The 275,862-nt window shown below is 45.8% G+C and overlaps 18 protein-coding genes, 3 long non-coding RNA genes and 1 pseudogene across 24 annotated transcripts; 5 read left to right on the top strand and 17 right to left on the bottom strand.

The window, feature by feature from the left end:
• Positions 1–13,644: 13,644 nt before the first annotated feature.
• On the bottom strand, positions 13,645–15,238 carry LOC116407700. The gene is made up of 2 exons (XR_004220506.1): positions 15,121–15,238; positions 13,645–14,152 (listed from the first exon to the last, which is right to left on the bottom strand). It is a non-coding gene; the product is annotated as an uncharacterized LOC116407700 (long non-coding RNA).
• Positions 15,239–16,701: 1,463 nt separating this feature from the next.
• On the bottom strand, positions 16,702–19,497 carry pycard (PYD and CARD domain containing). The gene is made up of 3 exons (NM_001113079.1): positions 19,211–19,497; positions 18,191–18,250; positions 16,702–17,231 (listed from the first exon to the last, which is right to left on the bottom strand). Exons 1-3 carry the CDS (start codon positions 19,485–19,487, stop codon positions 16,969–16,971), a joined length of 600 nt encoding a protein of 199 aa, NP_001106550.1. The 5' UTR covers positions 19,488–19,497; the 3' UTR covers positions 16,702–16,968.
• Positions 19,498–39,674: 20,177 nt separating this feature from the next.
• LOC105946582 lies at positions 39,675–43,007 on the bottom strand. Its single transcript, XR_001170038.3, has 2 exons — positions 42,379–43,007; positions 39,675–40,371 (listed from the first exon to the last, which is right to left on the bottom strand). It is a non-coding gene; the product is annotated as an uncharacterized LOC105946582 (long non-coding RNA).
• Positions 43,008–45,864: 2,857 nt separating this feature from the next.
• On the bottom strand, positions 45,865–53,224 carry LOC116407634 (annotated as a pseudogene). The gene is made up of 3 exons (XR_004220463.1): positions 52,654–53,224; positions 47,419–47,974; positions 45,865–46,337 (listed from the first exon to the last, which is right to left on the bottom strand). The product of XR_004220463.1 is annotated as a histone H3.v1-like (transcript).
• Positions 47,236–48,010, bottom strand: LOC101732876 (histone H1B-like). The gene has a single exon (XM_004912024.4). It carries the CDS (start codon positions 47,959–47,961, stop codon positions 47,287–47,289), a length of 675 nt encoding a protein of 224 aa, XP_004912081.2. The 5' UTR covers positions 47,962–48,010; the 3' UTR covers positions 47,236–47,286.
• Positions 48,845–49,321, bottom strand: h2bc12 (H2B clustered histone 12). Its single transcript, NM_001006890.2, is given in 1 exon segment — positions 48,845–49,321. A coding segment is annotated over 1 exon segment (381 nt). The 5' UTR covers positions 49,283–49,321; the 3' UTR covers positions 48,845–48,901.
• On the top strand, positions 49,653–50,137 carry LOC101732823 (histone H2A type 1). Its single transcript, XM_004912023.4, has one exon. The coding sequence runs from the start codon at positions 49,685–49,687 to the stop codon at positions 50,075–50,077; it is 393 nt and encodes a 130-aa protein (XP_004912080.1). The 5' UTR covers positions 49,653–49,684; the 3' UTR covers positions 50,078–50,137.
• A 977-nt stretch (positions 53,225–54,201) lies between the features above and the next one.
• Positions 54,202–54,980, bottom strand: LOC100145531 (histone H1B). The gene has a single exon (XM_004913853.4). The coding sequence runs from the start codon at positions 54,927–54,929 to the stop codon at positions 54,255–54,257; it is 675 nt and encodes a 224-aa protein (XP_004913910.2). The 5' UTR covers positions 54,930–54,980; the 3' UTR covers positions 54,202–54,254.
• A 7,078-nt stretch (positions 54,981–62,058) lies between these two features.
• LOC105946584 lies at positions 62,059–64,701 on the bottom strand. Its single transcript, XR_001170039.3, has 2 exons — positions 64,197–64,701; positions 62,059–62,766 (listed from the first exon to the last, which is right to left on the bottom strand). It is a non-coding gene; the product is annotated as an uncharacterized LOC105946584 (long non-coding RNA).
• Positions 64,702–67,209: 2,508 nt separating this feature from the next.
• LOC100486150 (histone H2B 1.1) lies at positions 67,210–67,704 on the bottom strand. The gene has a single exon (XM_002940786.5). The coding sequence runs from the start codon at positions 67,654–67,656 to the stop codon at positions 67,276–67,278; it is 381 nt and encodes a 126-aa protein (XP_002940832.1). The 5' UTR covers positions 67,657–67,704; the 3' UTR covers positions 67,210–67,275.
• A 340-nt stretch (positions 67,705–68,044) lies between these two features.
• LOC116407737 (histone H2A type 1-like) lies at positions 68,045–72,796 on the top strand. The gene is made up of 2 exons (XM_031893654.1): positions 68,045–68,062; positions 72,347–72,796. The coding sequence occupies exons 1-2, from the start codon at positions 68,060–68,062 to the stop codon at positions 72,734–72,736; spliced, it is 393 nt and encodes a 130-aa protein (XP_031749514.1). The 5' UTR covers positions 68,045–68,059; the 3' UTR covers positions 72,737–72,796.
• A 30,651-nt stretch (positions 72,797–103,447) lies between these two features.
• Positions 103,448–103,952, bottom strand: LOC100497406 (histone H3). The gene has a single exon (XM_031893099.1). It carries the CDS (start codon positions 103,910–103,912, stop codon positions 103,502–103,504), a length of 411 nt encoding a protein of 136 aa, XP_031748959.1. The 5' UTR covers positions 103,913–103,952; the 3' UTR covers positions 103,448–103,501.
• Positions 103,953–104,833: 881 nt separating this feature from the next.
• Positions 104,834–105,614, bottom strand: LOC101733134 (histone H1B). The gene has a single exon (XM_004912025.4). It carries the CDS (start codon positions 105,559–105,561, stop codon positions 104,887–104,889), a length of 675 nt encoding a protein of 224 aa, XP_004912082.2. The 5' UTR covers positions 105,562–105,614; the 3' UTR covers positions 104,834–104,886.
• A 756-nt stretch (positions 105,615–106,370) lies between these two features.
• LOC116407587 (histone H2B 1.1-like) lies at positions 106,371–106,953 on the bottom strand. The gene has a single exon (XM_031893108.1). The coding sequence runs from the start codon at positions 106,897–106,899 to the stop codon at positions 106,519–106,521; it is 381 nt and encodes a 126-aa protein (XP_031748968.1). The 5' UTR covers positions 106,900–106,953; the 3' UTR covers positions 106,371–106,518.
• A 321-nt stretch (positions 106,954–107,274) lies between these two features.
• LOC100485081 (histone H2A type 1) lies at positions 107,275–107,753 on the top strand. Its single transcript, XM_002940780.5, has one exon. It carries the CDS (start codon positions 107,301–107,303, stop codon positions 107,691–107,693), a length of 393 nt encoding a protein of 130 aa, XP_002940826.2. The 5' UTR covers positions 107,275–107,300; the 3' UTR covers positions 107,694–107,753.
• Positions 107,754–111,460: 3,707 nt separating this feature from the next.
• On the bottom strand, positions 111,461–139,950 carry LOC116407562 (NACHT, LRR and PYD domains-containing protein 1b allele 3-like). Its single transcript, XM_031893049.1, has 14 exons — positions 139,159–139,950; positions 136,159–136,198; positions 135,353–135,394; positions 130,863–130,916; positions 129,282–129,323; positions 127,450–127,491; positions 126,292–126,413; positions 125,625–125,674; positions 124,195–124,415; positions 122,890–123,149; positions 120,117–120,242; positions 118,274–118,415; positions 114,600–114,632; positions 111,461–111,823 (listed from the first exon to the last, which is right to left on the bottom strand). Exons 2-14 carry the CDS (start codon positions 136,190–136,192, stop codon positions 111,561–111,563), a joined length of 1,431 nt encoding a protein of 476 aa, XP_031748909.1. The 5' UTR covers positions 136,193–136,198; positions 139,159–139,950; the 3' UTR covers positions 111,461–111,560.
• Positions 139,951–148,394: 8,444 nt separating this feature from the next.
• Positions 148,395–184,228, bottom strand: LOC100487218. The gene is made up of 17 exons (XM_031892997.1): positions 183,107–184,228; positions 182,184–182,228; positions 180,503–180,559; positions 179,844–179,891; positions 178,691–178,723; positions 177,231–177,287; positions 176,290–176,322; positions 166,081–166,131; positions 164,910–164,966; positions 163,309–163,421; positions 161,454–161,503; positions 158,784–159,007; positions 156,115–156,374; positions 154,626–154,751; positions 151,024–151,165; positions 149,654–149,686; positions 148,395–148,663 (listed from the first exon to the last, which is right to left on the bottom strand). The coding sequence occupies exons 1-17, from the start codon at positions 183,804–183,806 to the stop codon at positions 148,401–148,403; spliced, it is 2,292 nt and encodes a 763-aa protein (XP_031748857.1). The 5' UTR covers positions 183,807–184,228; the 3' UTR covers positions 148,395–148,400.
• Positions 184,229–189,490: 5,262 nt separating this feature from the next.
• On the top strand, positions 189,491–199,188 carry trim72 (tripartite motif containing 72, E3 ubiquitin protein ligase). 2 transcript variants are annotated; one of them, XM_031892612.1, is made up of 8 exons: positions 189,491–189,557; positions 191,686–191,719; positions 193,534–193,930; positions 194,183–194,278; positions 194,950–195,180; positions 195,590–195,612; positions 196,054–196,172; positions 198,328–198,896. In XM_031892612.1, exons 3-8 carry the CDS (start codon positions 193,535–193,537, stop codon positions 198,894–198,896), a joined length of 1,434 nt encoding a protein of 477 aa, XP_031748472.1. In that variant the 5' UTR covers positions 189,491–189,557; positions 191,686–191,719; position 193,534.
• A 1,167-nt stretch (positions 199,189–200,355) lies between these two features.
• Positions 200,356–211,419, top strand: b2m (beta-2-microglobulin). 2 transcript variants are annotated; one of them, XM_031893120.1, is made up of 5 exons: positions 200,356–200,653; positions 202,306–202,456; positions 208,971–209,246; positions 209,729–209,750; positions 210,392–211,419. In XM_031893120.1, exons 2-4 carry the CDS (start codon positions 202,387–202,389, stop codon positions 209,737–209,739), a joined length of 357 nt encoding a protein of 118 aa, XP_031748980.1. In that variant the 5' UTR covers positions 200,356–200,653; positions 202,306–202,386; the 3' UTR covers positions 209,740–209,750; positions 210,392–211,419. The 2 variants fall into 2 exon arrangements, with proteins under 2 accessions (XP_031748980.1, XP_031748981.1); XM_031893121.1 differs by lacking the exons at positions 200,356–200,653; positions 202,306–202,456 and adding an exon at positions 202,532–202,571.
• A 9,562-nt stretch (positions 211,420–220,981) lies between these two features.
• Positions 220,982–230,921, bottom strand: tnfrsf12a (tumor necrosis factor receptor superfamily member 12A). The gene is made up of 5 exons (XM_031893101.1): positions 230,316–230,921; positions 223,277–223,372; positions 222,494–222,634; positions 221,824–221,879; positions 220,982–221,469 (listed from the first exon to the last, which is right to left on the bottom strand). Exons 1-5 carry the CDS (start codon positions 230,392–230,394, stop codon positions 221,437–221,439), a joined length of 405 nt encoding a protein of 134 aa, XP_031748961.1. The 5' UTR covers positions 230,395–230,921; the 3' UTR covers positions 220,982–221,436.
• A 5,699-nt stretch (positions 230,922–236,620) lies between these two features.
• Positions 236,621–239,421, bottom strand: LOC116407569 (gap junction beta-3 protein-like). Its single transcript, XM_031893071.1, has 2 exons — positions 238,928–239,421; positions 236,621–238,089 (listed from the first exon to the last, which is right to left on the bottom strand). Exon 2 carries the CDS (start codon positions 238,085–238,087, stop codon positions 237,359–237,361), a length of 729 nt encoding a protein of 242 aa, XP_031748931.1. The 5' UTR covers positions 238,088–238,089; positions 238,928–239,421; the 3' UTR covers positions 236,621–237,358.
• A 14,908-nt stretch (positions 239,422–254,329) lies between these two features.
• Positions 254,330–258,402, bottom strand: spnl (spn like [provisional]). Its single transcript, XM_012954146.3, has 2 exons — positions 258,070–258,402; positions 254,330–256,445 (listed from the first exon to the last, which is right to left on the bottom strand). Exon 2 carries the CDS (start codon positions 256,379–256,381, stop codon positions 255,164–255,166), a length of 1,218 nt encoding a protein of 405 aa, XP_012809600.2. The 5' UTR covers positions 256,382–256,445; positions 258,070–258,402; the 3' UTR covers positions 254,330–255,163.
• Between the last annotated feature and the right edge of the window lie 17,460 nt (positions 258,403–275,862).

Genomic DNA, 275,862 nt, shown 5'->3' with positions numbered 1-275,862 from the left:
CTCTCTTAAGGCATTGGGCCTGTGTGGTGGGGGTGGGCTGTAGGAACAGTTAACTAAGTCTAGTTACGGCACAGGGTCCAGCGGAGATATTAGCTGGAATGTAATGAAACGAGTGGTTCCCACAAGAGGAGAACCAACTTCTAGGCATCGGTACATGCTTATCTAAACTAGGTGACAAAATGGTATAATTACATGGCATAGTTGTGGTGATGTTGGTGCATTGAGAGGTTAGCCTACTGCACACTGGGTGCGGGTCTTAATCAAACGTGCCTGAATGCACGCGGGGATTTCACTAACATTACCAGTCATGTTATAGCATATGTCACTTACAGTTACATTGTGAGTAATTATGGAAGCAAAATTCCTGCTCATGCGTTTAGTAGCATTTTGGTCTGCAGCATAAGCATATAGGGGGACATGTGTTTCAGTATCAGAATCTTGCACTTCAGAGTCATTATTTTTAGCATGGAAAATGTCAGTAAGCGCAGTGTGGGAGTAGCAACAGCTACGAAACAAGTCTCAATCAGTTCAGTTGCACTAGTGACATCCTTTAGGCACATGTAACTGGTGTTAAGAACAACCCGTGCCATGTATTCCCACAAATTATCATCACGTATGTCTAATGCTCTCTTTTCTACTGTTATGTTCCCGTTGGGACGGTCCGGAGACTGTCCACACAACCAGGTGTAATATGCACACATGGTGCTGAGGAAAATGATAATGTAGACAAAACCTCCTAGAACAAGGATTTTACAGACTCGACCGCTGCTTCCTGGGGTGAGGACTGGGTAGGGCCACAAGGGGGTTCGCTGTCGTCGTCCGAGGATGGGGTATCCTGTGGAGCAACCCTCACAGGAGCCCTCTTGAGGCGCATTGCGTGTATCCATTGGTTGCTGTCAGATGTCAGGACGGCGGTTCTGGTGATGGCTATCACGGTCGTGGGATCTCCGTATGCGGTGGCTCCACCTTTCTTTGGATGGAGTCTCCGTACGAGCACAATGTCTCCTGGTTGATAATGGATGCGTAGGTTCCTGTGAAGGAATAGGAAAAGAGAGAGAAACATCACCGTAGTGACCATTCAAAACCTTTATCAACTCAGTTACATATTGTTCCCGTATTGGATCCAAATCGCCTGGTACAGGGACCAAGGGAGTCCTTGTCCACGGAGTGGGAAAAGGCTTACCCATTAAAATCTCAAATGGAGATAATTTGGTGTTGGCATGTGGAGTCATGCGTATCTCAGCCAGCACAGCGGGTAAGTATTGCTCCCATTTTTTAAATGTTCCGTTTGTGCATTTCCTTATTTTATCTTTTATTGTTCTGTTCATGTGCTCCACCAATTTCTGTCGCTTCTACCCTGTCTTTGTGGGGGGCTATATTGAAGCGCTTGCACGTGGGGCTTTGTCTGTTTAACAATATCAAAGCACCCTGCAGCATCCTTGGACATTATGGCATTATCAAAGTCTTTAGGCTCCTTAGTGAGCCAGTCATCTAGGATTTGTTTAGCTACCCAATGAATCTCTGGCAGTAGCCCTGACATTGCCGTTTGTATATAAACCGTGCCCATTTGCCAGTGAAAGGCCTGCTTGCTCCTGCCAATTCCTATTAAATCTGATAATATAATCAGTGACTGACTCTCCCTGCTTCTGTTTACACACAGCAGCAAGCGTAATTGATTGACGATTCCACTTGAGTTCTTCAAGCACCTCGGCCCACATTTCATCTATTTGCGTTTTTGTTCTGATCAGATAATCCCTCAAACTATCAGTATCGCCAGTGTCGGACTGGCCCACCAGGAAACCAGGAAGACTCCCGGTGGGCCCAGGTGTCAGGGGGCCCTCCTGCTTCTAGCTATTTAGCCTATTTCATGGTCATTCCCTATTTCTGTATGGGGACAAGGAAGCTTGATAGATGGAACAATAGAGTATAGTATGTAGAGAAAAGAGTTTGATGGAGGAGAGAAGGAGTTCTGAGAGTGGGCCCATGGCCCAGGGTTTCCTGGTGGGCCCCTGCCATCTCAGTCCGACACTGAGTATCGGGATGTGCATTACGGAGTGCAGTAATTTTAGCAAAGTCAAACCCACAATCAGGGTTATTGCCTGGGGTGGATTCAATCATGAGCCTAACATCCTCAACCATTAATGCAGAGCCCCGGGTCATACGCTTAAGGTGATTGACCGTGGCTGTTGGATTCTTTTTAGGGTTGGGGCAGTTAATCAAAATGGCATTAATGGCCTGGACATCTAAAGGCTTAAAGGAGACATATTGGATAAATGGGAAACCCCCTAATATTGTAGGCAATTATGTATGTATGTATGTATGTATATCTTTATTTATAAAGCGCTACTTATGTACGCAGTGAATAATATCCGGTGCTGGTTTCCCTTTGGGCTAAACATTAACCCTATCTGTAACAATGGCCCCTTTATTGGAGCTCCCTATAGATCCTCTCAGGTCCCTGTCTGTGTTTCACATGAGGGGTGGGCGTTTCCTAACGGTCCCTGCCAGAAGCACAGTAGGAGGGGGAGAGCCAATCACAGCCCTGCAGTCACACAAGCACAGACAGGCTTCAGTTCCCTATCAGGTCAGCCTAGCTGCTGATTGGTTCCTATCCTATAGTGCAGGGTGCGGAGGGCCGCCGGCCCCCCAGTTCATCCAGAGAATTCAGCCAGCAGGAAGTGGAACAGATGGGCGGGGCTAGTGGGGTTTTGGGGCCAAACGATAGGATTACATTTGCAGCCATGGGGCAGTCGGTTCGGGGACCGCATCAACGAGCCGATGCAGTCCCCGGTCCGACTGGATTTTCTAGCCTGGCCGATTGAGATCTGGGCAATTTCAGGCCAGATATCGTTCGGCAAGGCCGCTCGGTTCTGCCCATACACGGGCCGATTAGCTACCGAATTGGTCCAAGGGACCCATATCGGCAGCTACTATCGGCCCGTGTATGGGGGCCTTAATTTCATTTCGCTGCGCTGTTGCTGTTTTGCAGCTGAGGGACTAAGCTTAAGTGTGCGCTGAGGCGTGCGCGACCCCTCCCTTATTTCCCGCTTGCTGGAGGACTCATCTGGAAATTCCTCGCTAGACTCTACCCTTTCTGGGGAACCCCTAACACCCTACTAGGGGGATCCTGGGCAAGGCGCCATGCTGCAATAGCAACATCATCCTCTGTGCCTGGATCTCTGCCTTTATTATCCTCACTGAATGTCACTTTATCATCTTCGCTGAAAGTTAATATTCCTATGTAATGGGGCGCTAATGTAACCCATACCAGTCCACACTCACACATGTATTTCTTTTTTTTTTTTGTAAATTAAATTTTATTGGTGTTTTTATACACAATAATTGTAACAGGCATTCAAGAGGTCAATGATAGCAATGTTACAGTGTAGTCAAGTGATTCAACTGAATTGACCTTATCTCAGGGTACATGACAGGTCTGTTTATTAACATTTCTCATTAATTGGGTGGTCTGAGTTATCTTGGATTGGTAATAATGTTTAGAGAAACCAGTCGTAGTTGTCAATCATAGTAGGAGAACAAGTAAGAAAAAACAAGTAAATGAGTGGGGGGGGGGGGGGAGAAAAACATAAAGGGGAATTTGGGTCCCTTGGGGGGAGAGAGGGAGAATTGGTTGTGGTTATGAGTCAGATAAGAGGGTTAGTCTTATATGGGGTTTAACCTGCTCGTAGCCCATATATTGGTTATATAGTGGTCCCATCTAGACCAGACCTTCTCCCACACACATGTATTTCTTATTCCACTTAGGGTTACCCTTGTAATATGGCCACTGAGCCGTATCTCCCAAACACAAAGCCTTAATCGTGCGCACATGAAAGCCAGAGAGAGAACCCTCCCTCGGGATCGGAGCTTCTCATATCCTCCTTCCATCCTGCTATATTGTCAACAAAAGGGTCTGTACAATATGTCCCTGCAACAAACTGTTTGGGAGTTTCGCCAGGTTGTGGCTTAGAATCAGATTGCTGTTGTGAGGCTTATTGGCTGCAGATGCGGGAACATCTTTGTTTTCTCTAAAGCGAATATTTACAGCTTTACTGTCACTCTTGGGTGATTTCCCCTTACCGAGGGAATTCCCCATATTGCACAAAAACCCAACTGACACACAATACACTTAACTTACAAGAACATGAAACTTACAATAATAGCAACAATGATGGCAGATAGAGAAATGTAAGACACCCCACTCCTGGTACCATAAAACTGTTAGGGTTCCTGACCGCAGACTGTCAGTGTAGTGACCTGAGGGAGCCCTCCTGCCAGGACAAAGGCATATACGGGAACAAGGATGACACAACCACAATGGAAGTTCAAACTTGTTCAGTTTATTCATTACGTGATCATAGCTTTTATACCCCTTGTGTACGAGTAGAAGATGCGTCAGTGCATAGATAAGATTAAGTTGTTTTTCAAGGCATATATTTCGTAAGGTGCAAGCTGTGCAAGGGTACTATTGGGGAAAAACAACTATTATGGGATGTTCAAGCCTTGCTGGTTGCTGTTACAAAATGGAGGTACGTTTCTAAAATGGAGTATGATATGCTAAGCATCAAAGTGTATGAAAGTATCAAATACATGCATATATGAATATTTGATTATATCGATGTGAGAATATAGGATATTGTGTTAAACCTCACAAAGGGTGAGGCATGCTGGGAGCTGTAGTCCAGCACCATCAGGGTTGAATTCTTAAAGCAATATTGCCCAATAAAACTTTCCCAGCTCTCTAGGGCCCGCATTGGCAGCATTGAAATGCAAAAGAATCCTCCAATGAGAATCCCAGCTGATCTGTATAAATCTGGCTCCCTGTTCTCTGTTCCTGCAATTGGAGTTGGGAGCATTAAGCACAGTTTCCCAGCACTGAACAAGTCTGTCCCTTTATCCCCATGTCTGATTCCTGTGCCATATAATGACGGGAAAATGACATCATTATCTCTATATGTAAGGTACCAGCAAGGGGCCTGACACAGTGCTGGGAATCAGCATTCTCATTGGTCAGCTCTTAATTTTTGGTCAGTAGAATCTTTATTGTGAATTCTTTTCCATGTATAATTACATTTTTCATCAAGTTCTATAGAGAACTTATATATATATATATATAAATAAATAAATCAAATCAGATGCCGCACTCACAGGACTTAGTGGAAAAATAAAAACATTTTTATTTGTAAAGACACGTCAATCTTACGTTCGGCCGTATCCACAGCCTTTCTCAGTGAATCAGAAAAGTCACAAACCCACTCTTAAACCCAAATTGGTGCCAAAGTGTAGCTGATGACATCACACATATATATAGATAGATAGATGATAGATAGATAGATAGATAGATAGATAGATGATAGATAGATAGATAGATAGATAGATGATAGATAGATAGATAGATAGATAGATAGATAGATAGATGATAGATAGATAGATAGATAGATAGATAGATAGATAGATAGATGATAGATAGATAGATAGATAGATAGATGATAGATAGATAGATAGATAGATAGATAGATGATAGATAGATAGATAGATAGATGATAGATAGATAGATAGATAGATGATAGATAGATAGATAGATGATAGATAGATAGATAGATAGATGATAGATAGATAGATAGATAGATAGATAGATAGATAGATAGATAGATAGATAGATGATAGATAGATAGATAGATAGATAGATAGATGATAGATGATAGATAGATAGATAGATAGATAGATAGATAGATGATAGATAGATAGATAGATAGATAGATAGATAGATAGATAGATAGATAGATAGATAGATAGATAGATAGATAGATAGATAGATAGATAGATAGATAGATAGATAGATAGATAGATAGATGATAGATAGATAGATAGATAGATAGATAGATAGATGATAGATAGATAGATAGATAGATAGATAGATAGATAGATAGATAGATAGATAGATGATAGATAGATAGATAGATAGATAGATAGATAGATGATAGATGATAGATAGATAGATAGATGATAGATAGATAGATATACTATTTTCACCTGTTCTTTCTTAAGCCAACAACTCAACAACAGCAGGCGAGTTCCTAGGGAATAATATTAATACAAACTCCCGAGAGTAAAGAGAATTTATTATGTGCTGCAATAGCATCATTTTCTACATAACCCCCGTATAACTGGTGAGATTGGGTTTTGGGGAAAACTTTTATAGTATTTATATTCACTCACAAACAGGCAAAAAATTATTAGACCGCATTTTGATGCAACTGTGCCGACAGGATGTGGTTGTGATGTCAGGTTATGATGGGCTGATCTGAAACTGTGCCCCTATGGGGGAGGAGGTGGAGAAAGTGAGTCTGGTAAAACTTCTGGCAGAACTAAACTATCCCCATGTCTGATTCCTGTGCCATATAATGACGGGAAAATGACATCATTATCTCTATATGTAAGGTACCAGCAAGGGGCCTGACACAGTGCTGGGAATCAGCATTCTCATTGGTCACTTCTTAATTTTTGGTCAGTAGAATCTTTATTGTGAATTGTTTTCCATGTATAATTACATTTTTCATCAAGTTCTATAGAGAACTTCTATTTTACATATATATATATATATATAAATATATGTCAAAAGTAGAATACCGCACTCACAGGACTTAGTAGAAGATAATAGGTTTGATAAAGGCTGTGGATACAGCCGAAACGTCAGTATGCTGTGAACAATACATTTTCATTATCTTCTACTAAGTCCTGTGAGTGCGGTATTCTACTTTTGACATGTTTCCTGAATTTTCAACACTGCACCCGGGCATCCTGTGACTTCTAAACGTGAGTGCCGGCTTTCTAGAGACTATATATATATATATATAGATATATATAGATAGATATACTTCACCTGTTCTTTTGTAAGCCAACAACTCCAGTGTCCCAGAGTCCAAAGCTGAATAACATATACACTAACCTGCCCTGTTTGCTGAAGGTAATAAAATAATGTCCAAACATTTTTATATCATTATCTACTTTATTTATAAAAGACAGTGTTCTACATCAGTAACAAATGCAGGATCCTTTGCTGTTGCTATTGGGTCCTGCCCAGACTATTGCCCGGTGGAGCTAAGAGACTGCCGATGGCACATAGAGGTCTCCTCGCATTCACTGGCGTTCTAGATCCCTGATGAGAGGTCTGCACTTTTCTTCTAGCAACCCATAGAACTGATCCTTCTCAGTGATGCCCCATCCTCTGACATAAAGATAAAGTTGCCTCATCTTCGCCTGGGGAGTCCCTGAGTATCGCACCGAGTCATACTCCTCTTGAGTCAGAACTCTTTTTGCCAAGAGCTCATCCAGGATGGGTTCAAGGTTGGCCACCCTGTTGATCAGAGGTGTTCTGTGTTTATCAACAAAGTGCTCCCCATCTGCAGGACATAAGGAAAAAAGGTTAAGGTAATATCACCCAGACATGAAAAGCTGTATAATAAAAGTCCTTTTCAATTTGGGTTTTATATTTAATAAAACATCCATACCCATTAGAAATGTATTTAAAAATCTGAGCTGTCAATCATACATTGTCTGCCCCACTTCTATGTATGCCTCAGGCATTACTTTCACTTTGCATTCAGCACTCCCTAGATGTCACAATTTCTAAAGTGTAAATAAAGTGTTAATACATTTTGAAAGTATTTCTTAGGATGATAGGTCCTCTTTATACTAGCAAAATACTATGGACAAATGGCTAGTATGAATGTCAGTCTTCACCCTACTTATAAAATCCCACGAGGCAGTCGAAAAAGCTTTTAGACTTTACTGGTCAAATCGCTTGATGCCACTGATTTATCAGTTTTATTATTCACTAGTCCTTAGCCAAGAACTCTATAATATTCAGTTGGGAAGAGAAGGCTCTCAAGGACTTCCCCAGCAGTCTTTATCCTGGGATGACAAGAGTCACCCATCCCCTTTTCCTTGTAGATTGTAAGCACACTTGCTCACATGGGGTAAAAAAACCAAGAATATGCCAGTGCATTACAGTGATCTAAATATAGAAGGATTGTGCTGAGAAAAGTTGCACATAGAGCCAGCAATCCAATTGGGGTGTAACACTGTTTTGGCTATATTAGTCTAAATGTCCAGCTAGGATAGAGCATGGGGGTACACGTTACTCTCTCTGCACAGGATGAGCCTTTGCAAAGTGGAAGCAACTACATGGAGGGTGTTGTGTTACTACACCTCCCACTGCAACGTGTATGTGAGAAATGCTATAAGTTAATAGGTGGACGCCAGGAGCTCTTGTAAACTAAGATAACTATTCATTTGTCCAAGACGATGGCAATGCAGGGCAAATCAATACTCACTCTCAGATGAGCTATAACAGGATTCAGCAATACAATTGATGTTAAAGCAGATTAAGCAGTTGAAGTATGGTGTCCAAAGGTTTATCCCTAAAGAGGTTGGGCAGGGTAAAGATGACCAACAGAGTGACAGGAGGTAAGTCCACCGGTTTATCCCTCTTGGGTAGAGTTGGGCAAGGTTACGACTGGCACTTCTGTGCCCCTAAGCTAAGGCAAGTAAGCCTGTAGGAGACTCCTTTACTCTCCTCTCCTGGGTGGAGCAAGCGAGCTGCTCTTTCTATATAAGTTCTGACTGACTCACTTTTCTAGAAAGTGCTCTGATATTATTTAACCTGTTCTTCCTTTACCTCGTTCACGGGGCCCCTGCACCCCGACTTCACTAAGGGTACTTGTCCCCTTACGGCCTATCCTTCTGGGCCTTGCGGATCCCAGGCTTCCTGGAGACACCCACTTAGGTCAGATGTGGCAGGCCAAGAAGAAAGATCCACCCCTTCCTAACACTTTATTAAAGTGGGGTAGGGTGTGGTCTAGCCTTGGGCCAATAATAAGGTATATGTAAATACCAGAATAGATACATTCAGCCTTGCCTAGTGACAAGGAGAAAGGGTTTAAAGGAGACATATCATATAAAAATTAAGAATGTACCAGTCAATTGTACTCATCTAGATATACCTGTAGAAGGATTGTGCTTAAAAAGTTTAGTTTCGGGCTGATTTATTGAGAAATTCCCCCAAACCCCACTAGCCCCGCCCATCTGTTGCACTCTCTATTAGCCCAGACCTCAGTGGGGGCAACAAAATGCTTTGTGTTATTGCAAAATAAAAGTTGGACCCATATAAAAGGTCATATTATATATATATATATAGCAGTTTTCACCCCAAGAATCCTTTGATTAATGCTACATATGAAGTGCCCACCATGTGATCCTGTAACAAGCCTGGCTGCAGAATATATTTGACCTTCTATACCTGGGGGCATGTGTTCAAATGTGTTGCCAAGTTTCAGTTTCCCTAGTCCCATAGCCCAAGTTATGTGCCACCTCCCTCCGGGCACAGTTTAACTCACCTGCCGAATTCCGATACATTTGCATGATCATATCTTCCTCCAGCATTGTGCTTATATTATCATGTTCCACCCAAGGGGCCGCTGGATTAGGGTAAACTCCTGGGCCCCTGCCTGTAGCCACTCCTGCACCCCAGGCCTGGAATGGGTTAGCGACCGATCGAGACCCCCCGGCAAGGTAGCGAGAAACAGGAGCTTGACTGGTACCCACTGGCATCCTTTGGTTTGAGACTGACACAAACAAATATCCATTAAAAGAACTGTAATAATCAGGTTATGAAATAAATTACACTCAGAACCAATCCATTTCAATGCTTCTTGAAAGGGGGAATCGGTGGGGGCAAGGTGGCCGGCCGGCTTGGCCCATCTCTGAATCTTAGGTAACCTTTGTACCACTGCAATGAATATCCTCAACCATAATGGCAGAACATGGGGTACAGTGGGACTTTCCAAAATAAGGGCCCAAAATACCCAACCAAAAAAATGCCCTTCTTTCTTATTGGTTACAATGATTGATACCAAGGCCAAAATGGTGGATGTAGGTGTACTAGTGCTTTAGTATTGGGTGTCGGCATGGGTGGGCTGCTAATAAGTGTGGGTGCATCTGATCATTTGTGATGTATCCATGCTTCTGATCTATTCATTATGTGAACCTTCTACCTGTGGTATTGTTCCAACATGAAAGTTTTGCCTACTTTTTTTTTATTATGTTATTGCACTGAATAATTCTGCTGGGGTGTGTGCCTTCCTATGGGGGTGAGGCACTTCCCCCAAAACTGCTATGTGGGAAAGACAGGATTTTTTATAGGAGACATATCCTATAAAAATTAACAATGTACCAGGGAATTATACTCCTCTAGATATAGAAGGATTGGGCTTAAAAAGTTGTGTTTCTGACTGATTTATTGAAAAATTCACCCAAACCCCACTAGCCCCGCCCATCTGTGCCACTTCCTGCTGGCTGAATTCTCTGGATGAGCTGGGGGGGCGGCTGCCCTCCGTACCCTGCACTGTAGGATAGGAACCAATCAGCAGCTAGGCTGACCTGATAGGGAACTGAAGCCTGTCTGTGCTTGTGTGAGTGCAGGGCTGTGATTGGCTCTCCCCCTCCTACTGTGCTTCTGGCAGGGACCGTTAGGACACGCCCACCCCTCATGTGAAACCCAGACAGGGACCTGAGAGGATCTATAGGGAGCTCCAATAAAGGGGCCATTGTTACAGATAGGGTTAATGTTTAGCCCAAAGGGAAACCAGCACCGTATATTATTCATAATTGCCTACAGGGTTAGCCTAGCTGCTGATTGGTTCCTATCCTACAGTGCAGTGTGCTGAGTGTGTTTTTATAGATAGGGTTAATGTTTAGCCCAGAGTAAACCAGTACTATATTTTATTCATAATTGCCTATAAGATTAGAGGTATTTTCATTTATCCTATAAGTCTTAATTATATTAAGGATCTTACACACAGGGTCACCATCAGGTATGACCACCTACTTCTAAGTTAGCAGTAACCTTCCTTCTGGAATGGGCCCCCTAGTTATTAACCCATTGGTCACCAGGCCCTTGTGCAGAGGCCCAGCCAAAAATGGACCACAAAGGTATCAAGATGTAAATGTAGTGTTTTAATTTAAAAGAGAACTAAAGCTTAATTAAAAAAGGCTAGAAATGTTGTACATTTTATGTATTGGATTTCTGTACCAGCCCAAGGCTGACTCTCTATATACTGTATATATAGAATATAAATGGCACAATAAAAGGCTGATTTTAGCACAACTGTGCTAAAAGCAGATTGGATTGGTGGGAGCCCCAGATTGTGCTTCAAATGGTCAAAAGGCTACGTTAGGGGTTCTAATACCAGCCACTTGTAGGAGAAACACCTTCACCTATAATAATTTAATTCAAAAGAGTACAAATTATTTAATAAATCATAAGTAATTCACATCAGGGGAGACTGGATTCTCTCAGTTATTGCTTTTATTTTTCCTCTTCAATAGCAACGTAACGTTGTGTAACCACCTCTGGCAACCAATCAGCAGGTAGCATATACCAGTTTATGTAAGAAAACATTTCATTGGTGTCGAGACCTGAGCTAACAGTCTACATTTTATTACATCAGAGATGTCAACTTACCTCAGGACTTTGGGGGATTTGTTAAAAATCGGGAGAATGCTATTGGGGATGGGAGACCAGGGGAGACCCAGCAAAACTCCCAATAAAATAGGGGGGATGGCTGCTCTGTTGCATGATTATTATTATTAACATTTAGTTATAAAGCGTCTCCTATTGCTGCTACCCAGCCTGCCCAATTCTAATCCCTGGGTTATGTTGGGGAACCAGAACTAAACGGGGTAAATCTTACATTCCTGATTCTGTGCCATTACCCCTCTCACTATATCAAGCTGTTTAACTCACCATCCGCGCAATATTTATATATAGCTTCTCTCGCCTGTGAAGTCAAATCATCAACTATAAAGTCCATTGCAAGAAAATGAACAGCCGAGCTTCTGCAAATGTAGTTTCGCTCTTGTAGGAAGCCCCTCCCCCCCTCAAATAGGTTGCGGTTATAAAGCATCATTTCCGTTAATAGTGTTTACATAGAGAGATTAATATATGCTGCCATCTACTGTTGCAAGCAGTACTACCCCAAGGTTTGGGATTTTGTCTGTGAGTAAGTCTGTTGCTAAGACAGCAAGGCCTCAGGAAACAGTGTTAGAGGCTGGCAGAAAATTGGTGTTTATTAAGCCACTTCTCAAGATGGACAGTAAAACTGATCAATAGTGATGGGCGAAATGTTTCTCGGAGAATTTCCGCGCTTCGCCATTGGCGGATTGTTTCGTGAAACGGATTCGCCGCACGTCCCAAAATTTTCGCTGGTGTCAAAAAAGAATAGTCGCGGGCGTCAAAAGAATAGCCGCGCAACGAAATAATAGCCGTGGGTGACAAAATAATAGCCGTGGGTGACAAAATAATAGCTGCGGGCGACAAAATAATAGCCGCGGGCGACAAAATAATAGCTGCGGGCAACAAAATAATAGCCGCGGGCAACAAAATAATAGCCGCGGGCGACAAAATAATAGCCGTGGGTGACAAAATAATAGCCGTGGGCGACAAAATAATTGGCGGGGGGCGACAAAATAATAGCCGTGTGACAAAATAATAGCCGCGGGCGACAAAAGAATAGCCGCAGGCAACAATTTTTTTTGCCGGACGTCATTTTCGCCGTTTCGCAGATCTTTTGAAAGATTCGCAAATTTTTTGGCGAAGCGAAACAGAACAGATTCGCTCATCACTAATCATCAATCTCAGCAACAAGAAGGAGCCTGGAGAGATAACAGCTGTAAGCACGTTCCTACCCCAATTCCCATGGACTGTACAGAAAACCCAAGGTCAGGATGGCTATGTTATGCTGAGAGACTGTCTGTGAGACTATAGCATACCTCCCAACATTTTGAAAATAATTTTTTGACCACGCCCATTTTTGGCAGGTTATTTAAAGCTACTTGTATGTATGTATGTATATCTTTATTTATAAAGCGCTACTTTTTAATTAAATGTGAGAAACAATGTATCTAAGTGCAGGTGGAGCTCGTTAACTTTCTGGGCTCTCTGCCAAAAGCTTCTTTTTAATTAAATGTGAGAAACAATGTTCTAAAACAAGCGGATCTTCTCCCGATATGCCCACCTACGGGTGGGTGATATCGAGAAAATGTAGGCTAATTCGATCATTTAGCCCCGGGGCCAAATGATCGAATTATAACGGCAGCAATGGGCGCAGTTCGGGGACCGCATCAATGAGCCGATGCGGTCCCCTAAATCTTTTAACCTGCCCAATTTCAGGCCAGATATCGGTCGGGCAGGCCCCTTGTTCCTGCCCCTACATAGGCCGATAAGCTGCCGAATTTGTCCAAGGGACCCATATCGGCAGCTACAATCGGCCCGTGTATGGAATGGCTGCCCCCATGGCTACACACCAGGGTTTATATAAACTCTAATTATGTTTCTGAAGCAAACACAACACTTTTACCAGTGCAGGGCAGCAGTACATTATAGTTTAATTTCTTTGAAATATATCAATTTTTTGGTGTTACTGTTCCTTTAACCTTACAGACAAACAGCGGCCATTGGTGAGGGAGTGGCAGACAGCCAATCTCCATTTTTAAATTCAGTTTATAAGTGAAAAATGTATCCGGATGCCATTAGCCAGCAAGTTTTGTAAGGACCACATCATATTTATGACAAAACAGAAAAAATAATATTAGCATAAAATGCAGTTTTATTTAAGATACAGCTGTTCATATCTAAATAACATGAACAGTGTAATATGGCGCCATTGTCTCCCACATTGGGTGAGTTTGGGCCAAAGGCATCACTATATGGAACGCAGTACCGGAGTGCTGAGATTCAGAATATGGGCCAGAGAAGCTGGCTGAAGGGCTGGCAGACATTGTTTCAACTTTGAATTGGCCACATATCCAAAACCGAGCAGTCTCAGAGGAGCTTTTAATTATTTTCAAGGTCCCCAATGAGTGGCCCATTGTACTCTAGCAAGTACTCGTAGAACTTCTCCTTCTCATATTCCCCCCAGGCCCTGACACAGTCATAGAGTTGCCTCATCTTCTCCTGGCAGGTTCCCTTGCTTCTCACTGTGTCGTACTGTTCCTGGGTCAGGATGTCATTATTCAGCAGCCCATCCAGGATTGGATCAATGTGGGACACCCTGGCAATCAGAGCTACTCGATGCAGATCAACAAAGTGCATCTGTGGTGGAGGAGAAATTATTATGAAATATAAAACTTGCCCCTGTGTTTGCCAACAGAGGCGACCCAGCCAGCCACCTCGCCCCCACCTCTGCTCCCCCCACCCTCGCACACACGTGCACTAACACGCACATGCCGGACTAGGGGTTGGCAACAGAGGTACCTGCCTCCTGCCCCCTCCCTGTTGCGCCCTAGGCAGGTGCCTCTTTTGCCTACCCCTAGTTCCGGCCCTGATTGCCACATTCCCATTGGTGGTTTCTCTTGCATTGATAATGAAGTTTTAGAGTTGGATACACCCCTTAGGAGAAATGCATCCTGGTAGGGTGCCCATAAATGACACTGAGCAGATTTCCACTATAACTGGGCATAGGATTTTAATGTTTTTTTTATTAAAAACTTTACAAGAAAAGATTAATGTAACTCAGACCAACATGCCGGCTAATAATTTCTACTTACAACCAAAATTCAACCCCCCAATCCACTGGCCAAATGTCCCAATAAAGAACCTGCCCATTGTACAAAAGCAGTCTCAGTCCTAGGAAGAGTCTATGCTTTTGCTATGGATTTCTAGAAGAGGATGATGGAAAATCAAAACTATTTACATCCATTGAAATTTGTTGCTCCCGGTGGTCTGAAGGCAAAGGGTACCAGGTGTATTATGGGTAATGGTACTTATCAACTTACACTGCCATATTCGATGCATATTATCATAAATACACTGCTTACAACTGTAATACTGTTCAGCTATTGATATAACTCCCCATTTCTAATATTTGCCTTTGGCTGCTGTATGTTCCCCATTAGGCATGACATTCATTGATTTACTATACATTCTGCCTTTCAGTCCCTTCAATTAAATGAGATACAACTGAAAAGGCAGTATAGGTGGGTGACTTTTCCTGTTCATTTGGCTCTAGGGATAAAACCATTGTGTGTAACATCAGACAGACATTGAGGAGAGTCACTTACTTCCCAAAGCTTTTATTCCTCACAGGCCTGTGGGTCCGGGGCTCCTGCTTGCATACGTGTCACTTACACAGTTATATACTGGCTCGGTACCAGCGCTTTCCCTCTAAACCCGCCCGATCTGTTTTTCTATGGCTCTGTCCCCTCCCACTGATATGTAATTATATGGTGTAGGTAGGTTTGTTCTTTCCAGAAAATTAAAACAGAAAGGTGTTTACAGTACAGGAGTGAGCTGCTGTTTATTAATAATTTGCAGTTAGGTTTGTCTCCTGGCTGATAGTTTACCTGCCCAGCTGCAGGGGCGCTGCTGCCATGAGGAGCTGAGAAACTCACCTTAGGTGGCAGCGGCCAACAGGTTACCTGGGGTGGCAAAAAGCCGCTGCTGGTAACTTAGAGCAGAATTTTGGCTCCTCTAGTACATCATGTAATTGCACTCTCTGCACTAGCGATGCACCCCCTCGGATGCAAAATAGGCAAGTGCAGGGGGCGCAAGGGGGGCTGCATCAACTTGGCCACATCAGGCGTCTACAACCCCTAAGGCGGTGCTGCCTAGCTGCCAAACACCTGCCTGGGTCAGCTGGTATTAAAAATGCAGTTGCTGGTAAATTTGTAATACCCTTAAGAAAAGTTCTTGCCCCCTCCCCCTGATCTGACCCAATTTTATCTTTTTCTCCCGCAATTCTATTTAAACTCATCCTCCATTGTTGTATGTATCACTCAGGGGGTCAGGCTCAGGGAAAGAGAGAGACTCCTGTAGTAATACCAACTGTGAGCTTCACCTAGTGCTGGGGATGGTGGTAGGATACACTGTGGTTAACCCTTCTTCCAACAGTTCAACGAGGGCCCATCTCGAAATAAAAGAGTCCCATCTAACTCCACTAGGAGTTGCCAAATGTTGAGACCAATTTGACCAGGTCTGGGGTATTTCATTTGGGGTAACTGTGATCTTAGGTGCCCCCATGACCAAAAACCTGTTACACTTGTGCTAAAATGTTATTGGCTCTCCCCCTCCTACTGTGCTTCTGGCAGGGACCGTTAGGACACGCCCACCCCTCATTTGAAACACAGACAGGGACCTGAGAGGACAGGGCCATTTTACAGATAATTATTTTTAGGCCAGAGTTAAAGATGGAATTACCAGAAATGTCACTTGTTTATCATTAATTTTTGATTTATTTGGTAATCAGGTTATAGGGCCACTAAACATATGGGCAGTTTTGTCCCCTGCAGGATATCAGGCTTCCCCAAGGGCAAAAAAGAGCCTGAAATACCTTGGCATTTGGTGTAGGGAAACCAGATCACAGAAAAGGGATTCAGGAAAATTCAGGGATAGAAAAGTGCAATCAGTGCAGCCCTGCAACATGTATTTATGAGACTGGTCACCCTAATTGGATGTGCAGTTATTGCTGTGGGTAGATCATATATGAATAACGTAATCCTGCAAAAAAAAAAAATAAATAAAAAAAAGGGCAAGTAAAACTATTGCTCTTTTACAGGGCTGCTACAGACACCCACAGGTACAGCAGCCTAATGAGCCCTGAGCTTGATTTCAGGAGGTGGGACTTATTCACAACAAAATTAATGTAAACCCGAAAAAGTAGTTTTATTTCATTAATGGTACAAAATGTAAAAAATGTTCCTATCTAAGTAAACAATATGACACTGTTGTGCCCGTATGGGGCAAAAGCACCACTTTATGGATTGTGACACTTGGGTTTTCAGATACAGAAGCTAACAGTCCGACTGGCAGCATGAGAGGGTGGCATTCCGAGAAGGGCCGGCAGTCGGAAGACACTGTTTTTAACTTCAACTTGGCTACATGTACAAACTGGAGCATTCTGGGAAGGAATCTTAGTTGTTTTCTAGGTCTCTGACCAGCGGCCCATTTTCCTCCAACAGGTACTGGTAGAACTTGTCCTTCTCAATCTCCCCCCAGGCCTTGATATAGGCATAGAGTTGCCTCATCCTCTCCTGGGGGGTGCCCTTGCTTCTCACTGTGTCGTACTCTTCCTGGGTCAGGGTCCCATCACCCAGCAGCCCATCCAAGACTGGATCAATGTGGGACACTCTCTTAATCAGAGCTACTTGGTGCCGATGCACAAAGTGCTGCCCGTCTGTGGGAGGGAAGGAGAGATTATTATTTAGCCAAATAGGCAGACATTAGTTAATAGGCAGATGAAATGTATATTAAGATAGAAAGATATGAAAGATAAGAAACGAGATAGATATGTTTTTAATATGCAGCCCTATGGGTTGGAGCCGAGCTGGGCTGGGTTTCCATGATTCCCTTTAATACAGTAATGCTGAATGTTGTCAACAAAATCCATGCTGGTGCGTAATATTTGCTAATAAGTAATACAATTCATGTTGTACTTGCATCTTAACTGATTCAATTGTGGTGCTGAACTATAACTCACTGCACTCAAGTCGCAAACGTTTTGTACATTTGTAGAACAATTTATAGGTATTATTAAACATGGAACGCTGGTATGAGGTTTTCAACAGATTTGTATTGTGATTTGGGTACAGAGACTTTCTGTTTGTGAGGCACTTTTAGTGTAGAGCATTTTTTGTGTGTATTCAGTCAGGCAGCCATGAATGAGCACAGAAAAGGGAGCTTTAGTCAATACTGTCCAATTGCATGCTGGGTATTGTAGTTTTATATTGTTCTTAGCTGTAGGCTTATTGTGAGATACAAACTACATTACCCAGCATGCACTGGGACAGGCATGTCAGGTACACCTGGGGAAAAAAAACTTTGACTATTTTCTAAACTACCTCAAATCTGTATCGTGGCGGGTTTGTACTTTGAAAACCCACTTGGGTTTTAAATTGGTAGCCCAACTTGGTGGAAAAAAATGCCAACCTGGCAGCCCTGGCCAGAAGGCTCTCCTCTGAGGAGAACTGAACAGGAAGAGGGGGGCGGGGTTTCATGCTGTACCAGGAAGTAGAGGAAAGGAGCTGGAAATTTCAACGTATAAATCAGAAACCAGGTCAGATTGAATGCAGGGACTAATTTTAAAGATAGGAATAAAAAGAAAAGTATGACAAGTCTGACTTTTCCTCTACTCACCTGTAGGGGTCACTCTCTGACTATCTGCCCCAGGCTTTACCGGAGGGGTTGAAGCAGCAACTAGGAACAGAACAGACAATGAAAGGGTAAATTTTGAGCAGCCAGACCCTTAGGCACCACATACTGTCCATGTATCAGCCCTTATATAGCAATATCAGACTTTGCAAGGCCCCATTATTTATAAAAAGTAGCCAACCTATAGCCCTACTGCTCTGCTACAACTCCCAGTACAACTACAACTCCCAGTACCCCCAGCCGTACATTTAACTGAAGGCCCAGAGTTTGTGCAACACTGATATAAAGTGTTCCTGTCCCCATCTTGCCCTCTACAAACCCCAATTGCCCTATTGCCCCTGTCTTGCCTCAGAGAGTCACTGTCCCGGCTTTGGGCGCCCCATTAACATGAAGCAGCTACAGATTTCTGTGCCTCAAAGCAGAATTCCAAAAACTGGAATGTGAAACCTAAAAAGTTTGCATGTTCATATATAAAATGTGTTTAAAAAATAATAAGCAAACGTTCGAGATCCAAAATCCTAAATTCCTATCCAAATTCACAAATAAGACTTGGAAGATGAATTTGAGAATGAATCGCTACTGATAAAATTCATTATGAATTTGTTTACGGTTGCTACGAGCATTAACCTAGCAACTAGATCATATTTTAGCTATGAAACAGGAATGCACAATTAATAAACACAAGAAAAAAAATGTAAAATGGGCACATTTGGAGAGAATTGTAATTTCCGAAAGTTTTGCTAAATGTTTGTTAGTGGGCCCCACACTCATATCTATATCTTATCTATATCCATATATCTCTATAAATCTATAGATCTATGCCTCTGAAGCTTCCTTATGGGGGGGGGGGGGGGGGGGGGGGGCTTCTTGGCGCTGCAGTAATAAATACTAACATGTACTTGCCCCCCCCTTTCACCCAATCTGATGCAGTTTTCTTGCAGAATCCATTCATTCCCAGACTGGGAGATGTTTGGGTCCCATTACCCAAGTCTGTGACCCACTTACCTTTCTGCCAGGATTTATGAAGCTTTTCATGGGGGTCCATCTCCCCAATAGCAGCCAGCACCCCCAGGGCCACCTCAATCCCATAGGACTCTGTGTAGGAACGGATGATGAGATCGGCAACATCATCCTCGTCTGCCTTCTCCAGTTGGTTCCTAGGGATCCGTCTGTACCCGTCAGGGACCTCCCAGTCATTCAGTTTCCCCTTAAACCTCTTGAACTGCTTCTCCCCTAAATTCTCCAGGGTCTCCAGCAGCAGGTCCCTGGCGGTCTTGGCCATTGTGCCTCACCGGCCGCCCCAGTATATATAACGTGTTACTTCCTAGTAGTTCCATTCACCGCCCATTCTTTCCGCTGAGACTCCTGAGCTATCAGACCAGATGTATTTGCCTCCCCTCCCCCAGCAAAAACACAGACTTTGCCTCTAGAAACTCATTTCCAGTAACAGAAACTGAAAGTGCAGAGAAATTGTTTGTCTTTTGTCCTTGCCCCAACCTGTCTGGGCCCTGGGGCCGCTTATAGGGACGAGAGACCCCCCCCCCCCAACCCCCAACCCCCAGCAGCAGCAGCAGCAGAAATGTCCTTTTGTGAGAAATAACCCAAATGCACAAATGTACATGCATTCTGTAGCAGCCGCTATTCTTAATAAAGGCAACAATTTCAATTTCAGTTCAGTTGAAAATTCTAAATAAAGGGGAACTCCGGCTTCTGAACCAACATTTGTTAAACTGCCCCACGCAACACAGAAACCCCTAATATCCCTATCACTGTAACTTGTTCCTTCAAAAAGTAGGAATAAATAGGAGTTTTATATGCTGAAATTCAGCTGCAAAACCGCTCTCTTTCTGCGTCATTTGAAATCCAGGCAGGGGAGGAGGGACTAAAACACTGATGTTACAAATTGTCACAACTTCTCCACAGCTTACAGACAGCATGCAGGAACTACATAACCCACAATGCATTGCACTGGGATGTTCCTTTCCTTACTGACATCATGTGTGCAGCAGGGGATTGTGGGATTGTGAGGAGGCAGGCTGAGGACAGGCGACTACCGTTACATTTTACTTGAGTCGCAAAGTAGTCAGATCAGCAGGGGAACAGGGGGAGGGGCTTAGGGAATAGGGGGCGGGGCTTAGGGAACTGTTCCAAACCATATTACATTCAAAATCATGAAACGGCTGCATATCATATTTTTTTAACTGATGTATATTGCAGAGCTTAAAATAATGTATACTTTTCAAAAAGATTAAGTTGTGTTTAGGTGGAGTTGCCCTTTACGTGTATATAAACGCACACAGACAATAGAGCAGAGAATATATCCATACCTCCCAACTGTCCCGATTTTCAGGGGACAGTCCCTCTAACAGCTCAGGCCACGGTCTCAAATTCTTTCTGAAAAATCCCTAATTTCTCTTTGATCTCTTGCACTGAATGCTAAAAAAAAAAAATAAGATACAGTGTTTCTCAAACTAAATTAAATATGTAGCTTTTGGCATAAATCCCAGAAATCTACTCTTGCACTTTCATACAATTGTAACTAATAAGCTAAACAGGTCCCTTGGGGGAACCGAGACTCACAGCTTAAAAGGCAAATTCACCTTTTTAGCAAAACTGTAATAACACATTAAACACATTTCTGGAGGTTTTGGCGTTGTTTTAACTTTAAATAACCTGCCAAATGTAGTAAAATGGGAGGGGTATTTATGGGGTGCGATTGCACAAAATGGGTGTGGTCAAAAAATTTAATTGCGCTGCACGTGGCATTTCTTTTTGTCATTCAAATGTTGGGAGGTATAGGTTTAGGTAAGTAACAGAAGCCCATAGTGAATGCTGGGAATTGGAGAAAATGGGGGGCTATTGGGGGCATCTTCAGAGGCACAGACCTTCCCAGATGGGGTTCCCTTGGGTTTGTACAGAAAAAGCTGTATAAAACTAGAAAGGGAAGTTTAAAAACAAACTTTTTTGGTTTGAAAAACAGTCACTGAATGAAATCGGATTGGCTGTTGGTGGCTCCACCCACTTTTCTAACCTTGAATACATAGTCTCCCAGTGACTGTGCAAAGTTTGGGAACCCTGGCAGTGAGAGAAAGGCCACAGTTTAAATATAAACCAATTAAATTCAACTGGTAAAATCGGATTGGCTGTTCATAGCTCCACCCAATTTTAGGCATCTAACAAATCCAATTGTTTTTATTCGGGGTGACCCCATGATTATGATATTCAAGTTTGGGGGGTGCAGCTTCAAAGCTGTAAGAGTGGCAGAAGTTTGAAAATATTCAAAGTCAATGGGAAAATTGGGGGGTTCGGAGCGGCGCCACAAAAAGACGGGGGGGCGGGATCGCATAGAAAAGCACAAGCAACCTGCTCTGCTATAGGGCAAATAACTGGGGAGTTTGGGTGTTGTACCCCTAAAATTGTAGGAGGAGTAGCGTTTAGAAAATGGCACCCACCCCAAGGGGGCAAGGTCCCAGGAGTTGCAGGGAACCATCTGATTGGCTACATGTGTAACACCATTATCCAACCAGGAGCTGCAGTAGTGTAACTAGTGGCCCAATGTTGGGCCTCCTCTTATCACCCCAAAATCCCCCCCACCAGTCTTTTTAGTATTTATAAATCAAGCCAGGAAGCAAATATTGAATATACAGGGATTTATTTCAAAAATACATTTGAACAATACAAAGGTTATACATTGCAAACAGATAGTGTAACAGGACAGTTGGCAAGGGTTAAATACATTTTCACTTACAGTAAGGCTTATACAGATTTGCTATAGACAAACACATACATATTACTTATGTTAAAGGATAACTACACCCCCAGAATGAATACGTAACCAACAGAGTTTAATAGGCCACTTCACATAATATAAAGAATCTCCCCAAACTGGAATATATATATATATCAGTAAATATTGCCCTTTTACATCCTTTCCCTTGAGCCGCCATTTAGTGATGGGCTGTGTGCTCCCTCAGAGATCAGCTGACAGGAAGTGATGCAGCTCTAACTGTAACAGGAAGTAGTGTGGGAGCAAAAGGCAGAACTCTGCCCATTCATTGGCTGATGGGGCCTAGCATGTATGTGTGCCTTGGCTTGTTTGTGTGCACTGTGACTCCTATGATCCCAGGGGGCGGCCCTTAGTACTTAAAATGGCAGTTTCCTATTTAGGATTACCCAATGGCACATACTGCTAAAAAAAAGTACATTTTTATGAAAATGGTTTATTTAGATGAAGCAGGGTTTTACATATGAGCTGTTTATGCAATATATTCTTAGAGACCTACATTGTTTGGGGGGATAGTTTTTCCCTTCAATGGACGGGACCAAAGGATGTTAGATAGTTTCACTTCATTAACCCCTTCAATACACCGGTAGTTACACTAAGTGATTCCAGGGCAACAAACCAAAGCAAATCGAAAGCCAATAGAGAGATTGTAAAGAAATATTGGCCAATCGTGTGTGTAAGGAAAATAAGTGACTCACAGAGCAGAATACAGAACAGGACAAGCCTTAAAGATGGCACTTTAGGCAACTGCCGGGTATCATTTGAGAAAATCAGATGAAGAAAAATATATTTATATATCCAAGAGTCAGTGTGGCATGGACAGAGGTACAATACCAGGCATCTACCCAGCACATTTGTCTTTAACCCCAACCATTCCCCTACCCCCAATTATGAGACCCCCATTTGCAGACTGAAATTCTAGACTATCCCCAGAACAGCAGCAAAGTGATTCCTCATTAAAGCCTTGGGTATTTAATGTAAAGAAAGGGGAGCAAGTGATAAAGATTCAACATACTAAATAGGAGGATTTGAACTGGATTCCCAAGTGACAGTCAGCAGGAGGGCCCAGCCTGGGGCTGGTTATATAGCACATTGGACCCTCGGTTGCACATCCAGTTTGGGAATATATTGGTTTCATTTTTTTGCTTCCCCAGTAGCCATCAGCCTGCTGTCACTATTGTTACATAAGCATCACGGAATGAATAATAAAGCAATCAGAGCTAGGGGCTGCAACAAAATGGCAGCAGCTAGATGGTAGGGGGGCCCCAAAAGCCTCCCCTTAATCCATGTATGTCAGATTCCATCCGCCACACTGAAAACGTAAGGAAAACAGCCAATCTGCCCAAACCCAACCACCATTTTCCCCAGAGCATTTAGTTATCCTTTATTCATTTTAAATAGAAATTCACATGAGGGGTGGGCGTGTCCTAACGGTCCCTGCCAGAAGCACAGTAGGAGGGGGAGAGCCAATCACAGCCCTGCAGTCACACAAGCACAGACAGGCTTCAGTTCCCTATCAGGTCAGCCTAGCTGCTGATTGGTTCCTATCCTACAGTGCCGCCGGCCCCCCTGCACAGCCTGGGAAAAGAGGCAGCAGGAAGTGGCACAGATGGGCGGGGCTAGTGGGGTTTTGGGAGAAATTTTCCATAAATCAGCCTGAAACTTTTTTTTTTAAGCACAATCCTTCTATATCTAGGAGTATAATTCACTGGTACATTCATAGTTTTTATTGGATACGTCTCCTTTAATGTTTTTGTTTTTTTTATTATTAGGTATAATGGATCGCAGCAAATTAAAAGGTATTTCTAATATATGTTGTGGTTTTACCGTGATACACCAGGAACATATAATATACAGCTCATTTAAAGTATGGCAAAGAGGGTTTGTAGATGCTTCAGACAAGGTTCTTATACAAAGACATTAGAAGGAATATAATATTAGAAGGTTACAAGCTATAGTAAGTACAACAGGCACGAGCCCCATTACCTACAGGAAACTACGGCTGATGCTCTAGGGAAGGAAGCGGCTTTACTAGTAACATTAGAATACCCTCAGGAACAATGTGCCAGGATCTGTGGGGAATCTAACCTTGGTGGATTCCCTGGTTTGACCCTCGGCCGGTTTACTCGACCTTGTTGCCTGCCACTGACCTCCGCCTGCCTTTGGACCTTGCCAGCCTTCTGCCAGCCCTGACCTACTTGCCTGTTACTGGACTGTTTATCTTGCCTCATCACAGGCCTGTATATTTACTCTTATTTTTGTTTTGTTCCGTTTTTATTGAATGTCTTCGCTTCACCTCCCTTGGCCTTGATAACTATCCAGCCATTAAAGGGTGTTTCTGGGGGTTACTCTGCACATAGGCTTCAACCTGCTGGTCCCTCACCAGAGGCCAGTCCTGACAATGTTCAGTTTATCTGTTAAGAAAACAGACTTCCATACTTGGCAGAGAACAAGCAAAGGCCCCTTTAGGGTCATCTAGCCGCCCCATTTGTTCATGAGAACAAGATGTGAAACTGCGTCCCACTGTGCCTCAACATCTACAGGTTTCACTACATACAGGTTTCCCTTACCCGATACAATCACGAGAGTTTAGGGCACTTGGGTCAAACTAGAGAAATAGAACAGATAGTAAAGATCCCAATCTTCTGTGCCCAAGTCTGTTCCCATCCCAAAGGCCAGAAGCCCCTCTAACTTGTTCTTCTGCAGGTTCCTACTGGTCTGGTCTCCAACAGATAACATAGGGTCTGTAACATATGGGAGAAATGAATCTCCGAAGTCAAGAGTAACAGCACAGAATAGAGGTCATGGAAGTTTTTTCCTACATGACAGTAGTGATAGTGACCTTTGCACTGGATATAATGGCAACATACAGAAACCGAGGGAAAGGAAACAACCCAATACATAGACAGAGGAATCACCGAGTTGCAGAAGAACACCTCCGACTTATCAATGAATTCTAAATCAAACCTTAAATACATCAACTGATGTTGAAGGTGAATTGTGTATAGGCAGTCAGACTAGCGCAGCCACAATGTGTTGTATAAAAATAGTCATTGAAGGCTTCACCATCTGTATGTTCCAGCAGGGCCGCAATATAGACCAATGGCAGATGCCTATAGGAAGAACCATAGGAATGCAACATTGAGGATAAAACCTTTTGGATATGATCTGTTGTAGGTGAAGAGCCTTTAAAGATAATTAGTATCCCAGCATTACCAGCGGCACGGTTGGCTAAATTATTCTAAAACGAAGGTCAAAAAGCCTATACAAACTTGGCAAGAGATTTCTTAATAAGATCAAGTGGATCAGAAACAAGTCAAAAACAACAAGGAACATTTAATATTTTTGTAATACAGAGTCAGCCTTGAGTTAAACATGAGATTATTCAAAGGTTTCTCCCAGTTTTGTGCAGCGACCCCCCTCTCTATACACATCCTATTAACTAGGCTTCACCAACAGCTTTAAAGGAGACATATTGAATAAATTGGAAAAACCCTAATTTTGTAGGCAATTATGAATAATATCCGGTGCTGGTTTCCCTTTGGGCTAAACATTAACCCTATCTGTAACAATGGCCCCTTTATTGGAGCTCCCTATAGATCCTCTCAGGTCCCTGTCTGGGTTTCACATGAGGGGTGGGCGTGTCCTAACGGTCCCTGCCAGAAGCACAGTAGGAGGGGGAGAGCCAATCACAGCCCTGCACTCACACAAGCACAGACAGGCTTCAGTTCCCTATCAGGTCAGCCTAGCTGCTGATTGGTTCCTATCCTACAGTGCAGGGTACGGAGGGCCGCCGGCTCCCCAGCTCATCCAGAGAATTCAGCCAGCAGGAAGTGGCACAGATGGGCGGGGCTAGTGGGGTTTGGGGGAATTTCTCAATAAATCAGTCAGAAACACAACTTTTTAAGCACAATCCTTCTATATCTAGAGGAGTATAATTCACTGGTACATTCATAATTTTTATAGGATATGTCTCCTTTAACATGGGCAATATGCCTGCTCCCAGCATGGCTAATCCAACCCTACACAGGCCGAGTTTGCTTGGCTACATACTGTAGGGACTTCTGCCACACTCACAAAGGCTCATTTCCTTTCCCTCAGCCAAGGCAGAGTAGATAAGGGTAAAGCAGAACTTTTACTGCATTGGCCATTTTCCAAAACTGCCTGGGAGCCATTGATCGCACTCATATTCCGCTTGCACCACCTAGAGGTCATCAGGAGCGCTACCGTTACAGGAAGTGCCACCGTAACAGGAAGCGCACCCATTCCATCAACATCCAGGTGTGTGCGTCTCCCACCTGTGTATCCCCATTAAAGGGACATGCTTCATGTATGAGAGGTTTCTAAACATTTTGAAACATCTGTCCCCCTAAAATATTTACCCCCACCAGCGGTGGAGGCTAATAGAGCCACATTCCGGTTAGAAAGAAAGAAAACAAACACAAAAAACACACTTGTGTCTCCCATCTAAGTTGCCTGGCACCCCTACACCAGACCTTCAATGACTTTCAGAAGGCGGTGTTCAAAGGGCTTGAGCGGGAGGTGCAGTGTTGGCCCTCTCCCCCACTTTCAGGATATTTGCTCTCCAGGCCATGAACTTGTTCCCGATGTACCTCTTGAGGACGCTGAAGTACTTACACCATCCACTACACGCAGGGCCGCCATCAGGGGGGCACAGGGGGTACTGCTGTGCCGGGCCCGGACGATATCCTCGCTTTAAAGGGGGCCCGGCCGTGACAGGTTTTTTTTTAGCTCGGGCCCCCTTTAAAGAACTCCGGGCCCTGGCTGTCATTGGTGGCCAGTGGGAAATTTGATTGGTTGCGCCCCGTGCGTCCATACGCACGGGGCGCAACCATATGAAAGGTGCAGATCAGCGGAGGGCCGGACACAGATCGCAAGGACGCAGAAGAGGAAGGTGAGCTGGAGGAAGCCGCATGGGAGCTGGAGGGAGTCGCTGGGTGTGGGGCGGGGGACTGGACGAAGTCGCTGTGGGGGAGCTGGAGAGAGTCACTGGGTGTGGGGGGGGAGCTGGAGGAAGTACCTGTTGGGGGGGTCGAGGAAGTTGCTGGGGGGGCTGGAGGAAGCTGATGTTGTGGGGGGGCTGGAGGAAGTTGCTGGGGGGGCTGGAGGAAGCTGATGTTGTGGGGGGGGGCTGGAGGAAGTTACTAGGGGGCTGGAGGAAGCTGATGTTGTGGGGGGGGCTGGAGGAAGTTGCTGGGGGGGCTGGAGGAAGCTGATGTTGTGGGGGGGCTGGAGGAAGTTGCTAGGGGGGCTGGAGGAAGCTGATGTTGTGGGGGGGGCTGGAGGAAGTTGCTGGGGGGGCTGGAGGAAGCCGCTGTTGGGGGGGAGCTGGAGGAAGTAGCTGTTGGGGGGTCGAGGAAGTTGCTGGGGGGGCTGGAGGAAGCTGATGTTGTGGGGGGGGGCTGGAGGAAGCTGATGTTGGGGGGGCTGGAGGAAGTTGCTGGGGGGGCTGGAGGAAGCTGATGTGGTGTGGGGGGGCTGGAGGAAGTTGCTGGGGGGGCTGGAGGAAGCTGATGTGGTGTGGGGGGGGCTGGAGGAAGTTGCTGGGGGGGCTGGAGGAAGCTGATGTTGTGGGGGGGGCTGGAGGAAGTTGCTGGGGGCGCTGGAGGAAGCCGCTGTTGGGGGGGAGCTGGAGGAAGTAGCTGTTGGGGGGGTCGAGGAAGTTGCTGGGGGGGCTGGAGGAAGCTGATGTTGTGGGGGGGGGCTGGAGGAAGTTGCTGGGGGGGCTGGAGGAAGCCGCTGTTGGGGGGGGGGAGCTGGAGGAAGTAGCTGTTGGGGGGGGTCGAGGAAGTTGCTGAGGGGGCTGGAGGGAGCTGATGTTGTGGGGGGGGCTGGAGGAAGTTGCTGGGGGGGCTGGAGGAAGCCGCTGTTGGGGGGGAGCTGGAGGAAGTAGCTGTTTGGGGGGGCTCGAGGAAGTTGCTGGGGGGGCTGGAGGAAGTAGCTGTTGGGGGGAGCTGGAGGAAGTAGCTGTTGGGGGGGGGCTGGAGGAAGTTGCTGGGGGGGCTAGAGGAAGCCGCTGTTGGGGGGGAGCTCGAGGAAGTTGCTGGGGGGGGCTGGAGGCAGTCGCTGGTGGGGAGGGAGCTGAAGGAAGTCGCTGGTGGGGTGGCTGGAGGATGCTGGGGGAGCTGTGCAGATGTTGGGGGGAGCTTGGGCACATATCAAGAGGGGGGAACCGCAGGAAGCCACTGGGGGGAGCTGGAGGATGCTGGTGGGAGCAGGGGGGAGCCAGAGGATGCTGGTGGGAGCAGGTGGGAGCTGGAGGATGCTGGTGGGAGCAGGTGGGAGCTGGAGGATGCTGAGGGGGAGGAACAGGAGGACAAGGGAGGGGGGTTAACTGGAGGATGCTGGGGAGATGCTGGCTACTAATGTTTTAGGGGGCCCTGGCTACCAATGTCTGTGTGTCCTTTTTACTAATGGGAGGGGCCATTGAGGGGCAGGACGTGGGTGGAGGGGGGCCCAGAAAATTTTCTTGTGATGGGCCCCGTGATTTCTGATGGCAGCCCTGACTACACGTTGCTACAGTTCTGCTCTTGGCAGCATTGAGCTGGTAGAACTTGGCTCCAAACAAAGAGGCCCATCATTCTTGATGGGCCCTGCTGCCGCCTCCTCCTCCCAGATTGTTGTGGGGGTGGTAGTTAGGCCCCTCTTTCTCATCCCACTACCAGAGGGCTGCTGCCCCTCCTCCCCTGGCCAGCCCTGACTACACTACCTTGCCCCCTCTGTCTACATAAACTCCCCCCTCACTACACTAGCTTGCCCCTTGCCTCTGTCTACACGAACTCCCCCCCATGCTCCGCCTCCCTCTGTCTGCACTAACTTCCCCCCTCCCATACCATACCACCCTACCTTACCATACCATACCATACCATACTACCCTACCTTACCATACTATACAATACTACCCTACTATACTATACTATCATACCATACCAACTATTACTACCTTGCCTCCTACCTCTGCCCCCAAACTACACTAACTTCAACCCTGCCCTTCCCCCACCCTTTCCTGCCAAACCCTGCCATCTACTGTCCCTACTCCTATCCTAGATACTAGCCCCCTCTTGGGGTTCCCCAACTAATCCCACCCCAGGGGGCTCAGGACTAGTCTGAGTGGCAACCCTCTGGTCCCCCTCCTCTTGGCCCCCCTCATTTAAGTCCCCCCACCCCAACATTTTCCCTAAATTTTCATATAAGAACGCTTACAACATTGATAAATACAACAATGATTGGCAGCACCAGATTTCTTATCCGGACGCCTCGAGGCTGCCCACATTCATCGCCTCCCAACCCCACCCCCCCCGCAAGTTTATATTCACATACAGAGCAGTGGGGAGAGGTCCCAATTGCTCCGTATATACCACATTGGCGAATTGTTTCATGAAAACTCACTGCGGATAAAGTTGGTCGGGTGTGGTTGCACCAAAAATGGGCGCAGGCAAAAAAAAAAAAAGCGTGCTTTGCAGATTTTTTACCGTTTTATGGCGAAGCTAAATGGGACAGATTCGCTCATCACTAGTTATAATGCTTAAATTGTCAGAAATAATATGTGGGCCGCATTAAATGTTCTTTAAAAAGTAGGATTAAGAGCACATTTATTCCACAGAGAATGGATTAATTCTCCGATTGGGAAACGTTTTAAAAATTGTACAAAAAAAAAAAAAAAAGGGTTCAAAGGATTTAAAAGTACAGATAATAGAAAACATCAAAGTGCCCCCAAGGGAGATTTCCTACAGAATTTGATTGAGAGAGAAGCCTTTTGGATTTTTGAATGAGGTTTTCTTGGGTCCATATGTGAAACGCGTCAGGCCCACTATATTCTCCACTGTTAAATAAAGGACTTTTTTTTATACTTTGGTTACAAAGAGAACTAGGAGAAAGGGCTGCACTCATAGGGAGCCATAGAGCATTTGAATTTAATGATAAAAGCTCATGGATGTATTAAAGCCAATTCTCCTGCAGAATTTGAAATATTTGCCGATGTGGAAAACATGACTCCAGAATTTCATGTACGGCCCAAGTGTGTTAGTGTACAGGCAAGCCAAACCCAACACTGAGCTCCAGGAACTAAGTTACGTTTGCCTAAGGAACCAACTTGATCATGGTTAAAGAAAGATCATTTCCGAGTTAGTACAACCGATTTTACGGGTAGTTATACTAGAATAAAGGCCCGTTTGGGAGAATTGGTTTAGCCAATTTCCTGCTATATAGTGCCGACATTTCCGCAGTGCTGTACAGAGATATCATTTACATCAGCCCCTGCCCCAGAGGAGCTTACAATCTAAAGGTGTTTTGGCTGTTAATGTATGATCACTAGATGGCGCTGTTGCACGTTCTGCTGGTAATTGTTCCCCCTAGCATTGCAGTCTATCCTCCCAACTTGTTGGCAGTTCAGCCATGTTATGTTCCAAGTAAAGCTTGTTCCACTAGCAGCTGCTGTGGGCTTTTTATAATAATACAGAGTCCAGAACATAACATCTATCACATTCACACACACACTATAGTCAATTTAATTAGAAGCCAATTAACCTGCCTGTATGTTTTTGGAGTGTGGGAGGAAACCCATGCAGGCATGGGAAGAACATACAAACTCCTTGCAGATAGTGCCCTGGCTGGGATTGAACTCAGGACCCCAGCGCTGCCCATTTTATACTCTGGATGTGGAATTTAAAGTTAGAAAAACCACCGATAATCCCCACTATGATGTATAGGTTGCCTAAGAATTAAACTGTATGTCCACATCACGTGAATATTACTTGGGGGAGTAAATGAATTAACTTCACAAGTCCTTTTTAAAATTAACCAGTTTTATAAAGATGGACAGTTTATTGCAATACTGTTGATATTTTTCATTGGGGAAATCTAAAAATGCCAGAGTCCCAAAGAACATCTTAAATGTAGAACAAGGAATAGAACACTGGTTTGGCAAACTGGACACAACTAGATCTAGGAGGGACTTTAGGTACCAAACAGAATGTTAGGAATTAGTTCTTTACAAAAGGATCTAGAAGATGCAGGTTTAGTAGACAGCAAATGCTGCTTATTAGGAGTACTAATATCAAAGGCTAAAGAAAATGGTGATTAAGTCGCCTTCAGTTTTATGACCCTCAGTTTTACCCCTCCAGGATATCACATTTGCTCCAGGTTGTGTCTGGAGATACAGACATGGAGTCCAGGCACAGGCTGGGGTGGAATAAACCCATTAGCGAATCAGAACAGCTCAAGGTTACTTAGTAGAACAGATAAAGGGTTGGATGTGAGGCAACGAGATGTGTAGCAACGTTTCTTAGATAGTTGCTGGAGAAGAATTATCAGTAGTCAATGAATATCTTAGGGATACCCATTAAACATTCAAGCATGGTTTCCCACCTGTACGGCAATGGCCATGTTAGAAGGGATTATATAGCGTAGACAAACGAGCAACTGGAATAGTGTTGAAGGCTCCAATCAACATTTCCCAATTCTCTATAATATATTAAACTTAATCAGCATTGCATCCATATTTCACAAATCAATGAGTTCCCATGATTAGCATGGGTGAAACCAATCCCGGCCGGCCAAGGTTTGTTCTATAAATTGTAGAATTACAAATTATAAAGACAAAGTGACCAATTGCAAATTCTTACAGTAGCACGGTCATCATCATAGAAAGGGTAGTTGGAAAGACGCCAAACGCTGGAGCCATGACCACAGGAACCAAAGTGCGGCTTTATATCAAACATTGATCCTGTTCTGGATGATTCCCCCGTCTGATAGAACCCTGACCCAGGAACAGTACGACCCAATGAGAAGCAACAGAACCTCCCAGGAGAAGATGAGGCAACTCTATGACTGTGTCAGGGCCTGGGGAGAATAAGAAGGATTTACACTGCTATACATCTGAGATTCTTTAGTTCTACAGGTCTAAAAATATCCACCATCCCAATGGTGACCAGATGCTGAAGGCAAAGCAGCCTGACATCTTTTGATCTTTTAAAACCCAGGAGGGTGTCCACAACTGGACCCAAGGAATTTGGGCTCAGCTAGAATAGGATCTCTTTGCACACACTGATGGTTATGCCAATAACAAACCAGCCAATAAGGATATGGGATTCTGCCTTGGCTGATGATCCCTGTAAGGTTTCCACAGACGCCTGCTGAATATAGGTACAAACATGCCCATTGGGAAATGCAGTGTTATAAAGAGACAATAGAAGTCCAAGTTGGAAGACACAAGGAACTGGTTGTAGAAATAGAAGATAATCTGCTGCACCTTCGTTTATATGTGGGTCACAAAGCCATTTATTTTGGAGTAAGGGATAGTGAAGTGCAGCAATATCTTCCCCTCCCCCACTTATCTGGGGGATTCGGTCAGGTTCTGAGTGTGTGATTTCCTCCTAATGAGAAGGAATGGAATATGTTCCGACATTAAATGCACCCAAAACATTAGATCCCTGGGTTGGACGTGGGGGGGCTTTATCTTTTTGTCCGACATGTGAGCAATGATCTGCCCCATTCATATACCTGCTTAGGCACTAATAAGCAGGCCCATACATCCCTTAGCAACCAATCAGGGGTGCCATTTCCAAATGATCTGGCTAATAAGTGCTGCCTGCTGATTAAGTTTGCTACTTGCCTTGCAACCAAAGACAATTACCCCATTAGTATTTTAAAGATCAAGCACATCAGAATATACCATCGACTCCCTGTAGGGAAAAACTAGATTCAGCCTTTTCTTAAAATCTGGCATTTTAAGACCTTTCGGAAGATCAGTAGCCGAGAAACAAAACAACCCTGAGTCGGACAGCCTGGCCCTTTCTGATTGGCCTCTCTGGTGTGGGGCTGGTCTCTCTCACTCCCGCTCTGGTGTGGGGCCGGTCTCTCTCACTCCCGCTCTGGTGTGGGGCCGGTCTCTCTCACTCCCGCTCTGGTGTGGGGCCGGTCTCTCTCACTCCCGCTCTGGTGTGGGGCCGGTCTCTCTCACTCCCGCTCTGGTGTGGGGCCGGTCTCTCTCACTCCCGCTCTGGTGTGGGGCCGGTCTCTCTCACTCCCGCTCTGGTGTGGGGCCGGTCTCTCTCACTCCCGCTCTGGTGTGGGGCCGGTCTCTCTCACTCCCGCTCTGGTGTGGGGCCGGTCTCTCTCACTCCCGCTCTGGTGTGGGGCCGGTCTCTCTCACTCCCGCTCTGGTGCGGGGCCGGTCTCTCTCACTCCCTTTAGATTTTTTAATTTCTGAGATTGGACTCATGCTGTTTTAGGTGAGTAACCTGCGTCTGTCTTTCTGCCCTTAGGGTTGGAGTGGGCTTTGCATTGAGAGAGAGAATACTGTATGTTTATATATGTGCAGAATTATATACATGTAAATATATACTAAGTTTTGACTTTGTTACATTCTGTTTAGATTTATGGAATTTGCTTATGTTTAAAACAGAATATTTGTTTTGTTTTTGTGTATATTTTCTAAGTTGCTTGTTTTCAATAAAAAATTAGCAGTGAGGATCCTGTTGCGTAAAGAAGAACTTAAACTGGAACTAGTTTCCAACTATTGTCTAGTGTGGCCCCCAAACCTTGAGCTAAAGCTACACATGTACAGGGGGGGCACAGAGTACAAATATGAGGGAGGGAATGCAAGAATTCAAAGGGGAGAGAATGCTGAAAAATAAAATATGACACGATTCTTCTGTCTTATAGCTGGGACCAAAGCCACTCATTGTAATCAATAGGACAGGCCACACTGATCCAGTCCTGGGCAACAACCTTGTCAAGAACATTCAAACCCAAGATTAATAGAAGAAGGTGGTTTCAAGAGATCCTGCATCTACAGGTGCACGCAAGTCTTTTTAGGCCTCAACCCCGTCTCTTATATGGGGATTTAGGAATAATTAGAACAAAGGAGGAAAGATGTAACGAGAACAAGAAGATTTAAGAGCTGAGAAGAAGCTTAATGATAATGTATTGAGAGTACAACCAATAGACACTAAGCAGCTCTGACTACAAGGGGGTCAAACATTGATCCTGTTCTGGATGATAGAATCCTGACCCAGGAACAGTACGACACAGTGAGAAACAACAGAACCTCCCAGGAGAATATGAGGCAACTCTATGACTGTGTCAGGGCCTGGGGGGAATAAGAAGGATTCGCACTGCTGTACATCTGAGATTCTTTAGTTCTACAGGTCTAAAAATATCCAACACCTTGGATTGGGACTACAATGGCGACCAGATGCTGAAGGTAAAGCAGCCCGACATCTTTTGATCTTGTAACACCCAGGAGGGCATCAAGAACAACCCAGGGGCAGTTGTAGCACAGCAATAGCACCTACCTGTATGGCAACATCAGATCTACGGGTAACAGATTTATATGAAATTAAGAAGAGTAATGGAACACTGCCCAGAACTTGGGAGCCCAATGTAAACCGGACCTTCCTGCAACTCAGCAGATCTACAACTAGGAGGTTACAGTAACCGCACTTATTGGGGCCTATAAAGCAGCAGCCACATCTTTTGGCCACAACTGGGCCCTTGTACTTACTGAATTTCTGCTGCCCAAGTTCCTGGTTGACATTTTTCATCTTCGGAATCTCACGATGGCAAGAACAAGCCATTTTCAAGAGATGCTGTATATTGCTGTATCCCCTCAAATAAAAGACAGGGAACATTAACTGTCTAACTTTGTCCACAATGAGCTTCAATCACTTGTAATAGGAGCAAAAGGGACCACAAGACAACTTTTATACAGTTCTACTCATTGGTTTCATGCCCCCTTCACCACCACAACGAGCAATATAATTCATAAACTATTTGGTGCTCGACAATTCTGGTAATAAAACTCCTTATATGAAGGTCTGTACTATGTGGGGTAAAATCCAATAGTAGCCTGGGATAGGGACGGCTGGAAACCTCTGTCCCGCTGCTCAGAAACAGGAATACAGTTCTGTGTGGAATCCCCAACCTTTATTGAATTTGAGCTCCGTTCCTGGGAAGAATATTTAGGATATTTGGAGCAATATTTATATCACATTGTCGGCCCTCCGTTCAACATCACAATAAGATACGGGCGGGTATCAGCGGTGTATCTGCCTCACTATGTGTGTCTGAGGGGTAAGTTCCACTTCTGCACCTCCCATAGGGGGGGATAATGAGTCACACAAACTGCCATAACACTTTCTCCAACATATACATCCCCACAGTTATATTTACTATACCTTGTGTCTCGCCTAACCCCACCCCTAGCGATTGTAAGCCCTTGTGGGCAGGAACCTCATTGCCTAATGTATCAGTTATGTACAACACTGCGGAATATGTTGCCGCTTTATAAATGAATGTAATAATGCATTTCTAGGATCAGTAGCCGCCTTGGCCATGTGGATACACTGGATCATTCACAGGATGGAACAGACTGAGCAAACTGAAGGTCTAGGACAAACAAGAAACCCTATAAACAGGCCCCACAAATCACCTAAAGGCAAACTTCCTCCAGTTTATTGCAGGGCAAATGCCCGTTTAAGAAGGTAAGAATCCCCCACAGTAAGTTGCACAGAATGGTGGGTTGGCCCAACCCTGCCACAAACCCTATAGAGAATGGGGGAATTACCTTCTGTGTCCCCACTTTGAGAAGGTTAGGAGGACCCAGAGGACCATGGCCAATATGCCCCCTGGAGACAATCAGGGGCAACTAGTTTGTTAGTGAAGATACTTTGCACCTCCATATTTGTAGAAGCAACACGTTATACTGCATGCTGGATATGGGGGGGGGTTATATATTATATATATATATATATATATATATATATATATATATATATATATATATATATATATATATATTATAGATGGATTTTCAAAAGTATAGTCAACACCATAATCAATATAAGGGTATTAGATTTATAAATAAACACCACTAAACAATTCAGCTGGGGATACATGTACCAATCAATGCATTTGTTTTATATGATTTGGATGCACAGCCAATAGCCATTGTACAAGAGTATTGGTTATAGTTCAGCCATTGTGCAAGAGTATTGGTTATAGTTCAGCCATTGTGCAAGAGTATTGGTTATAGTTCAGCCATTGTGCAAGAGTATTGGTTATAGTTCAGCCATTGTACAAGAGTATTGGTTATAGTTCAGCCATTGTACAAGAGTATTGGTTATAGTTCAGCCATTGTGCAAGAGTATTGGTTATAGTTCAGCCATTGTACAAGAGTATTGGTTATAGTTCAGCCATTGTGCAAGAGTATTGGTTATAGTTCAGCCATTGTGCAAGAGTATTGGTTATAGTTCAGCCATTGTGCAAGAGTATTGGTTATAGTTCAGCCATTGTACAAGAGTATTGGTTATAGTTCAGACAGGATTAAAGAGCCTCAGCTCCTGTTCACTCTTGGCTGTTAATTCATTTGTTATGGCAAGTGTCTTATTTCCTTTTCTTCCACACAGGCCAGCAGACCAGATATTACGTTGATTAACATTGCCCCCCCATAGAATTCAAAAGTTTGCCTTGACGATACCATGTTAAGACATTTGAAAGCCATAAAATAGCAAGTAGCACATTGAAGCCGAGCACCCCAATAACACATGCAAAGACTATTATATAGGGGCACAACAAGAACAAAATGGGGGTTCTCTACCCAAGTCAGCTTACCAGGTAGCCCATCTTTATGAATTCCACATTGGACTGTATCTAAGGTACCAGCGCAATAGGCACCAAGCCAGAAGGGATCAGGCAGGGCACGTCCTGAGCTCCCATAATGCTTTAGCCATGACCCGTTTCTGGGCTTAGGGAATGCTTAATCTCCCTTCAGTGGATCACCTTCAGGTAAACGTTTAGTATTGTTACAGAACGGCCTATTTTTAGCAACCTTTTCAGTTGGTCTTAATTTTGTATAGTTTTTCCTTCATCTTCTGACTCTTCAGGTTTCCAATGGGGGCCCCACTGACCCCCGGCAGCCAAAAACTATTGCCACTTATGAGTAGAGAAGGACCTAAATAGAAACATTAATATCCCTATCTTCCTTTTAAACCACTGCCTGGTTGCTAGGTTAAATTGGACCCTAGCAACCAGATTGCAGCTGAAATTACAAACTGGAGAGATGCTGAAAAAAAAAAAAAAAAAAAAAAAAAGAATGCCCAATTGCAAATTGTAGTGAACAACCACTTTGAAAGAAAAAAAATATGCATGCACCAGTTTCTATGGAATTAGTTTTGCAGATATGAAGTCATTTTGCATCATATTTACTCCACATTTTATATGGAGATTTAAAAAGTTTCAGACTGATTTATTGAGAAATTCCACAAAAACCCCACTAGCCCACCGCACTGTTGGATAGGAACCAATCAGCAGCTAGGCTGACCTGATAGGGAACTGAAGCCTGTCTGTGCTTGTGTGAGTGCAGGGCTGTGATTGGCTCTCCCCCTCCTACTGTGCTTCTGGCAGGGACCGTTAGGACACGCCCACCCCTCATGTGAAACCCAGACAGGGACCTGAGAGGATCTATAGGGAGCTCCAATAAAGGGGCCATTGTTACAGATAGGGTTAATGTTTAGCCCAAAGGGAAACCAGCACCGGATATTATTCATAATTGCCTACAAAATTAGTGGTTTCCCATTTATTCAATATGTCTCCTTAAGATGTGTCAATGCTGGGACATTAAACATAAACCATGGTTAAGAAAGTTTGTATATTCTATTTCAGTACAGCTTGGCCCCATATTGTAACTCCCCATCAGCCTCGGAAAGCTTTTCTACTGTAAATGCAGGTTGCAGAGAGACTGGATTCCCCATGTACGGCAGCCAATGAGATCCAGCCGAAGGGAAAGGCTGGAAAGTCTAATAATGAATGCCAATAGGACTGACCTGATTCTAGGCATCCATAGTCACTCAGTGGTACAGGCCAGGGGTCAGGGAAAACAATGGCCGGGACCAGCAGAAAATGGAGACCAAGCCAAGGAAACCACAGAATAAGGGCCAGGGGCCCAGAACTGGCTGCAATCCCACCATAGCGCCACGTAAGCCCATCTCTGCCTCTACTCAGCGCTCGGAAACATGAAAAAGCTCAATAATTGGCAAGTCTGAGGAAGGACCAACCAGGAGTTATGCAAACCTGAGTTTGGACCCGGCTATGTGATATGGACTCCAACATGTAGTACAGGTTTTATTGTAGGATCCAGAATCTGATTCTGATCAGTTCAGTGCTGAACCTGAAGTAGAATCTGTATTTTACTGCTAGTGGGGATAAACATGGCAGGTCGGAGGAGGAGGAGGAAAGCAATGAGGAGGAAGGAACATGTTTCATTGGGTTAGAAAATCATTCCACTGCTCTGTCCCTGCCGAGCCAATAAATACGCTGCTTCAGGGCTGCCGAGCCAATAAATACGCTGCTTCAGGGCTGCCGAGCCAATAAATACGCTGCTTCAGGGCTGCCGAGCCAATAAATACACTGCTTCAGGGCTGCCGAGCCAATAAATACACTGCTTCAGGGCTGCCGAGCCAATAAATACGCTGCTCTGTCCCTGCCGAGCCAATAAATACGCTGCTTCAGGGCTGCCGAGCCAATAAATACACTGCTTCAGGGCTGCCGAGCCAATAAATACTCTGCTCTGTCCCTGCCGAGCCAATAAATACGCTGCTCTGTCCCTGCCGAGCCAATAAATACGCTGCTTCAGGGCTGCCGAGCCAATAAATACGCTGCTTCAGGGCTGCCGAGCCAATAAATACACTGCTCTGTCCCTGCCGAGCCAATAAATACGCTGCTTCAGGGCTGTCAAATTGACACTTGTAGGAAAGTACTAGGTTTCTTGGATCCTTTGTACGGTGACTTTGTTCTCTCCTTAACTACTGGTGTAGCTCCCGGTGCCTAGGGTCACATTTGACTCTGCTTTGTCTTTTATTCACCACATTCTGACACTGTTTGAATCCTGTCGGTTCCACCTCAAAAACACAGCGCGCAGTCGACATTTCCTCACTCACGAGACTGCGAAAATTCTGTCATATCCTACTCTGACTACTGCAACTCGCTGCTCTGTGGGCTTCCCCTGTCTAAACTGCCCCCACTCAAATCCATCATGGACAGTGCTGCCACACTCATACACCTCTCCTTCCGCTCCCCAAGTGCCACCCCTCTCTGCCAACCCTTGCACTGGCGCCTGTCACGTACAGGATTCAGTTCAAGATTCTCATCCTCACCTACAAAGCACTGACTAGTGCTGCACCCCTCTATTTAACCCCCCTAATCCCAAAGTACCCCCAGACGTAACCTTCCCTCTACACATGACCTCCTTTCCTCCTCACTCATCACCTCCTCTCACTCTCGCACCCAGGACTTCTCACGCGCTGCTCCCATTCTCTGGAACACCCTTCCCGGCCCATTAGGCACTGCCAGACTCTCCGAGCCTTTAAACGGTCTCTTAAAACTCACTTTTTCACTCAAGCCTATAACCTAAACCCTCAGAAAGGAGATTACCCCCTGAGCCCCCCAAATCTTCCCTCACTCACTAACCACTGGTGTTCACCTCTCACTCCGCACTTACTGTCACTTTACACACCAACATGGACTCTAACGCCATGTTAGTTACCCTGACCTTACGTCTCACCCCTCCCTTTTAGAATGTAAGCTCTTGCGAGCAGGGCCCTCCCCCCAGTGTCTCCGATCCTCAGACAATGTAACATAAACAATTCACAAGAATGGGTTACAATGTACATGTTAACTGTCCTGTACCCCTTTATTCTGTAAAGTGCTGCGTAAACTGATGGCACTATATAAATAATAATAATAATAATAATAATAATAATCTTATAAAAAAAAAGGTGTCCATCAGCAGCTTTGACATTAACCCTAAATAACTGACCAAATAGAAGCCGGGGGAAATACATGGCTCCCTGGACATCAGTAACACGACAGGAATTGACCATCAGATATCGGAGCCTCAGCTGTAGGCAAAGCCAATCCTGTGGGTTCCCAGACATGCGGCTGTGGGGCTGCCTCTCTGAGCTGCATGGAGTCGAGTCTCTTCATCTTTGAAGGAACCAAGATCCTCCTAGATTCATAATGAGAGAGTTCCATACCCTCCCGGGTGCAGCCGCCTTAAGGGCCCCCTCGTTTGGAACTGCAACAGACTGAGAAGGGCAACAGCATCTCTGGGGGCCACCAACAGCATCCCTGGGGGCCACCAACAGCATCCCTGGGGGCCACCAACAGCATCCCTGGGGGCCACCAACAGCTTGAGCAGATGATTAGAGAGGTTACCCAGAAGGATGAAGATTCCTCAGAAAGGATCCCAGAAGGAGCTGCTCACAAATCCCCGGGGCACTTTACCTTGGAGAAGAGTCAGAAATAGACAGGGATGTACCAAGTCTGCTTGTAGCACCTTCAGCCCAGTCCTGGGCATAAACCCCTGAAACAACAGGACGAGATATAATATAAATTGTGCATATGGAATCTTTAGAAAGAATAAAAATTGTGACATTGTCTCATTAGGGAGAAGTAGCAATTCTGTTCCCACTAAATGATTGGGTTATAATGGCCGATTCTCCCAGTCAAACACCCATCACCTCTCCAGAGACACAAGTCACATGTCTGGTTGGTAAATAGCGGGAATGAATGCTGTCGATATATTGAATCCCAAGAGTAACCAATATCCCCAATAAAGGAGTCAAATGGAGCAACAATGTGAATACTAAGACTTATTGCTATTAGGGACGGAGGTGGAATCTCTGATCTATTCCTGCTAAATCCCCAGACCTTGTTAGTAACCAGGTTAGACGCAGAAAAGCTTTATTAATTACAAGCCAGGCAGCATGTGGTTTTTATATGGAGGCAAATAATGCTCAGTGCTCTCCCCCACCCAACTCACATTTATATAAAAAGCAGTATTGCCCACTTATAGGCTTTCAACTCACCCCTTTAAACCCAGGCTAAGTCCATATCCACAGCCCAGTATATAGATACATACTGCATGGCTGCAAGGAAACCAGTGCTGGCTGCAGCATACATCTATATAAAGAGCAGCACAGTCAGTGCCAATTGTGCAAAGGGCAGCACCGCTCCTTAATGTTATCTACATTCTCCATAGCAAATCAGCAGTCTAATTAGATATGTAACATCCAGCAGCATTTATCCAACCCTATACATAGTAAGTTAGATTGAAAAAAGACTTACATCCATCATGTTCAGCCATAATGCCTATATATAACCTGCCCAACTGCTAGTTGATCCAGAGGAAGGTAAAACCCCATCTGAAGCCTCTCTAATTTGCCCAGTTCCTTCCTGACTCCAAGGTGGCAATTGGACCAGTCCCTGGGGCAACTTGTACAGAGAGCTATCCCCCCTCCCCCTGTATTCCCTCACTTGTACTGAGAGCTATCCCCCCTACCCCTGTATTCCCTCACTTGTACTGAGAGCTATCTCCCATAACCCCTGTATTCCCTCACTTGTACTGAGAGCTATCTCCCATACCCCTGTATTCCCTCACTTGTACTGAGAGCTATCCCCCCTACCCCTGTATTCCCTCACTTGTACTGAGAGCTATCCCCCTACCCCTGTATTCCCTCACTTGTACTGAGAGCTATCTCCCCTACCCCTGTATTCCCTCACTTGTACTGAGAGCTATCCCCCCTACCCCTGTATTCCCTCACTTGTACTGAGAGCTATCCCCCCTACCCCTGTATTCCCTCACTTGTACTGAGAGCTATCCCCCCTACCCCTGTATTCCCTCACTTGTACTGAGAGCTATCCCCCCTACCCCTGTATTCCCTCACTTGTACTAAGAGCTATCTCCCCTACCCCTGTATTCCCTCACTTGTACTGAGAGCTATCTCCCATAACCCTGTATTCCCTCACTTGTACTGAGAGCTATCCCCCCTACCCCTGTATTCCCTCACTTGTACTGAGAGCTATCCCCCCTACCCCTGTATTCCCTCACTTGTACTGAGAGCTATCCCCCCTACCCCTGTATTCCCTCACTTGTACTGAGAGCTATCCCCCCTACCCCTGTATTCCCTCACTTGTACTGAGAGCTATCCCCCCTACCCCTGTATTCCCTCACTTGTACTGAGAGCTATCCCCCCTACCCCTGTATTCCCTCACTTGTACTGAGAGCTATCTCCCCTACCCCTGTATTCCCTCACTTGTACTGAGAGCTATCTCCCATAACCCTGTATTCCCTCACTTGTACTGAGAGCTATCTCCCCTACCCCTGTATTCCCTCACTAATCCCTAACTAGATTGCTATGAAATTAACAATGACAACCACAGACTTCTAATGAGAACCAGGCAACTCAGCAATAATGATAGAATGGAGCTGGCAGCCATTCTACTGCATTACCTTGTAGGAAAGAGCAGGGGGGATGCTGGATGTTTTACTTCCCCTTTAGAAAAAAAATGTAGAAAGAAATATTCTTACCCAATAGCAGACATTGCAGGCAGGTGTCCCAAGGATACAAACACACCAGCAGCAAGGGCTTCTTTGGCAAAGATAAGGAACCAAGGGGGCATGGCTTGGGCATTGGGTCAGTCAGGCCGGATCAGTACCCAGGAACTGTCTAAATCACCAGAACAGAATCTAATGGCCAAACAATGAGCCCAGGGAGTGAGTGGCTTATAAAGTGAGAGAATTGGCTACAGCTGAGGGGGCAGAGGAGGCAATAAAACTCCAGGATTAACTAATAAATAGCCGTGTCTGGTTCAGCCAGAGGGAACGCCCTATCATGCAGGGGCCCATCAGCCTCTGGCACCTTATAACTAGAGATGGGGGGGGGGACCCGCTATAAAAGGGTTTATAGAAAAAGCATCATTTGTCCAGATTCATATTTTCCTGACTGATAATTTTGATTAACCATATTTAGGCAAAAATTGAAGCATTTGATTGTGAGTAACCCAAACCCCCACCCCATCTGACACTGAGGGGGTTAATGATCCAGTCTGGGATTTATAAAGCCTAAATTCCCCTTCAGATGTAATTTAAATAAGGCCTCCCTGACAATCCCGGACTGGATCATTACAAGCAGCGCCGCTGCCCCCAGCCAAGGCTCCAGTTCCCATAATGCTTTGTGTGCCCAGCTCCCATAATGCTTTGTGTGCCCAGCTCCCATAATGCTTTGTGTGCTTCTTCTCTGGCCTGTTAATCAGCTGGGATTCGCTAACAAGGGACAGGCGCTGCTTTCATTAGAAATTCATTTAGATATAACATTAAATATAAATAAGAGATGACTGCCCAGCCCCCCCAGTTGGTCCCTGAGTGAATGGGATCAGTTATCATTGGGGAAGTCATTGCTTTCTCCTTTAACCTTGTTCATTTTATAACTCCCCATTTCTTTCTACTCATTTTCATACAGTTCCTTCTGTTGTCTTCATGTTTTCATTTACTTCTCTTACTTCACCACTCTGTGTCCCCTAGGGTCGCTCTCAGTGGTGTAACTAGATGGTTCTGGGCCCAATAACAAATTAAATTTAGTGCCCCAAAATTATTGGTAAGCTCAACTGTTCTACCAAGATATATCGAATTGTCTCATTAATTAGGGCCTCGCTGGGCTCTCTACACTTCTGCCCCCCCTCGCTTCCTCTGTCAATATGTTCCTGGTCACCCTTGAAATACAGATAATGTCTGTGCCCCTAGGCCAGTGGTTCTCAACCTGTGGGTCGGGACCCCTTTGGGAGTCGAACGGCCCTTTCACAGGGGTCACCTAAGACCACATATTCCTAAAACCATCGGAAATAAGTTTAGGGTTGGGGGGTCACCACAACATGAGGAACTGTATTCAAGGGTCACGGCATTAGGAAGGTTGAGAACCACTGCCCTAGGCCCACTGAGATGGGGGGGGGGCCATTGTCAAAGATCATTTTGGCAGCAATAATGTAAATTACCGGATAGCGCCTCTAGGTGGCAGAGTTGATCTTATGCTCTAATATGATTGGCAGCTTAGCTATTGGACCGGCTGATCTGTTGCCCCAAGATATTCACCACGTATACATATTATACATGCCACAGGGGGCAGCACTGAGCCACAGTTCCTATTTGCGGGTTAGGGGATTGGATGCGAGTAACAGCGCGGTAGTTCAATACAATAAGCGGTAACAGCTCTGAGTGAGTGAGTGGGCGGCTCTGAAAAGAGCCTTTGGGTTTATATCGGATTATGAGCAGATTCAGCCCCCGAAGCCGTAGAGAGTGCGGCCCTGGCGCTTGAGAGCGTACACCACATCCATGGCGGTAACGGTCTTCCTCTTGGCGTGCTCGGTGTAGGTGACGGCGTCCCGGATGACATTCTCCAGGAAAACCTTGAGGACCCCCCGAGTCTCCTCATAGATGAGGCCAGAGATGCGCTTGACTCCCCCTCTCCGTGCCAGGCGGCGGATGGCGGGCTTGGTGATCCCCTGGATGTTATCCCGCAGCACCTTCCTGTGCCGCTTGGCGCCTCCTTTCCCCAAGCCCTTCCCGCCTTTGCCGCGTCCAGACATCGTGTGAGATTTCTCTGCAGAACTGTAACGCAGCCTCCCCGGTCACTTCTTTATATACAGCTGAAAGGGCAACGAAAGAACGTGGGCGGGGCTTGTGTGTACCGCCCATGAACGTCATATCCGGTTGTCTCTGTGACAAAAGCATTTCAAACGACCCGCCAAAATATCCCGCTCTAAATAACGGAGCGTTATCCATAGCCCTGATATTTAGTTGTAGCGCAACCCACCGGCAGAGAAAGGGTTACACTTTATAGGGGACAATAACGGGCAACTCCCTCCAGTTATACAGGAACCGGTCTTCCGCTAAATGTACTGTGCTCGTCTTGCCACTGGGCGGCGCTCTAACCGAGCACAGATCAAATATCGCCCCATCCACCCTCACCGCTTGGTTCAGTAACAATCTGTTATATAGACTGTTGGGCGGGAAAGGCTGGGGATTTAGATGGGAAAGAGTAGGAAACTCCGGGCTCTGCTCACTAGGAAAGGATATTGGGAAATTATAAGTTGAAGCCCAGTGCGGCTGGTTATTAGCAGGGAATGTGGGAGATCCCAGCGCTCAGGGGTTAGAGGGTCACACGGTCAGAGCTGGATCAGTGGCGCCGCTGCGGGATTTGAGACACTGGGAACTAATTATAATTTGAAACAGCTTATTGGGTCCCGCCCATTTCTACGTACAGGAAAAAATATTTCTCTCTCCCATAAACGCGATTATTTTTTTATTCAGTTAGAGATTGCTCTAGGTCTTATCAGTTTAATTAAAGAGTTACCAGGAATGCTGTGGGTTTGTTTATTTTTTTTCAACGAAAAAAATCAGTGCAAGGTAGCAGCTATTTCTCTGTTGATGCGTGTAGCACTTGGCTTCCCTCTCAGCCCCTGAGTTCTGCATTAGAATCCCTGTGCGCCTGAGGCAGAAGCAGGAACCGCGCTGGAGCCCGAGTCTCTACGGAACGGATTCCCATGCAGCTCTATGGCGCGGTTTGTCTGATACTGAATAGCGCAGCGATAAACTGGCCCCAGTATCACCAATCAGCTTCCAGATTTAATCTTAGGCTAGAGAGCTGACCAATCACTGCAGTTTTACATAGCGCGCAGCCCTCGGCCAGTGGCTTATACTAGTCTTGTTATTTACATAATGTGCCACTTGGAGGCGCTCTTACTTACAATCATATATAGTGTTACACTCCCCTATTGTCTATTGGGCAGAGGAAGCGAATGCAAACGAATGCAAAGAAATCAAGTGGGGGGGGAAAAAAAAAAAAAAAAAGGCTGGATAATTTACAAAATAAAAAATATATAAACCCATGGGTTCCATCCGATGGGCCCCTTGTGGGTAGAAAAAGGGACTTGGAATAATTATAGGTGGCCACTTGTAGGTAAAGGCGGGATTGGCTGTTTCAGTGATACAGAGAGAAGTTCAGCTCGTTTAATTGTGGATTTGGGGGCTCTGAAAAGAGCCTTTGTGCTGCTGGGAGAGAAGCTGCCGATGATCTAAGCCCTCTCGCCTCGGATCCTGCGGGCCAGCTGGATGTCCTTGGGCATGATGGTGACCCTCTTGGCGTGGATGGCGCACAGGTTGGTGTCCTCAAAGAGACCGACCAGATAAGCCTCGCTGGCCTCCTGCAGAGCCATGACGGCTGAGCTCTGGAAGCGCAGGTCGGTCTTGAAGTCCTGAGCGATCTCCCGGACCAGGCGCTGGAAAGGCAGTTTGCGGATGAGCAGCTCGGTGGATTTCTGGTAGCGACGGATCTCACGGAGAGCGACTGTGCCGGGCCGGTAACGGTGAGGTTTCTTCACTCCACCGGTGGCCGGAGCGCTCTTCCTGGCTGCTTTGGTTGCCAGCTGCTTGCGGGGAGCTTTCCCTCCTGTAGACTTACGGGCGGTCTGCTTGGTACGGGCCATTCTGTAACACTAACACTGCGGAACAGAGTATCCTGAACTGGCCGAAACCCGGGTTTCTTATAGGCACAAGCTCCAATTGATTGGCTAATTATAAACACGCCCCTGCCTTCCCAGCGAATCCACGTCACTTCATGGAATGCCGCGTAAATACTTCTGTGTCATTGGCTATTTTAAATGGGTCCCACCTCCCACCATCCACTCTATTGACTGATAACGGTTGGATTTCAGGCGGCCGCCAAAATTGCATATAGATAGAGATCTAAATAGCGAGTCCGATACAGGTTACCGGGTGGCGCGTCTGTGCGATGTATTTGCAGTTATATTTCGGTACCGCGCACACGAGTGTAAACTGCTTTCTAAACACAATTCTAGGGGGGGGGGGGGGAGGGAATGTGACAAACGGCTTCGCAGTGCAATACCATTGGTTATTTCTATGTATATATATATATAATCCGGCAAGGGGAGCCTTCTGTACTAGTTGGCGGTTTTGCTCACCCAGTAACGCTTCTCATTGATGTGGGAAATAGAAACCCTTAGCCCGTGTGTGAGTGATAGAATGAGCCTGGTGTTTGGGCGACACCTAGTGGTAGTCTGGGAATTCACATAATTAGATCCATGTCAGGCGCTGGGGAGAGCCGGCATTTCCCCTTCTGTTGGGGAGACAATGAACGTTGTTCCTTTACTGGGATCGGAATATCAAGTCTATAGAAACCGGAACGGTAACTTGCCCAGAAATAATTCCTACTATAGGCAAAGATCAAACCCGATTATTGGGGCGGGTATACACCGGAGCAGATAAGATTTTATGGCAATAGGACCGGGTACTGATTGTTATGGGACGATACAAATTCTTTAACCCTATAATTAGCGGATTACACAGGTATCGGCTCTTTAGATGGAGGAGGTGGGGGCTCTGAAAAGAGCCTTTGGGTCAGTGCGCAGGGGCCCCGGGGCCGAATTACTTCTTGGGCGCCGCCTTCTTCGCTTTAGCCGCTTTGGGTTTGGCTGCCTTGGCCTTTGCGGGGCTCTTTGTAGCTTTAGGCTTTGGAGCCTTTTTAGCCGGGCTCTTGGCAGCTTTGGGCTTGGCGGCCTTTTTAGCCGGGCTCTTGGCCACCTTCTTGGGTTTGGCAGCTTTGGGCTTCTTGGGGCTTTTGGCGGCCTTTGCCGGTTTCTTCACCTTCTTGGGGCTCTTTGCTGCTGCCGAGACCTTCTTGGGCTTTTTAGGGGACTTGAGCGCCTTCTTTGCCGCCGCTGGTTTCTTGGCTTTGGGCGCCGCTGGCTTCTTCTTGGCCGCCTTCTCCTTACTCTCCAGCTGCTTCTTGTTCAGCTTGAAGGATCCGGAGGCTCCGCTCCCCTTGACTTGGGTGAGAGTCCCCTTAGTGACCAAGGCCTTGAGAGCCAGCTTGAGGCGGCTGTTGTTCTTCTCCACATCGTAGCCTCCGGCAGCCAGAGCCTTCTTGAGAGCGGCCAGGGACACCCCGCTGCGCTCCTTAGAGGCGGACACGGCTTTCACGATCAGTTCGGACGCGCTGGGCCCGGCGGGTTTCTTGGCTTTAGCGCCTCCCTTCTTGGGCTGCTTCTTCTTGGCAGCGGCGGGTTCAGCCGGGGGAGGGGCGGGAGCGGTCTCAGACATTCTAAGCTCTAAACTCGCGTACAGTCACAAGTAAGAAATAACTAGAATTTTTTGTTCGAGCAACTCGGCTATATATACATTTCTCCTTTGCACCGATTGGTCACTTCTCTAGCCAGACCTCCCTTTCTATTGGGTAAATGTTTATTTCCCCGCCCACTCACTCTCTCCCTCTCTCCCCTGTAGCCCGGTGTCCGTGTGTTTCCAGAGACGGAATATTGTGCTGTTTCTCTCGGCTCTGAGTATAAATGTGCCCCAGTCTGTATGGGATCAGCTGCCCCAGTAAGTGCCCGGGTCTGTGCCACTAATTCCCATTCTATTGGCTGCATATATTGCCCAGAGCAGCTCCTGGGAACTCAGTCCGCTCCCCGGGCCGGATGTGATTGGGGCGCCCCTGAGATACAGAGTAACACAAACGGTTCTATTTCAGCTTGTGCTGTTCCTGCTCATATTTATATTAGTCATTATATTCACTATGGCAGGTCAAGGTTACAAACCTTACTTTTCTGTTATCTACAGTTCGGCAATAATAAAAAGCAGAAAGCTCGAACAGTAAAGCGGGTTTGTTTGCTTATTGGCTGTTGAACAAGCGGGATTTTTTTTTTTTTATGAATCCCTTCTAAATGCCCCAATGTCCTTTCCTTTGTCCAACAAAAATATCCCAAGGCTTTCCTTATCTGGGCTCAGTCATTCCCGGATTATTCACAGCGGAACGAAGGAATTACTTGCCATGACGAGATCTATTATTACTATTACACTGTATGAGGGAAAATAATAGTCTGCTAGTCTTCCATGTATTATAGAACATGAAGTGTAACTTCACTGTTATTCTATTACACAAAACCCCTAACGCGTAATAAGTTCCAGATCTTATAGGGAGAGAGTGGGGGCCCTTAGAAGAGCCTTTGTGTTGCCGGGAGTAGGGCAGGAGATGGGGCAGCAGTTACTTGGCGCTGGTGTACTTGGTAACAGCCTTGGTGCCCTCGGACACGGCGTGCTTGGCCAGCTCCCCAGGCAGCAGCAGGCGGACCGCGGTCTGGATCTCCCGGGAGGTGATGGTGGAGCGCTTGTTGTAATGAGCCAGGCGGGAGGCTTCCCCTGCGATGCGCTCAAACACATCGTTGACAAAGGAGTTCATGATGCTCATGGCCTTGGAGGAGATGCCGGTATCGGGGTGCACCTGCTTCAGCACCTTGTACACGTAAATGGCGTAACTCTCCTTCCTTGTCTTCCTGCGCTTCTTCCCATCTTTCTTCTGGGTCTTGGTCACCGCTTTCTTGGAGCCTTTCTTCGGGGCTGGAGCGGACTTGGCTGGTTCAGGCATGATCAACTATCCTTACGCTTTCCGATAAACGAGAAAACTGTTCCCTCCGCCTCCCGGGCTGCTGCTTTTATAGCCCTCCCATGCAAATAAGGCTGCCTAATAGCACAAACTATTACTGGTTAGTTCTGTCACATGGTATAAAGACCGCCCATCTACAGCTATGGATTGGTGTTTCTTAAACATCTGTGTGATTGGCTGCAATTAACTCACCCAATAGAAAACATAGGAATGTATGTAGAGCAAATTGATTGGTGCTTCCAAAACCTACAGTTTGATTGGCTGCATTGGAACTCACCCAATTAGAGAAGAGAGGTGTGTCCAGCGCGGCCTACTTAAACCAGTACCTGGGTGGGAAATCGTTACATTCGGCAATTTCTTTGTTTTTGAGATTTATTTGCAACTATGTCCGGAAGAGGCAAACAAGGCGGGAAGGTTCGGGCTAAGGCCAAGACCCGCTCATCCCGGGCTGGGCTGCAGTTCCCAGTTGGTCGAGTTCACAGGCTCTTGAGAAAGGGCAATTATGCTGAGCGGGTGGGAGCCGGAGCTCCGGTCTATCTGGCCGCAGTGCTCGAATACCTGACCGCTGAGATCCTGGAGTTGGCCGGGAACGCTGCCCGGGATAACAAGAAGACCCGTATCATCCCCAGGCACCTGCAGCTCGCTGTGCGCAATGATGAGGAGCTGAACAAACTGCTCGGAGGAGTCACTATCGCTCAGGGCGGGGTCCTGCCCAACATCCAGTCCGTGCTGCTGCCCAAGAAAACCGAGAGCTCTAAGGCGGCCAAGAGCAAGTGAGCTGCCCGGTCACAGCGCCCCCATCAGGAAACAACACAAAGGCTCTTTTCAGAGCCCCCACACCGGCTACAGAGGGCTGCATTCACAATATTCCGAGCTCTGTTACACAATAGACATTACAGTACAATGCTTAGTGCCGCCTTGTTTCAGATCCGTTATAAAGTTCTTTGTGGGTTGGATTAATCCGTCCAACTATATCCGCTCCCCCTTTCTATTGTACAGACTTTATGAATAGAAACAAGAGGCGCTGTGCCGGGGAGAGACACAATCTGATACCGAGGGCTGATCCCCTCCGTGCTCTTTTATTCAGTCCCCGGTACAACCCATAGGAGTATCTGGCAGTGCGGATCTATTAGAATGTTACCCGGTGCCTAAGGGTTAACCTTCCCAGTTACTCAGAGACAGAGGGAGACACGTTATTAGCAGATGGGGGGTTCGCAGAGTGACGGGGGGGGTCCCATAGCCGATCCGGCGCGGAACAAGAGCGGCTGCTGTATGGGATGTAGATACGGAGCTGCTTTATCTGCTGATAACGTTTCAATTCCAGAATAGCCAATGGCACGTAGACATTTTGGCGGGATTGTTGAACTCAGTGGAAGCACCGGGTGTTTATGGGGAGCCAATTATAGGGAGTTAAACTCAATACTAATATTCTCTGCAGAATAAAATCACGTTTGTCCCACGATCAGTAAACTGACAGGAGCTTCCATCGTTTCACTCTAATTAGAAGGTGTAACTGGGGCTCCAGCTGCTTTGGCGCATTATTATCCGATAGGGGATTCCCGGGAGTAACAAGTACAGGGGCTGAGAGCTCGGAGGGACCTGCAGCTCAGTCCGTGTATAAATAGGGATCAGTAATGAGCCGGTTCCTATTACAGAGCCCGGGGGAGATGGAGCCGCTTCCGGTGCAAAGGGAGTCAGTAACTTGCCTGTGGGTGTCAGTGAGCGGGAAGTTACATACACAGAACTAGAGATAATGGCTACAGATTGGAACAAGCAGTAACAGCTCTAAATAACTGAGTGAGTGGGCGGCTCTGAAAAGAGCCTTTGGGTTTATATCGGTTTATGAGCAGATTCAGCCCCCGAAGCCGTAGAGAGTGCGGCCCTGGCGCTTGAGAGCGTACACCACATCCATGGCGGTAACGGTCTTCCTCTTGGCGTGCTCGGTGTAGGTGACGGCGTCCCGGATGACATTCTCCAGGAAAACCTTGAGGACCCCCCGAGTCTCCTCATAGATGAGGCCAGAGATGCGCTTGACTCCCCCTCTCCGTGCCAGGCGGCGGATGGCGGGCTTGGTGATGCCCTGGATGTTATCCCGCAGTACCTTCCTGTGCCGCTTGGCGCCTCCTTTCCCCAAGCCCTTCCCGCCTTTGCCGCGTCCAGACATCGTGTGAGATTTCTCTGCAGAACTGTAACGCAGCCTCCTCGGTCACTTCTTTATATACAGCTGAAAGGGCAACGAAAGAACGTGGGCGGGGCTTGTGTGTACCGCCCATGAACGTCATATCCGGTTGTCTCTGTGACAAAAACATTTCCAACGACCCGCCAAAATATCCCGCTCTAAATAACGGCGCGTTATTCATAGCCCTGATATTTAGTTGTAGCGCAACCCACCGGCAGAGAAAGAGTTACACTTTATAGGGGACAATAACGGGCAACTCCCTGCAGTTATACAGGAACCGGTCTTCCGCTAAATGTACTGTGCTCATCTTGCCACTGGGCGGCGCTCTAACCGAGCACAGATCAAATATCGCCCCATCCACCCTCACCGCTTGGTTCAATAACATAATCTGTTGTTTTATAGACTGTTGGACAGGAAAGACTTGTGATTTAGATGGGAAAGAGTAGGAAACTCCGGCTCTGCTCACTAGGAAAGGATATTGGGAAATTCTAAGTTCAAGCCCAGCTGGAGTTACCAGGAATACTGTGGGTTTATTTGTATATGCAATGCAAGGTAGCAGCTATTTCTCTGTTGATGCGTGTAGCACTTGGCTTCCCTCTCAGCCCCTGAGTTCTGCATTAGAATCCCTGTGCGCCTGAGGCAGAAGCAGGAACCGCGCTGGAGCCCGAGTCTCTACGGAACGGATTCCCATGCAGCTCTATGGCGCGGTTTGTCTGATACTGAATAGCGCAGCGATAAAGTGCCCCCATCTATCACCAACCAATCAGCTTCCAGATTTAACCTTAGGCTAGAGAGCTGACCAATCACTGCAGTTTTACATTGCGCTCAGCCCTCTGACAGCGGCTTATACTAGTCTTGTTATTTACATAATGTGCCACTTGGAGGCGCTCTTACTATACACAGACAATTATAGCGCCAATGTTACACTCTCCTATTGTCTGTTGGGCAGAGGAAGCGAATGCAGAACTCATGGGTTGATGTAGGTTTGTCACTGGGGAGTAAGAAATCAAGTGGGCACAGAGAAAAGGCTGAATATATAATTGTTATAAGTAAAATAATTAATATTAATAAGTAAAAATATATAAGCCCCTGGGTTCCATCTTGTCGGTAGAAAAAGGGAGTTATAATTATATCATGGGACTTATTATTCTAACTTATCGACCTTTGTAGAAGTTACTTGTGGGTAAAGGCGGGATTGGCTGCATCAGTGAAACAAAGAAGTTCAGCTCGTTTGATTGGGGATTTGGTGGCTCTGAAAAGAGCCTTTGTGCTGCTGGGAGAGAAGCTGCCGATGATCTAAGCCCTCTCGCCTCGGATCCTGCGGGCCAGCTGGATGTCCTTGGGCATGATGGTGACCCTCTTGGCGTGGATGGCGCACAGGTTGGTGTCCTCAAAGAGACCGACCAGATAAGCCTCGCTGGCCTCCTGCAGAGCCATGACGGCTGAGCTCTGGAAGCGCAGGTCGGTCTTGAAGTCCTGAGCGATCTCCCGGACCAGGCGCTGGAAAGGCAGCTTGCGGATGAGCAGCTCGGTGGATTTCTGGTAGCGGCGGATCTCACGGAGAGCGACTGTGCCGGGCCGGTAACGGTGAGGTTTCTTCACTCCACCGGTGGCCGGAGCGCTCTTCCTGGCTGCTTTGGTTGCCAGCTGCTTGCGGGGAGCTTTCCCTCCTGTAGACTTACGGGCGGTCTGCTTGGTACGGGCCATTCTGTAACACTAACACTGCGGAACAGAGTATCCTGAACCGGCCGCAACCCGGGTTTCTTATAGGCACAAGCTCCAATTGATTGGCTAATTATAAACACGCCCCTGCCTTCCCAGCGAATCCACGTCACTTCATGGAATGCCGCGTAAATACTTCTGTGTCATTGGCTATTTTAAATGGGTCCCACCTCCCACCATCCACCCTATTGACTGATAACGGTTGGATTTCAGGCGGCCGCCAAAATTGCATATAGATAGAGATCGAAATAGCGAGTCCGATACAGGTTACCGGGTGGCGCGTCTGTGCGATGTATTTGCAGTTATATTTCACACGAGCGTAAACTGCTTTCTAAACACAATTCTAGGCTGTAAAGTCCATTTTCAGCCCTAATGTAACGTGATTCCAATAAAGGGGGGGGGAGGGAATGTGACAAACGGCTTCGCAGTGCAATACCATTGGTTATATATATATATATATATATATTATATAACCAATGGTATTGCACTGCGAAGCCGTTTGTCACATTTTCCCACCCACCTTTATTGGATATATAATCCGGCAGGGGGAGCCTTCTGTACTAGTTGGCGGTTTTGCTCACCCACTAACGCTTCTCGTTGCTGAGGGAAATAGAAATCCTTAGCCCGTGTGTGAGTGATAGAATGAGCCTGGTGTTTGGGCGACACCTAGTGGTAGTCTGGGAATTTACATAATTAGATCCATGTCAGGCGCTGGGGAGAGCCGGCATTTCCCCTTCTGTTGGGGAGACAATGAACGTTGTTCCTTTACTGGGATCGGAATTGATTGTATAGAAATAAACCTCATTCACTTGCCCAGAAAGAATTCCTACTATAGGCAAAGACCAAACCCTATTATTGGGGCGGGTATACACCGGAGTAAAGATTGTACGGGAACATGGGCGGGTACGGATTATGTGACGCTACAAGAGAGAATCGGGACCCTTATATTAACCCTATAATTAGCGGATTACACAGGTATCGGCTCTTTAGATGGAGGAGGTGGCGGCTCTGAAAAGAGCCTTTGGGTCAGTGCGCAGGGGCCCCGGGGCCGAATTACTTCTTGGGCGCCGCCTTCTTCGCTTTAGCCGCTTTGGGTTTGGCTGCCTTGGCCTTTGCGGGGCTCTTTGTAGCTTTAGGCTTTGGAGCCTTTTTAGCCGGGCTCTTGGCAGCTTTGGGCTTGGCGGCCTTTTTAGCCGGGCTCTTGGCCACCTTCTTGGGTTTGGCCGCTTTGGGCTTCTTGGGGCTTTTGGCGGCCTTTGCCGGTTTCTTCACCTTCTTAGGGCTCTTTGCTGCTGCCGAGACCTTCTTGGGCTTTTTAGGGGACTTGGGCGCCTTCTTTGCCGCCGCTGGTTTCTTGGCTTTGGGCGCCGCTGGCTTCTTCTTGGCCGCCTTCTCCTTACTCTCCAGCTGCTTCTTGTTCAGCTTGAAGGATCCGGAGGCTCCGCTCCCCTTGACTTGGGTGAGAGTCCCCTTAGTGACCAAGGCCTTGAGAGCCAGCTTGAGGCGGCTGTTGTTCTTCTCCACATCGTAGCCTCCGGCAGCCAGAGCCTTCTTGAGAGCGGCCAGGGACACCCCGCTGCGCTCCTTAGAGGCGGACACGGCTTTCACGATCAGTTCGGCCGCGCTGGGCCCGGCGGGTTTCTTGGCTTTAGCGCCTCCCTTCTTGGGCTGCTTCTTCTTGGCAGCGGCGGGTTCAGCCGGGGGAGGGGCGGGAGCGGTCTCAGACATTCTAAGCGCTAAACTCGCGTACAGTCACAAGTAAGAAATAACTATAAGTTTTGTTCGTGTAAATCCGCCTTATATACATTTCCCCTTTGCACCGATTGGTCACTTCTCTAGCTAGACGTCCCTTTCTATTGGGTAAATGTTTATTTCCCCGCCCACTCACTCTCTCCCTCTCTCCCCTGTAGCCCGGTGTCCGTGTGTTTCCAGAGACGGAATATTGTGCTGTTTCTCTCGGCTCTGAGTATAAATGTGCCCCAGTCTGTATGGGATCAGCTGCCCCAGTAAGTGCCCGGGTCTGTGCCACTAATTCCCATTCTATTGGCTGCATATATTGCCCAGAGCAGCTCCTGGGAACTCAGTCCCGCTCCCCGGAAAGGCTCCGCTTCATTTCTCTCCTTCCCATTTGTGGGAATTGTTGGGGATGAATAGAAATCCTTCCCCTCCCGCTGTTCCCCCAGAGAAGAAATAAGGGGGCCCCGGGTATAATATGGGCAGGTGAGTGAGAGAGGGGGAGGCTATAAAGGTACCTTTGGTGAGCAGCAAATTTCATGTCTTCAATTTACAGATTCTTATCCAGACTGGAGTATGGGATCTGAACATTTAACTAATTGAGCGACTTCTAACGGCTCCTGGTTGCAGCTTATTAAAGGAACAGTAACACAAAAAAAAAAAAAAAAACTAGTAATGAGAGAAATTTTTTGGCAGGCATGGATTTGCAGCTAATTTCCACTTTTTGCCATTGGCAGCTTTTTACACGAAATGACCACAAAAATTCACTGCACAACAAAAAAAACCTCACGTGCGCTAATGATTTATTTTGTCGCCCATCTTTATCTTTTTGTCGCCCGCACTTTTTTTTGACGCCCAATTTGACGCATGACGGAATTTTTTTACGTGCAGAGAATTTTTTTGTAGCAACTTTTCACTGAAGTTTTGTGAAACAATTCGCCAATGGCGAAATGCAGAAATTTGGTGCGAATCCATGCCTGGCGAAAAAATTCCCTCATCACTAGTTGTTACCCCACACTTGTAAAACTGCTGTGTTTGCTACAGAAACCTACAGCAAACACCCCAGCTGTACCAGTGCAGGAATGGCTGCCCCCGGGGCTACACAGCAGGGTATTTATATAAACTATAGTAGGGTTTCTGTAGCAAACACCCCAGCTGTACCGGTGCAGGAATGGCTGCCCCCGGGGCTACACAGCGGGGTATTTATATAAACTATAGTAGGGTTTCTGTAGCAAACACCCCAGCTGTACCAGTGCAGGAACGGCTGCCCCGGGGCTACACAGCGGGGTATTTATATAAACTATAGTAGGGTTTCTGTAGCAAACACCCCAGCTGTACCGGTGCAGGAATGGCTGCCCCCGGGGCTACACAGCGGGGTATTTATATAAACTATAGTAGGGTTTCTGTAGCAAACACCCCAGCTGTACCGGTGCAGGAATGGCTGCCCCCGGGGCTACACAGCAGGGTATTTATATAAACTATAGTAGGGTTTCTGTAGCAAACACCCCAGCTGTACCGGTGCAGGAATGGCTGCCCCCGGGGCTACACAGCGGGGTATTTATATAAACTATAGTAGGGTTTCTGTAGCAAACACCCCAGCTGTACCAGTGCAGGAACGGCTGCCCCGGGGCTACACAGCGGGGTATTTATATAAACTATAGTAGGGTTTCTGTAGCAAACACCCCAGCTGTACCAGTGCAGGAATGGCTGCCCCCGGGGCTACACAGCGGGGTATTTATATAAACTATAGTAGGGTTTCTGTAGCAAACACCCCAGCTGTACCAGTGCAGGAATGGCTGCCCCCGGGGCTACACAGCGGGGTATTTATATAAACTATAGTAGGGTTTCTGTAGCAAACACCCCAGCTGTACCAGTGCAGGAATGGCTGCCCCCGGGGCTACACAGCGGGGTATTTATATAAACTATAGTAGGGTTTCTGTAGCAAACACCCCAGCTGTACCAGTGCAGGAATGGCTGCCCCCGGGGCTACACAGCGGGGTATTTATATAAACTATAGTAGGGTTTCTGTAGCAAACACCCCAGCTGTACCAGTGCAGGAACGGCTGCCCCCGGGGATACACAGCGGGGTATTTATATAAACTATAGTAGGGTTTCTATAGCAAACACCCCAGCTGTACCAGTGCAGGAACGGCTGCCCCCGGGGCTACACAGCGGGGTATTTATATAAACTATAGTAGGGTTTCTGTAGCAAACACCCCAGCTGTACCAGTGCAGGAACGGCTGCCCCCGGGGCTACACAGCGGGGTATTTATATAAACTATAGTAGGGTTTCTGTAGCAAACACCCCAGCTGTACCGGTGCAGGAATGGCTGCCCCCGGGGCTACACAGCGGGGTATTTATATAAACTATAGTAGGGTTTCTGTAGCAAACACCCCAGCTGTACCAGTGCAGGAACGGCTGCCCCCATGCATTCCTAGTAAAAATCTCAGCTGGTGTTATTGTTTTTCAACTCTGCTATAAACACAAACAGCTCTTTCTTCTCTAGGAAGCAGCAGTTGGATTATTAGCAAGAAGACAGACCAGCAGCACTAGGAAATGATACAGCATAATAGAGATCAACACTGCTCTCTGTCTGACCTTTGTCTGAGAACCCATTCTGTAGCAAGTAATGCTGAAGTTGCTGATTGCTAAGTAGTGAAAGTTCAGAACTGGTGTCATCTATAAGGTTCTACATTTTCTAATTTTACACAAAGCATTTTCTCCAGCTTCTTACAGCCCCAAGTGTTAGTATGATTACCTGTCACTGTGCACACTACAGCCAGATATATTGTTTTGCAGTTTTTCTTTGGAATGGATGGGAGATGAACTGGGACATAGGGATGTAGCGAACCTCAAAAAAAAGTCAGCGAACGCGTTCGCGAACTTACGCCAAAAAGTGTGAATATTCGCGAACTTTGCGAACCCCATAGACTTCAATGGGAAGGCGAACTTTAAAACCTAGAAAAGCCATTTCTGGCCAGAAAACTGATTTTAAAGTAGCCCAATGACCCGTAGGGAAACGTAGGGAAGCAGGGGCATGACGTAGCAGTAGGCCAGACATAGCCACTCCCAGTTTTTTATCTGATTGGTTGTTTCGTATTGGGGTATAAATAGCTGGAAAACGTTCCCGCTCCTCATCCATTTTAGGCAGCATAGGAAAACGCCCACCCTCCCTCCCTATAGAGGTGAAGGCAACGAGTGGTGTTGGCGGGGTGATTCAGTTGGGGGAAAACAATGGTTGGGTTAGGAAGGGAGTTTGTTAATTGTTTGGGGATGGCATGCCTGGAACCTCAGGGGTAAATAAGTGGATTAGGCATACCCCCCAACTGTCCCGCTTTTCGCGGGACAGTCCCGCTTTTTATGGCGCATCCCGCTGTCCCGGATAGTTCCATGAATGTCCCGCATTGCGGAACATTCATGGAACTATCCGGCATAGCGGGATGCACTTGCTGTGCCGGATGTTCACGCTTTGTCGGCTGCTTCGTTATGCCTCTCCTTGTGCAGCGCGACAGTCCCTTTTATAAGGTTGCGCCTGTGGGTGTGACGTCATTACGCACGGGGCGCAACCTTATAAAAGGGACTGTCGCGCTGCACAAGGAGAGACATAACGAAGCCGGAGCGCCTATGGGAGGTACTGTGAATGGGGGGCTACTGTGATAGGGGGACACTGTGTGTTGGGGGACACTGTGTATTAGGGGCTACTGTGTATTGGATGGTACTGTGTATTAGGGGCTACTGTGTATTGGGGCTACTGTGTATAGGGGGCACTGTGTATGGGGGCACTGTGTATGGGGGTACTGTGTATTGGATGGTACTGTGTATAGGGGGCACTGTGTATGGGGGTACTGTGTATGGGGGGCTACTGTGTATGGGGGGGCTACTGTATATTGGGGGAAAAACTGGTACATAGTTAGAACTCACTTATAACTGACTGCCTTCTCTCTATATCTGTATTTATATGTAGGAGTTGCTGTATTGTTTCCCTTAGGTAGTACAGTATGAGGGTATAGCACATTTTCGTCTGCTCCCGCCATATGATCTATATAAAAGGGGTATTTTTTTTAAAATGGGGTGTGGTAATTGGGGCGTGACCACAAAAGGGGGCGTGGTCAAAAAAATTTGTCCCTCTTTTCATTTTTCAAATGTTGGGAGTTATGGATTAGGAGGTGAGTTTTGTTGGGTAGGGGGTTCCGGGCTGGAAGGGAAGCGCCAGTTGCGCTGCGCAGTTATTGGCTTGTTATGGTGTATGTTATGGTTTATGTTTATTCAAAGTTGGTTGTTTGTTATACAAACATTTGTATTGTGTTCATGAGTTGTTTTCTATCTTATTTGTTCTTATGATATGTTTTAAATTAAAACTCTAATTGTTATTAATAAATGTTCTGCGGCCATTTTATCCCAAGAATTGGTGTCCGTGTGTTTATTGGGGTTGGTAAGTAAAAACAGGCAAAGGGGTTAAGGTTGGGAGAATGGCGGGTCAAGATCCGACGTTGCTCACGTCAAGTTGTTTAAAGGGTGCCATGACCTGGACAGTGGCATGCAGGAGGGGGATCAAGGGCAAAATTTTCTCTGAAAAAGACTTTGTTGACACAGCGTTGCGTAAAACCGCAAAGGCAGCTGGCAGACCTAGCGGAAATACGCGACGTTTTTTGCTATTTCGCACTACTAGCACCATGGAAACAGGATTTGCTGAAAAACGCCATGTGTGGCTTGTGCGGCGTTTTTAGGCTGAGAAAAAACGCAGCGGAAAAACGCCACGCGAACCCAAATTGCGAACATGCGCGAAAAGTTCGCTACATCTCTACTGGGACAAACTGGATGCAGACGTTGAGAGAACATACAAACTCCAGCCCTGACTGGAATCAAACCTAGGATCCCAGCACCACAACTGTGCCATTGCAGTGAGACAGATCATTTGCTTGTGATGGACCCCCTGCGCAATCTGTCTAGCTCCAGTAGGTATGACTTATTGTATAATCTAGAAAGGTTAGTTGGGGAAATTTAAAGGGGACATTTTGTATGAAAACAATATTAATAGTGATGAGCAAATTTTTTCGCCAGGCATGTACCATATATACTCGAATATAAGCCGAGTTTTTGAGCACTAAAAATGTGCTCAAAAAGTAAGCCTCAGCTTATACTCGAGTATATGGTATGGATGTGCCTGATGTGCCCCCCCCCCCACGGGCATGTGTCCATGCGTACCTGCGCGCTTGCGCCCTCGCTCTGCCTATGCCAGCTTCCCAACGGCCATCCTAACTGTGCGCTCTGCTCTTCTCCTATGCGCGTTTCTGATCTGCTTGGCGCCGCAGTCGCGCCAGTGATGTCACGCGCCCCCTTCAGTTACTCATGGCCTGATCTTACAAGGTCTAAGATCAGGCCATGAGTAACTGAAGGGGGCGCGTGATGTCACTGGCGCGACTGCGGCGCCAAGCAGATCAGAAACGCGCATAGGAGAAGAGCAGAGCGCACAGGAGAAGAGCGCACAGTTAGGATGGCCGTTGGGAAGCTGGCATAGGCAGAGCGAGGGCGCAAGCGCGCAGGTACGCAGGTATGCATTTCCCAAAGTAGAACTTGCTACAGACTGGCGGCTGGGAGGTGAGTTCTCAGAAACAAAACAGCACTTTGAAACTCCTTGGTGACTGCAGCAGCCTCTCCTTAAACCTTTCCGAGCTCACAGTGTTCCTAGGCAATGTCTCAACAAAAATGATGCCTTTTCAGCTTGCTTTTCCAAATTACCAAATCAAACAGACAGAAATGTGGGGCCCCAGATGCACAACTTGCTTATTTTAACCTTATTAGAATTTATTTTTTGAATGTTTTTAAATTATTTGATACCAGAAATCCTTGCAAACAGAATATCTTTGGGGTTAATATTAGTTGTTAGTCGAGCCGAGAAACATCCAGTAGGGGGCCCTTTATCCCCTTTATCCATAAACTGAGTAGGTTATGGGGGTCTTTATGGACTTATGAAGGGTAACAAATTGAATATAACCAGATTCAGACTGGGATTTAAAATAGACCCTCTCCTGATCTTTGCCCACTCCACCATGTCTAGTCCCTTTCTAGTACCTTTCTTAAGCCACCACTGTCTAAAACACTCTATACCCTATATATATTTCTTAAGCTAGACATTGGTTTAGTTGAGTATCCCAAAAATTGCCCAAAGTGTGAGCACACTGTGTGCTGGCTCGCTCGCACCAGCCCTACTGGTGACACCCTAGGCTTATACTCGAGTCAATAGGTTTTTCCAGTTTTCTTAGGTAAAATTAGGTACCTCGGCTTATATTCGGATCGGCTTATACTCGAGTATATACGGTAATCACAGCGAATTTCCACATTTTGGTATTGGTGAATTTTGTGAAATTAAGAGCAGAAAAATTGGGCGCATCAAAAAATAAGAGGGACGTGACAAATGCATTTTGTGGATTTTTTGCCATTTAGTGAAGTTTGTCATTTTGCAAATCTTATGGCAAAGCAAAACAGAGCAGATTCGCTCATCACTAAATATTATGCCAATGAATTGTACCCATCTAAATATAGAAGGAATGGGCTTTAAACAGTAGTGTTTCAGGCTGATTTATTGAAAAAAAAAAAAAAAATAGTCAATAGGGAAACCAGCACCATATATTATTCATAATTGCCTACAGGGTTAGGGGTTTTTCCATTTATCCAATATGTCTACTTTAAAGTTTTCACTTCTTTTCATTCTTTTTAATATCTCTCATAAGTGGCCTATTGTGCTTCTTTAATGACTGATTGAGTGTATCATATCCTGGGGGGAGCCTGAGAAGGAGACACTCTTAGAGTCTCCTCATGTTCCCCTGGGAAGTCCCCTCCTGGCGCACAGCCTCATACTGTTCCTGACTCAAGATCTCTTCCTGCAGTAGATCATCCAGGATTGGATCAATGTGCGACGTCCTTCTAATCAGTGTGGCTCGGTGCCTATCAATGAAGTGCTCCGTATCTGCAGGACAGAAGGGAAAGTGATTAAGCAAAGTAGCCCCATATCTTTCTGTAACTTCTCCACCTGCTTTTCTTCTTAGTGCCATAGTTAGTTTGGGGGTGTCCATGTACCCATGTCTTGTACCCCTCTATTCTGTAAAGTGCTGCGTAAACGGATAATAACAATAACAATCTTATAAAAAAAAACAGGTGTCCATCAGCAGCTTTGACATTAACCCTAAATAACTGACCAAATAGAAGCCGGGGGAAATACATGGCTCCCTGGACATCAGTAACACGACAGGAATTGACCATCAGATATCGGAGCCTCAGCTGTAGGCAAAGCCAATCCTGTGGGTTCCCAGACATGCGGCTGTGGGGCTGCCTCTCTGAGCTGCATGGAGTCGAGTCTCTTCATCTTTGAACGAACCAAGATCCTCCTAGATTCATAATGAGAGAGTTCCATACCCTCCCGGGTGCAGCCGCCTTAAGGGCCCCCTCGTTTGGAACTGCAACAGACTGAGAAGGGCAACAGCATCTCTGGGGGCCACCAACAGCATCCCTGGGGGCCACCAACAGCATCTCTGGGGGCCACCAACAGCATCCCTGGGGGCCACCAACAGCATCTCTGGGGGCCACCAACAGCATCCCTGGGGGCCACCAACAGCATCTCTGGGGGCCACCAACAGCATCCCTGGGGGCCACCAACAGTAGGAGCAGATGATTAGAGAGGTTACCCAGAAGGATGAAGATTCCTCAGAAAGGATCCCAGAAGGAGCTGCTCACAAAGCCCCGGGGCACTTTACCTTGGAGAAGAGTCAGAAATAGACAGGGATGTACCAAGTCTGCTTGTAGCACCTTCAGCCCAGTCCTGGGCATAAACCCCTGAAACAACAGGACGAGATATAATATAAATTGTGCATATGGAATCTTTAGAAAGAATAAAAATTTGTGACATTGTCTCATTAGGGAGAAGTAGCAATTCTGTTCCCACTAAATGACTGGGAGAATCGGCCATTATAACCCAATCAAACACCCATCACCTCTCCAGAGACACAAGTCACATGTCTGGTTGGTAAATAGCGGGAATGAATGCTGTCGATATATTGAATCCCAAGAGGAACCAATATCCCCAATAAAGGAGTCAAATGGAGCAACAATGTGAATACTAAGACTTATTGCTATTAGGGACGGAGGTGGAATCTCTGATCTATTCCTGCTAAATCCCCAGACCTTGTTAGTAACCAGGTTAGACGCAGAAAAGCTTTATTAATTACAAGCCAGGCAGCATGTGGTTTTTATATGGAGGCAAATAATGCTCAGTGCTCTCCCCCACCCAACTCACATTTATATAAAAAGCAGTATTGCCCACTTATAGGCTTTCAACTCACCCCTTTAAACCCAGGCTAAGTCCATACCCACAGCCCAGTATATAGATACATACTGCATGGCTGCAAGGAAACCAGTGCTGGCTGCAGCATACATCTATATAAACAGCAGCACAGTCAGTGCCAATTGTGCAAAGGGCGGCACCACTCCTTAATGTTATCTACATTCTCCATAGCAAATTAGCAGTCCAATTAGATATGCAACATCCAGCAGCATTTATCCAACCCTATACATAGTAAGTTAGATTGAAAAAAGACTTACATCCATCACGTTCAGCCATAATGCCTATATATAACCTGCCTAACTGCTAGTTGATCCAGAGGAAGGTAAAACCCCATCTGAAGCCTCTTTAATTTGCCCAGTTCCTTCCTGACTCCAAGGTGGCAATCGGGCCAGTCCCTGGGGCAACTTGTACTGAGAGCTATCCCCCCTACCCCTGTATTCCCTCACTTGTACTGAGAGCTATCTCCCATACCCCTGTATTCCCTCACTTGTACTGAGAGCTATCTCCCATACCCCTGTATTCCCTCACTTGTACTGAGAGCTATCCCCCCTACCCCTGTATTCCCTCACTTGTACTGAGAGCTATCTCCCCCTACCCCTGTATTCCCTCACTTGTACTGAGAGCTATCTCCCCTACCCCTGTATTCCCTCACTTGTACTGAGAGCTATCCCCCTACCCCTGTATTCCCTCACTAATCCCTAACTGGATTGCTATGAAATTAACAATGACAACCACAGACTTCTAATGAGAACCAGGCAACTCAGCAATAATGATAGAATGGAACTGGCAGCCATTCTACTGCATTACCTTGTAGGACAGAGCGGGGGGATGCTGGATATGAAAGATTAATATCACTCATTTAATGCAAATTCAGATGTTTTACTTCCCCTTTAGAAAAAAATGTTGAAAGAAATATTCTTACCCAATAGCAGACATTGCAGGCAGGTGTCCCAAGGATACAAACACACCAGCAGCAAGGGCTTCTTTGGTAAAGGTATCATGGCTTGGGCATCGGGTCAGTCAGGCCGGATCAGTACCCAGGAACTGCCTAAATCACCAGAACAGAATCTAATGGCCAAACAATGAGCCCAGGGAGTGAGTGGCTTATAAAGTGAGAGAATTGGCTACAGCTGAGGGGGCAGAGGAGGCAATAAAACTCCAGGATTAACTAATAAATAGCCGTGTCTGGTTCAGCCAGAGGGAACGCCCTATCATGCAGGGGCCCATCAGCCTCTGGCACCTTATAACTAGAGATGGGGGGGGGTGACCCGCTATAAAAGGGTTTATAGAAAAAACATCATTTGTCCAGATTCATATTTTTCCTGACTGATGATTTTGATTAACCATATTTAGGCAAAAATTGAAGCATTTGATTGTGAGTAACCCAAACCCCCACCCCATCTGACACTGAGGGGGTTAATGATCCAGTCTGGGATTTATAAAGCCTAAATTCTCCTTCCGATGTAATTTAAATAAGGCCTCCCTGACAATCCCGGACTGGATCATTACAAGCAGCGCCGCTGCCCCCAGCCAAGGCTCCAGCTCCCATAATGCTTTGTGTGCTTCTTCTCTGGCCTGTTAATCAGCTGGGATTCGCTAACAAGGGACAGGCGCTGCTTTCATTAGCAATTCATTTAGATATAACATTAAATATAAATAAGAAATGACTGCCCAGCCCCCCCAGTTGGTCCCTGAGTGAATGGGATCAGTTATCATTGGGGAAGTCATTGCTTTCTCCTTTAACCTTGTTCTTTTTATAACTCCCCATTTCTTTCTATTCATTTCATTTTCATAAAGTTCCTTCTGTTGTCTTCATGTTTTCATTTACTTTTCTTACTTTCCCACTCTGTGTCCCCTAGGGTCGCTCTCAGTGGTGTAACTAGATGGTTCTGGGCCCAATAACAAATTAAATTTAGTGCCCCAAAATTATTGGTAAGCTCAACTGTTCTACCAAGATATATCGAATTGTCTCATTAATTAGGGCCTCGCTGGGCGCTCTACACTTCTGCCCCCCCTCGCTTCCTCTGTCAATATGTTCCTGGTCACCCTTGAAATACAGATAATGTCTGTGCCCCTAGGCCAGTGGTTCTCAACCTGTGGGTCGGGACCCCTTTGGGAGTCGAACGGCCCTTTCACAGGGGTCACCTAAGACCACATTCCTAAAACCATCGGAAATAAGTTTAGGGTTGGGGGGTCACCACAACATGAGGAACTGTATTCAAGGGTCACGGCATTAGGAAGGTTGAGAACCACTGCCCTAGGCCCACTGAGATGGGGGGGGGGCCATTGTCAAAGATCATTTTGGCAGCAATAATGTAAATTACCGGATAGCGCCTCTAGGTGGCGTTGATCTTATGTTCTAATATGATTGGCAGCTTAGCTATTGGACCGGCTGATCTGTTGCCCCAAGATATTCACCATGTATACATATTATACATGCCACAGGGGGCAGCACTGAGCCACAGTTCCTATTTGCGGGTTAGGGGATTGGATGCGAGTAACAGCGCGGTAGTTCAATACAATAAGCGGTAACAGCTCTGAGTGAGTGAGTGGGCGGCTCTGAAAAGAGCCTTTGGGTTTATATCGGTTTATGAGCAGATTCAGCCCCCGAAGCCGTAGAGAGTGCGGCCCTGGCGCTTGAGAGCGTACACCACATCCATGGCGGTAACGGTCTTCCTCTTGGCGTGCTCGGTGTAGGTGACGGCGTCCCGGATGACATTCTCCAGGAAAACCTTGAGGACCCCTCGAGTCTCCTCATAGATGAGGCCAGAGATGCGCTTGACTCCCCCTCTCCGTGCCAGGCGGCGGATGGCGGGCTTGGTGATGCCCTGGATGTTATCCCGCAGCACCTTCCTGTGCCGCTTGGCGCCTCCTTTCCCCAGGCCCTTCCCGCCTTTGCCGCGTCCGGACATAGTACACCATTCGTTTAGAGCAGCAAGCGACGTAATCGAAAGCGCGCTGCTACCCTCTTATATATAGACCCATGGGAGCTGGGCGGGAACTTGGATAAGGGCGGAGTTTGTCAGTGCGTGTGTAACGTGGCCCTTGATTGGATAACACAAAAAAGCCTTTGTCCGCTTTTAGCCAATGACTGAAGCATAAATAAAAAAAAAAAGTTTCAGATCGCCCGCCAAAATAAAGCGCTCTTTGTTCCAGCAGCTCCTGCCGAATCCAGGGATCCTATCAGTTACATATTCGGCCCATATATAATATATACTGTGGCACCGTGTCTATTGTTTTACCCTCCCCCTTATACTGACGGACGGTGCCAAGTATATAAGCAGGGGGAGCGGAACCAGACTGGCACTGATAGGCCCCGCCCACACGGCTCCCCCTACAGACCCGTTGCTCCCCTTATGGATCGGACACAAAGCCCCTTCCCTGTTGGATTGTGTGTAAGAGCTCAGGTTGCACCGTTGGGAGTTTTACACTTTCCTTTCTGACAAACTGACAGGAAAGAGGGAAAATCAATTGGGGACCGATACCTATTGCAGTTTTAGGGCGCTGTTTGCCCGATACTGAGTAGCGCAGCGATGCAACGAGTCGAGCCAATCAGCTGCCAGATCGCTCCGTATGAGCTGCCAATGGGGACACAGTCTCAGGCTGCAACTCCCCGCAGTGTCAGAATAACGAACTGTGTCCGTTCTATTTCCCAGCATTCACTGGAGCTGTCGGGTTTGTTACTAGAAATAAGGGAATTGGAACCTACCGAACCACGAAGGGTCCCAATACCAAAACCCACCCTGTATATTATCCTCCCAACGCAACTTCCCCTGTACAGAAACAGATTCTTCCCCCACTGCCAGTTTCCCCATCAGTCACTTCCCTACATGTAGGGATTCAACACGTTTTTACTCCTCTTGTTCCCTAAACAGCTTCCACTCATTTTACAGAGTTCAACACAAGATATAATATAAAGATACAGATCTTATAGGGAGGGAGTGGGGGCCCTTAGAAGAGCCTTTGTGTTGCCGGGAGTAGGGCAGGAGATGGGGCAGCAGTTACTTGGCGCTGGTGTACTTGGTGACAGCCTTGGTGCCCTCGGACACGGCGTGCTTGGCCAGCTCCCCAGGCAGCAGCAGGCGGACCGCGGTCTGGATCTCCCGGGAGGTGATGGTGGAGCGCTTGTTGTAATGAGCCAGGCGGGAGGCTTCCCCTGCGATGCGCTCAAACACATCGTTGACAAAGGAGTTCATGATGCTCATGGCCTTGGAGGAGATGCCGGTATCGGGGTGCACCTGCTTCAGCACCTTGTACACGTAAATGGCGTAACTCTCCTTCCTTGTCTTCCTGCGCTTCTTCCCATCTTTCTTCTGGGTCTTGGTCACCGCTTTCTTGGAACCTTTCTTCGCGGCTGGAGCGGACTTGGCTGGTTCAGGCATGATCAACTATCCTTACGCTTTCCGATAAATGAGAAAACTGTTCCCTCCGCCTCCCGGGCTGCTGCTTTTATAGCCCTCCCATGCAAATAAGGCAGCCTGATAGCACAAACTATTACTGGTTAGTTCTGTCACATGGTATAAAAACCGCCCATCTACAGCTACGGATTGGTGTTTCTGAAAACATCTGTGTGATTGGCTGCAATTAACTCACCCAATACTAAACGCAGGAACGCATATAGAGCAATTGATTGGTGCTTCCAAAACCTACAGTTTGATTGGCTGCATTGGAACTCACCCAATTAGAGAAGAGAAGGTGTGTCCAGAGCGGCCTAATAAAACCAGTACATGGGTGGGAAATCGTTACATTCTGCAATTTCTTTGTATTAGAGGCTTACTTGCAACTATGTCCGTGTAGGGTTCCCCAAAATTTGGGTCCCCTAGGTGGTTACCCCCAGGATAGGTCCCAGGGAGGGTAACACTTTAGTAGTGGGACACCTTGGGTGGATGGCACTATAAGGGTTAACAGGGAATTAGTTTCCCTGCAGTTCAATAGTTAGGCCACAGGGTGCACACAGTATATAAAGCTGTGCAGCCATGTGCCTTGAGGTCTTAAGCCTGGGACCCCTCTGGCTAGAGGATAGTGACAGGCTGGGTCTAGTGAGTTAGATGTGTGTAATAGACCATTCTAGGAGTGGTAGACAGGATTATTTAGCTGGGCAGCTTGGCCCCACCAGGAGGCAGATGAGATTAAGATCTCCCAGCACTGATAGCTGGAGTCAGGGATACAAGAGTGAGGAATAGGGGTTTGCCTAATCCGGGGGGATAGCCGGGTGATATTTCCGGAGTGAGGTCTCCAAGGGGTGTCCGCTTGGCGGGAGTACCGGGAAGTGCCCTAGAGAGGGGCTTCTGGCGAGAAGTACCGGAGGGAACCCCAAAGGGAGGGTCATTTGGCTGGAGTGTTACCGGTATCCCAGGAGAGAGGGACTCCTGAGGGAAAGAGAAAGTATCCTGACATATCCTGTGTATCCTGTATGCCAAAGCTGTCTACCACTCTGCCAATAAACACAACACTTTGTTCAGCATTACATCAGTGTGTGTGTATCTCTCCTGGAGGATCCACCTGCCTGGTAAGCAACTACCCCAGGGAGGGGGCAAGGTGCCAGGAGTGCTGGGAGTCCCCACAAAGGAGCAGTATATTAAGTCTCAGGAGGGGAGTTATAGTTCAGTCTATCCCTATCCTGGGTGGAGGCACGCCAAAGTACAAAGTAATAGCTGTTCCCCAAAGTAAGCGGGGCTCAGGACTCCTGAAAGCGCCAAGTATAGTGACATATCAGCAGGTAGTGCCACATCTAAAGATAAAGTGGGCTACATTTGGAGGCACTGCTGAGATCTTTCGAAACAGCTGCAAAAGAACAGCAAGTACAGTGCAGAAGGGCCATAACAGCATTTGGGCCTGGTGTGAATTGGGAAGCCTGACCTCCGTCTGGATTAAATTTTGGGCACCCTGAATCTGTATCCAGTGAGGGATAATTGGCGCCAAAAGAGCAGAGGAGTTGCTCTGGGCCAATCCGATTGCAGGCCTGTGGCGCCAAACAGACCCGGGAAAACCCGTGGGAAGCCCCGTGAGGGGGAGGAGACAGAACATTCCTGATTGTGGGGGCCGCCCCTTAGAGCGTTTAGCCAACCGGGTGGCTGAAAAAGTGCGCCAAACTGAGTGGGCGCGACTTGGCCGGTGACGTCACCGCGGCCATTTTGGAAGTTAGCCAGAGCGTGTGCGTCTGAGCTGAGAGAAGGAGCTATCTGCACAGACCGTGATAAGCATTGGAATGCCGAATCTTAGCAAACCACTGCCACCTGGGAGGGGACCCTCACCTCCAGCCAGGATGCCTGGACGGGGAGCCGTGCGGATGGAGGATACCGGCCGCAGATTCATCTGGTCGGGCAGCTTTGCGGAGATGCGAGTAAACGACTCCCTCCATTGGATGGTACCGCTGTGTGGCGGGTGCGAGACCGAGTCGTTTGGGTCTTTAAAACACCCGGAGTCCAGCTGCCCCACTTGCGACCGACCCTACTGGTGCGGACCACTCGGAGTGGGCCCCCGGGGGGCTCAAGTACTCGAAGTGGCGGACGTCACCGATGCCTGTGAGGGGCTTATCCTCAGTGAGGAGGAAGAACCAGAGGAGCGAGAAGAAGTGCCTGAAGTTCCAGCCCTGGAGGGGGACCCTTCAGGAAGGGAAGTAGAACCGGATGGGGCCTGCGCTCCCGCCTATACAGCCTCTTGTACTTCTCTGGCGGTGGAAGCTGCGGCCGAAGAGGTGAGTGCTGAGGGGGCCCAAAGTGATACCCACCCTGCCCCTGACCCACCTATAGAGGGGGATGCTAAGCGGGCTACACTACCCAGATCCCGCAGGCGCAAGGGAGGGCCCAAGAGGGGCGCTTATCAAGGGCTGAGAGACCAAGCCTGGTCTGAGGCCATGGGGCCCCCATCACCAGCGCCGTCTGAATCAGGGCTGGATGAGGTCTTGGCTCCCCCGTCATACCTGCAAGCTTTAAGAGCTGACCCGGCACCACCTCCCTATGGTCCGGAAAGGCCACGCTCACAGAGTGAGTACACCACTGGGGCAGAGGACTCGGGGGATGAAGCTGGGGACAGTGTGAGAGCGGTGTTGGGCTCCCCCACGAGTTTTCTGGCCCCCCCTAGGGTTAGCCCAGAGGAAGAAAAGTATTTCTGGGTTTTGCCTGGCCAGGCTGACCCCACTGTATTCCGCTCAGTATCCAGGATACAGAGGGTGCTGAACTTTAAAGTACATATGATGTGGGGGTATTTCCTACCGTACGCACCCCTGTGGGTTTATGACAAACTGGAACACATGATGGAGGAGTGGGTGGTGGATGAAATCCAACGTAAGGAAAAAATGCCACCCAATATCTTAAAAACCCCTGACCGTGCCAAGAGAGTACAGGCATGGAAGCATGTGCGTTCCAGGGAGAAGGAATGGTGGTGGGGCCGTACAGTGCTAAAGCATGCTGTCCAGAGCTGTGGAAAGAACAACCCTACACCACGGTTCTTTAGTATTGAATATGTCATGCCCGAAGGTGGAAAGGTGGAGAAGCCCCATCCCAGGTATTACATCCCATATGCAGATGTGAAGAGCCGATTCACTTACCTCGTGTGAGGTGGATGCTCCAGAGGAGTAAAGTTTATCTTGTCTGTTTATTCAGTGGAGGCCTGGACTGCCTGCCACTTCTCCCAAGAAGGGGAGCAGTTCCTCAGTTGTAGGGGGGAAAATCCCCTCCAAGGTTATGGCCCAGGAAGGGCTCAGCAGCTGCCGGCCGGAGTTGCCACTTAAGTTGCATATCCCCACCCGTTGGTGGAAGACCCCAGGAGGTGCTGATCACCCGGGGGTAAGGACTCCCTCAAGGAGGAGGGGGGAGTGTAGGAGCAGTTTGAATAAAAGTTTCTTTTTCTTTTGAGAGATAATGGTCCTGAGTATTTCTGAGTTATGTGTGAAATTTCTTACAGGGACAAAGACTCTCTGGGACTTATACCAAGACTTGGGGGTGGTGGGAAAGGTAAAATTGTATTTACTGTTTCCTTCCCCAGTGATACAGCTTTCTGCGCAGACACCGCGAGGGACCATGGAAGAAGTATTTGGTATAAGAAATGTATGGGTAAAATGTATATGTTTTGGTTAAAGGTATGTCAGCCGGGAGGTGACATTTTTTTTTGTGGGGGGAGAATGTAGGGTTCCCCAAAATTTGGGTCCCCTAGGTGGTTACCCCCAGGATAGGTCCCAGGGAGGGTAACACTTTAGTAGTGGGACACCTTGGGTGGATGGCACTATAAGGGTTAACAGGGAATTAGTTTCCCTGCAGTTCAATAGTTAGGCCACAGGGTGCACACAGTATATAAAGCTGTGCAGCCATGTGCCTTGAGGTCTTAAGCCTGGGACCCCTCTGGCTAGAGGATAGTGACAGGCTGGGTCTAGTGAGTTAGATGTGTGTAATAGACCATTCTAGGAGTGGTAGACAGGATTATTTAGCTGGGCAGCTTGGCCCCACCAGGAGGCAGATGAGATTAAGATCTCCCAGCACTGATAGCTGGAGTCAGGGATACAAGAGTGAGGAATAGGGGTTTGCCTAATCCGGGGGGATATTTCCGGAGTGAGGTCTCCAAGGGGTGTCCGCTTGGCGGGAGTACCGGGAAGTGCCCTAGAGAGGGGCTTCTGGCGAGAAGTACCGGAGGGAACCCCAAAGGGAGGGTCATTTGGCTGGAGTGTTACCGGTATCCCAGGAGAGAGGGACTCCTGAGGGAAAGAGAAAGTATCCTGACATATCCTGTGTATCCTGTATGCCAAAGCTGTCTACCACTCTGCCAATAAACACAACACTTTGTTCAGCATTACATCAGTGTGTGTGTATCTCTCCTGGAGGATCCACCTGCCTGGTAAGCAACTACCCCAGGGAGGGGGCAAGGTGCCAGGAGTGCTGGGAGTCCCCACAAAGGAGCAGTATATTAAGTCTCAGGAGGGGAGTTATAGTTCAGTCTATCCCTATCCTGGGTGGAGGCACGCCAAAGTACAAAGTAATAGCTGTTCCCCAAAGTAAGCGGGGCTCAGGACTCCTGAAAGCGCCAAGTATAGTGACATATCAGCAGGTAGTGCCACATCTAAAGATAAAGTGGGCTACATCCGGAAGAGGCAAACAAGGCGGGAAGACTCGGGCTAAGGCCAAGACCCGCTCATCCCGGGCTGGGCTGCAGTTCCCAGTTGGCCGAGTTCACAGGCTCTTGAGAAAGGGCAATTATGCTGAGCGGGTGGGAGCCGGAGCTCCGGTCTATCTGGCCGCAGTGCTCGAATACCTGACCGCTGAGATCCTGGAGTTGGCCGGGAACGCTGCCCGGGATAACAAGAAGACCCGTATCATCCCCAGGCACCTGCAGCTCGCTGTGCGCAATGATGAGGAGCTGAACAAACTGCTCGGAGGAGTCACTATCGCTCAGGGCGGGGTCCTGCCCAACATCCAGTCCGTGCTGCTGCCCAAGAAAACCGAGAGCTCCAAGGCGGCCAAGAGCAAGTGAGCTGCCCGGTCACAGCGCCCCCATCAGGAAACAACACAAAGGCTCTTTTCAGAGCCCCCACACCGGCTACAGAGGGCTGCATGGCACATACACGGGGCGGGGGAGATACCAGAACGAAAAGGCAATAATGTCTGTTACTAGAGGCCTTTGCTTATTCCTGTTTGAGATAGATACATATATTCTTTTATATATTATATTATCAGGGTTTGAGGGGAGGTTCTTTTGCGGAATGGAACTGATGGAACAGAGATGAGAGTTATATTAGTAGCAGGGAGATTGTAGCGGATGTGACGCTGATCTCAATGAGAGGAAGGTTTAGACCCGAGGGAAGGAGACATTACAGATAGAAATGACCCTGAGTGCGCGGTTTTGTTGGGCAAAAAGTAAATCTCGGAATCCTATTCCTGTTTAAATGTTGGGGTACGTGGGGATCCCTGGCAGAACAAGTACCGGGTCCCCGCACCGGAGAAAGATTTATCCCGTTTTGATGCCCTAAGTGAAATGTTCAACGGTTTTTCAAGGCAACGGTCGCTGAATGGCGCGATGTTTCAAATTTAAAATAGCCAATGACTGTTAGAAGGGGTTCCATTTAGTAAGTCTAGTGAGCCAATCATAGGGGGGATTTGCTCTGATTCGCATTTTCCCAAGTATCATTTACTTTAGGCTGCAAACAGCCCAATGAAAGCCCCGCCCCCTATGGCAGGAACATCTGCTCATTGGCACAATATGAATAGAAATTATAGGTGAGATTTCATTTCCAATATAACGCTGAAAGTCACTCACTGGCCGCTAATAACATCCCATAAAGCCGATTGAACTGGTTTCAATACGTGATGCCCAGTGAGGGCGGAATAACTAGGTATTGAGGATCAGAGAGAGGTGTCAGTGAGTGGGAAATCCTACATATAGATACATTTATAACACTTTCTTGGCACATTCATGGAGATATATTGGATAAATGGAAAACCCCCTAACCCTGTAGGCAATTATGAATAATATCCGGTGCTGGTTTCCCTTTGGGCTAAACATTAACCCTATCTGTAACAATGGCCCCTTTATTGGAGCTCCCTATAGATCCTCTCAGGTCCCTGTCTGGGTTTCACATGAGGGGTGGGCGTGTCCTAACGGTCCCTGCCAGAAGCACAGTAGGAGGGGGAGAGCCAATCACAGCCCTGCAGTCACACAAGCACAGACAGGCTTCAGTTCCCTATCAGGTCAGCCTAGCTGCTGATTGGTTCCTACCCTACAGTGCCGCCGCCCCCCCTGCACAGCCTGGGAAAGGAGGCAGCAGGAAGTGGAACAGATGGGCGGGGCTAGTGGGGTTTTAGAGATAAGTACAATTCATTGGCACAATATTGTTTTTCACAAGCAGAAATTAGGCGCAAATCCATGCCTGGCAAAAATCTCTCATCACTAAACCCCATACACTGGCAGGCAGACTGGCTGGAAGTATTCCCAGTGCAGTTGATCAGATCACTGGGGGCTTGGGCTGCACTGTAGGTCCCTGATGAGAGCTCTGTTGTGAGACTTCAGTGCCTGGTACAGTTCATGTTTCTCCGGATCCCCCCAGGCCCTGACATGGGCATAGAGCTGCCTCATCCTCTCCTGGGGGGTTCCCTTGCTCCGGACTGTGTCGTACTGTTCCTGGGTCAGGATGAAATCAGACAGGAGATAATCCAGAACTGGGTCAATATTGGAAGTTCTGCTGATCAGCGCCTCCCGGTGTCTATCAACAAAGTGCTGCCCGTCTGTGGGACACAAGGAAAACTCATCATCATTTCCTTTATACTAAGTACATTATAACTGTACGGCCTACTTCTTTATAATGTTCTCATCCCCAACAATTACTTACACCCAACCTTCCCCTATTCATAAACTCAAGGAACCACATTTTCTAAAACAAGGTTTGCACCTTAAATTTCTGATTATAAATGACTAAGCCACTATAGCATAAATAGCAACTTACATTTATATTCATGTTCCTGGGGGAAGCTGTTGCATTTAAAGGAGACATATTGGATAAAGGAAAAACCCCTAACCCTGTAGGCAATTATGAATAATATCCGGTGCTGGTTTCCCTTTGGGCTAAACATTAACCCTATCTGTAACAATGGCCCCTTTATTGGAGCTCCCTATAGATCCTCTCAGGTCCCTGTCTGGGTTTCACATGAGGGGTGGGCGTGTCCTAACGGTCCCTGCCAGAAGCACAGTAGGAGGGGGAGAGCCAATCACAGCCCTGCACTCACACAAGCACAGACAGGCTTCAGTTCCCTATCAGGTTTTATAGGATATGTCTCCTTTAAAGGAGACATATCCTATAAAAATGATGAATGTACCAGGGAATTATACTCCTCTAGATATAGAAGGATTGTGCTTAAAGTTGTGTTTCTGACTGATTTATTGAGAAATTCCCCCAAACCCCACTAGCCCCGCCCATCTGTTCCACTTCCTGCTGGCTGAATTCTCTGGATGAGCTGGGGAGCCGGCGGCCCTCCGTACCCTGCACTGTAGGATAGGAACCAATCAGCAGCTAGGCTGACCTGATAGGGAACTGAAGCCTGTCTGTGCTTGTGTGAGTGCAGAAGAAGGTCCCTGTAGTAGCATCGCCCTGCAGGGCCCATGGGGGGGGGGGGGGGGGTTGAAGACACTTTATTTAGGCTGCAAATCACTTTATAGTGACTTATTATGTATTTGTTTAAAGAAAAAAAATAGATTTTTTTTCATTCTAAGAAGGAATAGAGTGAACATTAATGATAAATATAAACATACAAATCAAATGTAATTGAGACAGAAACCCAATAACCCGGAGAAGGGACCTACCGTATTCCACTTGGGATCTTGATCTGCTCCTTGATCCTAAATCCTCTGAAACCCAAAAGCAAAGTGACAATAAATGTGTGAGAGTGATGGGCAGGTCGAGGCAGATTTGGAAGCCAACACTAAATACTCTATACTGAGCTGCCATCATATTTATAATCCCTGCCACTCTGATGGGCTGAACAAGTGCTTGGATTGGGGGTGAAACGTTTCCAAGATTATTCACCAGTTGCTTTAAAGACTTACTATTATTACTGCTGACTACTTATGTTATTGGCTATAGTGCAATTCCTGCTACACCTAGTAACCTGGAACTAAGGGATTTCCAAAATCCCAGAGAAACTAAAAGTTGAACATTCGGTTCCAGTCAACAACAACAACAAACATTTGTAAAGCGCTTTTCTCCCGTACGACCCAAAGCGCAGTCGACCCCATATCTTTAATGGAAAGAAATCAATGTGACCCCATAAGCCTAAAATGGGCAATACTGTCTGTAAATGTGCTGTATTCACATGCAATAGGGACAAACCAAAGACTAAAGGTTTATTGAAGATTAGTTGTAGCTTAAAAAAGGCAACCGAGCTTTAGGTTAATAAAGGTATGGGATCTGTTATCCAGAGTGCTTGGAACCTGGGATTTTCTGGATATGGGGTCTTTCCATAACTTTCCATACCTTAAAGGAGACATATTGGATAAAGGAAAACCCCCTAACCCTGTAGGCAATTATGAATAATATCCGGTGCTGGTTTCCCTTTGGGCTAAACATTAACCCTATCTGTAACAATGGCCCCTTTATTGGAGCTCCCTATAGATCCTCTCAGGTCCCTGTCTGGGTTTCACATGAGGGGTGGGCGTGTCCTAACGGTCCCTGCCAGAGGCACAGTAGGAGTGGGAGAGCCAATCACAGCCTTGCACTCACACAAGCACAGACAGGCTTCAGTTCCCTATCAGGTCAGCCTAGCTGCTGATTGGTTCCTATCCTACAGTGCAGGGTACGGAGGGCCGCCGGCTCCCCAGCTCATCCAGAGAATTCAGCCAGCAGGAAGTGGAACAGATGGGCGGGGCTAGTGGGGGTTTGGGGGAATTTCTCAATAAATCAGTCAGAAACACAACTTTTTAAGCACAATCCTTCTATATCTAGAGGAGTATAATTCATTGGTACATTGTTAGTTTTTATAGGTTAAGTCTACTAAAAAATCATTTAAACATTAAATAAACCCAATAGGGCTGTTCTGCCCCCAATAAGGGGTAATTATATCTTAGTTGGGATCAAGTACAGGTACTGTTTTATTATTACAGAGAAAAGGGAATCATTTAACCATGAAATAAACCCAATAGGGCTGTTCTGCCCCCAATAAGGGGTAATTATATCTTAGTTGGGATCAAGTACAGGTATTGTTTTATTATTACAGAGAAAAGGGAATCATTTAACCATGAAATAAACCCAATAGGGCTGTTCTGCCCCAATAAGGGGTAATTATATCTTAGTTGGGATCAAGTACAGGTACTGTTTTATTATTACAGAGAAAAGGGAATCATTTAACCATTAAATAAACCCAATAGGGCTGTTCTGCCCCAATAAGGGGTAATTATATCTTAGTTGGGATCAAGTACAGGTACTGTTTTATTATTACAGAGAAAAGGGAATCATTTAACCATTAAATAAACCCAATAGGGCTGTTCTGCACCCAATAAGGGGTAATTATATCTTAGTTGGGATCAAGTACAGGTACTGTTTTATTATTACAGAGAAAAGGGAATCATTTAACCATGAAATAAACCCAATAGGGCTGTTCTGCCCCAATAAGGGGTAATTATATCTTAGTTGGGATCAAGTACAGGTACTGTTTTATTATTACAGAGAAAAAGTAAATAATTTTTAAAAATATTAATTATTTGATTAAAATGGAGTTTATGGGAGATGGCCTAATGCGGAGTTTTCTGGATAATTGGTTTTCTTATAATGGATTAACATTGGTAGCCAGCATCCCCCCAGCATCCTCCAGTTACCCCCCCCCCACGTCTTACAGCTCCACACCCCCCAAGCATCCTCCAGCTCACCCACAGAGACTTCCTGCGGCTCACCTCTCTTGATATATACCCCGGCTACCCACTGCATCTGCACAGCTCCCCCCAGCATCCTCCAGCTCCCCTCCCCCCCAGTGACTTCTCCGGCTCCCCCCCCCCCCCCAGCAACTTCCTCTGGCTATCCTCAGCACCAACACCCCTCACAGCGACTTCCTCCGGCTCCCCTCAGCTCCCCCCCTCCAGTGACTTGCTCCGGCTCCCCTCAAGGTTGAACGCATGGGGCGCAACCAATCAACCAATGACAGGGCCCATAGTTCTTTAAAGGGGGCCCGAGCTATAAAAACTGTATCACAGCCGGGCCCCCCTTTAAAGCGATGATCGTCTGGGCCCAGGACAACTGTCCCCCCTGTGCCCCCCTGATGGTGGCCCTGTGTAGTACAATAAACATTTACTCCAACACAGGTCTCAGAGGGGTTAAATCCCTCAGTTCGGGGACCCCTGCCCTTAAGGTTTCCCTGGGTAAAGAGAAAACTTACCTTTCCTCAGCGGAACATGCCACACCAGCGTTTTTTCTGTTTCACACGTCAGACCTAAGGAGATCTCATCTTCCATACGATGCAGATATATTTCACTGTAGGGGTGCATATCCGACTTGTCATCCAAACACAGCTTCAGGTTCTAAAATGGTTAAATATTTCCACCATTGTAGTTCTGTACGACTTTACTGAAACATGTCTCACTGCTGAGTAACGTGGGGGTCCCCAAAGCTTTCCTTTACCTCGTATTGTTTGCGACAGAATCAAACAGACTCACATAGAAGCCGCTCTGATAAATAGCAGATTAGATGTACAGAAAGGTAGAGGTCAAAGGGCAACACTGCCTAAAGTTGTTTTGGAAGGAAAATAAACCCTTTCTGACCCAAGAAATAAGTTGAATAAGTCCCTGGATCCACTTTATTGTAAGAGTCCCTTTTTGTAGCCTTGTATTTTTCCGATTGAAACAATCTAATGTACACTATATGGCCAAAAATATTTGGACACATTTATAAGAAAGAGTTAGTTAAAGGAGACATATTGGATAAATGGGAAACCCCTAACCCTGTAGGCAATTATGAATAATATCCGGTGCTGGTTTCCCTTTGGGCTAAACATTAACCCTATCTGTAACAATGGCCCCTTTATTGGAACTCCCTATAGATCCTCTCAGGTCCCTGTCTGGGTTTCACATGAGGGGTGGGCGTGTCCTAACGGTCCCTGCCAGAAGCACAGTAGGGGGGGGAGAGCCAATCACAGCCCTGCACTCACACAAGCACAGACAGGCTTCAGTTCCCTCTCAGGTCAGCCTAGCTGCTGATTAGTTCCTATCCTACAGTGCCGCCGGCCCCCCTGCACAGCCTGGGAAAGGAGGCAGCAGGAAGTGGCACAGATGGGCGGGACTAGCAGGGGAATAAATACTGCAATCAAGATTTAATTGTTTCTTTTGCATAGACTCGTCCCTAATCCCCAACCTTTTTTTTCTTGTGAGCCTAAAAGAAGTGCCAAATAAGGGCTGTGATTGGTTAGAAACATCAAAGGGGGTTGGGGAGCAACATGTCGCCCCTGAGCCACTGGTTGGGGATCACTGCCCTAAGCTAATTACATGTAATTAAGTATACAGTCATGTGTGGGTCCATTAAAAATGGAAATATTTTGAAAAAGTAAATGTGCTTCGTTATTTCTTTTCCTTAGTGTATATATAACCAAGGGGCTGGTGCTACAGGGCTTATTCTGTATAAGAACAGATGGTTTAGTGCAAACATGTTGTTAGTGGCTGACCCTGCACATGGTACTCCGTGTTGGTTGTAAACCAAATATATAAAACCTTGTATCTGTACTTGCAGAATGGATCTGTTATTCTATGCACATTTCTGATTAAATGTACCACTGAATCAATCAGCTAGGCTGACCTGATAGGGAACTGAAGCCTGTCTGTGCTTGTGTGACTGCAGGGCTGTGATTGGCTCTCCCCCTCCTACTGTGCTTCTGCCCCCCCTCATTTCAAGCACAGTCCTTCTATATATAGATGTGCATAATAATAACTCACCTTTGGATTTATTTTTGCACAGTCAGGTCCCCCCACAACATATTTTCTCCTAGTATATATAGTGTTGGTGCGAGGAGGTTTGTCCATCCAGACGAAATTGTTTCCAGTCTCCTTACTATGCACAGCCTGGATCAATAATCATAATGATGATTTGTTAAAGGAGACATATTGGATAAATAGGAAAAACCCTAATTTTGTAGGCAATTATGAATAATATCCGGTGCTGGTTTCCCTTTGGGCTAAACATTAACCCTATCTGTAACAATGGCCCCTTTATTGGAGCTCCCTATAGATCCTCTCAGGTCCCTGTCTGGGTTTCACATGAGGGGTGGGCGTGTCCTAACGGTCCCTGCCAGAAGCACAGTAGGAGGGGGAGAGCCAATCACAGCCCTGCACTCACACAAGCACACACACGCTTCAGTTCCCTATCAGGTCAGCCTAGCTGCTGATTGGTTCCTATCCTACAGTGCAGGGTACGGAGGGCCGCCGGCCCCCCAGCTCATCCAGAGAATTCAGCCAGCAGGAAGTGGCACAGATGGGCGGGGCTAGTGGGGTTTGGGGGAATTTCTCAATAAATCAGTCAGAAACACAACTTTAAGCACAATCCTTCTATATCTAGAGGAGTATAATTCCCTGGTACATTCATAATTTTTATAGGATATGTCTCCTTTAATTTCTTACAACGTTTTACCCCTTCACTGCCAGAAGATTTGGCACTTCTGGTACTTGTATTGCCAGTTTCTGAACATTTTGTGCTCTCACATTTTAGGGGCCTTTCTCGGGGGGCAGTCTTTGTATTTCTACTGAGTTTGATGCCCAATGTGTATAGGTTTCCCTAAGTATGTGGCATGTAGGGGCCCCAAAATACAGATACCCCCATATGATCTATCAATTCTGTCATTTCAGTTACTGCAAAATCAACGCATTTACTGCATTTTATAGGGAGTACACAGAGTTGGATTAAGAGTAAATGGGGCCTTAGGCAAGATAGTGCTTTTGGGCCCCCACTTTAAAAGAAATGACTGCTGTAATATTGATGCAGCCGCCTTGAGTTTCTGCAGCTGCATGTGTGTGTCCCTGCTCACACTGGGGAGAGCTGAAGTCTTTTTGGCTTTTTCTGGCCGCGCTTTCCAAAACTCAAAATGTTCAAAAAAGAGCATTGGAAAGAGTTGAATGAAGACTTTGGCTCTTTCCAGCGCTGAGGGAGAAACGTGGTGAAGAAGTTAAAGGGCAAATTGGAAGAAGTGGGACATCAAGTTTGCGGGACAGTTGGGAGATACGGGCCGGTAGGTGGGGCAGGCACTGTAAGGTCCCTTCAGACCCGGGTGTGGGGCTCCCCTGCGCTGTGGGGTCTGTAGGGGCCTTTCTTGCACCACAGAGACCAGGCCCCTAACATAAGACTAGCGCCTAGGCTGCCTAGTGGTTAATCCGGCACAGCTACAGTGTAAAAAAACAAGTTCACCCCAGAGAACCATATATTTTTGGTACACATTCTCCCAAATCCAAATGAGAAAATATTTCTTTCTACTCAAGACTATCAAATTACAAGGTTTTGCTGAAGTTGATCAGTTTTGATCACTGGAGTAATTACTCTGTGCCAGGCCCCCCTGCAAAAAATTTTTCAAAGGGGCCTGACGCAGAGTAGCAAACCAGGCCCCCTGCCCTGATGCACCCATCCTAAATTAAATCCCCACCCAATCTCTTACCTACGTAGAATGGATCTCTGCTTCCTCTATTGTTACCTTTGATAAACTTTCTGAAAAAGATCTTGGAATTTCAGCATCTCTCACATGTCATTAGGTACCAAGAACACCCATACACGGGCCGATTCTAGCTGCTGATATGGGTCCCTTAGACAGATTCGGCAGCTAATCGGCCCGTTTATGGGCACTACCGACGGGCCTGCCGCGACTGATATCTGGGGCGAAATCGAGCAGGTTAGAAAATCTAGTCGGATCGGGGACCGCATTGGCTCGTTGATGCATTCCCCGGACCAACTTTTCCTATACCTGTCGTTATAATTCGATCGTTTGGCCCCAGGGCCCCACCCGTTAGTGGGGATATCACAGCCCTGCACTCACAGACAGGCTTCAGTTCCCTATCAGGTCAGCCTAGCTGCTGATTGGTTCCTATCCTACAGTGCAGGGTACGGAGGGCCGCCGGCTCCCCAGCTCATCCAGAGAATTCAGCCAGCAGGAAGTGGCACAGATGGGCGGGGCTAGTGGGGTTTGGGGGAATTTCTCAAAAAATCAGTTCAAAACACTACTTTTTTAAGCACAATCCTTCTATATCTACAGGAGTATAATTCCCTGGTACATTCATAATTTTTATAGGATATGTCTCCTTTAAAAAGTGCCTAAAAGCTTCCATTTTGCAGCATCTTATCTTAATTCTATATGTACCGAGCAACATGTCTGCTGTTCTGTGGCCGGTCCAGTTCAGGACTGACATGATGGACTGCTTGGCTTGTTGCCAATGGGGCTGTCATGGCTCCTGACTCTGTACCGGCACAGAGAGAAACCTAAAATTGGCAGGCAAAGGGTTAAACTAGTGGGGAATATTCTATTATTATGATTTTTCTCAATTACCTTTTTTAATGCAGGGTCTGGAGGCACCAAGTAGAGATGAATGGTGCAGCCTTTGACAATTCTGCCGTACAGCAGGACAATTCCATGAGTCGGGATGTGTCTTTTCAACAGCCGAAATACCGGCTTTAGCAGTACGACCCCCACTGGGGAGAAGGTGGGACTTTCCAGCACAGCATAATAGGGCTCAACCCGCGTTGGTGTTTCCAGTACCATATTATCATCTTTATAGTGACAGATTCGGAACCTCTTAGTATCGACATTTCCATCTGTAGGGAAAATGAATAACTAAAGGTTGATTTATTGAGAAATTTCTCCAAAAACCCCACTAGCCCCGCCCATCTGTTCCACTTCCTGCTGCCTCCTTTCCCAGGCTGTGCAGGGGGGCCGGCTGCACTGTAGGATAGGAACCAATCAGCAGCTAGGCTGACCTGATAGGGAACTGAAGCCTGTCTGTGTTTGTGTGACTGCAGGGCTGTGATTGGCTCTCCCCCTCCTACTGTGCTTCTGGCAGGGACTGTTAGGACACGCCCACCCCTCATGTGAAACCCAGACAGGGACCTGAGAGGATCTATAGGGAGCTCCAATAAAGGGGCCATTGTTACAGATAGGGTTAATGTTTAGCCCAAAGGGAAACCAGCACTGGATATTATTCATAATTGCCTACAGGGTTAGGGGTTTTTTTTTTCATTAATTCAATATGTCCCCTTTAAGCCTGCATTACATAGGGAGGCTACAGCACTTACCTCCCAGACACACATAGTGAGGCAGATGCACGGCTGATACCTGCCCCGACATTACGGTGATGTTGAACACGGGGCCGATAACGTCCAATGGCTTTGGCCTGTCGTGCTCTGGATAATCCCCCCAGGAACTGAGGACAAATTCAATGCCGGCTGCGCGCTGAGTCTGGAACTGGATCCCTGTCTCTGAGCAGCAGAACAGACCTCCATGGGGTAGATCCAGTCTGTACAACAATATTCAGCGTCAGGGCAAATGGGAATATTTTAGCTGCACCAAAATGTCAGAAACTGGCAGATTGTGTAACACTTTGTTACATATTAGTTTAACATGGAGACGGCAGGGCAGCAGGTAACTGGGTATTGTTAGGCGGCAGTTTGTACCTGTATACGCCCCCTTGTAATCCTGGGCTCACTTTACTAGCAGGACTCTCATATCCCGATGAAATCTGTTTGTAAATCAGAGAAAATCTCGTTAGATACAATTAAAACAGAACTGGGATTAAAAATGTTGCTGTTTTGGGCACTCAGAAACATGGGAATCAGACACAGACAGCTGGGTTTGGTCTCTTATGCTGGGCATAGGGATTCCCCTGTACTAAGCACAATTCAGCAGGAACAGCCCCCTAAGTTTGCTCATAGCCTGTACAGAGAGATACCATAAACTACGGCACATAGGGATTCCCCTGTACTAAGCACAATTCAGCAGGAACAGCCCCCTAAGTTTGCCCATAGCCTGTACAGAGAGATACCATAAAACTATGGCACATAGGGATTCCCCTGTACTAAGCACAATTCAGCAGGAACAGCCCCCTAAGTTTGCTCATAGCCTGTACAGAGAGATACCATAAAACTATGGCACATAGGGATTCCCCTGTACTAAGCACAATTCAGCAGGAACAGCCCCCTAAGTTTGCTCATAGCCTTTACAGAGAGATCCCATAAAACTATGGCACATAGGGATTCCCCCGTACTAAGCACAATTCAGCAGGAACAGCCCCCTAAGTTTGCTCATAGCCTGTACAGAGAGATACCATAAAACTATGGCACATAGGGATTCCCCTGTACTAAGCACAATTCAGCAGGAACAGCCCCCTAAGTTTGCTCATAGCCTGTACAGAGAGATCCCATAAAACTATGGCACATAGGGATTCCCCTGTACTAAGCACAATTCAGCAGGAACAGCCCCCTAAGTTTGCTCATAGCCTGTACAGAGAGATACCATAAAACTATGGCACATAGGGATTCCCCTGTACTAAGCACAATTCAGCAGGAACAGCCCCCTAAGTTTGCTCATAGCCTGTACAGAGAGATACCATAAAACTATGGCACATAGGGATTCCCCTGTACTAAGCACAATTCAGCAGGAACAGCCCCCTAAGTTTGCTCATAGCCTGTACAGAGAGATACCATAAAACTATGGCACATAGGGATTATTATACATATTAAACAGATTCTAATAATTGTTATGTAGGGATCCATAGGGTTAACTAGTTCCTATGGCTTTAAACCCTGCAGCTTCCTGGTTTTGTGCTGTTACTGGGCAAAGACCCATGTATCAGTTTTGAGTTCATATGTGTGATTATTGGTTAATAGGGAGACCCCTCCCCTGGGACACAGATATAGTGTTTAGCAGGGGGGGGGTCTGTCTCTTTGGCTGCCTGTGTTCTCAGAGAGAGGAGCATTGAGCCTGGAGGCAGAAGAACTAGGCCCCAGTAAAGCCATGTGCCCCAGAGTGTGTCAGCCACTCTGGTGAAGTCGGGGACAGGGACCCCGTGAATGAGGAGCAGTTAGATAGCAAGTTTTGTGGAGCACTTTGTAGGAAAGTGAGATAGTGAGGGAAGAGAGCAGTTTGGCTCAGAGGAAAGTAGCTGTGGGAGTCCCTTCCAGACAGGCACTGTTGCCTTAGTGTAGGGCCACGGTTTAGACCTAGGAGGCAGGTAGTCTGAACCCTGATCCAGAGTTGCCGTGGGGCCTGAGGAGAGTGGTACCCAGCTGCCTGTTCCACAGAGTGAGCAACTGACCCGGTGGCACTGATCCTGCCCAGGCTCAAGGGGAGTTGGGGGGAGCGGGGGTGCCCCCTCTCTGTGCTGTCCTCAGAGAAAGCTATGCTAACTGATGTGTGAGTATATTGCATAACCCTGCAAGTTACTTGTCTCTGACAATAAACCAGTTCTACTGTTAAACTGCAAGAACCTTCTGGCGCCCATTTGTTATTCTGCACTGCACACAGCTACAGTGGGTTGTAGTTGCACTACACCATAGCTCCGTTTGGTTACTTCCACATAGCGAAGGCCCATCCTGAAGGACTGAGTCGCGTGTACCCCATGCTCAAGGCCTATCTAGCCGTGCTGTTGGCTTGTTACAGCCAAGAAAGGGTTACAGTTATATAAATAATAACAGGGGTACCTTGGCACAAAGCTTGCAGTCCATTGCATATGACTCCTCTGCACATTCCTCTGATTCTATTTTCATTTCTGTGCTGGGTTCCTTTTCTGAGAAAATAGTATCACATCTTTATTAGAACTTTATGCAAATAGGAGCTGCATAAAGGTCATAAGGAGCTGTCCCGGGAATAATTGGCGCCTTATTTTCTATGAAGGAGAGTTGTAGCATAGAAAAAAGGAGCTTTTGCAACAAAAGTCTTTAGTGCCAAGAGCTGACATTCAGGGAAGGTGTTTAAAGCAGACATATCCTATAAAAATTATGAATGTGCCAGGGAATTATACTCCTCTAGATATAGAAGGATTGGGCTTAAAGTTGTGTTTCTGACTGATTTATTGAGAAATTCCCCCAAACCCCACTAGCCCCGCCCATCTGTGCCACTTCCTGCTGGCTGAATTCTCTGGATGAGCTGGGGGGGCGGCGGCCCTCCGTACCCTGCACTGTAGGATAGGAACCAATCAGCAGCTAGGCTGACCTGATAGGGAACTGAAGCCTGTCTGTGCTTGTGTGAGTGCAGGGCTGTGATTGGCTCTCCCCCTCCTACTGTGCTTCTGGCAGGGACCGTTAGGACACGCCCACCCCTCATGTGAAACCCAGACAGGGACCTGAGAGGATCTATAGGGAGCTCCAATAAAGGGGCCATTGTTACAGATAGGGTTAATGTTTAGCCCAAAGGGAAACCAGCACCGTATATTATTCATTATTGCCTACAGGGTTAGGGGTTTCCCATTTATCCAATATGTCTCCTTTAACATCTTGAGAGACTAAGAAGATAGATATATGGGCTCCTTATTCTTCTTGCCTGGGGGCAGGGGTCAGAGCTTTGTCTGAGAGGTAATTCCATTCGTGGGCCTACAGTCAGTGGCGTAATTACGCTGGGCCCCCCTGCAAGGAAATCTGAGGGAGCCCAGCGCTAACAGTCCCAGTCTGCTGTATAGGTAGTTACACCACTGCCTACAGTCTCTTCACAATGCATTTTATTTAGTGTTGGTAACCAGTTGCTTATACCTGTACTGGTAAAGTGTACTCTGGTGCCTGGTCTCCCAAATTTCTGATAAAGGCATAGAGCGCCCCCCCTCCCAAACGTTTTACTGGCTGAATAAATGGGGTAAGCCCCCCACTTTGGAAATATTGAGTGAGTGTGGTCTCACCTGAGAGGGGGTTCTGGTCTTATAAAATGGTATTCAATAATATAAGGGGCCCTTTGGTGCTTAAACCACAAGGGAAAGTGGCAGTTTAGTGGGGAAATGGGGCTAGAGATTGAGGGAGATCAGGGAGTAGGGATGTAGCGAACATCACCAAAAATGTCCGCGGACCCGTTCGCGGACTTTCGGCAAAACTTGCGAATATTCGCGAACTTTGCGAACCCCATAGACTTCAATGGGAAGGCGAACTTTAAAACCTAGAAAAGCCATTTCTGGCCAGAAAACTGATTTTAAAGTTGTTTAACCTTTTTAGTGCCACAGGACGTAGAATCTACGTCCTGTGTATCAAAGGACCAAAGTGCCACAGAACGTAGATTCTACGTCCTGCTGCACTTCCGGTTTTGGGAGCGGAGGAACGGCTTTTCAAGCCATTCCTTCGCTCCCCACTCGTTCCCCAGCCTCCAGACAATAGTCAGAGGTGGGGAACGAGTGGCCCCTGGGTAGCGATTGCCCAGGGGCCCCATGGGACTCACCTGCCATCCACGTGGCTTTGCCGGCAGCTCCTCTCCCTTCTGCAGCTTCCCCCTCTGGCCCCCCTGCTTCCTGACACGCCCCCTCACATGAGCTGATGCTGTTGCTGGGCCAGATCAAGTTTCTCCTGCAGATCCTCACCTAGACCCCAAGTAAGTGGCAAATACACACACAAACACACAATCACACATTTATTACACTAATACACACTTATACTCACACTTACACACACACACATGCATTTTTGGGAGGTTTTCAAACATTTATCACTTACAGCACTTAGAGAAAACTCACACTTACTTGCACACTCGCACACATGCACACAAAACACATTTTACACACATGTACACACACACTTACACACTTATGTAATTTTGTAATTATTTTTTTTTTTCTAATCGCATCGTTTTTATTCTTGCCTGAAAAAAATGTTTTATTGCCATTGCGGATAGTGTATTCGCTAACCGCACTGCGCAATACCTTTTGTGTATTATTTTGGTGTTTCTACTACATTTTCTGTGATTTTGGTGGATTTTTGGGTATTTTACTGCATGTTTAGCCATTTTATAGCATTTTCAGTTATGCATAGTTGTTGTTCGCTTGACTTTGTCTGTAAAACTTATTTGCCCTAGCCAAAATACTCAAACTGTTATTCTGCCCGCAGATATTATTAGGCAAAAAAAAAAAAATGATTTTAGTGATTTTTTTTTTCTTTATCAATTTTAGTGCTTTTTACATTGTTCTTTGTTACTTGTCTTTGCACATGGACATTTTGTCTGCTGTATTTCAATTTGGCATCCTCTGTACCCCACATAGTTTGGTAAATCTATTCATATAGGGCATCAAACTGTTCAGTAGACTAGTGGCGTTCATACTTAGAGTGTTTTATGTTGGTACGTTACTAAATGTGGGGGTACATAATGGGGTAAAATGCAAGCTTTGTGACAATTTTCAGAAATGTCATAAAAACCGTTCTGTTTAGCATAGCTTTGTAGTTTGGTAGTTTGTAGTAGAAAGATGTATTTACCCATTTTTGTTTTGTCAGAATGTGTACTTTCGGAAAATATATGGTTTTCTAGGGTTTCCTTACTGTTAGGTGGTCGTATGGCACATAATACACATACCGGGTGCAAAAACTGCATGAGCCGAAGCATCTTATGTGAAAATTCATATGCACTATTTTTACTTGGGTGCCCCTGTACCCCACATAGTTTGGTAAATCTATGCATATAGGGCATCAAACTGTTCAGTAGACCCCTGGCGTTCATATTTAGAATGTTTTATGTTGATACGGTACAAAATGGGGGGGTAAATAATGGGGTAAAATGAAAGCTTTGTGACAATTTTCAGAAATGTCATAAAAACCGTTCTGTTTAGCATAGCTTTGTAGTTTGGTAGTTTGTAGTAGAAAGATGTATTTACCCATTTTTGTTTTGTCAGAATGTGTACTTTCGGAAAATATATGGTTTTCTAGGGTCTCCTTACTGTTAGGTGGTCGTATGGCACATAATACACATACCGGGTGCAAAAACTGCATGAGCCGAAGCATCTTATGTGAAAATTCATATGCACTATTTTTACTTGGGTGCCCCTGTACCCCACATAGTTTGGTAAATCTATGCATATAGGGCATCAAACTGTTCAGTAGACCCCTGGCGTTCATATTTAGAATGTTTTATGTTGATACGGTACAAAATGTGGGGGTACATAATGGGGTAAAATGCAAGCTTTGTGACAATTTTCAGAAATGTCATAAAAACCGTTCTGTTTAGCATAGCTTTGTAGTTTGGTAGTTTGTAGTAGAAAGATGTATTTACCCATTTTTGTTTTGTCAGAATGTGTACTTTCGGAAAATATATGGTTTTCTAGGGTCTCCTTACTGTTAGGTGGTCGTATGGCACATAATACACATACCGGGTGCAAAAACTGCATGAGCCGAAGCATCTTATGTGAAAATTCATATGCACTATTTTTACTTGGGTGCCCCTGTACCCCACATAGTTTGGTAAATCTATGCATATAGGGCATCAAACTGTTCAGTAGACCCCTGGCGTTCATATTTAGAATGTTTTATGTTGATACGGTACAAAATGTGGGGGTAAATAATGGGGTAAAATGCAAGCTTTGTGACAATTTTCAGAAATGTCATAAAAACCGTTCTGTTTAGCATAGCTTTGTAGTTTGGTAGTTTGTAGTAGAAAGATGTATTTACCCATTTTTGTTTTGTCAGAATGTGTACTTTCGGAAAATATATGGTTTTCTAGGGTCTCCTTACTGTTAGGTGGTCGTATGGCACATAATACACATACCGGGTGCAAAAACTGCATGAGCCGTAGCATCTTATGTGAAAATTCATATGCACTATTTTTACTTGGGTGCCCCTGTACCCCACATAGTTTGGTAAATCTATGCATATAGGGCATCAAACTGTTCAGTAGACCCCTGGTGTTCATATTTAGAATGTTTCATGTTGATACGGTACAAAATGCGGGGGTACATAATGGGGTAAAATGCAAGCTTTGTGACAATTTTCAGAAATGTCAAAAAAATCGTTCTGTTTAGCATAGCTTTGTAGTTTGGTAGTTTGCAGTAGAAAGATGTATTTACCCATTTTTGTTTTGTCAGATTGTGTACTTTTGGAAAATGTATAGTTTTCTAGGGTCTCCTTACTGTTAGGGGGCCTTATGCCGCATAATGCACATGCCGGTAGCTTATATTGCAGTGTATACACTTTGTATGCACTGACGTCCTTATGGGGTCTCTAAATGCCAGATACAGTGCTGACCCTATGCACAATGGGCATCAAACTGTTCAGCGGACCCTAGGCTTTCATATTTCGGGTGTGTTTTCTTGGTACCTAATGTTATGTGGGAGATAAGGTGCTTGAAAGTGGAAGATTTGATGTGTTTTTCAGGTATTTCACCAAAACTAGCAATTTTGGGAAAGCACTGCGACTCTGTAGTTTGGAGTAGAAAGACATGGGTACCAATTTTGAATTCGCCCGAATGTGTACTTTCCAAAAATATATGGTTTTGGGGGGTCAATGTATTTTTTTGTGTTTTTACCCCACAGAAAATGCAGTTAACATGTTGAATTTTCAGTAGCTAAAGAGACCTCTGGGGCAATCTCTATGCACTGACGTCCTTATGGGGTCTCTAAATGCCAGATACAGTGCTGATCCTATGCACAATGGGCATCAAACTGTTCAGCGGACCCTTGGCTTTCATATTTAGGGTGTGTTTTCTTGGTACCTAATGTTATGTGGGAGATATGGTGCTTGAAATTGGAAGATTTGATGTGATTTTCAGGTATTTCACCAAAACTAGCAATTTTGGGAAAGCACTGCGACTCTGTAGTTTGGAGTAGAAAGACATGGGTACCAATTTTGAATTCGCCCGAATGTGTACTTTCCAAAAATATATGGTTTTGGGGGGTCAATGTATTTTTGTGTGTTTTTACCCCACAGAAAATGCAGTAAATGTGTTGAATTTTCAGTAGCTAAAGAGACCTCTGGGGCAATCTCTATGCACCAACTTCCTTATGGGGTCTCTAAATGCCAGATACAGTGCTGATCCTATGCACAATGGGCATCAAACTGTTCAGCGGACCCTTGGCTTTCATATTTAGGGTGTGTTTTCTTGGTACCTAATGTTATGTGGGAGATATGGTGCTTGAAAGTGGAAGATTTGATGTGTTTTTCAGGTATTTCACCAAAACTAGCAATTTTGGGAAAGCACTACGACTCTGTAGTTTGGAGTAGAAAGACATGGGTACCAATTTTGAATTCGCCCGAATGTGTACTTTCCAAAAATATATGGTTTTTGGGGGTCAATGTATTTTTTTTGTGTTTTTACCCCACAGAAAATGCAGTAAACGTGTTGAATTTTCAGTAGCTAAAGAGACCTCTGGGGCAATCTCTATGCACTGACATCCTTATGGGGTCTCTAAATGCCAGATACTAGCTGATCCTATGCACAATGGGCATCAAACTGTTCAGCGGACTCTTGGCTTTCATATTTAGGGTGTGTTTTCTTGGTACCTAATGTTATGTGGGAGATATGGTGCTTGAAAGTGGAAGATTTGATGTGATTTTCAGGTATTTCACCAAAACTAGCAATTTTGGGAAAGCACTGCGACTCTGTAGTTTGGAGTAGAAAGACATGGGTACCAATTTTGAATTCGCCCGAATGTGTACTTTCCAAAAATATATGGTTTTGGGGGGTCAATGTATTTTTTTGTGTTTTTACCCCACAGAAAATGCAGTAAACGTGTTGAATTTTCAGTAGCTAAAGAGACCTCTGGGGCAATCTCTATGCACTGACGTCCTTATGGGGTCTCTAAATGCCAGATACAGTGCTGATCCTATGCACAATGGGCATCAAACTGTTCAGCGGACCCTAGGCTTTCATATTTCGGGTGTGTTTTCTTGGTACCTAATGTTATGTGGGAGATAAGGTGCTTGAAAGTGGAAGATTTGATGTGTTTTTCAGGTATTTCACCAAAACTAGCAATTTTGGGAAAGCACTGCGACTCTGTAGTTTGGAGTAGAAAGACATGGGTACCAATTTTGAATTCGCCCGAATGTGTACTTTCCAAAAATATATGGTTTTGGGGGGTCAATGTATTTTTTTGTGTTTTTACCCCACAGAAAATGCAGTAAACGTGTTGAATTTTCAGTAGCTAAAGAGACCTCTGGGGCAATCTCTATGCACTGACGTCCTTATGGGGTCTCTAAATGCCAGATACAGTACTGATCCTATGCACAATGGGCATCAAACTGTTCAGCGGATCCTTGGCTTTCATATTTAGGGTGTGTTTTCTTGGTACCTAATGTTATGTGGGAGATATGGTGCTTGAAAGTGGAAGATTTGATGTGATTTTCAGGTATTTCACCAAAACTAGCAATTTTGGGAAAGCACTGCGACTCTGTAGTTTGGAGTAGAAAGACATGGGTACCAATTTTGAATTCGCCCGAATGTGTACTTTCCAAAAATATATGGTTTTGGGGGTCAATGTATTTTTTTGTGTTTTTACCCCACAGAAAATGCAGTAAACGTGTTGAATTTTCAGTAGCTAAAGAGACCTCTGGGGCAATCTCTATGCACTGACGTCCTTATGGGGTCTCTAAATGCCAGATACAGTGCTGATCCTATGCACAATGGGCATCAAACTGTTCAGCGGATCCTTGGCTTTCATATTTAGGGTGTGTTTTCTTGGTACCTAATGTTATGTGGGAGATATGGTGCTTGAAAGTGGAAGATTTGATGTGATTTTCAGGTATTTCACCAAAACTAGCAATTTTGGGAAAGCACTGCGACTCTGTAGTTTGGAGTAGAAAGACATGGGTACCAATTTTGAATTCGCCCGAATGTGTACTTTCCAAAAATATATGGTTTTGGGGGGTCAATGTATTTTTTTGGGTTTTTACCCCACAGAAAATGCAGTAAACGGATTGATATTTCAGTAGCTAAAGAGATCTCCTGGGCAATTTGTATGCACTAACTTCCTTATGGGGTCTCTAAATGCCAGATACATTGGTGTTCCAATGCACAATGGGCATCAAACTGTTCAGCGGACCCTTGGCTTTCATATTTAGGGTGTGTTCTTTTGGTACCTAATGTTATGTGGGAGATAAGGTGCTTGAAAGTGGAAGATTTGATGTGATTTTTAGGTATTTCATCAAAACTAGCAATTTTGGGAAAGAATTGCGACTCAGTAGTTTGGAGTAGAAAGACATGGGTACCAATTTTGAATTTGTCCGAATGTGTACTTTCCAAAAATATATGATTTTTGGGGGTCAATGTATTTTTTTGTGTTTTTACCCCACAGAAAATGCAGTAAATGTGTTGAATTTTCAGTAGCTAAAGAGATCTCCTGGGCAATTTGTATGTACTAACTTCCTTTTGGGGTCTCTAAATTCCAGATACATCGGGGATCCTATGCACAATGGGCATCAAACTGTTCAGTGGACCCCTGGCTTTCATATTTAGGGTGTGTTTTCTTCGTACCTAATGTTATGTGGGAGATAAGGTGCTTGAAAATGGAAGATTTGAGGTGATTTTTTAGAATTTTCATAATTTTTTATAGAAAATGCTAAATTCAGTAAAGCATTGCCGTTTGGTACTTAGGAGTTGGAAGACATAGTTACCCATTTCGGATTCGTCAGAATGTGTAGTTTTCAAAAATGTATGGTTTCCTGGGGTAAACCTAATGTTCCAGGATTTTTGGCTTTGGAATGTAAAGTGTGCCGTATTCTGCTGTAATGCTTTGAAAATTTAGTAATTTACTGCTGGGAGTTTTTGATCTATAGAAGTCAGAAATCTCAATAAAACTATACATATCAGGTATTGGCACGTTCGGAAGACATGAGGCTTTCCAAATCAGTTGAATTTTTGTCCATAAAATAAAATGTGTTTCTGGTAGAAATCCTTATATCATGAAAAATAGCATTTTTTCTTTTTTTTTGTTGTATTTCAAGCTCTAAATCTTGTTCCAGAAGTGGAAATACACAAAAACTCAGGTAGATTTGGAAAGCTCAGGTTCTCCTGAAAAAAACAATATATAGTTTGCCTACCTAAACTTAACCCTGCCCCCAGTAAAAGCCCCTACATTGAGAGAGCACAGAATGTTCACAAAACGTCTGGCACTGGGGGGAACTGAAATGACGAATTCGGCTGGCACTTAAAGGGTTAAAGGGTGCCACGACCTGGACAGTGACATGCAGGAGAGGGATCAAGCAAAAATTTCTCTGAAAAATACTTTGTAAAAAAACCGCCAAAAAAAAAACCGCCAAAAAAAACGCCAAAAAAAAAAAAAAAAAACGCCAAAAAAAAAACCGCGGCGAACCCAAAATGGCGAACATCGCCAAAAGTCCCGAATTAGTTCGCCGGCGAACAGTTTGCTACATCTCTACCAGGGAGTCGCTAGGGTATAGGAGCAGGGGAAGGGTTAGGAAAGCCGTAGAGCTGACAGGCTGGGGGTTTGTTGCAGGAAAGAGATGTATAAAAGGCAGGGAATGGCTCACTTTCCCAAAAGAGAATTCCCCACCTACCCGGTAATTTGAAAAGACATTTTAAATTAGTTTCACAGCTGGAGGCAGGAATATAATGTCAGTTATGGCCCAATGGCTGGTAAGGTAACCCGGGAATTGTTCAGTCTGATTGGCAGGTTCCTGTAGTGGCAAGCAGGGGCTGGCTAGTGACTTTGTTGTATTAGAGATAATAAATAGAGATGTAGCGAACTGTTCACCGGCGAACTAATTCGCGCAAACATCGGGTGTTCGCGTTCGCGCAAATTCGCGGACTTTTGCTGATGTTCGCCACTTTGGGTTCGCCGCATTTTTTTTTGGCGCCGCGTTTTTTCGCCTTGGTTTTTCCGCCGCGTTTTATCGCCTATGCATATATATAGGAATAGCTTGCGGGGTTTTTTTTTGGCGTTTTTTTTTACAAAGTATTTTTCAGAGAAATTTTTGCTTGATCCCCCTCCTGCATGTCACTGCCCAGGTCGTGGCACCCTTTAAACAACTTTAAAATCAGTTTTCTGGCCAGAAATGGCTTTTCTAGGTTTTAAAGTTCGCCTTCCCATTGAAGTCTATGGGGTTCGTAAAGTTCGCGAATATTCGCGAGTTTTGCCGAAAGTCCGCGAACGGGTATGCGAACATTATTGGCGATGTTTGCTACATCCCTAATAATAAATTATAAATAATAATAAATATATATATATATATAGTTTGTAGTGTGTTATTTATTTGGGTTACATTATACAGCCTCTCTTTACCATGACCCCCCCCCTCCTGGCTCCCAGCTCCTATGCATACGGGCAGTCAGAAAAGGAGACATATTGGATAAATGGGAAACCCCTAACCCTGTAGGCAATTATGAATAATATCCGGTGCTGGTTTCCCTTTGGGCTAAACATTAACCCTATCTGTAACAATGGCCCCTTTATTGGAGCTCCCTATAGATCCTCTCAGGTCCCTGTCTGGGTTTCACATGAGGGGTGGGCGTGTCCTAACGGTCCCTGCCAGAAGCACAGTAGGAGGGGGAGAGCCAATCACAGCCCTGCAGTCACACAAGCACAGACAGCTTCAGTTCCCTATCAGGTCAGCCTAGCTGCTGATTGGTTCCTATCCTACAGTGCAGGGTACGGAGGGCCGCCGGCCCCCCAGCTCACCCAGAGAATTCAGCCAGCAGGAAGTGGCACAGATGGGCGGGGCTAGTGGGGTTTGGGGGAATTTCTCAATAAATCAGTCAGAAACACAACTTTAAGCCCAATCCTTCTATATCTAGAGGAGTATAATTCCCTGGTACATTCATCATTTTTATAGGATATGTCTCCTTTAAGGAGAGTTGGTGCCAGGTAAGGGGCTCATCCCCAGGCTCCCAGTTCTCTAGCTCCTCCCCCGCCCCCGGTCCTGCTGGAAGTTTCCCACTAAAAGCTCCTTACCTTTGGATGAGCCCCGGTGAGTATCATACAGACCCCTCATGTGAGTCTCCTTCTCGGTCGGGGGGTCCCAGCTCCCCGGTAAGTGCGGCTCATACGGCTGAGGCAGGTCAGTTCTCAAATCACTTTTTGTACAACTGCCCCCTGATACCCCCGGCCCTCCCTCGTACAGCCATTTAAAGCCTATTGATTCATACACCTCCTCATAGGGGGAGCTCAGGAACCACTCGTCGGACTCCATGTCACCATATAAAGATTTGCTTGTAACGTAGCGGGCCATATGTATCATCTCAAGTGCCCAATTAAAACCATCGGTGTCAGAGTAGTGAGTGGCGATAAGATGCGCCACCCCGGCCCTGCCGGCCCACCTTAACCGGAACCATGGGATCCGCTCATACTCATCAGGGATCTCCCAGCTATTCAGCCTCTTCTTAAACTCCTTGAAACCTTGTTTGTTTAACCCCTTCAGTGCATCCAACAGCCGCTTCTCTCCTGCGCTTGTCTCCATTGGGCGCTGCGACTGCTACTTCCACTAATCATCTGCCCAGGTCCCAAGTCTGTCTCTCTCTCTGTCTCTCTCTCTCTCTCTGTCTCTCTCTCTCTGTCTCTCTCTCTCTGTCTCTCTCTCTCTGTCTGTCTCTCTCTCTCTCTCTCTCTCTCTCTCTCTGTCTCTCTCTCTCTGTCTGTCTCTCTCTCTCTCTCTCTCTGTCTCTCTCTCTCTGTCTGTCTCTCTCTCTCTCTCTCTCTCTCTGTCTCTCTCTCACTCTCTCTCTATCTCTCTCTCTGTCTCTCTCTGTCTGTCTCTCTCTCTCTCTGTCTCTCTCTCTGTCTCTCTCTCTCTCTGTCTCTCTCTCTCTGTGTCTCTCTCTCTCTGTCTGTCTCCCCCTCTATCTGTCTGTCTGTCTCCCTCTCTCTCTCTGTCTCTCTCTGTCTCTCTCTCTCTCTCTGTCTGTCTCTCTCGCTCTGTCTCTCTCTCTCTGTCTCTCTCTTTGTCTCTCTCTCTGTCTCTCTCCCTCTCTATCTGTCTGTCTGTCTGTCTCCCTCTCTCTCTCTCTCTGTCTGTCTCTTTGTCTCTCTCTCTGTCTCTCTCTCTCTCTCTCTCTCCCTCTCTATCTGTCTGTCTGTCTGTCTCCCTCTCTCTCTCTGTCTGTCTGTCTCCCTCTCTCTCTCTCTGTCTCTTTCTCTGTCTCCCTCTCTCTCTCTCTTTCTGTCTCACACACCTTTGTGACCGCTCCCATTCTATCACACCCACTCATCTCACCATGACAGATTTATTGCCCCAGGAACACTCAGCAATACACAGGTAGTGCCATGTTGAGATGCCATGCCCCCAGTATATATTAATCAGTATTGCTGCCTGCTGGGGTGTGGGGCGCAGTACAAAGAGCAGGAGCTGATAAATACTGGTGTCAAGTTACAGATCACTTTGCCTCATTGCACTATTTTATTCCAGTTAGTAACTCAGTAATAGTAGATGAAGTTGAATACAGACTCACTGCCATCAAGTCCAACCCTTTATGTCTATATAAAACTGCCAGTGAGTCCAGAAGAAGGCAAAAAAAACATATACTGTATATACTCGAGTATAAGCCAAGATTTTAAGCATGAAAAATGTGCTGAAAAAGTCACCCTCGGCTTATACTCGAGTATATACGGTAGTACCCCCCTAGGGAAGCGCTTATATAAGGAGCAACAGCACGGCATGTTATGGAAGATATGGAGCTCCTATGGACAGTCTTTACAGCAAGCTGAAGTACAACGTATTAGTTATCTGTTATGGCCATGTTATATAGGTATAAGCAAAGCACAGTGTTTACAATGGTAGTGTTCAAAGTGTATAATAATGTATAATATCGGTATAATATCAGCATCACAAGTAGAAGCTTTGCTGTCAGTTGTGCTGGGCGACATGCTGCATTGCGATCACAGCAGGATGGCAAGTACTTGATACTTTGTCAGGCAAGTTTGGGAAGGCTAAGGAAGCTGCCATACTGTTAAAAAAAAACACCCTAGGCTTATACTCGAGTCAATAAGTTTTTCCAGTTTTCTTAGGTAAAATTAGGTACCTTGGCTTATATTTGGATCGGCTTATACTCGAGTATATACGGTAACCTTTCTTACTCCAAGCTGGCAATCTGAACAGTCCCTGAATCAAATTTGCCCTAAAAGTTCATTTCAATAACCCTGTATTTTCTCCCTTACTCTAAAACATTCCTTGTACCTATCTAATGTATCTGCCAGTACCACTGATTCAGGGGGGGATCCCACAACTTCCCAGCCCCCCTATAACTCCCCTTCCTTTTACCTATCTAATGTATCAGCCAGTACCACTGATTCAGGGGGGATCCCACAACTTCCCAGCCCCCCTATAACTCCCCTTCCTTTTACCTATCTAATGTATCAGCCAGTACCACTGATTCAGGGGGGATCCCACAACTTCCCAGCCCCCCTATAACTCCCCTTCCTTGTACCTATCTAATGTATCTGCCAGTACCACTGATTCAGGGGGGATCCCACAACTTCCCAGCCCCCCCTATAACTCCCCTTCCTTTTACCTATCTAATGTATCAGCCAGTACCACTGATTCAGGGGGGGATCCCACAACTTCCCAGCCCCCCCTATAACTCCCCTTCCTTTTACCTATCTAATGTATCAGCCAGTACCACTGATTCAGGGGGGATCCCACAACTTCCCAGCCCCCCTGTAACTCCCCTTCCTTGTACCTATCTAATGTATCTGCCAGTACCACTGATTCAGGGGGGGGATCCCACAACTTCCCAGCCCCCCTGTAACTCCCCTTCCTTGTACCTATCTAATGTATCTGCCAGTACCACTGATTCAGGGGGGGGGATCCCACAACTTCCCAGCCCCCCTGTAACTCCCCTTCCTTGTACCTATCTAATGTATCAGCCAGTACCACTGATTCAGGGGGGATCCCACAACTTCCCAGCCCCCCCTATAACTCCCCTTCCTTTTACCTATCTAATGTATCTGCCAGTACCACTGATTCAGGGGGGGGATCCCACAGCTTCCCAGCTCCCCCTGGGGGTGGAGCAAGGAGCGGCACACAGAAGAGCGCACAGCCGCAGGTACACGAGGGGTCCAGGGTTGGTGGGGGCAGCGGGAATCAGGCAGCAGAGGCTGCTAGCTGGAGGGACTCGAGTATAAGCCGAGGGTTCATTTTTCAGCACATTTTGGGTGCTGAAAAACTATGCTTATACTTGAGTACATACGGTAACAAAAAACAATGTGAAATGCAATAAAAATCGCTAAAGTCCAAAAAAAATCACTAAAATCCCCAAAAAAATCACTAAAACCCCCAAAAAATCACTAAAATCAATGGATGTTTTTTGTTTACCTAATGAAATCTGCAGTCAGAATCACATTTTGAGCATTCTGGTTTGGGCAAATTAGTTTTCAGACAAAGTCAAGCGAAAAACAACTATGCAGAACTGAAAATGCACTAAAAACACCAAAATAATACACAAAGGATATTGTGCAGTGCGGTTAGCGAATACGCTAATCACAATGGCAGGAAAACAATTTTTTCAGGCAAGAAATAAAACCAATGCTATAAAAAAAAAGAAAAAAAAACAAATCCACACACAGTGTAACTGTGTGTGCAAGCAAGTGTGAGAGCTGTGAGTGTGTGAAACCCCCCAAAATGTATGTGTGTGTGCAATTATCAGTGTGTATTAGTGTAATAAGTGTGTGTGTGACACTTACCTGGGGACAAGCAGGCTGGAGATGGCAGGAGGGACCCAGGAACCACAGGAGACGTCTTCTCTGCAGGATCCGGTGAGTGGGGGCGCAGGAAGGGGAGGGGGGGAGAGCAGGAAGGGGAGGGGGGAGAGCAGGAAATGGAAGGCACGTACAAACTATGTCCTTGCCTTTTCGCGTTGAATAGTGACTGGGGAACAAGTGGGGAGCGAAGAGCGGCTTTAAAATCTGCTTTTGCACTCCCGAGTCCCAAACCCAGAAATACTGCAGAACGTAGAATCTACGTATGTCATTAATATTAAATAATGACATTAATCTGCAAGAACATCTCCTCAGTGCCGGACACTTACCGTTCAGACACACATAGTGGGGCAGATAGACCTCCGATACCAGCCCAGGTGCTGATAATATGGAGATGTTAAAGGAGACATATTGGATAAAGGAAACCCCTAACCCTGTAGGCAATTATGAATAATATCCGGTGCTGGTTTCCCATTGGGCTAAACATTAACCCTATCTGTAACAATGGCCCCTTTATTGGAGCTCCCTATAGATCCTCTCAGGTCCCTGTCTGGGTTTCACATGAGGGGTGGGCGTGTCCTAACGGTCCCTGCCAGAAGCACAGTAGGAGGGGGAGAGCCAATCACAGCCCTGCAGTCACACAAGCACAGACAGGCTTCAGTTCCCTATCAGGTCAGCCTAGCTGCTGATTGGTTTCTATCCTACAGTGCAGGGTACGGAGGGCCACCGGCTCCCCAGCTCATCCAGAGAATTCAGCCAGCAGGAAGTGGAACAGATGGGCGGGGCTAGTGGGGTTTGGGGGAATTTCTCAATAAATCAGTCAGAAACACAACTTTAAGCCCAATCCTTCTATATCTAGAGGAGTATAATTCCCTGGCACTTCCTTGTTTTTAACAGGTTCTGAGCCATTAAGAGTTATTTACTAAACACAGGGCCGAGTGCAATGTGCAAAAATGTACACTGTGTCCTACTGTCAAGCTTTGTGTCAGAAAGTGATAAAAGAGAAAATATTATAGAAATATAAAATGTTACCCCTCCCCCCCCTTATACCATGCAGGTCTGTTCCTCAACTTTCTCCTTGTGTCAGTAGAGTAAAGCTGCCCACACACGGGAAGATTTAGGCTACAGATTGGGCCCATTTAGAGCAAGTTGGGAGCTTATCTGTACATGTGTGTGGCCCCCCAGCTGCCCCTAATCTTTAGCCTTCCTGCACATTGTTACCTTGGTAACACACCCACGCCCTGCCTGTACCTGATTGGGTTGGACACTGGGCTCAGGCTCATACTAGGGGATCCAGGGGATTACGGGCTCTCCTGATATGAAGTGACCCCAGTATGCAGGGTTATCAGTCTGACTGCCCCGACTGGCCATACATGCTCAGATATTCAGGAACCGGAATTGGAATAAATATTAGAAATAAACACTTTGTCCCTGTATTTCTTTCCATTTGCTCTGCTTTAGATCTCTAAATAAAAAAACCTATTTTATTACAATAACATTGCTCGTTCCCCCCACTCAGCCTCCGTTACTCTAAGACACCATTTTGCACTAAATCATTATCAATCAGTTTGTAAGTACTGAATTGTGAAATTTGAAATTTAATATCCTCTTATAATGATTTTTATAAATTTATTTTTATTACAAAATTTAATGTTATGTTTCAGGCTGATTTATTGAGAAATTCCCCCAAACCCCACTAGCCCCGCCCATCTGTGCCACTTCCTGCTGGCTGAATTCTCTGGATGAGCTGGGGAGCCGACGGCCCTCTGTACCCTGCACTGTAGGATAGGAACCAATCAGCAGCTAGGCTGACCTGATAGGGAACTGAAGCCTGTCTGTGCTTGTGTGAGTGCAGGGCTGTGATTGGCTCTCCCCCTCCTACTGTGCTTCTGGCAGGGACCATTAGGACACGCCCACCCCTCATGTGAAACCCAGACAGGGGCCTGAGAGGATCTATAGGGAGCTCCAATAAAGGGGCCATTGTTACAGATAGGGTTAATGTTTAGCCCAAAGGGAAACCAGCACCGGATATTATTCATAATTGCCTACAGGGTTAGGGGTTTTCCCATTTATCTAATCTAAAGTCTCTTTTAATATTTGTATTACCCCTACAGTACAACGTATTTGATTTTCTTCTAACAGGAGCATCAGCCCGGGGAAAAGGGTAAGTGATTACAATCATTGGGGGGCGCCTAATATTTGGCCACAGTGATTTTTCACCTTTCCTTCTCCTTATTGGCAAGGAGGGCAAAATCTGTTTAATCTGCCTGGTGTATCTCAGCATTCATGGAGGATCCCAAAGCGACTCTCTCTCTTCAGGAGATCAGTGGAATGCTGAGGTCTCTTCCCATGAGCCTTTGCTCACACTGGGAACAATGACCTGCAGTTTATGTTAACCCTTTCCATTTGCTGGAGTTGCTTATAGGCCCTGCAGATATCTGAAACGATGTTCCAAGAAATGGTGTCTCTCAGTACAGTTTGAAACATATAAAATGTGGCTTTTATTTTGGGTTTAAACAGGGCTGGTGTTAGAGTTACAGGCAATGTCCTTTACTCCCCTCTGATCAGTTTTTCTGCCAGACCCTGACTTTTTGAGGTTAGTGTAATAAAAAAAAAAATCCTGCATCCCCAACCTTATTATCAGCCACTTCATTTTCATTTCACCGACTGATCTATTGTCCCAGAAGCCCCAATATATTCTCCGCATTGTACTATGGAACGTACCACAGGGGGCAGCACTGAGCCACAGTTCCTATTTGCGGGTTAGGGGATTGGATGCGAGTAACAGCGCGGTAGTTCAATACAATAAGCGGTAACAGCTCTGAGTGAGTGAGTGGGCGGCTCTGAAAAGAGCCTTTGGGTTTATATCGGTTTATGAGCAGATTCAGCCCCCGAAGCCGTAGAGAGTGCGGCCCTGGCGCTTGAGAGCGTACACCACATCCATGGCGGTAACGGTCTTCCTCTTGGCGTGCTCGGTGTAGGTGACGGCGTCCCGGATGACATTCTCCAGGAAAACCTTGAGGACCCCCCGAGTCTCCTCATAGATGAGGCCAGAGATGCGCTTGACTCCCCCTCTCCGTGCCAGGCGGCGGATGGCGGGCTTGGTGATGCCCTGGATGTTATCCCGCAGCACCTTCCTGTGCCGCTTGGCGCCTCCTTTCCCCAAGCCCTTCCCGCCTTTGCCGCGTCCAGACATCGTGTGAGATTTCTCTGCAGAACTGTAACGCAGCCTCCCCGGTCACTTCCTTATATACAGCTGAGAGGGCAACGAAAGAACGTGGGCGGGGCTTGTGTGTACCGCCGGTGTAACGTTCTCAGGTGGTTTCTGATTGGCTTATGGAAACTAATTTGAAACAGCTTCCCGAGTCCCGCCCATTTCTACGTTCAGGAAAAATGTATTTCTCTCTCCCATAAACGCGATAATTTTTTTTTATTCAGTTAGAGATTGCTCTAGGTCTTATCAGTTTAATTAAAGAATTACCAGGAATGCTGTGGGTTTATTTTTTTAACAAACAATTCAATGCAAGGTAGCAGCTATTCCTCTGTTGATGCGTGTAGCACTTGGCTTCCCTCTCAGCCCCTGAGTTCTGCATTAGAATCCCTGTGCGCCTGAGGCAGAAGCAGGAACCGCGCTGGAGCCCGAGTCTCTACGGAACGGATTCCCATGCAGCTCTATGGCGCGGTTTGTCTGATACTGAATAGCGCAGCGATAAAGTGGCCCCAGTCTATTACCAACCAATCAGCTTCCAGATTTAACCTTAGGCTAGAGAGCTGACCAATCACTGCAGTTCTAGATAGCGCGCAGCCCTCGGCCAGTGGCTTATACTAGTCTTGTTATTTACATAATGTGCCATTGGAGGCGCTCTTGCTATACACAGACTATAGCGCCAATGTTACACTCTCCTATTCTCTGTTGGGCAGATGAAGCGAATGCAAACTGGGGAGTAAGAAATCAAGTGGAAAAATGGACTGGAGAATTTACAAAGTAAAAATATATAATATACACCACCTGGGCCTCTTATCGGTAGATAAAAGGATCATGGGACTAATAATTATTCCAACTTATCAAACCTTGTAAAAGTGATTACTTGTGGGTAAAGGCGGAAATGGCTGCTTCAGTGATACAGAGAGTAGTTCAGCTCGTTTGATTGTGGATTTGGTGGCTCTGAAAAGAGCCTTTGTGCTGCTGGGAGAGAAGCTGCCGATGATCTAAGCCCTCTCGCCTCGGATCCTGCGGGCCAGCTGGATATCCTTGGGCATGATGGTGACCCTCTTGGCGTGGATGGCGCACAGGTTGGTGTCCTCAAAGAGACCGACCAGATAAGCCTCGCTGGCCTCCTGCAGAGCCATGACGGCTGAGCTCTGGAAGCGCAGGTCGGTCTTGAAGTCCTGAGCGATCTCCCGGACCAGGCGCTGGAAAGGCAGCTTGCGGATGAGCAGCTCGGTGGATTTCTGGTAGCGGCGGATCTCACGGAGAGCGACTGTGCCGGGCCGGTAACGGTGAGGTTTCTTCACTCCACCGGTGGCCGGAGCGCTCTTCCTGGCTGCTTTGGTTGCCAGCTGCTTGCGGGGAGCTTTCCCTCCTGTAGACTTACGGGCGGTCTGCTTGGTACGGGCCATTCTGTAACACTAACACTGCGGAACAGAGTATCCTGAACTGGCCGCAACCCGGGTTTATATAGGCACAAGCTCCAATTGATTGGCTAATTATAAACAATTCCCAGCGAATCCACGTCACTTCATGGAATGCCGCGTAAATACTTCTGTGTCATTGGCTATATTAAATGGTCCCGCCTCCCACCTTACGCCCTATTGACTGATAACGGTTGGATTTCAGGCGGCCGCCAAAATTGCATATAGATAGAGCTCTAAATAGCGAGTCCGATACAGGTTACCGGGTGGCGCGTCTGTGCGATGTATTTGCAGTTATATTTCACACGAGTGTAAACTGCTTTCTAAACACAATTCTAGGCTGTAAGGTCCATTTTCAGCCCTAATGTAACGTGATTCCAATAAAGGTGGGTGGGAAAATGTGACAAACGCCTTCGCAGTGCAATACCATTGGTTATTTCTATATATTGTCCGGCAGGGGGAGCCTTCTGTACTAGTTGGCGGTTTTGCTCACCCACTAACGCTTCTCATTGCTGAGGGAAATAGAAACCCTTAGCCCGTGTGTGAGTGATAGAATGAGCCTGGTGTTTGGGCGACACCTAGTGGTAGTCTGGGAATTTACATAATTAGATCCATGTCAGGCGCTGGGGAGACAATGAACGTTGTTCCTTTACTGGGATCGGAATATCAAGTCTATAGAAACCGGAACGGTAACTTGTATAGAAATAAACCTCATTCACTTGCCCAGAAAGAATTCCTACTATAGGCAAAGACCAAACCCGATTATTGGGGCGGGTATACACCGGAGTAAAGATTGTACGGGAACTTGGGCGGGTACGGATTATGTGACGGTACAAGAGAGAATTGGGACCTTATATTAACCCTATAATTAGTGGATTACACAGGTATCGGCTCTTTAAATGGAGGAGGTGGTGGCTCTGAAAAGAGCCTTTGGGTCAGTGCGCAGGGGCCCCGGGGCCGAATTACTTCTTGGGCGCCGCCTTCTTCGCTTTAGCCGCTTTGGGTTTGGCTGCCTTGGCCTTTGCGGGGCTCTTTGTAGCTTTAGGCTTTGGAGCCTTTTTAGCCGGGCTCTTGGCAGCTTTGGGCTTGGCGGCCTTTTTAGCCGGGCTCTTTGCCACCTTCTTGGGTTTGGCCGCTTTGGGCTTCTTGGGGCTTTTGGCGGCCTTTGCAGGTTTCTTCACCTTCTTGGGGCTCTTTGCTGCTGCCGAGACCTTCTTGGGCTTTTTAGGGGACTTGTGCGCCTTCTTTGCCGCCGCTGGTTTCTTGGCTTTGGGCGCCGCTGGCTTCTTCTTGGCCGCCTTCTCCTTACTCTCCAGCTGCTTCTTGTTCAGCTTGAAGGATCCGGAGGCTCCGCTCCCCTTGACTTGGGTGAGAGTCCCCTTAGTGACCAAGGCCTTGAGAGCCAGCTTGAGGCGGCTGTTGTTCTTCTCCACATCGTAGCCTCCGGCAGCCAGAGCCTTCTTGAGAGCGGCCAGGGACACCCCGCTGCGCTCCTTAGAGGCGGACACGGCTTTCACGATCAGTTCGGACGCGCTGGGCCCGGCGGGTTTCTTGGCTTTAGCGCCTCCCTTCTTGGGCTGCTTCTTCTTGGCAGCGGCGGGTTCAGCCGGGGGAGGGGCGGGAGCGGTCTCAGACATTCTAAGCTCTAAACTCGCGTACAGTCACAAGTAAGAAATAACTAGAATTTTTTGTTCGAGCAACTCGGCTATATATACATTTCTCCTTTGCACCGATTGGTCACTTCTCTAGCCAGACCTCCCTTTCTATTGGGTAAATGTTTATTTCCCCGCCCACTCCCTCTCTCCCCTGTAGCCCGGTGTCCGTGTGTTTCCAGAGACGGAATATTGTGCTGTTTCTCTCGGCTCTGAGTATAAATGTGCCCCAGTCTGTATGGGATCAGCTGCCCCAGTAAGTGCCCGGGTCTGTGCCACTAATTCCCATTCTATTGGCTGCATATATTGCCCAGAGCAGCTCCTGGGAACTCAGTCCCGCTCCCCGGGCCGGATGTGATTGGGGCGCCCCTGAGATACAGAGTAACACAAACGGTTCTATTTCAGCTTGTGCTGTTCCTGCTCATATTTATATTAGTCATTATATTCACTATGGTAGCGCAAGGTCAAGGTTACAAACCTTACTTTCCGTTGTCTACAGTTCAGAAATAATAAAAGGCCGAAAGCTCGAACAGTAAAACGGGTGTTTGGTTATTGGTTGTTGAACAAGCGGGTTTTTTTATGAATCCCTTCTAAATGCCCCAATGTTCTCTCTTTTGTACAACAAACTATCCCAATGCAGTGAACCTGCTTTCCTTATCTGGGCTCAGTCATTCCCGGATTATACACAGCGGAACGATGAAGGCATCATCAACTGCCCCTCGTCAAGCTAATACGAAATTTACTATTACTATTCAACTGTATGTGAGGAGAAAAAATAGTCTACCACTCTATAATGTATTACAGAATATGAAGTGTGGCTTCTGTTTTTGTATTATACAAAGCCCCAAACCCAAAGGCAGTTACAGATCTTTTAGGGAGAGAGTGGGGGCCCTTAAAAGAGCCTTTGTGTTGCCGGGAGTAGGGCAGGAGATGGGGCAGCAGTTACTTGGCGCTGGTGTACTTGGTGACAGCCTTGGTGCCCTCGGACACGGCGTGCTTGGCCAGCTCCCCAGGCAGCAGCAGGCGGACCGCGGTCTGGATCTCCCGGGAGGTGATGGTGGAGCGCTTGTTGTAATGAGCCAGGCGGGAGGCTTCCCCTGCGATGCGCTCAAACACATCGTTGACAAAGGAGTTCATGATGCTCATGGCCTTGGAGGAGATGCCGGTATCGGGGTGCACCTGCTTCAGCACCTTGTACACGTAAATGGCGTAACTCTCCTTCCTTGTCTTCCTGCGCTTCTTCCCATCTTTCTTCTGGGTCTTGGTCACCGCTTTCTTGGAGCCTTTCTTCGCGGCTGGAGCGGACTTGGCTGGATCAGGCATGATCAACTATCCTTACGCTTTCCGATAAACGGGAAAACTGTTCTCTCCGCCTCCCGGGCTGCTGCTTTTATAGCCCTCCCATGCAAATAAGGCTGCCTAATAGCACAAACTATTACTGGTTAGTTCTGTCACATGGTATAAAGACCGCCCATCTACAGCTATGGATTGGTGTTTCTTAAAAATCTGTGTGATTGGCTGCAATTAACTCACCCAATACAAAACGGAGGAATACAAGTAGAACAATTGATTGGTGCTTCCAAAACCTACAGTTTGATTGGCTGCATTGGAACTCAGCCAATTAGAGAAGAGAGGTGTGTCCAGAGCGGCCTACTAAAACCAGTACCTGGGTGGGAAAGCGTTACATTCTGCAATTTCTTTGTGTTTGAGAATTACTTGCAACTATGTCCGGAAGAGGCAAACAAGGCGGGAAGACTCGGGCTAAGGCCAAGACCCGCTCATCCCGGGCTGGGCTGCAGTTCCCAGTTGGCCGAGTTCACAGGCTCTTGAGAAAGGGCAATTATGCTGAGCGGGTGGGAGCCGGAGCTCCGGTCTATCTGGCCGCAGTGCTCGAATACCTGACCGCTGAGATCCTGGAGTTGGCCGGGAACGCTGCCCGGGATAACAAGAAGACCCGTATCATCCCCAGGCACCTGCAGCTCGCTGTGCGCAATGATGAGGAGCTGAACAAACTGCTCGGAGGAGTCACTATCGCTCAGGGCGGGGTCCTGCCCAACATCCAGTCCGTGCTGCTGCCCAAGAAAACCGAGAGCTCCAAGGCGGCCAAGAGCAAGTGAGCTGCCCGGTCACAGCGCCCCCATCAGGAAACAACACAAAGGCTCTTTTCAGAGCCCCCACACAGGCTACAGAGGGCTGCATGGCACATACACGGGGTGGGGGAGATTGTGTTTATAAATGAGGCTACAGGGATTCCTGAAAAGAAAATACAATGGGGAAAAATAAGCGCAATAATCGCTATAAATAATACACAGAGCGCCTGATTTCAGTGAGTCCGTTAGCGCAATGGGGAAGGTTCTGCTCTCTGTCCGTGTATCCAATAGCCGGGGCTGTAATATGGGGGGGGGGATTCTGTATCTTTATTTCTGGCACAGGGGGAATTATGGGACCCCATGATCTCGCTACGGGGATAACCATATATAGGAGAAGAATAAAGTCGGTACTGTAACGGATCTTTTATAAAAACCTGACAGAAATGATTTTATTAGGGAATTATAAGCATTGTATCAGCCTTGTGCTTCAGTTACTGGGTGCGCCGGCTTCACAAACCAAACCTGGAAAAATACCTGTAGATTTGTGGCCTCATGTATCTTAGTTGGGATCAAGTACAGGTACTGTTTTATTATTACAGAGAAAAGGGAATCATTTAACCATTAAATAAACCCAATAGGGCTGTTCTGCCCCCCAATAAGGGGTAATTATATCTTAGTTGGGATCAAGTACAGGTACTGTTTTATTATTACAGAGAAAAGGGAATCATTTAACCATTAAATAAACCCAATAGGGCTGTTCTGCCCCCCAATAAGGGGTAATTATATCTTAGTTGGGATCAAGTACAGGTACTGTTTTATTATTACAGAGAAAGGGGAATCATTTAACCATGAAATAAACCCAATAGGACTGTTCTGCCCCCAATAAGGGGTAATTATATCTTAGTTGGGATCAAGTACAGGTACTGTTTTATTATTACAGAGAAAGGGGAATCATTTAACCATGAAATAAACCCAATAGGGCTGTTCTGCCCCAATAAGGGGTAATTATATCTTAGTTGGGATCAAGTACAGGTACTGTTTTATTATTACAGAGAAAAGGGAATCATTTAACCATGAAATAAACCCAATAGGGCTGTTCTGCCCCAATAAGGGGTAATTATATCTTAGTTGGGATCAAGTACAGGTACTGTTTTATTATTACAGAGAAAAGGGAATCATTTAACCATGAAATAAACCCAATAGGGCTGTTCTGCCCCAATAAGGGGTAATTATATCTTAGTTGGGATCAAGTACAGGTACTGTTTTATTATTACAGAGAAAAGGGAATCATTTAACCATGAAATAAACCCAATAGGGCTGTTCTGCCCCAATAAGGGGTAATTATATCTTAGTTGGGATCAAGTACAGGTACTGTTTTATTATTACAGATAAAAGGGAATCATTTAACCATGAAATAAACCCAATAGGGCTGTTCTGCCCCCAATAAGGGGTAATTATATCTTAGTTGGGATCAAGTACAGGTACTGTTTTATTATTACAGAGAAAAGGGAATCATTTAACCATTAAAGGAGACATATTGGATAAATGGAAAACCCCTAACCCTGTAGGCAATTATGAATAATATACGGTGCTGGTTTCCCTTTGGGCTAAACATTAACCCTATCTGTAACAATGGCCCCTTTATTGGAGCTCCCTATAGATCCTCTCAGGTCCCTGTCTGGGTTTCACATGAGGGGTGGGCGTGTCCTAACGGCCCCTGCCAGAAGCACAGTAGGAGGGGGAGAGCCAATCACAGCCCTGCACTCACACAAGCACAGACAGGCTTCAGTTCCCTATCAGGTCAGCCTAGCTGCTGATTGGTTCCTATCCTACAGTGCCGCTGGCCCCCCAGCTCATCTAGAGAATTCAGCCAGCAGGAAGTGGCACAGATGGGCGGGGCTAGTGGGGTTTTGGGCGAATTTCTCAATAAATCAGTCAGAAACACAACTTTTTTAAGCACAATCCTTCTATATCTAGAGGAGTATAATTCCCTGGTACATTCATAACTTTTATAGGATATGTCTCCTTTAAATAAACCCAATAGGGCTGTTCTGCCCCCAATAAGGGGTAATTATATCTTAGTTGGGATCAAGTACAGGTACTGTTTTATTATTACAGAGAAAAGGGAATCATTTAACCATTAAATAAACCCAATAGGGCTGTTCTGCCCCCAATAAGGGGTAATTATATCTTAGTTGGGATCAAGTACAGGTACTGTTTTATTATTACAGAGAAAAGGGAATCATTTAACCATGAAATAAACCCAATAGGGCTGTTCTGCCCCAATAAGGGGTAATTATATCTTAGTTGGGATCAAGTACAGGTACTGTTTTATTATTACAGAGAAAAGGGAATCATTTAACCATGATGTGATATAACAAACTGTATAAGTTGGATGAAACTATTAGATATTTCTGTTTATGCTGAAATGTACCCCCTGCCCCCTCCTACCTGTTATAGCAAATGCATTGTGTAGGTTAATCTCATCTAGGTGTGTATTGTGTGTAGCCAGCTGGCTCTGTCTGGCCCTTCTAATGTAATTACCCCTATTGTGAGGGCACACAGAGCCAGACCCCATAGTGACACAATACACATAGTTACCCCTTGTGAGAGCAGTGCTCTGTCTAGTAAATGCAAAAGACTGAACTGGGCATGCTCACTAGGTGGCTTCCCATAGGCCCAGTGGGATTAGCTATGATTGGCCCCTCTGGAAGCTGCCTTGGGGTTGGCAGAAGGAGTCAAACCCTGTTTTGGTTTTACGACAGGGGCTGCTCCCTTTCTGGCTACAAAGGTGGCTGCCAAGAGTTCCAAGGAGCCTTTTGTCTGGGGTGTAACCTTAGCTACGGCAGGACCCCCTCCCCTGTGTTCCCCTGGAATCTACCTTAGCTGCGGCAAGAAGATTCCCCCCAACTGTGTGTATTTCCCTATTCCCTAAGGAACAAGAGTGCAGGCTGGCTACCACCTACTGGCTTATGGGAACCTGCTGATGGCTACTTGCCATTTCTCCAATAAACGCCTCATCCTGTGATACCAACTGTTTGCTCTTTGGGTCCTGCCCTATGTCTGGGAACTCACGGCCCTGAGGTTGTGACACGTGAAATAAACCCAATAGGGCTGTTCTGCCCCAATAAGGGGTAATTATATCTTAGTTGGGATCAAGTACAGGTACTGTTTTATTATTACAGAGAAAAGGGAATCATTTAACCATTAAATAAACCCAATAGGGCTGTTCTGCCCCAATAAGGGGTAATTATATCTTAGTTGGGATCAAGTACAGGTACTGTTTTATTATTACAGAGAAAAGGGAATCATTTAACCATGAAATAAACCCAATAGGGCTGTTCTGCCCCCAATAAGGGGTAATTATATCTTAGTTGGGATCAAGTACAGGTACTGTTTTATTATTACAGAGAAAAGGGAATCATTTAACCATGAAATAAACCCAATAGGGCTGTTCTGCCCCCAATAAGGGGTAATTATATCTTAGTTGGGATCAAGTACAGGTACTGTTTTATTATTACAGAGAAAAGGGAATCATTTAACCATGAAATAAACCCAATAGGGCTGTTCTGCCCCAATAAGGGGTAATTATATCTTAGTTGGGATCAAGTACAGGTACTGTTTTATTATTACAGAGAAAAGGGAATCATTTAACCATTAAATAAACCCAATAGGGCTGTTCTGCCCCAATAAGGGGTAATTATATCTTAGTTGGGATCAAGTACAGGTACTGTTTTATTATTACAGAGAAACAGGAATTTTTAACAACTTGAATTATTTGATTACAATGGAGTCTATGGGAGATGTGATTTGGAACTTTTTGGATAATGGGTTTCTGGATATTAGATCCTATACCTGTAGTACCAGTAGAATTCTGGGAATATCTGCCTACACTTATTTTTCTTGTAGATCGCAGATGAGAGGTTGATGATATGTATTCATGGCCCTGAAGAGTGCATCCTTCTCACGGCCCCCCCAGGCCCTGACACAGCCAAAGAGTTGCCTCATCTTCTCCTGGGGGGTTCTGTTGCATCTCACTATGTCGTACTGTTCCTGGGTCAGGGTCCCATCACCCAGCAGCTCATCCAGGACTGGATCAATGTTGGGAATCCTTTCAATCAGCTCTGCTCTGTGCTTATCCACAAAGTGCCGCCCACCTGTTGGACAGGTAAAGGAATGACGTTTAAAGGAGACATATCCTATAAAAATTAACAATGTACCAGGGAATTATACTCCTCTAGATATAGAAGGATTGGGCTTAAAAAGTTGTGTTTCTGACTGATTTATTGAAAAATTCCCCCAAAACCCCACTAGCCCCGCCCATCTGTGCCACTTCCTGCTGCCTCCTTTCCCAGGCTGTGCAGGGGGGAAGCGGCACTGTAGGGTAGGAACCAATCAGCAGCTAGGCTGACCTGATAGGGAACTGAAGCTGTCTGTGCTTGTGTGAGTGCAGGGCTGTGATTGGTTCTCCCCCTCCTACTGTGCTTCTGGCAGGGACCGTTAGGACACGCCCACCCCTCATGTGAAACCCAGACAGGGACCTGAGAGGATCTATAGGGAGCTCCAATAAAGGGGCCATTGTTACAGATAGGGTTAATGTTTAGCCCAAAGGGAAACCAGCACCGGATATTATTCATAATTGCCTATAGGGTTAGGGGTTGATGATGAAGATGGCGGTGGTGACGTACTTCCTTTTCCACAGCAAACTAGGAAGTGTAGGGAATAAGCCCCTAGAGAGGGTTAACCCTATGGGTCCCTACATATGTTAAAGGAGACATATCCTATAAAAATGATGAATGTACCAGGGAATTATACTCCTCTAGATATAGAAGGATTGTGCTTAAAGTTGTGTTTCTGACTGATTTATTGAGAAACTCCCCCAAACCCCACTAGCCCCGCCCATCTGTGCCACTTCCTGCTGGCTGAATTCTCTGGATGAGCTGGGGAGCCGGCGGCCCTCCGTACCCTGCACTGTAGGATAGGAACCAATCAGCAGCTAGGCTGACCTGATAGGGAACTGAAGCCTGTCTGTGCTTGTGTGAGTGCAGGGCTGTGATTGGCTCTCCCCCTCCTACTGTGCTTCTGGCAGGGACCGTTAGGACACGCCCACCCCTCATGTGAAACCCAGACAGGGGCCTGAGAGGATCTATAGGGAGCTCCAATAAAGGGGCCATTGTTACAGATAGGGTTAATGTTTAGCCCAAAGGGAAACCAGCACCGGATATTATTCATAATTGCCTACAGGGTTAGGGGTTTCCTTTATCCAATATGTCTCCTTTAATGCATGCAGCTTTATTCTAGACTGTTTGTTTTATTTATGTGCAACGAGACTGTACTGTCTATAACTGGGAGAAACTCATAATCACAAAGAAATACATAAAAATTGTATTCTACTAGAAAGGTTTGTGTGTGTATGGAAGCATTGTGTGTCTCTGATCGGTTCTGTATTTTATGCTGCTGTGAATATTTATAGTGTATCTGAATTGAAATGGTGATAATTGATCTAAGCAGCAACACCCCATGTTTATTGGTGCAATATCCAAGAATTAACTAACAAAAATTAACAATTTTACTAACAATAGATCATATCCATGTTCAGGGTCGGACTGGGGGGTGCCTCCCGCCCCAGGGGCCCTGCAGATGCCCCAACCGGTCGCATCCCCAAAGTCACGTGGTACCCGTGTTTCGCGACTTCGCCGTTTTGTGAACTTTTGCACATTTTTCAGAGAAACGGGACAGATTCGCTCATCACTAGTAACTTTTCTTACTCTTTCTTTATTAATGGCATTAGTCCTAGGATCTAAACAGCGTAATGTTTATTAAAACTTGCAACACTACTTGTGTCTCTATATTGCCCACCCTTTCCCTTGCCTTTTTCTTTCACCCTCTTCTTAGATACTCCTATCTGCATTTTCATGTCATTCCATATATTGTTTGAAATTTACTTTTTCTTCCTATTCTGGCCTTCTTCCATATTATCACCTTCCTTCTGATATTCCCCCCTCTCCTCCTTTTCTCTCCCTTCACTATATGGGTCTCTCATTCTTTCCTTCTGCCCCATCAACCTGTTTCTCCTCCTCCATACTTTGTTTTGTACGTCCATAGTTTCCCATCTCTGTTATTTTCTTGCCCTTTGATTCTTTTGCTCCCTTATGTATAGTGATGGGTGAAATGTTTCGCCAGGCATGGAAAAATTCAGCTCTCCCACAACAAAAAAATAGCCGTGGGCGACAAAAGAATAGCCGCAGGTGACAAAAAATAGCTGTGGGCGACAAAAAAATAGCTGCTGGCGACAAAAGAATAGCCGCAGGCGACAAAATAATAGCCTTGCAACAAAAAAATAGCTGTGGGCGACAAAAGAATAGCCGCAGGCGACAAAATAATAGCCTTGCAACAAAAAAATAGCTGTGGGCAACAAAAGAATAGCCGCAGGCGACAAAATAATAGCCTTGCAACAAAAAAATAGCTGTGGGCAACAAAAGAATAGCCGCAGGCGACAAAATAATAGCCTTGCAACAAAAAAATAGCTGTGGGCGACAAAAGAATAGCCGCAGGCGACAAAATAATAGCCTTGCAACAAAAAAATAGCTGTGGGCAACAAAAGAATAGCCGCAGGCGACAAAATAATAGCCTTGCAACAAAAAAATAGCTGTGGGCAACAATTTTTTTTGACGTGCAACATTTTCGCTGTTTCGCAAACTTTTTGAAAGATTCGCAAATTTTTCGGCGAAGCAAAACGGGACAGATTCACTCATCACTACTTATGTATTGTTATTTTCCTTTCCTCACTACTCTCCTTTCTAACCTGATGCCCAGTATGCTCTTCCTTTGCCCCTTCCTAATTGTTTGTATCTATCTCTTTTTCTTCCACTCTTTCCAGTTGTCCCCCATTATACAAAAATGTGATGAAAACAAACTGGAGAGAATACCAACCTGCTGCCTTCTGTCCTCCTGATATAAGTTCTTCTGTAATGGGAAATAATTGTGTTAGGGGAAGCTGATAAACAGTGTATGGTTACATTTTACAAAAAGTCCAAAGTATGGCAGAAGAGCTTGCCCTCAATGTTTGCCTAAAGACACCCAACCAGATGACATTCCAGGGGATATCTATGTGCTGCACACCACTCGCCCCATGGGGCTGCAGAATGGAGGCAGAGATGTATTCACTGAAAGGGGAGCTAGTTGTGCTCAGTCATGGCTTCATAAGCATTTACAAAACATGCTGATCATATGGGTGGCCATGTTAAAGGAGGCTTTGTAAGTGATGTAAGGCGTTTGGCGCTTCCGTGCACCTGTGTAAGTACAGCCCCATTAGGAAGAATGGGATACGTTTCTACCTGTGCAGTGGAACACAGGCGAATGCCACCACGGGGAGCGCAAGAAAAAACTCTTGTGAGTAAAAATATTTACAGAAACCGACATTCATTCATTAGAGTGTGTGTGACTGTTTGAGCAGTGAGTGTTAGAACTCAGCGCAGCAGATGCAAACGGTTAATGCCAGATGCATATTATATGCGGGGATTGAAGGAAAAGTAACACTAAAATAAATTTACTAAAAGTAACAAATCTATTCTACCCTGCCCCAATAATTGCCCTATCCTGCAAACCCCTTAGTATTTTGAATGCTTTATTAGAAAATACCTGCTAAAACGTGGCTTCCGGTCATTTGAAATAGGGCGATACAGCGATGCAGAGGCAGAATCCACTATGCAACGATCGATTGATCGAGCCTAGCCCAACTCTTTCCTATACAGAAGGAAGGCTAGGATCGATCAATCGATCGTCGCATAGTGGATTCTGCCTCTGCATCGCTGTATCGCCTTATTTCAAATGACCAAGCATTCAAAATATTAAATGGTGTGCAGGATAGGGCAATTATAGGGGCAGGGTAGAATAGATTTTTTTACTTAAAAAAATTTTTAGTTATTTTTCCTTTAACAATTTGGTCAGTTCTTTGGAACAAGTGTCTCCAGTGCTGAAAAGTAATTGCTCAAAGGAGACATATCCTATAAAAATTATGAATGTACCAGGGAATTACCGTATATACTCGAGTATAAGCCGATCCGAATATAAGCCGAGGTACCTAATTTTACCTAAGGAAACTGGAAAAATTTATTGACTCGAGTATAAGCCTAAGGTGAGAAATGCAACCGCCACTGCTAAGTTAATCAAACAAATAACAGATAAATAAATAGATAACTTTAGGGAAAGAAAAATGCTACAGCAGCAGACAAAAGCAAGTTTGGGATGGCTAAGGAAGCTGCCATACTAATTATCAAGTGTACAAGTCCCACCACAGTACTACAATAGTAGTTAAAAGGGCAAAATAATTCTTGATGCTGGACTTAGTACAAATTAATTTTTTTTAAATAACAAGTTATTGTACCAATTACTTCTGGCTCGTTATGCAGATGGATGTGCAGATGTAACGCGCTCATTGCATGCACCCACCCTCCCTTCCTCCACTTGTGTCTGTGCATACATACCTCCCTCCCTCCACCTGTGTCAGTTCATCAGTAGACTGCAACATTAAGAAAAAAAAAAGTTGTTCCTAATAAGTATGGGATATCCTTTGGGGGGACCCTAAGTTGTGCTCTGTTTAGTACGCTGAAATACAAACCAGGGGGTGACCTGTAGTTAAAAACCAACAGAAGGGTAGCGTTACATGCCTCCCTACCTCCCTCCCTCCACCCCTCCACATGTGTCCGTGCATTACACAGCTTTTCAGCAATAACAATCACAATAACAATCCGTGTACCTGCCCTTAAGTGCACTCAAAGTGACTCCCTCATGCCGGACGCGAGTAAGTGCCTCTCCCCCATGCCAGACGTGAGTAATAAAAGTTACACCGAAGCCCCGGTTTGTGCAGAAAGTTCCCTTACCTGCCCTTAAGCACACTCAGAGCGACTCTGGCTGAATGCGCATGTTGCGTACACCTCTCCCCCATGCCGGACGCGAGTAAGTGACTCTCCCTGATGCCGGACGCGAGTAATAAAAGTTACACCGAAGCCCCGGTTTGTGCAGAAAGTTCCCTTACCTGCCCTTAAGCACATTCAGAGTGACTCTGGCTGAATGCGCACGTCGCACACACCTCTCCCCCATGCCGGACGCGAGTAAGTGCTTATCCCCCATGCCGGACGCTAGTAATAAAACTTACACTGAAGCCCCGGTTTGTGCAGTAAGTTCCCTTACCTGCCCTTAAGCACATTCAGAGTGACTCTGGCTGAATGCGCACGTCGCGCACACCTCTCCCCCATGCCGGACGCGAGTAAGTGCTTATCCCCCATGCCGGACACTAGTAATAAAACTTACACTGAAGCCCCGGTTTGTGCAGTAAGTTCCCTTACCTGCCCTTAAGCACATTCAGAGTGACTCTGGCTGAATGCGCACGTCGCGCACACCTCTCCCCCATGCCGGACGCGAGTAAGTGCTTATCCCCCATGCCGGACGCTAGTAAGTGCCTCTCCCCGATGCCGGACGTGAGTAATAAAACTTACACTGAAGCCCCGGTTTGTGCAGTAAGTTCCCTTACCTGCCCTTAAGCACATTCAGAGCGACTCTGGCTGAATGCGCACGTCGTGCACATCTCTTCCCCCTTCCCGGACGCACGGGGGGGTGCTTTCAGCCAGAGCCAGTCTGAGTGCGCTTAAGGGCAGGTATGCACAGACACATATACTCGAGTATAAGCCGAGGGTTACTTTTTCAGCACATTTTTAGTGCTGAAAAACTCGGCTTATACTCGAGTATATACGGTATACTCCTCTAGATATAGAAGGATTGTGCTTAAAGTTGTGTTTCTGACTGATTTATTGAGAAATTCCCCCAAACCCCACTAGCCCCGCCCATCTGTGCCACTTCCTGCTGGCTGAATTCTCTGGATGAGCTGGGGAGCCGGCGGCCCTCCGTACCCTGCAATGTAGGATAGGAACCAATCAGCAGCTAGGCTGACCTGATAGGGAACTGAAGCCTGTCTGTGCTTGTGGGACTGCAGGGCTGTGATTGGCTCTCCCCCTCCTACTGTGCTTCTGGCAGGGACCGTTAGGACACGCCCACCCCTCATGTGAAACCCAGACAGGGACCTGAGAGGATCTATAGGGAGCTCCAATAAAGGGGCCATTGTTTCAGATAGGGTTAATGTTTAGCCCAAAGGGAAACCAGCACCGGATATTATTCATAATTGCCTACAGGGTTAGGGGTTTCCCATTTATCCAATATGTCTCCTTTAATATGAAAGCAATGTTACTGCTAAAAAAACAACAAAGTATGATAAATCAGCCCTCCCTCTTATAAACAACCAGTATTGAAACCAGCAGCTGGGAAAGCATGGGAGATGAGCCACTAGACCCTCGGTTCAGCTGTTTATTAACTGTTCATCATGCCACAGATGGTAGCGGCTATGGTCACTGGCACACCCCATAAAAAGTACATTTACCCACCCCATTCAACAACAAAATTCATTATTGAATAAGAGTCAGCGATGAGTGATGTTTTTAGAGAACGGTTTCAAAGAAAAAACCCGTTTCACACCATGAAAAGCAAGGTGTGTAAATGAGCCCTGGGGCAATGTGTGAATGTGCCGGTTCCTGTTATAGTCAGAAAAAAGTTACCTTTCCTCAGCATTGCAGCCCACACAGATTTCTCTTCTCTTTCGCTTGTTACCCTTAAGACAATTTCTTCATCTACGTTCGGCAGGTAGATCTCGCTGTAATTGTACATCTCCGGCTTGGCATCGAAACGCAGCTTGAGATCCTACAACAGACAACTGCATAATACTGACTATGTTGTGCTGTTTGTCCAAAGCACATTTTGTCTACAAAAATACATTCTGTATATAAAAAACAATCCCCAGTACACATAATTAATGTGTGGACATATACACTGGTAAAAATATATACAAAAGATATATTTCTAGTGAAGAATGAGAACAAAAATCCATTTTGTGCACAAAAAGATATTATATTACAAACTCCGTTCTGTAAATGTTAACAGGCATTCTATCTCACAAATGTACAACATCCATACAACAAAACCAGTTGTGTAAATTTACTTACAGAATGTATTATATAAAACGAAACTTCGACAAAATATATAATGGTATAACTGAATAGCTTATTCCAGCTAGATTTTCATGACAAAATAGATGCTTGTGACAGAAACAGATTCTGTAGCACTGAATTCATTCTTTGTATACAGAATTTATTTTTGTAGACAAAACGTACTTCAGACAAACGGCACCCCATAACTGAACTTGGGCGGAGTGATAACTGTTTCATTAATGGGAAAGCAATGATATAAGAAAACAAGCCTGGTGGCCACAGACATCAGAATCAAAGGCCAATAGAATTACAAAAAGGGTATTTTATTGATGCAAGCATGATTCTGCCTATATATAACTTATTGGTTAGGCTGCATGTTACTCAGGGGGTGCAGTTTTGGACATACATGAATAAAGGACACAATTGTTAGAAGTATAGAAATTAGCAACTAATGCAATTATCTAAACTGCCATAAAATGATCTTTTAGTGCGATGGAGGAAATGTTATTTGGTGGTAGCCGTTATTGTTTTTTTTAACATTATATTAAACTTAAATTAAACATAAAGGTGAACTACCTCTTTAAAGAGCACATATTGTGTGAAAAACATCTAAATATAGAACAAATTGGCTTTAAACAGTGGAAAATTTCTCCAAAACCCCACTAGCCCCGCCCATCTGTTCCACTTCCTGCTGCCTCCTTTCCCAGGCTGTGCAGGGGGGCCGGCGGCACTGTAGGATAGGAGCCAATCAGCAGCTAGGCTGACCTGATAGGGAACTGAAGCCTGTCTGTGCTTGTGTGAGTGCAGGGCTGTGATTGGCTCTCCCCCTCCTACTGTGCTTCTGGCAGGGACCGTTAGGACACACCCACCCCTCATGTGAAACCCAGACAGGGACCTGAGAGGATCTATAGGGAGCTCCAATAAAGGGGCCATTGTTACAGATAGGGTTAATGTTTAGCCCAAAGGGAAACCAGCACCGGATATTATTCATAATTTCTTATGAATTTTGTTTATCCTATCCCTATTTGCCTTTAACTAAAAGGTATTGTGTTTAATCTGCTTTGCTTTGATTTCGCAATGTAATATTGTTTATTAAACTGTTATTGCATTGCAAACTTTTTAAGACCTGCTTGAAGGTGGCGTAATCTTTTGGGTCAAATGTAACAACTTTATCATTAAGACCTTTTATTACACACGCTGCAATAACATGTGCAAACTCGCTAAACAGCTTTCACAAAGCCCATATAAAATTTGCGCGACGGCAAACTTGCGAATAGTTTTTCCTTTACTGACTTTTATTACATTCTTCCCTATATATCAAAAATACTACATTATATAATATTTCCCTGAGACTTTCTGTGCCGGTTCGAATTTTGATGGTTTTGTTATGAGATGTACAGTCTTCCCTACTCACCTTTGGAGCTATTTCTGCGCTCTCTGGTCCTTGTACAACATATTTTCTTTGAGTGTAAACAGTTACTGTCTGCGGAGGTTTGTCCACCCAAACAAATCCATTGTTAGTCTCCTTCTTGTGCACAGCCTAAAGATTAGGGTAATCACATTATATGAGAAGAAAAATCTCTTTCTAGCTCTTCTTATTGCAACCCAGGGGCAGCCATTCCTGCACCGGTACAGCTGGGGTGTTTGCTACAGAAACCCTACTATAGTTTATATAAATACCCCGCTGTGTAGCCCCGGGGGCAGCCATTCCTGCACTGGTACAGCTGGGGTGTTTGCTACAGAAACCCTACTATAGTTTATATAAATACCCTGCTGTGTAGCCCCGGGGGCAGCCGTTCCTGCACTGGTACAGCTGGGGTGTTTGCTACAGAAACCCTACTATAGTTTATATAAATACCCCGCTGTGTAGCCCCGGGGGCAGCCATTCCTGCACTGGTACAGCTGGGGTGTTTGCTACAGAAACCCTACTATAGTTTATATAAATACCCCGCTGTGTAGCCCCAGGGGCAGCCATTCCTGCACTGGTACAGCTGGGGTGTTTGCTACAGAAACCCTACTATAGTTTATATAAATACCCCGCTGTGTAGCCCCGGGGGCAGCCATTCCTGCACCGGTACAGCTGGGGTGTTTGCTACAGAAACCCTACTATAGTTTATATAAATACCCCGCTGTGTAGCCCCGGGGGCAGCCATTCCTGCACTGGTACAGCTGGGGTGTTTGCTACAGAAACCCTACTATATTTTATATAAATACCCCGCTGTGTAGCCCCGGGGGCAGCCATTCCTGCACTTGTACAGCTGGGGTGTTTGCTACAGAAACCCTACTATAGTTTATATAAATACCCCGCTGTGTAGCCCCGGGGGCAGCCGTTCCTGCACTGGTACAGCTGGGGTGCTTGCTACAGAAACCCTACTATAGTTTATATAAATACCCCGCTGTGTAGCCCCGGGGGCAGCCGTTCCTGCACTGGTACAGCTGGGGTGTTTGCTACAGAAACCCTACTATATTTTATATAAATACCCCGCTGTGTAGCCCCGGGAGCAGCCATTCCTGCACTGGTACAGCTGGGGTGTTTGCTACAGAAACCCTACTATAGTTTATATAAATACCCCGCTGTGTAGCCCCGGGGGCAGCCGTTCCTGCACTGGTACAGCTGGGGTGTTTGCTACAGAAACCCTACTATAGTTTATATAAATACCCCGCTGTGTAGCCCCGGGGGCAGCCATTCCTGCACTGGTACAGCTGGGGTGTTTGCTACAGAAACCCTACTATAGTTTATATAAATACCCCGCTGTGTAGCCCCGGGGGCAGCCGTTCCTGCACTGGTACAGCTGGGGTGTTTGCTACAGAAACCCTACTATAGTTTATATAAATACCCCGCTGTGTAGCCCCGGGGGCAGCCATTCCTGCACTGGTACAGCTGGGGTGTTTGCTACAGAAACCCTACTATAGTTTATATAAATACCTCTGCTCAGTTTAACTATTACAGGTATGGGACCTATTATCCAGAATGCTCGGGACCTGTGGATTTCCATAATTAAGTCTGTTAAAAATCATTTAACCATGAAATAAACCCAATAGGGCTGTTCTGCCCCAATAAGGGGTAATTATATCTTAGTTGGGATCAAGTACAGGTACTGTTTTATTATTACAGAGAAAAGGGAATCATTTAACCATTAAATAAACCCAATAAGGCTGTTCTGCCCCAATAAGGGGTAATTATATCTTAGTTGGGATCAAGTACAGGTACTGTTTTATTATTACAGAGAAAAGGGAATCATTTAACCATTAAATAAACCCAATAGGGCTGTTCTGCCCCAATAAGGGGTAATTATATCTTAGTTGGGATCAAGTACAGGTACTGTTTTATTATTACAGAGAAAAGGGAATCATTTAACCATTAAATAAACCCAATAGGGCTGTTCTGCCCCAATAAGGGGTAATTATATCTTAGTTGGGATCAAGTACAGGTACTGTTTTATTATTACAGAGAAAAGGGAATCATTTAACCATTAAATAAACCCAATAGGATTGTTCTGCCCCCAATAAGGGGTAAGTATATCTTAGTTGGGATCAAGTACAGGTACTGTTTTATTATTACAGAGAAAAGGGAATCATTTAACCATTAAATAAACCCAATAGGGCTGTTCTGCCCCAATAAGGGGTAATTATATCTTAGTTGGGACCAAGTACAGGTACTGTTTTATTATTACAGAGAAAAGGGAATCATTTAACCATTAAATAAACCCAATAGGATTGTTCTGCCCCCAATAAGGGGTAAGTATATCTTAGTTGGGATCAAGTACAGGTACTGTTTTATTATTACAGAGAAAAGGGAATCATTTAACCATTAAATAAACCCAATAGGGTTGTTCTGCCCCCAATAAGGGGTAAGTATATCTTAGTTGGGATCAAGTACAGGTACTGTTTTATTATTACAGGGAAAAAGGAAATCATTTTTAAAAATTAGAATTATTTGCTTATAATGGAGTCTACGGGAGATAGCCTTTCCGTAATTCGGAACTTTCTGGATAACAGGTCTCCAGATAAGGGATCCCATACCTGTACACCGCTGAATCCAAGCAGGGCCAAAGTAAGTTCTGCCTGTGTAAACCTGCATTCTTTATTGCATGAACTTTACACTGAATAAGAGATGTGCCCAACTTATATACATGGTATGAAAAATTAGAGTTTGCATGTCCTTTAAAACAGAGGTTTTACCGTACCTGGCTAACTGAGGGGTCCTGTGGCATGAAGTACAGGTGAATGGTGTAACCTTTAATGAATCTGCCGTATATAAAAACGGCTCCATGAGTTGGAATTTTGGTTCGAAATAGACTTGCTACTTTATAGACAACTCCCATTAAAGAGAAGGTGGGTTTTTCCAGGGCAACATAAAAAGGTTCAATTTTTGACGGTGTTTCCAGGGTCATGCCTTTAGTTTTGTAATGAGCGATTTTAAATTTCTTAACATCAACATCTCCACCTGTGAAAAAATCATATAAGAAGGCTCCAAAACTGTGCAATTAATCATATATTTACAACAATACAATGCAGGTCTAACGGGTATCACGTTTGGGAACAACACTATTTGGGCAAAAAATCGTTTGTCCTGCTCGACAAGACGACTGTTATCCGAAGCTTTTGTGATATCGGTCGTCTCGTCGATCCGCCATACACGTAGCGTATGGTCAGCTTTAGCCAATGGTTCTTAAAGGAGACATATCCTATAAAAATGATGAATGTACCAGGGAATTATACTCCTCTAGATATAGAAGGATTGTGCTTAAAGTTGTGTTACTGACTGATTTATTGAGAAATTCCCCCAAACCCCACTAGCCCCGCCCATCTGTTCCACTTCCTGCTGGCTGAATTCTCTGGATGAGCTGGGGAGCCGGCGGCCCTCCGTATCCTGCACTGTAGGATAGGAACCAATCAGCAGCTAGGCTGACCTGATAGGGAACTGAAGCCTGTCTGTGCTTGTGTGACTGCAGGGCTGTGATTGGCTCTCCCCCTCCTACTGTGCTTCTGGCAGGGATCGTTAGGACACGCCCACCCCTCATGTGAAACCCAGACAGGGACCTGAGAGGATCTATAGGGAGCTCCAATAAAGGGGCCATTGTTACAGATAGGGTTAATGTTTAGCCCAAAGGGAAACCAGCACCGGATATTATTCATAATTGCCTACAGGGTTAGGGGTTTTCCCATTTATCCAATATGTCTCCTTTAAACTGTTGGGATGACCCCACCTGGAGGAGCCTGGAGCAGTGGCGGTGGCTGATAAAAACTTAGAATTTGATGGCATGCCCAAACCATACGTTGAACCCACAAGGGGCTTGAACTGAAAAATTCCAACAACCACTATTATAGAGCGATTTTCAGATTTTTGTAAAATAACTTCCTGCCAATAATACATGTATTTCAACATGATATGTATTACACTATAATGTTTTAGTGACACTAACGTTTCAGTGTTATTTAATAAGGCCATAATTCACTTAACCATACTGAGCTTTGCAGTTGGGACTTACCTTTCGGACACACACAGTGCGGGAGATACACGGCTGATACCTGCCCAGACAGCACTCTGATCTTAAACAAAGGGCCGACAGTCTCTAATCTGTTTTCCTGCAGGTATTTTGAGTACTTTTCCCAGGAAACAAGTTGAAACTCAACAGAGACAGGGCTATTCACAAGAAACTGTAGCCCCGTTTCAGGGCAACGGAAGAGACCATTCTGGGGCAGATGTGCTCTGTAAAGGGAAATTCAGTATCAATCATATCCAACAGTTGAAGGGGTCCACAACCCAAACATTTTATTTTTCATAAAGAAACACATTTTAAAGCAGCCATACTGCATAGCTATAAAATTCCTCCTTCACCATCCATAATGGGGACAGGGCATATATGCAGCACAGCACATCCCCAGACAAATGTAGGTAGTAATAATTCTAACAAAGGACAGAAAGAACTGTAAATTGAAGCATAAAACACTTGCAAAATGTCATGTTGTGCCCGAGTTGTCACCATTTTCAATGAAAACCAAAGAGGGCAATGGTTATTAGAAAAACAATCATTAGGGCTGGCATTCAGATGTAGAGCAGTATTGGTGCAATTTCATCAGAACAACACAAGGAATTACTAATGCAATATGGGATATTTGCTGAATGAGAAAGAAGTAAAAAAAAACATCAAACGTCACGTCAAAAAAGTCACTGTTGTTTCAAAAAGTTGCGGTCGCAAAAAAAAAAGTTGCATGCATCAAAAGTGTCACACAGTAGCCACATTTCACACATTTTTTGCTTTTTGGAGAATGGGGGGAATATTAATAAAGAGTCTTTTTCTTACACAGACGTATTTAGGTAATACATGATAACCCAGCTGAATCCCCATAGAATAATTAAAACTCCACCAAGCATATTTGACGGGCTTCCTATACAGAGAGAGGATACTGATTGGTAGCTATATAAGGTGGCCATACACAGGCAGAATTCAGAGGCTGATTTGAGCCCTTTAGAGCAATTCGAAAGCTTATCTGCCCGTGTATGGGGCCCCCCGACAGGCCTAAAATCAGCCAGATGTCAATTGGGAAGGTTTGATTTTCTTGTTCGATCAAGGACCTCATCAGCTCATTGATGTCGCCCTCACTCCAACAGCTCATATCCCCATCGTTGTAATCCACCAAACTATTGGTTTAACCCAATTTTGCTCCCCTTTTTGGCAACTTATAGTGTATGGCCTGCTTTTACTCTGTTTTGATCATAAAAACACAAAAGGTTTCAATATATATTCTAGGTTATGATTTAATCGGGTTACATTGCTATACATAAAAAAGTAGAAGAGACACAATGGGGGGGGGGGGGATGCAGGCATGTATTTACATTTCCCTTAATCATGTGTGCAAAGAGTACTGAATGGGTGAATAAAAGAACGATAAAAAGAACGGAATAAATGGATTGTACCTGAACATACGCCCGTGTATCTCAGAAGAAAAATGTGTTATACGGGGGATCTGAAAAGAAATAAATACTTAATACAAAGTGGGAATAAGCAGTAAATTTTGGTGAGAGAGGAGGAACAGTGGAATAGAATTTGAACAGCTTCATAAGACTTTCTGCCCACTGCCTGGGTCATTATTAGTATGTAAAGTAAATGTTTGATGTATTTCACATATGTTGGAGCTTTATAACCTTTACTTCTATCCTATACGCACAGAGAGCCAAGAATGGCATTTGAATGTTTTTATAAGGACTTACCATATTAGCTATGGAGAATGCAGTGGTTCTGCTACAAAAAACCCACACAGCAAGCTATCTGCACTGAAATCAATGGTCCTATATATATATATATATAGATGGCATGTAAACTTTTAACAGCCAATAAAACCTAAAGTCAGTAGGGGTGTCAATTTGGACATTATTGTGGCAGCAACATTTAAAATATGGTGCTATACTGTTACCCATAACAAGCCATATAAAGCCCCCTCCCTATTCTCAGATGTGTAACAGAGTATTGCAGCTTATGTATCTGCAGAAATGATCTGATTAGGTGCGTTTTAGATCATTTTCAGTTTGATCACAATACATAGGGTGCAATGTGGCCAATAAATGAAACAGTATTTGTACTCACCTCTCCACAGAGATTACATTTCATTGCAGTTCCCCTGGGACAAATATTGGAAGCCATTTCCTGCACTCCGAAAGCTCCTCCTTCCATTGCTGCAGAAGCTCCTCCTTCCATTGTTTCAGAAGCTAACAACCAGCACATTCACATGAATTACTGTCATAATTAACCCCTTTTAATATACCACTGATTTTTTTTTTACATTTTTAAGTGTTCCTGAATCTTCTATTATAGTAAAGGTCCAGATTTCACACAATCTAACGACACGTTTGTCATATTTGATAATGTGTCAGTTCATTAGAAACAGTCCTGTCTTTATCAAATATCAAAAAGCTGCAAATCCATCAGGATTCCATCTCCCAGTCCAATATTTGACATGTCAGTCCCACAATTTTGCTTATTTGGTAAAGTGAAATGAACTGAGCAAAGAGAGATAAAATGAATTTTTTGCCCAGGGCATTGTACCCAACATAAGTCTGCATTGCTTGGGGCTATTCTTTTGACACCCACGACTATTTATTTAGACGCGTGCAACAATTTTTGGACGCACGGCAAATTTTTCTGCAGCGAATTATTTTCATCTGTTTCGCAAAACGCGAAAATTCACCATGAATCCATGCCTGCCCCCAGGTCAAGAATGGCAACAGTGCACGGGAGTGCCAGAGGGAAATAGGAGCACCATACGGGGTTTACCTTGACGTGGTATGGGGGCTTACCAATCTTATGATCATAATTTTGTAACTAAAAGCCCGTTTTTGTCAATACATGCAGTAGCATAGATAATTTACTTATGGAATAGGGGGCCAGGGAATGTGCATTGATCAATCCCCCTCTCTTTTTGTATGCTTGTAGCTAATTTGGCCAGATCAGTCGCACTTCCATTGTACTTGTATACTCTATTTAGCCTTGGAGTGCTCCCACAACCCCTTCTGTGTATCTATGTATCGGAAATTGCTAAGTTTTTGCTAAATAATAAAATTCCTCTCCGATATCCATTGTAAGCAACATTCTTGTCCTGAACGTGACTCTGGGACGGGGCTACAAGGTCCCCATTCACACAGGTTAGACTAACATCAGATGCCCCAAAACCCAGAAAATCTACTTGCTGCCACCATCTGTCATTAATTAACCTGTAGCAAAGCTGCTGGCTATTCCCCCACTCACCTGAATGAAACTCATCAATGTCTGGGGAAAGAGTATCATCATCTGTGAATAAGGAGAGAACAGATTTATCAGAAGGCTCTTACTTGCAGGGTAGATAAATGCAGTTACCCCTCCATAACATTGTCACAAACTGCCCCCTAGTTTGCTATAGAAGTTGCCACCAAATAACATAATTATATATGCAACAAAATGAGAATTCTACTGATAAAAAACTTCATTGTAATGCAAAAGGACTGACCAGTGAGAATGCTGATTCCCAGCACTGTGTCAAGCATCTTCCTATTATCTTACATATAGAGATAAGTTTGTCTAGAAGTGATGAGCGAATTTTTTCGCCAGGCACGGATTCACAACGAATTTCCGCATTTCGTCATTGGCTAAAAAATTTGCTGTGCATCAAAAAAAGTCGCAGTTGCATCAAAATAGGCGCATTCATGTCAACATAGGCATGGGAGCATAAAAATTAATGTACCAATGCATTATAGTCATCTAAATATAGAAGGAATGTAATTAAAAATATGTGCTTCTGATTTATTGAGAAATTCCCATAAATCCTTACTAGCCCCACCCATCTGTTCCACTTCCTTTCCCAGGCTGTGCAGGGGGGCCGGCGGCACTGTAGGATAGGAACCAATCAGCAGCTAGGCTGACCTGATAGGGAACTGAAGCCTGTCTGTGCGTGTGTGAGTGCAGGGCTGTGATTGGCTCTCCCCCTCCTACTGTGCTTCTGGCAGGGACCGTTAGGACACGCCCACCCCTCATGTGAAACCCAGACAGGGACCTGAGAGGATCTATAGGGAGCTCCAATAAAGGGGCCATTGTTACAGATAGGGTTAATGTTTAGCCCAAAGGGAAACCAGCACCGTATATTATTCATAATTGCCTATAAGATCATGGGGATTTAAACAATATGTATTTCAGACCCGGCACCGGTAGTGGAGATTTAGCTAGAGATAGTTTAAAGATACAGCCATAAGCACTCACAGAAAAACTGCATTGAGTTCTCTACCAAAAGAAACACAGGATTTCTTGTCTCCTTTGTAAACACGTTCTTAGGGTACCTGACTTCCTCTCTCAGAAAAATCCTTTATTCCTGGGGCCAGAATCTGCGCAGCACTCTCCTCTCTCCCTCCCTTGGGCACATACCCCCAACAGAAATTGTGTCCTCAGGTATGATCTATCATGGTTCAGCAACCCCCCCCCCTTTTATGGGAAATGCTCCCCTCACCCTCATAACCTTATGTATGAGCTGGGAGTGTCCAAGACTGTGTCACTTATGGCCCCCTGTAGAGGGCTGCAATTTTCAGGCCAGTTTTTTTGACACACGTGACATTTTTGTGCCCATTTTGCAAAATAATCCGCCAAAACGTGAAACGGTAAAATGTGGAAGTTCACCACGAATCCATTTCTGGCCAAAAATGTGGCCAATCAGAATGATACCATACATGAGGGGTGTCTCATGTTTCATTCCCCGAGAAACCAACCGTACTAACTGGTGGGTATAGGCAGTCCCTGTTGGGTATCATTGGGAAGCATCTCCTCATAACCAATATGTCATTTTTGAGGAGGTTACCCCTATATCAGGGGAGATATTGGTCCTTTCATATAACCCATGTCTTTTCCATAACTGCTCCCCTTCAGCCCTAGGTTCACAGCTCCTTCCTTTGACTCTGAATTGTCTCTGAAGGCAGATATGGATATCACGTTTACATAGCCCTCCTGTGGAAGTGTCTAATTAAAGGTCTCTTTGTGCACCTAGTTAGTCAGTTCGTTAGTGGAGTTTAAACAATGAGCCCCAGTATCTGAAAGCTGCTGGCTATTCCCCCACTCACCTGAATGAAACTCATCAATGTCTGGGGAAAGAGTATCATCATCTGTGAATAAGGAGAGAACATATTTATCAGAAGGCTCTTACTTGCAGGGTAGATAAATGCAGTTACCCCTCCATAACATTGTCACAAACTGCCCCCTAGTTTTCTATAGAAGTTGCCACCAAATAACATAATTATAGATGTAAGAAAATTCACCAATGAGAATTCTACTGATAAAAAACCTCATTATAAATGCAAGAGAAGTGACCAATGAGAATGCTGATTCCCAGCACAATGTCAGTGGTACCTTACATATAGAGATAATTGTCATTTTTCCCCTTCATTATATGGCACAGGAATCAGACATGGGGATAAAGGGACAGACTTGTTCAGTGCTGGGAAACTGTGCTTAATGCTCCCAACTCCAATTGCAGGAACAGAGAACAGGGAGCCAGATTTATACAGATCAGCTGGGATTCTCATTGGAGGATTCTTTTGCATTTCAATGCTGCCAATGCGGGCCCTAGAGAGCTGGGAAAGTTTTATTGTGCAATATTGCTTTAAGAATACAACCCTGATGTTGCTGGACTACAGCTCCCAGCATGCCTCACCCTTCATTATATGTTACATTATTCTGGGATTTGTAGTCCAGCAACAGCTGAGTAACATTTGGTTGTGCAGCAGGGTTTACCACCCCTCTTAAATGCCAGCCGACTGAATGTGTGATACATATTGTTGATTGTGGAAATACTGAATTTGCAACCAAGGTTCAGGGTCTTGACTGCAGGGGGTGGCAGGAGCAATACCATTTGCAGGAGGGTAAGTCAGACCCGGCACTGGTAGTGGGGATTTAGCTAGAGATAGAGAGTTTAAAGATGCATGAGATAGACAGGCAAGTGAGAACGGGCAGCCCAAGCCCCAACAAGGGGTTAGCGGGACTAGAAAGGAAAAGGAACATTACAAACTCAGTAAGCTTTATTAGAAAGGTCTATGTAAATACAGCCATAAGCACTCACAGAAACGCTGCACTGAGTCCTCTATCAAAAGAAACACAGGATTTCTTGTCTCTTTTGTAAACATGTTCTTGGGGTATCTGACTTCCTCTCTCAGAAAAATCCTTCATTCCTGGGGCCAAAATCTGCGCAGCTCTCTCCTCTCTCCCTTCTCCTGTTCCCCCTCCCATCAGAATGTGTGATTTTACCAGCAGCAGGAAGCTATTGAGACCAAGCCAAAATGGCAGCTGCTATCTTAAATGAACAGAGGGAGCTTCTAGGGCTGTTACTCAGGCAGGTAAAGCTTTCTGCAGAATAAATATAGGGTTCTAGGTGGCACTAATGTGGCAAATCTATTGGCAGTAAAATGCCACAATGACTTTCCTTCTCCCATAAGTCCACTGGTGTGCAATAGTGCAATAGTCCCTCCAACAAACTGGGCATTTTATGCCAACATAATACAAAGAACATAAACAACAATCCATATTTTAATTTACAAAATTTGATATGTAACATTAATCAAAGTTGAGACCTTTAACCTTTACATGCCCCTCCCACATACAATCACCTTTCATACTGTAACATGGCCACTGGTTGTTGCTCTGCTCACCTAAATAAAAAATTTCAAAATGGTCATGGTGTCCCTGAGGTTGTGTACCCCCTCCTGCAAATAAAGAGAAGACATATGAGCTTGTGTCAGGCCTGGCAGCTAAATTCACATATCTGCCTCTGATCCCTAGGAGAGACCCCCACACTACGGTGCATGTTTCTCCAATACCCAACCCTGTCAGTAGCAGGACAAGTTCATTCCCTGCAAAGCTGATCTACTGACTAATGCAAACGAAGCAAGAAATTACATGCAATGTCTGAATTTTCTTTGGATCATTATCACATATGAGCCAGTCCTCATCTGTATTTCTTATGTGTCCATCTCAGCTGGTCTCTATCCCCTAGCTGCCATCTCTGCTGGTCTCTCTATCCCTACCTGCCATCTCTGCTGGTCTCTCTATCCCTACCTGCCATCTCTGCTGGTCTCTCTATCCCCTACCTGCCATCTCTGCTGGTCTCTATCCCCTAGCTGCCATCTCTTGCTGGTCTCTCTATCCCATAGCTGCCATCTCTGCTGGTCTCTCTATCCACTAGCTTCCATCTCTGCTGGTCTCTCTATCCACTAGCTTCCATCTCTGCTGGTCTCTCTATCCCCTAGTTGCCATCTCTACTGGTCTCTCTATCCCCTACCTGCCATCTCTGCTGGTCTCTATCCCCTAGCTGCCATCTCTTGCTGGTCTCTCTATCCCATAGCTGCCATCTCTGCTGGTCTCTCTATCCACTAGCTTCCATCTCTGCTGGTCTCTCTATCCCCTAGTTGCCATCTCTACTGGTCTCTCTATCCCCTACCTGCCATCTCTGCTGGTCTCTATCCCCTACCTGCCATCTTTTCTGGTCACTCTATCCCCTAGCTGCCATCTCTGCTGGTCTCTCTATCCCATAGCTGCCATCTCTGCTGGTCTCTATCCCCTACCTGCCATCTCTGCTGGTCTCTCTATCCCCTAGCTGCCATCTCTGTTGGTCTCTCTATCCCCTAGTTGCCATCTCTGCTGGTCTCTCTATCCCCTAGCTGCCATCTCTGTTGGTCTCTCTATCCCCTAGTTGCCATCTCTGCTGGTCTCTCTATCCCCTAGCTGCCATCACTGCTGGTCTCTCTATCCCCTAGCTGCCATCTCTGTTGGTCTCTCTATCCCCTAGTTGCCATCTCTGCTGGTCTCTCTATCCCCTAGCTGCCATCACTGCTGGTCTCTCTATCCCCTAGCTGCCATCTCTGCTGGTCTCTGTACATGCCCATATGTTAAAGGTATCAGAGGTCGAGAAGACACATATAACGTAAGATTCTCTGGTTTGGAAGCGAAATGCTAATACTGTTTATAATCGCTCCCCACACCATTCAGCCTCCTTCATTTCCTCCTCCTCAGGGCCACAAAGGAAGATGTGGTGACACCCTTATTAAAACAGAACACATTTACATGCCTCGTGCTACACGCAATTGCACATTCTCAGCTAAAACTATAGGTTATAACCCTCTCTTAAAGGGACACTAAACCCAACCATTAAGCTGCCCCACTGCGCCCCCTAGTTCTCTATAGAAGTTGATGAAAAGTGTAATTACACATGGAAACCGATTCACCAATGGGAATTCTACTGACCAAAACCCTAATTGGGGTGAAGACACACTAAGCAGCTACTTTTTCATGGCTGCTAAACGCCAGAATATACCCTGCCATAGACAATACTTGTGCTGATCTATAGACTCTGCAACAGGCTGTCAGTTTGAGTATAAGGCTCTGCATTATTAGGCTGTATCTGTGCTGTTAAACAAGCAGTTCTGCATTATTATCAGTTGACCACAGGGACATTAGTGATTTGCACGTCTCCTTCCATAATTCCTTACCTGATGGTTAAAATACTGTTTTTTTCTGCCAACAATGTATTGCATACGTCATTGCAGAAAAAGGCTTTATCTACATACAATATGTGTACATACATATGTAACACACACATGTATACACAAACACTTTTTTATTTATTTTTTTCATTATACCACTTTGTTTTTAGTTTCTTTTCCCTAAAAACTGTTTATTTTGACAGCGTGACTATTGGATCAGATATTCTGACCACTAATTACACTGTTGCGTGACTTGCTTTGTTGTTTCGCTGATTTGCACAATTTTTGTGGTTTTATTGCATTTTTATCCCTGTTTAAGGGTTCCTGATCTGTTTTTAGCATAGCTTTGCCAGGTGTAACTTTGGTGTACAAAAATAACTTTACCTATTTTGAATTCATCAGAATGTGTACTTTCCAAAATGATATGGTTTTCTGGGGGTCTGTGTATGGTTGGGGGGGGTTACGGCACATAATATGCTGACAGGGGGCTCTGTAAGCTGAGTTGGCAGGCGAGAAATTCATATTCATTTTGGGTTCAGTACACACCACAGACTTTGGTATATCTATTTAAAAAGGGATCCCGTTCTCAGCCTGAAAACTATAGGCCTGTTAGTCTGACATCAGTAGTAGGAAAAATTTTGGAAGGGGTAATAAGGGATAGGATAGTTGAATACATTGCAGTTCACAATACTATTAGTTTGTGCCAGCATGGTTTTATGCGTAACAGATCTTGCCAGACTAATTTAGTCGCCTTTTATGAGGGGGTGAGTAGGAACCTTGATGCTGGAATGGCAGTTGATGTCATCTACTTGGACTTTGCTAAAGCGTTTGATACAGTACCTCACAGAAGGTTAATGATCAAATTAAGGAATATTGGCCTAGAACATAATATTTGTAATTGGATAGAGAACTGGCTGAAGGATAGAGTACAAAGAGTGGTTGTAAATGGAACATTTTCTAATTGGGCCAGTGTGGTTAGTGGAGTACCGCAGGGGTCAGTCCTTGGGCCTTTGCTGTTTAACTTGTTTATTAATGACCTGGAGGGGGGCATAGAGAGTACTGTTTCTATTTTTGCTGATGACACTAAATTGTGCAAAACTATAAGTTCCATGCAGGATGCTGCCGCTTTGCAGAGCGATTTGACAAAATTGGAAAACTGGGCAGCAAACTGGAAAATGAGGTTCAATGTTGATAAGTGCAAAGTTATGCACTTTGGTAGGAATAATATAAACGCAAACTATCTACTGAATGGTAGTGTGTTGGGGGCATCCTTAATGGAGAAGGATCTAGGGGTTTTTGTTGATAACAAGTTGTCTAATTCCAGGCAGTGTCATTCTGTGGCTACTACAGCAAATAAAGGCCTCACCTTGAGTATGGGGGGCAGTTACAGTGAGTATGGGGGGCAGTTTTGGGCTCCAGTCCTTAAGAAGGATATTAATGAGCTGGAGAGAGTGCAGAGACGTGCAACTAAACTGGTAAAGGGGATGGAAGGGTTAAACTATGAGGTGAGACTGTCGGGGTTGGGGTTGTTTTCTCTGGAAAAGAGGCGCTTGCGAGGGGACATGATTACTCTGTACAAGTACATTAGAGGGGATTATAGGCAGTTGGGGGATGTTCTTTTTTCCCATAAAAACAATCAGCGCACCAGAGGTCACCCCTTTAGAGGAACGGAGCTTCCATTTGAAGCAGCGTCGGGGGTTTTTCACGGTGAGGGCAGTGAGGGGGTTGGGGAATCCCCTGCCGGGGGATGTTGGGTAGGGGGTGCCTCGCGGTGAGGGCAGTGAGGTTGGGGAATGCCCTTCCTAGTGATGTGGTAATGGCAGATTGTGTTAATGCCTATAAGAGGGGCCTGGATGAGTTCTTGATGAATCAGAATACCCAAGGCTATTGTGATACTAATATCTACAGTTAGTACTAGTGGGTGTATTTATAGTTTATGTATGTGAGTGTATAGATTGGTAGGTGTGGGTTGTGTGTGCTGGGTTTACTTGGAAGGGTTGAACTTGATGGACACTGGTCTTTTTTCAACCCTATGTAACTATGTAACTATGCATATTGGGCATCAAACTGCTAAGTAGACCTTAGGTGTTCCTATTTGGGGTGATTTGCCTTTGTACGCAAGAAATTGTGTGAGATAAATGCGGCAAATTGCAACATTTTTATGCGATTTTCTGAAATGTCATAAAAATCTGCAAACTTAGGAAAGCTTTACGGCTGGGTACTTTGGAGTAGAAAGACACGGGTACCCATTTTAGATTCGGGGGAGTGTGTACTTTCCAAAAATATATGGCTTTCTGGGGTGAGTGTATATTCTACCAGCTTTATTCCACATATAATAATGTAAATGAATTGATTTTGCAGGAGCTGGAATTACAGAAATGTAGATGTGGAGATTGCCTGGAAGGGGGAGTCTTACCCCCCTCTATGAGAGAATCCTCCTTGATCTTCCTGTCAAAGGGAATTAGGAAGCATGTGATCTCCTCATAATCAATATGTCATTTTTGAGGAGGCTAACCTATATCAGGGGAGATATTGGTCCTTTCATATAACCCATCTCTTTTCCATAACTGCTCCCCTTCAGCCCTAGTCAGTCAGTTCGTTAGTGGAGTTTAAACAATGAGCCCCAGTATCTGAAAGCTGCTGGCTATTCCCCCACTCACCTGAATGAAACTCATCAATGTCTGGGGAAAGAGTATCATCATCTGTGAATAAGGAGAGAACAGATTTATCAGAAGGCTCTTACTTGCAGGGTAGATAAATGCAGTTACCCCTCCATAACATTGTCACAAACTGCCGCCTAGTTTTCTATAGAAGTTGCCACCAAATAACATAATTATAGATGTAAGAAAATTCACCAATGAGAATTCTACTCATAAAAAACTTCATTATAAATGCAAAGGCACTGACCAATGAGAATGCTGATTCCCAGTGAAACAGGACAGAATGTTTCGCCAAGCATGGATTAACGGCCAATTTGGAGCTTTGCTACTGCTGGATTTTTTTCAAAATCCTTCCAAATCCAATATTCCAGTTCAGCTAGCTCCTTCAGGCAGGCTATCACTCCTGTGCTCCTGTTGTAGCACTAATTACACATATAAGATAATGGAGGACACCTGACACTGCAGGGCTTTGCTGCACAGTAGTGTTTATTAGTGGGTTCCACTACATGTTCCGGGCAAAGCCCTGAACAAATAACATTTAAATGGTTCCAAGACCCAAGTCCAACCTCCCCCTTAACACTATTGGTTCCAAAGCACCCAAGGGAGGGGTTACTGCTCCAGGGCACTCAGGAGCCTGACCTCAAATACACATTTCAAAGTCCAAAGTTATTTTTTATACATGGCCCAGGAACTGCCAAGCAGTTGTTCTTCCCCCACAGTGTAGCTTTAATAGAAATACATATTCCAGGCACAATACCATTACTGCCCATTGGAACTGATAGCTATTTCCTACTTGGCTGCCTTACCACATACTGACCAAGTCTCACTGGGGCGGCTCATTTATATCTGTAACAGAACAGAGGTTGCCATTAGTAGTGTGTCGTGTACAGAAAACATTTTACACTCCATGTATCTTTTAAACAATTAGGTGCTAAACTGCTGAGTTTTTTATCCATACTGCCTCTTGTTGCAAGAATAGTTTTGTTATATTCCCCCCCCCCCTTGAGGGGTATTTAACGACCTCTAGCACCATCCAGCGCAGTTGCGATTGGTATGTTATGATATGTATGTATATCATATGTTATATGTTTTAACTGGTGGAAATGTCTGGAAACTGCTGTATCGCTAGCGGATCCTTCTTTAAAATTTCTAATGTTCCCCTTATGTTCCTTTATCCTGGCCTTGACAGGCCTATTAGTTTGGCCAACATACCCCTTGCCGCAGGGGCATTTAATCATTGTAGATCACACTCTTTGTTTCACATGTTGAAAAGTGTAACTTTATAGGGTAACCTTTTGTTGGATGGTTAAACGTATCACCCGTAATTACCCCAGAGCAGCATACGCAATTAAGACACGGTGCTGCCCCACTTTGGGGTACCCAGGAATAACTGCCTTCCATCTTTCCTTTTATATTCACTTGGGCATAGGAAATCCTTTGATGTACTGCCCTGTTTATAGCTAAACCTGGGGGGTTCTCTATAGTAGTTACCATACTTCTTATCCCCCTGCACTATTGGCCAGTACTGCTTAACCAAAGTCTCCAGTCTCTCGCTAACTTCACAGTATTTGCTCACAAAAATGGGCTGCGGTGCGGTTTCTCTGTATATTTTTGGTTTTTCTAGCAGGGTGTCCCTTGGATTTTTTTGCACCATCTCTGCAACTTGTATCAGTTTATGCTTATTGTAACCTTTTTCTTTGAAACGGCCTATCAGCTCCTTAGCCACTGTCTTATATTTTTATCTTCGGATGTTATTCTACGTGCCGCATAAATTGGCCCTTAGGCATGGCATTGATAACTCTGGGGTTATGGAAGCTCTTTACACTTTACATATGGGAGCAGAACTTCGGTGCGGCGGGGCGGCATGCCGCCCCTAAATGTTTGCCGCCCTAGGCCTCGCCACAAATCCGGGCCTGGACGTGCCATGAAATATTTCTGCTCAAGGTTACATAGATGTTAGCAAATGAAGGCACTACGGAAGAACCCATTGATGTCCCCCTGCTTTTGCCAGAAATACTTTCCATTAAACCTGAAGTATTTTTTACCCAACACAAGGCTGAGGCAGTCAGTTAGAAAGTAGACCGTCTGGTGGGAAATATATTTCTTCTACATACTGAATCCCCTCCTCTTGTGCTATAGATACGTAGAGGCTCTCTATATCAATACTGCATAGGATACATTTTTCATTAATCCCATTCATTTGTTTGAGTCTATTGAGCAAAGCGGCAGTGTCCTTTGGACGTGTGGGGATATCTTTTACTATTGGCTGCAGGTAGCTACCCACACATTTACATAGTGGTTCAAGCCCGGAACCTATACCTGCCACAATAGGTCTGCCCGGCGGATTAAGGTCCCCATACACGGGCCGATTCTAGCTGCCAATATCAGTCCCGTAGAATGATTTGGCAGCTAATCGGCCCATGTATGGGCACTACCGACGGGCCTGCCCAACCGATATCTGGAAATCAGCCAGATAAAGATCGGCCAGGTTAAAAAATCTAGTCTGCATCGGCTCGTTGATGCGGTCCCGTCAAACGGGCATAGGCCAAACGATCGAATTAGCCTGGTTTCTCCCGATATCGCCCACCCGTAGGTGGGGGATATCGGGAGAAGATCCGCTCGCTTGGTGACATTGCCAAGCGAATGGATCTGCCAGTGTATGGGGACCTTTAGTTAAAGAAATAAAGTACTGTTATTAAGGAAAATTCAGTAGTAAGGAGATCCCTTTGCTTTAAATTGGACCTGTCACACTAAGAAATTATTTTAATCTTATTTTCTTCAGCCTTGGAATTCACAATTGCAGCAAGCAGGCAGGGGCCATTTTGTGGACACTGTTAATAAGGCAAGTTGTGCATCCTGCTAAAATGTTGTTTCTGTGTCAGTATGGGGGGGGGGGACCCGATACCCATATCCATGCACTGGTTACACAATTACATGGTGAGGAGGGAGGGGGAATGTGAGGGGTGCAGCAACAGTTCTGAATTGAAAGTGAAAGTAACTGTCTAACTAAGGCCTAGAGGCGGGGCAAGCAATATATGATTGACAGCTGGGATTTTTAAATGCTTTTATTATGGGTATGGATGTGTTAATAAAGAAAAAAGGCTTTCGATTTCATATTTAATTTAAAAGGGCTTTTATTATACAGCTTTTTATGCCTGGGTGACAGGTCCAATTTAATACCAGCCCTTTAGGCTTCTATCAACAGGTTATCCACTTCCTTTTTTATTATGAATGTCGGGTCACAGTTAGTTTCTCTATAGGGTTCTGGGATATTCAACTGCCTATTAGCTTCACCTATGTACACACTTGTGTCCATTGTCACAATTGCTCCTTTTTAATAGTTATTTGTGCATTATTTTTCAGTGCCACTATGGCCTCCCGCTCGGTTTTGGATAAATTGAGGTACATGATTTTGCTGCTGTAATTTCCCCATACTTTTCCTGCTTCACTAAGCACCACCTGTTCAACATGTCCATATTAACACTGGTTACTGTGGGAATATATATATATATATATATATATATATATATATATATATATATGTACTTTTTTCTTTATTCCCCATAGTCGCTCCTTGCTTACAAAGCTTATCACCCTGTGGGAAACACATCTTTAGTCCCAGCTGGCGGGTAACCTTGGGAAAGTCAATCTCCCTTGTACAGCGCTGCGGAATATGTTGGCGCTTTATAAATAAATGTTAATAATAATAATCTCCCAATCCATAAAGTTATTGCGGTAGGGAATAAAGTCTAACCCTACGCTCAGGGGCAGACAATGTATATGAAGAGATATTCACAACCTCTTACCTCTTGTGATGTCGGCTGCTCTGAGGGTAATTCTCCCGGTCTATAGGGGCCCTTGGGTTCCTTTGTGCTGTTATTGGACGCTGGATCCGCTGTGGCTCTTTCCCTAAATACCCCGGTGCTGACTGTGTGGTGGCTTCACTGTAGTCACCGCTCTCTGATCTGTAGCTCTCTGAAGACAGTGTTACTGTGTCAAGTGGCCAAGTGGCTTGCCTGTGTCTGGATCCTGATGGAGTCCCACATGGTCCTAGTGCCCGTTGCTTGCCTGTCCCTCTGCTGTAGCTGGGCAGTCGGCTGCTTGTAAGTTTCCCTGCTGGATGCTGTCTCTTTCGTTCTGCTTTCCACATGATTTTGCAGGTAATCCTCAGTGTCTCTCGTGAGCTTCCCCTGTTTTCTCTCAGTCATCTTTGCTTGAAACACACTAAGTGCCCCAGATTGCTCTCTGAATATCTCCTCAGTTTTGGTAATGCCTTGGGTTGCGCAGACTTTCTCTTTAAGCTCTGCAATTGTGACTTTTAACTCTGCAAGTTGTATGTTAAGTCTTTCTATTGTTAACACCATTAGATCAAGGCTGCAAAATTCATGCCACCTCTTAGTCAGCACTGGGACTCCTTTGGCTTGGTTCACACACAGACCTCTGGGTATCCTCTTATTCTTTATGTATTGTGCCAAAAATGCCACATGTAGCTGCCAGCTGATCTCCTTTTTCTGTAGGTTTAGTATCACCTTCACATCATCACAGTTCTGCTGGCTACCACTTGTTTCTGGAACCTCATACGTTACATTTTGCAGTATGTCCAATGTATGAAACCCACCTATTGTACAGCACTGCAGAATATGTTGGTGCTTTCTAAATAAATGTTAATAATAATAATAATAATAATAATATATGCTCAATGTGCCCATTCCTAAGGGCCAATTTTTGCGCGCACACAGAATAACATCCAAAGATGAAAAATATAAGACAGCGGCTAAGCAGCTGATAGGTCGTTTCAAAGAAAAAGGTTACAATAAGCAAAAACTTATACAAGTAGCAGAGGAGGTGCAAAAAACTCCAAGGGACGCCCTGCTAGAAAAACCAAAGGAGAAACGACACTGTGACCCATTTTTGTGAGCAAAGTTAGCGAGAAACAGGAGACTTTAGTTAAGCAGTACTGGCCAATAGTGCGGGGGGATAAGAAGTATGGTAACTACTATAGAGAACCCCCCATGTTTAGCTATAAACGGGGCAGTACATCAAAGGATTTCCTATGCCCAAGTGAATATAAAAGGAAAGATGGAAGGCAGTTATTCCTGGGTACCCCAAAGTGGGGCAGCACCGTGTCTTAATTGCGTATGCTGCTCTGGGGTAATTACGGGTGATACGTTTAACCATCCAACAAAAGGTTACCCTATAAAGTTAAAACACTTTTCAACATGTGAAACAAAGAGTGTGATCTACATGATTAAATGCCCCTGCGGCAAGATGTATGTTGGCCAAACTAATAGGTCTGTCAAGGCCAGGATAAAGGAACATAAGGGGGACATTAGAAATTTTAAAGAAGGATCCGCTAGCGATACAGCAGTTTCCAGACATTTCCACCAGTTAAAACATAACCAATCGCAACTGAGCTGGATGGTGCTAGAGGTAGTTAAATACCCCTCAAGGGGGGGAATATAACAAAACTACTCTTGCAACAAGAGGCAGTATGGATAAAAAACTGAACAGTTTAGTGCCTAACGGTTTAAATGATACACGGAGTGTAAAATGTTTTCTGTACACGACACACTACTAATGGCACCCTCTGTTCTGTTACAGATATAAATGAGCCGCCCCAGTGAGACTTGGTCAGTATGTGGTAAGGCAGCCAAGTAGGAAATAGCTATCAGTTCCAATGGGCAGTAATTGTATTGTGCCTGGAATATGTATTTCTATTAAAGCTACACTGTGGGGGAAGAACAACTGCTTGGCAGTTCCTGGGCCATGTATAAAAAATAACTTTGGACTTTAAAAAGTTTTCTTGGGGGTCAGGCTCCTGAGTGCCCTGGAGCAGTAACCCCTCCCATGGGCGGCTTGGAACCAATGGTGTTAAGGGGGAGGTTGGACTTGGGTCTTGGAACCACATAAATGTTATTAGTTCAGATGTTATGTTGTTCACTTAAAAAAGGGCTTTGCCCGGAACATGTAGTGGAACCCACTAATAAACACTAATGTGCAGCAAAGCCCTGCAGTGTCAGGTGTCCTCCATTATCCTATATGATGGCTGCTGGGTTTTTTTGCCAGACGCCCGCAAAAATTAGCTTTGGAAAAAAATTGCCGCATGACAAAAAAGGTCACGAGTCAAATTTTTTTCATAGATTTGTTCATCACTAATTATGTAATTTATAATTATATTACACTGGAATCATACAGACTTATTCTGTGCTGGGAAACTGTGCTTAAATGTGAAATATTGTGGGAAAATCAAGAATGTACCAATGCATTATACTCATCTAAATATAGAAGGAATGTAATTAAAAATATGTGCTTCTGATTTATTGAGAAATTCCCCCAAATCCCCACTAATCCCGCCCATCTGTGCCACTTCCTGCTGCCTCCTTTCCCAGGCTGTGCAGGGGGGCGGCGGCACTGTAGGATAGGAACCAATCAGCAGCTAGGCTGACCTGATAGGGAACTGAAGCCTGTCTGTGCTTGTGTGAGTGCAGGGCTGTGATTGGCTCTCCCCCTCCTACTGTGCTTCTGGCAGGGACCGTTAGGACACGCCCACCCCTCATGTGAAACCCAGACAGGGACCTGAGAGGATCTATAGGGAGCTCCAATAAAGGGGCCATTGTTACAGATAGGGTTAATGTTTAGCCCAAAGGGAAACCAGCACCGGATATTATTCATAATTGCCTACAGGGTTAGGGTTGTTTTTTGTTTATTCTTATTATATGTCTCCTTTAAGGTAAACAACCCATTTCATGGCATTTGACTTCAGTGTTAGTCAACTAAATGTGTGATTCCGATTTGTTGACTGTGCTAATAAAATGAATATGCACATAAGTACTCCAGTTCAGTTTGTGACATTTCAGCTGAATCCAAATTTTATTGATATGGCGCATCATTACTTTAGTGTGCCCGACAAGGCCACCATCAGGGGGGCACAGTCATCCCGTGCCCGGATGATTTTTCACTTTTAAGGGGGGCCTGGCCGTGATACATCTCGGGCCCCCTTTAAACAATTACTGGCCTTGTCATTGGTGGTCAGTGACTAATACGATTGGTCACGCCCCGTGCGTATGTCTCTCCTTTTGCATGGAGACACAAGTGAAGAGGCGTTGTCCCATAAGGATCTCGCTGGAGGAAGAGGCAGAAGAGCCGAAGCCACAGGAGGAGCCAGAGAAGCCTTCAGAGAAGGAAGAAGAAGATGAAGAAGCTGCTGGAGAAGGAAAAAGACTACAAAGAACAAAAAAATCCCCTGATGAAGTTTAAAGGTAAGTTTCACTGGCCACCAATGTTTAGGAGGTCCCTGTACACCAATGTTTTAGAGGGTCCCTGCCCTGGCACCAATGCAAACCTTAACCCCAATGTTTTAGGGGTTCCTGGCTACCAATGTTTTAGGGGTTCCTGGCTACCAATGTTTTAGGGGGCCCTGGCTACCAATGTTTTAGGGGTTCCTGGCTACCAATGTTTTAGGGGGCCCTGGCTACCAATGTTTTAGGGGGCCCTGGCTACCAATGTTTTAGGGGGCCCTGGCTACCAATGTTTTAGGGGGCCCTGGCTACCAATGTTTTAGGGGTTCCTGGCTACCAATGTTTTAGGGGTTCCCGGCTACCAATGTTTTAGGGGTTCCCGGCTACCAATGTTTTAGGGGTTCCCGGCTACCAGTGTTTTAGGGGTTCCTGGCTAGCAATGTTTTAGGGGGCCCTGGGCTGGCACCAATGCAAACCTTAACCTCTGGCTACCAATGTTTTAGGGGTTCCTGGCTACCATTGTTTTAGGGGTTCCTGGCTACCATTGTTTTAGGGGTTCCTGGCTACCAATGTTTTAGGGGTTCCTGGCTACCATTGTTTTAGGGGTTCCTGGCTACTAGTGTTTTAGGGCTTCCTGGCTACCAATGTTTTAGGGGTTCCTGGCTACCAGTGTTTTAGGGGTTCCTGGCTACCAGTGTTTTAGGGCTTCCTGGCTACCAATGTTTTAGGGGTTCCTGGCTACCATTGTTTTAGGGGTTCCTGGCTACTAGTGTTTTAGGGCTTCCTGGCTACCAATGTTTTAGGGGTTCCTGGCTACCAGTGTTTTAGGGGTTCCTGGCTACCAGTGTTTTAGGGCTTCCTGGCTACCAATGTTTTAGGGGTTCCTGGCTACCAGTGTTTTAGGGGTTCCTGGCTACCAATGTTTTAGGGCTTCCTGGCTACCAGTGTTTTAGGGCTTCCTGGCTACCAGTGTTTTAGGGCTTCCTGGCTACCAGTGTTTTAGGGGGCCCTGGCTACCAATGTTTTAGGGGGCCCTGGCTACCAATGTTTTAGGGGGCCCTGGCTACCAATGTTTTAGGGGGCCCTGGCTACCAATGTTTTAGGGGGCCCTGGCTACCAATGTCTGTGTGTCAGGGTACACGAATGAGGAGAGCACCTCTTGCAGAATTCCTGCTTAAAAAAAGTCTTTATTTCTGACTACACACACTATATGTTTTGGACTTCCTCAAGCCCTTTTTCTCAAGTGTCTTTTTCAATGTCTGTGTGTACTGATGGGAGGGGCCACTGGGGAGGGGCATAGGAGGGTGGGCCCAGAAAATGTTGTTGTGAGGGGCCCCGTGATTTCTGATGGCGGCCCAGGTGCCCGGGAGGTTGATGTACAGCCCCCCCTTTCCTTTCCAGTTGGAAGGCCAACTCATGCAACTTTACCCCCTACCCTGTGTGCATATTCCTACAAGGGGATCAATAATTTACAAAGATATTTGATTAGCATTTTATTGGTATGTTTTGGAAGGGTTAATGGTGTTTCCTTCTTCCTTAATGGTATTGTATCATAATGGGGCTGGCTGGCTCACTTAGCAGTGGATGTTCATTTCAAATGTGTAAAAAGTTCATTTTGAAGGTGATGTGAGGTTAATAATGTGAATAAGTAAACATGTAAATGGGACGTGTAAAAGTGCCGGGTATGCCAGGTGTGACGTGCATCCAATGAAACAAAGAGTGGATTTAGATAAAAGTGGGGTTATATAGTTCAAAGAGCAAATGTGCAGAATGTTGAGTTAAAAGGTAAGACTGAGTTAAAGTAATAGAATGAGTTCACCTTAAATTTGTCTCAGAGGTGAGAGGCAGCTTGGGTAGTTAAAAGGCATCCCCTGACCCCATGGAGTTAGTGATTGGGGGGGCCCGGGCAATTGTGCGCCAGTTAGAGAACACTAGTGTTCAGGTGTAGGTTAGTGATAGCCTATCAGTACGGCAGTGAGGCAGCAGGAAAAGATTGTGAGCCCTTGTGTTTTACACAGAAGAAAGGAGAATGTGAAAGGGAAACCAGGACCATTTATTATTCATAATTGCCTCCAGGGTTAGGGTTTTTTTTTTTTTGACCAAGGTACAATCTGTAAATATGTATATAACACCTTCATAGCTACAGAAAGGACAGAATTATCTGGTATGGCACCTTACCTGGCTGAGGAGTTTCAGGTTTTATACTGCTCTGTGCAGCCTCAAGCAAAGCTCCTGGGTACCAGGGCCCTGGTTTGTAGCTGCCCCACCTGTCCCATTTCTCTGCCATCTCAGGGCATGCAGGCAATAGGGATAGTTTCTGCATTGGCCCCACTATTCCTGCATCCATTCCCATCTTACCCTGCACATAGGGGCAGTAAGGGAAGGAGAGTCCATGCCGGTTGAGGGGCAAAGGGGAAGGCCTAGTGTATATGTGTGAGCACATGTATGAGTGAGGGCCGGACTGGCCAGACCGGGGGTGAGTGAGTGTAGGACAGGCCAGACCGGGGGTGAGTGAGTGTAGGACTGGCCAGACCGGGGGTGAGTGAGTGTAGGACAGGCCAGACCGGGGGTGAGTGAGTGTAGGACTGGCCAGATCGGGGGTGAGTGAGTGTAGGACAGGCCAGATCGGGGGTGAGTGAGTGTAGGACAGGCCAGATCGGGGGTGAGTGAGTGTAGGACAGGCCAGACCGGGAGTGAGTGAGTGTAGGACTGGCCAGACCGGGGGTGAGTGAGTGTAGGACTGGCCAGATCGGGGGTGAGTGAGTGTAGGACAGGCCAGATCGGGGGTGAGTGAGTGTAGGACTGGCCAGACCGGGGGTGAGTGAGTGTAGGACTGGCCAGGCCGGGGGTAAGTGAGTGTAGGACAGGCCAGATCGGGGGTGAGTGAGTGTAGGACAGGCCAGACCGGGAGTGAGTGAGTGTAGGACTGGCCAGACCGGGGGTGAGTGAGTGTAGGACTGGCCAGATCGGGGGTGAGTGAGTGTAGGACAGGCCAGATCGGGGGTGAGTGAGTGTAGGACTGGCCAGACCGGGGGTGAGTGTAGGACTGGCCAGGCCGGGGGTAAGTGAGTGTAGGACTGGCCAGGCCGGGGGTGAGTGAGTGTAGGACTGGCCAGGCCGGGAGTGAGTGAGTGTAGGACTGGCCAGACCGGGGGTGAGTGAGTGTAGGACTGGCCAGACCGGGGGTGAGTGAGTGTAGGACTAGCCAGACCGGGGGTAAGTGAGTGTAGGACTGGCCAGACCGGGGGTGAGTGAGTGTAGGACTGGCCAGGCCGGGGGTAAGTGAGTGTAGGACTGGCCAGGCCGGGGGTGAGTGAGTGTAGGACTGGCCAGGCCGGGGGTGAGTGAGTGTAGGACTGGCCAGGCCGGGGGTGAGTGAGTGTACAGGGACAGGGGTTAATGCACAGAATGGCTTAATGCCCTATATATATTGCTAATGGGTGAGTGCAGAGGGGCTCTATTTCTTGTCTGTATGAATATTGTGGTCACAGCCTCATTGCACTCTCGTCTGTCAGTTTGATATTTAGTGCTGAGCACAACTTCCCCCTTGTTGCTATAACTGTAACCACAGACACAATGCATCAATCCATCAGCGCATTGCACACTCCTGTTATTCTCCATCACCACAGGTTTGTTACATTACTTTACCCCTTTAACTCCTGTACTTGCTTGTGGCATAGTCTCTTATGTGGCTGTAGCCTTCAAACTGGGAATGATATACAGTAGGGAGAGCTGGGTGCTGAGAGGCTCGGGGGGTAACGTACCTGTACCCCAGCCAATGTACAGCCTGATCCCAGCAGGTGCACAGACGTCTCACTTACTGTAGCTCTACCTATACTTTTCTTGTATTTAGTCCACGTGGCTCCAAGCAATCCTTGCTTGTTTCTTTGTTATAATTTTTCCAAGTAGATACTGTTCTGGAGTATTTTTAATTTTATAGTATAGGTATGGGATCCCTTATCCAGAAAGTTCTGAATTATGGGAATGTCATCTCCCATAGACTCAATTTTAATTGAAAAATTCATATTTTTAAGAATGCTTTGCTTTTTCTCTGTACTTGATCCCAACTAAGATATAATTACCCCTTATTGGGGCAGAACAGCCCTATTGGGTTTATTTCATGGTTAAATGATTCCCTTTTCTCTGTAATAATAAAACAGTACCTGTACTTGATCCCAACTAAGATATAATTACCCCTTATTGGGGCAGAACAGCCCTATTGGGTTTATTTAACGGTTAAATGATTCCATTTTCTCTGTAATAATAAAACAGTACCTGTACTTGATCCCAACTAAGATATAATTACCCCTTATTGGGGGCAGAACAGCCCTATTGGGTTTATTTCATGGTTAAATGATTCCCTTTTCTCTGTAATAATAAAACAGTACCTGTACTTGATCCCAACTAAGATATAATTACCCCTTATTGGGGGCAGAACAACCCTATTGGGTTTATTTCATGGTTACATTATTTTTTAGTAGACTTATGGTATGGAGATCCAAATTGTGGAAAACCCCAGGTCCCGAGCATTCTGGATAATTGGTCCCATATCTGTATGGTGCCTATAAACAGGCTTGCTGGCAAGTGTGCCCTGAGCTCAGGGAATATAAAACAAACCCTGTGAGGGATATGCCATCTGATTGCTTATGATCACTGTAGTGTTCTTGGGGTAACACCTGTCACAGCACACACATCCTTACTTGCAGCCACTTTCTATTGATTTGAATGAGAAATGCCTGTGACAGCTGGGGCGGCAGGGAGTGCTTGGGAAAGCTCAGCTCATATGGAAGAACCATATTCACTGCAGTTTTTAAACATTTAGTTGTATATAAATGGATACTTTAAAATATACAAAAATAAAGAGCACATTTAAATATAAAATCTTGATTATAGAATCCCCTGATAAAAAGGCACCAAACGGCATAATTCACTCAATGACAGATTAAACGACGAGTATCATAAAAAAAATGAAAGGTTTTACCTTTAACTATAACGTACGAAACCTGGGGCTCTGTAGGAGCACAGAATGAACACATTTCTCATATAAAATAGGAAATTTGTTGGCAAGGAATAGTCTATATGTAGGTGCTGGGGGGCTCCTGTGATAAGGTGTGTAGGGATCCCCAGATTTGAGCCCCTTAGGTGGGTTCCCCGTTAGACAGGCACTAGAGGGGGCCCTTATAGGATTTGGACACCTAAAGGTGGTCCTAGATGATTATGTGCTAAAAGGGAGTTTCCCTGCAAGTTAACAGCAACCACTAGATGTGGTGTGCTAAAAGTATAAAAAAAGATGACACACACACTTCTGTGTGGATTTAGTCCTGGAACCCAACCTCTTCATAGAGGCAAGCTACAGGCTGGAGTTATAGCTTAGGAGCTTTTGTTATAGTTCACTCTAGGAGTGCAAGACAGGGTAGTTAGAAAGGGCAGACAGAAGCCCCTAAAGGAGGTAGCATTCATCGCCGGAGTTCAGGGATATGTAGTGTCTAGTTAGGTGGAGCAAGTAACCACCAGGGAGATTCCTAATCGAAAGGTGCTCAGGCGTGAGTACCGGGGAGAGCCCTAAGAGAGGGTGAAAATCATGCCCCAGGTGGGGGTGCGCCACTGGCACGACAAGGCCATTTTTTAAACATTTAAATTCAGCTCTTCTAATGCAGATCGCCGTAATAGCAATGTGGCCCCCACTCACCCCTGTAGGAGCACAAAAAGGGTAAGCGCAGAGGGTGAAAAACTATAAATGTAAAAATAATATTTTCACTTTCTGACTGGCTCTTTAAGAGTTCATCAGAAGTGTAATGGGGATATCAGATTCATTTGTTTTTTAGATCCCTGATAAGAGGCTGAATGTGTTTTTCAATAGCCCTAAAGAGTGCGTCTTTCTGATAATCCCCCCAGGCCCTGACACAGTCATAGAGTTGCCTCATCCTATCCTGGCAGGTTCCCTTGCTTCTCACTGTGTCGTACTGTTCCTGGGTCAGGGTCCCATCACCCAGCAGCTCATCAAGCACTGGATCAATGTTGGGAATCCTTTCAATCAGCTCTGCCCTGTGCTTATCCACAAAGTGCTGCCCACCTGTTGGACACAAGGAGGAATGATAAACAATCTATTGTAACCATCTCTCTTACAGTCAATCTAGCCAATCAGAGCACTAGAATATTCAGAAAACAAACAGTCTTTCAGAGCTTTGGACTATTCACAGGGCCAGATCAGTTAGCCAATTTGATCATTTGAGTGTTGCATATCCATACTACCGTAGGAACAGTAACCACACATAAAAATATCATATATATACTGATTTATAATCTACAACCACATTACCCATGTACTATCTGTAGTACTATAGTACTCTCTATAGCAAAGAAATACATACAAATGGAGGTGTCTTTATAATCAACTAAAAGGGCTTGTGTGTAGAAACATGGTGTTTCTCTTATTGGCTCTGTTTTTTTTTTATTGGCTCTGGATATTTTATAACTCTTATTTACAATGCCCCCAAGTTGCCCCAACTTCTCTCATTACTATTTGCTCTATTTCCTATGTCTTCCTGCCATTTAACATTTTAGGACCGATCTCATATGCATCGGAAAATCTCATCTTGGCCAGTGGCCACAAACCTGTGTCTTTGGGTATCAACTGCAGCAAACACTGAGCTGTGAGTGGGCTGTAAATAAAGATAACCAGATCCACTTGGGAACAATGTAATAGTTGGGCAACTAAGTACTTTATTAAGGTTTTTATCCTGCTGTTTTTCAGGCTCTGCACAAATATATAGGGGCCATTTCTATATATATCTATATATATACAGCTGCCCCAATAATTATATATGCAGTCAGTATTTCTTCTTCTGTTCTTTTTAATCTACATTTTTTAACATTGGCTAATCCTTCTTCTACTATTCTTATGGGTCTTTCTCTTCTCCACTTTACCTCTCCTGTGTATTCCCTGTTCTGTTTCTTCCATCCATTTTTCCTCTAACTTCACCTCTTATAGAGTTCTATTACACAAGTGACCAAATCAAACAAGCGACAGACAGATGAAAACCGTTTCAGAGCAAATACAAACCTGCCACGTTCGGCTGTCCTGACATTAGCTCTTCTGTAATGGAAAAAAAGACATTTACAGAAGCTGTGTTGGGTAAAAGCTGTTACACAGTGTATGCTTACATATTACAGAAGGACAAATAACTTCCTTTTGATGTGCTGTTTTAATTTCCATTTAATATAAACAAAAAGTATAAACAAATTGTACTTTTCTTACTGGAAGAAGACAGGCTTGCCTGAGCAGTAGCCACATTGGCAAACATAGTTACATAGGGTTGACCATTGTCCATCAAGTTCAACCCATCCGAGTAAACCCAGCACACAACCTATACTAACCAATCTATACACTCACATACATAAACTATATATATACAACCAGTAATACTAACTGTAGATATTAGTATCACAATAGCCTTGGATATTCTGATTGATCAAGAACTCATCCAGGCCCCTCTTATAGGCATTAACAGAGTCTGCCATTACCCCATCACTAGGAAGGGCATTCCCCAACCTCACTGCCCTCACCGTGAAAAACCACCTACGCTGCTTCAAATGGAAGCCTCTCTTATCAGAACTATACATACTGTAAACATGGAAGGTCAACATTTGTGCTTTATCTATCTTTATTTACTTTTTAAGTTCTGCAAATAAAAGGCTATGGAGCTGGCACTCAATGAATGAGATATAACTGACAGTAGATTAGTCAGTGTGTGAATGATGTGGTTTTAGAAAACGGTTCCAAAGAAAGGATTTGTATACAACATAGTGGTGCTTGAAAGGTTGTTGCACCACTGTATATTGTGCTGAATTTTATGCTGCTTGCACCCCATATTGAACGAACTGTTCGCAAAACGCATTTGTCGCTTGTCTTTTTTTGTCGCCCACATGGCCCTATGCTGAGGCAACATTGCCTTTATGGAAGGGTACTTCCTCCCTACTTTCCTTGGTGGAGCCAAAACTGCTCTTGCTTCCTTCCCTCTCTACCTCACTCTCCTAGAGAGTGCTCAACACAACTTGCTATCTAACTGGTCCTCATTCACGGTGTCCCTGTCCCCAACTTCAGTATAAGATGGTGACTCTAGGGTAAATTATGGCTTTACTGGGGCCCTGTTGATCCCAGGCTCAGTGGACCTTTACCTGAGACACAGAGGCAGCCAAAGAGGAAGCCTCACCCTCCTGCTAAACACTATATGAGAGTGCAAGAGGTGTGGTCAACCCAAATAACCAATAAGGCAAACTCTAAACTGATACATGGGAATTTGCCCAGTAACAGCAGAAACTAAGGAAGTGGTAGGGTTTAAAGCCATAGGGGCAGATTAACCCTATGGGTCCCTACAATCATAAAAAGCAAGGTTTAGGGTTAGGGTTAGCTATGCGAGTGGGAAAAGTTACCTTTCCTCAGCACTGCACACCACACAGATTTCTCTTCTCTTTCACTTGTTACCCTTAAGATAGTTTCTTCATCTACATCCGGCAGGTAGATCTCGCTGTAATTGTACATCTCCGGCTTGGCATCGAAACGCAGCTTGAGATCCTACAACAAACAGCGCTTTGTTACCGTGTATCACTGACAAAAGCTCTCGTGGGATTGCACATAGGAGACGTGGCATGAATATATGAGTGTTGGGAAAGGAACTAGGAATAATATTAGATAACCAGCCAGGCAGAAGACATCAACTACAAAGGCCAATAAAAAAATAAGAAGTACAAAATGGCATTATACTGAATTGATACATGTAAGATTTTGCTTATGTATCAGCTGGTTAGGCTGCATCTTCATGGAATCCAGCTTTGGGCAGCCATCAATAAAAAGACTTTTAATGTAGAAATAAGGGCTTTTCCAAAAGTTCATAGGTTTGGTTTGAATGACTTAAAAATGTCATGTTTTGACAAGAACAAGTATTTGCCATTTCACTATACATTACCAAAAATAGAAGGAATGTGCCATTTAATGCTAACTTTTGTGCTCATAACAGAAAAGTTATTCAATTAGCACCAACGAAGTGTTGCACTTCCCATTGGCTGCTTTTCCAGGCTATGCTTTGGCTTTAAGTATGTTCTACTGTAGGATTCCTGCCAATCAGAAGCTAGGTGGATGTGACAAGGAACTGCACTGTATCTGTATAAAAGCCTAGCTGTGATTGGCTGCTCACCAGCTAAGTGCACTTCTGGGAAAGGACTGCTAAGATACTCCCACAACTCATTTGGCACAGACCAGAGAATCTCTATGGGAGTTCCAATATAGGGGCCCAGCAGCATAGATTTTTTTCCACAAAGTAAATAAGATATAGTTACATAGTTACATAGTTACATAGGGTTGAAAAAAGACCATTGTCCATCAAGTTCAACCCGTCCGAGTAAACCCAGCACACAACCTATACTAACCAATCTATACACTCACATACATAAACTATATATATACAACCAGTAATACTAACTGTAGATATTAGTATCACAATAGCCTTGGATATTCTGCTTGTTCAAAAACTCATCCAGGCCCCTCTTAAAGGCATTAACAGAGTCTGCCATTACCACATCACTAGGAAGGGCATTCCACAGCCTCACTGCCCTCACCGTGAAAAACCACCTACGCTGCTTCAAATGGAAGCTCTGTTCCTCTAATCTATAGGGGTGACCTCTGGTGCGCTGATTGTTTTTATGGGAAAAAAGAACATCCCCCAACTGCCTATAATCCCCTCTAATGTACTTGTACAGAGTAATCATGTCCCCTCGCAAGCGCCTCTTTTCCAGAGAAAACAACCCCAACCTCGACAGTCTAACCTCATAGCTTAAATCTTCCATCCCCTTTACCAGTTTAGTTGCACGTCTCTGCACTCTCTCCAGCTCATTAATATCCTTCTTAAGGACTGGAGCCCAAAACTGCACTGCATACTCAAGGTGAGGCCTTACCAGGGACCTATAAAGCGGCAAAAATATGTTCTCATCCCTTGAGTCAATGCCCTTTTTTATACAAGACAGCACTTTATTTGCTGTAGTAGCCACAGAATGACACTGCCTGGAATTAGACAACTTGTGATCTACAAAAACCCCTAGATCCTTCTCCATTAAGGATGCCCCCAACACACTACCATTCAGTAGATAGTTTGCGTTTATATTATTCCTACCAAAGTGCATAACTTTGCACTTGTCAACATTGAACCTCATTTTCCAGTTTGCTGCCCAGTTTTCCAATTTTGTCAAATCGCTCTGCAAAGCGGCAGCATCCTGCATGGAACTTATAGTTTTGCACAATTTAGTGTCATCAGCAAAAATAGAAACAGTACTGTCTATGCCCACCTCCAGGTCATTAATAAACAAGTTAAAAAGCAAAGGCCCAAGGACTGACCCCTGCGGTACTCCACTAACCACACTGGCCCAATTAGAAAATGTTCCATTTACCACCACTCTTTGTACTCTATCCTTCAGCCAGTTTTCTATCCAATTACAAATATTATGTTCTAGGCCAATATTCCTCAATTTGATCATTAACCTTCTGTGCGGTACTGTATCAAACGCTTTAGCAAAATCTAAGTAGATGACATCAACTGCCATTCCAGCATCAAGGTTCCTGCTCACCTCCTCATAAAAGGCAACTAAATTAGTCTGGCAAGATCTGTTACGCATAAAACCATGCTGGCACAAACTAATAGTATTGTGAACTGCAATGTATTCAACTATCCTATCCCTTATTACCCCTTCCAGAAGCTTTCCTACTACTGATGTCAGTCTAACAGGCCTATAGTTTTCAGGCTGAGAACGAGATCCCTTTTTAAATAACGGCACCACATTAGCAATCCGCCAGTCTCTCGGCACCATGCCAAACCTCAATGAATCCTGAAAAATTATGTGAAGAGGCTTGGCAATCACAGCGCTCAGCTCATTTAATACCCTGGGATGAATCCCATCCGGTCCTGGACCTTTGTTTACCTTTACATGTTCAAGTCTCTTTTGAATTTCCTCCTGAGTGACCCATGCGCCAGTAGCTAAATTACTAGCACTGGGTATATTAAAAGGGAAGCCTTCATTATCTGGCTCCTCAGATGTATAGACAGATGAAAAATAAGAGTTCAAAATTTCAGCTTTTTCCCCGTTCTCATCAACCAACGTACCCCCCCGTGATAATAAATTTCCCACCCCTTCTTGCTTCATTTTTTTACTATTCACATAATTAAAAAATAATTTTGGATTCTTTTTACTCCTAGCTGCAATATCCCTTTCCATCTCTATTTTAGCTTGCCTGATAGCTTTTTTGCATGCTTTATTTGCTTCCTTGTACCTGATGAAAGTTTCCGCTGTCCCAGCTAACTTGAATGCTTTAAAAGCACGTTTTTTATTACCAACCTCGACCTTAACTCTTTTATTCAGCCATAAGGGTTTTGCTTTGCGATGCCTCTCCTTGCTTACAAGGGGAATATACTGTTGTGTATACCTACAAAGCAATGTTTTAAAGATGTTCCATTTTCCTTCTGTGTCTAACCCCATGAAAAGCCTTTCCCAGTTGACACATTGCAGAGATGCCCTTAAACTGGCAAAGTCTGCACGTCTAAAATTGAGCGTTTTAGTTACTCCCTTATAGAGCTGTCTCTGCAGCATTATCTCAAAGGAGACCATGTTGTGATCACTGTTCCCCAAATATAAGTAAGATGAAGGCACTGTTATTTGGAGACAGGTGTTCTGCAATACTTATGTTTTAATTTAAACTATTATTTGGTTGCTTGGAAATGGGCAAGGGAAGTGCTATTCACTAGGGGGATGGCAGGTTGTAGTCACAAATGGGTTGGGTATCATTCTAGCAACAAATAGTAAGTTACATGCAGTAACCCTTGGTCATTAATGTCTCTTTTCCTGTGTTGGCAAGTCTGGAATGCTGTTACAATGATGTGTAGACTCCTGTTTATATAAACCAGCCCTAATTATATAAATTAAGAACTATGTTTTATCTGATTTGTTGATGCGTAATGATTTCCCCTAAATGATGTGTATGCCCCACTCACCTCTGGGTTTATTCTGGCGCTCTCTGGTCCTTGTACAACATATTTTCTTTGAGTGTACACAGTTCTTGTCAGCGGGGGTTTGTCCACCCAAAAATATCCATTGTTAGTCTCCTTCTTGTGCACAGCCTAAAGATTATAGTAATCATATATTATATGGGAAGATGAATCACGTTCTAAAACATCTTGGTGAAACCCATATATCTATGTGGTGTGGGGTTTTTTTTTACTGAAAAATGAACACCTGTCTCCCATTTATGAGTTGTGTGATCTTGTCAGATGACAGTGTTGGGCTGGGTCTCCCAGGTTCCACTAAAGAACTTGACAAAGCAATTGGATATAGAAAGTTCCAAATGTTATACTGTAGGTCAGTGCTGTCCAACTTCTGTGGTACCGAGAGCCGGGATTTTTCTGGCCTACATGGTGGAGGGCCGCTAATGGAAGCCAGTTTTGGCCACTACCATTTTTTAAACTGCACCCACTTCAAACCACACCCGTGTTATCACAAGATCTTTTAAGACCGTAGCCACATTAATGGTGGTAGCACAGCTACAACCCAAATGGGTGGTGCTCACACCCTTAAATCCATATGGCTCCTCCACCCCTGTGAAACGTACAGCAACCCCCAACATATAAATACACACCTTAGGGACCATATAATGACTATTTTCATATGCTTACAAACTCCCAGAACAAACCATTGTCAGGTTCACCTCCGACAGGCAGCATAGGGCAGGCAAAATATGGCACACACAGGCAGCGTAGGGCAGGCAGAGTATGGCGCACACACAGGCAGCATAAGGCAGGCAGAGTATGGCACACAAAGGTAGGGTAGCGCAGGCAGAGCATGGCACACACAGGCAGCATATGGCAGGCAGAGTATGGCACACACAGACAGCATAGGGCAGGCAGAGTATGGCGCACACACAGGCAGCATAGGGCAGGCAGAGTATGGCACACACAGGTAGGGTAGGGCAGGCAGAGTATGGCACACACAGGCAGCATAGGGAAGGCAGAGTATGGCACACACATGCAGCATAGGGCAGGCAGAGTATGGCACACAGGCAGGGTAGGGAAGGCAGAGTATGGCACACACAGGTAACATAGGGCAGGCAGAGTATGGCACACACAGGCAGCATAGGTCATACTCTGCCTTCCTATGCTGCCTGTGTGTGCCATACTCTGCCTGCCCTATGCTGCCTGTATGTGCCATACTCTCCCTGCCCGATGCTGCCTGTATGTGCCATACTCTCCCTGCCCTATGCTGCCTGTGTGTGCCATAGTCTGCCTTCTTATGCTGCCTGTGTGTGTCATACAAGGAAAAGGTAACCATGATACTTTTTGGGACCAGCTTCCCTCACAGGGAGGTGTTGCATTACTCTGTGAGGGAGGCTGGTTCCAAAAAGTATAGTGGTTTCCTTTTAATCTGTGGAATCAGATATGTCTGTGTAATAAAGGTACATGTTACAATACACCCTATCTAATGAATTACCTGTCTTACTGAGTGGTCCTGTGGCATGAAGTACAGGTGAATGGTGTAACCTTTAATGAATTTGCTGTATATAAAAACGGCTCCATGAGTTGGAATTTTGGTTCGAAATAGATTTGCTACTTTATAGACAACTCCCATTAAAGAGAAGGTGGGTTTTTCCAGGGCAACGTAAAAAGGTTCAATTTTTGACGGTGTTTCCAGGGTCATGCCGTTAGCTTTGTAATGAATGATTTTAAATTTCTTAACATCAACATCTCCACCTGTGAAAAAGTAATACATGTAGGTTCTTATGTGATGTGTAATTATTCATATATTTACAATAAAAGGAGGGGGATATTATTATTATTATTTAGTACTTGGGTAGCATTAATTCAGATCTTGGTGAGAGTCCAGAAAACAACCAGTGATAGAGCTATTAATGAGAAGTAAAGATAAACCACCTTAAACCAGATAAGTAAACTGCAAATGAAAATGAGCATTTGTGTGATTTGAGGGTAAAGGCAGAAATCAATGGCAGGTGAAACACTCTGCCTGTGAGCAAGCATTTCTGAGTAAAGGTTTTATCTTCCTGCAGCCAATGTCTTAGGTTACTTGGTTAGCTTTCTTATTAGCAATACTGCAATATTAGGTTGTTCAGTTGTTAAAAAAAAGCTTCAAAAGCTTTGTTGTTGGCAGTAGCATAGAGTAGCACTGTCCCCCCCCATAAATAAATCTTTGGAGGGATCCAGCATGAATGGTCCCTCTTCCCCTGCAAACAGCAACGGCACTCAAGAGCTACATACGAGCCTTGCCCTTAAAAAATCCTTTATTGCGGAAATGCAAAGTTTCGAGGCTAGAACAGCCCCTTTATCAAGCATAAAGGGCTGTTCTAGCCACGAAACGTTGCTTGTTTGGAATCTGTGGGGAGGGTGCCGATCCCTCTCTAGCATTGTGCACCGAGCGGTGAGTTTTCGTTGGAGGGCTGAGGGAGTGCGGGTTTGGATTCGTTGCTTGCCCTCTTCCCCTGCCCCATTCATGACCTACCTACAAGTTTAAGGTAGGCAAGGGGCTATGGAGGGGGGACTATTATACAGCAGACCCCTAGGTCCAAGCCCCCTTGTTCCCCTACCCCCCCACCCCCCACAACCATGGGGTCTGCTGTATATGTAGTTTTGCCACTGACTGCAGGGGTGAAGGTGAAGACACCTGAATAGAAAATGAACATCTTTGTCACCAGCTAAATTCACTGTGATTTTTGCACTTAACCTTATTTATTATTATATATATGTAGGGATCCCCAGATTTGGGCCCCTTAGGTGGGTTCCCATTTAGACAGGCACCAGAGGGTGGCCTCATGGGATTTGGACACCTAAAGGTGGTCCTAGCTGTTTATGTGCAAAAAGGGAGTTTCCCTGTTATTCAGCAGCAGCCACTAGATGGCAGTGTGTTAAAAGTATAAAAGGGGATGACACCCATTTTGTGTAGGTCTTAGTCCTGGGACTGCCTCTGGACAGAGGTGTGCAACAGGCTTGGGTAGTAGGTAGCAAGTTTTTATAATAGGTCGCTCTAGGAGTGACATGTAAGAAGATAAGCTAGAATGGGCAGACATTGCCCCTCCAGGAGTGATAAAGGGATTAAGACCCCCCAGCAATACATCAGCTGCAGATCAGGGCCCAGAGTGTCTAGGTAGGTGGATCAAGCCACCTCTAGAGGGAGATTACTAATCTGAGGGTGCCAAGGCGAGAGTACCGGGGTGAGTCCTTGTGTTGGGTCAGCCTGGCGTGAGTACCGGGGCGAGCCTTAAGAAAGGGTCAGCCTGGCGTGAGTACTGGGGAGAGCCCTAAGAGAGGGTCAGCCTGGCGTGAGTACCGGGGCGAGCCCTAAGAAAGGGTCAGCCTGGCGTGAGTACTGGGGAGAGCCCTAAGAGAGGGTCAGCCTGGCGAGAGTACTGGGAAGAGCTCTAAGAGAGGGTCAGCCTGGAGAGAGTACTGGGAAGACCCTAAGAGAGGGTCAGCCTGGCGGGAGTACCGGGGTGAGCCCTAAGAGAGGGTCAGCCTGGCGGGAGTACTGGGGAGAGCCCTAAGAGAGGGTCAGCCTGGCGTGAGTACTGGGAGAGCCCTAAGAGAGGGTCAGCCTGGCGTGAGTACTGGGAGAGCCCTAAGAGAGGGTCAGCCTGGCGAGAGTACCGGGGGGAGCACCTACATAGGATCACTTGGCGGGAGTACCGTGGGTTACCCAACAGGAGAGAGGTTCTCTTAAGGTGAAGTAAGGAGACGGTGCCCTGATGAATGTACTTCACTCCTGGAGAGGTTCTGCCCTAAATAAAGACACTCATCTGGTCCATCATATCTTTGCGTGTCTGGCTCTTTCCTGTACAAGGGATCACCTACTGGCCGGTAAGCAACTACCCCACGGGATGGGCAGGGTGCCAGGAGTTGTGTGTAGTCCCAGGACAGCAGAACCGTCTAATATTAAGTTCCCAGGGTGGGAGTTATAGTCCCACAGTATCACCCCTGGGTGGAGGCATGCCATTAATTGAAGAATCCCTGTTACCCCCATAGTAAGCGGGGGCTCAGGACTCCTATAGCGCCAAAGTATAGCAAGTAGCAGCACTGTCAGCTAAAGTGGCTACATATATATTATAATTTAGTTCCTTAACTAAATGCTGAGCTTTGCAGTTTGGAGCTTACCTTTTTTCAGACACACATAGTGCGGGAGATACACGGCTGATACCTGCCCAGACAGCACTCTAATGTTAAACAAAGGGCCGACAGTCTCTAATCTGTTTTCCTGCAGGTGTTTTGAGTAGCAGCCCCAGGAGACAAGTTCAAAGTCAATTACGGCAGGGGTATTCACAAAAAACTGTATTCCTGTATGAATGCAGCGGAAGAGTCCTTTCCATGGCAGATGTGCTCTGTAAAAGAATATTCAGCAGCAATCAGCATTTAATTATATTGTACCCAGTCTGGAATGCTATACAGGGCTGTGGAGTCGGAGTCGGAGGCAATTTTGGGTACCTGGAGTCGGCAAAAAATGAACCGACTCCTACAAAATTTAAATGGGAATAAAAAAAAAAAAATAAAGCAAGTTTAAATGTCCCAATTCACAAACAGTCATAATTAATTACTTCTCTGTTATAAGAATAAAGCCCAATGCACGCAGTGCATAAACCAACACGTTGAGCAACCATGAAGCTTTTCATTGACTGTATGAATATATAAAATACATTAGCATATTAAAAACAGAGGAGTATCAGAAACTGAGGAGTCGGAGTCGGAAGTATCAGAAACTGAGGAGTCGGAGTCGGAAGTATCAGAAACTGAGGAGTCGGAGTCGGAAGTATCAGAAACTGAGGAGTCGGAAGTATCAGAAACAGAGGAGTCGGAGTCTGAAGTATCAGAAACAGAGGAGTCGGAGTCGGAAGTATCAGAAACTGAGGAGTCGGAGTCGGAAGTATCAGAAACTGAGGAGTCGGAGTCGGAGAATTTATCTACCGACTCCACAGCCCTGATTCTATAAGAAGGAATCTTTGTAAATGGAATAATCATTTATTTAGATTCAAAGGTAATGACATCTATGACATTCACACTAATGACAAGAATTGAATTTAGACTTCTGAACCTTCCTCCCCCAGATTCTCACCCTCACACACATATCATCTCCATTTTCTCCAAAATTTCTCTCCTAAACTTTTCTTTCTTCACAGTCTCTTCCCCAAAGCCAGCCTCTCTCTACTAAATGCTGTTGATAATTTACTATTCCTGCAATGGGCTCTCTGAGTGTGTCATGGCCATTAATGCCATCATTAAAGGGACAGTATACCTCCTTTTCAACATACATTCTATGAATAGGGCAGAACATCCCCAGGTTTTTGTCATTTCAGAAATATAACAAATAAAATTAAATCAGTCCCACTTCGGCACTTCCTAAGTGGAGCAGAAGCTGATAGTTTGATAGCAAACTCTTCCTTTCAAATATCTTTCCTGCCATTTTCTCCTGTTTTTCTATATCTCGATCTCAATCTCCTATAAACCCTTTACATCATAGGAGTAATTTATGATGACAAGACAATGTGAGAAAGCACTAAGCGTACAAGAGTTGGTAAATGACTCCTCAAACCTCACAGACTCCTCCTTCCTAATCCCTTTCCTACAACCTCCCACACAATGATTCCTACTAACCTCTCTTTAACAAACTCATTTCCCACAGCAAATTTTTTCACCTGAATCTCTCTACTCCAAACGCCCTGTTCCTGCTAAATTCTTCCTGCTTCCTGTCTTTCTCTAAATCTCTCTCCAGCAAACATGTTCTTTCCAATCCCCTCTCTCTTGTAAAGTCCTTTATCCAAATATTATATTTTTGCAACCTCCTTGCTGAGACTAACTGTCCTGCAAACAGCTTTCTCCATGTCTCGTCCACAAACACCTCCCCACCATGTCTCTCTCCTGCAAATTTCCCAATTCTTATTTCACAGATAGTTTCCAATAAGATTCTCCCTCACAAAATATTTTCAGAGTCTCTACCCCACAAAATCCTAATCAAGTCTCTCTCCTGTAAAATATCTGACTCTTTACCCAGCAAGCATATTTAGCAAACATCTTCCTCCAAGTCTTTTCCTCTCTCACATTCAAATTCCCCTGAATCTCTCTATTACAGAGAGTATACTATTGTGCCATAGTATATATAGTGCTAATGGGCAATAGTATAAAGCCGGCCATACACATTCAGATTTTAGTCTTCTTCCGATGAACATTTGGATATCGATCGTATGTTTAAATTAGGGATGCACCAAATCCCGGATTCGGTTCAGGTGGGTTCAGGGGTTCGGTGCATCCCTAGTTTAAATGCTAACTAACATTCAGATCAAAATTGTAGGATAAAGCCCTAAAAATACAAATCTGAAGAAGTTCTGAACATGAAATAGTTACAGGCACCAATCGTACAAAAGTGACTCCCATTGTCGGTCCCCCAAGGATATCATCAGATACACAGATACATGTGCAGATTTTATCCTTATCCAACTAAAATTTTCTAACCTGCTGAATCGACTAAATGACCAATCACCATAGTACAAAAATTATCGGGGCGATAATTCGGAGTCCACACACGGCCCAAAAATTATGAGAAACTAGGTTTTAATTGCATCACACTGCTCTTAAAATGGTTAATGGCATTCTGCAGACCAAACCATGGGAAGCCATACTAGTGAACTGACACAAATATAATAAAGGTAATAAATGTGTAATTTCATTGAAATGTTCCTGTCTGTACTGAGGCCACAGGTTTTTATTTGACATTGCATTTTATATAACAAAGTGGTAAACTGAAGAATGATAAAATAGAGAATAAAGGGTTTGTACCTGTATGTTTGTCCGATCATAGGAGCATTAAAATGCATCTGAGGGGGGATCTGAAAGAAAATAATACCTGGTTTATCACACTTGATAAAGTAAAAACAAGCAGAAAAAGACAGGGGTTGATGAAAGTCAAGAAACAGAAAGAAAGGGGTCTGACAAGTTGGTTGAGAAATAAATGAGAAAACATCTCTAGCACAGAACATATACTGGAAATAATGATGGAGCGGGCCTGACTTTACTCCCCTTGCTGGGAGGCCCAGGGCCATGCAGTTACGCCCCTTGCACAGGATTTCTCCCTAAAATAATTTAAGGTTATACATGTATATTATTAATAACATTGGCATACAGACCAATGACAAACCTTTGTGGCCTGCAGAAGGAAAGTCATGAAATTACATTAACAGATAAATGCCTAATTTGTAAAGTGCAATTTATATCATTTTGAAAGGCATTTTAAAATACGTATATCAATGTTTTATTAAAGCAGTATTAAAGAATATTAAAAAATGTAAGTGCTCTAACGTAAATAAAATATAATGTATAAATAAAGTCATTTTTAAAATTGCATTTGCTTTTCTTTACTCTTCCCACCCAAAGCTTTTTTTACCTACTTCTCTTATATCACTGTCAGGTACATCCAGGCAGCAGTGAGTTAACATTTAATGAGCCTTTGATATAAATATAAATTGATTCAGTTTTGTCTTGAAGGGCCCTTTCTCTGATTCTAAAAGTATATCTACTGTAGTCTTTGCAATAAAGCACAGAATAAGAATAAAAAGTGATAATTATTTACGAATAAAACATTTTTCCATACTCATATTTTCCAGGAAAATGTCTCCAAAATCCCCACTAGCCCCGCCCATCTGTGCCACTTCCTGCTGGCTCCTTTCCCAGGCTGTGCAGGGGGGCGGCGGCACTGTAGGATAGGAATCAATCAGCAGCTAGGCTGACCTGATAGAGAACTGAAGCCTGTCTGTGCTTGTGTGACTCCGGACTATCCCTATCCTCCCCCTCCACCTCCCCACCCCACTCTGTCCATCCGTCCTCCCTCTCCCAGCTCCTCCCTTCCGCTGCCCGCTGATTCCTCCCTCTCCCAGATCCTTCCACTGCCAGCTGAGTCCTCCCTCTCCCAGCTCCTCCCTCCCGCTGCTCGCTGAGTCCTCCCTCTTCCAGCTCCTCCCTCCCGCTGAGTGCTGAGTCCTCCGTCTTCCAGCTCCTCCCTCCCGCTGCCTGCTAAGTCCTCCCTCTTCCAGCTCCTCCCTCTCACTTCCCGCTGAGTCCTGCCTCTTCCAGCTCCAGTTCCTGCCTGCTGAGTGCTGAGTCCTCCGTCTTCCAGCTCCTCCCTCCCGCTGCCCGCTGAGTCCTCCCTATTCCAGCTCCTCCCTCCCGCTGCCTGCTAAGTTCTCCCTCTTCCAGCTCCTCCCTCCCACTGCCTGCTGAGTCCTCCCTCTCCCAGCTCCTCCCTTCCGCTGACCGCTGAGTCCTCCCTCTCCCAGCTCCTCCCTCCCACTGCCCGCTGAGTCCTCCCTCTCCCAGCTTCTCCCTTCCACTGCCCGCTGAGTCCTCCCTCTCCCAGCTCCTCCCTCCCACTGAGTCCTTCCTCTTCCAGCTCCCCCACTCCATCCTCTCTCATCATTTTCATTTGTCAGCTCTTGTCCTAGCAGGAATTCCTTCTTTCTGACACTATCCTTTTTCTCAGGTACAAAGCAGATTAGCACAGCTTATGTGTCTGTACAAAATTACCTGATCCGGTTCAACTTTTTAATTCTGTATATTCTAACAGGAATGCTGTGGCCACAGATTTAGAATCTTACAAAATGAATGTAATAGTGGTTCTACAAGTGAAAATTGGCAATACCTTTCCACAGAGAACACACTCCACTGTTCCTCCATAGAGCCAATTAATGGATGACGCTTCCTGCACTCCAGAAGCTCCGCCTTCATTTACTGCAGAAGGTGCTTTTTCCTGACCTGCAATAATATTTATATAAAGCAAAAGAGAGCAAACATTACATTTTCTGTAGGAGTCAAAGCCCCTGTCTTCCGCACCCTAAAGGTTATCAGCAATATCATGGGGCTCTACCCCTATTCCATATAGCTTTTCTGGTCTTCTATCCGTGTCAAATTAATGCTGGGTATGTCCTAAATGACCCCATCCCCCAAAAGAATGTTGCTAGCCAATCAGCTCTTCCTTCACACAGGAAAACACATACTGTGGGTTCGATGGAAATTAGAAGTAGTCAGTAGAAAGTGGCATGGCTGGGTGGTGATTTTTTATTTTTTTTAAAAATTAAGTTTTATAGGCAAATTCCTTCTATTTTTAGAGGTTTATAATACATGAAATCTCTCCTTTAAAAATCTCTGTGGTTCATACACAGAAAGCCTACCCACCAGCTGTGGATCAAGAGAAACACACGGTTCTTGTTTCCGGTCTACTGCCACATTCTGTAGAGAGTCATATTCTGAGACAGTTTGTAATTGGTCTTCATTTTTAATTATGTGTAGTTTTTTTCATTACTTCTCTTTTTGTTTAGAATCTAGCAGCTATCTGGTTGCTAGGGTCCTAATTACCTTAACAACCAGGGAGTGGTTTGAATGAGAGACTGGTACATGAATAGGAGAAGAATACAAAAATAAGTTATGAAAAGTAACAGCAACAATAAAACTGTAGCCTCGTGCAACAATAGTTTCTGGCTGCCGGGGTCAGTGACCCCCATTTGAAAGCTGGAAAGAGTTGGAAGATGAAGGCAGCAAATAATTAAAAAAAACTGTAACAAATAAATAATGAAGACCAATTGAAAAGGTGCTTAGAAACTGGCCATTCTATACCATATTAAAGGAGACGTATCCTATAAAAATTAACAATGTACCAGGGAATTATACTCCTCTAGATATAGAAGGATTGTGCTTAAAGTTGTGTTTCTGACTGATTTATTGAGAAATTCGCCCAAAACCCCACTAGCCCCGCCCATCTGTGCCACTTCCTGCTGGCTGAATTCTCTGGGTGAGCTGGGGAGTCGACGGCCCTCCGTACCCTGCACTGTAGGATAGGAACCAATCAGCAGCTAGGCTGACCTGATAGGGAACTGAAGCCTGTCTGTGCTTGTGTGACTGCAGGGCTGTGATTGGCTCTCCCCCTCCTACTGTGCTTCTGGCAGGGACCGTTAGGACACGCCTACCCCTCATGTGAAACCCAGACAGGGACCTGAGAGGATCTATAGGGAGCTCCAATAAAGGGGCCATTGTTACAGATAGGGTTAATGTTTAGCCCAAAGGGAAACCAGCACCGGATATTATTCATAATTGCCTAAAGGGTTAGGGGTTTCCCATTTATCCAATATGTCTCCTTTAAAAGTTAACTTAAATCACTAAAATTGATTACATTTGAAACAACCCTGACCTGAACCACCAATGCCTCCCCCTTATTTCCACATCTCCCCCTGCCTGTTCCATGCTCACCTGTAGAAGAGCCCTCCATTTTCTGCACCTGAACCTGAACACCACCAACTAAACCAACTGCACATGAAGAGGAGAAAGAGACAGAATAACAATAAACATCATTTCAATTTACAATATAATGGAGGAAATCAGCACCATTCTACTGGGAGTCAGGCGGTGTGCAACTGAAGAGAAATTACAAATATACTGTAGGAGAAAAGAGTTTCCTGAAATTCAAACACATTTTTGTGACCACGCCCCCTAAATACCACTCCCATTTTACAAAATTTGGCAGGTTATTTAAAGTTTGAACACATTTCTGGGGGTTTTCTTTTATGTGTTATTACAGTTTTGCTAAAAAAAAAGGTGAAATTGCCCTTTAAGCTGTAAGTCTCAGTTCCCCCCAAGGGACTTGTTTAGCTTATTAGTTACAATTGTATCTCAGTGAAGGGGGTGAGTATTCTGGGCTCTGCCAAAAGCTACTTGTTTAATTAAGTTTGAGAAACATTGTATATTTTTTGATGTTCAGTGCCAGAGATCAAAGGGAAATGAGGGACTTTTCAATAGGAATCCGGGACTGCGGCCTGAGCTGTTAAAATCGGGACAGTTGGGAAGTATGAATTTCATCTAAAAAATATACTCCAATTACTACACGCCTGTTAGTTTTTACATGTTTATTCAGACCATGGCAGCTATATTGGTGGGATGGTGCAGTAAAACTGAATGCTTTTAAGAGACTCTTTTCTCCTACAATATATTATTTAAAGTCTAAATACTCTATTCAAGGCAAAATAGGAACTAATATTCTAAAATAGTTTATACCAGTTTATATTTGTCACTGGTAAAAACATATGTTTGCCCAGGAGCAGTAACCCATAGCAACTAATCAGCAGGTAGCATTTACTGGTCACCTGCTTAAAAACAAACATCTTATTGGTTGCTATGGGTTATTGCTCCTGGGCAAACTTAGTGCCTTTTATTACAAATTGGGGAAAGTGTTTGAAATCCATCGTATCCACTGGTTCTGCCTTGCATTCTGTAATGTTATTTAATAGTCCAGAAACTTGTGTATGGGTAAACAAACTGCTTCCAGAAACAAAAGGGACTCACCCAGAACCACACACACACACACACACATGAAAACCTCTATGACATTTTACCCTAAAATAAAGCTGCCTTTTTCTCTGCTCACCTGTAGGGCCTGGCATCACTGTAATAGGCACAGGAAAAATAATTTGACTACCTGTAAATGACAAGAAGATATATTTAGTAATGGGGTCTTACTAATCTGGGGTTCACAATCAGTTTGGCATTTCGCTGAATCTTTTGTAGAAGGTTTGGTAGCTGAATCCAAGATGCATGGCTTTGGTGCCGCTCTACTTAATGTATAACAGGGGTGGGCAAAAAGTTGATTGCGGTCCACCAGTCGATCCCCTGTGGATTTCTGGCGGACCGTGTCAAAGCCGGGAAATACGGAAGTGCAGCGGTCCCGCGCTTTTATTGGGTATGTGTACGTACGCTGCGTCGCATACGTACGCGGGGAGGGGCCAAAAGTCAACCGCAGGGGGAAAAAGTCTGGGCACCCCTGTATTACAAGATGTAGATGCTCATTGTCACTGCTCATCTCAGTCAAGCTATATGGCCAATAGTCACTGAGTGGAGCCACAAACTTCGAATTCCGAATGGGAAAAATTCGGATTGGATACCAAAATTTCTGAAGATCGCAAATATCACGAAAATGCTTACGAAAAAATCATATTAGTCACGATAATATCATATTGGCGATCTGAAAGTCACGAAATTTTCGTACCGAACGATTGTAAACAGCGGAAAAACCTTTCCGATTTTTTCGCGCAAGGGTACGAAAGTCGCGGGGGGCGTCAAAAAAGTCGCACAAGCGTACAAAAAATTTGCACAAGCACATGAAAAAGTTGTGCATGCGTACGAAAAAGTTGTGTGGGTGTCGAAAAAGTCACGCAAGCGACGAAAAATGCGGTGAAAATACACTCGGAGCGTTCGTGCGTTGGTAAATCTGCCCCTTAGTGTTACACCCAAAGGCAATAGAGTGAAAAAGTATGATCATTGTTTAAGTTGCCTTCCTGAAAGAGCTTAAAGCAGGGGGCGTGGCTAGCCATGGAACGGAGCGCACGCACAAAATAGAAGCTCCGTAATACAGGCTCCTAAAACACCCGAAAATAAGCATACATCTGCCTATAAACGGAAGCTCGGGTAACTTAGCAGCAAGCGAGACCTGGTGATCATGGTGAAAAAAAAGCGAGAGCAAAAATCAACCCTTTCGCCCTACCTGCATAAACCCGGCAACATGCACAGCCGCGCCGAAATCCAAGATGGCGCATCCCAATCCAGCACGTCGTCGGCCTCTCCCCAGATTAGAGCTGTGACTCCTCCACAACCTGAGGAAACTACACAAGAGGGCAGCGGACCCCTCCCAGGTCAGTCTATCTCTCACACAATTAAAGCAATGGGCTCTGCAGACGAAGCCCCGGTAACAAGCCGAATACTACAAGAGCAGCTAGCGCAGTTTCAAACGCAGCTAAACTCTACCATCTCACAATCAATCAGCACAGCCATAACGGCTGCCATTAGGGAGATTCAGAGAGATATTACAGACTTGGGAGAACGCACAGACAAGCTAGAAACGTATACTGATGACATTGTTCAGAGACTGGCCAACCTAGAACAGGAAAATATGGACTTAAGGGATGAAATGGCACACTTAAAAGATTCTTGCGAGGACTTAGAGAACAGATCCCGGAGACAGAACCTACGCTTTAGAGGAATTCCGGAGGATATCACGGCATCCGAAATTCCTAAATACCTGACAGAACTCTTTATGCATATATGCCCTGACATACCACAAGAGCAGTGGAAAATGGACAGGGCACACAGATCTCTGGCCTCAAAACCTCCACCCACAAAGCCACCACGGGACATCATAGTCCGGTTTCACTACTATGAAAGCAAAGAAGCTTTGCTAACTAAAACTCGTGCCACAAACTCCCTGGAATTTTGCAATCATAAGATACAAATCTACTCTGACCTGTCCCCAGTGACCTTGGCCAAGAGAAGGGAGCTACGGCCAGTGACTCAGATTCTGAGAGATCACAGAATACCATACCGATGGGGCTTCCCCTTTAAATTGATAATTAATCATCGGGGCCAGACACACATCCTGATACACCCACACAATGGCCGCAAGTTGCTCGCCGCTTTGGGTCTAAAATCTAGGGACACGCACAAGACAATCTCGGCATCACCTACAAAGACAGCATTAAGCCCACAATGGTCTAGAGCCTCAGGCTCCCCACGACTACCGGGCTTAGCACTCTCCCCCTCCCCGACAAGAGAAGACCAACCACCATGATCAGGACACTTAATCGCAATTCACTCCACAGAGCCTAAACGGATCTTAACCCTGCAACTTTGAACTTACACCTTTACTTTACCTTAAAAGTGGACTTCATCCATGACACACCATAAAACCCCTCGTACGGGGAGTCTGGAGACTCCCTTAGAACCCACTCGTATAGACGGCTGTCGCGACTGGATTCGATCTACTTTTTCTTTTACCTTCACAATTATCTACTTCCTAAATTTGAGGGTTTTATTTCAGCTAACCCTCAGGATACATCGAAGGTGCTATACAAAACCTGTTGATTTACTGTTATATGTTATTTACTATGCTTCTTGTTTGATATGATTTACTTTTGTTATAGTTATAAGGTTCTATTTCTATGGAGACACAATGGTACAATATTGCTTAACCTCCTTGGGTCCTTATCCCATCCCCCTGAATGGACACAACATGATTGGTCTTAAGTCTTTAAAATTAATAAGGAATTGCCAATATTCCGCGATATTTAGAGCCTTACATCTCCAATCAAATTATGGCTAAGATAATATCCATAAACGCCAAAGGGCTAAACACCATCACTAAACGCTATTTAGTACTCAAAGAAATTAAGAACTTGAAGGCAGACATAGCCTTCATCCAAGAAACCCACTTCCAAAAAGAAAAACCCTACAAATTACAGTCCAAACATTACACAAGAGCGTATTATGCCTCAGCATCCACAAAAACAGCTGGAGTGGCAATACTAATACATAGAGATTGCCCTCTGACCGTGGACCAAACATGTTGTGATCCAAACGGGCGCTATATCTTACTAATAGGGAAATACATGGACACCCCATTTCTTTTGTGTAACATATACTCCCCTAACAAACGCCAAATCAACTTCCTACGAGCAATCCTTAATAAATGTTTGGGCCAAATACCCACCCACCAAGTAATAGGAGGAGACTTTAACTTAGTATTTTCGCAGCTAAAGGACCGTACCTCCCCTTCCCCAGACAAATCTGCTCATACCCTGTCGAAAGAATTTAGGAAGTTAACCAACCAGAGTGCTCTGTATGACATATGGAGGATAAATCATCCAAAAGCTACTCAATATACCTTCTATTCACCCGTTTATAAGATACACTCTAGGATAGACTACTTTTTTGTCTCGCACCCATGCCTTCAATTACCTGCCACCACTGAAATCCATCCTATTACCTGGTCGGACCATTCCCCCATAGCCCTAACGCTTGACCTTGCCAAATTACCACCAAAAGAGCCACATTGGCGCCTAAATGAAACAATTTTGCATGACCCAGACACCTTCCAACAGATAGAACTAGCATTAAAAGACTACTTCCATCTTAATGAAGGATCAGTCCAATCCTTAGCGACTCTATGGGAAGCCCATAAGGCAACCATTAGAGGACAAATGATAGCCTTAACAACAAGCCGGAAACGTGCTCTCAACAGCAAATATAATGATTTATTAACACAACTCCACACCCTAGAGCTTCAATATAACAGAAGCCACTCAGAACAGCATCTAACACAAATAATAGAAATCAGAAAGCAACTCTCAACACTTAAGCATGAACACACAGAAAAGGCAATCCTGTGGACTAAACAGAAATTTTATGAGCAAGGTGATAAACAGCACACTCTCCTAGCCAGGAAACTTAAAGACCAAACAATACAGTCCAGAATCACCTCGATTAAAACAACGGAAGGACAACTGACCTATAGCCAAGAACAGATAGGCGACACATTTTACAAGTACTATACACAACTTTACAACCTACAGCCCACTCACCTAGGCAACATATCCCCCACACGGACCATAGACCTATCCTCTAAATTTTTCGCTGACGCAAAACTCCCCAAACTAACTGAGGAAGATAATCAGACCTTAAATGAGGACATCACATTAGAGGAGCTCCTCTTAGTACTTAAACAATTGCCAAATGGCAAATCCCCAGGTCCAGATGGCTTCCCTTACAAATACTACAAAGTTTTTTCGCATATCCTTAGCCCGTACTTAGTGAAGCTCTTTAACGAATTCCTCCACGGTACTCCAATACCAAACTCAACATTGAGCTCATATCTCACCCTTATACCCAAAGAAGGGAAAGACCCAAACTTATGCCCTAACTACAGGCCTATTGCACTACTAAACTCAGACCTTAAATTATTCTCAAAGATTTTAGCAAACAGACTTGCCCCTATCCTCCCAAAGCTGATTGACGGAGATCAGGTCGGGTTCGTCCAAGGGCGCCAAGCAGGCGATAATACCAGACAAACAATCAACTTGGCCGAAGTCCTGCATAAAAGACGCACCCCAGCGATCCTCCTGAGTCTAGATGCAGAAAAGGCATTTGATCGCCTGAGTTGGCGTTACTTATTCTCACTTCTCGCACACCTTCAATTCTCAGGCCCATTCCTAGCAGCTTTGAAAGCACTCTACCAGAATCCAACAACCCAATTAAAACTACCAGGACAGGCCCATAAACGTATTAATATAACCAACGGCACCATACAAGGCTGTCCTCTATCCCCCCTTTTATATGCTCTAAGTATAGAACCCCTGGCGGCAGTAATCAGAAACTCCCCAGATATCTCAGGAGTTACCCTTAAAAACTCAGCATACAAAATTGCTCTCTTCGCAGATGATGTCCTGCTGATGACTAATCCATTGATCTCTCTACCAAACCTACATAAAACTCTAGACATCTATAGCAAAATTTCTAACTATAAAGTCAATGTCAGCAAGACGCAAGCATTACCACTCCACATCCCAGAACACCAACTGCAATATCTCCAAGAATCTTTCCACTACAATTGGCAAAAAGAATCGATCTCCTATCTAGGGACACCGTCTACCGTCAGCATATACAGATTTATATAGGTACAATTTCATTCCCCTAATACAGAAAGTCAAATCATTACTACAGAAATGGTCTAAATACTCCTTATCTTGGTTTGGTAGAATCTCGGCCATAAAAATGACGATTCTACAAAAATTCTTATACCTCTTTGAAACCTTACCCATATCAGTCCCGGCTAAGACACTTAAACATATACAAACCGTTTGTCACGACTTTATATGGGGACATCGTAGACATAGGATCCACAGCAACACACTAACCACACCCTGTGGGTCGGGGGGATTGGGAGTCCCTTCATTTGCTAGATACTATAACGCTGCCCACCTCCGACAGTTATTAGCGTGGTCCAATAGACAATCCAGCACAATATGGGGGCAGATCGAAAATGCTGAATCAGAAACAGGCCACTTAAACCACTTTATCTGGTCGATCCCACATGGAGCAATAGAAAGAGATACCCTTCTATCCTCAACACGACACTTTATCAATCTGGTACAGGCTCAGACAGAAACATAGTTTGATCTCAGCTAAATCACTTAACGTGCTATTCTTAAATAACCCTGACTTTCAACCCGGATTACATCCTCATTTCATTAGAAAATGGTCAGACTCAGGACTTCAAACTGTAGCTGACCTATTAAACCCCTTCACCAAAGAGGTGAAAACATATGAAGAACTTAAGCAAAAAACCAATCAGAGCACTCTAAAAATGTATGAATATTTCCAGCTGAGACATTTCGCTAAACCATATAGCGACAATGCCAAACTGAACACTCCAACCCCATTTGAACTAATTGCAAAGAGAGGTCTCCCTCAGAAAGGGCTGATCTCCAGAATATACCAAACTCTCTCAGAGCCCAAAACAAATACCACCATTAGACACCCTTATATGAGCAAATGGGACTCCTATCTCCCCCAACCCCTCTTGGAAGAAGACTGGGCGCTTATATGGGGAAATGCTAAAAGAATGATTACTTGCTCTAGGCAGAAGGAACATCTCTATAAAATCCTAATGTTCTGGTACCACACCCCAGCTAAACTCCACTCTCTGTTCCCTAACCACCCTCCGCTATGCTGGAGAAACTGCGGAGAGATTGGTACTCTACCACACATATTTTGGTCTTGCCCGCTGATATCTCCAGTATGGCTAGAAATATCAGAACTATTAAGTAAGATACTGCATGACCCTATATTACCTGACATCACTACCTTCTTACTGGGCAAACCGCTCCCAAAGACCAGCAAATCAAATCAAACATTAATCAACCAGATTTTAACAGCCACTCGAATATCCATAGCTGCAAAATGGAAAACTCCCTCCTCCCCTACATTAAGGGAAATCAAACAGAGAGTGGAGTTAAACAAGACATTCGAAGCGGGAATTGCCAGAATAACCAACAGAATCCCTAATTTCCTTAAGATTTGGACCCCCTGGGAACTGTTTGCTAGCAACCATTAAAACCCCTAAGAACCTCCTCCCAATATGTATCCCATAACTCACTCCCTCCGGCAAGACACTGTGATCTCCTTGAAAACTTCTATATTACTGCTATTGATACTTGACACATTTTATGCATGTACTTTGTTCAACCAACTTTTTACGCTGTAAATTCAACTCTGTTAAAACCAATAAAATACAAGTTATAAAAAAAGAAAGAGCTTAAAGCAGAAGGAAATTTATAATCAATGGGGGGGCAAATGTAAGGGACTCCCAGTGATTATAATCTCTTGCCTGATACCCCGGGCCAGTACTTCTGTTTGCTGAAAACTGCTCTGGCCCAGAGTACCGTTACAGACTGTATGGGGAAGCCTGTAGACTGCTAATACCAACCTGAGGTGAAACAGAAGAGCCCTGGCAACTCTGCTTTTCCCTGACACCCTTTTGGGGCCCCGGGTTTTCTGCTGCGGAGAAGAGGGGGATTTTCTACGTGGCCATGGTTAATACAGAAACACGGTACCAAAGGTTCAGGCAGAGGCAACATCAGAGTCAGCAAGAGTTCAAGGGCAGGCAGCGAAGATTTAGCATCAAAAAACCAGGCAGGGAGTTAAAACCCGTAGAGCTTAGATAGGGTCTCGATACTCAGAGCCAAATTGGGCAATAAAAACAAACACTTTAGCACTATTTTACATTGAATTTGGCACGTCTGCTGATGGCGCGACACAGCGCCAAAATGTTACTGCACAGACAGAGATGTGTCTGAATGCACATCCCGCCAGAACGTGCGCTTATGTGCGCCAAGGTGAGTCTCTGTTCTCCCAGCACTCATAACAGTATCCACCGCCAGTCTCCCAGCACTCATAACAGTACTCCCCTTCCTAGGAGCACCAACTAGGGGCTCCCAAGGCAGGAAACTTTTCCTACCAAACGAGGGGCATGGGTGTCTTTAGCTGAAACCCAACAACCCAACACCTCTTCTCCGGACCAAACCCCTTCCAGTGAATAAGGTTATTGAATGTTATTGAATGTTACCTCTGAACTTGCCAGAATCCACAATTTCCTGAACCTCAAATTCTTGATGCCCACCAATAGATACAGGAGGAGGAGGAGAAGAATCAGAAGAGAAGGCATTGTAGACCACAGGTTTAAGGAGAGAAACATGGAAAAAATTTGAAATGGGTACTGGGAGGACGATCAAGCTTGACACAAGAAAGGACCCAAATTGGAGGAAGGTGCACAGAGTCAAAAATGCTTAGTAGATAGCCATAACGAATCGTCAATCTTAAAGAATGGAGCCGGCCTGCATTTTTTATCAGCTGCCTTCTTCTGATGGACAGAAGCCTACACAAGAGCCTGGTGGACTCTGGACCAAACAGTTTTAAGGTCATGAACAACAGCTTCAGCAGCAGGAGCATCTGATTTGAGTACAGAAGAAGGTAGAGCAAGAGGATTCCGTCCACAAACACAGAAAAATGGTAAAAATCCCAAAGCTTCAAGCTTCAGATTATACACCGAAGAAACTGCTCCAAAGCTTGATTGGTTCTCTCAGGATGATAAGCTGAAAGAGAAGTTCAAACCAATCCCCAACAACTTGCAGAAGGCCCACCAAAAATAAGGGAAAATTGGAGCCCAGGGTCAGATACAATAGAGGAAGGAAAGTCCTGGAGCCGAAAGATTTCTTTAATAAAGATGCTTGCCAGGAGAGCAGAGGATAGGAGCTTTTTCAAAGAAATAAAATGAGCCATCTTGGAAAAGTGATCCACCACCAGCACTGTAGTACAATGTGCCAACTTAGGTAAATCTACAATCAAGTCCATGGAAATGTCAGACCATGGTTGATTTGAAACAGCTAAAGGATGAAGAAGACCACAGATGACAGAACTTCTGTTGGGCACAGTCAGAGCATGCAGCAACAAACTGAGTAACATCCTAGACGAGAGAAGGCCACCAAAAATACCTAGAAATTAGGTTGAGCTACTTCTTAAGCCCCCCGGATGACCAGCAACCTTTGAGGAATGACCCCATGAAAGAATTTAAGGCACACAATCCTGGAGATGCTTCAGAAACAGGCTGAACAATAGACACTGGAGCCACAACTCGCTCAGGGGGAATAATAGGACATGGAGGGATTATGAAAGTCTCTTCAGAAGCCAAGGATCTAGATAAGGCATCCGCCTTGATATTTTTTAAACCCGGTCTATAGGAGATGACAAAGTTGAACTGCAGAAACTTTTGCTGGATCCATTTCAAAATTAGAAGAGGAGATAATTTACCCTTAAAACGGAATCTTTTCCTTGTGAAACTCACACTTCTCTAACTTTGCATAAAGATTATTTTCTTTAAAGGAACAGTAACACTAAAAAATAAAAATGTTTTAAAATAATTAAAATATAATGTACTGTTGCCCTGCACTGGTAAAAGTTGTGTGTTTGCTTCAGAAAGACTACTGTAGTTAATAGAAATAGCTGTTGTGTAGCCATGGGGGCAGCCATTTAAATTGAAAAAAGGAGAAAAGGCACAGGTTACATAAGAAGATAACAGATAACTGTGTAGAATACAATGGGAATCTATGTTACTTATCTGTTATCTGCTTAGTAACCTGTGCCTTTTCTCCTTTTTTCAATTTAAATGGCTGCCCCCATGGCTACACAACAGGGTATTTATATAAACTGTAGTAGTGTTTATGAAGCAAACACACAACTTTTACCAGTGCAGGGAAATAGTACATAGTATATTAATTATTTTTATACACTTTCATTTTTTGGTGTTACTGTTCCTTTAAGGCATTACAGAAGGGGCATTGCATAACCCTAAGGGCATAACAAGGTATTCATAATGGCCATCACGGGTATTAATGCAATCTTCCACTCGTCCCCCTGACGGATGCATATTAGATTGTATGCACCCTGGAGATCAAGCTTCGAGAAAATCTTGGCTTCCTTTTAATCTTTTGAACAATTCTTGGATAAGAGGGAGAGGGTAGCGATTCTTAACTGTGATTTTTTTTCCACAGTAGTCGATACAGGGTCTAAGACCACCGTCCTTCTTTTGCACGAAGAAGAAACCGCCCCCCTTGTATGTATGTATATCTTTACTTATAAAGTGCTACTTATGTACCCAGCGCTGTACAGTAGAATACATTAATACAAACGGGGTAAAGATAATAATAGATAAATACAAAGTATAACAATAAATACAGATAAATACAAGATACAGTTGCAATAAGTTAAGAGTAAAAGATACAAGAGGATGGAGGTCCCTGCCCCATAGAGCTCCCTTCATGGCTTAGGTTTCTGGGACAGACAAAGGACAGGTTCTACCCCCTGGAGGAATAGTACCAGAACTGAGATCAATGGGGCAATCATAGGACCTGAGTCTCAGCGTTCTTCTCAAATACATCAGAAAATTCGACATAACATTTTGGCAACAGAGAAGAATCTTCATCAGCCTTTATCTCCACGTAAAAAAATTATAATCACTGGGGGTGCCTAACATTTGCTCCACCTTTAGTAATTATACCCTTCCTTGTCCTTTAATATTTCTTTTACTACGTGATCCATGTTTCCTAGACTGGTCTTAACATAATACTAAGAGCATGGACAAACAAGGAAAACATTCATATAAAAAGTCTGAAATCAGTATCATTAATCAAAGTTGAAACAGCCCTGACCCACCATCTATTAACCATGTACCTGTCATGGTTTTTCCCCTGCTTACCTGGGAAAGGTTGCTGATTATTGATACCGCCTCCTGCAAATGAAGAGGAGATATATCAGCTTGTCTCTTAGCTAATTGTAGATTTCTGCCTCTAATCCCTAGGAGAGCCAGGCACATGTATCACTCTAGAGCTTTATGGCTGAGATTCTAACATTCTGTCACAAAGAGCGCTGGTCCTATTCGAAACTCTGAAAGAAGGCATATTGTGTGAAAAAGAAAAATGTGTCAGTGCCTTATACTACTCTAGAAGGAATTTGCGTAAAAAAGTTGTGATTCTGACTGATTTATTAATGTTTCTTATTTTTTTTTTTCATACATTTTTCCCAAAACCCCACTAGTCCCGCCCATCTGCTCCACTTCCTGCTGCCTCCTTTCCCAGGCTGTGCAGGGGGGTGGGCGGCACTGTAGGATAGGAACCAATCAGCAGCTAGGCTGACCTGATAGAGAACTGAAGCTTGTCTGTGCGTGTGTGACTGCAGGGCTGTGATTGGCTCACCCCCTCCTACTGTGCTTCTGGCAGGGACCGTTAGGACACGCCCACCCCTCATGTGAAACACAGACAAGGACCTGAGAGGATATATTGGGGGCTCCAATAAAGGGGCCATTTTTAAAGATAATGATAATTTTTAGGCTTAGTGATTGGCTGATTCTATTCAAATTCAAACAGGCAACACCTCTGTGTTTAGAATCCTTTTCTGCTTATTAGGTTCTGGACCCCTAGTAAAGGGAATGCTACATTTTCAGTTATCCATTATATTATCTTTAAAAGTGGGAGTATTTTTTGCTAATATTTTCAATAAATTAACCCAAAACACAACTTTGTAAGCACAATTAGAGGGGTAAAATGCACTATAATAATCTAGTTTTTCACACAATATGTCTTCTATAATACGCCATAAGCCTTGACTAATAACACAGCTGGCGGTTATTACCCTACTCACCTGTAACGGCTAACTGAAATGTTCCCACAACAGGCAACGGAAACAAAATATTAACACCTGTAAATAAAGAGAAAGCATTTAATACAAGTACGTATGACAGTACATTCAGTTACTCTGCCTCTGAGCACCAAATCAAAAGAGGAAATAAAAGAAGCAAAGTTTGCCTCTGGTTTAGTAACCCACAACAACCAATCAGCTTTTACTAGTCACCAGTTTGAAAGAAGATATCTGATTGGTAGCCATGATTTACAAGGCCTAGACATACTTTTTATCAGTTACAGTAATAGGCTGTCAATGCCATATGACATTGTAACTTTTGCGGAGGGTTTACTATTTATCTTAAAAAGCCCAAGGGGTAGAGAGTTGCCTTTTTTGTTCCTTAGACCTAAATAAATAAGCCTAAGAGAGTTGCCTTCTTTATTCCTTAGACCTAGATATATAAGATAAGCCTAAGAGAGCTGCCTTCTTTAGTCCTTAGACCTACATAAATAAGCCTACTAGAGCTGCCTTCTTTATTCTTTAGAACTAGATATATAAGATAAGCCTAAGAGAGTTGCCTTTTTTATTCCTTAGACCTAGATATATAAGATAAGCCTAAGAACGCTGCCTTCTTTATTCCTTATACCTAAATAAAAAACACAAGCCTAAGAGAGCTGCCTTCTTTATTCCTTATACCTAAATAAATAAGACAAGCCTAAGACAGCTGCCTTCTTTATACCTTAGATCTAAATAAATAAAATAAGCCTAAGAGAGCTGCCTTCTTTATTCCTTAGACCTAATTATGCAAGATAAGCCTAAGACAGCTGCCTTCTTTAGGGCTCTGGCACACGGGGAGATTAGTCGCCCGCGGCAAAACTCCCTGTTCGCGGGCGACTAATCTCGCCGAGTTGCCTACCCCTGCCATCCCACCAGCGAACATATAAGTCGCCGGCGGGATGGCAGACGCGGCGGGGCGATTTCAGGAAATCGCCGAAAAAGACTCGCGAACAGGGCGGGCGACTAATCTCCCCGTGGGCCAGAGCCCTTATTCTTTAGACTTAGATTTATAAGATAAAACTAAGAGAGTTGCCTTCTTTATTCCTTAGACCTAGATATACAAGTTAAGCCTAATAGAGCTGCCTTCTTTATTCCTAGGACCTAAATAAATAAAATAAGCCTAAGAGAGTCTTTATTTCTTAAACCTAGTTATATAAGATAAGCCTAAGAGAGCTGCCTTCTATATTTCTTAAACCTAGTTATATAAGATAAGCCTAAGAGAGCTGCCTTCTTTATTTCTTAAACCTAGTTATATAAGATAAGCTTAAGAGAGCTGCCTTCTTTATTTCTTAAACCTGGTTATATAAGATAAGCCTAAGAGAGCTGCTTTCTTTCCTTAGACCTACGGCAATAGCTGCTACTAATAGCTCCATGTGTCTTCACCCTTAAACTGTAGTATGCCTGCTGGTTATTCCCCAGCTCACCTGGGACAGGTCCCTGATGTTGGATACCACCACCTGAAAAAAGAAAAGAAGCTATTTTAATGTGCCTCTGATCTGAGAGAATTAAGGAAAAGGCAGGATAATGTCACACAAGGCATTTTATTCACTGGAGGAAAATGCAGCAGGAGAATACACCAATACTGCCCTAAGTGTGCAGTGAGTATTTAAAATAAAATTGGCATTGAATGAGGGTGGGTCGCAGTGCCCTAGAAACAATTTTAGGCAACATAATTTGGAAGTCAAAATGTAGGTTATTGGGAACTGATTGCCAAGGAAACAACACGTAATGAGTGGTAGATGCACTAGTGGCATTGTGCTAAAGTGCTAAGGAGTTTGGCATTTTACTGCCAATAGATTAGCCACAATAGTGCCACCTAGATCGCTATATTTATTCTGCAGAAAGCTTTACCCTACCTGAGTAACAGCCCTAGAAGCTCCCTCTGTTTTTTTAAGATAGCAGCTGCCATTTTAGTTTGGTCTCAGTAGCTTCCTGCTGCTGGTAGCTGGTAAAATCACACATTCTGATGGGAGGAAGAGTGAATTCTTATGCATTCTTATGGGAGAGGGGAGAGGAGAGAGCTGCGCAGGTTCCGGCCCCAGGAATGAAGGATTTTTCTGAGAGCAAGAAGTCTGATAATGAAGAACATGTGTACAAAAAAGGGACAAGAAATCCTGTGTTTCTTTTGGTAGAGGACTGTATTTAAAGCTTTTACCTTTCCTTCTCCTTTAATAAATCTCTTAGGGTAATGTCCCACAGAGAGATTAGTCGCCCACAATAGATCTATGCTACTGTGGGTGACTAATCTCTCTGAAATGCCTTTCCACCAGGCATCAAAGGGAATGACCAGTGGAAAGGCCTATGTATCGCTTCAGTTTGCCATTATCAGACGTAAGCTGCACTCTGGACCTTGTGGCAGTTAAAAAATCCAGCACAAGGTACAGAGCACAGATCACACAGGTACCCTATACCCAATGCCTACCAAAGCTGGTATTAGGTAGAGGGCTCGCTAGTGACTTGTGTTCCCCAGTCATCCCCGGCTTGCATGTTCCAAATACTAAATGCAGGCACCTATGCCTCATCCTTCAATACTCAACCCTCTATCTTATTTTAACCTGCTGCCTGTCTCCTACTCACCTGTAAAAGATTCTTTCATTTTCTGCACCTCAGGATCAACACCTCCAACTAAACAGGAAGAGCAGAAAGAGAGATAGGGTTATTATTATTATGAATATTATAAACCTTTATTTATATTGTGCTGACACAATTTGTATATTATATTATATGCCCATCAGTTCCAATTTTGGTAGGACTTTGCAAAAGGTGAATATCCTCTTACAAAAAAGTTGCCATTTTTGTTAAGATGGCTGCCAACTTTTGAAATCTTACTAACTTTTTGATGTTAAAAAAATACATTTTAGAGTAGGGTGAGGTAAAATAAAAAAAAAAACTGGCATTCATATAATGGTGGGTTTTTTTTTAATTTTCTTGTTAGAAGTTGTAATTTAACAAAATGATGGTGGGTTCTCCCTAAGAATCAGAAAATCAGCATAGAACTTTGAAATCAGAGTATACACAAATACAGAAGGAAAACTGTAAAGTTAGAATGAACCCTTGCATAAAAAAGAGAGCCACCCCCATGATTTGCTACTGAATATCAGGCCAGCCTTCATCCACACAGTATTAAATATCTATTGGCAGGATTTATTACACTGAACCTGCCCTGTACTTGTCATGTATACTTTTTCTGCTGCTGACACCTATAACAAAGCTGCTGCCAATCCCCCCCGCCTTACCTGTAGGGCCTGACTGGAATGTGGGCACAAAAGGCCCCGGAAATAAAACATTCCCACCTGTAAATGTAGAGAAGACATATTTTCAAGAAGAGTATGGCTGTCTGGCGGCTACACACATTTAAAGCGGACCTGTCACATTAAGAAATAATTTCAAATTGTGTTCTATTGTGGTTGTCAAGCAAAATAAACTTTACTTACACTATATAAATTATTTTAATCTTATTTTCTTCAGCCTTGGAATTCACAATTGCAGCAAGCAGGCAGGGGCCATTTTATGGACACTGTTCTCAAAGCAGGCATTGCATTCTGCCAATATCTTGTTTCTGTGCCAGTATGGGGGGGCCTAATGCCCATATCCATGCACTGGTTACACAGTTACATGGTGAGGAGGGAGGGGGAATGTGAGGAATGCAGCAACATCTAAAAAGTTCTGAATTGAAAGTGAAAGTAACTCTCTGCCCCACCCCTATGCCTAAGGCATAGAGGCGGGGCAGGCAATATATGACTGACAGCTGGGATTTTCAAATGCTTTTATAATGGGTATGGATGTGGTAATAAAAAATGATTTTGGGTTTCATGTTTAATTTGAAAAGGGCTTTTATTATCCAGCTTTTTATGTCTGGGTGACAGGTCCACTTTAAGGAGAAGGAAAAAGTCTACCAATGAAGTTTAAAGGTAAGTTCCACTGGCCACCAATCTTTAGGGGGTCCCTGGCCACCAATATTTTAGCAGGCCCTGGGCTGGCTAGCAATGTTTTAGGGGGTCCCTGCCCTGTCACCAATGCAAACCTTAACCCCTGGCTACCAATGTTTTAGGGGTTCCTGGCTAGCAATGTTTTAGGGGTTCCTGGCTACAATGTTTTAGGGGTTCCTGGCTACCAATGTTTTAGGGGTTCCTGGCTACAATGTTTTACGTGGCCCAGGCTACCAATGTTTTAGGGGTTCCAGGCTACAATGTTTTATGGGGCCCTGGCTACCAATGTTTTAGGGGTTCGTGGCTACAATGTTTTAGGGGTTCCTGGCTACCAATGTTTTAGGGGTTCGTGGCTACAATGTTTTAGGGGTTCCTGGCTACCAATGTTTTAGGGGTTCCTGGCTACAATGTTTTAGGGGTTCCTGGCTACCAATGTTTTAGGTGTTCCTGGCTACAATGTTTAAGGGGTTCCTGGCTACCAATGTTTTAGGGGTTCCTGGCTACCAATGTTTTAGGGGTTCCTGGCTACAATGTTTTACGGGGCCCTGGCTACCAATGTTTTAGGGGTTCCTGGCTACAATGTTTTATGGGGCCCTGGCTACCAATGTTTTAGGGGTTCCTGGCTACCAATGTTTTAGGGGTTCCTGGCTACCAATGTTTTATGGGGCCCTGGCTACCAATGTTTTAGGGGTTCCTGGCTACCAATGTTTTAGGGGTTCCTGGCAATGTAAAGGTGCTCCACTAGAGTCGGAAACCAATAAAAAAATGACTAGTGATTTGTCACCTTATGGTGTGTAAACTTCACATGATTCCCAGGTGAAAACAAAGAGGACATTCATGAACAATGTGAAACATACCACACATGTATCATTATTTAGCAGACTGAACTTGTATAAATGACATTCCCTTCTCCACCAGTCTCCTCCTGTCTTCCACGCTCTGTCCCATATTAACCACTAATATGGCTACTGTATATGCCCCTACTTACCTGGGAAAGGTACCTGTGTTTCATACATGGAAGGCGCAATACTTGCTGCAAATGAAGAGACGACATATTTAATACAAGGTTCATAATTGTTTTCGGACTAGAAGTCAAATGCAGATACTCTGCCTCTAAGCTTCTTCCTCCTATCCAGCCTTCAAGCTTTCATACTCAAGTTCAACATTAGCTCATTGTTAGATACAGTTTAAGAAAACACTGGTGTATCAATCATTTTACAAAAGTGACAATAATATCATCATCCACATTAGTCACCCCATATCCCACCCTAATCCAGTTAGGTTTCAGATGTTTTTAGGAGAGCAGGGTCCATATAGTTACCATTTAAGTTAGTGTTTCATCTGAAATTGTAATATGTTATTAAAGATTCCGTATTTCCCCGTATCTTGTGAGGTTTTAATGCATTCTTAGCCACAGATGTTGTCCACAGTATCTGCTATGAATGGGACCCAAACTTTGTAGGCCAAATATCTACTTTATTCATCTGCACACCAGCTTGTTGTGGGAACTGACCAAAAGCAACTACAGGTATCGGACCCCTTATCCGGAAACTCGTTATCCAGAAACCCCCGAATTACGGAATGCCCGTCTCCCATAGACTCCATTTTAATCAAATAATTCAGAATTTTAAAACTGATTTCCTTTTTCTATGTAGAAATAAAACAAAACATTGTAATTGATTCCAACTAAGATATAATTAATCCTTGGATGCAAAACAATCCTATTGGGTTTAATTAATGTTTTATTGATTTTTTAGTAGACTTAAGGTATTGAGATCCAAATTACGGAAAGACCCCTTATCCGGAATACCCTTGGTCCCGAGCATTCTGGATAATGGGTCCTATACCTGTATTAATGTAAATGCGTGAGACACGGCTGCACAATCTGTAAATGTGATTAACAGCTTTTACCTGCCTGAGTCATCATCTTGATCCGGCTCTGGTCCTGCTTGGGCTGCTCTCCTGGGTACCAGGGCCCCGGTCGGTAAGTGGCCAGCCTGTCCCATTCCTCTGCCATGTCAGGGTATACAGGCTGATGTTTTAGGGATAGTTTCTGCATTTGCCCCACTATTCCTGCATCCATTCCCATCTTACCCCGCACATAGGGGCAGTAAGGGAAGGCGAGTCCATGCTGGGAGAGGGGCACGTGCCCAGGCTGCCAGTTTTCCACCTCCCCCCCGCAGGAGAAGCACCTCACCCGGTCCCCGGGCCCCACATAATAGAATCCTGCCTGGGCCAAGTCATTGGGAGACAGGTGAGGGAAACGTGACTTCCATTTCCACCAACTCATGAATGAAGTGCCCTCCCGTTCCAGGAATTCCCTTAGCTCCCTGCTTCCTTCTTGGTCCCCAACATCCTCCAGTACCTGCTGCACAAGCTCAACCCCATAGTGCGCCCCATAGTGGCGGATAATGAGACTGGCAAGCTCAGCCCTGTGTGCGCACTGCAGGCTGCTCTCCGGGATCCGCTCATGCCTCCCTGGGATTTGCCAGTCCTTCAGCTTCTTCTTTATCGAACAGAACTTATTCTTACTGACTCTCTCTAGGGTCCCCTGTAGCGCCCCCAGGGCTTTTTCCTCCACTGTGGCCCTAAGGGGTTCTGCCTGCGCCATTTCCTCTCACCAGGTTTGTGCTAACAGCAGCGGATACCCTTTCACTAAATGAGCCCCAAGTTCGCAGTGAGGACCTGTCAACTCTGCTTGTGCCCTGCCTATGGGTTCCGCCACTGCCCTGCCTATGGGTCCCCGCCTATGGGTTCCGCCACTGCCCGGTCTATGGGTTCCGCCACTGCCCTGTCTATGGGTTCCGCCACTGCTCTGCCTATGGGTCCCCGCCTATGGGTTCCGCCACTGCCCGGTCTATGGGTTCCGCCACTGCCCGGTCTATGGGTTCCGCCACTGCCCTGTCTATGGGTTCCGCCACTGCTCTGCCTATGGGTCCCCGCCTATGGGTTCCGCCACTGCCCGGTCTATGGGTTCCGCCACTGCCCTGTCACACACTACTTCGTGGTATTTCCTAGTGGCGGGCAAAATTGGCCCCGCCCCATGTGGGCGGGACTCTCCCTGAGCGCCACAAATGAAAAGCCTTGAAGTGTTGTGTGACAGGGCAGGGGGCGGAGCCCACAGTGACAGCTGGGCGGAGCTCACAGTGACAGCTGGGTGTATCCAGCCGCCCTCAGGCTTAGCTACTGGGGTATAAACTAGCCCCGTCTCGTCTCCTGTGCTGGCTGCTCTCAGATAAGGAAGGGAAAGGCACTATGGAAAGGAAGAGTATAGAATGGAATGGGTGTGAGCAGAAGGGGAAAGGGGCGGAGGAATAGAGGAAACAGAAAGTGAGAGAGAAGGCGAGGAGGAGATGGAAGGAAGGAGAGGTACAGGAGGCAGTAAGGAGGGCAGTGAAGGGTTACAGTACGTGTCAGATGAAAAGGCAAATTATACAAGAACAGAAAATCTAAGGAGAGAAATAGCAAAGATACCATAGAGACTCAAACACAGACACAACAGGTAGGGAGAAGCAGTTCAACTAACGCTTAGCAACCAATCAGGTGGCGTTTATTGGTCACATGATGCTTGAAGGCAAACATCATAGGTTGCTATGGGTTACTAGACCTAGTGCAAACTTTGTTTAAGTATAAGAAGGCCCAGAGTTTAGTTTGCTCCTGTTAATATCTTATCAGCTTCCAAGACCCACTGGCGCTTGGGTGAGTCTGTAAACCCCTGGATGGGGCAGATCATCGTCTGACTGAAATGAAGACACTTTATTTGTGAGTTATAAGATATCTGCCAAGTGTGGGCAATAAAGAGTTAAAATTTGGTGCTGTATATCACATTATATGTACTGTACATCTTTACTATAGTCATGCATTAAGCCTGTTGCCTTTAATATGTGCCCATATGTTGGCCAGAGCAGTGCTGGTTCTGTTCCCTCACCCTTAAACTGTGAGCAAATCTGCCCTGTTTCACTTGCAAAATGACAATTGTTTGCAATTTTTTTCAATACTGCACAACTTTTTTTTTCAGCCATTGGAGTCTACGGGTGTTTTTTTCCACCGGAAAAAAAATTCCACTTATGACTATGATATAAAAGTATTTTATGCCACTCCACCAATAGCAAAGTCCGACACACACGGAAGGTGCAGTAAAATATAACAAATGTCCTGCTGCTAGTTAAGGGCGAATATATAAGGCAAGTGCTACATAAGGGGCTGTTCTATGTTTTGGTAGGACCTGTTGCCCTGGGTCCCAGACCAATCCCGGTGGGCCCCGGCGGCCCAGACCCGACCTGGACCTGGCTGCACTCCCTCTGCCCAACCGCTCCTCCCGATGCGTTAAATTACATGCGCTCGGGGGAGGACGTTGGGTGGGGGGCGCTGCGAGGGGGTTTCGGGGGGCCCCGGCGGGGGGGAGACTTAGCGGACGCGGCCGGTGGGGGCACCTGCAGGGCCCCTGGGGCGGGAGCCCCATAGACCCTTCACCCCCCAGTCCGACCCTGGTCCCAGATGACCAATCGACAATGAAAAGTGCATTGTGGCAAAAGGAGGGAACCTGGCAATGGGGCAGTGAAAGAACCTACACAGGAGAGGGTGACAGAAAGGGCTGGCAGAGAGGGTGAGACAGGTCTAGATTTGTTCTGCTGACTTGTTCCCATCTAGGGGAGGAAAGTCTGCCCAAACAGGAGCCGGTGCAGGCAATAGTGAGCAGGGGATGTGGTTGTGATGACTCTAGGGAACTAGCTTAGCTTTATCTATGCAGCCTCGCTGCGCTGCTTTACTATTCTTCATAGTAATGTAAGGGTCAGATATGAGCAGCAGAATCAGTGTACATCATAATTCAGCTGTTGGCTCATTTATATCCGCAATTGCAGCAAGCAAAGTACAATTCTGAGTGCAGTCATCGTGTTTGTTTCCCACAATGCAGCATTTCCCCCAGAATTCCAGGGCCATTGCAGTTGCAAGCGAGTGAAGTGATTGATGCAATTGTGCCACGACCAGTTTTCTTGCATTTCATCGTAAAGCAGAATATGAATAATATCCGGTGCTGGTTTCCCTTTGGGCTAAACATTAACCCTATCTGTAACAATGGCCCCTTTATTGGAGCTCCCTATAGATCCTCTCAGGTCCCTGTCTGGGTTTCACATGAGGGGTGGGCGTGTCCTAACGGTCCCTGCCAGAAGCCTAGTAGGAGAGGGAGAGCCAATCACAGCCCTGCAGTCACACAAGCACAGACAGGCTTACACGTTTTAGTGAGTCATGTGACAGAAATGACATCACTAAGCTCTGATTATAACTGATGACATCACTAAGCACAGTTTATAATGACCAAACTGTATATTATATAAATATAAATTAGGGATGCACCGAACCCACTTTTTTGGTTTCGGCCGAATCCCGAACCAAATCCGAATCCTAATTAGCATAGGGGTTAAAAAAAAATTTCACTGCCCATTTAACCCTTTTGGGATTCTAATTAGCACATGCTAATTTATGCTAATTAGCATTTGGTTCGGCTGGGACCGCAGATCCGACCGAACCGAATCCTTAAAAAACCCCCAGCATTCGGCCGAATCCCAAACCAAATCCAGGATTCGGTGCATCCCTACTATAAATACACATACCTACTTACATCTGGCACCTAAAATGTTTCTGCCAGTGAGCACAATAATTCTCTGTGCTGATTCTTTGTTTTGTATCTGTACAGACTGCCATAAAAAGCTTTGGAAAACACCAGTGCCACAATCTTTTCCCTCATCTAATTCTCCTGCCCTGACGCTCCGCTTGATATCTTTGACACAGAGAGAGTATTTAGACAAGGTGGATCACACTATATTTCCCACTGGAAGAATATTATGGGTTTGGCCGCTGCATACAAACAACACATGAGTCTCTAGATCTGTGCATCTTTTTCCCTTTGAATCATATTGGATAAATTGGAAACCCCTAACCCTGTAGGCAGTTATGAATAATATCTGGTGCTGGTTTCCCTTTGGGCTAAACATTAACCCTATCTGTAACAATGGCCCCTTTATTGGAGCTCCCTATAGATCCTCTCAGGTCCCTGTCTGGGTTTCACATGAGGGGTGGGCGTGTCCTAACGGTCCCTGCCAGAAGCACAGTAGGAGGGGGAGAGCCAATCACAGCCCTGCACTCACACAAGCACAGACAGGCTTCAGTTCCCTATCAGGTCAGCCTAGCCTACAGTGCAGGGTACGGAGGGCCGCCGCCCCCCCAGCTCATCCAGAGAATTCAGCCAGCAGGAAGTGGCACAGATGGGCGGGGCTAGTGGGGTTCGGGGGAATTTCTCAATAAATCAGTCAGAATCACTAGTCAGAAACACAACTTTAAGCACAATCCTTCTATATCTAGAGGAGTATAATTGCCTGGTACATTCATCATTTTTATAGGATATGTCTCCTTTAAAAAACACCTAAACAAAACATCTTACGAGTCTATTGAGCCCATTGCTCTCTCCCAATGGGGATATCAGGAAAGTCTGGCAACTCCAAGTCCTTGTGCTTTATAACACTATTATACTGTATTATGTAATACTGTCAGAAAAGCAGTTTGCTATTTCTAATATTACTGGAGTATATTCTTGGTTTTGGCTTCATTTGGATCAGGCCTTTAGAACTAGATAATTATAATTAATATTTTTGTGCTAATTTCCTGCTTTCCCAGACTGTGCTGGGGGCTGCGGCCTCTCAACATCTTGCACTGTAGCATCTTTTTACTGGCAAAAATATAGACAGATAGAGGTCACGTGACACTGGGGAGATGATGTCGTTTGGAGATAGGCTGATGACATCAGTGGGCGGGACTATGCCGCAGCAGGCAGGTATTGGTTGAATTTCAAATCAATCAGGCAGAGTCCTGTCTAGGTTTCAGACTTGTGCATACTTTTTACACACTTTTACACTTACACATACACACGTTTTTGGGCAGATGAGGCCTTTTGCACACTTGTTAAGGTTTTTACAACATACAAAATACATGGAATGTGTTGATTTAGCAGTAGTTGACGTGACAGCCATGGCGATTTGTACCCACTGCTTTCATTTTGGGGCCTCAGCCTTCCACATGATTCAGAAGAACCTTGATGTTTATATTTAAGCTTTTTTATCTTTGTATCAAAGGACATGAGGAAAATAAGATGATGCCAAATGGAAGCTTTGTGGAGATTTCTGAAAACGTCTTTTTTTCCTGGTGAGAGAATTTTAAAAGTTATACTTTATATTTGCTATTGCCGGGTTCAGCAGACATAGAACTTCCCTCATCAGCTGCATTATTACACGTAATAGAACATCATTCCCATGTGTTTCTCTGTATTCATTGTTATTCTGCTTTTCACAGAAATGGAATGACATCAAAATCCAGGCAGAACTCAGACGGCTCAGGTTGTCCTTGGAAATACAACAATATTGTTTTTTTCTAGGCAAATGAAAAGTTTCCCTACACCATGAAACATACCCCCCAACTGTCCCGCTTTCCGGCGGACTGTCCCGGTTTTAATAGCGCATCCCACTGTCCCAGATAGTTTCATGAATGTCCCGCATTTTCGTAATAGATTAAAGAAATGTGGGACATTCATTGAAGTATCCGGGACAGTGGGAGATGCTGGCTGGAACCGGGCACTCCTTCCTCTACAGCGGCTCCTTATACAGCGTTGACAGGCCCTTTTATAAGGTTGCGCCCGTGTGTATTGACATCACATGTACCCATGGGCGCAACCTTATAAAAAGGCCTGTCAACGCTGTATAAGGAGCCGCATAAGGAGAGGAGCCGGTGAAGAGGAAGGAGCGTGTATGGGGGGCACTGTGTATGGGGGGCTCTGTGTATGGGGGCACTGTGTATGGAGGCACTGTGTATGGAGGCACTTTGAATGGGGGGCACTGTGTATAGGGGCAATGTGTATGGGGGCACTGTGTATGGGGGCACTGTGTATGGGGGAACTGTGTATGGGGGGCACTGTGTATGGAGGCACTGTGTATGGGGGAAAATTTGTATGGGGGGCACTTTGTATGGGGGTACTGTCTATGGGGGCACTATGTATGGGGGTGTACTGTCTATTTGGCCATTGTGGGCACTGTGTATGGGGGGGGCAAAACTGGTACATAGTTATAACTCACTTATAACTGACTGCCTTCTCTCTATATTTGTATTTTATATGTAGGAGTTGCTGTATTGTTTTCCTTGTATTGTAGCACAGTATGAGGGTATAGCACATTTACATCTGATCCCACCATTTCAACTATATTATGAGAAATAAAGTCTGCTGACAGACAAATAGACAAACAGACACTAAGAAGGAATATGAATGATGGACCGGTACAGGCTGCTATAACCATGCCAGTCAAGTCTTTGGCTTTATGTGAGTTATATCCAGGGCCTGGGGGGGTATCCCAGGCAGGGTGGGGTGGCACCCCTGTGCTGCATTTAGCACTTCCCTGCCAAGTAACAGAATGATAATAAAGAGAGGAATGTAAATGTTCTAAGGCATGATGGGTAATGGCTAATGTAGCACCAGGGATCCTATAGTGAGGCATAAAGTTCTGTAAATAGCACTGCCTGGTATCCACCTACAGACATGGATCAGGACAAGTAATTAGCCCCTTACTGTCGGCAGGGATATCAGGAATGAACCAGCTGAGTGTGAGTGGGGGCAACACAGTTGGGGGGCAGAATGTGAGACAAGCAATAAGGTGGGTGACATGCTGTGAGGCAGTGACAGACACATATTGGCTGTGTGAGAGACAGTAAGAGAGACATTAGACTGGAAGACAAGCAGTAGAAATAGACAGTAAGCTGTGGCACAATAAGAGACAGACACATAGTAAGAGACAGGCTGTGGGACAGACATTGGGCAGAGAGAGAGGCAGTTCCACACACACAAGTGTAAGGTGACAGATGCCTTTCCCAGCAGCTCTCAGCTGTTCCAGGACAAATAACTGTGTCAGAAATAACTGGGTGTGGGAGAGGGGGGGGGGGGGGAGATCAGAGCCTTAGAAGGGTCAGTGTATTCTCTGGTCATTCAGAGCGCTCATTGCAACCCTACAGGTCAGTCTCTTCATCTCTTGCTGTCCCTTGCTGATCTGGCACTCACTGTAATCTCAATCAACCAATTCTTTCTTATTATCTAAAAGTCTCAAGTTTCCTGCCTTACTAAGCCCCGAGCCTCTCTCTGTATCTCCCTAGCCTCTCTCTGTATCTACCCAGTCTCTCTCTGTCAGTGTCTCTTCAGCCTCTCTCTGTATCTACCCAGTCTCTCTCTGTCTGTATCTCCCCAGCCTCTATCTGTCTGTATCTCCCCAGCCTCTCTCTCTCTCTCTCTGTATCTCCCCAGCCTCTCTCTCTCTCTCTCTCTGTATCTCCTCAGCCCCCCTCTGTCTGTATCTCCCCAGCCTCTATCTCTCTGTATCTCCCCAGCCTCTATCTCTCTGTATCTCCCCAGCCTCTCTCTCTCTCTCTCTGTATCTCCCCAGCCTCTCTCTCTCTCTCTGTATCTCCTCAGCCCCCCTCTGTCTGTATCTCCCCAACCTCTCTCTGTCTGTGTCTCCTCAGCCTCTCTCTGTATCTTCCCAGCCTCTCTCTCTGTATCTCCTCAGCCTCTCTCTGTATCTCCTCAGCCCCCCTCTGTCTGTATCTCCCTAGCCTCTCTCTCTGTATCTCCTCAGCCTCTCTCTGTCTGTATCTCCCTAGCCTCTCTCTCTGTATCTCCTCAGCCTCTTTCTGTCTGTATCTCCCCAGCCTCTCTCTCTGTATCTCCTCAGCCTCTCTCTCTGTATCTCCTCAGCCTCTCTCTGTCTGTATCTCCTCAGCCTCTCTCTCTCTGTATCTCCTCAGCCTCCCTCTATCTGTATCTCCTCAGCCTCTCTCTCTCTGTATCTCCTCAGCCTCCCTCTATCTGTATCTCCTCAGCCTCTCTCTGTCTGTATCTCCTCAGCCTCCCTCTCTCTGTATCTCCTCAGCCTCTCTCTGTCTGTATCTCCTCAGCCTCTCTCTGTCTGTATCTCCTCAGCCTCTCTCTGTCTGTATCTGCTCGGCCTCTCTCTGTCTGTATCTGCTCGGCCTCTCTCTGTCTGTATCTCCCCAGCCTCTCTCTCTGTATCTCCTCAGCCTCCCTCTGTCTGTATCTCCTCAGCCTCTCTCTCTGTATCTCCTCAGCCTCTCTCTGTCTGTATCTCCTCAGCCTCTCTCTCTGTATCTCCTCAGCCTCTCTCTGTCTGTATCTCCTCAGCCTCTCTCTCTGTATCTCCTCAGCCTCCCTCTCTCTGTATCTCCTCAGCCTCCCTCTCTCTGTATCTCCTCAGCCTCCCTCTATCTGTATCTCCTCAGCCTCCCTCTGACTGTGTCTCCTCAGCCTCTCTCTGTCTGTATCTGCTCGGCCTTCCTCTGTGTCTCTTCAGATTCTCTCTGTCTGTATCTCCTCCCTCAGCCCCTCTGATACTCAGTCTAATAACCATTGGCCTCTCACCCTACCTTTTACTCTCTCTCCTCAGATCGTTCTGTTTGGATTCTCTGACATCTCTGCAGGTAACAAACCTTGATTTGCCACTCACTCTGGGATAGGATGGGGGAGATCATTAGAGTGGGATTTCACCACACAGGGCTAATATGAGACAGTACATTAGATAATCTGAAGCTCTCATACATGGAGAACTTTTGCCCAATGAATGGCTACACAGTAAGCAATGATACATATTATAAACTGTCTCATTTCAGGTTGGGGCCAAAACAGTAACTTTAAAAAATACACCATTGTTGGAATTCCCCATATTTCCTCTCTGGTCCTCTTTACACTGCTATGTGGTTGCTAGGCTCAGTGATCCTGCCAACCAAGTGGGCCTGGACTGAAATAATTCAATCAATTTTTATTGCTGGGATAACAATCAAAGTGGGAATTGGATTATTGGTTAGAGAGGAGCTGACCCCGTTACATTGTTTTATTGGCACTCAGATGCTGCTTCCAGTAGCAAATATAACTTTATTGATACATTTTAATGTACATTGGCAAGTTGCTTAGAATAAAACTTGCAATGTGCAAAATGTTATATTTGAATTTCTGTTCCCTTCAAATTTGGATGTAAGAATAATGTTGCGGGATGCAGAGACAGGGGCGCTGGAATGTTGTTATTTTTCAGTAGCAGTTGGTATTTTGTACCCCAAGACCCTCGTTCCAGCAGGAAGCTGAGGGGGCAGATTGGTGAGGACAGGAACTCGTGCAGCCCCGAAGCCCAATGTCAGGCAGCAGCTGAGCCCAAGCCAGTGCAGCTGCTCTATAGCCCCACCTCAGCCCCCACAGCCCCTTGGGAATCCCACATCCCCCTCTGACCTTGGGACTCTCCCATGGCCCAGACAGTAAGTGGCACAATTCTGCCTACACGGGGGGCAGAGTACACCAGAAGGGGCAATTGTTATGGGTTCGTTATCAGCCCCCAAGCCTATTCTGTATCTATAGATTTCCCTAATGTTCCTTCTCTCTCTCCCCCTTCTCTCTGTCCGGTAACTTTAGCCTCCCTGGCAGCTCATGACATTCTCTGGGCTTCTATTTAAAGCGAAACCACTCCCTTATAGTCAGTCTGAGCAACGCTCTGATAATGGGACAGAGAACAGAGATCATTCTCTAACCCTTTAGATAGAAATAACTGCTCTGTGGCCCTTTATATATATATAGTAAAGCCATGCTCTAGGCCAGGGGTCCCCAACCTTTCTTACTCAGAAGCCACAGTCAAATGTAAAAAGACTTGGGGAGCAACACAAGCACCATAAAAGTTCATGGAGGTGCCAAATAAGGGCTGTGATTGGCTATTAGGCAGCCTCTATGCACCCTATCAGCTTACAGGGGCTTTATTTGGTAGGAAATCTTGTTTTTATTCAACCAAAACTTGCCCCCAAGTCAGGAATTCAAAAATAACTCCCTGGTTTGGCGGCACTGAGAGCAACACCCAAGGGGTTGGGGAGCAACATGTTGCCCCCCGAGTCACTGGTCGGGGATCCCTGCTGTAGACATAATACTTTGGGGGTGATACTCAGCAAGTCTGTATGGAGAAAAGCAATGCCCTATAGCCCCCCAGTTAGGGGTTGGGAAAGCAATGTCCAACCCTCCTGATTATCCCAGAAGAAAGTCATGCTTCTTGATCCAAGCTCACGTGTCCAGTATCAGTGAAGATCTGAAAGCGACCCTTGCTGATTGCTTGTTACTTTGCAGATCTGCAGAAACCAGATTGGCTACTGAGTGTGACTCTTTCCCCGGTGCTTGAGGGAATTAGGGGACTAAACCATAGGGATGTGAAGTTTCTGGATTTATAAGTCTTTCAGCAATGGTTTTGTCCATTTGTGCCCCTCAGCATGTCGACTCCGCAGCTGATGCAAGGAATGCAGAAGGACCTCACGTGTCCGCTGTGTCTGGAGTTGTTCCGAGCCCCTGTCACACCTGAGTGTGGGCACACCTTCTGCCAAGGCTGCTTGACTGGGGCCCCCAAGAACCAAGACCAAAATGGATCAACGCCTTGCCCAACTTGCCAGACCCCCTCCCGCCCCGAGACCCTTCAGATCAACCGTCAGCTGGAACACCTTGTCCAAAGCTTCAAGCAGGTCCCAAAAGGCCACTGTCTGGAGCACCTGGACCCCCTGAGTGTCTACTGTGAGCAAGACAAGGAGCTTATCTGTGGGGTGTGCGCCTCGCTCAGCAAGCACAAGGGGCACAATATCATCACAGCCGCTGAGGCCTACGCCAAGCTGAAGGTAAAGCGGAATGTGCTTAGAAACACACTTTTTCAGCTTTGCTATATGAGCCATACAATAGTAGGATTGGGATTAGGTGACCCTAATATCTGTGTTATATTAATAGCCAAACACACATTTCCCTTCTCATTTCATGCCATTCAGCTCCATGTAGAGTAATTGGTGCCAGCCTTACACTATGCTGTGTTTATTATATATTACTATATTGACGTATATGAAATCTAACTTTGTTCCATCTCGTTCCTCACACAGAGGCAGCTGCCCCAGCAACAAGTTATCCTGCAGGAGGCGCGACTAAAGAAAGAGAAGACGGTGGCTGTGTTAGACAGACAGGTGGCTGAAGTACAGGTAAGTGGCCTCCATGCTTTACAAACCCAGTGGCCCCTTTTCCTACTTATACTACCAGCAACCCTTCCACTTATTCTCAGATCCCTACTAGTCCCAGCTATAGACCTTATTGGCCTTTTCTTACATCAACAAGTTACCCTACTCCAGTTAAGGACCCAACCCATATTCCAACTTCAGTTCCACATGTTTAACTAATCTACTCCTCTACCAATGACCTCCAGTTCCACATGTTTAACTAATCTACTCCTCTACCAATGACCTTCAGTTCCACATGTTTAACTAATCTACTCCTCTACCAATGACCTCTAGTTCCACATGTTTAACTAATCTACTCCTCTACCAATGACCTTCAGTTCCACATGTTTAACTAATCTACTCCTCTACCAATGACCAGCGTGGATCCCACTGAGACTGTCCCAGAGAGTTACCCTCTTTACTACTCTATTGTACCCTACTTTCTCCCAACATCTCTTCCCCATAGGGCTAACCCTAATCTGCAAGCTCCCATAACCCCCAACCTTTCACCAGGATATTGTACTTAATGCAATCCCATTTCTACGTAGAGTTTGCTCCATCTATTGATTCAGTCAGGGTTTATTATGAGGATATGGGACAGTTGTATTCCCTTGGATACCGAGAATCATCTCCACTACTCCCTTCCCTCCCCACAGGACACAGTGTCTCGCTTTAAGGGCAATGTGAAGCATCAGCTCAATGCCATGCGTTCCTACCTGAGCATAATGGAAGCCTCGCTGAGCAAGGAAGCCGACAATGCCGAACGTACGGCCACAGAGGCTCTGCTTGTAGAAAGGAAGACTATGGGGCATTACCTGGATCAGCTCCGGCAGATGGATGGAGTTCTGAAGGATGTGGAAAGCCAGGAGCAAACTGAATTTCTCAGGGTGAGCCACTCAGTAATGCAGTGAGGCCAAATGGAAGCCCAGTTAGCCTACATGGGGGTGTAAACCCAAAAATAACATCTAGCATAGTAATAAAACTACCTGTACCATTGAAACAATGCTCAAGCCATGACTGTATTACCCACAATGCCTTGCAACTTTCCTTTAGTGGGTGTGTTATTCACAGTATTGTAGGAACTGGAGTAGTGACGGAAGGGGTCGTGACTGCTGCAATATTGAGTAGTGCAGATAGTCAGGAGCAGCAGTGCAGAGAATTGCAAGGGACAGGCAGCTGCTTCCAATAGCAGTCACACTTAGTAAATGTGTAATTCTTGCATATTGTCATTTAAATATATACTGATAAGCAGGAAGAAGTTAAAAATTGACTTTAACGGATTTCTTTTTGTTTCAGAAATACTGTGTGGTGGCAGCAAGGTAATTTCCCATGTCCCTTATAGTATGCGTTAGTCCTTTTCCCTTCCCCTGAGGCTAAAATCTTAGTGACTATCCCTGGGGTAATTCATAATAACCATATATTGCATGTCGGGGATGTTACTAACCCAATCCTTCCTTCCTCTGCCCAATCGACATTACTTTCCCCTTCAGTCAAGCAAAATAAACAAATTAATCTAATCCTTATTACTTCCCATTCTCAGCCTACTGCTATAATCCATAGGCAATCACCAGGAATGGGTACAGGGCCAAGTAGAAGGGGTGGAGCCTGATACAAGAGCAGTCATTGGTCACATTCCCTCTGAAGGCCCACAAACCATCTCTTCCCACTGCTACTTTCCTATTATTAATTATTAACATTTATTTATAAAGCGCCAACATATTCCACAGCGCTGTACAAATCCTACCTTCTGTCATTGATAGGCTGAACAAGATTTTAGCCGAGTCCCCTCCTCCTGGTCGCCTGGACATCCAGCTTCCCATCATCTCTGATGAGTTTAAATTCCAAGTATGGAGGAAGATGTTTAGAGCCCTGATGCCAGGTAAGGAGATAAAGTGCACAGTATATAGAGCGGAGAGAGAAATACTGTGAAAAAATGTGACCATAAATAAATGAAATAATACATTTTGGCCACCAGTGCAAAATGGGGAGCTGATGCACTCACCGAATGTAAAATACAGCAAGGCAAAGTAAACCTGCTGATGGTAGTGATAAAGCGGGCATCTCACATTATGATAAAATGAGAGAAAAAACAAACATAGTGTAATACTATTTATTATAAATAAAACCTGCCCATATACAGGCTACTCGTGGGATTGTAGTACAAATCAGCAGAAACAAGAACGAGCTCTACGCGTTTCACGTGATTCCGTTACGCTTCCTCAGGAGCCGGATCATAATGCCCCCTGATAACATAATGTACTTATATACCTGTTTAAATAACTTAATTGAGCCCTTAAAGCAGACATATCCTATAAAAATGATGAATGTACCAGGGAATTATACTCCTCTAGATATAGAAGGATTGTGCTTAAAGTTGTGTTTCTGACTGATTTATTGAGAAATTCCCCCAAACCCCACTAGCCCCGCCCATCTGTGCCACTTCCTGCTGGCTGAATTCTCTGGATGAGCTGGGGAGCCGGCGGCCCTCCGTACCCTGCACTGTAGGATAGGAACCAATCAGCAGCTAGGCTGACCTGATAGGGAACTGAAGCCTGTCTGTGCTTGTGTGAGTGCAGGGCTGTGATTGGCTCTCCCCCTCCTACTGTGCTTCTGGCAGGGACCGTTAGGACACGCCCACCCCTCATGTGAAACCCAGACAGGGACCTGAGAGGATCTATAGGGGACTCCAATAAAGGGTAGTTACAACAGAGGCCTTACCGCACACCCTAGTTCTCCAAATTTAACTGCCCGGTGCACATTGCCAGAGGGATCGGCACCCTCACAAAAACCAGCAGGAAAACAAAAAGCAAAATGGCACTCAGGGCTAACGGGAAATATTTCCTTGTTAGAAAGTCTTTATTTGCGAAAAAGATGCAACGTTTCGAGGCCAATCAGCCTCTTTATCAAGCATTGATAAAGAGGCTGATCGACTCCAATAAAGGGGCCATTGTTACAGATAGGGTTAATGTTTAGCCCAAAGGGAAACCAGCACCGGATATTATTCATAATTGCCTACAGGGTTAGGGGTTCCCCATTTATCCTATTTGTCCACTTTAACGTCCGTTTCTAACAACCGGACGTGATATCGCCGTGTGTGGGCGGAAGTGACATCAGCACTTGCACGCTAATGGAAGATGAAGGAACAGGAAGTATTGGCAAATATTGAGCACAAAAAAGGCAAATGTAAAGATGATCAAATCTTACATACACACGTTAAGAACTGTCTTATTGAATAAACTTATTAAAAGTCCAAAAGATGAAGTTTGTATACTACCATGTTGCTACTGTTGTACTGTACCTCCCAAAGGAAATAGAATATACACTGAAATGTAGTAAAAACAAATGACTATAATGAAATAAGAGAGAATAAACTAAATTGTAAGTTAAAATGTGAATGGTTGCCACATTTTTCAAGCTTGCACTTGTGGGTGTTTTATTACTGTTTATACTCGAATATAAGCCTAGTTTTTCAGCACCCAAAATGTGCTGAAAAAAGTCACCCTCGGCTTATACTCGAGTCGGGTGTCATGGGTCCCTCTAGACTAGCACCCTCTCTCCTTTGTGTGCAAATTAGGCCACCTGCAACCAGACCCTCCAGTGCCCTGGCCTAGGCTCCCACTAGCAATACTTATTTCCCCTTACGTGTCCTCTGGGACTGGGTCTGCTGCCAGTTTGCCAATGTGCAATGAGCGTGGGGTAGTACTCATATTGTTTTTGTTGACCCTCTTCTCCGCTTACAGAGCTAGTTTACTGTTTTTCTTTGAAATAACTATTGAAAAACATATACCCCACTGATGCCTCAATTAATGTCATTTTATTGGTATTTATTTTGATTATTAAAACTTAGCAATAGCTGCTGCATTTCCCACCCTAGGCTTATACTCGAGTCAATACGTTTTTCTAGTTTTCTTAGGTAAAATTTGGTACCTCGGCTTATACTCGAGTATATACGGTAATTTAAGAAATATTACACCATGATTTCACATGTTCTACTACTTGGCTCATCTGCCTCATTCTTGCCCATTGTTCCTCAGCACTGGAGAACCTGACATTTGACCCGGACACAGCCCAACAGAACTTGGTGGTTTTCTCAGATGGCAAATCCGTCGAGTGCTCGGAGCAAAAGCAATCTGTGTCCGACGAACCCAACAGGTTCGACAAAAGCAACTGCCTGGTGAGCAAAGAGAGCTTCACAGAAGGGGAGCACTACTGGGAGGTTCTAGTAGAGGACAAGCCACGTTGGGCCTTGGGTATCATCTCCGAGACTGCCAACCGTAAGGGCAAGCTTCACGCCAGCCCTTCCAATGGCTTCTGGCTCATCGGCTGTAAGGAAGGGAAAGTATACGAGGCCCATACAGAACAGAAGGAGCCACGTGTCCTACGTGTAGAGGGCCGCCCAGAAAAGATAGGCATCTACCTCAGCTTCTCCGACGGGGTGGTGTCCTTCTTTGATTCAAGCGACGAGGACAACATCAAGCTCCTCTATACCTTCAATGAGCGTTTCTCTGGTCGGCTCCACCCCTTCTTCGACGTCTGCTGGCACGATAAAGGAAAGAATGCCCAGCCCCTGAAGATCTTCTACCCCCCAGCTGAACAGCTATAAATGGCAGCACCGATGGGGTTTGTCTGTGAGGAAGGGGTAGGTAGTGGGGCAACAACGAACATGTTCCGGTATAAACCAGCACAGACTTCTAGCAATAAAATCCATGAACTCTATTCTCATCCAACTAAAGGAGACCCACGGAGAGACTTAATACACAGAGGTGCCACCATAGTCCCCAAATCTCTGTATGAGAGGGAGGGGACTGATACCAACAGTAGTTTGCCTTCCTGCCCCCAATATCCCACACTGTTTGTGTTCAGCACAAATAAACCAACCATAATAAAGCAATAAATCAGCCTCAGAGTGTCTTGTTATACAATATGCAATGCATTAAAGGAGACATATCATGCTGAAATGAGGAATATAGAAGGATTGTGCTTAAAAAATTCCCCCCAAACCCTCCCCATCTGTGCCATTTCCTGCTGCCTCCTTTCCCAGGCTGTGCAGGGGGGCCGGCGACACTGTAGGATAGGAACCAATCAGCAGCTAGGCTGACCTGATAGGGAACTGAAGCCTGTCTGTGCTTGTGTAAGTGCAGGGTTGTGATTGGCTCTCCCCCTCCTACTGTGCTTCTGGCAGGGACCGTTAGGACACACCCACCCCTCATGTGAAACCCAGACAGGGACCTGAGAGGATCTATAGGGAGCTCCAATAAAGGGGCCATTGTTACAGATAGGGTTAATGTTTAGCCCAAAGGGAAACCCTTTTCATTTACCAGTTTCATGATCTTGATGTTCTCCAAACCATATTTCAAACATCCGACTGGTTTTGCCTATATAATACAATGAATAAGGACATTTAGGGGCAGATTTATCAAAGCTCACCACAGAAAAATTCACCCACTTTCTATCCATTCCTATGGGATTTTCTTTTGTAGATGGCTTGATCCACCAAATAGCAAATGAACGCGTTGGCATACAATGGCATGACTGGGCTATATATTGAGGTGCTGTCTATCTGTAGGTAGAAAGTACGTTAAAAATCTTTTGCAGCGTGCATTTACCAACAAATATTTGGAATAGGCAAACAGAAAGAATGACTGAAAGAATAAATGAAGGCACCGGGCACATAGTTACATACATAGTTACATAGGTTTGAAAAAAGACCAGAGTCCATCAAGTTCAACCCTTCCAAGTAAACCCAGCACCCACAACCCACACCTACCAATCTATACACTCACATACATAAACTATATATACAAACACTAATACTAACTGTAGATTATGTTCTAAGCCTTCATATAACTGGAACCAAATGCTACCTGCCATAGCCAGAAACAGCCACAAGGTGTCACTACATAGCCAATAATAAAAAAAATATTTTTTTATTCTGTAAAATTGTGTTTATCAGTTAAACTGCAGGGAAGCTGCTGTACCAGGAGTAGTAAGGGATGATCCGCAGACAAGCAGAGACACATTTAAAAGCCTGGGAAAACTTTTCTAGGACTAGAAGTCCAATCAGAAAACATCATGGATATGCAATAACTGCCAGTCTACTTGTGGACTGAACCCCATGCCTGCTGGTCTTGCAGCTCTCTCTCCTGGTCACAGATATGTTGTTTAACTACGAATTATCAGCTCCCATTATCCTACAGAGAGCCCGGGGGCTGCAGGTTGGAAGTTCCGGGCCCCAGGCCAGGTCACGTGAGCTCCCCAGAGCAGATGACGGCGGCCAAGATAAAGAAATGCAAAGTCATGGCTGGAACTGACTGCCAGTCCCACTAACCAACAGGCACCCTGCACACTGCCATCTATCAGGTAGGAGGGATTAACCCCCCCATAATCATATTTAGCCTATAATTCACCCACCCACCATTCTCCTACCATCCTTTATCCATGGGACTCTGTTTGTCTCCTCACTTCAGTCTTTTTTTCCCTTCTTCCTCCCCTTTCTGTCTATCTTGCTCCCTTCCCATTGTTCTGCTGATCGGCTGCTGGGGGTGAGGGGGGGGGATATCACTCCAACTTGCAGCGCAGCAGTAAAGTGTGCCTGAGTCTGAGCTTTCAGCCAGCGCTACACATTAGAACTGCTTTCAGCTAACCTATTGTTTCTCCTACTCCCATGTAACTGGAGGAGTCCCAAGCCGGACTTGGATTTCTTACTATTGAGTGCTATTCTGATACCTACTGGGAGCTGCTATCTTGCTCCCTTCCCATTGTTCTGCTGATCGGCTGCGGGGGTGAGGGGGGGGGGGGGATATCACTCCAACTTGCAGCGCAGCAGTAAAGTGTGCCTGAGTCTGCGCTTTCAGAAGGAGCCAGCGCTACACACATTTCCAATTAAACCTACAGGCATAATGCATTTTAAAGGAGACATATTGGATAAATGGGAAAAATGGCTAATTTTGTAGGCAATTATGAATAATATCCGGTGCTGGTTTCCCTTTGGGCTAAACATTAACCCTATCTGTAAAAATGGCCCCTTTATTGGAGCTCCCTATAGATCCTCTCACTTCTCTGTCCAGTGTGAAATGGAGAGTGGGCGTGTCCTAACGGTCCCTGCCAGAAGCACAGTAGGAGGGGGAGAGCCAATCACAGCCCTGCAGTCACAAAAGCACAGACAGGCTTCAGTTCCCTATCAGGTCAGCCTAGCTGCTGATTGGTTCCTATCCTACAGTGCAGGGTACGGAGGGCCGCCGGCTCCCCAGCTCATCCAGAGAATTCAGCCAGCAGGAAGTGGCACAGATGGGCGGGGCTAGTGGGGTTTGGGGGGAATTTCTCAATAAATCAGTCAGAAACACAACTTTAAGCACAATCCTTCTATATCTAGAGGAGTATAATTCCCTGGTACATTCATCATTTTTATAGGATATGTCTCCTTTAAACAAATGCCGAACACATTAGACTTCTGTTGCACAAATATCCATGAATAGACTATACTATAGGCTCTGCTGGGCCATTACCCCTGTACTACTCCCCACTGACACCTATAGGTGCCCCAGCGCTAATACAGCTGACTCAATGATAAGCATATTTGTATTGCGGTGCCCACACGTTACACGGGCCTCTCCCGGTTCCCCACACGTTACACGGGCCTCTCCCCGGTTCCCCACACGTTACACGGGCCTCTCCCCGGTTCCCCACACGTTACACGGGCCTCTCCCGGTTCCCCACACGTTACACGGGCCTCTCCCGGTTCCCCACACGTTACACGGGCCGCTCCCCGGTTCCCCACACGTTACACGGGCCTCTCCCGGTTCCCCACACGTTACACGGGCCGCTCCCCGGTGCCCCACACACAAGCAGCTGCGAAACTGACGGCCCCTCCCGGCCCATACACAGGCGGGTTCGCTCATCCCCTCCGAGTTGCTTTCACTTTCGCTGCCGCACAACCTTCCGTGCCAGTATCTGCCTAGTGACAGTGACGTTTGCACCACTCTAATTTTTGGTTGGCTGCAATCTGTTTGTAGGCTCCGGCGCTGGGTGACACAAGGCAGACACAGTTCAGTTGCTGAAAGGAGCGGAGCGATATTGAGTCTGAGAGCGACACCATGAAGATCGCACTGAGTTTGCTGAGCCTGGGGCTGGTCCTGGCACTGACACTGGCAGAGAGTAACATCAGTGAGTATGGCCCCTTAGCTCCCCCCTACCTGCCCCTTGTCTCATCTGCCTCTGTGTGTGTGTGTGTGAGTGCTAGCTCTTGGGTAGGCCATGGGGCTGGCAGAGAGTAACATCAGTAAGTATGGCCCCTTAGCTCTCCCCTACCTGCCCCCTGCCCCTTGTCTCATCTGCCCTGCCTGTGTGTGTGTGTTAGAGTGCTAGCTCTTGGGTACACCATGGGGCTGCTTGGGATCACTTTCACTTTATATTAATGGAAAAAGCTATATTCTGAGGGCCCTAAACTGATGTTGCTGTGGGGCCCAGTGCCTTCTAGTTACACAATTGTGCAAGCTCACTTGTTGGGGGGGTGAGTGTAAGCTCTATAGACAAGGCATGTGTATTCCCTTGGCCTGGTAATACAGGTGCCCGGATCCCTAGAGATAAGTGCGGGGATGTTTGGGAGTCTCTGGCGCAGGGAGATTCCCAGAAATCACATGGGTCTGGGCACCATTAGTTTCACTTTTGTACAGTAACTCGGGCACATTCGGGCAGTTCCAGAACTTACTGGGAATGACTCTAATAATATCTAATAACACTGAACTCATCTCTGACGTGTGTGTGGGGAACAGTGATCATAACATGGCTGAATAAAAGTTAGTGTCGGGGTTGGGAAGAAAAAAACGTGCTTTTAGGGCATTCAAGTTAGCTGGGGCAGCTGGGGCTTTCATCAGGTACAGGGGGGCAAATAAAGCAGCAAAAAAGCTATCAGGCAAGCTAAAATAGAGATGGGAAGGGATATTGCAGCTAGGAGTAAAAAGAATCCAAAATTATTTATTAATTATGTGAATAGTAAAAAAATGAAGCAAGAAGGGGTGGGAACCTTATTATCACGGGGGGGGGTACGTTGGTTGATGAGAACGGGGAAAAAGCAGAAATTTTGAACTCTTATTTTTCATCTGTCTATACATCTGAGGAGCCAGATAATGAAGGCTTCCCTTGTAATATGCCCAGTTCTAGTAATTTAGCTACTGACGCGTGGGTCACTCGGGAGGGAATTCAAAAGAGACTTGAACATGTAAAGGTAAACAAAGGTCCAGGGCCGGATGGGATTCATCCCAGGGTATTAAATGAGCTGAGCGCTGTGATTGCCAAACCTCTTCACTTAATTTTTCAGGATTCGTTGAGGTTTGGCATGGTGCCGAGAGACTGGCGGATTGCTAATGTGGTGCCGTTATTTAAAAAGGGATCCCGTTCACAGCCTGAAAACTATAGGCCTGTTAGTCTGACATCAGTAGCAGGAAAGCTTCTGGAAGGGGTAATAAGGGATAGGGTACTTGAATACATTGCAGTTCACAATACTATTAGTTTGTGCCAGCATGGTTTTATGGGTAACAGATCTTGCCAGACTAATTTAGTCACCTTTTATGAGGAGGTGAGCAGGAACCTTGATGCTGGAATGGCAGTGGATGGGATCTACTTGGACTTTGCTAAAGCGTTTGATACAGTACCTCACAGAAGGTTAATGATCAAATTAAGGAATATTGGCCTAGAACATAATATTTGTAATTGGATAGAGAATTGGAAAACTGGGCAGCAAACTGGGAAATGAGGTTCAATGTTGATAAGTGCAAAGTTATGCACTTTGGTAGAAATAATATAAACGCAAACTATCTACTGAATGGTAGTGTGTTGGGGGTTTCCTTAATGGAGAAGGATCTAGGGGTTTTTGTTGATAACAAGTTGTCTAATTCCAGGCAGTGTCATTCTGTGGCTACTAAAGCAAATAAAGTGCTGTCTTGTATAAAAAGGGCATTGACTCAAGGGATGAGAACATAATTTTGCCCCTTTATAGGTCCCTGGTAAGGCCTCACCTTGAGTATGGGGGGCAGTTTTGGGCTCCAGTCCTTAAGAAGGATATTAATGAGCTGGAGAGAGTGCAGAGACTGCAACTAAACTGGTTAAGGGGATGGAAGGGTTAAACTATGAGGTTAGACTGTCAGGGTTGGGGTTGTTTTCTCTGGAAAAGAGGCGCTTGCGAGGGGACATGATTACTCTGTACAAGTACATTAGAGGGGATTATAGGCAGATGGGGGATGTTCTTTTTTCCCATAAAAACAATCAGCGCACCAGAGGCCCCCCCTTTAGATTAGAGGAACGGAGCTTCCATTTGAAGCAGCGTCGGGGGTTCCTCACAGTGAGGGCAGTGAGGTTGGTAATTGCCTATTGGAATTGCCCTGCTTGCCATTGCCCCGGAGGCCTGCTGCCTGCCCACAGTTTCAGCCGTACCCTGCCTGCCTTGGGGTACAATAGTATTCTGTGCCCCCCAGACTTGCTGAAGGCTGCACTGGTGCCACCAATGTGAGATGTACTGTACGGGCACAGCCCGACCCATATCCCCAGTGGCACGGTGGGACTGGGCAGGATTGGCATTGTCTCTGCCAGTCAGGATGTAGTCAGAGGCGGGTACGTTTGGCAGCAACATATTTTTTTTTTTTTGGAGGTTTTTATTTTATTTTATTAACAATACATTGAGATGTACAGTGCTATGGCCACAAAACCAAAAGTAAATTTCAAATCCGTGTAACCCGGGCAGCCCTGAACTAGGAAGCAAGTTAGTGAAAAAGGCAGGCACTCCGGAGTCTAAAGTAAAATCTAGATCTAAATCTATACATCTATATATATAATATAGATATATATCCACATATATAAAGGAGGTGTATACCTATACAAATAGAACACAGTTTATATCAATTTGTAAACTGATACAATCTGTCTACTAATGGGTTTAGTCTTACGGATAAACTTAGATATGAATGGATGTGGATATATATATATATATATAGATGTATAGATTTAGATCTAGATTTTACTTTTATTAATTACAAAGCTTTTACGATTGATTTGAACTGTTGATTCTAATTGTATGTTCTATAATTATTGGTCAGTACTGTCACCATATGATTGGTCAGCTTGACTTTAAATACTCAGTGCTTACAGGATGTCATCCAGCCTATGATTAAGTACCCAGAATGGTACGAAACGCGTAAGGCTTCATATCACTTATGTGTATTATTCAATAAAGTAACTTTGATTTTACTTTAAAATTTGAGCTCCAATTCTACTTATATGGACTTCCGGAGTGCCTGCCTTTTTCACTAACTTGCTTCCTATATGGTTCCCCAATGCTGAGGGGCTGGGGCCTGAGCGCCTGAACAACGGGTAAGCTCTAACCATCACTGCTTAGATCTATATTTATTTTGTGGACTAATTGTCAGCTCTGAACAAGGCATTGCGGTTGTTAGAGAGTCTATTGGCTCCTGGGTGTCGGGATTATACAGTGGGGTTTGCCTCAGGCTGAGCCTCTATCCTGGGTTCCAATACATTATCCAATTAATTGGGGCAGGTACATTAGTTAATTAGTGGGAGTCTGGTATTGACTAGTTGTACCCATTGTTGGATATCGGGTGGGTCAGGACCATTTTATTGCGTAAATATACAGATCTAAGTAGCGTTCTAGATTTATCCAAAGGCACTAGGTCGTCAATTAAGACCAGTAAACACACTTCTGGGGATACAATTCCCAGTAGGGGAATTTGTTCGTTTAAGTATTTAGTTACCTTTGTCCAGTACTCAAGAATTATGGGACAGGCCCGTCTTAGGTGGAAAAACCCAGCATTTGGGATTTGGGGCAAGGAGCATTTGGATTTTTCCCCATGGCCTTTAGTCGTAGTGGAATAATGTATTATTATTATTATTTAGGGATGCACCCAATCCCGGAATCGGTTCGGGATTCGGGCCGAATCCAGCCTTTTTTTTTTATGGATTCGGTTTCGTCCGAATCCACGGCCCTGGCCGAACCGAATCTGAGTTCTAATTAGCAAAATTAGTAAAAATTTAGGGGGGAAATTTAAACCTTTCACAATCCTAATTAGAACTAATGAGTTCGGGGGTTCGGCAGAACCCAAAAAAGTGGGTTCGGTGCATCCCTATTATTATTATTATTAATAACATTTATGTATAAAGTGCCAACATACCCCGCAGCGCTGTACAATAAGTGGGTTACATACATTGGGCATACAGAGTAACATATAAAGCAATCAATAACCGATACAGGAGGTGAAGAGAGCCCTGCCCAAAAGAGCTTACAATCTACAAGGAGTAACATATAAAGCAATCAGTAACCGATACAGGAGGGGAAGAGAGCCCTGCCCAAAAGAGCTTACACTCTACAAGGAGTAACATATAAAGCAATCAGTAACCGATACAGGAGGGGAAGGGAGCCCTGTCCCAAAAGAGCTTACACTCTACAAGGAGTAACATATAAAGCAATCAGTAACCGATACAGGAGGTGAAGAGAGCCCTGCCCAAAAGAGCTTACACTCTACAAGGAGTAACATATAAAGCAATCAGTAACCGATACAGGAGGGGAAGGGAGCCCTGTCCCAAAAGAGCTTACACTCTACAAGGAGTAACATATAAAGCAATCAGTAACCGATACAGGAGGTGAAGAGAGCCTTCCCAGAAGAGCTTACAATCTAATGTAGATCCTATGTATTACCTTTAACTGAATCATTCTATCTTTGGTAGAGATGGGGGAGCTGTATAATGTCTCCCATTAATCACTGTCCGGCTGCGGGATATCACCCACCCATTTGTGTTTTGCTGATTCAAATGGAGCCCTAAGGGCCTGTATAAGTACCTCGCACAGGTCGGACACCAGCTTTTTGGGATTTGGGTCCCGTAGCCTTTGCTCATAGGATAGTGTTGTACAGGTATGGGATCCCTTATCCGGAAACCCGTTATTCAGAAAGCTCCGAATTACGGAATGCCTGTCTCCCATAGACTCCATTTTAATAAAATAATTCAGAATTTTAAAACTGATTTCCTTTTTCTCTGTAATAATAAAACAGTACCTGAACTTGATCCCAACTAAGATATAATTACCCCTTATTGGGGCAGAACAACCCTATTGGGTTTATTTCATGGTTAAATGATTCCCTTTTCTCTGTAATAATAAAACAGTACCTGTACTTGATCCCAACTAAGATATAATTACCCCTTATTGGGGCAGAACAGCCCTATTGGGTTTATTTAATGGTTAAATGATTCCCTTTTCTCTGTAATAATAAAACAGTACCTGTACTTGATCCCAACTAAGATATAATTACCCCTTATTGGGGGCAGAACAGCCCTATTGGGTTTATTTCATGGTTAAATGATTCCCTTTTCTCTGTAATAATAAAACAGTACCTGTACTTGATCCCAACTAAGATATAATTACCCCTTATTGGGGGCAGAACAGCCCTATTGGGTTTATTTCATGGTTAAATGATTCCCTTTTCTCTGTAATAATAAAACAGTACCTGTACTTGATCCCAACTAAGATATAATTACCCCTTATTGGGGGCAGAACAGCCCTATTGGGTTTATTTCATGGTTAAATGATTCCCTTTTCTCTGTAATAATAAAACAGAACCTGTACTTGATCCCAACTAAGATATAATTACCCCTTATTGGGGCAGAACAGCCCTATTGGGTTTATTTCATGGTTAAATGATTCCCTTTTCTCTGTAATAATAAAACAGAACCTGTACTTGATCCCAACTAAGATATAATTACCCCTTATTGGGGGCAGAACAGCCCTATTGGGTTTATTTCATGGTTAAAGGATTCCCTTTTCTCTGTAATAATAAAACAGTACCTGTACTTGGGCTAAACATTAACCCTATCTGTAACAATGGCCCCTTTATTGGAGCTCCCTATAGATCCTCTCAGGTCCCTGTCTGGGTTTCACATGAGGGGTGGGCGTGTCCTAACGGTATGGGGCACAGTTGCCATAGACAGGTAGATCTTCCCTGGCACAGACAATATAGGGCAAAGTTGCCACAGACAGCACTAATTGCCATAAGCCCCCCCCCCCCCATAGGCAGTCCCATTGGCAGGCACACAGTGAAGTGTAACTTCTTTGAGCACATAAAGTGGGGAAATGAATGGGGAATGAGCCCCCCATAATGTATAATCCAGGAGAAGCGGGAAAAGCAATTGCTTTATATCCCACAAGGGGAAGAGATGCTCCAATGTGTAACTGTGCCCTCTGCTGCACTCTCTCCAGCGCGCCAACTGTCTCTTCTAACTGCCTTCCCTTCATTTCCTTTGGGGGAGGGGGGATTTGTCTCAGTGTTATTCTATCAGTCACAGCTTCCTATGACTCCCAGGGGGTGCAGAGAGTTGTAGTTTCAGTTAATATCAGGCAGCAGACTATTTGGCCCCTGAGCCCCCAGCCACTTAAGTCAGCTCTGCTCATTGGAAGATCTAATTGAGGCCTAGGTCTCACTTTAGAGAGGGGGGGGGGGGGGAACCCCACTCCTTCTTATGCCTGCGCCCCCCATCCCAGTTGTGTAGTTGCCCTTGAACCCCACTCCTTATGCCTGCACCCCCCCATCCCAGTTGTGTAAGTTGCCCTTGAACCCCACTCCTTATGCCTGCACCCCCCCATCCCAGTTGTGTAAGTTGCCCTTCTCTGCCCCCCCGTCAGGTCCCCCGGTGGTTAAAGTTTACACTGCGGAGCCGGTGGAGTTTGGCAAAAAGAACGAGCTGATCTGCTATGCGTACGACTACCACCCTCCCCGCATGGAGATCTCTCTGCTCAAGAACGGAGTGGAGATCCCAGACACCAAGCAGAAGGATCCCTCGTTCCACCACAACTGGAAGTATTACACCATGATGAGTGCCCACGTGCACATCGACAGCGATGATAAAGTGGAATGTCTGGTCGCCCACAATGGGAGCCCCCCCAAGAGGCACAAATTGGGTAAGGGGGGTCCCCACTCAGCAACAATACAGAGTAATGTGGGAACATGAGTAAGGGGAGCAGAGCAATAGCAGGGGCACGGGGTATCTGGGTAAGGGGAGCAGAGCAATAGCAGGGGCACAGGGTATCTGGGTAAGGGGAGCAGAGCAATAGCAGGGGCACGGGGTATCTGGGTAAGGGGAGCAGAGCAATAGCAGGGGCATGGGGTATCTGGGTAAGGGGAGCAGAGCAGTTGCAGGGGCATGGGGTATCTGGGTAAGGGGAGCAGAGCAATAGCAGGGGCACGGGGTATCTGGGTAAGGGGAGCAGAGCAATAGCAGGGGCACGGGGTATCTGGGTAAGGGGAGCAGAGCAGGGGCAGGGGCACATGTTGATTGAGTATATGAAGTGGAGGAATAGCAGGGGGAGGGGCTATTGGAGTTGGGGGAGGGATCAGGCAGGAGCACAGTCTGTCACTGACCCTTTATCCTTCTCTCCCACAGACATGTTCTGAGCCGCAGACTGGTGAGTGCAATGTCCCTCATTATCCCTAGGGGGCAGATATATACACACAGGGCAGATAATATTATTGGGGCAGATAATATTATTGGGGGCAGATATATACACGCAGGGCAGATAATATTATTGGGGCAGATATATACACGCAGGGCAGATAATATTATTGGGGCAGATATATACACACAGGGCAGATAATATTATTGGGGCAGATATATACACGCAGGGCAGATAATATTATTGGGGGCAGATATATACACGCAGGGCAGAGAATATTATTGGGGCAGATATATACACGCAGGGCAGATAATATTATTGGGGGCAGATATATACACGCAGGGCAGATAATATTATTGGGGGCAGATACATACACGCAGGGCAGATAATATTATTGGGGCAGATATATACACACAGGGCAGATAATATTATTGGGGCAGATATATACACGCAGGGCAGATAATATTATTGGGGCAGATATATACACGCAGGGCAGATAATATTAAAATGACAGTTGCTGCCAGGCCACGCCCATAGGGGCACAGAGACAGGGGGTAATGGAATATAGTGCTTAGGGGTAACTTTCCTGCCAGAGGGGTGGGCATGGGGCTTTACCCAGCAGTGCATTTAACCCTTTCTCTTTTTTTTTTCAGACTGCAGCTGAAGATTGAGGAAAGCAGATTCCAACACCCTGCCCTCTTCCCTTCCCTGTCCCTCCCACTTCCCTTCCCTTTCCCTCCCACTTCCCTTCCCTGTCCCTCCCACTTCCCTTCCCTGTCCCTCCCACTTCCCTTCCCTTTCCCTCCCACTTCCCTTCCCTGTCCCTCCCACTTCCCTTCCCTTTCCCTCCCACTTCCCTTCCCTGTCCCTCCCACTTCCTTTCCCTTTCCCTCCCACTTCCCTTCCCTTTCCCTCCCACTTCCTTTCCCTTTTCCTCTCACTTCCCTTTCCCTCCCACTTCCTGTCCCTCCCACTTCCTTTCCCTCCCATAATGCTATATAGCTACATAGCTTCCGGGGGTGTAACCCTTACAGGATCAGGGCGGAGTGTGAAGTGAATGTCCCCTCACTTTCCCCTCTGCCGCCCCCTAGAGAAGGCTCTTTGATTCAGTCTAGAGATTGCCCCGCTCCATGCTCCCCTATACACATTACACAGACTCTATACACATAGGTCTCTTCTGTGTTACCCCCTTAGGGCAGTATTGATTCCCACCCTCCCCCTTATACATTACAATCTATACATTTGCTTCCTATAGCGCCACCTAGGGTTCTTTTTATATACAGATAATTGTGCTGTAATTACTGCTTATTGATTGGAGTGAGTGCACATGTCTGCCCCCTTGTGGCGAGCCTGTGCTACAGCAATGATCTAGCGCTACTTTAGCTGGTATTCATCCAATCACTGATCTCTATACATACAGTAAGGTTTTATGTTTCACAGCTCACAGGCCATTAGAGCAGGGATGTCCCAGCATGCATCGCTTTCTTCAGTGTTTACCAACAGCCAAAGATTTGAGGGTTGTAGTTCAACAACATCCACGTATCGGCAGTAGCAGCGTCAAGTTCATCCCTGTGTTATAACCATGGCTCTTTATAATAAAACTGAGATTTTTGTTTCTGATTGGTTTGTGCTCTAACTGGGTGTTTATTTACAATTTTAAATAAATTAAATTTTAATCTATTGTCTGCTAGCCTCGCCCCTCATTCTGTCTATCAGTCTCTGCTGCACACATTAAAGGGCAAGTTCATCCTGTTGGTTTTCCAATTTTTATCTGGTGCCATTGCATGCTATCCTGCCTAGTAACATGGTGTGTGGTGCTCCCTCTGCTGGGCACAGAAAGGCATTGCATCTGACAAGGTGTTTCAGGTTTCAGTGCAGTGATAGGGCAACGTATTCCATCTAGTGGTCAGAGACTGTCACTGCAGTTGCTTCTCTTACTGATATCAGGGAGAGCATTGTATAAAACAAAGATCCCCGTCTGCTGGATGGAGGATGTCACTAGAAGCAGAAGTCACACTGACATGAGGGAGCCTTGGGAAACGCCATCTGCTGGCCAGAGGCAGTCAGTGCAATAGTGTGTCCATATTTGACCTGGGGGAGAGGAAAGGTGCACCCTCTGCTGGGAAGAAGAAGTTACTACAAGTGCTGCCTTGTGTTATATTGTTTCATATTCCGGAGCCCCTGGGGCAGGGAATAGAAAGGGACAGGCAAACGCTGCTTCTATAGCAGTTATATATACAAATGATGTAAAAACCATTATAAATGAATAATGAGTGTATATTGCAAAGTTGCTTAGAATTTTGTTGGATTTTATTAAGCGAAAATGGGTTGACTTGACCTTTAATCTTTGGTCCAAGTAGTACCTGCCTTAACTGCTTGTTGCCCTGTTGTGTAGAACACATACAGGATGTGCCCAGAAGCTTCCAGTAGTGTGCGCTTATGTTTGGGAGTCACAGACAAGAATCCTGATGGCGGCCTGATCATTTCCTGGGATTGGAAGAGAAGTTCCTTTGTGTCATTGTTATATTCTGCCAGCAGGTGGCGCCATAATACCAGAAATCTATAGAGTGAGTTTCAGCTGGATGTGGGTTTCTGGGCGGCTTTACACTAAACTTCCATGAACTGCAGGTTGTTTGGAGGGCGATGTGGCCACAGAGGGAGGTTTGTGGGAAAGAGAAGAACCGCAGCGCTGCTCCCTCACAGAGTGTAATGTAGGGAGTTTGGTTCTGTTTGTACAATCTGTGGCTTCCAGGTGCTGCTGAACTACAAATACCAACCAGAATCCTTTAGGAGCAGGTTTGCCTTGTCACAGAACCCCTCAGTGACTGCTAATATCCTTATCATTTACAGTAGGGGGTACATTATCCCTTATAATACATGAGTGATACTCAGAGTTCCCTGTATAACTCAGCCTGCAGCCTTGTGCCTTTATATGGGGGGCACAGAACCCCTCAGTGACTGCTAATATCCTTATCAGTTACAGTAGGGGGTACATTATCCCTTATAATACATGAGTGATACTCAGAGTTCCCTGTATAACTCAGCCTGCAGCCTTGTGCCTTTATATGGGGGGCACAGAACCCCTCAGTGACTGCTAATATCCTTATCATTTACAGTAGGGGGTACATTATCCCTTATAATACATGAGTGATACTCAGAGTTCCCTGTATAACTCAGCCTGCAGCCTTGTGCCTTTATATGGGCACAGAACCCCTCAGTGACTGCTAATATCCTTATCATTTACAGTAGGGGGTACATTATCCCTTATAATACATGAGTGATACTCAGAGTTCCCTGTATAACTCAGCCTGCAGCCTTGTGCCTTTATATGGGGGGCACAGAACCCCTCAGTGACTGCTAATATCCTTATCATTTACAGTAGGGGGTACATTATCCCTTATAATACATGAGTGATACTCAGAGTTCCCTGTATAACTCAGCCTGCAGCCTTGTGCCTTTATATGGGGGGCACAGAACCCCTCAGTGACTGCTAATATCCTTATCATTTACAGTAGGGGGTACATTATCCCTTATAATACATGAGTGATACTCAGAGTTCCCTGTATAACTCAGCCTGCAGCCTTGTGCCTTTATATGGGGGGCACAGAACCCCTCAGTGACTGCTAATATCCTTATCATTTACAGTAGGGGGTACATTATCCCTTATAATACATGAGTGATACTCAGAGTTCCCTGTATAACTCAGCCTGCAGCCTTGTACCTTTATATGGGCACAGAACCCCTCAGTGACTGCTAATATCCTTATCATTTACAGTAGGGGGTACATTATCCCTTATAATACATGAGTGATACTCAGAGTTCCCTGTATAACTCAGCCTGCAGCCTTGTGCCTTTATATGGGCACAGAACCCCTCAGTGACTGCTAATATCCTTATCATTTACAGTAGGGGGTACATTATCCCTTATAATACATGAGTGATACTCAGAGTTCCCTGTATAACTCAGCCTGCAGCCCCTGTATATGAGTTGGGGGCCCTGTATATGAGTTAGTGGCCCCTGTATATGAGTTGGGCCCCTGTATATGAGTTGGGGCCTCTGTATATGAGTTGGGGCCCCTGTTTGAGTTAGGGCCCCAGTATATGAGTTGGGGGCCCTGTATATGAGTTGGGGGCCCAGTATATGAGTTGGGGGCCCAGTATATGAGTTGGGGCCCCTGTATATGAGTTGGGGCCCCTGTATATGAGTTGGGGGCCCTGTATATGAGTTGGGGCCCCTGTATATGAGTTGGGGACCCTGTATATGAGTAAGTGGCCCCTGTATATGAGTTGGGGGCCCTGTATATGAGTTAGTGGCCCCTGTATATGAGTTAGTGGCCCCTGTATATGAGTTGGGCCCTGTATATGAGTTGGGGGCCCTGTATATGAGTTGGGGCCCCTGTATATGAGTTGGGGGCCCTGTATATGAGTTAGTGGCCCCTGTATATGAGTTGGGCCCTGTATATGAGTTGGGGGCCCTGTATATGAGTTGGGGCCCCTGTATATGAGTTGGGCCCCTGTATATGAGTTAGTGGCCCCTGTATATGAGTTAGTGGCCCCTATATATGAGTTGGGCCCCTGTATATGAGTTGGGGGCCCAGTATATGAGTTGGGGCCCCTGTATATGAGTTGGGGCCCCTGTATATGAGTTGGGGGCCCAGTATATGAGTTGGGGCCCCTGTATATGAGTTGGGGCCCCTGTTTGAGTTAGGGCCCCAGTATATGAGTTGGGGGCCCATTATATGAGTTGGGGCCCCTGTATATGAGTTGGGGGCCCAGTATATGAGTTGGGGCCCCTGTATATGAGTTGGGGCCCCTGTATATGAGTTGGGGGCCCTGTATATGAGTTGGGGGCCCTGTATATGAGTTGGGGCCCCTGTATATGAGTTGGGGACCCTGTATATGAGTAAGTGGCCCCTGTATATGAGTTGGGGGCCCTGTATATGAGTTAGTGGCCCCTGTATATGAGTTGGGGCCCCTGTATATGAGTTGGGCCCCTGTATATGAGTTGGGGGCCCTGTATATGAGTTGGGGCCCCTGTATATGAGTTGGGGGCCCTGTATATGAGTTAGTGGCCCCTGTATATGAGTTGGGGCCCCTGTATATGAGTTGGGGCCCCTGTATATGAGTTGGGGGCCCTGTATATGAGTTAGTGGCCCCTGTATATGAGTTGGGCCCTGTATATGAGTTGGGGGCCCTGTATATGAGTTGGGGCCCCTGTATATGAGTTGGGGGCCCTGTATATGAGTTAGTGGCCCCTGTATATGAGTTGGGCCCTGTATATGAGTTGGGGGCCCTGTATATGAGTTGGGCCCCTGTATATGAGTTGGGGACCCTGTATATGAGTTGGGGCCCCTGTATATGAGTTGGGGACCCTGTATATGAGTTAGTGGCCCCTGTATATGAGTTGGGCCCTGTATATGAGTTGGGGGCCCTGTATATGAGTTGGGCCCCTGTATATGAGTTAGTGGCCCCTGTATATGAGTTGGGCCCTGTATATGAGTTGGGGGCCCTGTATATGAGTTGGGCCCCTGTATATGAGTAAGTGGCCCCTGTATATGAGTTGGGGCCCCTGTATATGAGTTGGGGGCCCTGTATATGAGTTGGGCCCCTGTATATGAGTTAGTGGCCCCTGTATATGAGTTGGGCCCTGTATATGAGTTGGGGCCCCTGTATATGAGTTGGGCCCCTGTATATGAGTTAGTGGCCCCTGTATATGAGTTGGGCCCTGTATATGAGTTGGGGGCCCTGTATATGAGTTGGGCCCTGTATATGAGTTGGGCCCCTGTATATGAGTTAGTGGCCCCTGTATATGAGTTGGGGGCCCTGTATATCAGTTGGGCCCCTGTATATGAGTAAGTGGCCCCTGTATATGAGTTGGGGCCCCTGTATATGAGTTGGGCCCCTGTATATGAGTAAGTGGCCCCTGTATATGAGTTGGGGGCCCTGTATATGAGTTGGGGCCCCTGTATATGAGTTGGGGGCCCTGTATATGAGTTGGGGGCCCTGTATATGAGTTGGGGCCCCTGTATATGAGTAAGTGGCCCCTGTATATGAGTTGGGGCCCCTGTATATGAGTTGGGCCCCTGTATATGAGTAAGTGGCCCCTGTATATGAGTTGGGGCCCCTGTATATGAGTAAGTGGCCCCTGTATATGAGTTGGGCCCCTGTATATGAGTTGGGGCCCCTGTATATGAGTAAGTGGCCCCTGTATATGAGTTGGGCCCCTGTATATGAGTTGGGGCCCCTGTATATGAGTTGGGGCCCCTGTATATGAGTAAGTGGCCCCTGTATATGAGTTGGGCCCCTGTATATGAGTTGGGGCCCCTGTATATGAGTTGGGCCCCTGTATATGAGTTGGGGCCCCTGTATATGAGTTGGGGGCCCTGTATATGAGTTGGGCCCCTGTATATGAGTTAGTGGCCCCTGTATATGAGTTGGGCCCTGTATATGAGTTGGGGGCCCTGTATATGAGTTGGGCCCTGTATATGAGTTGGGCCCCTGTATATGAGTTAGTGGCCCCTGTATATGAGTTGGGGGCCCTGTATATGAGTTGGGCCCCTGTATATGAGTAAGTGGCCCCTGTATATGAGTTGGGGGCCCTGTATATGAGTTGGGGCCCCTGTATATGAGTTGGGGCCCCTGTATATGAGTTGGGCCCCTGTATATGAGTAAGTGGCCCCTGTATATGAGTTGGGGGCCCTGTATATGAGTTGGGGGCCCTGTATATGAGTTGGGGCCCCTGTATATGAGTTGGGGGCCCTGTGTATGAGTTGGGGGCCCTGTATATGAGTTGGGGCCCCTGTATATGAGTAAGTGGCCCCTGTATATGAGTTGGGGCCCCTGTATATGAGTTGGGCCCCTGTATATGAGTAAGTGGCCCCTGTATATGAGTTGGGGCCCCTGTATATGAGTAAGTGGCCCCTGTATATGAGTTGGGGCCCCTGTATATGAGTAAGTGGCCCCTGTATATGAGTTGGGGCCCCTGTATATGAGTTGGGCCCCTGTATATGAGTAAGTGGCCCCTGTATATGAGTTGGGGGCCCTGTATATGAGTTGGGGCCCCTGTATATGAGTTAGTGGCCCCTGTATATGAGTTGGGGGCCCTGTATATGAGTAAGTGGCCCCTGTATATGAGTTGGGGGCCCTGTATATGAGTTGGGGCCCCTGTATATGAGTTGGGGCCCCTGTATATGAGTTAGTGGCCCCTGTATATGAGTTGGGGCCCCTGTATATGAGTAAGTGGCCCCTGTATATGAGTTAGTGGCCCCTGTATATGAGTTAGTGGCCCCTGTATATGAGTTGGGGCCCCTGTATATGAGTTGGGGGCCCTGTATATGAGTTGGGGCCCCTGTATATGAGTTGGGCCCTGTATATGAGTAAGTGGCCCCTGTATATGAGTTGGGCCCCTGTATATGAGTTGGGGCCCCTGTATATGAGTAAGTGGCCCCTGTATATGAGTTGGGCCCCTGTATATGAGTTGGGGCCCCTGTATATGAGTTGGGGGCCCTGTGTATGAGTTGGGGGCCCTGTATATGAGTTGGGGCCCCTGTATATGAGTAAGTGGCCCCTGTATATGAGTTGGGGCCCCTGTATATGAGTTGGGCCCCTGTATATGAGTAAGTGGCCCCTGTATATGAGTTGGGGCCCCTGTATATGAGTAAGTGGCCCCTGTATATGAGTTGGGGCCCCTGTATATGAGTAAGTGGCCCCTGTATATGAGTTGGGGCCCCTGTATATGAGTTGGGCCCCTGTATATGAGTAAGTGGCCCCTGTATATGAGTTGGGGGCCCTGTATATGAGTTGGGGCCCCTGTATATGAGTTAGTGGCCCCTGTATATGAGTTGGGGGCCCTGTATATGAGTAAGTGGCCCCTGTATATGAGTTGGGGGCCCTGTATATGAGTTGGGGCCCCTGTATATGAGTTGGGGCCCCTGTATATGAGTTAGTGGCCCCTGTATATGAGTTGGGGCCCCTGTATATGAGTAAGTGGCCCCTGTATATTGAGTTAGTGGCCCCTGTATATGAGTAGTGGCCCCTGTATATGAGTTGGGGCCCCTGTATATGAGTTGGGGGCCCTGTATATGAGTTGGGGCCCCTGTATATGAGTTGGGCCCTGTATATGAGTAAGTGGCCCCTGTATATGAGTTGGGCCCCTGTATATGAGTTGGGGCCCCTGTATATGAGTAAGTGGCCCCTGTATATGAGTTGGGCCCCTGTATATGAGTTGGGGCCCCTGTATATGAGTTGGGGCCCCTGTATATGAGTAAGTGGCCCCTGTATATGAGTTGGGCCCCTGTATATGAGTTGGGGCCCCTGTATATGAGTTGGGCCCCTGTATATGAGTTGGGGCCCCTGTATATGAGTTGGGGCCCCTGTATATGAGTAAGTGGCCCCTGTATATGAGTTGGGGCCCCTGTATATGAGTTGGGGCCCCTGTATATGAGTAAGTGGCCCCTGTATATGAGTTGGGCCCCTGTATATGAGTTGGGGCCCCTGTATATGAGTTGGGGCCCCTGTATATGAGTAAGTGGCCCCTGTATATGAGTTGGGGCCCCTGTATATGAGTAAGTGGCCCCTGTATATGAGTTGGGGCCCCTGTATATGAGTTGGGGCCCCTGTATATGAGTTGGGGCCCCTGTATATGAGTAAGTGGCCCCTGTATATGAGTTGGGCCCCTGTATATGAGTTGGGCCCCTGTATATGAGTTGGGCCCCTGTATATGAGTAAGTGGCCCCTGTATATGAGTTGGGCCCCTGTATATGAGTTGGGCCCCTGTATATGAGTTGGGGCCCCTGTATATGAGTAAGTGGCCCCTGTATATGAGTTAGTGGCCCCTGTATATGAGTTAGTGGCCCCTGTATATGAGTTGGGGCCCCTGTATATGAGTTGGGGGCCCTGTATATGAGTTGGGGCCCCTGTATATGAGTTGGGCCCTGTATATGAGTAAGTGGCCCCTGTATATGAGTTGGGCCCCTGTATATGAGTTGGGGCCCCTGTATATGAGTAAGTGGCCCCTGTATATGAGTTGGGCCCCTGTATATGAGTTGGGGCCCCTGTATATGAGTTGGGGCCCCTGTATATGAGTAAGTGGCCCCTGTATATGAGTTGGGCCCCTGTATATGAGTTGGGGCCCCTGTATATGAGTTGGGCCCCTGTATATGAGTTGGGGCCCCTGTATATGAGTTGGGGCCCCTGTATATGAGTAAGTGGCCCCTGTATATGAGTTGGGGCCCCTGTATATGAGTAAGTGGCCCCTGTATATGAGTTGGGCCCCTGTATATGAGTTGGGGCCCCTGTATATGAGTTGGGGCCCCTGTATATGAGTAAGTGGCCCCTGTATATGAGTTGGGGCCCCTGTATATGAGTAAGTGGCCCCTGTATATGAGTTGGGGCCCCTGTATATGAGTTGGGGCCCCTGTATATGAGTTGGGGCCCCTGTATATGAGTAAGTGGCCCCTGTATATGAGTTGGGCCCCTGTATATGAGTTGGGCCCCTGTATATGAGTTGGGCCCCTGTATATGAGTAAGTGGCCCCTGTATATGAGTTGGGCCCCTGTATATGAGTTGGGCCCCTGTATATGAGTTGGGGCCCCTGTATATGAGTAAGTGGCCCCTGTATATGAGTTAGGGGCCCTGGCAGGGGGGTTGCCTGAGGCTGAGGGGACAATACTGGGCAGTGACACTCCTGACGGCGCTGGGAAAGTCCTGTGACGTCGCTCACTGTAAGGAGCCGGGGAATGCGACACAAGCGAGGGGGGGGGGGTTAATGGGGACACTTCCTGGTGTGCGGGTAAATAGATACAAAAGTGAGGGGGAGAGGGAAGGGGGGACCCAATAGGAGCTGCACAGGAGAGAGGAACAGGGGCAGGTGGTGCTGCTGCCGTATAGTAACATATAAACCATTCCCCAGTTATATCCTCTCTCTTTCCTGGGATATCTGTCCCTCACAGAGACTGTCCCTCACAGAGACTGTCCCTCACAGAGACTGTCCCTCACAGAGACTGTCCCTCACAGAGACTGACCCTCACAGAGACTGTCCCTCACAGAGACTTTCCCTCACAGAGACTGACCCTCACAGAGACTGACCCTCACAGAGACTGTCCCTCACAGAGACTGACCCTCACAGAGACTGACCCTCACAGAGACTGACCCTCACAGAGACTGACCCTCACAGAGACTGCTCTCACAGAGACTGACCCTCACAGAGACTGTCCCTCACAGAGACTGTCCCTCACAGAGACTGACCCTCACAGAGACTGACCCTCACAGAGACTGACCCTCACAGAGACTGACCCTCACAGAGACTGCTCTCACAGAGACTGACCCTCACAGAGACTGTCCCTCACAGAGACTGACCCTCACAGAGACTGTCCCTCACAGAGACTGGCCCCCACAGAGACTGCTCTCACAGAGACTGTCCCTCACAGAGACTGTCCCTCACAGAGACTGCTCTCACAGAGACTGTCCCTCACAGAGACTGTCCCTCACAGAGACTGGCCCCCACAGAGACTGCTCTCACAGAGACTGTCCCTCACAGAGACTGTCCCTCACAGAGACTGCTCTCACAGAGACTGTCCCTCACAGAGACTGACCCTCACAGAGACTGTCCCTCACAGAGACTGTCCCTCACAGAGACTGCTCTCACAGAGACTGACCCTCACAGAGACTGACCCTCACAGAGACTGCTCTCACAGAGATTGACCCTCACAGAGACTGTCCCTCACAGAGACTGTCCCTCACAGAGACTGTCCCTCACAGAGACTGCTCTCACAGAGACTGTCCCTCACAGAGACTGACCCTCACAGAGACTGTCCCTCACAGAGACTGTCCCTCACAGAGACTGCTCTCACAGAGACTGCTCTCACAGAGTCTGCTCTCACAGAGACTGACCCTCACAGAGACTGTCCCTCACAGAGACTTGTGTACATCTGTATGGCCTCAGCCCCAGCCAGCAGTCACCATCCATTTCCTGTTCCCAGTCCCCTGCCATCCATACTCAGGAAGCCATTATCCGTGCTGTGCTATAAGGCACCTCAGTACCTCAGCAGCCATTTTGTTCTGTAATGCCTCACTACAGAGATACCCCAGAATCCATTTCATACTGTAATGTCTCAGTGCAGCAGATTCTCAGGTGCCATTTTGTGTGCTATGGCCCAGCCCAGCGGTACCTCAGCCCCTGAGGTACTTACTGCATGTTGCCATAGCAATAACACGACCAATATTAAAGAAAACAAAGGAGACCACTTTGCTAAAAACCTCTCATGTTTATTCCCCGTGGGCAGGAGTAAGGCACTTGCTGAAATGTTCTGTACCAACCACTGTGATTGTTGTTGTTTTTCAGAGTGCGAGTCGACTACACGGCAGATGTTCCCTTTCAGAGGGCAGTGCTGCCAGGAAACATAAGGCCATTCCATGGGAAGGTATGGGGCATGTCTGCAGTGGGGAAGCCATATTAGGGTGGGAGTAAGGGAACAGTAGGGGGGATATGGAACTGCACAGGGGGATTCAGACCCACAGCTCAGCAGCACGTCTGGCCTCTCTATGGCAGAAAATACTGACAATGAACCCTGTGCCCAGCACAGGTATATACACACATATATACATATAAATATATATATATATATGTATATGGAATTTGTACATTTGTCTTCTATACAAATATTATATACATCATGCCCAGATAGCAGCTTCCTCTGGATTCAAGAGAGACAGGAGGATCCTGTAACGGTGACCTATGGGGGGACAGAGAAAGAAGTTGTTAGTAGCTCCCCCTACAGGGCATATAAGGGTTTTGTGTTACATGTCTGTAGAACAGCGCCCCCCTCTGTTTATACCGATTTACATACATGGCTTGATCATAGAGCCGACTTATCTCATAGGTCTGAACAATTCCTATTTAGCCAGTAGCAACCAATCAGCAACTGGATTTTGATAGTAAGAAAATAAAAGCAAAGACCTAACTGGTTGCCGCTGACATCTGCACTTGTACAATTTATAAACAGAACATATACCTCTAAATCTCTCCATATTACATGCCTACAGAACATATCCCTATGGCCATTACATATAAGTACAACAGTCCTCACCTCTCCATGTATGAGCAGAGCTTCGGCAGAATGGCTTCCGGTCTCCTCTATGGGCTCTGAAGCAAAACAAGAGAATTTCATTATAGCTGCTTTTTTAAAGGGGACATATTGTTTACAAAACTATATTGTGCCAATGAATTGTACTAATCTAAATACAGAAGGAATGGGCTTTAAAAAATAGTGTTTTGCGCTGATTTATTGAAAATTTCTCCAAAACTCCCACTAGCCCCGCCCATCTGTTCCACTTCCTGCTGCCTCTTTTCCCAGGCTGTGCAGGGGGGCCGGCGGCACTGTAGGATAGGAACCAATCAGCAGCTAGGCTGACCTGATAGGGAACTGAAGCCTGTCTGTGCTTGTGTGAGTGCAGGGCTGTGATTGGCTCTCCCCCTCCTACTGTGCTTCTGGCAGGGACCGTTAGGACACGCCCACCCCTCATTTGAAACACAGACAGGGACCTGAGAGGATCTATAGGGAGCTCCAATAAAGGGGCCATTGTTACAGATAGGGTTAATGTTTAGCCCAAAGGGAAACCAGCATCATATTATTATTCATAATTGCCTACAGGGTTAGAGGTTTTTAAGTTTATCCTATATGTCTCCTTTGATATCACACCCTAACTATATCCCAGCAGAGCCAGCACCCACACACAACTCCCAACCCAATGACTTACTGGTGAACTTGCTTTTCCTGCGACAGTGAGTCAGATACACCGTGAGGCTCAGGATTACAGTTATGAGAAACACCCCTCCTGCGGAAAATCCAATAACCCAAATCCAAGGGAAATCCGGTTGTTCAGTCGTCTGTGGTGGACCTGGGAAAAACAGGGGAAATGGCTTTTGTTAGTGATCCCATTGGCTGTCTCACAGAACCCCTCTCTTTGCTCTGACACTGGTCTCCTATTAGGTAGTGCTCTCACTGCATTACCATCTGTATGACTCCCATTACTGTTTCATAAACTGACTGGGTGCCCTCAACAAGCCAACAACTGCCTTGAAGGATTATTGTGACTCCTATTGGCAGGGCCCTTGGCAAAATAGCTTGTCTGGGGCCACATTCTCAACCTTCAGCATTTTCTGAACTACAGTATCCAACATCTGGAAGCTACAGGTTTACATGCTACCCAAAATCTGGCTATTACAGCCCTTCCTAGTACAGAGTTTATCTCTGTGTAACAGTTACAGGGGGTTCAGGGCAGTCACCCCTATTTAGCATGCCCTGTAGACGGATCTAATTGGTTGCACTCTTTTGGGGGGCTTATGTTTGAATATGAGTGCTAGAAGTTCAACATAGCAGCCAATCAAGAGTTAGCTTTTATCCGTATAATCACAGCTAAGGTCTGATTGGTTGGCACTGGCAACTGCACAGGTGTAATTTATCTCTTAGCTTAGTAAAGCTCTCACACTCTCCCTGATTCCATGCTACACACTCTCTTACTACCCCGGCAGTCTCTTACAGTTCTGGCAGAAGTCGCTCTTTTCGGAGTTCTTGCACACGCTGCACTCCATGCACTTTCCCAGATCTGAGCTGTAGGCGCGTCCCACTGGGCATTCTGGGAAAGAGACAGACAGAGAGTGGGTATCACTATACAGCACATAGTGCAGATGTCACAAGACTGAGATACTTTCTATCGCTATACGCTGGCAGGCGCCCAGCGCCATTACATCGTTTATTTATATCGGGCACATGTTATCTAGTGATGTCACCGGACAGTTTGGGCTGATGATGTCACATGCCAAGTGTCTGGGGAGACAGGTGACATATATATAAATATATACAGGGCTTGTGAGGGCCACGTGGGGCCCCCTAGTGCTGCAGTCAGCGGTAATTAGGCCTTGGTTGGGGGGGGGGATCATGTAACCAGCGCTCTTGTTTGTTTGCATTCCCCATGCAGCTGCTCATGTTGCAGTAACAGTAAGGCTGCCCTCATATAAAGGCAACACAAACCCACTCCTTTGTTTTTGTGCCCCAGAAACACAGAAACGGTTCATCTGCGCCTGGGGAAGCACATTCTCCTGCACTTTTATACAAACTCCTAAAAATGACCAATAACATAAAGCAAGGCCAATTGTTACTATACAGAGTGCCCAGAGCCCAATATAATATTTCAGCCAACTTCCTGCTACAACATACTGCGTGCCATCGGCCCGACTGCGCCCCAAACAGCACGCACCTCTGATCATCACATTACAGATATGTTACTATAGAAATCCACCGGATTGTATTCCACTTCTATTGTCCCCTTGATAAAAGGGGAGTCCCAGTCCCTATGTGGGTTATTCCCCAGATGGTTTAGGCTGGAGGTGTGGGGGCAAATTCTTTGCAAAAGCGGAGTTTGCCTCACCAGAGCAATTGTGGCTGCAGCCTTGAATCCCCTCAAACCCCTGCTGCAGAAGCACAGTATATGAGCTACGGCTCCTAAGGGGTTAAGTCAGTAGGTACTTTAGCGCCAGGGTGTTTATAGAGCAGTAGCCCTGTGTATAAATCATTAGGGAGCAGATACCATGTATAGCACTCTGGCCACATAGCAATGCCATGACTTCAGCCCAGTATGTCAGCGCTACCTGCCAAGCTCAGGTTGTGATATTTACTTATTAAACTCAGCAAGTGACCTCATTGCCACTGTTTTACTCCGTGACTGGGGAGGGGCTTGCTAGACTGAGGGGTGGAGCTAAATCTCTGAATGCGGAGGAATGACTCCTATGCAGCCTGTGCCAGGGCAGGTTAATGTTCTATAAATGCACAGGACTCTGTATCTACCAAACACCTGCCCAGCACTAGTGGTCTTAGGGGGTGTCACATTTTCTGGAAAAAAAATACCTTTTCCCTTATTAATTTTAAAAATTAGTTTTCAGCCCCTGAGTGGCCCGAGGCGGCCCCTCCAATGCCGCCACTGCCTTCCCCCCCCCCTCAGCGCTTACCTTTACAGTGCCGAAGGGGGTCCACGGGGATCCGAATTGCTATCATTTTAAAAAACCATAAATTCGGCTCTTAAAGTAACCAGGAGCAGCTTTTTGCCGCCCCTGGTAAATTTGGGGGCGCTGCCACCTGAGGTAGCAGCACCCCTGATAATAACGTTTCCCCCTGTTAGAAAATATAAGGATATTAGAAGTCACCTTGGAGTTCCCTCAGCCTTCAGCCTTGTACCTTTATATGGTCAGGGAACTCCTCGGGGACTTATAATATCCTAATATTATACAATAGGGGGTACTTTATTCACTATATATTATAAGGAACTCCTCGGGGGCTTATAATATCCCTATATGTTACAATAGGGGGCACTTTATTCACTATATATTATAAGGAACTCCTCTGGGGCTTATAATATCCTTATATGTTACAATAGGGGGCACTTTATTCACTATATATTATAAGGAACTCCTCGGGGACTTATAATATCCCTATATGTTACAATAGGGGGCACTTTATTTACTATATATTATAAGGAACTCCTCGGGGACTTATAATATCCCTATATGTTACAATAGGGGGCACTTTATTCACTATATATTATAAGGAACTCCTCGGGGACTTATAATATCCCTATATTTTACAATAGGGGGTACTTTATTCACTATATATTATAAGGAACTCCTCGGGGCCTATAATATCCCTATATGTTACAATAGGGGGTACTTTATTCACTATATATTATAAGGAACTCCTCGGGGACTTATAATATCCCTATATTTTACAATAGGGGGTACTTTATTCACTATATATTATAAGGAACTCCTCGGGGGCTTATAATATCCCTATATGTTACAATAGGGGGCACTTTATTCACTATATATTATAAGGAACTCCTCGGGGACTTATAATATCCCTATATGTTACAATAGGGGGCACTTTATTCACTATATATTATAAGGAACTCCTCGGGGGCTTATAATATCCCTATATGTTACAATAGGGGGCACTTTATTCACTATATATTATAAGGAACTCCTCGGGGACTTATAATATCCCTATATTTTACAATAGGGGGTACTTTATTCACTATATATTATAAGGAACTCCTCGGGGCCTATAATATCCCTATATGTTACAATAGGGGGTACTTTATTCACTATATATTATAAGGAACTCCTCGGGGACTTATAATATCCCTATATTTTACAATAGGGGGTACTTTATTCACTATATATTATAAGGAACTCCTCGGGGGCTTATAATATCCCTATATGTTACAATAGGGGGCACTTTATTCACTATATATTATAAGGAACTCCTCGGGGACTTATAATATCCCTATATGTTACAATAGGGGGTACTTTATTCACTATATATTATAAGGAACTCCTCTGTGGCTTATAATATGCTTATAATTTACAAAAGGGGTACTTTATTCACTATAGTAAGTAAGTGTGTAGGCTGCCTTACTTCACAAAAAGAAAAAAATGTGAAAATAATTTTCTCACATCTCAAACCTCAGTCCAGGTCACAGGCAACAGCCAATCCAATATCAAATAGAGTGAGAGAAAATCAAAAAATCAAAAATTACAACAGCAGCAAATTAAAAATAAAAAGTTACAGATTTTATTGGGACATATTATCTGACGCGTTTCGTGCCTGAAGGGCACTTACTCATAGGTCCCTAACAAATCGTTGTGCAAGGGCACAAGAAACATTTACGCAAGGGCAAGTGATTATCATATGAGTCAGTCGGTGCTGCCAGACTCACCAATCAGTGTTGGCATAAACATTATACAAGTTACTGTATGCGCTGGGCACCACAGGAGGCTGATGGGATTACCCCCCGTCCCACTATCCGTGTGTCTTTCCAGAGAAACTTCCATTCTAGGCGTGCAAGAAACTACACCTTAGGGCACAAGCGCTGCCAGGAAGCTATTACCGCATTTCATAGGGCACATTTTCCCTTTAATGGGCAAACTAGTCTAAGCACCATGTACCGGCACCACAGTTAAATTGCCCGCTCTGTTGGGCTTGTCTGAAACATTCTGCGCTCTCTCTCTCTCTATATATATATATACAGTATATGGATAATGGTGGGGACAGCTGGCTGGGCCCTCTCCCTTGTCTCTCCAGCAGGGTCCCTCTCACTCTCCCCTATCTTGCCTCTCTCTCTCCATGTCTCAGTCTATGCCCTGCAGTCTCTGTCAGTTCCCAGTGCTTCCCACTCACTCACATACCAACCTGAGGACTCACTGGGCAGTGACGTATGAGGGATTGGGAAAGGGGAGTCAGGGAGGGGGCAGAGACGGGGTGTGAGGAGGGAGGGTGGAGAGAAGGAGCTGTGTATTAGGGAGACAGAGAGAAAGCCAGTAGCAGATCTGAGTGGATACATATATATTTATAGAGTAATAATTCATTAGGGCATTATTAGAGGGTATATGGGCTTCTTTTCCATGTGTTTCCCTGTGTTCTCTGTGTCTCCCCTCCTTCCCCCCAGTTCCTCTATGGGCACGACTTCCGCCCCTCCTGCCCCTGAGTGAGTCAGACACAGGTCTCATATTTGGGAGGTGAGATCAGGAGCTAAACTTGGCAGAACCATGGGGCGGGGGGAAAAGGGGGGATCACCCTCATTGCACCTTCTGTATTCTATGTAGGAAACACATGTCTGTGAGTTTTAGTTACTAAGCAGCTCCAATGTGTTTCATTTCAATGCAAATCAGTATAAAGTAGATAAGGGACTAAATGCCAAGCAGATAAAAGGAATGAAGTCATTTGGCCATGGATCAGCTGCCCGCTGATAAGCTTCTGTAGAACCGCTGAAGGCTACGGTTACAGGACAGCTGGAGGGCCGCGGCTCTAATGTATAACCATGTTACATATTGGGCAACAGTAGCAACATAATATGAAGAATCAGTTTCACAAGAGTGCCCCCTTCTGGTGGCGTGACTCTATATAGAGCACTGTGTCTATGGGATTAAGGTTCCCAGAGTGCCTCCTTCCTGAATGCATATTGGGTCTAGGTGCCCAGAAAGCATGAGCTTTAGGGAAAGATTCCATCTTAGTACTGTGGTACCTAAAATGTCCCCTAGGGGAGCTCTTGCTTTTACTCTCAGGGTAGGTTCTGGGGCTGCTCTGGGATTTACACTGAGCCTCTTTACTTAATTGACCACAGGTTGGTTGCTGGGGACAGCGCCATGGTAGCAACTGATAGGTGGTCATGAAGGTACAGCTATAGGGCAGGGATAGTTTTAGGGGAAGGCAGAAAGGATACTTGCCCCAAGTCCCTGGAGCAGAGGGGTATTTGGTAATTGCAGACAGCAATACAATGCACAAATATTGTGTTGTTTAGCCTGGCCCTAAGGGGTCCTATTGTTGATGGATTCCCATAAAACTGATATAGAAAAAGGTGGGTTTCTGAGACATATATATATATATAAAGTCCAGCTGTGTGTCCGCACTATATATATATACCACTATATATACCATGAGGTTCTACAATATAGTCCGAAAGGGAAAGGGTTACAGAGACTGCGGAGTGCAACAAATGGCGCTGTGCCTTTAACAGATCAAGCGGCGCATTCCTTTGGAAAAACGACTCATGCCTTTGCAGCCAATCAGAGAGGAGAAGGGGCGGGAAAATGCCAGCTATGTGTGCTCAGTTATTCATTCATAAAAAGGGGGCATAGAAAGAGACTGCGGAGCCTCCCACCCCAAGACTGCAGAGCATCTCACATCCCACAGAGGAATAATATGTCCATAGTTCTCCTGCTTGCCTTCTATAAATACATATAAATGTAATGTCACAGTAACCGCACCCCCTACAATGTATGTTACCTGTAGCCCCTCCCCCATAGTGCAGTAGCACCGCCCCCTACCATACATGTCACCTGCACATGCATTCTCATGAATATATACTAATATATATATATACATCTAATGGCCAAGACTTTACTAATGTGGGTTATACTTTTGGTGACCAAACTTGACCAAGCAGTCTAAAATAGAGGGCACATATGGGCACGTATGAGCTATGAGCACCTTTTGGTGATGCCACCAAAAGCTACAACGCCACAAACATGGGGGCTGGTACGTAGGCTGGCCATGCAGTGCTTGCTGGGTATCCCATTAGCTGGCAATCCAGGAGATAGATAACTACACTCAGTCTGCTCTGTGGGACTGTACCCACCGGCACGCGCTTACTTGCTCAATTCTAATATATCTGCCCAGCGTATGGTAACCCAATGGACCTGTAGACAGTGATCTGCTATTGGGATCTGTCCAGCTAAAGATCTACTGGCAGAGCAGGATCTACCCTTTGGGCACCCCTGGTACCTGTGACCCCTCAGCGCCAGGTCTCCCCTCCCTCCCATTGGGCTCTGCCCTCCCCTCACTGACATCACAGCTATTTCATCACTTTCACATTTTTCTCTTCCTTCTTCCTCTTATTGCAACACCGGCTTTTATTCTGTTTGGGTTTTCCCATTTCCCCTCTCATTCCAAATATATCTCCCTTCCCTACTTCCACCCCAGGGATACACCCCCCATATCAGTCCCCCCCCCCCCAGCACCCCCATTACAGTCTCTCATCCCCCACTACCTTCCCACACAGTGTCTCTTGCCCCAGTACCCCATGAATACAGTCTCACTTCTACCCTGTACCCCATATACATAGTCCCTTTGCCCTGGTGCCCTCATACATACTCTCTCCTGCCTGGTACCCCCCATGCACAGAACCCTCATAAACACAGTGTATTTGGCCCCAGTACCCACAATTGTCTCACTTGCCCCTAAAAGCCAATGCACATAATCTCCCTTGTTACCTGACCCCTATGCATAAAGTCTCCCTTGTCCTAATACTCTGGCATTCACCCTTATTACCCCAGGAACAGGCTCTCTTTATCCTTATTACCCCAGGCACAGGCTCTCTTTATCCTTATTACCCCAAGCACAGTCTCTCTTTACTTTTATTACCCCAGGCACAAGCTATCTTTACCCTTATTACTCCAGGCACACAGTCTCTCTTTATTCCATTACCCCAAGGCATACAGTCTCTCTTTATCCTTATTACCCCAAGCACAGTCTCTCTTTATCCTTATTACCCCAAGCACAGTCTCTCTTTATTCCATTACCCCAAGGCATACAGTCTCTCTTTACTCTTATTACCCCAGGCACACAGTCTCTTTTTATTCCATTACCCCAAGGCTTACAATTTCTCTTTACTTTTATTACCCCAGGCACACAGTCTCTCTTTACTCTTATTACCCCAGGCACACAGTCTCTCTTTATTCCATTACTCCAAGGCATACAGTCTCCCTTGCCACAATTTCTCTTGTCACCATTAATGCCCCCCATGCTCACAGTTTCTGTTGCCCCATTAATGCCCCCCATGCTCACAGTTTGCCCCATTAATGCCCCCCATGTTCCCAGATTCCGTTGCCCCATTAATGCCCCCCATGCTCACAGTTTCTGTTGCCCCATTAATGCCCCCCATGTTCCCAGATTCCGTTGCCCCATTAATGCCCCCCATGCTCACAGTTTGCCCCATTAATGCCCCCCATGCTGACAGAATGGGTTCTCACCTCCTTGAACTTCGACAGCGGCGCTGATGCCCATTAGGAAGAGGGGCGCAAGTCTCAGCAGCACGTTCCTTGGTGTCATCCTGTCCGTCCCTCAGTTGGAATGATAGTGTGGGATTCTCTCAGATCCTGATGCTACCCACCTGGGGCAAACTCAGACCAATTGCTCTTCTACAGGGGAAACTTTAGGTTCTTGCCACGTGGAGGGGTAGATGGGGAGCCCTTATTGCCAGCCTGGTCCTGGTTCTGTCTCCCTGTCTCATTCCCTCTCTTACTCCCAAGGAATGAATGAGTCACTCTCTCCCTAACCCTGGCACTGAGAGTCTCACTGTGTGTGTGTCTGTCTCTCCTTGTCTGAAGGAATGAATGAGTCATAGGCTCCGCCCCTCCTGCACTCTGCCCCTCCCTCTTCCCAACTCACTAATCAGCATTCCAGTCCTTCCTTATTCTCTCTTTCCTCCTATTCTTCTTATTTCTCCCCACTTTCTTCTCTCTTCCTTCCCTCTCTCTCTGTTTTCTTCCTCACTCTCCCTCAGTCTCACTCACTCTGCCTCACTCTCCCTCACTCACTCTCCCTCACTCTCCCTCACTCTCCCTCACTCTCCCTCACTCTCACTCTTCCTCACCCTGTCTCCCTTTCCCTCTCCGGAACCAATGACTCAGTGACTGGATCCTGACACAAATTCTCTGAGCCTCCCAGTCTTTCCTATATCCTTCCCCCAGGCCTGTGACGGAGCAAAGGGGGGCAGAGGGGAGGGGGGCAAAGGGCTAAATGTGTAACTAATACCCACCCATTCCTTGCCTGTACTGGGGACCCCCAACACTACAGTAAATAGTCTGTACCAGTGAGACCCCCACTTTGAGGTACATTTTCATTCTATACCATAGAGACCCCCACTCTAATGTACACTGCCAGTCTGTTTTAGAGACTCGCCCTGTTGCCATGGATACAGACTGGGGCAGTTGTGCCGCTGTGTATGATCAGGGAACATATTTTGAGGCTGATGGCTATGGAAACACACAGGTCTGGGTTTCATTAATCGCTGGTGCCACCTCCCGCTTCCGTACATGAAAGAAACCACAAGATTTGCAGCCCTGAGCCATTGGGTAAAGGTGGGATCCCTGGCGCATGATCATGGGGCTCTTTAACCCCTTCCTGTCCTGCCGGGACAATAGGCGGGAAGCACATAAATCCATTGCTGTCACATTTCTGTACCCCCACCTGATATATATCTATAAATTCATATATTTTGCCAGGGTGTTGCTAGATATTGCATATACCTAGGGCCCCTGTCTGTGGATCAAAATATTATAAAGATGTCAATACTATCAGATGCTCTGTTATACAGATAGCTAGAATCTCAGCCATAAAGCAGGGCAGGACTGCTGCTTACAATGGGGGGGATCAGATAGGATCTGTGCCACTGTGACAGAATGCTCTGTTATACAGATAGCTAGAATCTCAGCCATAAAGCAGGGCAGGACTGCTGCTTACAATGGGGGGGGATCAGATAGGATCTGTGCCACTGTGACAGAATGCTCTGTTATACAGATAGCTAGAATCTTTGCCATAAAGCAGGGCAGGACTGCTGCTTACAATGGGGGGATCAGATAGGATCTGTGCCACTGTGACAGAATGCTCTGTTATACAGATAGCTAGAATCTCAGCCATAAAGCAGGGCAGGACTGCTGCTTACAATGGGGGGGGATCAGATAGGATCTGTGCCACTGTGACAGAATGCTCTGTTATACAGATAGCTAGAATCTCAGCCATAAAGCAGGGCAGGACTGCTGCTTACAATGGGGGGATCAGATAGGATCTGTGCCACTGTGACAGAATGCTCTGTTATACAGATAGCTAGAATCTCAGCCATAAAGCAGGGCAGGACTGCTGCTTACAATGGGGGGATCAGATAGGATCTGTGCCACTGTGACAGAATGCTCTGTTATACAGATAGCTAGAATCTCAGCCATAAAGCAGGGCAGGACTGCTGCTTACAATGGAGGGATCAGATAGGATCTGTGCCACTCTGACAGAATGCTCTGTTATACAGATAGCTAGAATCTCAGCCATAAAGCAGGGCAGGACTGCTGCTTACAATGGGGGGATCAGATAGGATCTGTGCCACTGTGACAGAATGCTCTGTTATACAGCTATATTTGTATCCCTGTGTGCCTCTTTGGAGATGGAGCTGAATCCCTTAGTGTCTGACTCCAGAGCCCCAGCCAGAGGCACATATCTATCACAGGGAGTTATCAGGCCTTTCTATGTTCCTTACCCTCTCCATCAGCTCTCTCCTCTCCTACACATACTACCCCCACCCCCAGCACATCTGCACCCCCTCTGCCACCAGGAAAAATCACTTCCCAGCTCTGAACTGATTGCAGTCTTTAAAAGGACACAAAATAAAGCTTGTGTTTGTGACTGGCCAACTGCAAAGTAGCAAGAAAAGGACAGAGTATAATAAACTATTGGGTTATTGCCACTGTACTGAACGCCCCCTGCAGGTGAATCTTCCCCCTTTGGTCTTTCTTTAGGGGCCACAGTTATTCTGGACACCCCTAAATAGATCTGCATTAATACCACCTTCCTCCAATGGGTGCATTTATCAAAGCTTCAGACTAGAGCGCTCTCTATAGATAGAATGTTAGGGTGAAGACACACTGAGCTACTTAGTAGCAGCTACTTTTTCACAGCTACTAAACTCCAGAAAATCCCCTGCCATAGACAATACTGAGAATTGCCTTTACTAATACACACATAGAGACAGTTATCAGTAAGTGATCAGCATGGTCTGTTTTAGCAGCTGTGACAAGTAGCTGCTGCTAGTAGCTCTGTGTGTCTTCACCCTTAAGGTGTATATTTATCTGATGGGAAAATGTCTTCTGGGGCCCCACAGCAGGGGCCACACTATGTGCTGTGATGCATTCCCTGCCCACCCTCCATGCTTCTCTAGTGGGGCCGCCACCTTGTGGGACTCCTCAATTAGGAATCATAGAGTAATTGTATTTATTCTCCCCTCTCTGCATGCTTCTGCCTTATAATGACCGGCTCGGCAATTCTATATAGGAACTGTTTCATTTCCCATCAGTGGACACCAGAGGGCGCTGTTGAACTGAAATCTATGGAGTAGATGCAACTGGTTACTCTGATGAGGTTCACTCCCAATCAAGGGAAGTAATACAATGTCACAGAGGGGAACGGCAGTTGTTAAGTGTTACGTATCCCCCTCCTACTGTGCTTCTGGCAGGGACCGTTAGGACACGCCCACCCCTCATGTGAAACCCAGACAGGGACCTGAGAGGATCTATAGGGAGCTCCAATAAAGGGGCCATTGTTACAGATAGGGTTAATGTTTAGCCCAAAGGGAAACCAGCACCGGATATTATTCATAATTGCCTACAGGGTTAGGGTTTTTTTCATTTACCCTATATGAGTGTGACCTTCAAGTGATTTATAGGGCCCCTATGGGCTCCAGTGAGCTGCAATGCAATATATCAGATATCTGACGCACTACATGCAGAAGGTTGGTTGCTGCTGTAGTGAAAGGCTGAGAAAATGGTGACATCTAGTGGTGGAATGTGGTACTCACCCAGGCACTGTGCACTTTAGGTATAAACCATGAAAGGCTTTCACAGCTCTGTTGCCCCCTAAAGGGCAAGAAAAAGCTTCATTTTTTACGAATTATTCATGAAATACCAGCGCTCCTCACATAATCCCTTTACCTTGGGGCAAATTTAACTAAAAGCAAAAATCCGTGTGTCTCAGACCTCGACAGGTTCCTGTACTCGGCAAACATGAGCCTTGGGGGGGGATCAGGCAGTAACATGTCGGCCTGTGCAGCTGGGAAATAGTAATTGCCCCCGGGCCTCTGTGTCCATGGCTTCTCCCCTTAGTGTGGGTGTCAGGGTGCCAATCCCTGTGTCAGCAAGCAAGGAATCACCTCTCTCAGGCCCGGACTGGGTGGGTTCAGGCAAATGCCAGGGGGCTATAAGGTGCCATAGAGTATAGACACTCACTATTTATTGGGCTGCTGGGGGGGCAGTTTGTGCCTCTGGGAATGTCGGGGCTTATTTTGAATCCTAACCTGCCCAGTCTCATTCCATTCTGCTCTCCCACCTGATACATTAGGCCATACCCGCCAACTGTCCCGCTTTCTATAGCGCATCCCGCTGTCCCGAATAGTTCCCTGAATGTCCCGCATTTCCGTTATAGATTACGGAAATGCGGGACATTCATAGAACGATCCACGACAGCGGGATGAGCGGGCTTAAGCTGAGCGCTCCGACTCCTTGCGCTGCTTCTCTTCTGTGGCTCCTTCTCCGGCGGTGCCAGGCCCTTTTATAAGGTTGCGCCCGTGCGTAATGATGTCACACGTACCCAGGGGCGCAAAATTATAAAAGGGCCTGGCACCGCCGGAGAAGGAGCCACAGAAGAGAAGCAGCGCAAGGAGTCGGAGCGCGTATGGGGGGCTCTGTGTATGGGGGGGCTCTGTGTATGGGGGGGCTCTGTGTATAAAGGGTACTGTGTATGGGGGGGGCTCTGTGTATAAAGGGTACTGTGTATGGGGGGATCTGTGTATAAAGGGTACTGTGTATGGGGGGCTCTGTGTATAAAGGGTACTGTGTATGGGGGGATCTGTGTATAAAGGGTACTGTGTATGGGGGGCTCTGTGTATGGGGGGGCTCTGTGTTTGGGGGCACTGTGTTTGGGGGGCACTGTGTATGGGGGGCTCTGTGTATGGGGGGGGGCTCTGTGTATGAAGGGTACTGTGTATGAAGGGCACTGTGTATGGGGGGCACTGTGTATAAAGGGTACTGTGTATGGGGGGCTCTGTGTATGAAGGGTACTGTGTATGGGGGGGAACACTGTATGGGGGGCACTGTGTATAAAGGGTACTGTGTATGGGGGCACTGTGTATGGGGGGCTCTGTGAATGGGGGCACTGTGTATGGGGGGTACTGTGTATGGGGGGCACTGTGTATAAAGGGTACTGTGTATGGGGGGCACACTGTATGGGGGGCTCTGTGTATGGGGGGCACACTGTATGGGGGGCTCTGTGTATAAAGGGTACTGTGTTTGGGGGAACTGTATATGGGGGGTACTGTGTATGGGGGGAACTGTGTATAAAGGGTACTGTGTATGGGGGGATCTGTGTATGAAGGGTACTGTGTATGGGGGGCACACTGTATGGGGGGCTCTGTGTATAAAGGGTACTGTGTATGGGGGGCACACTGTATGGGGGGCCCTGTGTATAAAGGGTACTGTGTATGGGGGGCACTGTGTATGGGGGGCACACTGTATGGGGGCACTGTGTATAAAGGGTACTGTGTATGGGGGGCACTGTGTATGGGGGGCACACTGTATGGGGGCACTGTGTATAAAGGGTACTGTGTATGGAGGGCACTGTGTATGGGGGGCACACTGTATGGGGGCACTGTGTATAAAGGGTACTGTGTATGAGGGCACTGTGTATAAAGGGTACTGTGTATGGGGGGCACTGTGTATGAGTCTCCCCTGTGTGGGGGGGCAAAACTGGTACATAGTTATAACTCACTTATAACTGACTGCCTTCTCTCTATATTTGTATTTTATATGTAGGAGTTGCTATATTGTTTTCCTTAGGTAGTACAGTATGAGGGTATAGCACATTTACATCTGATCCCACCATTTCAACTATATAAAAGGAGTATTTTTAGAAAACAATGGGGTGTGTTAATTGGGGCGTGGCCACAAAAGTGGGCATGGCCAAAAAAATTTGTCCCTCTTTTCGGTTTTCAAATATTGGGAGGTATGCATTAGGCCCCTATAGAAACACCTAAATAACTGGGTATAATGCTGATTATTTACACCAATAACACTTATTATTGTATTGAATCAAGTTTCTATGGAACACCTGCCCCACACACATATTTATTTAGGGAGAAAAGTGCGCATTAATGGGCCTGAAAAATGGGCGGCCTTATTGAAAAGTGGGCGTGGTTTGGAGCATCTGAAGTTGGGTGTGAGAAGGATAAACCATTGTTTTGTTATTAACTGCAGTTTCCACTTGGCCACTAGAGGGCAGCAGTTCCTAAGGGTATTGGGTAGGGAAGCTGTACTTGTGTATTGAGCCCCACACAGAGAAGGAGCAGGGTACCAAGCACACTAGGAATTGGTCTGTATGAAGCTTTGGGGCACAGGGAGAAGCACAGTGTCTGCTGCCATTTTTTATATATAGTATTTATCATTGGGGGGCAAGAATATACCTATAACATTTTGCCAGGATACATATTCCCTTGAAATAACGGTTCAGCAGGAGCAGCAAATCATGGGTTGCACATTTATTTCATATAAGTAAATGTTATTTAAGTTCTTTCAGTTACTTTATTTTATAAAAATAACAATAGTTGACCATAAAATAAATAAACAGTGGGGGTTATACCTGCCCCCAGTTACCTGGGGATAATGTCCATGTTTAGACTGGGCCGGCGGGACACTGGGAAAACACCTGGTGGGCTCAGCTAGTGTAGGCCCCAACGACCAAGGACTCCAGGAACTTTGGGTGCTCCTCCCCCACCACTGGGCCCCTCCGACCAAGGAGCACTTCTCACTCCAGGAACTTTGGGTGCTCCTCCCCCACCACTGGGCCCCTCTGACCGATGACTACTTCTCACTCCAGGAACTTTGGGTGCTCCTCCCCACCACTGGGCCTCTCCGACCAAGGAGCACTTCTGACTCCAGGAATTTTGGGTGCTCCTCCCCCACCACTGGGCCCCTCTGACCAATGACTACTTCTCACTCCAGGAACTTTGGTTGCTCCTCCCCCACCACTGGGCCCCTCCGACCAAGGAGCACTTCTCACTCCAGGAACTTTGGGTGCTCCTCCCCCACCACTGAGCCTCTCCAACCAAGGAGCACTTCTGACTCCAGGAATTTTGGGGCTCCTCCCCCACCACTGGGCCCCTCCGACCAAGGAGCACTTCTCACTCCAGGAATTTTGGGTGCTCCTCCCCCACCACTGGGCCCCAGGCACCCCAGTCCAACACTGCTAATGTCCTGCAAAGTCAGACGGCCACTTCCTGCTTCTCATTAGTCTTGGGGAGATAGTGGCACCCACTGTACATCCCAAACACTATGCTCACCAGGGCCACACAAATGGAGAGGAAGGCCAAGAGGTAAAGAGACATGCGCTTCTCTGCAGGGTATCTCACCAGGCAGTTATAGGGCCCAGGGCAGAACTCGGTGGAACAGACTATCTTTTCTCCAGAAACCATGGGCAAGTGCCACCAGAACAGGGCATAGAGAAAGGCCAGCTCCCCAACCAGCCTCAGCATGATGCAGCCTAAATAGAGAACCAGCAGGATCTTCTGTTGGTGGAAATCCAGAACCAGATCCTTGTGGGCATGTTCTGAAGCCCAAGTGCCGGTGAGGGTCTTCTCTTCGGACAACGGCTTCTTCTTCTTCATAGCGGCCTTGTGCAGGTTGTGGCGCAGTTGAGAGGTGAAGAGCTCCATCAGGAGCACAGAGGCCACAAAGAAGACGTAGCAAGTGTTCCACAGGGACACCACCGGCACGTTGAAATGTTCATTGAAGCAAGCCTTTCGGCAGAACTCAAAGGTCCCATTAATGAGACAATCAAAGTCCTGATCCAGGCGACCCCAAGGCCGCTCAGACACGTAGAGGGCAAGCAGTCGGACCACCGCAAAGCCATACCACATGGTTCTGCCGGCATAGTCTGTGGTGGCTTCTACCGCCGTGCGGAGAATGGGGATGAGGCCTGTGACCATAGCCATGGCTGCAAGTGGAAGGGAATGGGTTAGATTGAATAGACAGAACCTCTCGGTTAATTTTAAACATTACAAAGAGAGCGTCTCCCTAATTCCTAGGCGTGGGGTTATTTATTAAGATGACATAAGGTAGTGATTATTGGGTTGTGGGATGGGTTGGGCTGCTGAGAGATCTCTCCTCCCTTGCCTCTCTCATGCCCCGGCTGATGTCACATACATGTCTCTTGTTGGCCAGTGTTTGGGCAGAGGATTCAGAAACCCTATATCTAAGCACCAGCCCTTGCCTTGTGTGGCTTGGTTACTAGCGCAACACTGACGCAGGGTTGGGTAAACAGTGAGCCAATGAGTGCCCACCCCTTGTACTATGGCAGGTAGCAGTGACAGGGAACCCGAGCTGGGAGTCTCCGATCTGGTCTAGCGAGTTATTCCTCTCGAGGAAACCTCTGGCACAACCCTTTGTTATCGGGAGAGGGATTAGGGGTGAGTGCTTATTTGTGCCCTGGGTACCCCTGGAACTATAGCGGGGTGACTGTTACCCCAATGTTTCTATATATCTGTAACCTTGTTATGGGCTAAGGGGGCCCAGCCTGAAGGCCAGTTAGGGGGGGATTTGGGGTGAGTGCTTATTTGCTGTCTCTTTTAACAGAAGGAAAGCTATTGCTCTTAGTATTTTATGCAGTTCTTGCTATAATCCTTCATTTAAGGGTAAGTGTATTTATTTTATAGGAATATTATTTCATGGGACCACCTCCTGTTACCCATACACAGACTGATTCCCACTACTAGAACATATTTTATATTATCCTTCCCCGTAATGGTGTAAGAGATTTAAACCAGAAACATTACCTGGATGGAGAGAGGAGGGGGGCCCCTAGGCAGAATATCTTGTAGTGTTCCGGTGAGGATATGGCAGTGCTGCCTTGGGATAAGATTGTCAGCTCTTGGGTTAAGATCACAGCACGCTGCAGATCAGGCAGCTCAGACGTGAGGATTCAGCGGTTCTCCTTTCTCTGAATACAGAGGGAAATAACTGTAGCACCGAGAGTCACTTGTGCAATCTGTCCCCCCAGGCGTCCTGTAGGCTGCAGATCAGAGTATCCGAGGTATCTAAACAAGCGGGAATGCCAGCGCTCCTGTTTGTGATCTTGCCCAATGCCAATTGGATGCCCTCTGAAGGCTGGGATGCCACCAAGCTCACTACAGAGCAGATCAGTAGTGCAAGTCTATGTGGATCTCCGGATGAGGTGGCCACTCAATGAGTTCACTTGGGTAAATAAGGGAAGATTAAGTATCGGTTGGTGTCCAGGGCCAAACCCACATTTACTGACTTGGTTTTAAGGAGCGAAAATGTGGTTCTTCCAGTTCTGTGTGAAACTTTAACCTGTCCTACCCCAGGGTAGCCCAAGGGAATGGAAAGATATATTCTGCGCAGGGTCCCGCCCTTGTGGAAATATCCGTTAATCTCTGAGCTGCTCAATTGTAAGCTCTCCGCCGCAGAACCGAACAATAGGCATCTGTCTCTATCCACTACGTTAAATCACTTCCCTTTTGGTATAAATAAACCCAACTGGTCTATCTGCCTCTTTCTGTCTGTGTGTAGAAATACTCGGGAGGACCCAATATTCTGTGTAAAATTAGCCGTGTTATATAAGGAGGCAATAATTACATGTCTCACTCCCAAAACTGGACATGGATTTGGCACTATACTAATTATGCCATGTGTTACTGGGTATTATACATGGAATTGGCACTGTATTTATCCTGCTGTGGGTTCTGGGGTATTATACATGGAATTGGCACTGTATTTATCCCGCTGTGGGTTCTGGGGTATTATACATGGAATTGGCACTGTATTTATCCTGCTGTGGGTTCTGGGGTATTATACATGGAATTGGCACTGTATTTATCCTGCTGTGGGTTCTGGGGTATTATACACGGAATTGGCACTGTATTTATCCTGCTGTGGGTTCTGGGGTATTATACATGGAATTGGCACTGTATTTATCCCGCTGTGGGTTCTGGGGTATTATACATGGAATTTGCACTGTATTTATCCTGCCGTGGGTTCTGGGGTATTATACATGGAATTGGCACTGTATTTATCCTGCCGTGGGTTCTGGGGTATTATACATGGAATTGGCACTGTATTTATCCTGCTGTGGGTTCTGGGGTATTATACATGGAATTGGCACTGTATTTATCCTGCTGTGGGTTCTGGGGTATTATACATGGAATTGGCACTGTATTTATCCTGCTGTGGGTTCTGAGGTATTATACATGGAATTGGCACTGTATTTATCTGCCGTGGGTTCTGGGGTATTATACATGGAATTGGCACTGTATTTATCCTGCCGTGGGTTCTGGGGTATTATACATGGAATTGGCACTGTATTTATCCTGCCGTGGGTTCTGGGGTATTATACATGGAATTGGCACTGTATTTATCCTGCCGTGGGTTCTGGGGTATTATACATGGAATTGGCACTGTATTTATCTGCTGTGGGTTCTGGGGTATTATACATTGAATTGGCACTGTATTTATCTGCTGTGGGTTCTGGGGTATTATACATGGAATTGGCACTGTATTTATCCTGCTGTGGGTTCTGGGGTATTATACATGGAATTGGCACTGTATTTATCCTGCTGTGGGTTCTGGGGTATTATACATGGAATTGGCACTGTATATATCCCGCTGTGGGTTCTGGGGTATTATACATGGAATTGGCACTGTATTTATCCTGCTGTGGGTTCTGGGGTATTATACATGGAATTGGCACTGTATATATCCCGCTGTGGGTTCTGGGGTATTATACATGGAATTGGCACTGTATTTATCCCGCTGTGGGTTCTGGGGTATTATACATGGAATTGGCACTGTATTTATCTGCTGTGGGTTCTGGGGTATTATACATTGAATTGGCACTGTATTTATCTGCTGTGGGTTCTGGGGTATTATACATGGAATTGGCACTGTATTTATCCTGCTGTGGGTTCTGGGGTATTATACATGGAATTGGCACTGTATTTATCCTGCTGTGGGTTCTGGGGTATTATACATGGAATTGGCACTGTATATATCCCGCTGTGGGTTCTGGGGTATTATACATGGAATTGGCACTGTATTTATCTGCTGTGGGTTCTGGGGTATTATACATGGAATTGGCACTGTATTATCCTGCTGTGGGTTCTGGGGTATTATACATGGAATTGGCACTGTATTTATCCTGCTGTGGGTTCTGGGGTATTATACATGGAATTGGCACTGTATTTATCCTGCTGTGGGTTCTGGGGTATTATACATGGAATTGGCACTGTATTTATCCTGCTGTGGGTTCTGGGGTATTATACATGGAATTGGCACTGTATTTATCCCGCTGTGGGTTCTGGGGTATTATACATGGAATTGGCACTGTATTTATCCTGCTGTGGGTTCTGGGGTATTATACATGGAATTGGCACTGTATTATCCTGCTGTGGGTTCTGGGGTATTATACATGGAATTTGCACTGTATTTATCCTGCCTTGGGTTCTGGGGTATTATACATGGAATTGGCACTGTATTTATCTGCCGTGGGTTCTGGGGTATTATACATGGAATTGGCACTGAATTTATCCTGCCGTGGGTTCTGGGGTATTATACATGGAATTGGCACTGTATTTATCCTGCCGTGGGTTCTGGGGTATTATACATGGAATTGGCACTGTATTTATCCCGCTGTGGGTTCTGGGGTATTATACATGGAATTGGCACTGTATTTATCCTGCTGTGGGTTCTGGGGTATTATACATGGAATTGGCACTGTATTTATCCTGCTGTGGGTTCTGGGGTATTATACATGGAATTGGCACTGTATTTATCCTGCTGTGGGTTGGGGTATTATACATGGAATTGGCACTGTATTTATCTGCTGTGGGTTCTGGGGTATTATACATGGAATTGGCACTGTATTTATCCTGCCGTGTTTTAGGGGTATTATACATGGATCTTATGACTGACTTTCTTTTTTTGCTTTTTAGGGTTGGGCCCTAATATATAGGATATATATATGCATTGTATGGGACAGTGATGTCCTATATGAAATGATGCTCTAGGGAAAAGAATGGTCTCTGCTGCTACTCACAGACACAACAGGGACAAAGAGACTCACTTGCAGAGAAGAGTGCAAGCCTGTCTCACTGTATTTGGGTGTCATCTATCAGTCTTGCACTGGTAAGGCCATTTTGTCAGGCCCCCAAGGCTCACAATACACTTACCCTTTACTACAGTGATTCATTCTGCTACACAACAATATAAAAACCTGACCCTTTCTCCCTTGGTGCAATGCAAAGAGGAACAAGGGCCACGTGAAATATTCCTTTCATTTGCTTGAGAGCACGCCAAAATGTAGAAATGGCAATGTATGAAGGAAATTAGCAGTACTGAGAATCTTCTATATTTTCCCCCATGGGGGAAAAAGCTCTTCTTGTCAATGAAGAACAAGGCTGTTATGGGAAGGGAACTGAGAGTGGAACTAGTTCTCATTTTGGAGCAGAACTGTTGGGTGTAGAACAGGTGTTTTTGTGGCCACCTATAAAAATATAGCCCCCGGCCTTTGAAACTGTGCCATGTTATATATATTATATAGGGGTCTCACATGGTTGGGCAGCTGCTACCCACGTTAGAGGGAGGCACAGAGCCCTAACACTAAATACAAAATATGTTCCTAAATGTATTCTGGGTAAAGTGGCGCCTTGTCATGCATGGAGCACATTGGAACTTTTAGAATTTAAAGCTCGCAGAAGAAAAGAAAAAGAAAAAAATTGCTTATAACTAAACCTTACCCTAGGGGTAAGAAGGGCACTTAGTGTAACTGCTAAGGAGATCCAACTGTTACATAGAGATCTGTCTAACACTAAAGGTGCCCATACACTTTAAGTGAGCGGATCTTGTCCCGATATCCCCACCTACGGGTGGACGATATCGGGCGAATTTAGGCTAATTCAGTTGCTTGGCCCTGGGGCCAAACGATTGAATTATAACGGCGGTATTCCGGATCCGACTAGTGTAAATGTTTTAACCTGCCCGATTGATATCTGGCCAATTTCAGGCCAGATATCGGTCGGGCAGGCCCGTCGGTAGTGCCCCTACAAGGGCCAATAAGCTGCCGAATCAGTTGAAGGGACCCATATCGGCAGCTACAATCGGCCCGTGTATGGTCCCCATACACGGGCTGATTCTAGCTGCCAATATGGGTCCCTTAGACGGATTCGGCAGCTTATTGGCCCGTGTATGGGCACTACCGACGGGCCTGCCCGACCGATATCTGGCCTGAAATTGGGCAGATATCGATCGGGCAGGTTAGAAAATCTAGTCGGATAGGGGACCACATCGGCTCGGACCGACTTTTGCTATGCCCGTTGTTATAATAATGTTATCCTGGATTTTCCCGATATCGCCCACCCATAGGTGGGGATATCGGGAGAAGATCCACTCACTTGGCGACATCGCCAAACAAACGGATCTGCCCGTGTATACCTTAAGTCTTCATTGAATAATGTAAATATCAAAGGGAAAATTAGTAAACTCTGCACTGAAAAAATTACCAGGGACAGCAACAGGGAGGGTGTGGAATCCCTTTGGGTAGATATTTCAGCAGGACTAAAGGCTACAAATAAATTATTATACAACACAGTGAGGAGGATGAGGCCTAGCTACTATTACACATGGGGGAGACCTCACAACTGGGTCACATTGTTATTATGGGGGACTTTAATTATCCCGACATTGACTGGAGTAATGGGGTGGCCAATTCAGAAAAAGCTAGTAGGTTTGTACATAGATTAAATGGCAACTTTTTTTTTCAAGCTGTTAAAGAACCTTCTAGGAACGATTCTCTTTAGGACCTGGTGATATCTAATAAAGATATACATACAATAATGCTGAACTCATCTCTAGCATTAGTAAAGAAAATGAAGCAAGAAGGGGTAACCCTTAGTATCAAATGGAGGTCAATTAGTTGATGAGAGCAGGGAAAAAGCAGAAATTCTAAACTGTTATTTTTATGTGTTTACACAAGTGCGGAAAGGCTTTGCTCTTTGGTAAAAATAACATAAAGGTGAGTTATACACTAAATGGAAGGGAATTGTGGGTATACTTAAAGGTAGGGATGTAGCGAACCTCAAAAAAAAAAACCTAGAAAAGCCATTTCTGGCCAGAAAACTGATTTTAAAGTTGTTTAAAGGGTGCCACGACCTGGACAGTGGCATGCAGGAGGGGGATCAAGGGCAAAAATTTCTCTGAAAAATACGTTGTTGACACAGCGTTGCGTAAAACCGCAAAGGCAGCTGGCAGACCTAGCGGAAATACGCAGCGTTTTTTGCTATTTCGCACTATTAGCACCATGGAAACGGGATTTGCTTACACCAGTACTAGGCTGAAAAACACTATGTGTGGCTTGTGCGGCATTTTTAGGCCGAGAAAAAACGCAGCGGAAAAAAAAACGCCTCTGCTCTCACATTCCGGTAGAGAAATATGACAAGGTGGGGCCTTTTCTCCTAGGAACATGGGGGCAGAGTGACAGAACATGCAAGAAATTCTGGTTCTCCAAAGGAACCAGCAGCCACTGCTTTTTTAGAATAAAATTCTAAAAACAACAAAATATCAGCCCTTTTGAAAAACCGGAATGAGGAGACCAGAACTTGTGTAATGGCAGGAGGACCCCAGGCTTGTCATTGGCTCCCTACTTTGCAATAAATAACCACAAAATCTTCTGGTTTTTCCCTATGGTACTGTCTAAGAGATATATTAAGGGGTACATTTATAATTATTACTTACTTAGGCTGCCTAGCCATGGCCTTCCTAGTCAGCTCTCATAGCCTTCCTATTGTGTTATAATCTCACCATAAGGAGCCAGCAGGGGGCGCAGCCTAGCAACCTTGAGGCAGTGTTGGCTAACTTAGGGCAAGCCCATAAAGGAGTAGGGACAACCTGTTAGAATTTCTCATACCCTGTACACAGAGAAATCATAACTATAGCAGGAAAATATCAATGCATTCGTCGGCTTGAAACCCATGGGGATGAATATGGCGGATTCTGGGCAAAAAATGCCCACCAATTCAGGTGCAGGTTGTGTGTGGGTCACCATTGCGCGGCTGGGCCCTTAATCACTTGCCTTTCATTGGTCGGATAAAGGTACACATTATTGCAGCTTAGGCAATTGCCCAGACATAGCACAACTCTATAGAAACAGCCTGCATATGTATTCCTCTGTACTGAACCCAATTCAGCAGGAACAGCCCCCTTTCTGTGTTTGTTCATAGAGAAACCATGACATTATAGGGAAATGAGAACTACACTAGTTCCTATTATGGGTTGAACTGTTGGGTTACAGCCGACACGCCATGCAGTTATCTCTCTCTGAACCCCTCAACCTGTAATAGTGCCCTGCATGATGTATTTGGGGGGTTGCTTGCTATAATAGCACCGAGGCATTACCTGCCTAATGGTCTGGGGTAAGTATACCAATATTTGTTACCCTTTTGAATGATGAGTGATGTTGGCATGCCTGTAGCGCTTGGGTTTCTGGGTGTTGTTGGGTTCTGTGGGTGTCTCGGCTCATTCCAAATAGGATGTGAGTCAGGAGGCGTGACGCCGTTATGTAAGGATCTGGTTCTGCCAGGGCTTATTGACTGAGCTCTTTTCAGGATTAATTGGCAAGTTGGTCTAAATATTGACTTACTGTACTATAGATGGGGCATTTGGTCTGGGCAGTAGAGATGTAGTGAACTGTTCGCCGGCGAACTAATTCGCGCGAACATCGGGTGTTCGCAAGTCCGCAAATTCGCGAACTTTTCGTGATGTTCGCAATTTGGGTTCGCCGGCACCGAAAAAATCGCAAAACTTACGATAACGTTACGAATGCTCCGAAAAAGTCGCAAAACTTACGATAACGTTACGAATGCTCCGAAAAAGTCGCAAAACTTACGATAACGTTACGAAAGCTCCGAAAAAGTCGCAAAACTTACGATAACGTTACGAATGCTCCGAAAAAGTCGCAAAACTTACGATAACGTTACGAATGCTCCGAAAAAGTCGCAAAACTTACGATAACGGTACGACTGCTCCGAAAAAGTCGCAAAACTTACGATAACGTTACGAATGCTCCGAAAAAGTCGCAAAACTTACGATAACGTTACGAAAGCTCCGAAAAAGTCGCAAAACTTACGATAACGTTACGAATGCTCCGAAAAAGTCGCAAAACTTACGATAACGTTACGAATGCTCCGAAAAAGTCGCAAAACTTACGATAACGGTACGACTGCTCCGAAAAAGTCGCAAAACTTACGATAACGTTACGAATGCTCCGAAAAAGTCGCAAAACTTACGATAACGTTACGAATGCTCCGAAAAAGTCGCAAAACTTGCGATAACTTTACGAAAGCGCCGGAAATTACGAAAAAGTCGCAAAATTACCGATCATTTCGAAAAACAGCGTGGGTCAATTTTTCAGAGAAGTTTTTGCCCTTGATCCCCCTCCTGCATGCCACTGCCCAGGTCGTGGCACCCTTTAAACAACTTTAAAATCAGTTTTCTGGCCAGAAATGGCTTTTCTAGGTTTTAAAGTTCGCCTTCCCATTGAAGTCTATGGGGTTCGCAAAGTTCGCGAATATTCGCAATTTTCGGCGGAAGTTCGCGAACAGGTTCGCGAACTTTTTTTTTGAGGTTCGCTACATCCCTACTGGGCAGTGGGAGTTATAGCACCCAAGTGCCCCACAGAGTGCAAGTTCCCCGGGGAGAAAGCTCAGGCAGAGCAGTAGTACTAACTTATAACACATAAGAACAGAGCAGCACCAGCGCCCTCTGCGGATAATATGTGGGACATGCACCCTGACTGGCACTTATTTAGAGCCCTGGAGGCTGTATACACTATATTTGGGGCACAGCAGCTTGTGCAGGTCATTCTAATTCTTTTTATTATGTATTACTAACTGGCTTTCAGCCTCCAGCCCTGTGGCTGCAGCAATGGCCCCAGCAGACTTCAGGCAAAGAAAAATAGTGTTAAAGGAAAACTGTAATGGGAAAACATGTTTGTTACAAACCCATCAGTTAATAGAGCTTCTCCAGCAGAATCCTGCATTGTAATCTGTTTTTCCCATGGGGCTAGCCATATTCTTCATTTCCCAGGGTGCCACAGCCATGTGACCTGTGCTCTGATAAACTTCACTCACACTTTACTGCTGCGCTGCAAGTTGGAGTGATATCCCCCCCTCACCCCCAGCAGCCGATCAGCAGAACAATGGGAAGGGAGCAAGATAGCAGCTCCCAGTAGGTATCAGAATAGCACTCAATAGTGAGAAATCCAAGTCTGGCTTGGGACTCCTCCAGTTACATGGGAGTAGGAGAAACAATAGGTTAGCTGAAAGCAGTTCTAATGTGTAGCGCTGGCTGAAAGCTCAGACTCAGGCACACTTTACTGCTGCGCTGCAAGTTGGAGTGATATCCCCCCCTCCTCACCTCCAGCAGCCAATCAGCAGAACAATGGGAAGGGAGCAAGATAGCAGCTCCCAGTAGGTATCAGAATAGCACGGGTGGGGCTGTTTGTGCCTCTGGGTACTGGGAATGCCAGGGGGGCTGTAAGGTGCCACAGACAGTCCCTATTTATTGGGCTGGGGGGGGCTGTTTGTGCCTCTGGGTACTGGGAATGCCAGGGGGGCTGTAAGGTGCCACAGACAGTCACTATTTATTGGGCTGGGGGGGCTGTTTGTGCCTCTGGGTACTGGGAATGCCAGGGGGGCTGTAAGATGCTACAGACAGTCACTATTTATTGGGCTGGGGGGGCTGTTTGTGCCTCTGGGTACTGGGAATGCCAGGGGGGCTGTAAGGTGCCACAGACAGTCACTATTTATTGGGCTGGGGGGGCTGTTTGTGCCTCTGGGTACTGGGAATGCCAGGGGGGCTGTAAGGTGCCACAGACAGTCACTATTTATTGGGCTGGGGGGGCTGTTTGTGCCTCTGGGTACTGGGAATGCCAGGGGGAGCTGTAAGGTGCCACAGACAGTCACTATTTATTGGGCTGGGGGGGCTGTTTGTGCCTCTGGGTACTGGGAATGCCAGGGGGGCTGTAAGGTGCCACAGACAGTCACTATTTATTGGGCTGGGGGGGCTGTTTGTGCCTCTGGGTACTGGGAATGCCAGGGGGACTGTAAGGTGCCACAGACAGTCAGTATTTATTGGGCTGGGGGGGGGCTGTTTGTGCCTCTGGGTACTGGGAATGCCAGGGGGGGCTGTAAGGTGTCACAGACAGTCAGTATTTATTGGGCTGGGGGGGGCTGTTTGTGCCTCTGGGTACTGGGAATGCCAGGGGGGCTGTAAGGTGCCACAGACAGTCACTATTTATTGGGCTGGGGGGGCTGTTTGTGCCTCTGGGTACTGGGAATGCCAGGGGGGCTGTAAGGTGCCACAGACAGTCAGTATTTATTGGGCTGGGGGGGCTGTTTGTGCCTCTGGGTACTGGGAATGCCAGGGGGGCTGTAAGGTGCCACAGACAGTCACTATTTATTGGGCTGGGGGGGCTGTTTGTGCCTCTGGGTACTGGGAATGCCAGGGGGGCTGTAAGGTGCTACAGACAGTCACTATTTATTGTGCTGGGGGGGGCTGTTTGTGCCTCTGGGTACTGGGAATGCCAGGGGGGCTGTAAGGTGCCACAGACAGTCACTATTTATTGGGCTGGGGGGGCTGTTTGTGCCTCTGGGTACTGGGAATGCCAGGGGGGCTGTAAGGTGCCACAGACAGTCACTATTTATTGGGCTGGGGGGGCTGTTTGTGCCTCTGGGTACTGGGAATGCCAGGGGGGCTGTAAGGTGCCACAGACAGTCACTATTTATTGGGCTGGGGGGCTGTTTGTGCCTCTGGGTACTGGGAATGCCAGGGGGGCTGTAAGGTGCCACAGACAGTCACTATTTATTGGGCTGGGGGGGCTGTTTGTGCCTCTGGGTACTGGGAATGCCAGAGGGGCTGCTGTAAGGTGCCACAGACAGTCACTATTTATTGGGCTGGGGGGGGGGCTGTTTGTGCCTCTGGGTACTGGGAATGCCAGGGGGGGCTGTAAGGTGCCACAGACAGTCACTATTTATTGGGCTGGGGGCTGTTTGTGCCTCTGGGTACTGGGAATGCCAGGGGGGCTGTAAGGTGCCACAGACAGTCACTATTTATTGGGCTGGGGGGGCTGTTTGTGCCTCTGGGTACTGGGAATGCCAGAGGGGCTGCTGTAAGGTGCCACAGACAGTCACTATTTATTGGGCTGGGGGGGGGGGCTGTTTGTGCCTCTGGGTACTGGGAATGCCAGGGGGGGCTGTAAGGTGCCACAGACAGTCACTATTTATTGGGCTGGGGGGCTGTTTGTGCCTCTGGGTGCTGGGAATGCCAGGGGGGCTGTAAGGTGCCACAGACAGTCACTATTTATTGGGCTGGGGGGGAGGCTGTTTGTGCCTCTGGGTACTGGGAATGCCAGGGGGGCTGTAAGGTGCCACAGACAGTCACTATTTATTGGGCTGGGGGGGGGGGCTGTTTGTGCCTCTGGGTACTGGGAATGCCAGGGGGGCTGTAAGGTGCCACAGACAGTCACTATTTATTGGGCTGGGGGGGCTGTTTGTGCCTCTGGGTACTGGGAATGCCAGAGGGGCTGCTGTAAGGTGCCACAGACAGTCACTATTTATTGGGCTGGGGGGGGGGCTGTTTGTGCCTCTGGGTACTGGGAATGCCAGGGGGGCTGTAAGGTGCCACAGACAGTCACTATTTATTGGGCTGGGGGCTGTTTGTGCCTCTGGGTGCTGGGAATGCCAGGGGGGCTGTAAGGGGCCACAGACAGTCACTATTTATTGGGCTGGGGGGGCTGTTTGTGCCTCTGGGTACTGGGAATGCCAGAGGGGCTGCTGTAAGGTGCCACAGACAGTCACTATTTATTGGGCTGGGGGGGGGGCTGTTTGTTCTCTGGGTACTGGGAATGCCAGGGGGGGCTGTAAGGTGCCACAGACAGTCACTATTTATTGGGCTGGGGGGGGGGCTGTTTGTGCCTCTGGGTACTGGGAATGCCAGGGGGGCTGTAAGGTGCCACAGACAGTCACTATATATTGGGCTGGGGGGGCTGTTTGTGCCTCTGGGTACTGGGAATGCCAGGGGGGCTGTAAGGTGCCACAGACAGTCACTATTTATTGGGCTGGGGGGGCTGTTTGTGCCTCTGGGTACTGGGAATGCCAGGGGGCTGTAAGGTGCTACAGACAGTCACTATTTATTGGGCTGGGGGGGGCTGTTTGTGCCTCTGGGTACTGGGAATGCCAGGGGGGCTGTAAGGTGCCACAGACACTCACTATTTATTGGGCTGGGGGGCTGTTTGTGCCTCTGGGTACTGGGAATGCCAGGGGGGGGGCTGTAAGGTGCCACAGACAGTCACTATTTATTGGGCTGGGGGGCTGTTTGTGCCTCTGGGTACCGGGAATGCCAGGGGGCTGTAAGGTGCCACAGACAGTCACTATTTATTGGGCTGGGGGGCTGTTTGTGCCTCTGGGTACTGGGAATGCCAGGGGGGCTGTAAGGTGCCACAGACAGTCACTATATATTGGGCTGGGGGGGCTGTTTGTGCCTCTGGGTACTGGGAATGCCAGGGGGGCTGTAAGGTACCACAGACAGTCACTATTTATTGGGCTGGGGGGGGCTGTTTGTGCCTCTGGGTACTGGGAATGCCAGGGGGGCTGTAAGGTGCCACAGACAGTTACTATTTATTGGGCTGGGGGGGCTGTTTGTGCCTCTGGGTACTGGGAATGCCAGGGGGGCTGTAAGGTGCCACAGACAGTCACTATTTATTGGGCTGGGGGGCTGTTTGTGCCTCTGGGTACTGGGAATGCCAGGGGGGGGCTGTAAGGTGCCACAGACAGTCACTATTTATTGGGCTGGGGGGGCTGTTTGTGCCTCTGGGTACTGGGAATGCCAGGGGGGCTGTAAGGTGCCACAGACAGTCACTATTTATTGGGCTGGGGGGCTGTTTGTGCCTCTGGGTACTGGGAATGCCAGGGGGGCTGTAAGGTGCCACAGACAGTCACTATTTATTGGGCTGGGGGGCTGTTTGTGCCTCTGGGTACTGGGAATGCCAGGGGGGCTGTAAGGGGCCACAGACAGTCACTATTTATTGGGCTGGGGGGCTGTTTGTGCCTCTGGGTACTGGGAATGCCAGGGGGGCTGTAAGGTGCCACAGACAGTCACTATTTATTGGGCGGGGGGGGGGGCTGTTTGTGCCTCTGGGTACTGGGAATGCCAGGGGGGCTGTAAGGTGCCACAGACAGTCAGTATTTATTGGGCTGGGGGGGTCTGTTTGTGCCTCTGGGTACTGGGAATGCCAGGGGGGCTGTAAGGTGCCACAGACAGTCACTATTTATTGGGCTGGGGGGGCTGTTTGTGCCTCTGGGTACTGGGAATGCCAGGGGGGCTGTAAGGTGCCACAGACAGTCAGTATTTATTGGGCTGGGGGGGCTGTTTGTGCCTCTGGGTACTGGGAATGCCAGGGGGGCTGTAAGGTGCCACAGACAGTCACTATTTATTGGGCTGGGGGGGCTGTTTGTGCCTCTGGGTACTGGGAATGCCAGGGGGGCTGTAAGGTGCCACAGACAGTCACTATTTATTGGGCTGGGGGGGTTGTTTGTGCCTCTGGGTACTGGGAATGCCAGGGGGGCTGTAAGGTGCCACAGACAGTCACTATTTATTGGGCTGGGGGGGGGCTGTTTGTGCCTCTGGGTACTGGGAATGCCAGGGGGGGGCTGTAAGGTGCCACAGACAGTCACTATTTATTGGGCTGGGGGGCTGTTTGTGCCTCTGGGTACTGGGAATGCCAGGGGGCTGTAAGGTGCCACAGACAGTCACTATTTATTGGGCTGGGGGGCTGTTTGTGCCTGTGGGTACTGGGAATGCCAGGGGGGCTGTAAGGTGCCACAGACAGTCACTATTTATTGGGCTGGGGGGGCTGTTTGTGCCTCTGGGTACTGGGAATGCCTATTTTGAATCCAAGTTCAGGCCTGTACAGTACAGTGCAAGTACTTTATAAACAATTGACATAGTGCCCCCTAGTGGAAGCTTAACTTACATACGTTCCTTAAAGTCTATGGACAGTTGGGCAGAGCTCAAAAAAATGGGCACAGCATTAACCCTTGTAAAACGTATGTAACCCTTTCTTGTGCTTAGTTCAGAAGACTGAGTTCCCTTTGCATACAGCGCAATGCCGCCCCCTAGTGGACACGGAGGAGCAGCCCTCAGGGGGTTCCACTTGGAAATAATCACACACAGTTTTGCTGCAAAGATAAACTTTATATAACAAGTTGAAAATGCAATAACTTTAAAATGAAAATAGTAATAAGTCCTGCTTTTGGGAAATACCCTTTCCCAGTTCAGTCTCAGGCAATGTCCCTTCCCCCAGAGCTCTTGCTCCAAAGGCTGACACTCTCTTTCTCCCAGAAGGGCACTGGGGCTTCCCGGCCAATCAGGTTTCTCTCCCGTCTGTAACCGGGCTGGATGATGTCACAGACAGAAAAACAAGGGAAAGAGATCCCCGACACTTGTATTTAGTTAGTGAAAGGGGGGCATTTATAGAGACGCACAGGTATTTGCCCCAATAAGCTACAAGCAGAGGGGAAAAGCTTTGTTATTTATTGCTTGAGCTTCCTGGCAGTTACAGTAGAGGAAGGAAAAGATGAGAAATAGACATTGGCACATCAGTAGGATACTGGTAGCTGTAAGTCTCCTTCCCCCCAATGAGCTCACTTCCCTCTGTGCCAAACTGCTCTACGTGAATGGGGAAATTGTACAGATCTGTGTAATGGCTCACTGCTTCCAAATGGGATTTATAAAGCACTACAAGGATACGCAGCAATGTACAGTCTTACAATATATACAAGTCAATCAAATGGCATAACTGCCTGTTGGTTCTGCCTCCTCTGCCTGCCCTATTGACCATTGGTCAGTGGCAATTATACTCATTAGTGCTAATATCTGGTTACTATGGGTTACTGGGCTGATGCAAATAAGCAAAAGAGCTCTGGGTTCAGTTCCTGGGTGTGTGGCCATGGATAGGCTAGAGCAGTGATCCCCAACCAGTGGCTCGTGAGCAACATATTGCTCCCCAACCCCTTGGATGTTGCTCCCAGTGGCCTCAAAGCAGGTACTTATTTTTGAATTTTTGGTAAGGAGACAAGTTTTGGTGCCATAAAAACCCAGTATAATGCCAAACAGACCCTTCTATAGGCTTCCAGTCCACATAGGGGCTATTAAGTAGCCAATTATAGCTCTTATTGTCACCCCAGGAACCTTTTTAATGCTTGTGTTGCTCTCCAACACTTTTGCCATTTGAATGTGGCTCACGGGTATAAAAGGTTGGGGATCCCTGGGCTAGAGATACAAAGGGCACCCTTCCCGGCAGCGCTATAACTGGGTGCCCACCCATAGCCTTTAAACTGAATAAATAATGTATCAGTGAAAAAGACTGAGGGGCTTACACTCTAATCTTACCACTGTGTCACACCACACGCACTGTACTATCTATAGATCCTGTATAAGTAATGTAGTATAATTATAATAGTATTAATATAACGGTACCGAGTATCTATATGCTGATACTGATCTCCCCACTCTGTATAATGGGACCATGTCTATCCCCTATAATCATCTCCCCGCTCTGTATAGTGGGACTGAGTATCTATACCCTGATAATGATCTCCCCGCTCTGTATAATGGGACTGAGTATCTATAGGCCGATAATGATCTCCCCACTCTGTATAGTGGGCCTGAGTATCTATACCCTGATAATGATCTCCCCACTCTGTATAGTGGGACTGAGTATCTATACCCTGATAATGATCTCCCCGCTCTGTATAATGGGACTGAGTATCTATAGGCCGATAATGATCTCCCCACTCTGTATAGTGGGCCTGAGTATCTATACCCTGATAATGATCTCCCCACTCTGTATAGTGGGACTGAGTATCTATACCCTGATAATGATCTCCCCGCTCTGTATAATGGGACTGAGTATCTATAGGCCGATAATGATCTCCCCGCTCTGTATAATGGGACTGAGTATCTATAGGCCGATAATGATCTCCCCGCTCTGTATAATGGGACTGAGTATCTATAGGCCGATAATGATCTCCCCGCTCTGTATAGTGGGAATGAGTATCTATACCCTGATACTGATCTCCCCACTTATATATAACTATAAACTGATAAGGATCTTATGTTTCGCAGCTTTACTTATCTATCAGATCAAGCAGTCATTACATTACATTACATTCTTGACAAATTCATTTTTTGCATAATTCTAAGTAACATTCCAACATGCAGTATTTATAGCATGATCTCTTACTATTCCTTACACTGCTTGTTCTGACTGCTGAAACAATGTGTTAGTAACCAGCTCTCCAGTTCCCACAATGCCTTGCATGTACTGAACATAAGGAGACAGAAGCACACAAAGCATTGTGGGAACTGGAACCTTGACTAGAGAGGAGCTGATTTCTGCCACATTGTTTCTGTAGTATGACACACAGTGAAGAAAATAACAAAGTCAATTACTGTAGCAAGTGAAATAATAATAAAAGCATTGAAATTCATCTGCAGCCCCCCAGCTGTAGCTTCTCGCACTGGGACTGTTGGGGGCACAACTGGACCTTACAGTATATACAGGTATATATTTTAATAATATATGGTTGGTACCATTACCAAAACTCTCCACTAGGGACAGTACACTAAATAAAAAGGCACAGCCAGTGGTCATTCTATAATGATAGCAAGTATCTACAGTATCTCCACTCTCTAGACAAACTTTATATCTGCAATTATTATATATTATTACAAAGTCTAATGATAAAAGATGCCCGCACTTTGGTAATTGCGATTATTGAGATATAACATGGGGGCTTGAGTCAAACACCCTCAGGCATTGGCAATATGGAGTCAAGCTTGTTCCCATTGCACGTCCGCAGAAGCACAAGGTTTTCCCAGAGATAAGATCAAATTTGTTGGTCAATTATTATACTTTTTCAGATCGCCGGGCCACACAGTAAGTCCTAAATTGCTTTGTCCTCATTGCCCAGCAAGTCCTGTTCCACGGGGGGAAGGGGGAACTGCTCCTCTTTGGCCTCCCCATTTGGTTGCATCTCCGGCTTCACATCCTTAGGAACCTCCTGCTCCTCCTGAGCCACCGGGCTCTCTGCTTTCTTTTCCATCCCCTCACCACTTGCCATCTTAGTTGCCCCAGCTTCTTCCTCCCCACTGGCAATTTCAGACTCCCCCTTCTTCTCCCCACTGACAAAAGTGCTCATCTCCTGCTCATCTTCCAACAGTGGTGCAGCCATGCCATTCTCCAGCCCATCAGCACCCACTGCTGCCCTCCCATCACCCAGCTGAGGAACCTGCCCTGCCCACACGTCTCTGCCATCTCCCTTTTTCCCTCGCTTGCTGAAGTTCTGAGATCTGCTTCTCCTCTTCTTCCTCACCAGGACCACAATGACTGTAATTAACATCAGTGTGAAAATGACAATCAGCGTGATCAGTAGCCACTGTCGTAGATAATCTTTATCTTTGCTAGGGGATGCCGTGTTGTGCCTACCATGATTGGTCCCTGAGTGTGAGTCTGAGCCTTCGTCACTGGCTTTAGTTATTTTACCGGATTCAGGGGAAGGAGTGAAAAGGCCGTCAGATGTACCATGGGTCTGGCTTGGGTCATGTTTGGTGGTTGGATTGTTGGACACAGTGGGCTCGTTATCCTTATCAATAACCGCTATTTTGCCATCATGGCCAGTAGAGATGGGACCACTCGTGCTCACAGCGGTGGTGGATTCCAGTTCAGTCGCAGTGGTCACTGTGTCCATTTGAGTAGTTTCACTCTCAGAAGAAAGTAAACCAAGATCTTTGCCCTCAGGGGAAGGAGTGGTCTGGCTATCATTCTTCTCCTGGACTGGTTCATTGAGTTTATTTAATTGGGCAGACGACAGGGCAGACGTAGGCTCTGGTTCCATATGGGCTTGTGTTGGGACGTGTTGCTTCAATTCATTGGCATGACCGATCTCTGTTGGCTTTGGAGTGTCCGTTATAGTTTCAGTGTTTGTATCTTCCATTACTAAAGGCTGGACCTGGTTGTCTGTGGTTTCTTCTATTGTGGCAGTAGGGACGGTGCCATTGCTATCACTATTCAGCAGGGTGGGGAGGGTGGTGGGCAAAGCGATTCCCCCCCAAAGCCACAAGCACTGGCAGAGGACAAGGCACCAAATGCTGTGCTTTCCCATGCTGCCTGCCCCCGGGTTCCTTCTCTTCTGTCTGTCGCTCTCAGACTATTTCTCACGCAGGAGTCTGCAATAGAAACAGGAAGAAATGGCATGAGAAATGCTCAGCTGCCAACTTCAGCTAAAGGGAACAACCCCACATAATAGGAAGCCAACGTGACAAGTGGCACTGCCAGGAACCCAATGCCTCTGTGCCATATGTTAAGCTGGTAGCACCCTTACATGAAGGCCAGCCCTGTACCAATGAGCTGAAGGTGAGGATCAGCCTGGGCCGTGTGTCAGAGCAAGCGTGGCACTGCCACTAATATGTATGTGTAGTAAGCCTGGCACTGCCATGGATATGCACATGTAGTAAGCCTGGCACTGCCACTAATATGCACGTGTAGTAAGCATGGCACTGCCACTAATATGCACGTGTAGTAAGCATGGCACTGCTACGGATATGTACATGTAGTAAGCATGGCACTGCCACTGATATGTACATGTAGTAAGCATGGCACTGCCACTGATATGTACATGTAGTAAGCCTGGCACTGCCACGGATATGTACATGTAGTAAGCCTGGCAGGTGAGGATCAGCCTGGGCCGTGTGTCAGAGCAAGCGTGGCACTGCCACTAATATGTATGTGTAGTAAGCCTGGCACTGCCATGGATATGTACATGTAGTAAGCCTGGCACTGCCACTAATATGCACATGTAGTAAGCATGGCACTGCTACGGATATGTACATGTAGTAAGCATGGCACTGCCACTGATATGTTTATGTAGTAAGCATGGCACTGCCACGGATATGTACATGTAGTAAGCATGGCACTGCCACTGATATGTACATGTAGTAAGCATGGCACTGCCACTGATATGTACATGTAGTAAGCATGGCACTGCCACGGATATGTACATGTAGTAAGCATGGCACTGCCACTGATATGTACATGTAGTAAGCATGGCACTGCCACGGATATGTACATGTAGTAAGCCTGGCACTGCCACTGATATGTACATGTAGTAAGCATGGCACTGCCACGGATATGCACATGTAGTAAGCATGGCACTGCCACTGATATGTACATGTAGTAAGCATGGCACTGCCACGGATATGCATGTGTAGTAAGCATAGCACTGCCACGGATATGTACATGTAGTAAGCATGGCACTGCCACTAATATGCACATGTAGTAAGCATGGCACTGCCACGGATATGCACATGTAGTAAGCCTGGCACTGCCACAGATATGTACATGTAGTAAGCCTGGCACTGCCACGGATATGTACATGTAGTAAGCCTGGCACTGCCACGGATATGTACATGTAGTAAGCCTGGCACTGCCACGGATATGTACATGTAGTAAGCCTGGCACTGCCACGGATATGCACATGTAGTAAGCATGGCACTGCCACTGATATGCATGTGTAGTAAGCCTGGCACTGCCACGGATATGTACATGTAGTAAGCATGGCACTGCCACTGATATGTATGTGTAGTAAGCGAGGCACTGCCACTGAGCTCAGAGGTTGGGGGATTATAGGATTACTACTAAAGCCATGGGGGGGCGCAGAGAAATGCCACCAAGGTGATTACAGAGAGGAGAATGGCACTGCCATTGAGTTACGTATAAAAGTAAGTTGGCTGCAGATAGTCCTAAGCCCCCTGGAAGGATTCCACCCGTACCAATAAATGTTATAAAACTTACCTTGGACTCTTTGGTCTCCGGCTTTTATTCTCTCTCAACACGTTCCTGAGAACCCCGGAATGGCTTGCCAGCGACAGCGGATGGGTTGGTCTCGCCTTCGCACAGTGTGGCTTGTACAGGAAGAAAGAAAGAAGAAATCTGTTAGTAAGGGAGGAGGAAGGGGGTGGGCCGTGGCTTTGGGCTGAGGGACCAGTGAATCAAGCGGAAGAACACTGCCCATCCCCAAGCAGCACTCACATTTATTATATCGAAGGGGCCAGACAACCAGAAACCAGGGGTATTTTCCATAATTCTCCAAATCCACCTCCATCTCCATCTCTATATCCACCTCCATTTCCATCTCTATATCCACCTCCATTTCCATCTCCATCTCTATATCCACCTCCATTTCTATATCCTCCTCCATTTCCATCTCCATCTCTATATCCACCTCCATTTCCATCTCCATCTCTATATCCACCTCCATCTCCATCTCTATATCCACCTCCATTTCTATATCCACCTCCATTTCTATATCCACCTCCATTTCCATCTCCATCTCTATATCCACCTCCATTTCCATTTCCATCTCTATATCCACCTCCATTTCCATCTCCATCTCTATATCCACCTCCATCTCCATCTCTATATCCACCTCCATTTCTATATCCACCTCCATTTCCATCTCCATCTCTATCTCCACTTCCATAATCCATTTCCATCTCCATCTCTATATCCACCTCCATAATCCATCTCCATCTCTATATCCACCTCCATAATCCATTTCCATCTCCATCTCTATCTCCACTTCCATAATCCATTTCCATCTCCATCTCTATATCCACCTCCATAATCCATAATCCATTTCCATCTCTATATCCACCTCCATAATCCATCTCCATCTTGTCAAGGAAATACTGTTGGATAGGCCAGTTTGATTGTAGCTACATTTTATTCGTACGTACGAAGGCAGTATCCAGACATTCTTAAATGAGAATTGCCTATGAGCTGATACTACATTGAATAACCCAAAGCATGTTTGTCTTATAGTCCTGAAACAGTCTTATCAGTAGTTAGCTTTGTTATCTCTAAGAACAGAACAGACAAAGAGGCCCAGTTGACTAACACACCCAACATGCTTTTCACAAGATTGCGGACTCATCATAAATGTTTTTACAACAGCAAAAAGAAACATTCTTATACAATGTATTTCACAACCCTTCTAATATTAAATGATATGAACAAGATGGAGAAAAGAAACAAGATGGTTTCTTTTTTCTCTAACATTCCTCCCTGTTGTTCAAAATCTTGAACATATATATTCTTCTTACCCAGAACTCTATTCCGCTCACCTATAAATGGTTAAGTGGCAGTACAGAGTTGCCTATCAGGGTTCCCATCTAAATCAGCAAGTTCTTCCTTACCCTATTCATACAGGAATGGGATCCTGCTATGGATAAGGTTGGCCAAACACAGAAGGTTGCTGATCAGAAGAGGCTGTTGTATATTTGATCCAGGAGCTAAATGCGTGAGCACCCTCCCTTCAGCTGCCCCTCCATGTAACCTCTGGATAAAATACTGTATTTGCAACAACACAACCTTGCTATAATATATAACACAAGGCCCATTGCAATCCCACACATTCAGTACCATAAAAACTTTTAAACATTTGATAACCAAATCCTTATGATTCCCATAAATGAGAAAGGGTTCTATAGGGCTCAACTGGGTCATGTGAGTCCCCAATCCAGGTACAACTCTCCTTACCTGTGATTGTATAAACCCCACCCTCATCTATTAGTAGGTAATCTAGGACCATTCTATTCTATAATGCCATCTTCCTGACTTATTTCTCATTTATTATTTTGATGGAACTTATAGTTTCATTTATTATACCATCCCTCATACTAGCATACTTCATTAATCTATTGACTAATTCTATTCCCCATCCTATCAAGGCAGGGAACCACATCCATCCTTTATCTGAGGTGGAAAATAATTCCCTTTTTTTTTGTTTATTACCCTGGAATGGATACCTTGATTGTCTATGTATGAGATGTTCAGATATTGTCTGATAGTAGGTACAACTCTTCCTATGGTACAATTTCCCTATGCTCCCATAGGGAGCCATGAGTAAGCTTACAAATATAATATAGTTCTTATCTAAGTACCCTAGAAATGATTGTACTGTGATACCCCAGTCAATATCTGAAACCATCTCACATTATCTGTCACCTTAGACTTAAACTCTTATCTTCATCTTCTCCTCGGTCAGGGCAGGAACACCTGGGGACATAAGAAGTATACATTTTTCCCACACCAACATAATCATTACAATTACCCTGCATCTTATCACATTTCTTTCCCATATAATCCATGTAGAAATTCAGAATAGCATTTTCACAATCTGTGTTTCCTACATGAATCTTAGGTAAGTACATTAAGTGATTGTATGATTAGCAAACATGGATCCTACGTATATGGTAGGTGTATCTAGTAACCCTGTTATCTCCAAATATGTTCCCTGATCACTAATTGCATTTTGATACTTATGCTTGGTGTCTATTGCAACTTCATAGCTATAATCTGTAAGATTAAGATCATTTATAGAGATAGGTATCCCTACTAAAGGTATCCCCTTGTGGTTGATGGAACATATAAACATCTCCAGCAGTCAGTAGTATGTAACTGCTTTGCAGCCTGCTGGTGTAAGAACCATATAGAATTTGACAACCCCCCTTTACTGGTGTAAAGCAATGATAAGGACCTTTACCCAGAATAACAAACACAGAGTCATTATTTTATAAAAGTCCTTTTCTTCCTGATGGTGATCCTCTTCACCCAGAGTAGGCCCACACTTAGTGTCAAAACCTGAAACTGGGACCGTTGGTTAACAGACTAGTGGGATTATTGTTACCACTCTAGTCTGACTTACTTTAAAGATACTTTTTATCCTCTCGATTCCTGAAGAACTGAATCAGTCTCCTTAGTTGTCTTTCTGTTGATGTGATCTCGTCTTTCATCTCGTTGGGGCTTGAGTGTAGGGACAGGTTCAGACTCTGTCACTGGAGATAACACTCTGCTCAGGCTCTCAGTCACTGGAGATAGCGCTCTGCTCTGACTAGGGATGTAGCGAACCTCACAAAAAAAGTTCGCGAACCCGTTTGCGAACTTCCGCCAAAAAGTGCGAACTTTTGCGAACTTTGCGAACCCCATAGACTTCAATGGGAAGGCGAACTTTAAAACCTAGAAAAGCCATTTCTGGCCAGAAAACTGATTTTAAAGTTGTTTAAAGGGTGCCACGACCTGGACAGGGGCATGCCGGAGGGAGATCAAGGGCAAAAATTTCTCTGAAAAATACGTTGTTGACACAGCGTTGCGTTTTGTGCTGTAAAGGGCAGAAATCACACTACATTTCTAAACTTGTGTAATAAACTGCTTTTACAAGGACTATTGGGTTACAGCAGATGAGATCAGCAGGACAGCTGCCCACAGCAGCTACATACAGAGCAGTAGAAAGTAGATTACTAGTCAGCAAAGCTGCCTAAACTGTCCCTCAAACCCCTGCACAGCTCTCTCCCTATGCTAACTCATCAAGCACACACAGGCAGAATGTAAAATGGCTGCTGGGCTTCGGTTTATATATGGAAGGGAGTGGTCCGGGGGTGGTCCAGGAGGGAGAGCTGCCTGATTGGCTGCCATGTATCTGCTGGCTCTGGGGTGAGAGGTCAAAATTTGGCTCCAGCTAAGGCGAACCCAAAATTGCGAACTTCGCTAAAAGTTCGCGAACTTGCGAACACCCGATTTTCGTGTGAATTAGTTCTCCGGCGAACAGTTCGCTACATCTCTAGCTCTTCGTAGGGGAAATACCTTCTTACAGTGTCAGATGTGTATTCAGTTTGGCTCACAAATCTCTTTATCACCCCCCAATCTCCTGATTGGAGAGAGTGAGTTCCAAATACAGTCTCTGAATCTGATAAAGAATAGAACACTTTTCCATACAAGTTAGTTAGCTGCTTATACAATTGCTTAACATAGTCAGTAAGAGAAACATGTTGTTCCTACCAATATTTGAATAAACAACCCAATATTTGGTGGTCTACCAAAAAGCAACACAAAGGAAATAACTGTTGGGGACCCTTAGGGGTGTCTCATAGATGACAATGCAAGGGTTAAAGTTTGTACCCAGGTTAGCTTTACCTGTTATTAGCTCTGTGGCTTTTGTTACTGGCCATGCCTCAAATCGACCCAAAACATATCTATGCATACAAATACATAAAAACATTTAAATAGGTGAATACAATCTATCTGTAACCTTTGAAACTGATAGAATGGTTTAACCAGGTGTTATAAATATGTTATTTTTTTCACAAATCCAAAAGCAAACCATAATTTGTTTACCATAAATATAATTCCCCCCTTTTGGAAACATGAGATGGGAGGTGCAAAGTGTTTTACTAACAAATTAGATAAACGGGAGGTGCACACAAACAACCATAATCATGTTTCCAAATATCACCTTATATCTTATAACATTTACTGGTCCATTCAATATGGACTTGTGCTCCAGCCATACTTTTGCAGCGTTTTAAAAATTACTAAAGACTGTGTGACTGGTGTATGTGGCTGTCAGTTGGTGTATGTGGCTGTCAGTTGGTGTCCCTGTTAGAACCATACAAGCAGCCTGTTTGTCAGCAGCTTTATCTGCCTTATCATTCCCTGCAGTAATGTTATCTTTCCCTTTGAATATGACTACAGCCTTTTCTAACAATTACTTAAAGTGACAGTGACACCTTTAATTTTGTGAATCTATACTTACTTTGATAGCAATAAAAACTGTTATCCACAAAATCACTGACAAACATACCAGTTTAGCAATATATATATATACCCATACATACACTTTCCATGGGTGTCTATATTTCCCTTCACCAACTGAGTGTTAAAGTTTATCCCACTTAGCCCTCAATCTGGTTCTTAAAGCTACTACTACTGTCAGAACTACTCCCTTTATTTCTCTCATTTGGTCATAACCCTCTACTTCTCCCTCACTCCATGTCTTCCTAATCTTAGTTACATTGATCCCTACTGTGTGTCCCAATTCTAATAGAATTTCAGCATCCATCTGTTCCAATAAACTTTGACTGAATTTGTATAGGGTATCCCATTTGAGTGTACACCATCACATGGGATAGCCATATCGGTCTGTCTTGTTAATTTAGCCCATTTGTCTATTTAGCCACTTACCCACTGGCCATATTTCTTTCATCACTGCCTCCCGGTGACAGTGATGACTCAGGAGCTCCTATTCTCTCTGTTCCCGGAACAGAAAAAATCACAAGTCGGGGTTTGGCCACCCCTCGGTTTTGGGTAAAATGTTCCCCATATGGAACTGGGCTGGAGACGATCACGCTCCCCCCTTTTACACAAAACAAAAATCTATATATTCCCAATATACAGATTTTCACAAAAGTGGGTTTCGGTGGCTAAAATTCACATACAGGTTAACCCTTCTTTTGTTCCCGCCAAAATTTCCAGAACAGATAGATACAAACAAATCCCATTAGAAGTGTTAGAACTAATTTCATTTGTATAACCATAACCAATGACTACACTCTATATCTGATGGTAGGCAATCCTTACTAGTATCATTCTACAGTAAATCCTTATTAATATAGTTACAGTGAGAGATTAGTTATAGAACAATTATCCCATAAAGGGCAGAGAGAGAGTTCTTATCATTAAACAAAAAACACTTCCACTGACACATTAGTACATTCACAGTTACCTAAACATGAACACAACATGTAACGGGTTATGCACATCTGTTACAATAACTCACAAGGGTTACACACAGACTAACACACTAATTCACAAGGGTTACACACAGACTAACACACTAACTCACAAGGGTTACACACAGACTAACACACTAACTCACAAGGGTTAGACACAGACTAACACACTAACTCACAAGGGTTACACACAGACTAACACAGAGACAAACAAACAACTTACGGCTGGCCTATCCAAGGTTCGTAGAGCGGGTTACTCTTGTAGATACAGCCAAGCGAGGGAATGAAAGTGATAGCGAGAGCTTATCAGAGACAAATCTTTGGTCTCACCTTTATTGGCGCCTAAGGTCTCGGTATCCAATCATCTCCTCCTGTATGGCTGTCCTCCAATTTCTCCACTCCCGGGTTTACTTCGGCACCAAAGCTGTCAAGGAAAAACTGTTGGATAGGCCAGTTTGATTGTAGCTACATTTTATTCGTACGTACGAAGGCAGTATCCAGACATTCTTAAATGAGAATTGTCTCTGAGCTGATACTACATTGAATAACCCAAAGCATGTTTGTCTTATAGTCCTGAAACAGTCTTATCAGTAGTTAGCTTTGTTATCTCTAAGAACAGAACAGGCAAAGAGGCCCAGTTGACTAACACACCCAACATGCTTTTCACAAGTTTGCGGACTCATCATAAATGTTTTTACAACAGCAAAAAGAAACATTCTTATACAATGTATTTCACAACCCTTCTAATATTAAATGATATGAACAAGATGGAGAAAAGAAACAAGATGGTTTCTTTTTTCTCTAACAATCTCTATATCCACCTCCATTTCCATCTCCATCTCTATATCCACTTCCATAATCCATTTCCATCTCTATATCCACCTCCATAATCCATCTCCATCTCTATATCCACCTCCATAATCCATTTCCATCTCTATATCCACCTCCATAATCCATTTCCATCTCTATATCCACCTCCATAATCCATCTCCATCTCTATATCCACCTCCATAATCCATCTCTATATCCACCTCCATAATCCATCTCTATATCCACCTCCATTATCCATTTCCATCTCTATATCCACCGCCATAATCCATCTCCATCTCTATATCCACCTCCATAATCCATCTCCATCTCTATATCCACCTCCATAATCCATTTCCATCTCTATATCCACCTCCATAATCCATCTCCATCGCCATATCCACCTCCATAATCCATAATCCATCTCCATCTCTATATCCACCTCCATAATCCATCTCCATCTCTATATCCACCTCCATAATCCATTTCCATCTCCATCGCCATATCCACCTCCATAATCCATAATCCATCTCCATCTCTATATCCACCTCCATAATCCATCTCCATCTCTATATCCACCTCCATAATCCATTTCCATCTCAATTTCCACCTCCATAATCCATTTCCATCTCTATATCCACCTCCATAATCCATCTCCATCGCCATATCCACCTCCATAATCCATAATCCATCTCCATCTCTATATCCACCTCCATAATCCATCTCCATCTCTATATCCACCTCCATAATCCATCTCCATCTCTATATCCACCTCCATAATCCATCTCCATCTCTATATCCACCTCCATAATCCATCTCCATCTCTATATCCACCTCCATAATCCATTTCCATCTCTATATCCACCTCCATAATCCATTTCCATCTCTATATCCACCTCCATAATCCATAATCCATCTCCATCTCTATATCCACCTCCATAATCCATTTCCATCTCTATATCCACCACCATAATCCATCTCCATCTCTATATCCACCTCCATAATCCATCTCCATCTCCATCTTTATATCCACCTCCACAGGGCCGGATTTCTGTTTTGGGCGCCCCGAGGCCGCCCCTGTCGGTCACCCCCTCCCCATCCATTTCCATCTCCATCGCCATATCCACCTCCATAATCCATCTCCATCTCTATATCCACCTCCATAATCCATTTCCATCTCCATCTCTACCTCCATAATCCATTTCCATCTCCATCTCTATATCTACCTCCATAATCCATCTCTATATCCACCTCCATAATCCATCTCTATATCTACCTCCATAATCCATCTCTATATCTACCTCCATAATCCATCTCTATATCCACCTCCATAATCCATCTCTATATCCACCTCCATAATCCATTTCCATCTCTATATCCACCTCCATAATCCATTTCCATCTCTATATCCACCTCCATAATCCATCTCCATCGCCATATCCACCTCCATAATCCATTTCCATCTCCATCGCCATATCCACCTCCATAATCCATCTCTATATCTACCTCCATAATCCATCTCTATATCTACCTCCATAATCCATCTCTATATCCACCTCCATAATCCATCTCTATATCCACCTCCATAATCCATTTCCATCTCTATATCCACCTCCATAATCCATTTCCATCTCTATATCCACCTCCATAATCCATCTCCATCGCCATATCCACTTCCATAATCCATTTCCATCTCCATCGCCATATCCACCTCCATAATCCATCTCTATATCTACCTCCATAATCCATCTCTATATCTACCTCCATAATCCATCTCTATATCTACCTCCATAATCCATCTCTATATCCACCTCCATAATCCATCTCTATATCTACCTCCATAATCCATCTCCATCTCTATATCCACCTCCATAATCCATTTCCATCTCCATCTCTATATCTACCTCCATAATCCATCTCTATATCCACCTCCATAATCCATTTCCATCTCTATATCCACCTCCATAATCCATTTCCATCTCCATCTCTATATCCACCTCCATAATCCATTTCCATCTCCATCGCCATATCCACCTCCATAATCCATCTCTATATCTACCTCCATAATCCATCTCTATATCTACCTCCATAATCCATCTCTATATCCACCTCCATAATCCATCTCTATATCCACCTCCATAATCCATTTCCATCTCTATATCCACCTCCATAATCCATTTCCATCTCTATATCCACCTCCATAATCCATCTCCATCGCCATATCCACTTCCATAATCCATTTCCATCTCCATCGCCATATCCACCTCCATAATCCATCTCTATATCTACCTCCATAATCCATCTCTATATCTACCTCCATAATCCATCTCTATATCTACCTCCATAATCCATCTCTATATCCACCTCCATAATCCATCTCCATCTCTATATCCACCTCCATAATCCATTTCCATCTCCATCTCTATATCTACCTCCATAATCCATCTCTATATCCACCTCCATAATCCATCTCCATCTCTATATCCACCTCCATAATCCATTTCCATCTCCATCTCTATATCTACCTCCATAATCCATCTCCATCTCTATATTCACCTCCATAATCCATTTCCATCTCCATCGCCATATCCACCTCCATAATCCATCTCCATCTCTATATCCACCTCCATAATCCATTTCCATCTCTATATCCACCTCCATAATCCATTTCCATCTCCATCGCCATATCCACCTCCATAATCCATCTCCATCTCTATATCCACCTCCATAATCCATTTCCATCTCTATATCCACCTCCATAATCCATTTCCATCTCCATCTCTATATCCACCTCCATAATCCATTTCCATCTCCATCTCTATATCTACCTCCATAATCCATCTCTATATCCACCTCCATAATCCATCTCCATCTCTATATCCACCTCCATAATCCATCTCCATCTCTATATCCACCTCCATAATCCATTTCCATCTCTATATCCACCTCCATAATCCATTTCCATCTCTATATCCACCTCCATAATCCATCTCCATCGCCATATCCACCTCCATAATCCATTTCCATCTCCATCGCCATATCCACCTCCATAATCCATCTCCATCTCTATATCCACCTCCATAATCCATCTCCATCTCTATATCCACCTCCATAATCCATTTCCATCTCCATCTCTATATCTACCTCCATAATCCATTTCCATCTCTATATCCACCTCCATAATCCATTTCCATCTCCATCTCTATATCTACCTCCATAATCCATTTCCATCTCTATATCCACCTCCATAATCCATTTCCATCTCCATCTCTATATCTACCTCCATAATCCATTTCCATCTCCATCTCTATATCTACCTCCATAATCCATCTCCATCTCCATCTCTATATCTACCTCCATAATCCATCTCCATCTCTATATCCACCTCCATAATCCATTTCCATCTCCATCTCTATATCTACCTCCATAATCCATCTCCATCTCTATATCCACCTCCATAATCCATTTCCATCTCCATCGCCATATCCACCTCCATAATCCATCGCCATATCCACCTCCATAATCCATTTCCATCTCCATCGCCATATCCACCTCCATAATCCATTTCCATCTCCATCTCTATATCCGCCTCCATAATCCATCTCTATATCCACCTCCATAATCTATCTCCATCTCCATAGGGCTGATGAACCTCAAATATTATCAACGTCATTAAAGAAAAGAGAAAGGATGTGACATGAAACCACTGTATATACAGTATCTGGGCAGAGATGCCCACTCATTATGGGAACGGCTCTGTTTGGGTGCAGGTCTGTATGGGTGCGGCTCTGTATGGGTGCGGCTCTGTATGGGTGCGGCTCTGTTTGGGTGCAGGTCTGTATGGGTGCAGGTCTGTTTGGGTGCAGGTCTGTATGGGTGCGGCTCTGTTTGGGTGCAGGTCTGTATGGGTGCGGCTCTGTTTGGGTGCAGGTCTGTATGGGTGCAGGTCTGTTTGGGTGCAGGTCTGTATGGGTGCGGCTCTGTATGGGTGCGGCTCTGTATGGGTGCGGCTCTGTATGGGTGCGGCTCTGTTTGGGTGCAGGTCTGTATGGGTGCAGGTCTGTTTGGGTGCAGGTCTGTATGGGTGCGGCTCTGTATGGGTGCGGCTCTGTATGGGTGCGGCTCTGTTTGGGTGCAGGTCTGTATGGGTGCAGGTCTGTTTGGGTGCAGGTCTGTATGGGTGCGGCTCTGTTTGGGTGCAGGTCTGTATGGGTGCGGCTCTGTTTGGGTGCAGGTCTGTATGGGTGCAGGTCTGTTTGGGTGCAGGTCTGTATGGGTGCGGCTCTGTATGGGTGCGGCTCTGTATGGGTGCGGCTCTGTATGGGTGCGGCTCTGTTTGGGTGCAGGTCTGTATGGGTGCAGGTCTGTTTGGGTGCAGGTCTGTATGGGTGCGGCTCTGTATGGGTGCGGCTCTGTATGGGTGCGGCTCTGTTTGGGTGCAGGTCTGTATGGGTCAGCAGGACCTTCTGGGGTCAGGAAATATATAGAAGCATACCAAATGTAAGCTTTAAAAGATATTATCCTAAGAAACTGCTTTGATATATGGACACCTAGAAGGGGTCGCCGACCCCTATAGCCTTCTCGCTGGCACCACCTATATCACCTCAATGGGAGCAGAGCTAGGCCCAGGAATTCTGGGACATGTGTGGCTTGTGTGACATCACATCACTGTCATATTCCTATTGGCCAGCTGTTCCTTCTCCTGCTACATCACACAATTATGCAGTCATGTGATCCTGTTTCATGGATTTGGTTTTTGTTTTTCCCGATTGATGAATATAACTTGGAAAGTTGCTCATAATTAGATTTTCTTCCATTGTGCAGAGAAATAAAAGCAGAGCCGTGTGAGAGAGGATCAGTAGGGAGCTCCAATAAACAGGCCAAGATTTGCACCCCAGGCCCCTTCTCTGTGCATTGCCCCACCCCTCCCCCCATTGCGTGCACATTTCCCCTATCTGGTATGGAGCCCTGGGGCACTTACAGGCAACTGGGCAGCATGGCTAGGGTCGCCAGGAACTCTGGGCAAGTAGGTGCGGTGTGATGTCACAGGGGCGGGTCACACTGTCACAGGGGCGGGGCTATGACACATCAATCTTAGGAATCTTCCCTCAACTGCCATTTTATACTTTAATGATATTCATCTCTCACCCAGAGAATCATGGGAAAGGCCAATGACTCCTTTATGCCCCTGTGCCCAACTCTGTACCCAGAAGCTTTACTAGCACTGAATCAGCCTCAGAGCCATAGAGGGCCCTTTCCCCAGGCACATATATATATATATACAGTATATACACACACACAGAGGAAACAAGCAGCCCTCCGGGCAGGTACAAATGCACCCAGTTGCCACGTCATATGTTGGTTTGTGGTCTCTTGTGCTCTTTGGTTCCTGTAAGCTCAGCAAAACACTGCAATCCATTTAGTAATGCGCTTCCTGTTTGAATAGAATGCCCCAGGCACAGCGATATCTCATCTCTATAACTAATAAATCCCATATAGGTACATTCTATTTAATATTGGGGTTTGGCTTTCTCTCCCATTGTTTAGCTTTCTTATCTCAGCAGCTCAGAACCCCTCAGTGACTGCTAATATCCTTATCATTTACAGTAGGGGGTACATTTTCCCTTATAATACATGAGTGATATTCAGAGTTCCCTGTATAACTCAGCCTGCAGCCTTGTGCCTTTATATGGGGGGCACAGAACCCCTCAGTGACTGCTAATATCCTTATCATTTACAGTAGGGGGTACATTATCCCTTATAATACATGAGTGATACTCAGAGTTCCCTGTATAACTCAGCCTACAGCCTTGTGCCTTTATATGGGGGCACAGAACCCCTCAGTGACTGCTAATATCCTTATCATTTACAGTAGGGGGTACATTATCCCTTATAATACATGAGTGATACTCAGAGTTCCCTGTATAACTCAGCCTGCAGCCTTGTGCCTTTATATGGGGGCACAGAACCCCTCAGTGACTGCTAATATCCTTATCATTTACAGTAGGGGGTACATTATCCCTTATAATACATGAGTTATACTCAGAGTCCCTGTATAACTCAGCCTGCAGCCGTGTGTGTATAATAAAATAATATATATATAAACCCACATGTAGCAGCCGCCCAGCTATTGCCCAACTTGCAGTGTCTCTATGGTATCGGTACTTATCTTATGAAATACATCCCTTCCTGCCACCTTGAGCAGAAAAACGTTTTTCGACATCTGTTATTTGTTCCGTTAAACAGTGACCCAAATCCTTTCCTACTTCCTGTGGGTTTAGATCTGTTTAATGAGTTGATGGCATAGGGCCATGGCATGTTGGGGGCTCAGGCTGAATATTTAATTAATGGGATTTGGAATTTTGCAATTTAACTGCCATTGGGTTTATCTGTAACTCCAGTTCAGCCAATGGGCAGAGCTTTTATTCCTGTAACTATGCCAGCCAGATGGCAGATAGCAGTGGATTGGTCCAGACTGTATAAATAGCCAAATGGCATATTTACCGGCCATGGCAGGGACGGACTAAGCATGGGCACCTTGAGGAACATTTACAAAAGTCAAAAGAAACTCACCAATCCCTGAGCTGACTTTTACCCAATGCCTAAAAGACACGCCTGTTTGTAGAGAAAGTGGCCAATCATAATAAGACTCCTGGTGGCCCGCCCATTCCTCACCCCCCGTAACATCTTTACCCACTCAAGGCAAAGCAAAGATTTTGCAGAAAGTCACATTAATGGGGATTTCCCCATTAGGCCATGGGGCTAGTTTTTTCTATATTAAACATCTAATGCTCTGATTGGCTACAGATTGCCCTGCCATGTGGAGCTTCTAATGCTCTCATTGGCTACAGATTGACCTGCCATGTGGAGCTTCTAATGCTCTGATTGGCTACAGATTGCCCTGCCATGTGGAGCTTCTAATGCTCTGATTGGCTACAGATTGACCTGCCATGTGGAGCTTCTAATGCTCTGATTGGCTACAGATTGACCTGCCATGTGGAGCTTCTAATGCTCTGATTGGCTACAGATTGCCCTGCCATGTGGAGCTTCTAATGCTCTGATTGGCTACAGATTGCCCTGCCATGTGGAGCTTCTAATGCTCTGATTGGCTACAGATTGCCCTGCCATGTGGAGCTTCTAATGCTCTGATTGGCTACAGATTGCCCTGCCATGCGGAGCTTCTAATGCTCTGATTGGCTACAGGTCAGCCTAGCCCCATGAAATGGTCTAAAGTTCTTAAAATCTAGTGAAGACACTAATTAATGGCTGAATATGTATTTAAGGTCAGTTGAAAACAATGTTGAAGGCTTCAAGGCTTCATAGTACCCAAAGGTGCTGTTTGGCCTGGGAAAATAACCCCACTGATGAGAGCTGAAGCCCAGTGCACTTTATTTGTATATAATATACAGGTTGGTCATTTCCCTATAGGATCAAACTGTAAATTATATCCTTATAAACGATGCTTAGTGATGTCATCAGTTATAATCGGAGCTTAGTGATGTCATTTCTGTCACATGACTCACTCAAATGTGTATATTATAATAAATAAAGTACCCCCTGTTGTAAAATATAAGGATATTATAAGTCAAAGAGGAGTTCCTTATAATATATAGTGAATAAAGTGCCCCCTATTGTAACATATAGGGATATTATAAGCCCCCGAGGAGTTCCTTATAATATATAGTGAATAAAGTACCCCCTGTTGTAAAATGTAAGGATATTAGAAGTCACCTTGGAGTTCCATTACCTGTATAAAAGCACTCAGCCGGTCATGGAACTCATTATATTTTACAATTGGGGGTACTTTATTCACTATATAATATCCAAAGCTTAGGAAGTGTTTGGAGGGGAAAACTTCCAGCCTAAAGAGCTTACAATCTAAATCCAAGTCCTTTATGTAGCACCTGCTGGAAGGGGCATATGGAACAGCTGAAAACTCCCTACTGATTTATCATCCATCCCAGTCAATTTATTGTTTGTAACCTTTCCATTCAGTCCCTCTGTGATTCAGCTTTCATTTTAATCCACTGCCTGGTTGCTAGTGTCTGGCAACCTGGCAACCAGGTAGCAGTTTAAATTCCAAACTTCAGAACAGAACATCCATTTAAAAACCACCCAAGAGGAGAGAAACACACACACAAGGTAGGCAGCCATTGGCCCTACAGCTGTCTAGGAACTACAACTCCCATAAAGATGGTCCTACTGTTATTCCAAGGCCATTTGCTCTCCTGGATAACCCTGAAGGCCCAGCTTGGAGGTCCGTTAGGGTGGGATTTCAGGGGGAATTCATATTTGCTGCCCCAGATATTCTAGAAACTATGGCTGAATGACGGCTATACCAATAGCTCCCTATATCTGTACCATTTCATGGGCTAAAGGCCGTGACCAAATCATGAACCTCCTATAGGGGCCTTGGGGAAAGGATGGGCATTCAAGTTGAATTGAGCTGATCAACTCTCAATAGAGAATTCCTGAACAAAAGGTGGCCATTTGCACTGTTTGACAAGGTCGCTAAGTGAGCGGATCTTCTCCCGGTATGCCCACTTATGGGTGGGAGAGATTGGGCTAAACGAGCAAATTAAAATGGCGGGCATTGGTTGGTTCGAGGACTACATCAATGAGCTGATATGGTCCCCGATCCAATGGAAAATCAAACCTGCCCCATCGAGATCTGCCTGATTTCAGGCCAGAGGTCTGTCGGGGTCAGTGGTGCCCATACACAGGCAGATAAGCTGCCGAATCGGTCTAAAGGTCCCCATACACGGGCCGATTCTAGCTGCCGATATGGGTCCCTTAGACTGATTCGGCAACTAATCGGCTCGTATATGGGGACTACTGACGGGCCTGTCCAACTGACATCTGTCCAGATATCGATCGGGCAGGTTAAAAAATCTAGTCGGATCTGGGACTGCATTGGCTCGTTGATGTGGTCCCCAGACCGACTTTGCCTATACCTGTCATAATTCGATCTTTTGGCCTCAGGGCCAAATGATCAAATTAGCCTGGATTCTCTCAATATTGCCCACCCGTAGGTGGGGGATTTTGGGAGAAGATCCGCTCGCTTAGCGACATCGCCAAGCGAGCGGATCTGAAGGTGTATGGGCATACAGCACACATACAGCAGTTCCCAATGCGTCTATATAGGTAACAGTAAGGAGAACACAGTCCATACTTATAAATAGGGTTTATTTAATGAGAGGAGAATATATACAATTTTTATTCACAGATGCATCTCATCCTATGGGATTTTACAGAAAAACAATCTGGTCTCTAAGGTTTCTCTTTGACATATGAGATTGGCCCGACCAAGGAGTCTGAGGTTCCATACTGGCCCAAGAGCTACAAAATGTGTGGGTCAGGGCCTTTACCTACAGTTGTTACCACGGTGCCTCATCCGGCTGGGAGGAATGGAGCTTCTGGTACAACACATATGAGTTATCTCAGGTAGGTTTATGGTGGGCCTGTCCAAGTAGACTGATGTTCATGATGGCACCAACGTTTAGGCATCTGGGTTGTCTCAGGTTGGCCTGTCAAACCTATTGAGATTCCTGATGGTACCGAATGTTATGTGTCTGGGTTATCTCAGGCAGGTTAGAGGTGGGCCTGCCCAAGACACTTTAGGTTCCTGAAGGTACCAAAGCTTAGAACAGTACTAATCGGCCTATCCAGGTATGTTAAACCTCCCGAGCAGTGCTGCGCCACCAGAATTCTCCAATGTCCTGCATAGTCACCCGCGGCTGTGGCACTGGCGCTTCTTCCCACTGTGGGGCACTGGCTGGAAAGTCCACTGGGAAGTCCATTCTCCTGGAGTCTGGAACCCAGAGGAGCTCAGTCTGGCTCAGGGAGAGCGGAGGAGAGGCCCACAGTTCCAAGGGCAAAGGGGCAGGCATTGTAACCTTTGGGTGCTGAGAATTCTTCCGAGCGAGTATGAAGCACAGTGAGAGGGAGAGGACCATGAAGAGCCCAGTAAGGAAGCCCAGTACAAGTACCACCAACAGGCAGTTACTACAGAGCTGAGGGACCCACAGGGAACTGGCAGTAGGAGACCCAAGAGGTGCACTGGTGGGAAGTACAGCCATCACAGGTAGCAGCCTGGAACAGACACAGACACTTGCAAGATTAGCTGCTCAGGAACTACAACTTCCAGCATGCACTTGTTCAGCTAGAAAGGCTGGGATCCTGCCAATGCCTGACACTCATTGCTACAATCACTGGGTGCATATGCCATGGTGTGGTAGCTTGTGTGCCTATCTATCTATACGTGCCATGGGGTAGCGGGGTGTGGGGGAGGGAATGATGGCTGCTGGCTGCGCAGTACTCGCGCTGTGTATACAGGGCATTGGGTGGCAGTGAGAGAGGCTGGTGTCTGTGCAGTGTATACAGGGCATTGGGTGGCAGTGAGAGAGGCTGCTGGCTGTGCAGTGTATACAGGGCATTGGGTGGCAGTGAGAGAGGCTGCTGGCTGTGCAGTGTATACAGGGCATTGGGTGGCAGTGAGAGAGGCTGCCGTCTGTGCAGTGTATACAGGGCATTGGGTGGCAGTGAGGGAGGCTGCTGGCTGTGCGGTGCATACAGGGCATTGGGTGGCAGTGAGGGAGGCTGCTGGCTGTGCGGTGCATACAGGGCATTGGGGGGCAGTGAGGGAGGCTGCTGGCTGTGCGGTGCATACAGGGCATTGGGGGGCAGTGAGGGAGGCTGCTGGCTGTGCAGTGTATACAGGGCATTGGGTGGCAGTGAGAGAGGCTGCCGTCTGTGCAGTGTATACAGGGCATTGGGTGGCAGTGAGGGAGGCTGCTGGCTGTGCGGTGCATACAGGGCATTGGGGGGCAGTGAGGGAGGCTGCTGGCTGTGCGGTGCATACAGGGCATTGGGGGGCAGTGAGAGAGGCTGCTGGCTGTGCGGTGTATACAGGGCATTGGGTGGCAGTGAGGGAGGCTGCTGGCTGTGTGGTGTATACAGGGCATTGGGTGGCAGTGAGGGAGGCTGCTGGGGGGCAGGGTGTATATGTAGAGGCACATATAAAGCAGAGCAGTTTATAAGACACAAGAGCCGCCATTGACCCAAATCCTACCGTATGCGCTTGGTGCTGATTCCGTAGTCACTCCGGTAACTGTGCCTTTATTTTTTTTTCTTGAGGTGAAGAGGGGAAATTGTGTCATCTTCTCGCTAGATAAACCGCAGGTTCCTGTCTAACGAACTTCCTCTAACTGCG

The sequence above is a fragment of the Xenopus tropicalis genome, chromosome 9 (assembly GCF_000004195.4).
Source record: "Xenopus tropicalis strain Nigerian chromosome 9, UCB_Xtro_10.0, whole genome shotgun sequence".
NCBI classification, from domain to species: Eukaryota; Metazoa; Chordata; class Amphibia; order Anura; family Pipidae; genus Xenopus; species Xenopus tropicalis.
Note: the sequence above shows the minus strand (reverse complement) of the source record. Positions and strands in the feature narration are given on the sequence as shown.

Coding starts and splice junctions, on each gene's coding strand:
- pycard (NM_001113079.1), bottom strand. CDS start 19,487: ATGGCCAAGACCGCCAGGGACCTGCTGCTGGAGACCCTGGAGAATTTA. Junction 18,251..19,210: donor TCATAAATCCTGGCAGAAAG/GTAAGTGGGTCA, acceptor TTCTGTTCCTAG/TTGCTGCTTCAACCCCTCCG. Junction 17,232..18,190: donor TCAGAGAGTGACCCCTACAG/GTGAGTAGAGGA, acceptor TCCCTCCCACAG/ACGGGCAGCACTTTGTGCAT.
- LOC101732876 (XM_004912024.4), bottom strand. CDS start 47,961: ATGTCTGAGACCGCTCCCGCCCCTCCCCCGGCTGAACCCGCCGCTGCC.
- LOC101732823 (XM_004912023.4), top strand. CDS start 49,685: ATGTCCGGAAGAGGCAAACAAGGCGGGAAGGTTCGGGCTAAGGCCAAG.
- LOC100145531 (XM_004913853.4), bottom strand. CDS start 54,929: ATGTCTGAGACCGCTCCCGCCCCTCCCCCGGCTGAACCCGCCGCTGCC.
- LOC100486150 (XM_002940786.5), bottom strand. CDS start 67,656: ATGCCTGAACCAGCCAAGTCCGCTCCAGCCGCGAAGAAAGGTTCCAAG.
- LOC100497406 (XM_031893099.1), bottom strand. CDS start 103,912: ATGGCCCGTACCAAGCAGACCGCCCGTAAGTCTACAGGAGGGAAAGCT.
- LOC101733134 (XM_004912025.4), bottom strand. CDS start 105,561: ATGTCTGAGACCGCTCCCGCCCCTCCCCCGGCTGAACCCGCCGCTGCC.
- LOC116407587 (XM_031893108.1), bottom strand. CDS start 106,899: ATGCCTGATCCAGCCAAGTCCGCTCCAGCCGCGAAGAAAGGCTCCAAG.
- LOC100485081 (XM_002940780.5), top strand. CDS start 107,301: ATGTCCGGAAGAGGCAAACAAGGCGGGAAGACTCGGGCTAAGGCCAAG.
- LOC116407562 (XM_031893049.1), bottom strand. CDS start 136,192: ATGAGCCGCCCCAGTGAGACTTGGTCAGTATGTG. Junction 129,324..130,862: donor TTTTGAAATTTTTTATTTAG/GTGAGCAGAGCA, acceptor CCTTATTCACAG/ATGATGATACTCTTTCCCCA. Junction 124,416..125,624: donor ATACACGGGCGTATGTTCAG/GTACAATCCATT, acceptor TTCCCTTTACAG/AGCACATCTGCCCCAGAATG.
- LOC100487218 (XM_031892997.1), bottom strand. CDS start 183,806: ATGGCGCAGGCAGAACCCCTTAGGGCCACAGTGGAGGAAAAAGCCCTG. Junction 178,724..179,843: donor AATGAAAGAATCTTTTACAG/GTGAGTAGGAGA, acceptor TTCTTTTTTCAG/GTGGTGGTATCCAACATCAG. Junction 176,323..177,230: donor ATTTCAGTTAGCCGTTACAG/GTGAGTAGGGTA, acceptor CTTCATTTGCAG/GAGGCGGTATCAATAATCAG.
- trim72 (XM_031892612.1), top strand. CDS start 193,535: ATGTCGACTCCGCAGCTGATGCAAGGAATGCAGAAGGACCTCACGTGT. Junction 195,181..195,589: donor AGCAAACTGAATTTCTCAGG/GTGAGCCACTCA, acceptor TTTTTGTTTCAG/AAATACTGTGTGGTGGCAGC. Junction 196,173..198,327: donor GTTTAGAGCCCTGATGCCAG/GTAAGGAGATAA, acceptor ATTGTTCCTCAG/CACTGGAGAACCTGACATTT.
- b2m (XM_031893120.1), top strand. CDS start 202,387: ATGAAGATCGCACTGAGTTTGCTGAGCCTGGGGCTGGTCCTGGCACTG. Junction 202,457..208,970: donor ACTGGCAGAGAGTAACATCA/GTGAGTATGGCC, acceptor CCCCCCCGTCAG/GTCCCCCGGTGGTTAAAGTT.
- tnfrsf12a (XM_031893101.1), bottom strand. CDS start 230,394: ATGACACCAAGGAACGTGCTGCTGAGACTTGCGCCCCTCTTCCTAATG. Junction 223,373..230,315: donor CGCTGTCGAAGTTCAAGGAG/GTGAGAACCCAT, acceptor TCTCTTTCCCAG/AATGCCCAGTGGGACGCGCC. Junction 221,880..222,493: donor CAGGAAAAGCAAGTTCACCA/GTAAGTCATTGG, acceptor GTTTTGCTTCAG/AGCCCATAGAGGAGACCGGA.
- LOC116407569 (XM_031893071.1), bottom strand. CDS start 238,087: ATGGCTATGGTCACAGGCCTCATCCCCATTCTCCGCACGGCGGTAGAA.
- spnl (XM_012954146.3), bottom strand. CDS start 256,381: ATGGGAAAGCACAGCATTTGGTGCCTTGTCCTCTGCCAGTGCTTGTGG.